This window comes from Mytilus galloprovincialis, chromosome 7 (genome assembly GCF_965363235.1).
Source record: "Mytilus galloprovincialis chromosome 7, xbMytGall1.hap1.1, whole genome shotgun sequence".
In the NCBI taxonomy this organism is placed as follows: Eukaryota; Metazoa; Mollusca; class Bivalvia; order Mytilida; family Mytilidae; genus Mytilus; species Mytilus galloprovincialis.
In genome coordinates this window covers 91,027,112-91,268,706 of record NC_134844.1, presented here as the reverse complement: position 1 = coordinate 91,268,706, position 241,595 = coordinate 91,027,112, and the positions used below count along the sequence as shown (strand labels likewise).

The window sequence follows — 241,595 nt, the reverse complement described above, 5'->3', positions numbered from 1 at the left end:
AGGGGGATGGAAGGGGAAACTACCCCATGTTCGTCCCCTCAATTACAGGGGCGGGAACGAGGTGAAGAGGATAGGAAACAAGCGGCGGGAATAATTTATGCCTCACTGACAAAAAAAAAAGTAAGAGAGAGGGAAGTGGGAATCTTCCCATGTTCACCCCTTAATTACAGGGGTCAGTGTATTAAGTCACCAAATGAATTGATGAATTAAGTCACTAAATTAATTAAAGAATTCTTTTTTTAATTTCTTTACCCCAATTTAACAATGTTTATTGATACTAGTAGTACTTTTTAACTCTTAACCAAACATCAGACAAAGGACTAGGGGCTATAAAGGCCATTTTTGGCCCCACCCCCAAATTTCATTTAATTTGTCATGTTGTAAGTCTATACCATAGACCTTCTGAAAATAATTGAATTTTGGGTCTAGCTCGTTTATTCTGTTGCCTAGCAACCACTATAATGGCGGAGTTAAACTCATCAAATATGATTATTATACAGCTTTAATATATCTATATTTGAAATTGAACCTGTTTAGCATGTAGTGAACTTTACACTTGTACACTATTTAAATATTACATAATTAATTGCACATTTTGGCTAAATTCACTGTTGTTTCTCCCTAGCAACACATCTGACTGTGCCCATGGCAACCGCAATTTGTTTTCTATTTAACAAGATTTAATTTTAAATATATTGCAACAGAAACGCAATTTAAGATGCAAATTGTAAAAAGAAACAAACTCCAAGGTTAATATTAAGGGGGAAAGCAATATTGAAACATCAACAAACAAAACAAAACACCGGGTATTGCTGATATATACAGATTGTGCATCTGATGCTAAGTGGAGTCTCACTTATCAGCGACAAGAAGAATAATATAAAGACAAGACACATTTACCGCTAAGAAATCTTAATATTGATTATATTAAATAAATAGATACAGACACATGCATTAAAGGGTGTTTTCAAACGTCAGTGAATTTCCATTACAGTAGTTATGTTTCAGGAAGGGGTTGGGGTTGAAGGGGAGACACTTCTATTTACACCTTTTTAAGCTTGAATAAGTGAAAAGTTAAGAAAACTATCAGAAATATATGATAAGGACAATAAAGATCCCATAACTTCTTTGACTGTCAACTTGTTTGGTGTTCCCGCTGTGTCTTTATCAACCATTTTTTCTCTTTTGACACTTAAGTATTACTCTTTTACATAAAACCACATGAAACCAAATCATTATGGGAAAAGGTAATTTTTTTTCCTACGCAATTGATGAAAAGGTATCTATTTTTAAAATGTAAAACTGGGTGAGGTGACAAAACAGCGGCTTACCACCTATCAATTAAGTATTGAAGTACACCCCCTCTAATCATATGTAAAGGATCGTTAGGGTTGACTTTTCGAAATTCATCTTATTTTTATTATCTATTTCAGACGTATCATTCTATAGCATTACAAAATTGGAACATGCTACTATATCAAATAAATCTGTATTCTTAAATTTTTTCTATATTCATTACATATATATATATATATATATTACATTGTATTTGTTTTATTATAGTTCTTGTCAATGTGACTAGTTTACTTTTCGCCTTCACTAATTTTAGTGTTGTATGACTTGGTCTTTGATCATCATGACAATATTCATTATATATTCGTCAAAATTATTGTAAACAAGAATGTGTCTTTAGTACATGGATGCCCAAATCGCAAGACTAACAATGGCCAGAAAATCCTGAATTAGGACAGGCCCAAAAATTCGGCAGGCTTAAACATTTTACTTTGAGATCTCAAACCCCCTTTCCCTTTACCTCTAGCCAAAGTAGAAAAAAATCAAACACACAATACACACAGTAAAATTTACTTCAAAAAAAGTTTGAGTCTGATGTCAGATTCAACTACCTTGACCGAAAACTTAAACCTGAAGCGAGACACAAGGACAATCGGACGAACAGACACTTTATTTTTACGCATGATTATAAAACTATTCAAAACATAACCTTTAAAAAGGTAACAGACATGTAGTATGCTTACAGACTTCAGGCTCTTGTTTCTATGCATGGAAAGGTCAATTATCCATATATATATACATTTGCGAAAGCAAATTTACAGATCTTACATTGTTGGGTTGATGTTTGAGTTGTATATAATACATAATGTACACAGCCATGAATCACCATCACTGCTGGTGATCCAATGGATAAATCTGTTGTAGAGTTGTCACTGGCTCAGACGTACTTATTTATATATACATGTATATACGGATATATGGATAGTCTACCTTATATGCCGTTTCCGTTTTCTTACCATCAAATTTTATAGAACTTGTTCTCTATGCACATTACCCAAAAAGACACATACAATTGGAATATAGGTAGTTTCATTTTCAAAATAAATCTCGTGTTTCTCGCCAATAATGGAAATTTAAGTAAAATAATCCCCCCCCCCCTTTCGTAACATAGATCATGGATCTTACCCTAATACCAGAGAGAGAAGATTGTCCCATTCAAACAACAGATTTTGAATTGATAATTAGCAAAAGCATCAGAATTGTACAGATTTTGTTATATTGAAGGTCTATCTAAAATTTCATAATTAAAAAAAAAAAATGTCCTTAAAGTTGTTATTGACTCCCTTACATGTACATATGAAGTTCATTGCTTTCGGATTTTTTAAAGAAATTTAACTAGATAAACTTACGGAAATATAATTAGGAATACACTTTACATTCATAAACAAAAAAATAAGTTTCTATAGGCATAATAATGTATAAACTAAACTTTGTCAGATGAAAAGGTCCAATTTGGACGGCAAATTTCAGCTTTTTATTGCTCCGCTTGGCTATGAAAAATATAAAATAAACTATCGCACCAACCTTGCACCAAAAAGATTTTTTATGAACTTGTCAAAACGTTAAAATTTCTAATTGGTGCAAGCATGGTGCGTTGGTCAAAATTTAGAAAAACCATCAAATTTTCTGTATGCTTATTTTCCCAAATATGACGTCATTTGCACCTACCATTGTGATGTCATTGAACCTTTTTTAGTTAAATAAAAACATTTTTTTTTAAATCATTGACTCATATTCTAATAATTTATGGAGAAAAATCTGCTCTGTTAGAATTTTTATTATCTTGTACATCTGGGGCCATTTTAGGCCATTAAAGCCCCTACTCCTTTAAAAATTTAATTGAGTAAATGGATTGAAGATTTCAGCTTTATCTTTTTTGTACGCCTGTGATTAAAGACGGAACAAATTATGGTAGTTCGTTGTGTGATCGTCTGACTGTCGTCAACATGTCGTACAATAACTACAACCTGCTGTCACCATTTCACATGAAACTTTGGTGAATTACTTATAAATAAATATCTATTGATGTAAACTCCCTATCGATTTTTAGAAAATTCAGATTTAATGTTTTTGATAAAAAAAAAGGGGGGGTTGTAGTTTTCATACTATAGCTCAAAAAGACTCTCACCAATTTCTATGAAACTTTGGTGAATAGTTAAAATCTAATGATGTAAGGTCCAATTTTTATAAACTTCAGATTTTACGTCTGGACCATTTATTGGACCTGATATAAATTCATAAAAAAGGGGGATTTCCAAGTATTCGACGTATGCTCTAAATATGCATGATATATTTGCGACTGTAAATCAAGCAATCAACCACCAAGATTTAATGTATGTGTTACAGATGATTATGTTTAATACAAACAACTGACATTGACCATACACCAATGCTAATAAATGCCGGACCACTTCATCAATAGTTTGAGCACGTTTTATACACACCAAAAGACGGTAATTAAAATGTTCTGTCTTTTTTGTTTAATAGAATTCTGTGATAAATTATGATATGTATGATAAGCTGAAATTAAACAGGACCATTAATCATTCTCAAGATGGTTATTCAGTTGTCAAACAGCTTCTGAAAAATCAGTTTGCAATTGTAATTAATTATTTTTGAATGATTTAATTTACATCATGTGATACTTCTGCTGGTGCAGAACAGTAAGATGCTGGATCATCATAAGTGCTGAGGGATGGAATTAAAAATGTTCTGCTTGTGTACAGTTACTGGTCATTTGGAGTATTAAAACAAATCAAGGTATAATATGTATATATATCAGTTTAAGAATTTGAGAATTAAGAATTGAATGATTCTTTTTATACGTTTGTAGGGTTGTAAAAGCGTTGACCGTGCACACTCCGCGCTTCATATAAAATGTGCACTTCGTTCAACGCTTTTCCACCCCAATAACATTTCAAAAAGATGCCTTCGATTCTCAAATAAAGTATTTGAAATGATGTCATACTGATGTCATAGCTATTTTGGTCGAAGCGTATGGCCAATGTTTTGTCAGAAGGAAACAATGCCTTACAAATACCTAAAAATTAGAAATCTATCGGCAAACGTGTAAAATGTCTTACTTTCAAATGTCTTTAAATGATGAAACATACGAAAGAGAGAGAAAACGGCTTTTTTTACTTAATTTTGATAATGAAGAATGTTGATGTATCATAACAAAGTTTGCGGGATAACAAAATTAAGTCTCACATATTGTTTTTACATTAGACAAGCTCTAAATACGATCGTACATCTACTATTAATCATAGTTTACTCAAAGGTAAGAGTGTCGCTTTTTATGAGAACAACCCCGCTCCCCCTTCTCCGCCCCCAAAGAAAAAAAAATCCATACAATTTATTTCAGCACAAGTTTCCAACGAATAATTAGGAGGGTGCCCAAAGTCCAAAATGTCCTCTAGTTAACGATTTTAAGTTAACGGATAACACACGGCTTCTTTTTTGCACATTTTAGGAAAATCATTATATTTTACAATCATGATTGTCGTCGTAAGTTCCCGTGGTCACGATTTTCTAAATTTCGTGTTTTTACAGGGAACCACCAGATACCGTATTGTACGGAGAATTCAATGTTTTAACATGAAAAATAAAAGTATTGCGTTCAATGTTGGTGGTTAAAACAGTACTTATAATATAGTTTATTTATTGAATATATCATATAACGAAATCGGAAAGTATTTAAGTGATTTTAATATAAGTATTTCAGCATTTTAGTAAGAGTAAAATTTTACCCGAAATTTACCATATTTTCATCGAAAGCAAAATTATTACGTATAATTATCATCACGTTTTTTTTTACTCTGATTAAAGCAATAAGACACAGTGCATGTGTGTGCCAAATTTAATGTGTGAAATAAAAATCGTTTTGAAGATATTAGCAATTAAAAACACAAATAAAGTCAACATTTTGGTATTGATTAAACACCAATTATCTCGTGCCATTAATTATTTTGTTGCTTACACTATTAGGTCATTAACAAGAACAGAGGTCATTCAATACTTTTCCCTTTTGTTGCTTGTTGTGTGGTTGATTTATTTGTTGTGAATAGCCAGCTTACTTTGTAGATTGTCACTTTGTTCGGAGAAATATGTTTTTGTGTCTGTTTTTCAAAACTGTAAACTTTTTATTAAATATAACTTGTTGTTAAAAATTAAATTGTAGTATAAGAATCAAGTCGGTTGGTTTTGTTTCACACCCGGAAGATGGCACATCAAAAAAGTCTATGCTATGGTCTTGTATGCACAGGTGCTTGAGGACAGGATCCTGTATGAGCCCCATATAGTCCCTCCCCCTTTTTTTTAATTTTTTTTTTAATCATTTATCTCAGATTTTTCGATATATATCACTTATTTGTACCATATATATACTAATATACCATATTTATACTCTAAATATGCATGTTTACTATCAACGTGAATCTCGACTATAGAGCGAAGCGAAGTTACAAAACAACGACATCTGTGTGGTCTTCAGCTCAAGAAGGATAACTCCACCTGAAAACGCGGGAAATTAGATGAGTTCCGGGGTAAATGCAGGGAAAGAAAACATATGAGAATTTCGAATGTGTACATTTCGAAAATCTCTGACTTTTTCTACCCCGGAACTCATCTAATTTCCCGCGTTTTCAGGTGGAGTTATCCTTCTTGAGCTGAAGACCACACAGATGTCGTTGTTTTGTAACTTCCGTTGATCGAAGTTGAATGGACAAAAAAACTGCAACACCGCCAGCGAAAAAACTTATTAAAAGTGTTTAAACAGTAATATATTATGTCTGGATATTGATATTCAATAAGGATAATTATATGGGAACAGCAAGTACTCGTTGACTAAATCGGTAAGAGACATTTTATTAGATTTTTAAACAATTTTTCCTGACCATTGCCCCAATTTCTTGAAACGAAGTTGGCAACCTTTCGCTTCGCTCTATAGTCGAGATTCACGTTGAAAGTAAACATGCATATTTAGAGTATAAATATGGTATATTAGTATATATATGGTACAAATAAGTGATATATATCGAAAATCTGAGATAAATGATTAAAAAAAAAAATTAAAAAAAAGGGGGAGGGACTATATGGGGCTCATACAGGATCCTGTCCTCAAGCACCTGTGAAAATCAGAGCAATTGTATGCTAGTATAATTATGTCTATGTTGAAATGTATACAATAACAAATTTTTTTTACACAAGTTTAACTTTATATCAATTTATTGAATGCCTGGATTTTCCTTAAAATATTAGATTAATGAAAAATTAATAAAATCATATTCAATGACATTTGTTTAATTTTCTACGAAATAAAACAAATCCATTTAAATTAGAATTTGAATCAAAATATTTCTTTAAAATATATAATTATAGTTACATAAATATCAATTTGATTATCTTTTAAAGCAAAAAATATTTTTTTTAAAGAAATTGTTTTATATTGTTCATATTTTCTTAAAGTTTATTATGATACATTCTTCTTATGATTTGACACGGGGAAGAGAAGATATATTTGTATGAAAACTTTTGTATAACACAAAATTCAAACTCTGGTAATACATGCATGTATACACAGGATGTTTAATGTCACCTGGTTGCTTTTGGTTTGCACGTCTACCTGACAATATATTGTTATGAAACATTACATCCCAAGTCAGAGTTCACCTGGTCGTCAAGTGATGGGATTTTGAAGGTATAGAATATTTATCTATGATAATTGTTTGGATTTTTTTCTGTCTTGGGACGTAAATATTTTTTGGTTCTAAAAGGCTGAGACTTCTAGTAGTCTCAGTAAAAGGGAAGTATAAATATATTTCTAAAAAAAGATAAATTATACAGAAAACAGGAAAAACGCCTTTAGAAAAAGCAGAGCAAATTTTATTGTTTACTATTTTCTGGTAACAGTATAAAAATGTATATCTTGGATATCGGCGGTCAAAATAAAATGTTCCCGTGTCACTCTTAAAATAATATTTTTTTATCAAGGAATTTTGAAATCAATCATATCGAAATATCACAAACGAAAATAACAGAAACATTAGAGATTCTACATAAAAAATTAAATTTAATCAAGGAAGGTCTTACTATACAAATCCTTGATTTGATGCAACATGTCCATATACATCATCCGCCATTTTGAAAAATCCCGAAATATTCACTTTTTTAAATCAATTTTTGACCGAAATTGCCCAGAAATTAAACTGTTTCAAATAGTATTTTTCGCCAGATATATATTTTAATATACTAAATCGATTTGCAAAGTTTTATTTTTATTAACGGAATTTCTTTATTTGTTGTACAAGTAGACATGGGTATCGGCAAGGAATATTTAAATATACAATTCCTTGGTATCGGTAATTTAGCATTGAGTCAAGTCAACGGAGAAATGACGAGAAAAAGTAATGTTTTTACGATTCTCATTTGACCGAATTTAATCAAAAATTAAACTGTTAGGACCAACAATGTTTGATAGAAATATGTTTGAATATCAAGGATTGATTTGCAAAAGTTAGAAAATGGGTCAGGTTAATGAGAAAATTAAACTTTATTGAAGCACCTATGCATTTTATATGGGGCAATATAATACAAAATGGCGGTTAGTATACGTCACAAAAGTCACGTGATGTCCGACTTAGTTGGATATGTCCCGATCGTACGAGAACATTATGGTCAATGCCTTAGTAGTTAAACACTCCCATTCGTTGAAGCAGGAACTTTCTATACTAAGTTTAATATACTAGTATAGAAAGTCCCTGGTTGAAGTTATACACATATAGATATAGGAAGATGTGGTGTGAGTGCCAATGAGACAACTCTCCATCCAAATAACAATTTAAAAATTAAACCATTATAGGTCAAAGTACGGCCTTCAACACGGAGCCTTGGCTCACACCGAACAACAAGCTATAAAGGGCCCCAAAATTACTAGTGTAAAACCATTCAAACGGGAAAACCAACGGTCTAATCTATATAAACAAAACGAGAAACGAGAAACACGTATATATTACATAAACAAACGACAACTACTGTACATCAGATTCCTGACTTAGGACAGGTGCAAACATTTGCAGCGGGATTAAACGTCTTAATGGGCCCAAACCTTCTCCCTTTTTCTGAAACAATAGCATAACATCACAACATAGAAAAACATACGATAAAATATCAATTGGCAGACTTAACTCAATCAAAAAACGTATGATTACACAATGAACGAATAAATTTGATCTGCGATATCTGAATACAGGGATGATTCCACTATATAGTTTAGGGCCGCTTAACGGCCCTTAACTCGGTCAGCGGCCCTAAAAAAATGTTTGTAAATATAAATTCCCAATTCAGGAAAATAAAACAAAAATCGGTATTTTCTGAAAAGTTTCCGTCACTGATTACGGCAACTATAATTTTTCATAGTTTGTCGTCAAAACGCAGTAAAATCCGGATAAGAATGCTGACTTTCATCGCATTTTATTAACAACGATTTAATTATGTCAACATGAGGTAAACAATTTAAGTGGCCGGATTCAATTGAAGTTAAAATTTTATGGGAGTATTTGGTCTCGTAAAAGTAGATCGCTCAGCAGGTTGATCAAACATATGCTTTTTGTCAAAGTGTCAAAACAGACCTCGGCAGAGAGCAAATTCAAATTTTGATATTACATTGATGAATGAATTTTAATGGTAAAAGCAGATCGTCCAGCAGAGCCGGTTATGTAATTTGATTAAAACTTGTTTTGTAAAAGAAATTATTTAATATTTTGCTCTTTTTTCCGCAAAAGACAAAAGTTTGAGCGTTTTCGAAAATAATGTTGATGATAGACCATTCACTGAAATGAGACCCCCCCCACCCCCGAAATACGATGTCATTATTATGGAACTGTTTCAAAAGATATGAAAATGATCCAAATAATTTTAAAGTTCACTGGTTCAATTGCTTTAAATATCCTATCAATTAAGTATATGATCCAAATAATTTTAAAGTTCACTGGTTCAATTGCTTTTCGGAATTCGACAATTGGCCAGTTCTATATTTTGAAATTCATTTAAATCAAGGTAAGTTTATAAAGATGATCTGTTGAAAAAATACCTAATGGATGATTTTTTTCACTGGTTAATATTATGGCAAGCTGTTTTGCTATTTAATCTAACTTCAAGATATCTCATAAACTTTATAAGATATCTTATATAATAGTTCATTAGATATTTGATATTGAAAGATATCTTATAAACTTTAAAAGATATCTTATATAGTTCACGAGATATCTCAAATAATTTATAAGATATCTAAAATAATTTATAAGATATCTTATAGTTTATAAGATATCTCATATAATTTTCTTTTTCAGATATCTTATAAATTATATAAGATATCTAATATAAATAAATTTGTAAGATATCTTATATAAAGTATATTTATAACATATCTTATATGAAGCATATTTGTAAGATATCTTATGTAAAGTATGTGTAAGATATATATTTTAAATTCGATATTAGATATCTTCTATATTATATAAGATATCTATTTTATATAAGATATCTTATAAAAAAAAATATTTATGATATATTATATAGTATAAGAACTATTATTAGAGATATCGTATAAATTATAAGATATTTCATATTATTTTCTTAATATGATATCCAATAAATTATACATTGTATAAGATATCTTATGAAAAACATATTTATAAGATATTTCATAATCTTTAAGATATCTTAAATAAATCTTATATATTATATGAGATATCTTATGTATAACATAAAATATCTTATATATTATGAGATATTAAATTTGAAATTCGAATAAATAGCTAAACGGCATGCCATAGATTTATGTTAGCTGGTACCTGTGGTATATTTGTTTTTGTAATAGGCCTCGTTTACCAAAGTTAAGATGATAGTGCATCATATGCAATGAAATTCATGTATTACAACTTCCCTGGTCTGAATCCAAAAATTTCTTCAATCAGTGTTCAGTAATATTAACTTAATATTCATTTTCCGTTTTTACAGGAAAATGATATTATTTCGTCTTAGATTGTATGCATAAAAATTAAAATTCCCAATTGGGATAAAAATTCCCAATTAGATATTCAAGGGACCCATTTGAAAACACCTGGAATCATCCCTGGAATACAAATGCATAGTTAATTAAATATTAGAACATATGTCTGTTAATTCAGCTTTCAAAAATATTGAAATTCAAGGTCCTCGATAAAAAAAAATATCGTTGCGTTCTATCAGAGACGATATATTATATGTCTCTGCATGGTTCTATGATCTTGCTTTAAATGTTTTTTTAACTTACCAGTTTGATTTCTAACAAAAATTTCTTTAAATACAGATAATAATTATTTGCATAAAAATTGCTTCCAGGATTCAGCAGTACTGATGTCTCTTAAAGTGAGGAAATCGAAGGAAAACGGGTCATTTTTAGCCATATTGAGAAAAAAATCCGCGGTCACAATGCCAGTATCATCTTAATTTTAATAGTTATAGGTCAAAGTACGGCCTTCAAGACGGAGCCTTGGCTCACGCAGAACTGTTTTTGCTTAAAAATTGCTTCCAGGTTCAAGCAATACTGATGTTTCTTAAAGTAAGGAAATAGAAGAAAAACGGGTCATTTTTAGCAATTTTACTGAGAGCAAAGAAATCGGGGGGGGGGGGGGGGGGGGGGGGGGCCCAAACCCCTGCCTCCCCTAAAATCGAACCCTAGTTACGGCCCTGGCATAAGAACAATCTGATGTTAAACAGCTTGAAATGGCTTGACTGATCAAATCGGCACGAAGCACAAAAACAACTAACATGAAGACAAAAAACACCAAAGTACCGATCTAATAGTACTCGCCGTTAAGGTAGAACATTTTATATTATAAAGGGAGGGGGGCTGGTTGCAGGAAAAGAATTCCCGGATTGACCTTTTGTTTTCATCTGTTGCTACGCATTCTTATTTTTTTTTCGCTGATTTCCTACCCGAAAATTTATTTTCACTTTTGTACACATTTATATCCTCAACTATCCTGCATTTCATGTTGCAGAGTGTTCATTTTCATCCTGTCTTGTACAAAGTCATTTATTTCAGTTCATACCAGGCCAAGTAATTCATTTTTAAAATCCTCCTTCCATCTCTCCTTTCGAAATCAAAAGGGTGTCCCCTTACTGAAAACTAATGAAAGGACGTCATCAATAGTCTGAGAAAAGTATGACCATAAATATCATTACCGTAAAAACTAAGCTTTTTTTGGTACAGCAAGTATTACTAACTGATTGAATGTTGTCGAAAGTCTTAGAGAAAAGGATTATACATTCTTGATATGCCTGTCTTAAGTCACGATAGAGCCGGTATTCAAGTGGTTGTCGTTGGTTCATGTTTGTAAAAAAAAATTGTTTGTTAATAATTTTGTTATAAATCAGGCCGTTAGGTTTTTTTTTCAAACGAATTCTTTCATTTTTTTCATAACTAGTCTTTTTATAGCCCACTATAAGGTATGAGTTTTTCACATTGTTGAAGTCCGCACGGTTGCCTATAATAGCTTGCTTCCACATCTCCTTATTTGTATATTATACAACAATTATTACATAAAATCAACATTATCAATGTTCCATGTAAATGAGGTAAGGTCAGATGAAATCTGCCACAAAGAATTGTACACCTTGTTACCATTCCATGCACCAAATATATTTAACCCACTACTATATGAGACTGTACGGACTTGACCACTGACACTCAGCCTTGTTCACTGACCGTGAAAGTAGGTCGCGGTCATGTGAATCATGTCTGACGGTCATGTAAACCTCGCAAGGATACCATATATTAGTAACCAAAAATAGTTATCCTAGAACTCATTATAATTGAGACATTCACATGACGAAAAAAGCTATACAGTTTTTTATCAGTCATTCAACCATGAAAATGAGGTCAATGATAATGATTATATGACGGAAACTTCATAACACAATGGATCTATATACAAAGTATATATGACCTCTGAAATATAACGCTATACAAATAGTTTACGGTGTTGCCCCCCCCCCCCTCCCCCATCAGATTATGACCTCTGAAATATAACGCTATACAAATAGTTTACGGTGTTGACACCACCCCCACCAGATAATGACCTCTGAAATATAACGCTATACAAATAGTTTACGGTGTTGACACCACCCCCACCAGATAATGACCTCTGAAATATAACGCTATACAAATAGTTTATGGTGTAGCCCCCCCCTTCCCCTATCAGATTATGACCTCTGAAATATAACGCTATACAAATAGTTTACGGTGTTGCCACCACCACCATCAGATTGTGACCTCTGAAATATAACGCTATACAAATAGTTTACGGTGTTGCCACCACCCCCATCAGATTGTGACCTCTGAAATATGAAGCTATACAAATAGTTTACGGTGTTGCCCCCCACCCCCCCTCTTTCCCCTATCAGATTATGACCTCTGAAATATAACGCTTTACAAATAGTTTACGGTGTTGCCACCACCCCCATACACAATGGATCTATATACAAAGTATATATGACCTCTGAAATATAACGCTATACAAATAGTTTACGGTGTTGACACCACCCCCACCAGATAATGACCTCTGAAATATTACGCTATACAAATAGTTTACGGTGTTGCCCACCCCTCTCTCCCCCATCAGGTTATGACCTCTGAAATATAACGCTATACAAATAGTTTACGGTGTTGCCACCACCACCATCAGATTGTGACCTCTGAAATATAACGCTATACAAATAGTTTACGGTGTTGGCACCACCCCCATCAGGTTGTGACCTCTGAAATATAAAGCTATACATTGTACAAATGGTTTACGGTGTTGCCACCACCCTCATCAGATTGTATTCTGTTCAAATAGTTTACGGTGTTGCCACCACCCCCATCAGATTGTGACCTCTGAAATATGACGCTATACAAACAGTTTACGGTGTTGCCACCACCCCATCAGATCATGACCTCTGAAATATAACGCTATACAAATAGTTTACGGTGTTGACACCACCCCCACCAGATAATGACCTCTGAAATATAACGCTATACAAATAGTTTACGGTGTTGCCCCTCCCCCTCCCCCATCATATTATGACCTCTTAAATATAACGCTATACAAATAGTTTACGGTGTTGCCACCACCCCCATCAGATTGTGACCTCTTAAATATAACGCTATACAAATAGTTTACGGTGTTGCCACCACCCTCATCAGATTATGACCTCTGAAATATAACGCTATACAAATAGTTTACGGTGTTGCAACCACCCCCATCAGATTATGACCTCTGACATATAAAGCTATACAAATAGTTTACGGTGTTGCCACCACCCCCATCAGGTTGTGACCTCTGAAATATAACATTATAAAAATAGTTAACAGTGTTGCCACCACCCCCATCAGATTATGACCTCTGAAATATAATGTTTTACAAATAGTTTACGGTGTTGCCACCATCCCCATCAGATTATGACATCTGAAATATAACAGTTTACAAATAGTTTACGGTGTTGCCACCACCATCATCAGATTGTGACCTCTGAAATATAACGTTACACAAATAGTTTACGGTGTTGCCACCACCCCCATCAGATTATGACCTCTGAAATATAACGCTATATATATATATAAGTGTCCAATTTTTTATATGACCGCAAAAAATCGTAAATTGCTATCACATCATCAATGTTCCGTGTCGTCATCAGCTTCATTAGGAGACACTTAATTTCTAGACAATAAGGATAGTTTAAGTGAACTCTATGAAATTAAAACACAAGGTTTGAAATTACAAAAAGAAAGTTTGGATTTTGGGGTTTATAGGCTCAACAGTTTAGGAATTAGGGCCTAAAAAGGGGTCCAAATAAGTATTTTTCTATTTTCCAGACAACAACTTCTGTGTGTATATGTATCGATATTTATGAAATTGTACAACATGAGATCCATAACAAAAAAGGAAGGTTGGGGTTGATTTTTGGGGTTATGGCCCAAACTGTTTATGATTTAGGATATTTTTGGCCCTGTTTTTGAGGTCCAATGTATCCCAAATTAAAATTCATTTGATTTCAACAAAATTGAATGTATGAAGTTCTTTGATATGCTGAGTATATAAACCATGTACCGGTATTTAGATTTTCGATTTTTGTGTCCCTTTATCAAATTAATCCACAATAGGGTCAAAAGAGTCCAAATTTAAGCTTTGATTGATTTCTTCAAAAATTGAATTATTTGGGTTCTTGGGTATACCCAATCTAATTGTGTATTAAGATTTTAAATTTTCAGTCCTGTTTCTATTTTTTTTTACATTAAGGTCAAAGGGTCCAAAATTAAGTTAAGTTTGATTTTAAAGAAAATTGAATTCTTTAGATTCTTCGACATGCTGAATGTAAAAATGTATTTAACTTGTTGATTTATATGGGCCCAATATTCAAGTTTGACCAAATTTAGGGTCCAAAAATTTTACTTTTTTTGATTTCAACAATGAGAAAAATTTTTCTCATTTCAGATTTAATAAATAAAAAGAAAATTTCTTCAAATATTTTTTTGAGAGGATTAATATTCAACAGCATAGTGAATTGCTCAAAGGCAAAAAAATTTTTTAAGTTCATTAGACCACATTCATTCTGTGTCTGAAACCTATGCTGTGTCAACTATTTAATCACAATCCAAATTTAGAGCTGAATCCAGCTTGAATGTTGTGTCCATAATTGCCCCAACTGTTCAGGGTTCAACCTCTGCGGTCGTATAAAGCTGCGCCCTGTGGAGCATCTGGTTAAAACTGTAGTATCAACATCTGCGGAGCATCTGGTTGTATATAGTTTATACATTTTTGTAAATGAATATTGTTTGTTATAACTTATATTCTAACAATGATAATCATTTTGCAATTGGTGTTACGTATATATATATAAAAAATTAACTGCATATGTTAACTTAAGGTTGGCTATGATATTTAATTTATATAATGAACTAATTATTGCATTATTCCGTATACATGTATCTGAATAAAATATTATTTTTCATGTTGTTCAACTATAAATGCTGTAAAACTTTAAATAAGGGAATGGTCATTATTTATCAGCTGAGGGGGTCGGTTCAAATTTTTAGTACACAATTTTATGTTGGGAACCCCCCATTATTTTATAAAACCACACTTTGACCCCCCCTAAGAACATAATTTCAAAAGTTTGACCCCCCCCCAAAAAGAAAATTTAAATCCCCAGTTGTGTTAAGGTAATGATTACCAGCTACATAGTAACAGGCTTTGAGAATTTCTGAGTATAACAAACAGCTTTTCTTCTTGTTTTTTGTTTCCCAAAAAGGAATATTTAACACGTGCATGTAGAAAAATAGAAAAAAATATACAGAAAATTGTATGTTCCAATTTATTAATTTATTTTGCTGCAACCTATAATTCTACAAATTTTATCAGTATACCGGTAGATAAACTTTCAATACTGACTGTTATTTTAATCCTAATCACAGGCCCTTGTATCTTATTTTTTTAACCTTTGTGCCTTAAAATATCTAGTTATGAATGGGGGAGTAGGGGGAGGGGTCAGGATTCCAATGTACAAATGATTTAGGAAGTGCAAATAAAATAACACTGATTATATGGTTCTTGTCCTTTCTTGATTAAATATGTACATGGTTTATTTGAGATAAAGAAATATACAAACAAGCCAGGAACCTCTGGCCTTTCTTTGTTTTGTACAGATGTATGTTTAAGAGTAAAGTGTGTTATCAATTTTCTCTGAACAAGTACTAGTACACATTTTTGTTTAGGGGCCCAAGCTGAATATATTTGTTCTTTTTCCAAATCATATAGTTTTTTGTTTAGTGTGTGTGAATGCCATGGTGCCCATCAAGTATTTTGTTTTAGTAAGGTCTGAAATTTGGATAGGAAAGAATACCGGAGAATGTGTAAAATTTACAGAAAAATAGACCAAAAAAAAAAAAGATTAAAAAAAAGAACAGAGGACACTGGTGTTCAAATATAAAGAAAAGGAGAAAAGAGAAAAAAATACTAAAGAATAGAGAAATATATTACCTTAAAAATTAAAGAATACAGAAGGGAAATACCTAATATCGAGATCATCTTTTATTCTTATTCAATATCTTTATAATAATTTCATAAATAAGTATACCTATTTTTGTAACCACGTGACAGACATATAACTAACATGCATACTTGCTTTCAATTAAATATACACACCCATTTCATCTCAAGAATCACATCAAAATGATTTAAACACTATCATGACTATAGAAAGTTATTTTATATGCATGTCCAGAAACCTTGAAGTTTATAACTCACTATTTCCTGTGGTCAAATCTAGGGAGAAATGTTTCATACAGTTGTTAATCTGTTGATAAGGAGTGATCAGATGCACTGCCCTTGAGAAATTATGCATATCCTGCTGGTGCTTTACAGTTTACACTATCAAAGATTTAATAATAAACAGACATTATTTCACAGATCGCACACTCATTTCAATTTTGTCAACAATTTATATACTAGTCAGACATAAAAACCTTTATTGTGTGACCCCCCCCCCCCCTAGTTAAAATATTTTTTGATGGTAACCCCCCCAGTGGTATGACATTTTTGGCAATGACCCCCCCTAAAATGCACCGACCCCTCAGCTGATAAATAATGACCGTTCCCTAAAAGCATATTGATGAATCTCGTTGGTTATGACAAAGGTTTTTAAGAGTTACAAATCATGATGTATGCACTTAATTTTTATACGACCGCCAAATTTGAAAAATTTTTCGTCGTATATTGCTATCACGTTGGCGTCGTCTGCGTCGTCGTCGTCGTCGTCGTCGTCCGAATACTTTTAGTTTTCGCACTCTAACTTTAGTAAAAGTGAATAGAAATCTATGAAATTTTAACACAAGGTTTATGACCACAAAAGGAAGGTTGGGATTGATTTTGGGAGTTTTGGTCCCAACATTTTAGGAATTAGGGGCCAAAAAGGGCCCAAATTAGCATTTTCTTGGTTTTCGCACTATAACTTTAGTTTAGGTGAATAGAAATCAATGAAATTTAAACACAAGGTTTATGACCACAAAAGGAAGGTTGGGATTGATTTTGGGGGTTTTGGTTCCAACAGTTTAGGAATTAGGGGCCAAAAAAGGGCCCAAATAAGCATTATTCTTGGTTTTCGCACAATAACTTTAGTATAAGTAAATAGAAATCAATGAAATTTAAACACAAGGTTTATGACCACAAAAGGAAGGTTGGGATTGATTTTTGGAGTTGAGGTCACAACAGTTTATGAATTAGGGGCCAAAAAGGGGCCCAAATAAGCATTATTTTTGGTTTTTGCACCATAACTTTAGTATAAGTAAATAGAAATCTATGAAATTTAAACACAAGGTTTATGACCATAAAAGGAAGGTTGGGTTTGATTTTGGGAGTTTTGGTCCTAACAGTTTAGGAATAAGGGGCCCAAAGGGTCCAAAATTGAACTTTGTGTGATTTCATCAAAAATTGAATAATTGGGGTTCTTTGATATGCCGAATCTAACTATGTATGTAGATTCTTAATTTTTGGTCCCGTTTTCAAATTGGTCTACATTAAGGTCCAAAGGGTCCAAAATTAAACTAAGTTTGATTTTAACAAAAATTAAATTCTTGGGCTTATTTGATATGCTTTATCTAAATATGTACTTTGATTTTTGATTATGGGCCCAGTTTTCAAGTTGGTCCAAATCAGGATTCCATATCAAGTATTGTGCAATAGCAAGAAATTTTCAATTGCACAGTATTGCACAATAGCAAGAAATATCTAATTGCACAATATTGTGCAATAGCAATTAATTTTCAATTGGAGTTATCTTTCTTTGTATAGTAGTTGATAATATATGTTGGAAATTTGCCAGACATGACTATGATGTCATTTTCTATTTTTATTTGCCAATAACTTTATGTAAATAACTTCATTGGAAATTTGCCAATATAAAATGTTGCTGATGAAGCTTTTTTTCCTTATCTTATCTAAAATGTTTTTAGATAATGTATGTTGGAAATTTGCCAGACATGACTATGATGTCATTTTCTATTTTTATTTGCCAATAACTTTATGTAAATAACTTCATTGGAAATTTGCCAATATAAAATGTTGCTGATGAAGTTTTTTTTATTGTTTTATACAATAAACAATGTATATTCACTTTTACTACCAACCAATCTTTACCATTCAGTGATAACAAGCACTTTATTTTACATTTTAATATTTTATGATGTATTTAAAAGAGTAGTTATTGTTGCAAACTCCATTAGAAATTTGAATTGATATCAGTTTTGGAAAAAGGGAAACGGGGATGTGAAAAAGGGGGGGGTTTAAATTTTTCTCATTTCAGATTTCATAAATAAAAAGAAAATTTCTTCAAACATTTTTTTGAGAGGATTAATATTCAACAGCATAGTGAATTGCTCAAAGGCAAAAAAAAACTTTTAAGTTCATTAGACCACATTCATTCTGTGTCAGAAACCTATGCTGTGTCAACTATTTAATTTTAGATTTAAATAAGTTTGAAGAAGAAATCTTTAATTGATTTGTAAAATCTTGACATTTGTTTTGTGTAAAAAAAACCATGTAATGTCAAAAATTTGATCACAATCCAAATTCAGAGCTGTATCACGCTTGAATGTTTTGTCCATACTTGCCCCAACTGTTCAGGGTTCGACCTCTGCGGTCGTATAAAGCTGCGCCCTGCGGAGCACCTGGTTTTCTTTACTCAGTTTCTTGTGTATGCCTGATTGATACTAATTGATTTGCCAGACAAAATATTTGAAATTTAACACAATACAAGTGCCCATAATATTTTTAACTAGAACGTGTTTTGTTATTTGTTTTTGTACATGTATGTTTGTGAATTATTTAAGTAGTTACTGTGTTATCCAAGAGGATGTAAAACAAACCTGACTTTGATCTGTTTGATTTTCTCGGAGGCATGCTGGCGAGCAGTTTGGGTTGCATATCTTTCACTTTTTTGGGAACTACCCAACTGCATGCTGATGATGTGCATGCCCCCATACCATATCTGTTGGATGACTCCAATTTGAAAAGCAAACTGGCAACATGATTGCATGTTTGTCCAAGTCTGAAATATCAATAAGTTGATCTTCAATGCTGATTAAATATACATGTATGAGAACTAAGAAATTGTCATATTGGTTATATTATTTATAAATAAGAGTTTTGACCTCACTTTCACGGTCCATTGAACAAAGAAATTGATAGTATGATTGGGGCATCATGATATCAGATCAGTGTTACTTTTGATACATTCTTGTTTTATTTTTATCATATTTGTTCTTTGTTGGTTGTTTGATTCATACATTGACTTTTAGTTTTTTAGTTCCAAATGGTCTACATTTGTCATTTGTGAGTCTTTATAATTTTGACTTGTTGTATTGGTTAAAATCATTGAGGAGGGTCATAGAACTTGTTCAATATATATAATTACTTCTACATCCATTCGTCTCCTGTGTATACAGCATATTCTTAACTTATTTTACGAATATAAAATACAGGCTTTAAAAAACCTACATGAGCAGATGTGTTATATATATTCAAAAAATACATAAATTCATAATAAAATAAGTTTTAAAAGCTGAAGGTGATGGGGAGATATTAGTTACAAATGTAGGATGAAATTTGAAAAAAAATAGGCAGCACAGGAGCTTTTAGTAAAAAAAGACAGGACCGAACAGAGTGAAAAATAAGAAGGCAGGACAGAGATTACAGCTAAAAAAATTGCAGGACAAAATTTTTCATCCTAGCCCCCCACCCCCCCCCACCCCATAAAAATCAAATGATAGCTCCCTTAAATATATACAGTATATATACAGTCTACACAATGAAGTGTTAAATTTACAGGCCCAGAGCTTAATTTTTGAAAATTTTTAGTTATATTCTGTTGGCCTCCTGTAGATATGATTTCTACATGCCCAAATTAAGAGCAATTTTACAAGCACCAGCTGCCTGGGTATCAAGAAGAGTGATGGCAGCATTAAAGGAGATATCTTATCTTTGTGTTCTTTTTTAGAGGAGGGTGACTTTTCATGTCTTTGGATTGGGAATGAATTTATGTTATGGGTTTTTAAAAATAATAATATGAAATTCAGATGCCCCTTCACTTTCATAACTTATAATAATAAAATATATTACCCTGCAGTACAAGAACAGTATGCTCCTTTGATGCTGCCATCACTCTTCTTGATGCACACCCAAACATTATGCAAATCATTTCTTATCCGTTGTGATGGGCAGCATTTGGCTTTCAATAAACAAGTGTCCCTGTCCAGAGGGTGATAAAAAACTTCCTGGAGCCAGCCACATGTAAAATATTCATACGATTTGCCAATTTTGTAATCCTTAAGCACCTGGCTTAAAGAGACAACATCACCATGATCAATTAAATAAGTAGAAATGTCGGAAAGAAAAGTTGGAGGCCACTTTGAAATACCAGATTTCTCATCGAACCAGCCGCTATGTAATTTGAGGGGATCGGGTATATCACAGTAATATAAAATACGGTTATAACAATTAACATTGTCCAGCAATACTTCACTCTGTTTGGGTTTGACCGGCAAACCCAACTTGGCAGCAGAAAAACATAGAGCAACCAGCTCGTCTTTCGTCCCTTCTTTCGTTAGTCCCCTCATTGTTAAATAATGCTGTAAGTTGTCTGTTTTCCATGTTTTAAATTCTTCCAACGATGTAATTTGGTCACCAGGATCCATAGTAAAGTAAAATAAATAAACGAAAGTAGAAAAACTGACCGGCAGTACGTTTTTACCGGAAGCAGACGATAAAAAACAAGGACGTTACCAAGCAAAACATATACAATGGCCGCTTACGATACCGATTCCGAATCCGGTCGACCTTTGACGCGGGCCGCTTACGTTCAACTTTAAAGTAATAGCGATAAGGTGTATAAGGTAGTCTACATTATGTAGGTAAAATTAATGCAACAATTCCCAATTATTTAATGTTTTACAGGTTATGTATATGTTTATGATTGATGAATGATTTTTGATTTATTTCAGGGTAAGACTCCTTATGATATCGTAACAATGTATAGCTTTGAATCTGAAAAAGATAAAAGGAAGAAGAAAGACGTGATGGACTTCCTAAAGGTAAATATTCTGTATTAATTAAAAAGATCTATTCAAAAATATGTGACAAATTGTAAGAGACACAACAGACTTGGTACAAAGCAGTGACAATAAAATGGTTGCTATTAGTTTTCAATATCACTGTGACATTTGTTATCAGTTAACAATGTAAGTTGACAATTCCAAGCTTGTTACCTAATATCGATGTTTTATGAAAGAAAATGCTTGAAAACTGTATACTCATTTGCTTGGATGTATTTTTGGTAAATGTTTGGTCTGCATGCTGTCTTCTTGGTTGATACATTACATCTTCTTTTATCTATGCAAATTATGTACAGAAGTGTGTTTGTAAGAATGTGATAAACATATTTATAAATTCACTTCTTTACATTATATTTTACATGCATAGAAAAAACTTGTGAAAAATATTTTAGAATCTTATAAAAATACAAATATAAGTTAGTCGTGTGCTAAATTCTACCATCATGTTGTATAGCATATAAGAGAAACAGATTACCATGACTAGTAAAGGATAATGATATATTTGTTCAGTGTTTGCAGATACATACAATTGAGACATTATTTCTAGCTATCCGGATTAGGATATAGTGTTTGTCGGGCTATTTCTCCAACAGTTTAGGAGGTACAGCTTTTATAATATTTTGTAAGATGTTCATACGCATAATAAAGGTGTGCATGGCCATATGATTTTGATTTTTTCTAAATATTCTGAAAATGACAGATAGTTTGACATAGTCATTTTTTGGCACTAGCTGCATAAAGAGATCAAGGATTGTCCGGCTATCTCCTCCTACAGTTACATAAACATACATAGTGTTAAATTTATAATGCCCTATGGTCAGGGGGGGGGGGACATTATTTGTGTCTTACAGACAGCATAACAATTTCAAGTCGACTATTTTTCCCTGTCCGATGTCCCTAAACTGTTTTTATACAATGTTCTCTGAAATGGTATCTCATCTATCCACATGGCCACCGTGGATAAACATAGAATATAAGGTCTAATTAAAGTTTTGGCTAATACTGGTATATATCGAAACCTATAGCAATAGAGGAAAACTGTTTGTGATTAGTTCAGTTTAAGGGGAACCACGTATGACAAGTCAGTGATATGTTGGATGCAGCTGTATTATATAAACATGTATAATTGTCCATGGACAATATTTGGCCTTATACCTTCGGCCATGGTACAGTGGCTGAAGATTTTGTTTATTTTACATGTCAAAGTATTTTTATAACCTACCAATGAAATTATGAGACATACCTTTTTCAAATACATAAGGTGTAATTCTTTTAGATTTGTACTTCTGTCTTTTTGTCTTTTGTGTGCTTCAATTCAAACTGATGCGTCAGATATTTCTAAACCGACATGTTAATGTGTTGTGTTGTTGCACCACTGTTTCAAGTTTAGGAGGAGTGAGCACTCACCAGCCACAATCTGTATGTGCATGATCAAAGTCTGAACGTGTACTTAGTTTGTTTATTAAAAAAGAAGATGTGGTATCATTGCCAATGAGAGAACTCTCCACATGAGACCAAATGACACAGAAATCACAGAAAGCCTCAATCATTAAACACAGATTTTACATAGATCTTTAAACCATTTGAAATTATAAAAGAGGCACGAAAGATATCAGAGGGAGAGTCAAACTCATAAATCGAAAATAAACTGACAACGCCATGGCTAAAAATGAAAAAGAAAAACAGACAACAATAGTACAAAAAGTAAAATATCAAAAATATCAAAAATGACACATAGAAAACTAAAGAATAAACAACACGAACCCCACCAAAATTAGGGGTGATCTCAGCAGCTCCAGAAGGGTAAGCAAATCCTGCTCCACATGTTGCACCCATCGTGATGCTCATGTCATAACAAATCCGATAAAAAGTATAATTCTGTAGGTCACATTCATGAAAGGGAAGGGGATTGTAGTTACGACGCAAGGAAAATTTCCGATATTATTTGTGAAACGGTTACTCCAAAACGGTCAAACAGCTTGTGGTGGCGTCCGTAAAATTTACGAAGGGATGATTTCAACTTCACCATTTGGAATTATTGGTTTAATAACTTAATTGTAAGCAGCAACCCTCTATCAAGAAAATCATGGTAGGAAATGCAAGCACATGAATATCGTATCAACTGGGAGATATATACCCCGCATGCAGGTGCTGCTGGAATGTTGCTACTTAGAAATGGAAAGTTCACAATTTGAAAGCTGAAATCATCTCTTTTGTTGTAAAGTTTTATTTTTAACCGACCCTCATTGTCAATTTTTAGATGTAAGTCAAGACATTAGGTCGACTTAACTGTATCTGTTGTATCCTTTATTTCTAGTTCGAGGGGATAGATGCATTCAACATAGTCACCAAATTTTGAATTATTTAGTCAAAGAACATCATCTATATAGCGGAAAGTAGAGTTAATGAATATTGCTAACTTCTTTTCTTTCTTCCTAAGAAGTTCCTTTATGAAGGCAGCCTCATAATAATAAAGAAACAAGTCTGCAAGAAGAGGGGCACAATTGGTTCCTATTGAAATGTTGACTGTCTGTTGAAAAACACGTCCTCCTAACGTAACAAATACGTTGTCAATCAAGAAATCAAGCATCTTGATAATGTCAGTTTCACAAAATCTTTTTGGAAACCTTCATGCTTATGCATGTACCAAAGTATACAGTTTATTACTCGTTATTTTTTTTTTATAATATTTTTCTGCAGTTCAAGTGAAATTCTTCCAAGTTTCCCATACACCATACAATTTGGCGAAAATGATTGCACCCTGATACTGTGCTTTCAAAACTGTAGATGTAATTTTTCAGTTGTTGTTTTTGGTTGCTGTCTATTATTGATTGCTCGATGTCAGACTGTTGATTTTCTCGTCTTAATGGCTTAACATTTTACCGTGGACACACCAAGTTTATGAATTGTTATGTGATATCAGATTGTTTATTGTTTTGTAGACTGTCATGTTAGAGACTCCAGAAGGTAAGTCTAGTTATGATCTGACAGTATTCTTGTCTATTATACCATTACTTAAGAGCAAAGTGTTCTTTCTGTGCTAGTATTGATAGTAAGTTTTTTGATGTTTGCTTTGTTAAACTTCTAATCTGAAATAAAAGAAGGTTGGGGTTGAAATGTAAAACATTAATTTAAAACTTCCATATAGTCATGTGCTGTCCGTAATCAGAAATCCTCAAAAGAGATTTATTTATTCCATACCTTTTCGTTATTTTCAGAATTTTGTCTTTATTACTGATCTTGCGTTTGTTTAAAAACATCTTCTGTTCTAATTTTTTCTGCACCAGGAACGACTGTCATTAAAATTATTTCAGTGATTTCGTAGCTTGAGTTATATTTACACCTGTCCTCTTCAACAGAGCTATAAGAAATACGACCTGTTTGTGTCTTTATAATTTCCCACTAGCGAAATGCTTTTGAGAATATTGAGATACCAGTATGTTCGTCTGATCTGTTCTTCATTCACTGAGTCTTATATTCATAATGTGACTTTTTACTAAGTGTGCGTTTGCGTATTTCTTTTTTGAAAAACAAAATATTAAAGTTAAAGTTCCTAATGCCATAAAAGAGCTAAAACTAAAATATGGATGTTTAATATAAATCACTACGCCGGACACATGGGACAATGGGCTTTTAAAAAAATCTTTTTCGTGAGTAGGTATTTTAACACCAATAATAACTTTTACATAATGACAAACCGTCAAAATCATTGGGAAACAACCCAGAAAAAAGCACTTCTATCAATCTTGATAATTGATATTGGAGAATTCGAAATTGCATATTGAAAGTATATGATAGACAAACAGAACTCAGATTAATTGATACAAACAATACATGCAATAGTTATATAACTGCATCTAAGACGGAAAGATTAAAATGGCAGAAATCTGTTTTATTTTTCTCATCACTAGGTGTCCAGCGTCCGTAAACTTTTACAAAAATCGTCTCCCCTGAAACTACTGGGCCAAATTGAACCAAACTTAGCCACAATCATCCTTGGGATATCTAGTTTTTAAAATGTGTCCAATGACTTGGCCATCCAACCAAGATGACTGCCATTGCTAAAAATAGAACACAGGGGTAAAATGTATATTTTTGCTTATATCTTTGAAACCAAAGCATTTAGAGCAAAACTGACATGGGTAAAATTGTTGATCAGGTGAAGATCTATCTGCCCTGAAATTTTCAGACGAATCAGACAACCTGTTTAAGGAAATGGTTATTATCTTGAATACTATTATAGATATAGATAAACTGTAAACAGCAATAATGTTCAGCAAAGTAAGATCTACAAATATGTGAACATGATCAAATTTATCAGAGGACCCCTTGAGGAGTTATTGCCCTTTATAGTCAATATTGAACAACATTTGTAGTCATTTTTTGTAACTTGTACAAAAATCTTCTTCTCTGAAACTTCTTGGCAAAATTTAACTAAACTTAGCTACAATCATCATTTTGGTATAAAGTTTAAAATGTGTCCGATGACCCCGCCTACCAAACAAAATGGCCGACATGGCTAAAATTAGAACATAGTGGTAAAATGCAGTGTTTGCTTTATATCTTTGAAACTAAGACATTTAGGGCAAATCTGTTAAGATTTAAACGTTCACCAGAATAAGATCTATCCCCTCACAAATTTTCAGATAAATCCGACAACCCGTTGTTGGGTTGCTGCCCTACAATTGGTAATTTTAAGGAAATTTTGCAGTTTTTTGGTTATTATCTTGAATACTATTATAGATAGATATAAACTGTAAACAGCAATAATGTTCAGCAAAGTAAGATCTACAAATAAGTCAAGTGACCAAAACTGTCAGAGGACCCCTTAAGGAGTAATTGCCCTTTATAGTCAATATTGAACAACTTTTTGTCATTTTTGTAACTATTTCTATTTAAAAAAAAAGTGTCTAATGACCCCGCCTACCAACCAAGATGGCCGACATCAGTAAATACAGTAATAGGTGAGCGACACAGGTTCTTGAGAGCCTCTAGTTTGACTTGTTAAATGATTTTTAGCTTCCGGTAAACATTATTGTATGATTTTTGGCGAGCCTTTGAAATTTATAAATTTTACGAAAAGTAATTTCATGAAAGTGAGACATAGGGATCTTAGATTTCGTCTTCGCCATCGTCAACATTTAGGTTCAGTCTGTGGTTAAATTGTTTTTAGACATCAATAACTATCAAATCTAGATGGAGTTTGAGGAAATGTGAACAGACTTTATTAAGACCCAAAAACAAAATTTTTAAAAAAGTTATTTTCATTTGTATGTATTTAACATATAAATGGACTTTGTTTATTTTACAGTTAACAAATGGATACAGTCTGGAGTTAAGTTTGTTACACATCAGTTACTTTATCAAACCTTCATAAAACTTTATGAAACTTTGGTACAAGATTTTTGCTGATTAAGAGATAATATCTGAAGCAAACTTTTGATTTTTTTTTTCATTTTTAGTATTTTTTTCTGATAGATTGACTTTTTACAGTTAAAAGTTACATACAGTTTCGGATTAAACTTTTATGACATGATGAATGTTTAAATCTTCATGGATTCTTATGAAACTTGAACAGAAGCTTAGCTTCAGGACCATGAAATAGCATATAAGGAGAAAGTTTTAATTTCTGATTAATGAACTCACTTTTTAAGTCAACAGTTCACCAATAGCAGCAATTACAGGCGAGACTCAGGATTCTGCGGAACCCCTTATGCATTTTTAAGGCAAAGAGAAACACTTTATGTATTTGAACTCCAAAAATTCATAGTAATGGTTTTATATCAAGTTGATGACATTTTTTGGTTGAAGCGAGACATAACAAGCTCACATTAATTATGTTGTAGGTGTCCACGTTTAGGTTCAGTCTGTAGCTAAAAGTTTTTTAATCATTAGTAACTTTGTCAGATCTTCATGAAATTTTATGAGACATGGAAATAAGCTTTTTTTAGTGATCAAAAGACAGTATACAGATATTTTGAAAATATTTTTTTAAACGAATGGGACAGCCCATTTTGCAGAAATTGCCCCTTAAACAATAATATAAATTTATACTCCCATTTCCATGCTTACAGGACGTATTATGGTATACCGTTGACCGTCTGTCCGTCCGTAGTCATCATGTTGGACATTACCTCATAAACGCTTTAATTTTCGATTTTACCTTTCCGAGTTATAAGATTTTATTCATAAAAAAGGGGTGATTTTCAAGTTTTTGGACAATATCCTTAAAGTGCTTAGATCAGTTTTCATTAAACTTTGATGACTGATACAAGTTAATAAGTTACCAAAATTGGTCAACTTCAAGACCCATGCATATTTATAAAAAGGTCATGCATTTACATGAACATTGAAAGGCAATGCTTTGTCTTGTAAGAAAAAATATGCATGAGAGCCTAAAAAAACGAAATAATGTTTATTTACTTTACAATGCAACCATCTGTAACCAAACATAATGAAGACAGTAATCTATGTTAAGTAAAAATTTTCAATTAAATAATGTGACATACTGATATAGATAAATCAGGTCCATTTGAACTCTCCGGAAGGTTTATGATGTCATACATGGTGCACTTTGGCTACCAACTAAAATTATGTCTTTTCATAAACATAAATAGACCTAAACAAGTCTGTCATTCTCTAACTAAAATAAGTCTGAAAATGAAAGTACATTTTTATAATAAATACATTTTTGTCGAGCCTTCGACTTTTGTCGCAGAAAGCTCGAAATAGGAATAGTGATACGGCCGCGGCGGTGGCGGCATTAGCTTACTTACTAAAAGCTTTATATTTTAAAAGGTAGAAGACCTGGATGCTTCATACTTTGTTTATGGATGCGTCATGTTACGAAGTTTCCGTCAGTCACATGTCCAATGTCCTTGACCTCATGTTCATGGTTCAGTGACTACTTGGATAAAAAGTTATTTTTGTAATGGTAAATTCTCTCCTCTTATTTTAAGTAATAGGATAGCCATATTTGGTATATGCGTACCTTGCAAGGTCCTCATACCCGTCAGACAGTTTTCACATGACCTCGACCTCATTTCATGGATCAGTGAACAAGGTTAAGTTTTGGTGGTCAAGTCCATATATCAGATAATATAAGCAATAGGTCTAGTATATTTGGTGTGTGGAATGACTGTAAGGTGTACATTTTCAACTGGCAGGTGTCATCTGACCTTGACCTCATTTTCATGGCTCAGTGGTTATAGTAAAGTTTTAGTTTTTTGGTCTGTTTTTCTTACACTGTATGCAATAGGTCTACTATATTTGGTGTATGGAATGATTGTAAGGTGTACATGTCTAGCTGACAGGTGTCGTCTGACCTTGACTTCATTTTCATGGTTCAGTGGTCAAAGTTAAGTTTTTGAGTTTTCTTCTTTATTTCTAATATTTTATACAATAGGTCAACTATATTTGGTGTAGGGAAATATTTTATGATCTATATGTCAGTCGTGCAGGTTTTATTTGACCATGACCCCATTTTTACGGTTCATCGCTCAGTGTTAATGTTTTTGTGTTTTGGTCTGTTTTTCTTAAACTATAAGCAATAGGTCAACTGACAGGTGTAATAAAGCTTTATATTTAGGACTTTCAATATAATATCAATGATAAGTAAAGAAGGTGAGACATTGTGATCGTCTATTGGTTTGAAGTTGGCGTCGTCGTTGTCGGCGTCGTTCAAAGACATATTGGTTTTCGCACGAAGAATTAGGGGCCACAGATAAGCATTTTTGTAACTTCTAGACAATAACTTGTGTGTTAGTGTATGGATCTCTATGACATTGTACCACAAGGTTCCATATCACAAAGGGAAGGCTGTGATTTATTTATTTTTGCCTCAAAATTTTAGGAATTGGGGGCCAAAAAAGGGGCAAAAAACAAGCATTTTTCTAGTTTCATGACAATAATAAAATCAACGGTACCAATTTTGTTGCACCAGATGCGCATTTCGACAATATATGTCTCTTCAGTGATGATCGTGGCCAAAATATTTGAAATCCAAAGCTTATATAAAAGATGAAGAGCTATAATCCAAAAGGTCAAAAAAGTATAGCCAAATTCGTGAAAGGAATCAGAGCTTTGCATGAGGGAGATACATTCCTTAATTTATAATAATTTCTAATATTTTGTAACAGCAAATTTTAATAACACAAAAAATCCGTATTTTCATGCCAGTACCGAAGTACTGGCTACTGGGCTGGTGATACCCTCGGGGACTAATAGTCCACCAGCAGAGGCATCCACCCAGTGGTAGTAATATTACCAGTGGTAGTGGTATTAATAACTTGTGTGTAAGCATATGGATCTTTCTGAAATAGTTCTACAAGGTTCCATATAATAAATGGAAAGCTGGAATTGAGTTTGGGGTAATTGTCCAACACGTTTAGGAATTAGGGGCCAAAAAGGGGCCAAACATAAGCATGTTTCTAGTTTCCAGACACTAACTTGTGTTCAAGCGTATGGATCTCTCTGAAATTGTACTGTAAGGTACCATACCACAAAGGGAAGGCTGGGATTGATTATGGGGGTAATTTGCCTCAATATTTTAGGAATGAGGGGCCAAAAAGGTGCAAAAACAAGCATTTTTTTCTAGTTTCATGACAATAACTTGTGTGTAAATGTATTGATCTTTCTGAAATTGTACTACAAGGTTCCATATCACAAAGGGAAAGCTTGAACTGACAGTTTGGGGGAAAATGCCCGAAACGTTTGGGAATTAGGGGCCAAAAAGGGGCCAAAAATAAGAATGTTTTTAGTTACCAGACAATTACTTGTGTTCAAGTGTATGGATCTCTCTGGAATTGTACGTCAAGGTACCATACAACAAAGGGAATGCTAGGATTGATTATGGGAGCAAATAGGAATTAGGTGCCAAAAAGGAAAAAAAAACAAGTATTTTTCATGTTTCAGGACAATATCTTGTGTGCAGGTGTATGGATTTTTCTGAAATTGTATTATAAGGTTCCATATTACAAAGGGAAAGCTGGGTTTTAGTTTTTGGGTTATTGCCCTAAACGTTTAAGAATTTGGTGCCGAAAAGGGGCAAAAACAAGCATTTTTTCTAGTTTCCAAACATAAACTTGTGTTTAAGTGTATGGATCTCTCTGAAATTGTACTGCAAGTTACAAATGCTTTTACCAAGTCAGGAATATATGACAGTTCTTGTCCATTGGTTTTTGATGTATATTGTCATATGATTTGTCCAGGTGATTATGGATTTTCCTATTGGATTTTCCTCTGAGTTCAGTATTTTTGTGATTTTACTTTTTGCCATACCACAAAGGGAAGGCTAAGATTAAGTTTTGGGTGATGAATCATAAGGTGGTTGGACAAAATACAGGGAGGGGAGGGGTTCTGCTTTTTTCTTTAAAATTTTCCATTTTAATTAAGTTGGTTATTTTTTATTTATATTAAAAAAGCAATTTATAATGCTATGGCAGGAGTTACACATCAACAGGATGTGAAAATTATTATATTAAGTATTGTGCAATAGCAAGAAATTTTCAATTGCCTAGTATTGCATTATAGCGAGAAATCTTTTATTGCACAGTATTACGCAATAGCAAGAAATCTTCAATTGCACAGTTTTGCGCAATAGCAAGACATATCCAATTACACAGTATTGCGCAATACCAAGAAATATTCAATTACACAGTATTGTCCCATTTTCAAATTGGTCTAAATGAAGGTATAAAGGGTCCAAAATTAAACTTATTTTGATATTAACAAAAATTGAATTCTTGGGGTTCTTTGATATACTGTATTTAGATTTTTTATTATGGGCCCAGTTTTCAAGTTGGTCCAAATCGGGGTCCAAAATTAAACTTTGTTTGATTTCAACAAAAATTGAATATATGGGGTTCTTTGATATGCTGAACCTAACCATGTATTTATATTTTTTTATTGTTGGGCCCCGTTATCAAATTTGTCCACATTGGTCAAAAGGGTTAAAAGTTAAAAACTTTGTTTGATTTCATTTAAATTTGAATTCTTGGGGTTCTTTGTTTTGCTGAATCTAACCATGTATTTAGATTTTGGATATTGGGCCATTAAAGGTAAATTCATTTTCCAACCCGCTGTGTTGACATATTGCCTTCATAATTTATTGATATGTTTATTTTCTGCTGCTTATATACTTATTTATAATTTTGCTCTTGCTATTTATTTAGTATTATTCTGAACTGCTAAAATGTGCTTAATGCTATTGCTATGTTTTACTTTTTTTTCATCAGATACAGACTGACACAAATGAGTTTAAGTTAGAATATGTAAAATATAGACCACTTTTAAAGTGATGTTTATTGTCGCTTCGCTGAATTGCGATGGTTTTGCATGACGTTCGAATATTGTGATGTTTTTCAATATAAATGTTCAAATACAACATTGATTTTCAAGCAGGAGTATAGGGTTTTCTAGATGAATGTGTATGCTAACATTGCCTATGTGAAATTTCAAAATTGTTTGTATGTAGTTTGAACGGCAAATATATGTGACGTATAAAATTTTCTGACGTCAGACACACGAATCAATGAATGTGTTTGTAGATAGATGTTTTGGTGTTCTGTTAAATTGTTACTTTTAAAATTGTTACACGATGATGACTGCTGTACCCATATTTTAACTATTTTATTTATGGTGTCTGTTTAGTTAACGCATCATTGTAAATATAACGGAATTTGATGAGACTGTCATCAAAGTGAGAGGGTTATCGCTATAAAACCAGGTTTAATCCACCATTTTCTACATTTGAAAATGCCTGTACAAAGTCAGGAATATGACAGTTCTTGTCCATTCGTTTTTGATGTGTTTTGTTATTTGATTTTGCCATGTGATTATGGACTTCCCAAATTGATTCAGTATTTTTGTGATTTTACTTTTTATCATGCTCACAAAGGAAATGACAGGAAAAAGAAAGAAAAGAACGATTCAAGTTTATAGTAGTTTTGAGCATTACATGTGGTAGTATATTTTTAACTATGTCGGGCAGCAACGGGACTGAAAGATGAATTTGGTCAGCAAATGGGCTATCCTATGTTTAAAATAATGCCGCACGATAAATACAACTGAAATAAATGATATAATTTTAAATATTAAAGTTAATTTATGGTTTAATTAAGTAAGATTCTCGTGATTTTATGTGGACAATTTAATAATAAAAAAAATAATTGAGAGTATTAGCAATGTTTTTGTAATGTTTTTTAATCTCGAGAGAAATCCTGATTTGTAAAATCACCGTCGCTCTGATCTTATTTAATTGCGGTTACAGTGTTAACTGTCTGCAACATGGTAGGCAAAAATTAACCTGACTGCTCCCTACATGTACTTCCTAACATAATAAATAGGAATAATGGTTGTGTTTGTCAAAACATTTGAAAAACTGAAATGAACCCTGCTAAGTGTTATCGTATAGACATACAACCTTAATAAAAACAAAATATTTCGCTCTTGAACACCCGTTATCTGAATCTATACTACTGCGCGAAATTGGAAAATTGGAAAATAAAATTACATTAAAAAAAGCAGTAGCTACTTTTGTAAAATATAAATAATGTGATTTCATTTTAACAGCTCATGTACATTTTTACTTTTACTCAATGTCAAAGATAGACCTACAGCGCAACCACCATCGCACTTCAGCGTAGATATCAACAAATTAACGTCACAATGTCACCATCGCACTTCAGCAACCATCGCACTTCAGCGTGACCATCGCAGTTCGGAGTACCATCGCGTTTCTGAGTCCTACATACATATACATTTAAAGTTTATTTAACTAAAACTGTTTTTCAAAAATAAGGAATGTGTTATACTGACAACATCATCTGATAAATATATTGACAAATCTGACTGGATCAGATTTGAAGACAAAACAATGGACATTTGTATACTTGTGCTTCTTGTGTGATCTTTTCTTTTTTGCCATAACCACATAGAATGGAAAAATGTCTTTGTGTGTTCAAAAGAATGACAGTTAGGAACTTAAATGTAATATGAATTTATAGGAACATTAAAAATCAGTGGAAGGGAGAATGCCTTTTCAATTCATTTACATTCAATCAGAGAGGTGTGGCCATCTTTTTTAATGGAAACTTTGATCTTCAAATTCACAAAGTTAAAAAAGATTAGGGTGGAAAACCTTGTTGGATTGGATATTACAATTGAAGAACCAAAAATTACCTTAATATGGGCAAAATGTAGACACTCCTTGCTTTTATCAAAAGGTGGCAGAAATTATTGAGGAATTTGATAACCAATCTTGTATTCTTTGTGATGATTTTAACCTCATTCAAACTTTTAATCTTGACACTCATAATTATGTTAATATCAACAACCCAAAGTCTAGAGAAAAAGTATTACAGCTAATGGAAGACTTTAATCTAGTTGATCCATTTAGAGAATTATACCTCAATGTGAAAAGATTTACTTGGAGGAAAAGAATCTCGTTTAGACTATTTTCTGATTTCTGATAATATTTTTCACCTTAATAGTGATGTTAAAAGGCAGAGGTCTTTTGAAATTTAACAATTCCCTTCTTCATGATACTGACTATGTTAAAGATATAAAAAAAAAGTACATTAAAAGAACAATATGCCGCCGAGATATATAGAGATGAAATATTGACAAATCTGAAATTGAATTTACTGTTGATTACCAGTTATTTTTCCAAACTTTACTCATAGAAATATGCGGTAAAACAATTTCATATGCCTCTTATAAAAAAACGGGGGGTATAAAAATTGAAAATGAAATTATTTTAAAATTAAAAAACAATTAGAAGAAAATGCACTTACAGTTGAAAATCTGGAAGAGATTGATCATAAAAAAGCATAACTTATAATGTATAGACAAAAAAAAATTCAGGAACAATATGTTCATGCTGTTTGGTCAAGAAGTCAGTGGATTGAAGAAGGGAAAAAAAAACTACCAATTTTTCTTTTAAATCTAGAGACTACCTACGAATCATATGACATGCGCTGTATGGTGACTGGCCAGTTCGCCGTCGGGAAAAGTACTCTGGTGAAGCTATTAGTTGGGGACATCATTCCCGAAGGGAGACATCCTACAGATGGTATCTCTCTTCTAGAAGGTCACTGTGGTCTTGACATCCAAACAAGAGAATGGATTCTTTTAAATCCAGGTAAGAGCATGTTTGTTTATGCCCCTGTCACATTAGAGGGGAATAAAGTGTTACCCTTGTCCGTCTGAACGTCCGTTCCACTAAACATAAAAAATGATAGTGCGAGTAGGGCATCCGTGTACATTGTCCATAGTCTATGGACACATTCTTGTTTGAAACTAATATACTATGATCATTACCACAAAACTAACAACAATTTTTTGAATTTTGGTGGCGTCCCTTTGAACGTTCTTGAGTTATGTCCCTTTATAACATTATATGCAAACAGGGCAGCATGTGAGTCCCATGGACACATTCTCAATCTATTTTAAAAGATTTAAGGTGACTCTGCCCTTTAACAGTGCGCAGTTTAAACCATTTTTCTAACATCGAGCGCCTTGGAAACGATCCCTTTGAGGGGTCTTCTCAAAAATAGTTTTGTCGACCTTGAAACGACTGTGTCTAAAAGAACCCTTTCCTTATGTCAACAAGCGATGCAAAACTTTCCTTGTAAAGAAGGAAATACGGTCAGAAATATAGAGTTGTTTGTTCATTTTTCACATAAAATTTTAAATATAAGGACAGAAATGAACATGATATAAGAATAAAGCATAAAACAAAAAGAAGAAAACAAATATTGACATGTTGTTCTTGTACAACTGCCAATGACGCAATGTTTACCCGTAAACAAACTGTTAAAGAGGACTGCAATGTTAACAACGGCATGTCAAAAACAAGTAAAACCCATATATAGTATGCTTTGAAGGTGTCGGAGTTCATCTGCACGCTATCTGTTTTGCGTATTAGCGTATTACTACATTTTGTCACTGTTAGAAATTCTTTTTTTTAACATGAAATATTTTCATTTACAAGTATTGTATGGATTTTATTTCGAATATATGTGAAATATTTTCTTACAGCAAAATTTTGGTAATAATTAGTTATTTCTTAGACTGTGTTTGAACATAACAATGTTCAAGTAAAGACTAAATACTTGACAGTCACATCTAACATTTTAATTTACAGATGTATATACTTTATCAAATCATGGGCACGAAACAGCACTTTAAAACAACCACTGTCCTCTAACTGGAATTTTTTGTTGTTGTATTTGTTAGCTGAAAGAGGATTTCTAAAAAATTCTTTCATATCATAATTCCATGATCTCCGGACCTTAACATAAATCCTTGGGGCCAATGTTTTCTATTTATGATATTTTATTTTACTTGTTTTGATATTTGTTATGTTTTATCTATCAATGTGCCAACCGAGTTTGCATTAAAAAAGAGGAAATAGCAGCGTAAAAACGTTAACAATTGAATAAGAATGTGTTATCACAATAGACTAACGGAACTCGAGCAACACATTTCACTAAATTGATTATTTGTTTTACCCCCCAAAAAAACAGGTCTATGCAATTATCCCTCAATACCGCATGCTTTTGCGGAGAAGCACATAATCTTTGGCTTATGACACCTGCAGTCTACCAGCCAGTTCAAAACACTACCAGCTAAAGGCCTCATATACACAAAATTTATACTACTTACTTGGTTCAGGAAAATTTGGTATTGGAATTTTAAAACTACGTGCAGTATACAGGAACGCTACGTTAGGTGATATTGGCAAACTTACTTCTGTCTTACTTTTTGATATGCATTTTTTTTCAAAAGTTCTAGATTTCAAAAAATGAAAATGTAGCATGTCATTGCAGCCAAAAGAAAAATGAATGGCAATTTTCTAAATGATTTGTGAACACTGGTTTGACCAACCTGTGGCAAAGTAACATCTTATCGGTTTATGATGATAATAAGGAGATGAGTTTTTAAACTGTACACGTCTGGTTAACATCGGACCTTGACCTCATTTTCATGATTCATTGGTTAATGTTTAGTTTTCCTGGTTAAGACTGTTTCTTCGAAACTATAAGCAATAGGTCAACTATGTTTAGTGTATCGAATGATTGAAAGGTGTACATGTATTTCCCGTATGGTTTATCTGACCTTGCCCTCATTTTCTTGGATCATGTTAAGTCTATGTGATACTTGTTGTATACTTTATAGTTATGACTATTAACATAAAATCAATGGTCAGTAAAGAAGGCGAGACATTTCAGGGTGTGCACTCTTGTTACCCTTTTTATACTACCGCAATTTTTTTTATTTTTCGTCGTATATTGCTATCACGTTGGCGTCGTCGTCGTCGTTGTCGTCCGAATACTTTTAGTTTTCGCACTCTAACTTTGGTAAAAGTGAACAGAAATCTATGAAATTTTAACACAAGGGTTATAACCACAAAAGGAAGGTTGGGATTGATTTTGGGAGTTTTGGTCCCAACATTTTAGGAATTAGGGGCCAAAAAGGGCCCAAATAAGCATTTTCTTGGTTTTTTCACTATAACTTTAGTTTAAGTAAATAGAAATCTATGAAATTTTGACACAAGGTTTATGACCACAAAAGAACGGTTGGGATTGATTTTGGGAGTTGAGGTCCCAACAGTTTAGGAATTAGGGGCCAAAAAGGGGCCCAAGTAAGCATTATTCTTGGTTTTCGCACCATAACTTTAGTATAAGTAAATAGAAATCTTTGAAATTTAAACACAAGGTTTATGACCATAAAAGGAAGGTTGGGTTTGATTTTGGGAGTTTTGTTCTCAACAGTTTAGGAATAAGGGGCCCAAAGGGTCCAAAATTGAACTTTGTTTGATTTCATCAAAAATTGAATAATTGGGGTTCTTTGATATGCCGGATCTAACTGTATATGTAGAGTCTTAATTTTTGGTCCGGTTTTCCAATTGGTCTACATTAAGGTCCAAAGGGTCCAAAATTAAACTTAGTTTGATTTTAACAAAAATTGAATCCTTGTGGTTGTTTGATATGCTGAATCTAAAAATGTACTTAGATTTTTGATTATTGGCACAGTTTTCAAGTTGGTCCAAATCGGGGTCCCAAATTAAAATTTGTTTGATTTCATCAAAAATTGATTAATTGGAGTTCTTTGATATGGACCATAACATGCATAATTTGGTATTTGGCCTTTGGTTTCTTTTTGTATCCTTTTTTATAAGTTCTAAAATTTTAACTTTTATTTTGTGGGTTGTGTTGGTGTTAGAATAGTATGAATGGAACAATTGAGTTTTTCGAGAAAAAATTAATACATTTTGATTCACCGTTTACGTGACATGAAACCAAACAGGAAACCAATCTTTATTTTCTTTATTTTGCACAATATAATTCAAAAGGCATAAATAAACACCATTACTAGTGTTACTTGCTTCATGTTAATATTTAAAATCTATTTTCAATGTTATATTAAAGTTTTTTTTAAACCTGACAGGAAACCATAAGAAACCGAAAGCATTTTTTTAGTTTTATTTTATTGCAAAATCGGCTTAAAATAATCTGAACAGTCTACTTTTTCTTAAAATCCATCTTAAATGTAACAGTATTATCAAACTCCTAAATATGTGCTTGTTTTGAAATCAATTAGTACAATTTATTCAGAATTTTCCATATTTTCTTCATTGATACAGGATACCATAATCTTTGTATCTTGATGTTTAAGCCAAAAAAATGTATTTATATTTGGTTTTGATATTCCAGTTATATACAATTTATTCCAAATCATTGGCAATGTAACATTCTTTAAATCCAGTAAAGAAAAAAACTTTTAACTTGGAATTAAAATCATTAAAATAGGCACAATGTGATACTTGTGACCTGTACACCATCTACATGGTTTCCACATTTTAACCTTCTTTAGTGGGCTAAAATCAATAAAGTACTTCCTTTCAAGTCATGCAAGGTAAAAGTTTACTTCTCCTTTGACAAGTTTATTGCGTTTCTGATAAGTGTTTGCAGAACATGAATAAAAAATATTAATTAAAAACTGTGACAAAGATTCCAACTTTGTACATTCCAAGTGTAACGGTATATTAACATGTATTTTTTATTAAATTATATTTATTCACCTAAAATATCCAGTAATATTTACTGCTGAAGTTAAATCAATCCAACGAGCATTGGTACAATGATAAGAGACGTAATTTCGATTGATTTTTCCAAGGACTCTTCAGGTCATTATCGGGAAACGAAGTGTGTTCTAGTCATTGGGCATTTATTTTCACACAGGATCGTATGTAACATTATGCACATAGGAAAAATAACAGACCACCGGAGCAATCTCTTTGACAATTGTATTTTCCTCTTTTAAACAAGCCGAAACAAGTCTACAGATTATGTTTGCTAACATCCCGTTGGAAACAAAAACAATGTTTAGACCTAGTATTTCGTACATCCAGCCGTAATGGCGTTATCACATGTTAGTCACATGTTTCACGTATGACCGGAAATGATTAGAACTTAAGGACAAAAACAATTTTAATAAATAACTGGACTTCTGTTTCGTGTGAAATGTAACGCATAACGATAACGTAATTTTCTTACTTAATTATTACGAAGATCAAAACAAGAATGTAAATCATCTCAGATTTACCTGTTTGAACATCTCGCGAGAGTTCATATTTGCATATTGTTTTTAAGAATTCTATTACAACAAAGCAGATTACGTCATCTAAAAATTGCGTTACGAAATCGGACACAAAAATCACGCCACTGTTCTTACATCTGCTACATAAATACTTATAGTTCTCGGCATTTTCTTCTCACTATTCTTATTGGTCGATGTTCTTTGTTATTTGAAAGCAAAAGTTACGAAATTGCCGGTGACGATTATCTATAAATCAGTCCGCGTTATGCTCTTCGGAAGCAAAAAGTAACGCGAGAAACGACACAAAAATACGGTTGTAGAATCTTTGAAATTCGTATATTTTAAAAAAAAATTCTAGGGAAGAGTAGCATACACTTGTATGTTGATAAAAATAATGGCATCTTTAGATGTAGTTACAACTTTTCTTACAGTAATTCACATTTTATCACTTTTCTATAGTTATAGGAAACGGAGCCCAATAGCAAATTATGGTCCATATGCCAAATCTAACTGTGTATGTAGATTCTTAATTTTTAGTCCCGTTTTCAAATTGTCTACATTAAATACCAAAGGGTCCAAAATTAAACTTAAGTTTGATTTTAACAAAAATTGAATTCTTTGGCTTTTTTGATATGCTGAATTTCATCATGTACTTAGATTTTTGATTATGATTCCAGTTTTCAAGTTGGTTCAAATCAGGATCCAAAATTATTATATTAAGTATTGTGCAATAGCAAGAAATTTTCAATTGCACAGTATTGCGCAATAGCAAGAAATTTTCAATTGCACAGTATTGCACAATAGCAAGAAATCTTCAATTGCACAGTCCAGAATAGTAGTTGAATCAACTTAAATCATTGTTTTATACAATATACAATGTATATTCACTTTTATTACCAACTGATAAATTAAAACAATCTTTACCATTCAGTGATAACAAGCACTTTTTGTTACATTTAAATGAGTAGTTATTGTTGCAAACTCCATTAGAAATTTGAATTGAGATCAGTTTTGAAAAAATGGAAAGGGGGATGTGAAAAAAAAATGGTGGGGGGGGGGGGGGTAAATTTTTCTCATTTCAGACCATAAATAAAAAGAAAATTTCTTCAAACATTTTTTTGAGAGGATTAATATTCAACAGCATAGTGATTGTTCAAAGGCAAACAAATTATTTTAAGTTCATTAGACCACATTCATTCTGTGTCCAAAACCTATGCTGTGTCAACTATTTAATCACAATCCAAATTTAGAGCTGAATCCAGCTTGAATGTTGTGTCAATACTTGCCCCAACCGTTCAGGGTTCAACCTCTGCGGTCATATAAAGCTGTGCCCTGCGGAGCATCTGGTTTGCATTTTGAAACTTTGTAGATAAACAGTATCTCAAAGGGAAGGCTGGGATTGAGTTTGGGGGTAATTGCCCAAAACATGCAGGAATTAGGTGCAAAAAGGGGCCAAAAACAAACATGTTTCTATTTTCCAAACAATCACTTGTATTTAAGTGTATGGATCTCTCTAAAATTGTACTACAAGGTTCTATACTTCAAAGAGAAGGCTGGGATTGAGTTTGGGGGTAATTGCTCAAAGGGGAAGGGGGTGTTAATTTTCAATTTTTTTAAGGGGTTCATATTTCATGTATTTATTTTTTTCCAATTTTTCCGATTTCAAATTATTGACAAGTTTGAAGAACACAGTATTGCGCAATAGATTTTTGTAGAGCCTACAACTTTTGTTGCAGAAAGCTCGACATAGGGATAGTGATCCGGCGGCTACGGCGGCGGCGTTAGCTCACTTCTTAAAAGCTTTATATTTTAGAAGGTGGAAGACCTGGATGCTTCATACTTTTTATATAGATGCTTCATGTTACGAAGTTTCCGTCAGTCACAGGTCCAATGTCCTTGACCTCATTTTCATGGTTCAGTGACCATTTGAATTAAAAGTTCAATTTTTTTATAATGTTGAGTTCTCTCTTATTATAAGTAATAGGATAACTATATTTGATATGTGCGTACATTGCAAGGTCCTCATGTCTGTCAGACAGTTTTCACTTGACCTCGACCTCATTTCATAGATCAGTGAACAAGGTTAAGTTTTGGTGGTCAAGTCCATATCTCAGATACTATAAGCAATAGGGCTAGTATATTCGCTTTATGGAAGGACTGTAAGGTGTACATGTCCAACTGGCAGGTGTCATCTGACCTTGACCTCATTTTCATGGTTCAGTGGTTATAGTTAAATTTTTGCGTTTTGGTCTGTTTTTCTCATACTATATGCAATAGGTCAACTATATTTGGTGTATGGAAATATTTTATGATCTTTATGTCAGTCGCACAGGTTTTATTTGACCGTGACCTCATTTTCACGGTTCATTGCACAGTGTTAAGTTTTTGTGTTTTGGTCTATTTTTCTTAAACTATAAGTAATGGGTCATCTATATATGTTGTATAGAAGCATTGTTAGCTGTACATGTCTGTCTGCCATGGTTCATCTGACCGTGACCTCATTTTCAAGGTTCATTGGTCTTTGTTTAGTTATCTTGGTTAATGTTAAGTTTATGTGACAGTTGTAATAAAGCTTAGATTTATACTTAGGACTATCAACATAATATCAATGATTAGTATAGAAGGCGAGGCATTTCAGCGTGTGCACTCTTGTTGTTTTAGAAATATGTATAAGTTATGTACATGCAATTTAAGAAATATGCATGCAAGCCATAGATTTGTTGGACATTTTGGCATTGCCTGTACTGTTTAAATTGAAATTTTATACAAAGTGTTAGCCTTATTTTCAAGACTGTCAACATTAAATCAATCAGGGTGAGTAAAGCAGCAGAAACATTTTAGCATTTGTACTCTTGTTTTTAACTTTAATTTTAACTCAGTGAAAGTGACAAAGTGTATGGCACATAGGTTATTATACATCTGGATTTATGTGGAGGTAAATTGTAACAGTCAAGTACATCTGTGGTAGGTATATTTATATGTATAGAATTTTATTACCCTCTTATGTACAAAGCGAAAGATGCACTTCTTATAAAAATTAGCATTTATATTAATTTTATCTTTTTATGATTCTATAAATTGGTGTGTTTTTTTGTTCACACAGAAACTTACAATGCCATGGATGTTGTATACAATAAGGTTTTAATGACCTCGATTAAAGAAGAGGAACCTAATCTAAATGAAAAGTTAGACCAACAACAAGCATCAGATACAAGTCCTTCTAGAAGTAAAGATGATGAAATGGTTAATCCAGGTGTTCTCCTACAGCAGTCACAAGCTATGTCATTGCCTCTCCCATTAAACACATCAGGTAATCTCTCCAACCAACCTCCAACAGCCCTACCTTCATCACCTCAGATGTCCCCAATTGTGTCTCTATCACGACAGCAGCTGAAACAGAAAATGAAAGCTAAGATGACCAAAGATGAAATCAGAATTCAAATGGAAAAAGTCCTTAAAAGAGGCAAATATAAGATGAAGGTTGGACGACTCATATTCTGGGACTTTGGTGGACAGTATGTATATTATACTACACACCAGACCTTCATGACCTACAGAGCTTTGTTTCTTGTTGTATTTGATGGCAGCAAAGGATTGCATGAACAGGTCCTTGATGTGCTGTGTTTTCCAGGGCAGCATATGGCACCAACTCCAGCAGGTAAAATTGACCTATTCAAAACTGCAAATCCCACATGATGTATGATGTATGATTTGCTCTTTTAGCATCGCATTATTTATTTTCAGAACATCCAAAAACAGTAATACTCCCGGTGCTTTGTTCATTATAGAGGTACCATTTTAATCGTTAAAGCTAGTAGAAGCAAATATAAATGCATGAATACATCCAATAGCAATGTTGAAAAAAGTCAAGTGTCATTGTAAGAATAGATTTTTGTTCAATATAAAAATAAGGAGATGTGTTATGATTGTAAATGAGACACCTATCCACCAAGTTAGATTTAAGCGATGTATGCAAAAATAGGCAAACATATTGCCTTCAACAATGAGAAAATCCATACCGTCATCTATAAAAGGCCACAACATATAAAAATAGAAATTCATTCAATTGAGAAAACCAACAGCCTATACAAAACAATTTAAGTATGACAGACATGAACCAACGACAACCACTGAACTACAGTTTCCTGACTTGGGACAAGCACATATACATTATTCTGTAAAATCAGAAATTATTAATTTTATGTATGCAAATGATGCGACTGGGTGCATATCGCAATAATAAAAACTCACATTCTGATAATTGATCCTATATTTCTTTGCAAATTTTCCTGAAAAAGTAAAAATGAATCTCACATTTTTATTATTTTTTATGCCCCTGACGTAGCGGAAGGGGCATTAAGTTTTACCCTTGTCTGTCTGTACGTCCCAAAATTGGTTTTCGTTCTCTAACTTTAGCTTGCCTCAACCAAATAAAATGCACCTTTCTAACAATGCTTATTACCACAAAACACAGATCAAGAATGAATTTTGGTGGCTTAACTTGTTCTGTTCTAGAGTTATGCCCTTTACAAATGGAAGCATTGCGAAATATTTGGTTTCTGTTTGCTAATTTAAGTTTGTCTTAACCAAATGTTATGAAACTTATACACAATGCTTATTACCACAATACACAGATCAAGTTTGAATTTTGGTGCCATCACTTTTACTGTTCTAGAGTTATGCCCTTTATATTTTTTTTCTAAAAATATCAATACCTAAAGTAATTTTTTAAATTGGAGTTTATCGTCCTTTGTCCATGATTATAGTTGAATCAACTGAAATCAATGCTTTATACAATGCAATGTTTAAATGTGCCTCTTCAGTGCTTACATGCACTTTGATTAACTTTATATATGTAAGTGGGGGCATCATCTGCATCCCATGGACACATTCCCCATTTATTTTTAATCGCAATAATAAATGGACACAATAATTTCTGAGTGTACAGTAGAATGTGACGGGGTTTAACATGTTTGTGAGCTCTAACCCCTCCCTTATCCTAGGACAGTGGTGTTATAGCTCATCATTAGTCCACATTCTCAACATAAGTAAAACAAAGTCTCGGACAATTTTGAAAATCGGCACTGATCAATAATTTGTCAATGTTAAACACAAAAGAAGGCTACAATGATGTTTAAAGCTAAACAAATTTTGCCATCATTAAGCTACTCAAGACTTAAAATGTCATCGATATGGCAAACCAGCAATAAACAAAACATGGTCAACGTGTAGCTTGAATTTTTAATTGATAGTTATAAATAACCCTCAGATATGTTTAGCAAGTGCAAGTCACAAAAATATGATTATTTCGTTTGTTTTCAGTATTTTTACAACACTGGGTCAACTGTATCCTTACCTATTGTAAAGCAGTATATGCGGGAATTCCAAAGATACTGTTTGTTGCTACCCATAAAGACAAAGTACCAAAGGTAAGTGATCTTTTGGAACAAAGGTATTCTTAACAAATCATTTTATTTGTAGCGGAAAAGTTTTATAAATTTGAAGGAGTAAACAATTGATCTGCTATAACACAATACAATAATAACAAATATTTTTGATGAGTTATCACGGGTAATTAGACAGCACATCTTAAGTAAGGTCAGCTGATTGATCCTTTAAACAAAATACGTATTCATAGAGGTTATCAATTTTAAATTGTAATACGTTATTTGATGATAATCTTTTATATCTGTAGTTAAATTAATTAAAAAACGATTGTTGTAAAGTTATAATTTGGCTTATCTGATGATTTATATCTTTTTTATGTCATAAATCATAATTTAACCAAATGAACTCTGCTTGTCTGCTCTATGGTCGGGGTTTTTGTCTCTTTGACACATTTCCCATTTCCATTCTCAATTTTATCTAATGAGTTTGTGTCAATAGTTCTAAAATCAAGGTAACTTCATGTAACTTAATTTACTATAGGAGCAGTTCAAATCATATGTGGAAACTAAAAGAATGCAAAATCTCTTATCTTTTTATGAGCAGTCCTCAAAGAACAGGTCAACAAGGATACAAATATTTTGTATAATGACAGGAAATCATACTTGGTATTATATAAAACCAATCTGATTCAAACAATAATTTAAAGGAAACACTATATCAAAGAGAGAGAGAGGAAGAGGGAGAGAGCGAGGCTTTATTCTCTAAAAACAAATGTACGAAGGAAGTACAATATAAATACAAATGCAATAGTTGAGAGTAAACAGAAGCACTAGTACGCTAATGTAAAATGAAGAACAAAATTATGAAGAAATACTTGTATGATAAACGGTCACTTTAAACATGAATACATCAATCTGTTAATATAGGTTTACATGAAGGGACTATATATAAGAAGATGTGGTATGAGTGCCAATGAGACAACTCGCCAACCTTTTATTAATACATTTAATGAGTGAACACAGTTTTCTTAAAACTGAATGTATTTTAGTCTGTCTGCAAAGTACCGAAAGTGACCTAATCCCGAATATGACTGTTATACCGAGAGTGAATTTACTTTACATTGCTGTACGACATGTCCCTGTATTTCCTACATCTAACATTCATGTTTTTTTTTATGTTTTTGTTATGGTTTCGGTTGAATAATGTGTTATATCCTGTGGTGCATCTTTTTCTTTGATGGAGAATATGTTCGTTGTAGTTCTGTGGTTTGTATGTTGTGTCGACTATTATATTATTTGTTTGTGTGTTTATCTGTTATGAATGTTCTAGCATGTGTCTGTGCTGTATTTCACCGTTTTAGCGATATTCTTAAGATTGTCATAAAGCGGAGATTTGGCATGCCATGAAACCAGGTTCAACCCACCATTTTTTTTTTCTTAAAATGTCCTGTACCAAGTCCGAAATATGGCAGTTGTTATCAAATAGTTCGTTTCTATGTATGTTGGCAATTGTTTTTGTTGCACCTTGGTGTTCCTGTTTTTTTTTTTTTTCTGTTATGGTTTATGTGTTTTAATTTGTAACCCGGATTTGTTTCTCTAAATTGATTTATGACTTTTAACACCAGTATACTACTGTTGTATTTATTTTAATACTAAACGGTGAGCAAATTGACATTGTTTCTTGAACTGTGTGAAAATTTTACTTGAAGAAATAATAATGGTGACATTCTTGTTGTTCAATCTTTTTTTTATACGACCGCAAATTTTGAAAAAATTTTCGTCGTATATTGCTATCACGTTGGCGTCTGCGTCGTCGTCGTCGTCCGGCGTCCGAATACTTTTAGTTTTCGCACTCTAACTTTAGTAAAAGTGAATGGAAATCTATGAAATTTTAACACAAGGTTTATGACCACAAAAGGAAGGTTGGTATTGATTTTGGGAGTTTTGGTCCCAACATTTTAGGAATTAGGGGCCAAAAAGGGCCCAAATAAGCATTTTCTTGGTTTTCGCACTATAACTTTAGTTTAAGTTAATAGAAATCTATGAAATTTTGACACAAGGTTTATGACCACAAAAGAACGGTTGGGATTGATTTTGGGAGTTTTGGTCTCAACAGTTTAGGAATTAGGGGCCAAAAAAGGGCCCAAATAAGCATTATTCTTGGTTTTCGCACAATAACATTAGTTTAAGTTAATAGAAATCAATGAAATTTAAACACAATGTTAATGACTACAAAAGGAAGGTTGGTATTGATTTTGGGAGTTTAGGTCCCAACAGTTTAGGAATTAGGGGCCAAAAAAGGGCCCAAATAAGCATTATTCTTGGTTTTCGCACAATAACATTAGTTTAAGTAAATAGAAATCAATGAAATTTAAACACAATGTTAATGACTACAAAAGGAAGGTTGGTATTGATTTAGGGAGTTTAGGTCCCAACAGTTTAGGAATTAGGGGCCAAAAAGGGACCCAAATAAGCATTTTTCTTGGTTTTCGCACCATAACGTTAGTATAAGTAAATAGAAATCTATGAAATTTAAACACAAGGTTTATGACCATAAAAGAAAGGTTGGGTTTGATTTTGGGAGTTTTGGTCCCAACATAATAAGGGGCCCAAAGGGTCCAAAATTAAACTTTTGTTTGATTTCATCAAAATTGAATAATTGGGGTTCTTTGATATGCTGAATCTAACTGTCATGACTGTGTATGTAGATTCTTAACTTTTGGTCCCGTTTTCAAATTGGTCTACATTAAGGTCCAAAGGGTCCAAAATTAAACTTAGTTTGATTTTGACAAAAAATGAATCAGTTAGGTTCTTTGATATGCTGAATCTAAAAATGTACTTAGATTCTTGATTATTGGCCCAGTTTTCAAGTTGGTCCAAATCGGGGTCCAAAATTAAACTTTGTTTGATTTCATCAAAAATTGAATAAATGGGGTTCTTTGATATACCAAATCTAACTGTGTATGTAGATTCTTCATTTTTGGTCCTGTTTTCAAATTGGTCTACACTAAAGTCCAAAGGGTCCAAAATTAAACTTAGTCTGATTTTAACAAAAATTGAAATCTTGAAGTTCTTTGATATGCTGAATCCAAAAATGTACTTAGATTTTTTATTATGGGCCCAGTTTTCAAGTTGGTCCAAATCAGGATCTAAAATTATTATATTAAGTATTGTGCAATAGCAAGTCTTTTCAATTGCACAGTATTGCGCAATGGCAAGAAATATCTAATTGCACAATATTGTGAAATATCAAATTTTTTTTTAATTAGAGTTATCTTTCTTTGTCCAGAATAGTAAGCAAGAAATATCTAATTGCAAAATATTGTGCAATAGCAAGATTTTTTTTTTAATTGGAGTTATCTTTCTTTGTCCAGAATCAACTTAAATCTTTGTTATATACAATATACAATGTATATTCACTTTTTACTACCAACTGATAAATTAAAATAATCTTTACCATTCAGTGATAACAAGCAGTTTTTTTACATCTTAATATTTTATGATGTATTTAAATGAGTAGTTATTGTTGCAAACTCCATTAGAAATTTTAATTGAGATTAGTTTTGGAATAAGGGAAAGGGGGATGTGATTAAAAAAATTGGGTTCAATTTTTCTCATTTGAAATTTCATAAATAAAAAAGAAAATTTCTTCAAACATTTTTTTGAGAGGATTAGTATTCAACAGCATAGTGAATTGCTCTAAGAGAAACAAAAATTTTAAGTTCATTAGAACACATTCATTCTGTGTCAGAAACCTATGCTGTGTCAACTATTTAATCACAATCCAAATTTAGAACTGAATCCAGCTTAAATGTTGTGTCCATACTTGCCCTAACCGTTCAGGGTTCAACCTCTGCGGTCGTATAAAGCTACGCCCTGCGGAGCATCTGGTTGTGAAATAATTTGTAATTGTTGTCTTTCCATAATTTTGTCTTATGGCAAAGGTGTTGTCTGTTGTATTGAAAATTTTGTATTATCCCCTAGATTCGTTTTCTCTTTACCACAAGAATGCATAACCCCTGTCTTTCATAATGACTTTATATAATTTATATACCCCCGCTTTAAAAAAGTGGGGTATACTGTTTTACTTCATAGTCCGTCCGTCCCTTCCATAAATATTTTTCGTTTCATCTTTCTCAGGAACTACATGATAAGGTATTATAAATTAGAATTCAAGATTTGTAAAAGTCAGCTATACCGTGTGATTCGTTTTAAGATTCATCACTCAACAACTTTCTGTTACCCGAACATTTGCATATACAATATATGTACTTTGTCGGAAAATATAAAATTAAGTTGTTTGAACTCAAGAAACAGGACGAAAAGCGAGGCTTTTTCGTAGCGAGTACAAATAAGTTCAATATATCACTACAGAACATCTGTTTTTCTTTTTAGGACCTAATAGAGACGCAGCGTGAATCGGTTTTTACTGGAGTAGAAGAGTTATTTAAAGACCATGACGGACAACATCATCTAGTCCTTGACAAACGGATATTCGTAAATGCAACAGACAAATTTGATTCAGAGATAGAAGTCCTGAAGAAAACCATTACAGATTTAACGTTTGAGCATCCGTGTTGGGGAGAGAGGATGCCAAATGCTTGTGTTCCCCTTGAGCTGGAGATTGCTGAGCTGGTAGCAGAAGGGAAGCAAATACTGTCACTTGCAGAAGTTGAAGAATTAAATGCCATCAGCAAGGTGTCCATCCTGTCTTTTAATCAGCTCAGAGATTTTCTACATTTTCACCATTCGCTAGGAAAAATAGTATATTTTGATACACCCCAGTTGAGAGATTATGTGATTATCAGCCCACTTCTCCTGGTGGAAGTTATGCGATCCTTCGTGACAGGTATTTAGTGATAACTATATCCAAAACAACTTTGATAGATACAGTAGAGTAATTAATTTCAAATTATGAGTAAAATGGAGAATGATAACGGACAAAGAGAGAGACAGCAACCTAACCAAAGAGTAGAAAACAGCTTAAGGTCACCAATGGGTCTTCAACACAGCACCTGTAGGTTGGCTTCAGCTGCCCCCTTAGCAAAAATGTGCACTAGTTCAGCAAAAACCGATGTAACACTAAACTTCGAAACATATAAATAAACCAACATTTAAAAAAAACATACATGTCTAACAAAGGTCAGAGATTCCAGACTTGGGACAATAAGCAGGATTTAACATGTTTTGTGAGATTTAAACCCTCCCCCTATACTATAAAGCCAATGTAGAATAAGCAAACACACAGCATTACGCACGGTTAAACTCAAGATAAAAGATGTCCGAGTCTAATGTTATAATAGGTAACAGTATTCATTTAATAAGACACACAAATAAACAAAATTTGTCATCTATGTTATTTGGACTTTAATTGATACTCAGTTATAGTATTTTAATCTTTCTTTAGCACATGTTGTGTATATAAATTAAAGTAACACATATAATCACATTTTAAAACCCAATGGTCACTAGTTCATAAAGTGTCAAAGTGCTCAATATCTTTTTATTTATTTTTTACAATAGTCAGGATTTAACATCGCCCTTACAGCACCACCTGACTAAGGTGTTACAGGGTTTAAAATATATAACAACAAAACACTATTGTTTTATCAAGATTTACACAAACTAAAATATAAATATTTTGAAAATCTCTCTTTTTTCTCTCTCTCTCTTTCACACACTCTCTCTACTTCTTTCTCACTCTGTCTTTCTCTCTTTTTTCACAATCTCTTCATATAGAAATATCTATAGATTATTTAATATTCTAACATGACGTCCTTCAAACGCTTTGAGTACACACCCGTGGTAAAATATGAATATATTGCCAGTGCTGTTCCGATTGTACTCCCACGTCATATGCTTTTTTATGAATGAGATACCCGACGTCATAGAACAATGACGTAAGAATGTAAGCATTTTACGGGAAAATACACGCTTGTGAATCCGAAAATCATCACAAGGAAACATACACAAATGATGCTAAAATGTGGCAAAAGCCCTTTATTGTACATAATATAAGACATATAAATAAATTATCATTCAAATTCATTCAAAACTGTCTAAATACATTATTTTAAATAGTTTAAGCATGTCACTAATGCAGTTTGCTCCGTTCTTTTACGCTAGTTTATTAGTGCGTTTATTTATGGGAACGGCAAATATTTGCCTACACCTAGAGCGCTTCGATCCAAAAGAATTGCAGTATGTGTCCTATCAGAATCGAAATAATTCATGGGGGTTTGAATATATCTAGATTTTACCACGGGTTGTCCCTTTATGCCGATATTTTACCCCTCGCTATCGCTCAGGGGTAAAATATTTGTCATGAAGGGCCAACCCGTGGTAAAATCACGATATATTCAAGCCCCCATGAATTATTTCTTAAGAAGAAAACAAGGTTTACATGTGCTATGCATATATTACATGTTGTTTGCTCTGTTCCATAAATAGGTCAAACAGATATATATATTGATACATACCTGTCAACTGATCCGTATTGTGCGGGTGTGACCCGAGATTTTCACAATTCTGAGGGATCACCCGGAACACCCGCCGGGTCACTGAATAACCCGGGAATTCCGAAAATGACCCGTTTTCACCTGGATTTCTAAACCCAGAGAATGATTTCATAAGTGATTTTTCTTTGAAATACCGGCAAATTCGTAATTCTTCCATCAAATTAAGTGACCCATCAAGTGCATGGCTTCACTTGACAGCTTTGGTTTCAAACACACTGTTAATTAACACCAATTACCTTAGCTTTAGGTCGTTAATAAATTTCACTGTTGACATGTTTTACAAACATTTTTCAGCTGAGTTACTTCCCCTTTTTTGTCACCATTCAAAATTGTTTCTTATATTTACGGTTTTTTTTGGGAAAAAAAAGATCAAATCTACTACAAATAGAATTTAAATACATATTGAAATATAACTTTTCATTTAATTCATACCTTAATACAATTATAAAAATAAAGTTGAAAATCATTTTTTTCATCTATACTTCCTTTAACATGTTTAACTGTTTAACTTTATTTTACTATAATCTAATTACGATAGTAAGATGGAACAGTTGACGAGCAAATACTCATTAACCAGTCACAACTTTCTAAAAATTATTAAAAAAAGCCAGTTACAACTACAGGGTAAAATACTATACATATAAATCAATGTACAAATGTCAATAATTACATTAACCAAAGAAGTGGAGAAAGTGTCACAAAGTTATCAAAAGCTTTTCAAAGTGCAATGTAATAATGATTAATAAAGTGAACATGTTTTGGAGACTTTTGTTTAAATTATAAAAAAAAAAATGTCCCCTAATTACTGAAATTCAGCTCGAATAAGTTCGTACGCGTTATGACCTGAGATTTCATTCTTCAATGCAGGTCATGACCTGCATTTTCATCGTCACAGGTTGACAGGTATAATAAATTTGGTTGTTAGATTACCATTCAGGATAAATAATTAGTTCAAAAACTTTGTTGTATTTTCTTGCTGAATTAACTGTAAGTTATAAAAGTTTTTCAGTCTATTTTTAGGCAAAGATGTAAGCAAATGAATCAATTTCGGAAGTGCAAGAGTCTTAATAACAGTAACCTTGCCAAGTAGTGTTAGCTTCCTATGCTGCCAACTTTTCAACAATTTTGAAATATCAATGATTTTTGCTCTGAAATTAAAGAGGACATACACTCTAGATCTAAAGAGAAATTTAATCCTAAAACCTTAAAGTTTGAACAGGACCAGCTTAGATTTGTTTCAGGACACAAAACCAAGTCAGAATATCTCTTACTTTCAAAACAAGAAAGGGTCTCTTTTAATGAATCTTCACTTCCATTCAGTGTAAGAAACGTATCATCTGCATATTGACTAATGAGTGGCAGATTCCCATTTACATTCACCCCTTTTTTTGGGGATTGCCTTTTAGCTGTATGGCAAGTAATTCCACCCCAATAATAAACAAATAGGGAGATAACGGGTCCCCCTGACGACAGCCTCTTTCAAGGTTGAAAAATTGTGACATATTACCATTATTAATGACACAGCTCTTAGCATCTTCATAAATCACATCAAACCATTTACAAAATGAAGGACCAAAATTAAAACTAATCAAAGCCTGCTTTAAAAAATCCCATTCTATAGAATCAAAGTCTTTTTTCAAAAATCTACTAATCCTTCTATATCATTTTTTTCTAGATAGTGCATTAAATCATATAGAAGTCAAATGTTCTCTCCTATGAATCTCCCTTTCATAAAGCCCTTTTGTGTGTCACTAATAATGGCGAACAGTACCTTTTTAGCTCTACCAGCAAGAACTGCAGATGCAATTTCCATATCTGTGTTCCTCAAGCTGAGCGGTCGCCAGTTACCCATGTACCTCCTATCTTTCCCTTCCTTAGGAACACAAGTAATAATACTTTGGTATTGAATATCTGAAAAATGGCCCAACTCACATCCAAATTGCAGAGATCTAAAGACAAATGGACCAATATCTTTCTAAAAAAAATTGGAAAAATCCACTGTAAATCCATCAGATCCTGGAGACTTCCAATTTTGCATCTGTTTTAAAGCTTCCCCACATTCCCTAAAAGATAAGTTTCCCTCACAAAGAAGTTTTTGTTCTGCACCGAGTTTTATGTCATGTTTAAAATATGATTGTCATATGCATCATAACTGAATGACTAAGATGTATAAAGAGTCCTATAAAACTGCTTCTGTTCAAACAATATTTTAGATTGATCGGAAATTTGATTCCTTGGTCATCAATGAGTTCAGTCATGGTTTTATTTAAGAAGGCTTTCTTTCTAACTTACAAAAATAGTTAGTGCATCTTTTTCCATTCCCATGCCAATTTACACGAGAACGAAGAATGAGGCCCTCAACTAATGTCTGTCGTCGCTTATCTAAGTCACACTTTTTCTGATTGAGTGACGTCCCGTCAATTTCACTATGGTTTAAATTTACACTATTTTCTAAAGACTGGATTTTTAACGCCAGTCCCTTGAACACATTTTTTCTTCCCTTGATTTTTTAATACAGTAGGAGATAGTAAGACTACGAATATTCATTGTTAGAACCTCTAAAAATAGCTGATCACTGCAAGATACCTGACCATGAAGAAAATCTTCAAAAATCACCCCCAGAGAAATACTCAGAAACAGTGTCTCTGATGCAGTTTATAACTAAATCTCCATATGCAGGTTCTCTTAAAAACTGAGAATTAAATTTCCAGTATCCTTTGCCCCGCTTAGCATAGGATGCTGTAAAAGTAAATATAATGGCAGAGTGATCTGTCCTGTATCCAGGAATAAATTTTGTTGATTCCATCAATGTAAACAGGTCCTCAGATACAAGATAATAATCAAGACGGCTCTGTTTAATGGGAGATTTCTGACGCCATGTAAATTTTCTATCACTAGGATAATAAGTCCTCCAAGGGTCTAACAGCAACAGTGTGTACTTAATTTCATCAATCTTTCTCCTGGAGTTGGGGTTTCTGTCATGTATTACATTATAAGTATCTTCATTCTTATCCTGCACTACATTCCAGTCACCCAAGAAGATGCAAATTGTATTCGAAAATCTCATAGTTTTCTGTAGGATATCACAGAAAAAATCTGATTTATCTGTGTTATAACCATATAAACATACCAAAGTTAACCTTTGATCGTATAGAGTCACGTCTAATATAATGTATCGTCCATGTTGGTCTAAAAGAGATTCAAGAACTTCGTAATCATAACCACCCCTGAACATGACACAAACTCCAGCACTTCTACTATCACCATGACTGAAGTAACACTGATGACCCTATTCATCCCCCATAAACATGATAAAGTTTCAATATATCTTGTACTGTGTGTTTCTTTAAAACACACAATCCAACTATTTTTTGATTTCGCCCAGTTGAAGACATCATATCTTTTCTTAGCACTAGAGAAAAAAACCCTAACATTCATTGACAACATTTTTATATGATTATCCATTATGTTATATTGACTTGAGATACAATATTTTTTTCTATACACAAGAGCAAGCAAAACAATGTAATACAATGAAATAAACTTAATTAAACTACATTTGCACAATCATTTACACAATCATTCTCTCTCGCATTTATACTGTTAAGATAACCCACATCCATATAGATGTTCTCTTTGATGAGTTGCAGCTTTTATGGCATTAAATACTAAGTAAATATGTTGAAACAAGGAATTGACTGCTTGTCAAAAGATAATAATAATAAGTTTCTCATTGAAAAAACATTAAAATGAAAATTTTAAGTCTGAAAAAAAAATGCATAAAAAAAAAAAAAAAAAAAAAAAAACAGTGATAAGATTACATAAATAGTGATAATATTAATCATTAAAATAATGCAAATTTTGGTGGATAGTTCCCATTAATACTAGTATATTTTCAGTGTAAGTAAGATATTATATATTAAAACAATTAAATTTCAGTTTATGCAACATATGTTCCTCAATTGGTTAACAGCTATTTCAATCGGTTAGCAATGTCATCAACAATATATAACTTCAAACGTCTACCTGCTTCAGTTTTCCCATATACAGCACAATTAAAGTACCAAGCACTATCAAGTTGACCACTATCACGAAGTCTAGAAATCAGTTCCATGTTGGATTTTGTAACATCATCAACTAGTCTAAAAGTGCATTGTTTAGGCATGTTTTTCTTTTCTCTCATAATGCGATATTTCAATTCAGAGTTGAGGAGTTTTACAATGACTGGTCTATGTTGTCCTTGTTTACCTGGTATCCTATGAATAGCTTGGATTTCATCAGGCCGAATGTTTACCTTCAAAGTGTCTTTAACAATTCTACTTTTAAAGATCTCTCTTAAATTGTCATCATTGTTTTCTGGGGAATTCATCACTTTTATGTTGAACTTTCTGCTATACTGCTTATTATAGTTAGACATTTGTAATGCTTGTTTGGCAATACTACCATTATCTTTTATATTTATCTGATCATTTTTCTTTGGCTAGCAATCAACTCTCTTAAGCCTTAATTCTCTTTTGACAGTTCTTCAACAGCTTTTGTCAGCTTATTTGTCTTATCTTTTAAGTTACCTTCTATTTCTTTTTTCATGCTATCAACCAATTTAGTGACAATTGAGGTCATCATTGTTTCCAAATCATCTTTTCTTACAATGTTGTGCAGTGCTTTGTCAAGGTCTGTTCAATTAACAACACCCTCCAGGTTTTCCTTTATACTATTTAAATCATGGTGGAGATTTGATAATTCAATTGTTATATCTACACTACTATCTATTGAAACATCTGTGTGAGTTCTTTTAGCTGGATTTCCTTTTTCACTACCTTTTTTTAGCTGCAAGCAATGTTTGTAGTTTGTACATTCTTGTTGTCACCTTTTTTATCACTGTTGTTACAGTTTCCACCTGGCATTGTTAAACTAAAATAGTACTCACAAATCTGATCCCAAAAATTCTCCAGACAAAAAAAAAGAGGACTTCAAATTATGAACAGTTTTACTGAAATGTTCTCACTACACTTTTGAAAAAAAATCTTTCTTCAAAACTTCTAAGATTGAAAATCCAAATTTTCTCAACAAAAGTTACATCACGGTGTAGAGATAATCATACTGAACATCCTCATATGAATCTTATGCATTTGGTCTGTCAAAAATCACATAAAATTGCCAAAAAAACTGCAGAGCCCAAAACTCAGTTGACTACCTTGGCGGCCATCTTAAATTTTCTCAATATTTGCTATATTATTAACATCATTTACAATTATCAAGTCAAGTATGGAAGACTCTTGATTGATATCAATTCTAGTTGTGTCAACTTCGATCTGGTGTAAAAAGTTCTCGTTAAGACATTCTATAAATTCTGTACTAGTTTCGTTAAAAATTTGCATTCCAGGTCTCCCAATCTATATCTGGAAAATTGAAATCCTCATTTATCAAAATATGACAATGTATGAGTATAATTATAACCAAGGTTTCTTGTTTTGTTCATTTAATCATTTAAGGCCTTTTGTTTCCTTTCTGTCATTTGATGAGGGGCTTTATATATACATCCATATACTAAATTGTCATGCCCTGATAATGGAATCTTAATCCATACACTTTCTTCAAATTCAGAGTCAATATCTATCTCTGTTGCAGTGACATATTTTAGATATAGATAATAATTCCTCTCTTGGCTTTATAGGAAAATTGCTTGGAAATTACTCATATCCATTTAAATTTAATTCTGACTTTGTAAAAATATTCCTTATATTCTTTGGAACGAATTCTGTAATAGCTATAGTATATGGTACACAAAAGAACCTACACAGGCAAAATTTGCTCACATGAATTTCACATGAATCCCACATGCAATTCACATGACAATTGTCACGTGAGATTCACCACAATCGAGCTTATATATGAAACTCACGTGAATATTTCATGTATTTTCATTTGAATTTCACGTGAATTGAGATTCACATGAATCTGATGTGAAATTTTTCACATGAATTTCACGTGAAATTTACAACAACAAAAATTGATATTTTTCATGATTTGAATTAAATTTGAAAATTTAGATGTTATTCGAAATACTCTATTTTAGAAATTCATGTGAATTTCACATGAAAAAAAAACTGATTTCACGTGACTTTCACGTATAAGCCGGTTTTAGGTGAGATTCACATGAATTTATATTCACGTGAAATTGATGTAAGTGAAATTTGCCTATGTAGCTGGTTTTAAACCCATCAAGCATATTCATAAAGCTATCTGCATGTGTGTATAAACAACATAAACCCTGGTGATTGAAATGATTAACTAACTTAACTAAACAAGAACTTTTAACGTTTAACACATTTAGACGTTTATGTACAAGTATAAATTCGCTGCACTTTTACAACGTACTTAAATTTCCCCACGGTGGGCCTTATGAACTTACTTTTCTGACTTTGACATGCCTTGTGTTATACTCAATTTATGAGCTTCCCCTTCTGACTCTGACATATCCTGTGTTATACTCAATTTATAAATTTTTAAATGGTATACTAGTAATTCCTCAAGTGATTTTAATTTTGAAAGTTTTTTCAACGTTTCTTGTTTTGCATCTTCATCTTTTAAGGCGACCCTTATCTGTCTAGATTTTAATTCAGATGTCCCCCCATTTTGTGTGTCAATTATTGAATCACTATTTGCTTCTACTTTTCTACAACGACCTAACCTTGTCCCCTTTTTAATGCTATTATAATCAGATTTAAGAAAATCAAAAAGACCATTCATAAAGTTTGTTTCTTCAACCTGTCTATCTTTACGTTCATCTGCTTCTCATTCTGCTGCACCAGATATGATTATATTTTGTTCCCACAATGCACTATCTCTTAAATCTAAATCTTTCTGATTTACAGACTCATTCACTTTAGCTGCAACCTCATGTGTGTCATAATTACTAGCAAATTCCTGTATCATATCCTTGACACTGGGTTAATCAACTTTATTTTTAATTTGTTCCTCTAGCTTTGACGCCCTAGGAATTTTTCTCTTTTATCTCCCACAAAACCAATGCACAGGGCTGGTGATTTAACGTGCTCATAATCATCATCTGAGAGTTCAAACATTAATTGCTATAATAAAAAGTACAGTATTCACATTGCACATCTTCCCCTTTAATTACCTTCTAAAAGGAATTACAAGACCAGTCGTCTGTCATGTATTTTCCTTTGTTAACCTTTCGATCTTATTAACTAGAAGTTAACAAACTTTTTGTTGCCGATCCTTTCTGACAAAAAAACAAAATGACAGATTTGTTTACACTCGCTAAATGAAGTCCAATTCCAATGTTAATCTGTTATGTCAACACAACATATAAATTGAAATTGATAGTATGGGATGATTGACACCGTGTAAACTCACGACTGATTTTAAACATTTTAAAATTGTCAAAATTAACGCTCTGGGCTAACCACACTACTTTATTAATGCACCACCGGAAGTCTTCTTAAAAAAGAAAACAAATTTTCATAGTACAGTTAGCATGCAGTGTATCTCATTTTCTTAGATAATATGTGGCCCTATATATCGAAGACATGGTTTATTTACTCCAAATTTTTTGTTTAGTTAACAGGATAAGTATTGCCATTGTTATTTCAACATTTGCATTTTACTATCAAAATGACATTTATAAATAACAATATTTCTTTAATTTCTGGAAATTGTCAGCTACATTTTTCATTCATTGTAATAGACGGAGTGTTAATAACATATATATATTTATCACACCGCGGTTAAATTATGACGTTGTGATTGGTTTAACGCCGTCACATGGTTACCCCCTATGAATCTGTAGGGGGTTTATGACATCATATCTAATGTTAATGATGACGTCATCTATTGATGTTGTATTTCATTGTATTTCATTTATTTTACTACAAAACGCAACAGGAAAAGTATCGTGTGTGATAAGTTTGTAATACGACCAACTAGTGACTCCTTACTGATTGATTCAGCATTCGGCCTCAACCCCTATAGATTTTACAAACCCTCTATGGATCTGTAGGGGGTCAGTAGAGAACAATATAACTTATAATATATATGTCACTCCTCATTTCCATTCTCAATTTTAGTTCATATTGTCATTGGGATTTTAAGCAATAACGAACATGTACTTGAAATCAGCGATTTGTAGATGCACCAACTATGCCTTACTGATACAAAAAAATAAAAAAAATAAACAAACAAATATTTTATTTTCCAATCATGGCACCCAAAATGAGCAGAATAATTACAATATAATTTTCGAACATAATGTAAAGTAAATTAAAAAGAGGTTAAACACAGTGCATAATAAGATTAATTTTGATTTAATTGATTAATATAAAATTAAATATCAAAGCAAATGAAGTAAGCAATTTGTAATGATAAAAATATATAATATAATATGACCCATTGTCTGTTACTCTGGTCCCTTTATTGGACAGCACACTCATAGTATACTAATAATTTATTAAATGTAAAAGAAATAACTATGTAAATGCATATATGATAATATATATCATTCTATATCTTCAATATATAGAGAAATCTAATTTAATATTGTATTCCTGTTTATATTTAAAACCTCTAATAATGGACAAATTATTATCAAAATATTTTTTTATCTTCATTTCCCAATAGCCAAATAAGAAGAGATTTGTTATCAAGTTTTGAAATACTTTTACTTTTACTATATATTTTGCTTCGAAAGGGATTTCTAACATTATCCAAAGTTTGACATGTTAAAAGAAAATGCATCTCATCTTCTATTGATATAAAAGACTTTCATAATTACAACAAATTGCATTCACTTATTATTTAGTGTTGTTTTCAGAATTCTGTAGAAGTGAAACGTTAGTCATATTTTATTGTTTTATTATTTTGATCCAATGTAAGTTATTGAAGTCAAATGCAAAAAAGTTCAAACTCAAGTTTTTTAATATTTGTATTCAAATTGTTAGTTATAAATAAACATGGAAAGATTTTTATGTTTTCTGAACTATAAGAGAAAGGTACAGAAAAATAGAAGACTTAATAACAAACACATAGCATAGGCTAAACAATCTAACATATAACTGATGCTATGTTTGTTTCTTCACTGTTGATATTTTATTCTATTTTATTTGACAGATGAAGGCTTTTGGCCAAAGAGAGGAGACATAAGGAAAACTTTTGAAAGAATGTCAGGAAGTGGAATCATACAAAGAAACGATCTGTATCTTATTTGGGAGCAAAATCACTTCAATGACATATTACCGTATAAAGAGTTTATATTTGATATGCTCATCCGCCTTGATATTCTGTCAGAGCAGCGAAGGTACGATACGAAAACAGGAAATCGGTTACAAGTGGAAAACTTCTTTGTTCCCTGTATGCTAACACAAAGAAACGACACAAATTTCATGGCAAATGAGTGCACACCAGAGAAAGCAATCGGCCTAGCCTTTGTTTTCAAAGGGACAATTATACCACCAGCCTTACCAAATCGTCTCATTAGCGCATGTCTCAGTATGTGGACCGTGAAAGCATATGAAGGGAGAAAACTTCTGTTTTCAGGATTTATTGGATTATCATTCGATCAGGTACATGATATAGTGGTATGTGTTGAAGCCAACAAAATTCTGCTGTACATAGTCCATAGGACTTCCAACGGGCTGATTGTTCCAGATATTGCCACGGGCATCAAGGAAAGCATGTTTACAACATTGGAGAGAATATCAGAGTTCTATCAGTCCACAGTCCATGCCATATCTGGCAGCCAAAAACTACCTTTCCATATTGAATATGCATGCTCCAGGTTAGAATGTCATATCCCAGAAGAGGCAGCATTCACAACTGATGAATGGATCTGTCATAAACATAAGATTGTACATACTAAAGACAAGTGGAATATTTGGAATCAAGATCAGGTAAATAAGAACTACTAAGTTGATTTTATTATTATATAACAAAATCTTGAATCAACTCAACAAGTGCTAACAAGCATCACTTGAACATGGCTTAAAATAGAACATAGGGTAAATAGGCTTATATCTCTGAAACTATAGCATTTGAAGTAAATCTGTCGGGGGGTAAAAATGTTCATCAGGTTGAAATCTATCTGCCCTGTATTTTTCAGACGAATCTGACAATCTGTTGTTGGGTAGCTGCCCCTGAATTTGTAATTTCAAGGAAATTTAGCAGTTTTTAGTCCCATACCGACGAAGTCAATAAGGACTTTAGGTTTGCACTCTGTCCGTCTGTCTGTCTGTCCGTCTGTCTGTCCTTCTGTCAGTACAGCAAATAAGTTTTCCACTCTTTTTTTCTTCATGCTTGAAGATATTGCTTTGATATTTGGTATATTGTTTGATCATAACAAGTTACAGATCAAGTTCGAATTTTGTTCCGGTTTGATAATTTTGTGCATAGTCATAGTCACTCAAATAATCAGTTTTCTGCACTTATTTTCGTCATTCTTGAAGATATTGATTTAATAATTGGTACATCGTTTATCTTGACAAGTAACAGATCAAGTTCGAATTTTGTTTCAGTTTGAAGATTTTTTGGAGAGTTATGGTCCTTGGACTTAGAAAATTCACTCAAATAATTAGTTTTCTGCACTTTTGTTGGTCATGCTTGAAGATATTAATTTGATTCATAATTGGTATATAGTTTAATCATGACAAGTTACAGACCAAGGCTTAATTTTCTTTCGGTTTGATGATTTATTTGCAGAGTTATGGTCCTTGAATTTAGAAAATTCACTGAAATTATCAGTTTTCCGCACTTTTTTGTCATGCTTGAAGAAATTGAGTTGATATTTGTTATATAGTTTACACCATGACAAGTTATAGATCAAGTTATCATTTTGTTCAAGTTCAAGTTTAAACTGGTAGGGGACTATGTATTGCTATGCAATACTCTTAGAATGCTTGTTTATTTTTATCTTGAATAATATTATAGATAGAGATAACCTGCACTAATGTTCAGCAAAGTTAAAACTACAAATAAGTTAACATGACTCAAATTGGCAATTGACCCCTCAAGGAGTCATTGCCCTTTCAAGTCAATGTTTTACAATTTTTTTTACAATTTTTGTAATCTTTTACAAAAATCTTCTCCTCTGAAACTGCTTAAACAAATTTAACCAAACTTGGCCACAATCATCATTAGGATGTTTAGTTTAAAAAATTTGTCGGACAACCCTGACTGCCAACCAACATAGCCCATATGGCTAAAAATAGAATATAGGAGTAAAATGCATTTTTGACTTATATCTCTGAAACTTTAGCATTGAGAGCAAATCTGACAATGAGTAAAAATGTTCAACAAGTTGAGAAATATCTTTCCTGAAATTTTCAGACGAATCAGACAACCCGCTGTTGGGTTACTGCCCCTGAATTTGTAATTTTAAGGAAATTTTGAAGTTTTTGGTTATTATCTTGAATATTATTATAGATAAAGATAAGCTGTAAACTTAAATAATGTTCAGCAAAGTAAGACCTACAAAAAAGTCGAACAAGACCAAAAGAAGTTATTGCCAATTATAGTCAATCTTCTTTACAATTTTTCATAATTTTTTGTTATCTTTAAAACAAATCCTTTCCTCTGAAACTACTAAGACAAATAAAACCAAACTTGGCCACAATCATCACTGGGATTTGTAGGACTCGGAGGTGCGATGGTACTCCGAACCGCGATGGTCACGCTGAAGTGCGATGATCCACGCTGAAGTGCGATGGTTAACACGCTGAAGTGCGATGGTCACATTGTGACGTTAACTTGTTGATAGCTACGCTGAAGTGCGATGGTGGTTACGCTGAAGTGCAATGGTCCACGCTGAAGTGCGATGGTTAACACGCCGAAGTGCGATGGTCACATTGTGACGTTAACTTGTTCATAGCTACGCTGAAGTGCGATGGTTGTTACGCTGAAGTGAGATGGTAGTTAACTCTAAAGTGCGATAGTCACATTTTGAAGATAAATTATACGCTGAAGTATGCCTGTAACAATGATTAAAAAGATAAATATATTTTTATATAAATACACAACTGTAGGTTTTTCCGTTTAAATGGGTTAACACTAGTTATTGCTGTTTTGTGTGAAGCTATGCTCTGTGTTAAAGTCCGTATTTTAACTTGAAATGGTTTACTTTTACAAATTGCAGCTTGGATGGACAGTTGTGTCATTCGCACTCATACCACATCTTCTTATATTTATGAACTTCTTCAATAAAATAAAGATTTTAGCAATGTGGCTATAGGTAGGTAGAAAAAAATAAAACAATTTCAATTTAAGTGCATAGATTCATGCAATATGCAATGAATAAATATTTAATACAGCAAATTAGGACGAATTAAGTATTTTGATAAACAGTGGATTTTATTGTTCTCAAGGTCTTTCACTGTGTACACTCTCCCTTTAGAATCATCCATCTGAATGTCCATTACTATCCCCTTCCTCCAATACCCTGACAGAAATACATTTGTTCCTGCGCTAAGTGCTGAATTTGGTCTAAAATCTATTGTGTCATTAATATTTGGATTAAATGTTTACATTTGCATCACTTCGGACTTCCTAGGAAACAACTCAACAGGATACAAATCCCTATCCCATGCTTCTCTGTTCTGTTAAAAATAGTAACGGTACATGTATTAGTTTCAGTTCATTTTAAAAATAACTTGCAATTTATTACTTTTAAAAAACAAATAATGTTTTGCTTAACATTTTAACAACATATGTTCAATCTATTTTGTACTTATTAATTGCTATTAAAAAATGTACATTTGTATTTAATTTATTATGCTATATTTGAAATAAAATTTAAAAAAATAAAAAATGAACATATTAAACAAAAAAATTGCTCAAGTCTATCCATATTCGGTGTGAGCCAAGGTTCCGTTTTGAAGGCCGTACATTGACCTATAATGGTTTACTTTTATAAATTGTTATTTGGATGTAGAGTTGTCTCATTGGCACTCACACCACATCTTCCTATATCTATATACATAATTCATTCTAATCTGTTCGTTTATAATTTATGTAATGTTTGCATTTTGTGTGTAAACAGTATTATGTATGCTTCAACTGAATAGCTACTCTGTATGTATAGTACACTATGTGAAACTCATCTTATGTGTCTGCCTTATTTAACAGACTTAAAATAATACTTTATTTTATAAAATTACCTCAGTGTAAATATTGGAATCAGAATATCTCCGTTTGTTTGAATTGGTCTGTATTGCATTCGCTAAAAATCTTTTAGCATATATTTCCCGGTAATACGGGCTTACGTCAGTCTGAAAAATATTAAAAATTAATTACTAATACATATATTATTGCACTATAAATTTCATTGTTTCGTATTCTACTAAGTGTAATGTTGAATTAAAAAAAAAAAAGTTGGAACTTTAAAACAATGTCTATAAATAAATCCACATTTATTTAATTCAAATTTGAAGAATTTTTTCCCATTTAGATACTGTTACAAAGTTGTGCAAGAAAAAAATAGGTATTCAAGTACCTGCATGATATCAGTGTTGCGAATTATCTGTGAGTTTATAATGTCAGCCAAAGGTGTTCCAAGCATCATATCAGTGTTGCGAACCATCTGTGAGTTTGTAGTGTCAGCCAAAGGTGTTCCAAGCATCATATCAGCGTTGCGAACCATCTGTGAGTTTGTAATGTGAGTCAAAGGTGTTCCATGCATCATATCAGTGTTGTGAACCATCTGTGAGTTTTTAATGTTAGTTAAAGGTGTTCCATGCATCATATCAGTGTTGCGAACCATCTGTGAGTTTGTAGTGTCAGTTAAAGGTGTTCCATGCATCATATCAGTGTTGCGAACCATCTGTGAGTGTGTAATGTCAGTCAAAGGTGTTCTATGCGTCATATCAGTGTTGCGAACCATCTGTGAGTTTGTAGTGTCAGTTAAAGGTGTTCTATGCATCATATCAGTGTTGCGAACTATGTGTGAGTTTGTAGTGTCAGTTAAAGGTGTTCCATGCATCATATTAGTGTTGCGAACCATCTGTGAGTTTGTAGTGTCAGCCAAAGGTGTTCTATGCGTCATATCAGTGTTGCGAACCATCTGTGAGTTTGTAGTGTCAGTTAAAGGTGTTCCATGCATCATATCAGTGTTGCAAACCATCTGTGAGTTTGTAATGTCAGTTAAAGGAGTTTCATTGTAAATGTTACTTCTTCTTTCTACAGGGGCCTACATAAAAATAAGTATATAAATTATACTTAGTGGGAAAAAAATGAATTTATTGGATATAAAAATAAGTTCAAGTTGTAAAATATGTTAAATTAAACAATACCAATTAACGTTTTAAATCTAAATTAAAATTGGTAATTGTTAGGCACTTTAAATAGATAAACTAAAACTAAAAAGATATATAAAATATGAAAAAAATCTTACAATCTTTTCTAGTTTCTGTCTCCACATATTTTCCATATACTCCTGATTTGACAATTGTTTTTCTTGTGCTGGCGCAATAGATAAATCGTCCATATGTGCACACTCTGGTACATGTACAATAGATACCCGATCTGTATGCGCAGATTGTAGTGTAGTGCTGCTGTCCTTAACTTGTTCCTGTAGTAAATCATTTGTATAAATAGTCATAATTTTAAACGCTGTATTCATATATAATTACCACTAGACCAAAATGGCCATATTTGCATAAATATTCTTTCTTAAGAAACATTTTCTTTTTTTTTCTTTCTAAAAACAAACTTTGTAAATAAAACTAATGAACAAACAGTATAAAATACGAAGATAATTAGCTTGTTTGCACCGTTTTGTAAAAAACAATCTTGAGTACAAGAGTTATATACATGTATTTCTCCTTAAAAACAGTTACATACTGTTACACCGTGACTGTCCGATGTTAGATGTATGGTTGGGATCTCTCTTACATGTTTAACCCCACCACATGCTGTATGTATGTGCATGTCCTATCACGACTGATGCCACATGTGGAGCAGTATCTGCTTACTCTTCCGGAGCACCTGGGATGATTCCTAGTTTTTGCTAGAATTTGTGTTGCTTAGTCTTCAGTTTTTTATGTTGTTGCATGTGTACTATTATTTTTGTTTGTTTTAATTTTAGCCATGTATGGCGTTGTCAGTTTATTTTCGATTTATGATTTAACTGTTCCTTTCGTATCTTTTGCCCCTCTTTCAGGCAGCTAGGTTTCTCGTTTAAAAAGTTTTACATTTGTTTTTTATGGGCCTTTTAAAGCAAACTATACGGTATGGGCTTTGCTCATTGTTAAAGAACTTACGGTGACCTATTATTAAAAGCTGTTTAAAATTGTTGTGCCATTTGGTCTCTTGTGGAGAGTCTCATAAGAAATCATACATGTACCACATTTTCTTTTTTATATAAAAGAAAAATATTCAAAGCAGTTATTAAAAAACATACCGTTTGTTTTAAACTGTTAAAACTAAAACTATGTTCCTCGTTTACTGTATCCTGTGATTATTTCTTGTTAACTACACCTTTTACTTCACCATTTAATTCATGCTGTTCAGCAGTTGTTTACCAAATAAATCAAAAATACAATAATACCTGACTATTTTCATTGACTTCTGTAATTTCTACTGTTAATTCTTCCGTTTCAACATTATCTTCTACATCCAGGTGTGCACTATTCAAAAATGCCTTTTCTTCTGATGTCAAATTGCATATTGGTACCTAATATTGAAAGATTTATAGGATAATTATTAAGTAATAAGGTTTTAAAAATGTATGAAATATTTGCAACTGGACTTTTTTTATTTAATTTATACAACATCAGCGAACTCATAGTGTAAATTGTTCAAATTTTAAAACATAAAAATGCTTAAGCCTTTTGGGTGTTATATATTATTCCTTATTAGTACACTTATAAATATGTATAAAAAACTTGCTACTGGATGTTTTTATACCAATATATAATACATGTACGTCAACGTATTGAAAGTGAAAATTGTTTAAATAAAAAATGTTTAAAGCATTTTCAATTAAAAATATTTTTCGAAAATAATACTGTTATTAACTTGTATGAAATATTGGCCACTGTACATGTAAAAACCACTCTTTTTCTCCATGAAGTTATTATATATCTAATGATGTCTAAAATGTGCAAAACATATATATCAAATGTTGTATAAAATTCATATAAAAATGCTTAAAACCTAAAATAATCTAAAAAAAATATATAATATTAATCTTTTACCTGATCTTCTAACGCAACACAGAAATTTGGTCTTTTATAAAATCTCTGATATGGTGTCAAAGGTTTGGTAGATTTATTAACTCTGCTGTTGTACTTATAGTAAAACTCGTCTAGCATACTGGGCCAGTCCCGACTATCAACAAAAGCTGTTCTGAAGTAGGCGACAACTGTTCTGTTAAACCTTTCAACTCGACCTTTAAATAAAAGCATACTTATATCTTAATGTGAAAACCGCATCAAAAACATTATTTTATTTGAAATCTATTTTAATTTATAAATTTGTGTGACTTTGTTTTATCTTATGTTCATTTACCACAAATAACTTTTTTTTAATATAAAAAGACAATAATGTTATTGGTAAATGAGTGTATTTGATATCAAGTGATATGATATAAACATTATTTTGAGTTTATATTAAACTATCTTAAACTAATTGATCTATTTAAAATGACTTAAATTAATCTTTTTATTTTAAAATTACCCATCTATCACTATTTATTCAGCAAACATTATGAATGCCTCTTAAAAATTAATAATAAATGCAGAACATTACCTTGTGATTGGGGATGGTAAGGCCTTCCGTTAATTTTTCTTGTTTTAAATTCTGCCATAACTTCTGTTAAGTCTTCATTATTAATCTCCTTTCCATTGTCAGTTTGTAAAATTCTAGGTGGTCCAAAAATGTATATAAATCGTAAAATCACTGTAGCCACTTCTTTTGCTGTTTTGTGCTTAATGCACCCACCAAAAGCAAATCTGCTGTAGCAACCTACGATATTGCATATGTAGTTGTAACCATGTGACGGAGGCATCTTCTTGAGGTCCATTTGCCATCTACTGTTAGGATAGGTTGCTGGAATTGGCCTTCTTGTTCTTTGAGTTTTAGGTAAATCAACTGCCGAAAGACACTGTTGGCATTTAATGTTCAGCTTAAACAGTAAACGAATATTTTCCCGAACTACTGGGAAAAAAGACTTCCTCAGAGTTTCGTACACCGTATCACTTTTTCTATGATCAGTTTTGTGATTTTTTTTGTATTTCTTCCAAAAGTTCACCTTTTGACAAGACCTTTCTGTGGAATTCAGTAACAGTCGTGCTCCTGTAAAATATACTGTTCAAGTCTTTGTCGTATAAAAAATTTGACACATATTTTCTTATACTAGTTTCTCCCATCTGAAGACCTAGTGCATCCTTTATTCTTTTTGCTCCCCATGATTTGTTGGTATATTTTGCCTTGCATATTGAAAAAACTTCATCCTGCACTGCCCAAAACTGTTCCGGACTTGGATCGTTTGTAACCTTTTTTTTACGTTCGTTTGTTATAACAAAGCCTTCGTCAACAAAATCTTCTTTTCCTTCCTGCAATTCCATACCGTTTTCTTTATGAAACGTATTTCAAAACGTCATAATATTTTACGTCATGGTAAATTGTTTTAAAACGCGCGAATATATAAGTTACATTAACGCAAACTTTTGTATTATTTTAGGAATAGCTATATTTTAGCATTTACAATTATTTACAAAAATTTTAATTGTTGTTTTAATTAATGCATAATAAATTTATGCATTTTTGCTTTCTAAATTTTATTTATTATGCTTCTTATTATAATAACATATAATGTTCCAACATGACCATCGCACTTCAGCGAATGAACCATCGCACTTCAGCGTGGACCATCGCACTTCAGCGTCCCATCGCATCTCCGAGTTCTATATCTATATAAACCATCGCACTTCGGCGTGAACCATCGCACTTCAGCGTGACCATCGCACTTCAGCGTCCCCATCGCACCTCCGAGTCCTACATAGTTAAAAATGTGTCTGACGACCTTGCCTGCCAACCAATGTGGGCGACATGGCTAAAAATAGAACATAAGGTAACATGCAGTTTTTGGCATATATCTCTAGACTTTAACAAAGGTATAATGGTTCCATTATTTCATGCATCTATCGTAAACAAAAAAATCAGGTGAGGGACACAAGCTCATTAGATCCTCGTATTTGTGCCTCGGCTGTACCGGAGGGACATTAAGTTTTATCCTTGTTTATATGTTCGTCCATCTGTACGTCCTTTTTTATATGTTTTAGGCAGGTAACAAAGATGTTTTCTTTACTTTGATGCCAATACGACATTTAAAATGGCTGCTATCAGAAGTATAAGATTGATTTGACACCCTTTCAGAAAATACATTGTGTCAATCTTTTAAAAAACAGATGAAGTTAGTTGAAAGAAAGCTTTCAGACATGTTTTAAATCGAACTTACCTAATGTTTGGTCCTTCAAAATACAGATGATTTCGGCCCAAGAACAACGTGGACAACAACAAGTTGAGTGCACGACTTAAAATCATGTCGCAAAATAATTAAATGAAAAAAAATATAAATGGAAATACCGACCTACCTTACCTTATATACGATATGGGATTTCTTCTGACAGTTAGGTTCCTACGCAAAATAATAACGTGTTATAGTATTCTTGTATTTGTCTTCAAGTTATGAATATTACTTTTACTGTTTAATCTATTTTTAGTAATATCCATGCTACGTGGCTCGGTACTTATACATCCCGTCTTGTGTTATTGTAAACTTTTGTATTTTTGTCGTTCATTTTTGCTGATGTGCTTTGTCTATCTATAAGTCTGTGTGTGTTTCTTTGTCGACATATTTGTTTGTTTTATAGTGATACAGATTACAAAATGTTGACTGCTGCACCCCTATTTTTGACATTTTTACCTATTATGTCTGTTTGTTTTGTTCACACATCGTTGTCAATATGATGGAATTTTATGCAACTGTCATACAACTGCGAGGTTTAGCTAGCTATAAAACCAGGTTTAATCTACCATTTTCTACCCCAAAAAATGCCTGCACCAAGTCCAAAATATATGACAGTTGTTATCCATTCGTTTGATGTGTTTGAGCTTTTGATTTTGCCTTTTGATTAGGGACTTAATTATTATTAAGGGTATAATGGTGTACTCGTGTAAACAGGAAAGTCACTTGCATACATGCGTAATGCATTAAAAGTAAAAGCTTATAATTCTTTTTTCTGTATCATTGAATTTAAAGCCTTCAAATATCAATTATCATGATTGTCGACAGCCTTTTAAAAACAGATTTTAAATTATCAAGTTAATCTTCTCAATTGAAACAATATACTATCATGTCAGGTGTAATTCTAACTAAGTACAGAAATCAAGAACTGCCTATTCCAGCTCTTTGTGTTCTAACTTCTCCAAACAAAAACTCTAATAACAATTTAGTCCTGATATCTTAATCTATGATGAGTTTATTTGTATTGACAGGTAGAGGAGAGGTAGTCTATACATTTTTAACAGTATGAACGGTCCTTGATCATGGTCTCACTTTTTTTAACATTAGCTTTAGATATAACATGTATGATCAACTCAATTCTTTAATCTAATTTTATCAATTGGGCAGAGTTGTGAATGTAGATATCTCCATTACTATTTCGTTTTAGGCAAAAGAACAATGTGAAGTGAACTGTCCAGGTGAATATAATTAATATGTTATTAATTTACTCTTCATTACAATGATACAACCAAAAAACATGCATAAAAAACTATACTGATCTTAGTAACTTTGAAATATGTTGTTGTATATGACTTTGGAGGTACGTTTTACACATTGTATTTAGTTATTGTATTTAAAACAACAATACCAATATTAAAAAGATATAGAGAGATGTGGTATGAGTGCAAATGAGACAACTCGCCATCCAAGTCACAACTTATAAAAGTAAACCATTATAGGTCAAGGTTTTGGTCTTCGAGCCTTCGCTCACACTGAACAGTAAGATATAAAGGGTCCCAAAATTTTACTAGTGTAAAACCATTCAAACAGGAAAACTAAAGGTTTAATCTTTATAAGAAAAAGAAAAAAAGAAACGAGAAGCATTTATGAACCACATCAACATACGACACCTACTGAACATGCGATTCCTGACTTAAAGTGTGATTTAAAAAACATTATCCATTTACTAGAATCAATGAAGGTGCTTGGACGCAGGTAATGTGTAACTGAAAGTGTTAAGTGAGTTTTTCTTATCACTTGGCGTTTGATGTCCGTCATTGCTGTCAGTCGTCATACGTTAACAATTACCAAAACTCTAATACGCAAAAAATAGACCAATAGTTACCTAACTTGGCCTTCATCATTGGTTATCTAGTTTAAAACAATTGTCAGATGATCTCACCTTATAACCGACATGATTAAACGTATAACATAGGACCAATATTAATGTTGTGTCTATCATCTTCAAAAGCTAAAGATGGAAGATATATAACAAAGCAGACATGTGCTAAATAATGAAACATTAATATGTATAGAAAAATAGCAAAATGATCAGAAAGACAAGATCTATTAATGTATTATATTGCCGAAATGATTGGTCAACTACTTGTAGGAATTACAGCCTCTAAATGACTTTCACGTGACCTATTCCCGAATAAGACTTTTTTGCCGAATGTGAATTCGTATTGCTAAATTACTTGTCTCGGTATTTATATATCCAAAATTTTTGTACGGTTGGTTATTTTGTTATATCTTATGTTTGCTGTTGGAGTCGATGTGGTTCAGTATTTGAAAATCCGGCTTTCGGACATTAAATTGTTACTTTCTTATACGTGTAGGCCCTGTCTTTTATTTTGTACTGAGTTTGTGTCTGTTTATTTCATTTTGTACTTAGTTATTGTCTGTTTATTACGGTGTTTTTGTGTCAGTTGTTTAATTGTTTTCGTGTGTGTTAACTGTTTGGTCATGCATGATGTTGCGTTATATTTCAGTTATTTTATTTTTATTTTCTGTATATATGTATGTAAAAGTAAAGATACAAAATCAGTTATTTTATTTATATGATTGTAAGTTTAAGCAAATATATATTTTCCCGATTATTTTGTTTATACACAATTTTGATTTAGAAGAAAAAAGATATGACTAGAAAATACAAATAATAACACCATTACAAAAGAAATTCCGTTTTGATATAATTGTCTTGGTTATAACATGCATATAACAACACATTACAATCTCAATATCAGTTGTTATTCTGATGTTTTTATATATCGTACATGTAATGTACTGTTAAGATATTTATATATGTATTTCCCGGTGCTGAGTGTTCTTGCGTCTGTTTGTACTGCATTCCTGACACGTAGTGTTGTCATTTTAACGGTGTTTTTAACATTGCCATATAAATATATAAGCAGGAGACCACAAACAAAAACTAGGTTTAACACACCATATTTTCTTTAAATGTCCTGTACCAAGTCAGAAATATTGTAGTTGTTATATAACAGTCCATGTTTATGTAGTTAGTGTTTGTCTTTGTGGCAGTTCTGTGTTTCTGTTGTTATGTTATATAACAGTCCATGTTTATGTAGTTAGTGTTTGTCTTTGTTGCAGTTCTGTGTTTCTGTTGTTATGTTGCTTTCCTTTAATAGTTCATGTGCTTTCCTCGGTTTTAGTTTGTTACACGGTTTTGTTTTCGATTAATTTATGAATATTGACAATGGTATACTACTGTTGCCTTTATTCTTTATTTTTTATACGACCGCAAATAATTTTTGCGGTCGTATATTGGTATGACGTCGTCGTCGTCGTCGTCAGAAGACACATTGGTTTTCGCATAATAACTTTAGTTAAAGTGAATGGATCTCTATGAAATTTTATCAGAAGGTTCAATACCACAAAAGGAAAGTTTTGATTGATTGTGGGGGTTATGGTACCAACAGTTAAGGAATAAGGGGCCACAAAATAAGTATTTTTGTAACTTCCAGACAATACCTTGTGTGTTAGTGAATGGATCTCTCTGACATTGTACCACAAAATTCCATATCACAAAAGGAATGCTGGGATTGATTGTGGGGGTAATTATTTCAAAATTTTAGGAGTTAGGGTCCAAAAAAGGGGCCAAAAAACGAGCATTTTTCTAGTTTCATTACAATAAATTGTGTAAGTGTATGAATCTCCCTGAAATTCGCATAGTGTATTGCACAAAAGCAAAAAAATGAATATCTATTCAAATCATATAACCAATTTGAAGTTCTTTGACTACAGTTATTCTGTGTCAGAAACCTATTATGTGTCAAAAATTTAATTACAATCCAAATTCAGACCTGAATCAAGCATGAATATCGTGTCCATTTTTGCCCCAACTTTTCAGGGTTGAACATCTGCGGTCGTATCCAGCTGCGCTCAGCGAAGCATTTTATTATTGTTTGCATTTTTCTTAAAGATTTTAAAAAAAATGATAGAAAGAATACTAACAAGAACAAAATGATATGCAGGACAAGATAACAAAATATGTTTATTTGTCCGTTATTTTTATTCAATTCCTGAGAGTAGTCTGTGTCCGCAAATGATAGGGTTTTTTTGCTATCTATTTCTCGCTTGTAGGCGCCTTTCTCTTTAGAGACCCTTTGTGTTAAGCCTTATAATAAATAAGTTAAAATTCAACAAAAATAAGTCAGATATCTAACGAATTAAACATGTCCCAATTAGGTAAAAGTTTTTTTTTGGAAGTAGGATGATCATGTTACGTCTTTTTTTAAATATTTGATTTCAAAAGTGATCAAATCTTTCAGCAAAGTTTATCTTCTTGTGTTATTTTAGGTTTACAGGAAGGTGCATTGAATCAGCCGCCGAGTGATATTGAACTTCAGAGATTTGCATCACGATGTGATGAAACTACTATTCGAGAGTTAGCCATACATCTTGGTATGTCCTTCCAAGAATGGGAAGACCTTAGATCTAATTTTGATCGGATCGAGGTTGTGAAGTATAGAATACTGGTCAACTGGAGAGAAAAATGTTCAGGAAAATTCAGCAACATAGCAAAAGCTTTAACCGATATGGATTTACCTACCCATAAACTATGTCAGGTAAACTATCTTGATGTATTAAACATTTGTTGATTTGACCTTAGAGTTTACGGCAATCTAATTAAAAACCGATCTCTCATCGCTCCTGTTTCTGATATGTCGCGTGGGAGATCTAACGAAACCAGCTTTGAGGTCACATGTGAGTGACCTCGTAGGTGTGTCTTTTTCGACCAATGAAATTGAGTCTTCCACGATCTTGAAAGTTTATCGTAAGGTAAAGGGATGTAACTCATTTTATTTACGACGAAATCGTCAGTCAAAATAATTCATAAACTTTTTTGATTGGCTTATTGATAGGTCGTCAACTCATTTGCATATCATTATAAATTCATAACTTCTAGTTCACTCACATGTGACCTCTGAGCGGGTTTCGTTAGATCTCCCACGCGACATATCAGAAACAGGAGTGATGAGAGATCGGTAATTAATTAGATTGAGTTGACGGCCACATACACAGATTATAATTAACTACTTACCAACTGTGTAATCACATATATTAAACACTATTATGAATTAGGGTTTTGATTGGGTTTTCAGAGTTTGGAATAATGACGAAAAATAGAAGTAAAATGGACACACTAATTAAAAAAGAGGGCGAAAGATACCAGAGGGACAGTCAAACTCATAGATCGACAATAAACTGACTCCGCCATGGCTAAAAAATAAATAAAAGACAAACAGATAACTAATACTACACAAAACACAACATAGAAAGCTAAAAGACTAAGCAACACGAACCCCACCAAACACTTGGTAAATTTAGAAAGAGAAAATTGGTGGTAAAAAGAATAAAGCATTGAAATCAAACTGTTCAAAAAAGTTAAAGAATAGTAAAACGATCATAAAGAAATAATGAATAAATGACCAACCTCCAAATTCTTAAAGATAAAAATTATGATTAATAGACCACTGCCACATTACTTTGACCCTTTTGAAATTTGTTTCCTTTATTTTCTTTGTGTGTTTGTTTGGTTTGTGCTGATCTGACAAGTTGATCCCTTGTCATCTACTTTGTTTTCAAGCTTGTTCCTTTTATTTTGTGATGTAAAACCACTATCCAAGGTTATGTTGTGGTTGTGCGCTCACAAACATGTTCAAAACCACAAATTTGTTCATGTGCCTGCCAAACTCAGAAGTTAGTTTGATAGGAATTACTATCAATACATATCAGTTTGACGACTATTTCGAGGCCTTGCCCACTAGGACATGGTTCAGTGACATTGAATTACTTAGCAATTTTCAATGTTAAGTTTGCTGCTTAAGTTAGTTTGATATGATCTACATGTGATAGATCAATGATATTTTGAATGACTTGTTTGACGACTATTTCAATACCCTGTCCATAGGACATGGTCCAATGACTGAATTAATTAGCAATTTTCTTATTCTTAGTTTAATAGGATCTACTTGTGACAGATGAATGATATTTTGTATGAAGTTGCATTACTATCAGAACAAATCAGTTCATGACTATGTTGAGGTCCTACACCCTAGGTCACGGTCCAGAGACTTTGAATTAATTAGCGATCTTCATTGATATGTCTTTCTGCTTAAGTTATATTTTGATAGGAACTACTTACAATACACAAAGATATTTTCTATAAAGTTATATTACTGTCGGACCCGTTTTCACCCGGATTCTTTAGCCTTTAGACTGATTTCATAAGTGATTTAAATTTGAAATACTGGCAAATTCGTAATTCTTCCTAAACAAGTAGTTCAAATTGATGTATTAAGTGTGAAATTAAGTGACCCATTAAGTGCACGGCTTCACTTGACAGATTTGGTGTCAAACACACTGTTAATTAACACCAATAACCATAACTTAAGGTCATCAATAATGTCTATTTCAAAATTGTTTGTCAATGAATTTGAGTTACTTCCCTTTTTTGTTACTTTTCACAATATACTCCTTAATTTTTACTTTAATTTTCTACCTTAGAACTATGGAAAAATATTTTGAAAACTTTTTTTTTTATCTTTACTTCCTTCTAATGTTTAATTATTTTCTTACATAATAATAATCATACTTTTAAAGATATTTGCACAGCATTATACATATTGAGATATTGACATCAGTTTCTACAGTGAACTATGATAAAAAAAAAAAACTATCAAGTACAAAACTTTGAATGAAACACGGAGAGGGTGTATGGCTAGGCTTCAAATGCTACAGTATATTTAACACATTAATATGTCAATGGCTTATGCAATGAAAAAATGTAATTAAAGCTTATTTCAGTAAGTAAATAAACATGTGAACATATCTTTATCTAAAATATAACGAAATGTCCCCATTATACTAAAATTCAGCTGTAAAAAAAGTTGTCAGCGAAATGACCTGATATATTTTCTTCAATGCAGGTCATAACCTTCATTTTTATTTTCTTAGGTTGACAGGTATGAACTATATATTTGCAACTAGTACATGTATGTAACCATATAAGAACTGATTGAAAGTTTGAATTTGTATTAGAGTGACTAGTTTCGTTCCGTCTACCATTTAGATAGTTGTATGTCATATTATCGACAATAAAACTTAGTTTGACTGCACAATTATATACAATAACATAAAACTTAGATTTATTTATATATTACTTTGAGATAACATGATCTGTTAGACAGCAATATATTTACAAAAAAAATAATTCTAAAAGGTTTGCTTTAATTTCTTTTTTAATAGAATTTAAATTATATTACAGATAAGAAGAATTAAAAAAGGAGAATGTGGTATGTATTGCTAATATATGTGTTTGTTATTGTTAACACAGGCACGATAAGGGTTTTAATGTTGAGACAGGAAGGCTTGTCAAGCAAAGTGTTATAACAGATAGTTGTATATCCATGCAATCAGTGCCGTCTCACAATCCTCCTACAAAGGTACACACAACTATTGAAGATTAAAATTCTAAATTCTAAAAAAAGTTAAGGTCAGGTGTGATATTCTTTCTCTCTGTTCGTCAGTTTGAAGGCTGTATGTCTGTCTGTTAGTCTATTTGTGGCCACATAAGGGAACATATATTTATTCTGGTGAGTTTCCTCCAGGCATGCTTGGTTACATTCCCATCAATGTCAATCAAATATAAAAGTAATAGTTAAGAGCTTGTATAAGCTTTTTGTGAGCCTTTTGTACGCCTGTAATAATAAAGTTTTACTATGTTGCCCTAGAAAATTAGTTAATTGACACAAACATAGATTAATCAAAACTTGAGGTTAAACAGTTTAGGGACATTTCATCAACATGAGAACGAAAAGCTCTAATATAACTAAAACATATCTATATAAAGCCGATCAAAATTACACAACAGTGGTTGTAAAAATGGATTACATCAAACCAAAAACAAGTCACCTTAACAGTTATCAATACTTAAAAATAAATATTAACTTTATTGTCAAATCTATGAAAGATATTGTTGAAAAACTATATAGGAAAAAAGAAATAGATTCACAAACTTTTGAAGAATGATAACGAAGCAAAACATGGACACATATACCTTCTTCCGAAAATTCATCAAATCAATCTAGAAATAATTAATGAGGCATATCGAAATGGTCAAATAGTTTGCAACATAAATATTTTTTACCGACCAATCATCCATATGTGTAACTCTACCACGAGACGTATTGAAAGATTACTGGATCTAATTCTAAAACCAATATTGAAGAGTCATCACTTTTACATTCAAGATACAAAAGACTTCATTTATAAAAAAAAGTCGCACAAGGTACATTAAGAATGCATTCTCATTGTCTATTATGTAACAGTTATCAATGCATTTTCATCAGTTGACAAACAAGAATATACTTTAAAAATATCAAACAAACAGAATAAACGGCCTTTGTAAAGTGAAGAAACATTGAACTTGAATTAAATGGACATTTATACAAACAAATAATACGAGCGCCTATTGGTGTTATATGATTAACATCTGTCTGGTCTATTAAAAATATCTTAGATAAGTTCCAATCGATAGAAAACATCAAATTGCACTGCCAATCCAACCACGACAATTTTATGTTCTTCACAGGCACATTTAAACAGGTTGAAGATTTCTTTAACACAGCGAACATCATTGACCCTCTGCTTAAAATCACATTTGATTTGTCTAGATTTAGTATGACCTATTTAGAATTTACCGAAGTGTAAAAAGGTGAAAGATTCAATAATAATATCATACTTGATGTTCAATCAAAAAAAAAAAAAACCAAGAAACGTATCACTATTTGAATGCTAAATGTTAATCTAATTCAGCGATGTGACTATTATTTCTAATATGACATATATATTAACACACTGTAATACTTTTTAATGCGTGTTTAGGATTGGCATTAGTGATTTGTAAATATTGATACGTTTCGTGTTTTTGTATATTTGATTTAACAAAAAGTAGGTTATTATTATTGAATCTTTCATCTTTGTACACTTCGGTAAATTATTAGTTGTTTTTATACGACCTTAAAATATTTCCGTTCGTAAAATGCTAGCATACCGTCGTCGTCCGAAGACACATTTGGTTTCTGGACAATGACTTTAGTTTAAGTGAATGAAACTCTTTGAAATTTTAACCAGAAGGTTCAATACCACAAAAAAAAGGATAGGAATGATTTTGGAGGTTATGGTGCCAACAGTTTAGGAAAAAGTGGCCAAAAACAAGCATGTTTTTTTTCTAGTTTCTAGACAACATGTTGTGGTAAAGTAATGGAAATCTCTGAAATGTACATTTTTCCTGATCTTAATAATGATTTTAAAAATTAAAAAAAAAAATTGGAGGGGTTCAAAAAATTGAAGGCGATTGTTTTCAAATTCCAAATCTTCAATTGAAAATAAATATAAATTTATAAACCAATTCCAATAGGATTAATTTACAGTCTTTTATTTTTGGGGTTTTTAACCTTGGATATCGCGCCCAATTTTTAAATTGGTCTACATTTATGAACAAAGGATCTATGAGTTTAACTCTCCCTCTTGTATCTTTAGCCCCTCTTTTAAACTGTGTGTGTGTTTTCTATTATCAAACACTGAATTTTGGCGGCTCTATGATATGCTGAATGTTATCGTGCATTTAGATTTTTGTCAAACCTGCGAATTTTGTCGCAGAAAGCTCGACATAGAGATAGTGATCTGATGGCGGCGGCGGCGTTAGCTCACTTCTTTAACAAACTTTATATTTTAGAAGGTGGAATACCTGGATGCTTCATACCTTGTATATTGATGCCTTATGTGACAAAGTTTTCGTCTGTCACATGTCCATTGTCTTTGACCTCATTTTCATGATTCAGTGACTTCTTCGAAAAAAGTTGAGATTTTTTGCAATGTAAATTCTCTTTTATTATTAGTAATAGGATAACTATATTTGGTATGTGCGTACGTTGCAAGGTCATCCTACCCGTCATACAGTTTTCACTTGACCTCGACCTTATTTCATGGATCATTGAACAAGGTTAAGTTTTGGTGGTCAAGTCCAAGTCTCAGATACTATAAGCAATAGGTCTAGTATATGTGATTTATGGAAGGATTGTAAGGTGTACATGTCAAACTGACAGATATCATTTGACCTTGACCTCATTTTCATGGTTCAGTTGTCAAGTTAAGTTTTTGTTTCCAAAAATTTATGCAATAGGTCAACTATATTAAAATAATATATTATATTATTGTATAGCAATATAATATTTCCCACAGAAAGTAACCAAAAGTTAGCGTGCAATAAATTCTATTATTGCACTAGTGCAATAAGTCTTCAAAATTAATGACGTCATCAACGACAAAACCTCAGTTTAAACCAATTTTTTACTTTCAAATATTATATTGCTATACAATAAAAGGGTTATTGCATGAATATTGGGGAATATTGTCCCTCGTAGAACATATATTGCACTCGCAAGCTCGTGCAATATAAAATTCTACTCGGGACAATATTCCCCAATATTCATGCAATAACCCCATATTATAAATAAATAAAAGTTTGTGATTCCTACCCTTTCAATAACCTTGGAAATTTAAATGCTTTTGGTCAAAGAAGTTTTAAAAAATCTGTGTTGACTCCATTACATATGATTTTTTTATTATGTGTATATTTAGGTGAAAACAACTTGAAAGAGCTGTTTTTTGCATCATATGAGCCTCACTCGAAGTGCAGGCAACAAATATTAATTATATCTTGATGTTGTAGATTTTTTATTTTTCATAGTGCCTGCTTTAAACTTTGCAGAAAGCAGTTGAAAGAGATGATGGGTTAATTGTCAATTTTACAAATACTACTTACAATGGGTCAATTCAATTTTTGTTCAGTATAGTTTTATGGTTTTTATATCTATTTGTCTGAGTTCATCTGACTTTATTTTCACTGTTAATTGGTCAATTCTAAGATTTTGTATCTGATGTGTTTCGCAGATACTATTAGCAACATAACATGTCAACTGTGTTTGGTGTAATGAATGATTGCCATAAAACATTTACATTTTCTTCCTGGTTTATTGGCAAACCATTTGGCAATATTTTTATGCTCACCATCACGAATTCGTTAACCATTACACTGTAACTCGTCAAATATTTTCTTGGTGTTGTATTTTTGAATGCCAAAATACTAGTCGATTTTTAATTTTACCAATTACCAAATAATTGGATGGATTTAAGCAATTTGTTTTCTTTAGCTTTGGTGATATTTTGATGTCAGGATTATGTCACGTCATTATAAAACGCCTTCAAATAAATTGATATCCTATATAACCAGATTTAAAGAACGCCACATCAAAAGGAATATTGTTTCGTAATGTCTATGGTATATTTGTGGATTATTAGAACAATCCATATGACGTCACCGCTTACCCAAACATGTCTAGTTGGCGCAGGATTCCGAAAATTGTTCCTTTCTGAAAAGCCCACTCATTTCCAAATTTTAAAAAAAGTTATTAGTATACTTTATGTACTTTGATAGCGGGTTTTATCTCTATTTTTGTTAGTTTGGACTTCACTTCTTTGATCATGTCACCAACATGATTTAATTTTCCATAGACGTATGACATCACAGAGGATATATTATCGCCAACAGTTTGGAGACGTGTTGGCGTCTTAAAGTTGCACATTTAAAGTTGACACATTTCGGCAAATAGACATTGTCGAACAATGTAACAATTGTAAACGTTTGGAAAAGGAAAATAATCAGACATATTTCTGGAAAGTAAATTTGGACCCGTTTAGACGATATGTAATCTTAAGGACATGTTTGAGCATTTATAATTGCATTTAATACACATTTTTTTTTGTTACTCTTAACTATCATTGTCAAATGTGACTTTAAAGGATTACTGGCCCTATGGAAATGATCCGTATTAGTTGAACCTGTTTAAGTGCACAAAATGGTGTAGCTTTTTTAGATGTGAATTCAGATTTCTATGAGTTATTTGATTAGTAAATCATCAATGTGAATTCATATTAAACTCCTTTTGACATGATTTATATATGACCTTTTTCAGCTATAACAAGACTTCGAATCTCAAGAATCACAGTCAAATATGGAGAGTAAAGCAAACTCTTTTTGTTATTTTTTCTTTTTGTTGAATAATTTGAAATTGTGGAACTTTCTCAGATTTAATTTTTCGAAAGATTGGAACTTGTTCTAAATCTTTCCTAGTGCACCGGCCTCCCTAGCAACAAGTAACGAAGCACAGGTTAGCAACTGAATCTACAAAATGTATACACACTGAAATATAGTTCCCTTAAATGATCATGTCTGTGAACATATGCACATATAAACTGTGAAAAATATGTTATATTTTTTTTGGAGCGGTTCAATCAAGTATGCACATGTGTCTTTATGGTGTGTTTATGTGCAGGTTTTTTCTTATCATTTTGAGTAATGATACAATACTAGCATGATTGACACATGTCATGATTATTACACAATCAGAGACAAGGTGGGAACTAAGTTACAATGCCCCACCTCCTTTAATGCCAATCATATTGACCACATCAGTCTTACATTATTATACAGACCTTCAATATATATCAAAATACACAAATATTTGACCTCATAATTGAATACACACATTTATATATTAGATGTTTGATATATAGAGATGATAGATTTATTCATTGCCTCTTACTTTTGATCTACACATTAATAAAATGATTCTGTAAAGTATGCATGAAAGATAGATGATTAATTAAGGATTAACAAGATCTTTAAACAAAAAAAGAAATATAAATATAAATATATTAAGGCCTATAATTTACTTGATAAATCTGCAATGATCTGTATTTAATGAACAATTTCGGTTAGTTCACTTAATTTTTATCTGTGATTGGCTTGAAACAGTTAGTAAAATCTTAGAACTCTAAATTAGAAAAAAAAAACATTTTTTTTATTTCCCATCAAATGCCTGATAACAGTGTTAGTGATTTGAATATAAGAAGTGTATATATTTTTGCAATTAAGAAAGCATCCACATTTCAAAAAAAAAAATTTTAATTTGTTTATTAATAAGTTGAAAAAGTACATTTTCAATGCCTTTTGCTGAAAAATATTCAAATTATAAATTTTATTAAAAGACATAGTACAACTTTAAATCTTCAGTGTCATATAATGATCAAAATCAATAAGCAATTCTCAGAGGAGAAATATAGTACACCTATTTTTCAACTAACAAAATGCCCCAAAACAATATTTTAAGATTATGTTTTTGACATTAAACAGTTCTTAGCTTCAAGTCTATCTGTTGGTCCTATGTCTAACCAGGATAATTGATAAACTTTATTAGTAGATTTGTTGCTTTGTTTCTATAGATAAAATGTAAAAGGTGAAACATGTAGCCTTATTAATGTTCTTTTTTGTTCACACAATATCTAAATATGATTTGAAATTATTCAAACTTCTCTTCCAGTCTTTCTATGAGTGATTTCGATCACTTTGATTATATAAATGGGTAACAAGCCTGTGGTAAACATTTTCTGACACCGTCCTGTTTGTTTTTCCTCTTCAACACTACTTGATGATCACAACCATAATTGTCTCGCCTTGACAGTGTAAAAAAAAGAGAGACAATGCTGTTTCCTGTGTCGTCTGCGGCGGCTTCATCAATGTATTAGTTTGTGATAAGGTCTAGTTTATGGTGGACCACTAGTGGTATGTCAATGATATTTGGTATGCAGTTGTATTATCATTGGCACATCTCATTTCCATGGAGATTTATTGGTCATACATTGTACCCCCTCATTCATGGTCTATTGACTTGGAACTTTTGCTTAGTTTACATGTTTTAGTTTGTGATTGGGTCAGTTTATTGGGAACTACTAATGGTAGGTCCATGTCATTTCGTATACAATAATTATAAGCATTGCAATAATGGAGATTATTGACCCCGTCCCCTCAGTCATGGTCTATTGACTTTTGCTTAGTTAACATATCCATGTATTAGTTTGTGATTAGGTCAGTTTAAGGGAACCATTAGTGGTAGGCCAATGATAATTGGTATGAAGTTGTATAAGTATAAGCAGATCTCAATTCAATGGTGAATATTTGGTCCTTACCCGTCAGTCATGGTCTATTGATTTTGAAACTTTTGCATAGTTTACATGTATTAGTTTGTTATTAGATCAGTTAAAGATGAGCAACTAATGATAAGTCAATGATATTTGGTATGCGAAAGTATAAGCATATGCAGGTCTCATTTCCATGGAGATTATATAGCCAAAACCTTCATCATGGTTCATTGACTTTAATACTTTTACATAGTTTACATGTTAATGTTTGTGTTTAGGTTTGTTCAAAGGGATTTGTTTCAATGGTATTTGATATGAAGTTGTATTAGCATTGGCACATATCATGTCCATGGAGATTGTTTAGCCATACACCTTCAATCATGGTTTATTGACTTTGAATATTTACACAACATGTTAAAGTATTGCTATTTTAATTTCAACATTTGCTTTATCAAAATAACAAAAATGCTAGACATATCTCTGTGTTAACAGTTTATTCAATTCTCAACAATTTACCAGGCGTTTGAAACCAATTACATTAAATTCTTTTATCTCTGACCAGTGATAAAAAATGAAAAAATGTTATAATTTTCATGCGTCCGAAGCGCTTTTCTTGATTGATCTTCATCAGGAACGCTTACAGTCGAATATTTGTAGACCAAGGATGTATAAGAACAGTTGAAGTGCTATATAACCAAAAGAGGACTAACAAAATTGTCAAATCCATCTAAAGTCAACTTTGCCTGAGGGAGTTGAAACCTTAGTTTCTAACAATTGTTTCAAAACAATTGCAAGCCTTGATTTCTCATTAGAGACAAACTTGCATTGGTATATATACCTTGATCTGTAACCTGTGACAACATTTTTGAACTCAAACACACAAAAAAAACACAAAAAAATGTATTTGCTGGTTGATGCATAGTTTACTTGTAGTGGACTAGAAAATAAAAACTTTTGTTCAACTTGTAAATATTTACATGAATGTTGCACTTCTGTAAATATATACAATGTAATTTCCCACAGGAACTCCTTTAACGGCTAAAACTGTGCTACTTTTACTATGGACTTTCTTAAAAATGCCGTACTATCACTTCCTTCACTTACGGTCTTCCTCAAAATTAAATTTGGCCGCTATCATGTGTATTTGTATTGGATAAATTTCAAATTCGTGTCTCTATGAAATGAAACCAGTAGATAAACAAACCAATAGTATACATCTCCCCTAAAGGGGTTTGGTTTGTAAACAGCTGTATTTACAAAGTACAATATGAAGTGTTAACTTTCGTGAAAGTTGTTTTGGCTCAGAACGTCTATAACTTTTGTATTTTTTAAAGAAAATCAGCACTCGTATTGTTTTACAGTCAAGTTTGTTATTTTTGATGAGTTCCACAGTAACTTTCAGAACCTTGTGTGATAATTACAAAGTAGATATTTTTTATGAATGATATTTATTTATGCAGATATCAATGAGATATACATGGATTGGATTCCAACAGATGAAATACTAGATGCACTGGCACAAGTAATAGGTATAGTATCCTTCCAACTTGGTATAGAATTAGGATTACCTATAACATCAATAGATATTATACAGTACAACAATGGGCGGGATTTAGTTGCACAGTGTAAAGAAATATTATTTCAATGGAGAATTCAGGGGGTTAGGCCTACCATAGGCGTTCTGGTCCAAGCTTTGCTTAATGTTGGAAGAGGAACCACATGTTTGGAAGAGATCATAAAAACTGTTGGAGTTAAAAAATACATTCCACAGGAAGAAGTTACAGAGGAGAAACAAGGAAACATAGATTTCCTTCCACAGGAGGAATTTACAGAGGAGAAAGAAGGACACATTGAATTCCCTCCACAGGAGGAAGTTACAGAGGAGGAAGAAGGACAAATACAATTTCTTACACATCAGGAAGTTACAGAGGAGAAAGGAGCAAAAGTTAAATTCCTTTCACATGAGGGAGTTAAAGAGAAAGAAGAAGGAAAAGTTAAAACATTTCTGAAAAAACTAAATCCTTTTCAGAAGAAGAAATAGTAGAGTTAGGTTTGTATTAAATTTAAATCAGAATGACAAAATTATTCAAAGATTTTTTATATATTGTGTTTAACAACAGATCCTCCATATATATTACCTTAACGGTGTCATGTCATATTGAAGTAATAATGGCTGTTTTGTGTCACAACCTAAGTGAAGTTGTGACAAAACGAAATACTTTTAATTCCTTCATATTTTTTTTTTATTTGCATTACCATAGTAAAATAAATGTCACAATACAAAAGAAATTTAGGAGGTACTTTTGTAACACGGTTACTCAAATAGATTCATTGAATCATTAGTTACAATCTTAAAGAGCCATCTCTATTGCATTTCAAGAGTTGAGATACATCCGAAACATAACTGAATTGAGCATATATCTCCAAGTTTATTTTATTTTCTAGCGTTTGCGTTTAGCTAGTATCAAGCTGATTACAATTACACTATCAAAACGAGGGTTCCGAGTGGTTACATTGAAGTCCAATCTTCGAAAATTTTAGGGACACCATCTTAAAGTGTGATGATCGTTATAGAATATCTGTTTTACAGATGACAACGGATATGTTCCAAATGTTGACACTACTTTCTTGTCCTAATCTCATCAATTATGACATCACATACAGGGAGTTCTCACTATATTATACTTACATGAGCAACAGGTCGAGCACTACGTGTGGAGCATGATCTACTTCCCTTCAGGAGCACCTTAGATCAGCCAGTTCTTAGTGGGGTTTGTGATGCTGAGTTTTTAGTTTTCTATGTTGTGTTATTTTTGCCATGGCATTGTGAGTTTTTCTTTGACTTAAGAGTTTGAATATCCCTTTGGTATCTTCCACATCTCTTTTCCAAGTTTGTTATTGTCATCACTTGGCATATGCCACTTCAGTGTGCGGACTGGTGACAAAATATTACCTCCCCTTAATTTACGTTGTTATTGTCATCACTTGGCATATGCCACTTCAGTGTGCGGACTGGTGACAAAATATTACCTCCCCTTAATGTACGTTGTTATTGTCATCACTTGGCATATGCCACTTCAGTGTGCGGACTGGTGACAAAATATTACCTCCCCTTAATGTACGTTGTTATTGTCATCACTTGGCATATGCCACTTCAGTGTGCGGACTGGTGACAAAATAGTACCTCCCCTTAATGTACGTTGTTATTGTCATCACTTGGCATATGCCACTTCAGTGTGCGGACTGGTGAGAAAATATTACCTCCCCTTAATTTACGTTGTTATTGTCATCACTTGGCATATGCCACTTCAGTGTGCGGACTGGTGACAAAATATTACCTCCCCTTAATGTACGTTGTTATTGTCATCACTTGGCATATGCCACTTCAGTGTGCGGACTGGTGAGAAAATATTACCTCCCCTTAATGTACGTTGTTATTGTCATCACTTGGCATATGCCACTTCAGTGTGCGGACTGGTGAGAAAATATTACCTCCCCTTAATTAACGTTGTTATTGTCATCACTTGGCATATGCCACTTCAGTGTGCGGACTGGTGACAAAATATTACCTCCCCTTAATGTACGTTGTTATTGTCATCACTTGGCATTTGCCACTTCAGTGTGCGGACTGGTGAGAAAATATTTCCTCCCCTTAATTTACGTTGTTATTGTCATATGCCACTTTAGTGTGCGGACTGGTGACAAAATATTACCTCCCCTTAATGTATGTTGGTATTGTCTTCACTTGGCATATGCCACTTCAGTGTGTGGACTGGTGACAAAATATTACCTCCCCTTAATGTACGTTGTTATTGTCATCACTTGGCATATGCCACTTCAGTGTGCGGACTGGTGACAAAATATTACCTCCCCTTAATGTACGTTGTTTTTGTCATCACTTGGCATATGTCACTTCAGTGTGCGGACTGGTGACAAAATATTACCTCCCCTTAATGTACGTTGTTATTCTTGTCACCTGTAAAACTACACTGGTAATTATATGTTTGAGGGACAGTGGTATTTTGATTGAACAATTTCAAACAATAATTTATCCTATGAAGATACTAGTTCAGATGGCTTTTACTTTTACATGATTCATACTTATAATATTTACAAAGGAGACCTACTTAGTAGTTATATATAATGTGAAGACTTATAAAAGATCCCAGCCTTATAAGTTAGTACGTCAGACGCGCGGATCGTTTATGTCAGACTCCTCTATGTCAACATACTACCAACTACAAAACTTTTTTGTTAGCGTCTTCCTCAAATGTACTTTCATCTATATCAAACTTTTTGTTGGCATTTTTGGTAGATTTATTTGTGCGCTTGTTTGATTTTTAACTCACCTGGCCTAAAAGGTCAAGTGAGCATTTCGCATCACTTGGCGTCCGTCGTCCTTTGTTGACTTTAACAAAAATCGTCTCCTAAAACTACTGGGCCAAAGGAGTAGGTTCAGTAAGACCCCTTTTCGGCCCCAAAATATAGCAGTTTTACAAAACTGTTTAAATGTAAACATTTAGTTATGTTTTGGAAGGTATAATGCCTCTGCTACATAAATATGGGCTGTTTTTGGCATTACAATGCATTAAAAACGGGTACTTGCATCATTAAGTCATGCTAAATTACTGAAATCTTCACAATTTCAGCATTTTAGTAAAATTTTAGACAGTTTCCGTCTTAAATGAAAGTGGCCGCATTCGTGTTCATTCTTGATATTGAAATGTAAGTTGTGTTTAATGATATTACATAACATATATAAAGGTCGAGGATGAACACGGATGCGGCCACTTTCATTTTTGACAAAATCCATATGAAAAGTGACAGTTTTTGGCATATTTGATAGATTTTTCATATTTAAGCTTAAATCGGAGCGTTTTTAATGAGTGAATCAGTTAAAATCTTTCACAAAAAATAATTGAATCAATTGAAATAGACATTTAAGTGTTTAAAAAGTGTCCCAAATCTTTCCTCAATTTGGCAAGAATCATCATTTGGGTATTGTGTTTAAAAATGTGTCTGATGACCCCAGCTGCTAACCAAGTTGGCCGACATGGCTAAAAATAGAACATGGGGGTAAAACGTAAGTTTAGTTTATTATTTAAAAAAATGTTATAAATAGAGAAAATCTGACAGGGGCAGAAATGTTCAGAATGTTGTGCTCAACCTATTGTCTATTTAAGTCAAAACTGTCAGACAACTTCTCAGAGGATTTATTAACCATAAATGACCAATGTTACTACTTGTTTTCCATTTTTGCCTATTATCTTGAAAACTATAATAGATAGAGAGAAACGTTTAGAATAAAAAATGATCAGCAAGACAAGATATTCAAATAAATCTAATAGCGGAAATCGTCAATCGACTCCTTATTAGAGTTATTGCCCTTTATGACTATAATACTATTTATTAAGATTTTAACCTTATTTTACATGATTTCCAAAACCACAGGAGATACAGGTGAGCAACACAGGCTCTTGAGAGCCTCTAGTCATTTATTAAGTTCAGTCTTGCTTTAAGGACTAGGGAATATACTTGCACTGATTGGATATTATAACGTCCCATGTTGAAACCAGAAACAGAAAATTCACCATTTTATGAATCCTATCACTGACTATTACTCTACGGATCATGTTTTGTAGTTATAGGTGTGGTATGTTTATAATAATTTCCTACTTTATATCTGTATTCCCCTTTTTTCGCCATGCAAGTATCCTCAGTTGCCTGTGAATAACATTTTCTCTTGCAGTGTCGTACAAAAATGAGCAAATGCAGGAATGGTGTATATATTGTATTTGTTTACTGCAGTAATGTTGTATATTGTGTCATTACATTTATCTGTCTCATATAAATGATAACAGTGTGTTCCATTTTAGCTGTTTGTACATTCTCGTCTTTTCAACTATTGTTGTAGATCGTGTTATTATTGCACACGTTTGACAAATTTTATTAATATGTAAATAAAAGCATGCTGAATTGTTTCTATCTTGTTTGTACACATATTTTGTACTATTGATGTAGATTTTGTCATTGTTACATATGTTTAACAATTTGTGTCTTGTAAATAAAAGCTTTTTGTTCCACTGTAACATGACTGATGTTTTTTACATTTCACGTTTTGGTAAATGAAATGAATCAATAACACTAAAATACACCCGCGGATCCGTGACTATTAAAAGTGCCTATGTATAATTTAGCAATTTTGAGGTTTCGTATTGTCATCTGATAAAGTCTTGCTGATTGCAATGTGCACAGTTTTCTCTGGATTCAAAATTTGTTTGTTCTGGTTTCTTATATGTTTTTATATTTTGAGGATAGCCAGACTGGAAAACTGGGTAGGCAAATGCTCACATTAAATATGTACCGATACTGTGTGTTGAATGTCCTCATTAACACCATAACCCATGGTAATGCTCCTATTAAAGGAGGAAGATACATGACATACATACATACTTCACCCGGAAACTACATGTGACATATACTATTGGTATCTGTTTCGGATTCGACCCTGAACTTGTTAATTACCGGTTATAATAATTATGTTGAAAACGAAAGGGTCTGGAATGGTGTGATTTTTAGTCTACACCATTGTCATATATTAGTTATATTCAAAGTAGAATTATTTGGTTCGTCGTTTTAACGTCATGCCGGCTAACAAATTGGACCTCGTTTTTTTAGTATTATAGATGAGAGAAAAGATAAAATGTTCGAATAAAAATCTATAACTTAAAGAAAACTAAGTCGAAAAAGAAAAAACAAACTATGAAAAAAGAAAACAACACAGAAGTCTATATAACATTAAGCCAAATGGGTAGAGAAAAGGTCAACACCATCACAAAAAAATAAACAAAACGGCTATGGTCGGAGGTGCTCAGGAAATAGTTCCTTCTCAACTTTTGTCAATGAGTATAAGACACTGATTAATAACTAGAATTAATACCTTGCCACGCAACTACACATTTTACACATACCCCTTTCCCACGCGATTACACATTTTTACACATACCCCTTTGCCCCGCAATTACACATTTCTACACAAATTATCAACTTTTCAAAAGTTATTGTAGAACTTTGGAACTTGGATATACATAAAACAAAATGATGCAACAGTCGCCAAATTTAACAATATTTTGATAATATTAACTGAAGAAAAGAACCAATTGAAGTTTTTTTGTCATGGGGAAGAAAAATCCATACCTATAGGTCAAATACAAAATGTCAACGCCATGGCAAAACTAAACGAAAGAACAATAATCTACAATCTACAAAAGAAAACAAAATAAAAATTAAGCAACACGAACTTTCTTCTCTAAACACACAAGGCCGAACGGAACCAAACATGTCCATCATTCTTTAGGTGTGTACTTAAAAAAAATATATTTCTGATTAGAACTTCTGATAAAGATAGAAGGCATGTCAGGGTCTAATATCTTGGTTTATTATCTGCAGAAAATCTGCCGATATTAAAAGTAAAGACGGATAAAATGCATATAATGATCATTTGATCGGCTAGTTAGCAAATAAGGTTATACATCATGGACCAATGCAGATAGATTGTTTTCAGCAGTAAAAACTGAAATACGGGTATAGCCAAACAGACAGCAAATCAGATTAACAACAAATAAAAACTTCAAGTAAGTAGGGAGCAAGGAACAAATTAGCTGCGGGGCAGCACTTGTTTGAATTTGCATGCATTACAATTTACAAATCAATTCGTGTCCCTAACAGACACTAGCAATGTATACAACTTTAAAACTGACCAAAGGAGACCATGACCTGAACTATTAATTTTAATGTGATTTCTATACTTGGGCTTCTTCAGACTCGAAAGATTTCCCATTGTCAAAAATAGTTCTAGGTCTATTTCAAATGTATACCGGCTTCTGGCGTACTAAATTATATGCCTGGTATCTTTGATAAGTGTTTTATATTTTTTTGTAAAGAAAATTAAAGTACGTCTGTAATTTAACTCAATGTTACTTAATTTGTATTCGCGTAATAATATATAGCCGGACTTCCAACATAGTTCTGGTTTATGTCAAGGACGTCCTTCTTGTACGAAAGATGTCAAAATTACAGTTTTGAGCCATTACAGTATTCATATAGTTACGTGATTTGATGTTTGATAATATATCAACATGGTTACAAAATGAAACTAAACTTATCTTGTTCAGACATAGTAACAAAAGATGGAACTGTATCACTTAAATTACAAAAGAGTACATTTCTATTAAATTCTAACGCTTTACATTTAATGAGGAAATGGAATTCATCGTCCATACCATCCTTGTAAAGTGGGCGAATTCTCTGTTCTAAAGGTGTTCTAGTATATCTACCAACTTCTATTAGTAGTTTGCTATAACTACCAGTTCTGATTTTACCATTTTAGAGATAACACTTTTGTTAAAGTCCAGTAGGAGATATTTTTCTAATTCAAAATCATCTTTAAATTTGCGATATGTTCTTAGTTTATTACCATGACTATCTTTATTAGAGTCACAAAAAAGAGCTTGCTTACAGGATTTTATGAATTCCTCTGCTAATTTTTTTGAAATGAAAAAAGTAATTTTGTCTTTGACATAGTATTTTGATTTTCCCAGACATGCTGAAAACCAAGTTTACCTAATAGTCCGATCGATTTGTGAAACAATTGCTCAGAAGGTGGTAAAAGCATCAAACTTTGCAGGGTTTTAGTTTAGGTCATAATAAACATTTATAGCTATGGACCCATTTCTAAAAATCAAAATGGCGGCTATGGGCGGCCATTTTAAAATGGATGCCTGAAAATTTATAATAAAATAAAAATAAAATTTGTAAAAAAAAATGACTTTACCTTTTGGTATGAAACTTGGTATATTTATCACTTATGATAAGGACTATAATCTGAGGACATCAGGTATTGAATTACTGGCGGCCATTTTGAATGGTGGCCATTTTGAAAACAAAAATTTCAAATAATATAATTTTTTTGCTGTTGTATTTTATTTTATCATTTGCATTTAAACTAATGAACTGATATATCTTCAAATTTAGCTTATCAAATCATTCTTATATTGCTATTTGTATTTGGTATATACCATGTGGTCAAATAAGCACTATTGCACTATTAACGAAATGAAGGTATCTAATGCATAATTTCTTGTTTTTACAGATTTGCTTAAATAACATTGACAACAGAATATAACATATAGATATATGACCACACTATGTCGAAAAAGATAAAACTTGTAGATATTGAAAACGCTGGAAACACTGTAAAACTTAGTAGTGAACATATAGACTGGAATGAATGTATGATATGTCAAGAGAGAACACACGAGGACCTACAATGCCCAGCAGATAACAAAAGAATTAACATTGACATCGGAGCTGGTTATCAATCCTTTGATGCTATCATACACAGATGCTGTGCATTGAATTGGTTTCCCTCATCAATCAACTTGGAACAGTTAAATGAAGGCGACGGAATTGCACGAACACTTCAGAACCATAAGGCCAAATGGCACAAATCGTGTCGAAACAAATATTCAGACCTAAAAATATCTCGTAAGGAAAAACGAAAGCAAACGTCTGAAACTGAAGATACATCGAATGATTTTGCCAGTAAAGTCACAAGACAGAGTTGTGGTGATTCAGCAAGAGCAACACCTGAAGGGTGTTTTTTCTGTGGTGATATATCCGACCATCTGCATGATGCCTCGACATTCATGATCGACAAAAGAGTACGAGAATGTGCCCTTGAACTACAGGACACTGTTCTTCTAGCTAAATTAAGTATTGGGGATTTGATATCACAGGAGGCCAAGTACCATGCCAAATGTTTGATAAAACTTTACAACAAGGCAAAAAGACAGACTCCAAAGACTAGAAAAGAAAACCAAGAATCTGTAATTCATGGAATTGTGCTTGCCGAATTGATTGAATATATTGACGTTTCACGGTCTGAAACAGATATTTTACCAATCTTCAAACTTGCCGATCTGGCTAAATTGTATAGTAAACGCACTGAGCAACTCTGAATTGTTATTGAAGGAAAGATCAATACGACACATCTGAAAAATCGGATACTAGCTGCCATACCGGATCTGCAGGCGCACAAGCAAGGCAGAGACGTTCTCTTAATTTTCAACGATGACGTAGGTGAAGCTCTGAAACAAGCAACTTCTTATAGTTGCGACGATGAAGGACTCATCATAGCCAAAGCAGCCAAAATAGTTCGAAGAGATATGTTTGATACTCGATATAGCTTTAAAGGGACATTCACCGAGAGCTGCCAACACGAATCAGTTCCTCAGACATTAGTATCTTTAGTGAGAATGATTCTAGGTGGGCCAAATATCGAGACACAGTCGTCTAGTAATGTTGTTGAGTCACAGACAACACTTACCATATCTCAGTTGTTACAGTTTAATAGTGCGGTTCGTCGACGAAAGAATACAGCTGCAACATATCACACCTCAGACAGAGAGCCTCCGCTACCCATATACTTGGGGATGGTCATTCATGCAGAAACGAGAAAACGAGACCTTGTAGATAAACTATACAATTTAGGACTCAGTATCTCGTATGACAGAGTAATGAATATATCAACAGCTATGGGGAATTCTATTTGCGAGATGTTCAAAGACGATGATGTAGTCTGTCCTGCTAAACTACGTTGCGATGTATTCACGACAGCAGCAGTTGATAACATTGATCATAATCCTAGTTCCACTTCGGCTAAGGGTTCTTTGCATGGAACTGCCATTTCTCTTTTCCAACACCCGAGTCAGGACAATTATGGTACAGTTAGAGCAATGACATCTATAAGTGAAAATGTGAAACGAGACACTATAAAACCGTTACCAGAAAGATACTCAGTAGTTCCACCAGTTGTACTGCCTAAAGAGCCAACATCTATTCCATCTGTAGATAGCCTGCTGTTCAGTGAATGTGGTTTCTTCTCTGGTGCACAGCAATTAGAGTATAGGTATTTCATATACAAAGATCATAATCATAAGTATCATAATTTAATAGTAACTACTTGTATATCAGAACACGGCGAGAGCAATGCTTGTACATATATTTATATAATAATAACTATAAACAACAAGTATGTATATATATGTTATATTTCGATTACAGCTACTACTACGCTTCAACTTCTTGCACAGCATTTACTCATTCACTAACCTTCCATCATAATCATCTCTTATTGATTACAAACACTTTATGTAGTCAAAACCATAATAACCACTTGAAGGGAACAACCATTTGTTTTTTATGGACTAGATGCCAATTTAAATAATTTATACAGGACCAACCCTCTATTTTAATTAGTTAAAGTTTACAATTTTTTAGACTGAACATAATAGGATAAGATAATTGGTCATACAGCCCCCACAAAAATACAAATGGTTGCTCCCTTCGATTTGCTTATACTTACCGTTAATGCCTATGCTATATACATGCAGAACACATTCTAAATATTTATATTATCATACATGTTGGCAACATTTTGCAGCCTACAAGACACATATTGAAATCTTCGAAGGATTAAAAATATGCATGCATCTAATATTTCTGATTTGCAGATGGCTTAATTATGTACGTCAGGAGATAGAAGATGATGACACAGATAACAAGAATGTGACATGGTCTGCATTTCATGCAAATCTTACTCAGACTCATGCAGTTGAATTACCACCTTTAGACATTAGTTCAGTTTTACCATTGTTTCAGGAGGAAGCCAAGTCCACTGCAATGATTCGCCACTCGATGACAATTATTAAAGAGTGTGTGTCTTTCTTGAACCCAGGACAAATACCAGTCATGGCATGTGATCAACCTCTTTATGCCCTTGCTAAAAACATTCAGTGGAATTGGCCTGCAAGATATGGGGAAAATCATATTGTAATAATGTTTGGTGGTCTACATATTGAAATTGCTGCTTTGAGAACAATTGGAGATTGGCTACAAAATAGTGGATGGGTGAATGCTTTGAGCCAGTCAAACGTTGCATCTGCTGGAACAGCAGAATCATTCCTCAAAGCATCCCATGTGACCCGAACTCGACATGCACATCAAGTGACTGCTTGTTCCTTACATATGCTAATGCATAAAGCCTACAGACAATATTTAGACACAGTTGATGATCAAGCGGAAAACACTATCAGCTTCGAAGAGTGGAAAGAAAGGAGAGAAATTGAGAGCCCTTTGTTTCATTTCTGGTCACTTACATTGAAGCTGGAACTGATCATCCTTATATTTGTTCGATCTCTCCGTGAAGGGAATTTCACCCTGTACAAAGACTCTCTCACTATGTTGATACCTTGGTTTTTCGCGTTAGATCACCCTAATTACGCTCGATGGCTTCCCATTCATGTTCGGGATATGTTTGCATTGGACACAATAGCACCCAGTATTGCTACAGAATTTGAGAGCGGACATTTCGTTGTTCACAAAACACACAGCACATTTTCTGCCATAGCTATTGATCATGCTCATGAACAGAACAACAAGCTAGTAAAGGGTGAAGGTGGAGTTATTGGACTAACAGAGAATGCATCTCAACTTCTTCGATGGATGGTGTGTGGTCCAGAAATGGCACGTGCGGTCAATGAATTCGAGTTATCACAAGAACTGATTAAGCATGAACAAAGTAAAGGTCCAAATGTTAGACACCATGAACAGGTTGAAAGTAAGCAGAAGGCTTTTGTGAAACAAGTTATAGCATTGACAGCTACAATAGAGGAAATGGGAAATCCGTTTTTGGAGGAATCAGAAGATCTTTTAGTATTGGACACACGTGACATAGTAGACCCAAAAGTTGCAAATACAGTTAGAAATATTGAACAAATAGGGCATGATAAGTACCATGAGTACGTGAGGGAACGTCTTGACAAGAGGACAACACCACTATCCGATCCAATTAAACAAAATAAATTACACCTCTTCAGTCGCCAGGAATTGAGAAGTGAATCAAAGGAAAAAAGACAAATTAGCTCCTTAAAGCAGAATTGCTCTTTATTTTCCCAGCTGTATGTGTCATGCCAGGTTCGTGATAGTGATCTTGATGAGTTTTTTCGTCATGAGAACCAAGCTTACCCACCTTCACTATCCCAGTTTGGTCAGTTGAGACTTGGTTCCAAGTCTGATTTGTTAGTGCCATTAGAGAAAATGTGCGTAATTGTTACTGAGATTCCTGATGTAGATGCCATTATTTTAGACGGAGCTGTTATTGTTAATATACTGAAGCCTAGGTTTTGCAAAACCTTTGAGGATTACTCTAAGCAAGTTTTCCTTCCTCATATTAATAATTATTTGAAGTCATGCAGTCGGATAGATGTTATATGGGATGAATACCGTCAGGACAGCTTGAAGGCATCAACTCGTGGTAAGCGTGGAAAAGGTATTAGAAGACGTGTGCAGGCAGATTCTACTATTCCTGGTTATTGGGAGTCATTTCTTAGAATTGACGACAACAAGACAGAGTTATTTGCCTATCTAGCGGAACAGCTATTGACGCTTACTCCAAGTGTTCAGACGACAGTAGTTTCAACAAAGGGAAGCGAAGTTGTTTGCAACAAACCAGATAAGCATAAAGGCAACCTATCACCGTGTAATCATGAAGAGGCGGACACTCGTATATTGTTACATGTTGCAGATGCGGTGAAAAGTGGAATGCAGAAAATTCTGATTAGAACCGTTGACACCGACGTCGTTGTAATTGCAGTGTCAGCAGTGCACACGTTGAACATAACGTCCTTATGGATGGCATTTGGAGTTGGAAAAAACTTCAGGTACATCCCTGTTCATGAAATAGCTCTATGTATGGGGCCTTCTAAGTCCAATGCACTACTGTTCTTCCACGCATTTAGTGGTTGTGACCAAGTTTCATCATTTTCGAATCGTGGAAAGAAAACTGCATGGGACACATGGTTATCCTTTGATGCAGTGACTGAAGATTTCAAACTATTGAGTGATAAACCAAATGAAGACTGTGTAAATGAAGCTGTTTTAAACATTGATCGTTTTGTCGTTTTAATGTATGACAGGACCAGCGAGTGCTTGGGTGTAGATGCGGCAAGAAAAGATCTATTCACGAGAAAAGGACGATCTATAGAAAACATTCCTCCAAGCTCTGCCGCATTACACCAACACATAAAGAGAGCTGCTTACCAAGCAGGATTTTGTTGGGGACAAGCTCTTGTTAAACTCCAAGAAACACCATCACCTTCCATCTGGGGTTGGAAGCGAAACAAAGAAGGGCTATGGGAACCATTCTGGACATCGCTACAACAAGCGTCAGAGTCCTGTGCTGAACTTATAAAATGTGGATGTAAAAGTGAAAACGGTTGCAGAGGACGATGTAAATGTGTAAAGGCATCATTAAGTTGTACTGCTCTGTGTAAATGTGGCGGACAATGTGATAGGGATTGATGTTATATCATTTGACAAAACTTTTACTACTCATTTATTTTGTGATTTTTATGATGTCATTGAGATCATATGAGCAGTTGAGTTCGTTATGACATTCATTATTGTATGATATGATACAAATTATGCTCATTATGCCAATGGAGGTTTATTAAAGTTTTTTTTCAGATTAACAATACTAAACAAATGTTTATTTTCATCGACTTCGATTTTGAAGGTCAACCTATTTTGGCTTAAAAAAAATTAGATTTTTTTTTCAAATTAGACACAATTCTATAGGCGTATAACTAATTTTGATCAACAAAACTGAATGTTGTTCTACTCAAATACGTCTGATCACTTTATTTTCAAAGTTTCAAGACAATAACTTGAGTAATAAAATTTTTATGAATTTTTTAAGTATTTTTTCAAATTCAACGTCCGCCATTTTAAAAATGGCCGCCACTTCCGCCAATGTCAATTTCTGGAGTGGGTCCATAGCTGAAAATGTTGTCCATCCCCTATACTACAACTATGCAAAATTTCATGCTTTTACCACATTTTGAGCAATTTTGCTTAAAATCTGCACAAATCGACTGGACTATAATAACACTTTTATTTTACTACAAAAACCATTAGTCAAGTTCAAGTTTTCATTGTATGAATTCTTTACCATACTCTCACTGTCCATATTAATGATATGAAGCCAGAAATTAATTGTAAGTTTAAGCGCTGACAATGAAAGGGGGCATAAACCTAATTCAGAAAGTACAGCATTATTAACAGCACCTTTATTTACACCCAACATCTAAATATGTTCATCTTAACATAAAAAACACATTCACAAAGTTTTTAATTTATATTCCTTTTAATAACGGAGAAAATCAAGTATTTGTCACTTTTTTGGTTGACCTACGTGAGTGGGTTGTGACGTTTTAACCCGATTTGTTGAATCCTGGGAAAAAATAAAATCTATGAAAGTCTTAATTGTTTATCGAAATTTTACGTAATTAAAAGCGCACAGATGACCGTTGATCGTAGTTAATAACCACAATATAAGAATGAAAGAAAATGAATATGCCTGTACCGATTGAATTAAGCTTCCTATATGAAATTATCTTAATACAATTATTTTCGAATTAATTTGTTTGTTGGAGCAGGAGAGGCCAACCACTTGTACAGATAAAGATAATCACCATACAAGCTTATATATGTTGTCAACACTACCAGCAAAGAGTTCCCATCGTCGGATGGGGTATATGAAGGCTTTCAAGAATGTACAAGTGACATGTCCGACTCTGAACAGTTAGTAAACGGACTAAACATATATAGACTATAGACATCGACCGCTTGTTTTTTTTTTTTTGAAACTGCATGCATGCATATTAATGATGTTATTAGTGTGATTTTTTATCTTGTGTCTGACGAAAACTGAATGCCTGCAAGGTTATATCTTGCCATACGTTCGTTTTGGTTTGGTGGGTGTTCACTCAAAATCGTAATTCAAACATTGTGTTTGTGAGATGTAGATTGATTTCACTTCAATACCGAATTTCATCTATATATTTCACAAGTGTATACCACGGAGAAGCTCTGAAGGTATATTACTCCCATTTTGTTTGGGTGTTAACCATTGATGTTTACATCAATATTTAATGAAGAAAATGATGATGGTAGGAAGAAATATGAGCGTCATGTGACAAATATTACATGATTGTCGGACCATGAGTTGTCAATCTGTATTTCAATACAACCATATTGAGTAAGAATTTTTTCATGCTAGTATACTCGTGCTAGTATTACAGGGTTCTTATGTCGTTTGACTCAGACACACATCTTTTACTTTAAGATGTATGAAAGGTTCTCTATATATATGTGTGTATATCTTACATGTAACAATATAATCAAACGCCCATAGGCAATAATTAAACGGGTATGAAGTTGTTATACAGTTTACACAATCATTAACAAACTAAATAAATTTAACAAAGAAACAAAGTGACACTACGATATAACAAATGGGATACTTAATTATTTTTAACCTTGCTATGCAGAAACTTAACACATCAAGTTAGCGCTCGTGAATATCAATTAGGAACACGATGTGTGATTTTGCATAACTAAAAATATCAAAGCGAGCAATTACTTTGTCAAGCAAAATTTTTTTTTTAATATGCCTTTCTTTATCTCCACTCCTTTACAATAACTATTTCCCTTTTTCGTCGATCATTCTCTATATTGTTCTCTATTCAGTTTTTTTTTCATTACGCCACTCTATCTACGCTCCTTAATTTTACAATAACTATTTCCCATGTCGTCCTAATCCTTATAAAAATAGGGACATTAGACATATAAGGGATTCTCTTATCTTCAATAAATTAATATTGATAGTGACTAAAAGTGCTGCATTACTTTATATCTCTATGTTTGTCAATCGACAAAAGCTTGTATTTCCGTGAAGAATTTTTTTCCCCAAAAAAGGGTCCAGAATCATGACAAAACAGTATTTATTTCTCAAAAATTTTCAAAGATCATGTTTATGATTTTTTTAAACTTATTATCAGACACAAATATGTAGTTCAATAAATGTTATCTGTGCTCACCAGGTACCTCAATAAAGAAACCATGCATGAACCTGTATTATATTATTGTGTAATACGAATTTTTAGTCGACAGGATGTCACTGGAATACCCAAGGACGATCTAATATACGTCCTTGGAATACCCTGGGACTATTATACTAATATAATAGTCCCAGGAATACCTAACTGAATTTGTCCCTTGACACGACATATATCAATAATTCTGACATACCTATTATCAATTCAGGAGGAAGCTAAATAATATATATAATAAGACATGTAAGATAACGTAAAAAAAATTTAAAAAGAAAAACAAAACAATATATGTTTTACCGAACATACCAGATAGGGTCACACATTTAAATGTAAAGTGTCTTTACAAGTGACCGTTCCGAATTGATCCCGTATCAATTTGATATAATTTTAAGATTAGTTAAAAAAAAACCTCTTTTAATTAGAAAATTGAGGTGTCCGATATTTCGATATTTACATGTACATTCTATAATCTGGGAATATTATACTATATCAACATATTATGTCCCAGCTAAAACCTCATTCTGACATTGTTCCTTGTCAATAGCCGTTAACTATCATAATTTAAAAAAATGTTATTTATAGTAGTATAACTTTATTAATTTGAAAAATTATCTTGTCTAAATACGGAACTATTCTTTATATAAATCAATGCACTTTATATAAAAGAGGTATTTGTCTTTCTTATAATTGAAACTTTTCTTCCTCATCAAATCTATATTTTTTTTAGATAACGAGATCCGAAGTTATCATATAAGGATTTGATAGCTATAGCTATCAGAACTGCTAGGTTATTTTGTTATTAAAAAAGTGTGGACACAGATGAGTGTGGATAGTATGTTTGGATGTTTGACAGTGTCTTGTGACAAAAGGAGTTCTATGTTTTTCCAATATGGTGTTATTTACTGTGTTGCACGATGACAACCAATCTCAGAATTATGAGTGTTATTTATTTTTTTTATGTTCAAGACAGGCATGGAGGAGACAGTAATTGCATTAGTTACCTTATGATTATGATAGAATATGTTCTACATCTTTGATTTTGGATACATTTTGTAGCTAGGAGAGCAATTCGAACACATAATAGGTTTATTTTTTCACGTGTTTTTATTTCTAAATGGGAGATGATATCTAGATTTGAGAACATGATATAAGGAGCCTGTAATTCAGTGGTTGTCGTTTGTTTATGTGTTACATATTAGTTTTTCGTTTATTTTTTTTAACATAAAATTAAATAAGGCCATTAGTTTTCTCGTTTGAATTGATTTACATTGTCATTTCGGGCCTTTTACAGCTGATTATGCGGTTTTGGCTTTGCTCATTGTTGATGGGCGTACAGTGACCTGTAGTTGTTAAATTCTGTGTCGATTTGGTCTGTTGTGAAGAATTGTCTCATTAGCAATCATCCCCCATCTTTTTAATATGTATTTAATTGGCAGATCCAAGGTTCAGGAGTTGGAACCCCCCCTTTTTTTGTTTGGCCGATCAATGCATTTGAATGGGGACATATAGTTGGAAACCCTTTTAAAAATGTCTGGATCCGCCCCTGTACTTGCTTACTATTGGATGGTTCTATTTATATTACTTTGTGGTGGATCGTCAGTATCATTAGTAATTTTTTTGTTAAAATGTCGAATTGTTCCTCAGATTTGAATCCATTTATTGGTTTTTAGTAATGACAATGCCTGACATGATGCTTGGGGCTAGATGAGCTACATTAAGGAAGTAAACTTCTGTGCTGATTTTTATCAATTCTTTGATTATATTTCCTCCAAAGCTGGTCGAAGCAAAGAAAATTTTTGACCAATATGAAAATGATTTCACCAAAAGAACCTTTGTGAGCATGCTTCAAAGGCTCATAACTGCTCCAAAAGTAATCTGATAGAATTTCAAGCATGTCAAGTGGATATTATCAACATCTACTAAATTAGTCTTAATATGTCTAAATATCTAAAAAGTTATAGTATTCAAAAGGTATTGCAAAATTATTCCTTTTCATTTTTTTTTTTGTTATATGGATACAAATATAAGTGATACATGAAACAATACAGTATTTGTTGTGGTATGAAAGTGTAGTAATTAACATTTACTGTAACAATGTTAATACGCATTATATATACATGTACAAAGAGATTTTACTTTTCGACAATTTACGCTCCAGTTGGTCTTATTAACTTGGATGCCTTGTTACATGTAGCATTGTAGAATAAATGATCAAATGATCATACGTACTCGTATCGTCCTGTATATGCATGTGATATTTGCCACTGTACGTTCAACAAGCAACAATAAGTTTATATTACTTTATCAATTAATTTTACCGAACTACTGAAAAATGTGGTTTTCAAAGTGTCTCATTCGCAGCATCACTTTTAAGGTAATCCGCTTTTTCATTCATTTTTGTTGATTTCAATTGATGTGTTGTCGTAAAAACGCACTTTACCGTATTGAGCCATCGGACTTTAGCGTGGTCCATTTAATAACACAGACCATCGTACTTTGGCGTATCAAACCATCGCACATTAGCGTAGACCATCGCACATTAGCGTAGACCATCGGACTTTAGCGTGACCATCGCGTTTCAGCGTCCACATCGCAATTTAGTGTGGTCCATTTAATAACACAGACCATCGTACTTTATCGTATCAAACCATCGCACATTAGCGTAGACCATCGAACTTTAGCGTGACCATCGCGTTTTAGCGTCCACATCGCACTTTAGAGTCCTACGTATATTTATATATCACCAAAAAAAAAGCATAAACATACGTTCTTAGTAAACAAATACATGCTTCAACTAATTACAAGTATATCAACTGGTAAAAGAAATACTGTTTTTTTTATCATTAAGTCTGGTCACGCCTTGTCTTTCACGAGCAAAATAATGCGTTGAATGATTTTTCACGACCAATTTTGATTAAAAATCAACTATAATTTACTTTTTCAAAATTAATATGAACTTTTTCAAGTAATAACATACTTTTATTTTACTGGACTATCTGATACATTAAAGCTTAAGTTTCAAATATATCATGATATATTGGATTATGAACATTATGAATACAAAACGTGATTTTTCTTAATGATTCTCGTAGGATTGCGTGTCGCCTTTTGTGTTTTCTTAAAAAGTACTACATTTTTCTTTAACTTAGTGCACAGTATTATTAAGGCAGTTGAATCATTTTGACAGACATATTTTTTTCTGATTTGTTCCACCTTTTGAAAATACAGCAAATTTTTCACAGATTTGGAAGTAGAATAAATAAATACTTAATTGCATTCACGATCCGATCGCAATACTTGATCACCATGATCACCGTTAGTTATTCTTTCACGATCATTTCTCTCGATATACCGAATTACACCCGTGAATAGAAGCACCATAAGATACGTTTTGTAATCTAAGTAACAGCATTTACTTGTACACCAATTTTATGTAGGTATGTTATGTTTTAGCTATTGACTAAGCAAGTCGGTATATGTCACTTAATCTGCACGGCTCCGGTGATCCTACTTCACCCGAGCGACGTAGGAGTTCTAGTTAATGGGTCATCCCGACCGTGCAGATGAAATGATATATACCGATTTGATTGGTCAATAACTTTTTTATAAAACATTACACCATCAATTTACATGAACGTTTTGGAAATATTTGGAAGAGATTCAATCCACGTCTCCGTGGAAAGTTTTCTGTTTGGGTAAAGAAAGGTGAAAATACGCATTTAAGTGGTAAAAGGTTGGTAACTTTCAAATAAAAACTTATTTATAAGTAGGCTTTCTCTTAAATTGTTACAGTATTTATCTGTAGGCTTTTCTCCTAAATTGTTACAGTATTTATCTGTAGGCTTTCTCCTAAATTGTTACAGTATTTATCTGTAGGCTTTCTCCTAAATTGTTACAGTATTTATCTGTAGGCTTTCTCCTAAATTGTTACAGTATTTATCTGTAGGCTTTCTCCTAAATTGTTACAGTATTTATCTGTAGGCTGTCTCCTAAGTTGTTACAGTAAAATTGAGAATGGAAATGGGGAATGTGTCAAAGAGACAACAACCCGACCATAGAGCAAACAACAACAGAAGGTCTGTCACCAACAGGTCCTCAATGCAACGAGAAATTCTCGCACGTATTTATCTGTAGGCTTTATCCTAAATTGTTACAGTATTTATCTGTAGGCTTTCTCCTAAATTGTTACAGTATTTATATATATGTAGGCTTTCTCCTAAATTGTTACGCTTGAATGAGGACGAATCAAATACAACTGATATTGCCAGAAAAGTCAGAGACCAGACACATAGAATTGAAGATTACATTTTGACGGATGGAAGAGGTGTGTGTACATATGGAATATTTAAAAAAAACAAACGCCAAGTTATAATGTGTTGTCTGTTTTATAAATATTTGTGTCGCCTGACAATTTATATTATAGTTCAGGCGACACATACATTTTGTATTTATCACTTCTGTCGTATTGCGCATATTTGTCTCCCTGTATTAACCAGCTGCTCACTGAAGTCTCCCTGTCTTAAACAGCTGCTCACTGAAATCCACTTTACAAATTCAGTAGACTATAATGATTTCCTGCACAAAATTTTGACAACTGCATTTAATGAAGTAGAAATTTAACCAGCAATCGGTGATTAACAAAATAATAAATGTATTCAATGAATGCAGCATTTATACAAGCAATTGGTGATTCGGAAAGAAAAAAAATCATGTGAGGATATGATTGAAGCTTTAAACTTTCTGCTTGATAACATTTATGTACGTTTCGGCGATAAAGTGTATCGTCAGGTAGTAGGTACATGTATTCCTATGGGCACCAACTGTGCCCCTTTAATAGCAGATTTATTTCTATATTGCTATGAATCTCAGTTTATGACCAAACTCAGTAAAGACCCATCATTGTTACATTTGGTTGATACATTCAAAAATACCTACCGTTATCTGGATGATATTTTTTCGTTGAATAATCCAGAGTTCTCTAAATATACTTCAGAAATTTACCCAAACGAACTTACTTTAACTAAACCTAACATAAACAGCAGCAGTTGTCCTTTTCTAGATTTAGACATTTCAATTTCAAACGGGAAACTTCACACTAAAATTTACGACAAAAGAGACGATTTTTCATTTCCTATTGTTAATTTTCCTTTTTTAGACGGCGATGTGCCTTTGGCTCCATCATACGGTGTTTATATATCGCAACTCGTTCGGTTTGCCCGTGTGTGTTCTGATGTCATAGATTTTAACGAACGTAATCAATGCATCACTGGTAAATTGTTGTGTCAGGGATTTCGATACAATAAATTACTTAAAACTTTTACTAAATTCTTTCATAGATACAAAGATTTGATTAGTAAATTTGGCTATACCTGTAGAAAGCTTATTAAAAATGGTATTTCACATCCTAAATTTTATGGTAATATTGTACTTAAAGCGAGGAAATCACTATGTGATCCTTGTAAACTCATCGAACCTTTAAACAAACTTATAAGTAAGGGTTATCGTACCAATATTGTAATAAGATCTCTGAATATAGTTCACATTGGCACTAATATTGATATTGTCATTAGCAAATTAAAACATAACTAAATTTCATTATCTTTTGAGGCGAGATGTATAGAGACACAGACACGTTAACTTTTATTTCTATAGAAGTCGCTCTTCACTCTACTACTACCTGTCGATACATTTATTTTTGGCATTGCACAAGTCATGTCTTCTTTGACTATTAATGACGTTAAAATACTAAATCCCTGTGATGTGTTTTAGTCGATTTTAGTCTCTGATGCATGATTTTTTATTATTTATTGGTTTTGGCTTTTAACTAGCTGTCAGTAACTGCGAGTACTCTCAAATCGTATTTTCTTGTTAATTCGACCTGTTGATACTGTTTATAATTTGCTTTTTTGTTATTTTTTATTTATATGGATCTTGTCTGTACACCAGCTTTCATTATTTGTAATATCTTCAATTTTTCACTTATTCTTACAACATTTGTATAAACTTCAAGATTATAAAAAAAAACGTTTTTTTTCTAAAGTGAACATTGATTGGTTAAATATTTCTCAGTCATGTCCTGTGTTTGAATTTGTTTGTTAGCTTTTTGGTCATGAATGTTTGTCTCTAATATTTAATTAACTGTGCATTTGTATTCAGATATCGCAGATCAAATTTATTCGTTCATTGTTTAATCATACGTTTTTTGATTGAGTTAAGTCTGCCAATTGATATTTTATCGTATGTTTTTCTTTGTTGTGATGTTATGCTATTGTTTCAGAAAAAGGGAGAAGGTTTGGATCCATTAAAACGTTTAATCCCGCTGCAAATGTTTGCACCTGTCCTAAGTCAAGAATCTGATGTACAGTAGTTGTCGTTTGTTTATGTAATATATATGTTAGCGGCAATAAGTGAAATTAGGCATTAAGCTTAAATCCTAGGCAATAAGCTAACGCCTAGGCATTAAGTTATTGCCTGAAATTTTCAGACATTAAGCTTATTACCTGAAATCTTATGATGATTATTCATCCTATTGCCGAACATAATTTTAGGCAATAAGTGAAATCTGGAATTAATGCATATTTGGTGATTTATTCATGATATAAAGGAGTTACTTAATTTATTTCGAATATAACATGTGTAAATATACATTCATTTGACAGATCTTCAAATTTAGGAAGTTTATTTAGTAATTTTAATAGCAGTTAACAAAACATAATTTACACATACTTTTTTCATGTTTTTGTGATATTACTAAATATTAAAGATTTAAAAAAAGTGATTGTTATAATCCAATTAAACAAGAGGGAGATTCTATAAAATAATTTTAATATTTATTTGAAAATTTTTTCACTTCACAATAGTCGAGCTGATTTAAACTGGTCAAAAGTAGACAAAATTAAGATGTGATTTTTTGCTCACACCATTTTTCAATTTCTTTTTATAGGATAAGTAAGTTTTCTTTATTTCCAGTTTCACAACTTGTGATAACAAAATTATTTGAACACAAATTTTAATCAAGTTTTCATATTTTTAGATTATTATTTTAATATAGATAACATATCTTATTAGTGATTTTATTTCCAGTCTCTTGTGGAGTGTTGTGACACTTCCATTTCAGCTCCCTCAAAGCATGATTTTACTGATTATATGTAAAATTGTAACTATTTGCAGTTAGTTTGTTCAATTCTAATATAAAACGTAGTTATATTTTTTACTTATGTTTTGTTTCATAGAGTTTACAATGTACAAATTATTATAATTTAAAACTAATATTTATTTTCTAATAATTAGTCGGTTTTTAAATTAAAGTTGTTGGTTAAATTTGATACAATATTTTTTTTTTCTTTTGCTATTTGTTACGTCAATACGCGGTTAGGACATCCTAGCCAAGATAATCCTCAAATAGCTTCAATGTGCATGCTGAGAGATGTCGTAAGTCGGTCCTAATTTTATCATAATTTATGTCCTAGGAATATCTTATAGGATCTTTTTTAGGACAGTTTCGATAAACAGGCCCCAGTTTTCATAATGTTATTATTTTACAAATATATTGTGATTTAAATGAATAAATGTCTTTTTATATTTACTCGCATTGATGTTTTAGGCATTAAGCTTAATGCCTGTACATATTTTTCAGGATTTAAGCTTAAATCCTAGGATTTAAGACTAATGTCTAACATCATTTAGGCAATAGACTTACTGCCTAGGCGTTAGCTTATTGCCTAGGATTTAAGCTTAATGCCTAATTTCACTTATTGCCGCTAACATATACGTGTTTCTCGTTTCTCGTTTTGTTTATATAGATTAGACCGTTGGTTTTCCCGTTTGAATGGTTTTACACTAGTAATTTTGGGGCCCTTTATAGCTTGTTGTTCGGTGTGAGCCAAGGCTCCGTGTTGAAGGCCGTACTTTAACCTATAATGGTTTACTTTTTAAATTGTTATTTGTATGGAGAGTTGTCTCATTGGCACTCACACCACATCTTCCTATATCTATCAACTTATTTCTGTATTTACAATACATGTATTTTTACAAAGAGGCGAAAGATACCAGAGGGACATTCAAACTTATAAGTCGAAAATAAACTGACAACGCCATGACTAAAAAAGCAAAAGACCAACAGACAAACTATAATACACACACCTAACATAGAAAACTAAAGCCTGAGCAACACAAACCCCACCAAAATCTGGGAATGATCTCAGGTGCTCCGGAAGGGTAAGCAGATCCTGTTCCACATGTAGCACCCGTCGTGTTGCTATGTAAGTATAAATCCGGTTATAAGTCTAATTCGGTAGGTCACATTGTAGTTACGATATCAGGTGCTCCGGAAGAGTAAGCAGATCCTGCTCCACATGTAGCACCCGTCGTGTTGCTATGTAAGTATAAATCCGGTAATAAGTCTAATTCGGTAAGTCACATTGTAGTTACGAGATCAGGTGCTGCGGAAGAGTAAGGAGACCCTGCTCCACATGTAGCACCCGTCGTGTTGCTATGTAAGTATAAATCCGGTAATAAGTCTAATTCGGTAGGTCACATTGTAGTTACGATATCAGGTGCTCCGGAAGGGTCGGCAGATCCTGCTCCACATGTAGCACCCGTCGTGTTGCTATGTAAGTATAAATCCGGTAATAAGTCTAATTCGATAGGTCACATTGTAGTTACGATATCAGGTGCTCCGGAAGAGTAAGCAGATCCTGCTCCACATGTAGCACCCGTCGTGTTGCTATGTAAGTATAAATTCAGTAATAAGTCTAATTCGGTGGATCACATTCGGAATAAGTGGATGCGATTGTAGTTACGACATTAGGAACATATCCCAGTGGCGGATCCAGAGGGGGCGAAGAGAGCGTACGCCCCCCCCCCCCCCCCCCCCCATTTGCTCTGACTTTCTTTTTTTTTGTAAAATGATTAATCAGACTAGACTTCGTGAACTTTGCCATTTCCCGTGTACTACTATTTAATTTTTATGCGACAATTCTTGACTTATAAAGATATTTTTCGCTCGAATTTACTGATTATCAAAGTCATGTGATTCGCTATGGTGGAGTTGATCTGCAGTGCGTCGAATAAAACGTCTCTCGGTCATTTTGAAATTCAAATTACAGTAACACATTGCGTAGGCTGAGGATGACAATCATGACACCTTCAAAGCGACTCAGAATTTAGCAAGAACGTATTGTCCTCTATTTCATTATTCAACCAAACAGAAAGTATTGCTCTATAGACTATTACACTCTCATGAAAGAAAAGTTCCACAGCGATATTATCTAACTACGGAAACATATTTAACTCCAAACGCCCAAGCCTTTTTTAAAATAATATAGCTGAATAATGATCCCCAGTCAGTATAAGCTCTATATAGATTTAAAGTCGTAAGTACGAACCATTTGATTTGAGGAGACAGTCTTAGATATTTGAGAGAAAAAAAAATAGACTCTGATTTTTGCCTTAAACAAAAATTCTGGACGCAAAACAAAAATCTTGTCCACTTTTTTGCTATTAGAAACGAGAATTATTTAGCATTAAATGAACATGATGAATAAAAGCGGGCATATTTTCTTGTGGCAGGGGTTTTCATTTCTGACCGGAATGTCTGTTTCGCCGAACTGATATATATGGAATACTTTTTTCAAAACCAGACTGCAACCTGCCTGCTGGGTGTGGCCTTTGTGTCTCCATTTGTAGGCTGTCATTCATAAATCATTTCAGACTCATTCTTAGCCTTTGATTGATTTGGAACCCTTTCTTCCCTTAATGTTGTTGGTGAAACATATCAACCAAACATTTAGCTTGTTTGTCTTTTTTAACTCGTGTCGGTCGTATTTCAAATTCAATCGAATAGCCTGTCGGTCGTATTTCAAATTCAATCGAATAGCCCATTGTATATCTTGTTAACAACAAAAAATCTTTGAGGTTGATCTAACTTAACTTACAACATACGTGCGAGAATTTTCCATGTCTATGTTTTACTGACAAATCCAACATTAAATGTATCAGTACATATCTTTGGATCCATACTATCGTTTTATGATAGACAATTAATAGGGAGAATACAGCATTGAAAATGTCCAACCCTTACACCTTAACAGCAACTAAAAAATATGCATGTCCCCCGCCAGGAACCGTTTAAAAAGTGCATATTTCACTTATTTTATGTTTTTAGTCCTAAAAAGGGTCCAAAAAAATTTCGTCTCGCTTCGCTCGGCGATCTTTAAAAACTACGCCCCCTCTATCAAAAATCCTGGATCCGCCCCTGTATCCGCTATCATTTGTGAAACGGATATTCCTTAACGGTCAACAAACTCAAAATGGCGTCCGAAAAACTTAAGTAGTGATGATTTTATCTTCACCACTTGGAACTCTTGGTTTAATGGCTTCCTTGTGAGCAGCAACCGGGGCCTCTATCAAGGAAATGCAAGTCCTGGAGTATCGTATCAACTGGGAGATGCATACTCCGTATACAGGCGCCACTGGAGTGGTGTTACATAAAAATAAAAAAATTCACAATTGAGAAGCTGAAATTAGCCCTTTTGTCGTAAAGTTTTGTTTTCAACCGACCCTTATTGTGTGTTTCTAACTGTTTCTGTTGTATCCTTTATCTTAAGTTCGATGGGATATATGCGTTCAACTTAGTCACTTAATTTTTATTTTTTTAGTGAGAGAACATCATCTGTATAGCGGAAAGTAAAGTTAAAGGATACTGCTAACTTGTTTTCTTTCTTCCTAAGAAGTTCCTGTATGAAGTCAGCTTCATATGAACAAAGGAACAAGTCGGCAAGAAGAGGGGCACATATACAGTGTGTTTCCATGTTGTTAATCAAGAAACCAAGCATCTTGATAATGTCAGTTATAGAGAATATTTTGTTTGAGTGAATTTTAACAAAGTAGGATTTGTCCCTCACTAAGAAAAGATACTTGTATTTACGTTGGCCATTCTTTTTTATGAAACAAAGCAGGACCAACTCTTTCAATTTGTCTTTTAGTTTGAAATGTGGAATACTTGTGCAAAGTGCAGAAAAGTCAAATCAAATGTGTTAATACTATTGCAAGATGAAAGAGTCTTGAATTGCGTGGACTCTAAGAGATCTTTAGTATCCACATTTGATTCACGCCACCTCTAGATAGTAGGTAGTTTCACAATAACGTTGAAGACCGGCTTTGTTTGTTGATAACATTGATTATATAATTTAGAAAGAGGTTCGTGGAGCACTTGGAAGACCCAGCAATATACCGTTCTTTGTAAGTACACTTATGTAGTTTAGGTATCCAATACAGTGATGACAGATCCAGTTCTTCATGTTTGGTTGAAATTCCAAAGGAACATACTTGTGGAACAGGACTATAAGTATCCAGGATTTCCTTTTAGTAAGTATCGTAGGGGTATATATGTTGAGTTTCCAAATGAATTGTCAACACCTAATTCATCTATTAAGCAGTATATGTAATCTGATTTACACACAAAAACAATGTAATTAATCCATGATAACATGTTCGATAAAGTATTTAACAAGTCTCGCTGGGTTGCTGTCTCATTGGTGTATATATGCCTTACGTTTTATTTTATTAATTATTATTCATTAAAATGGGCAATTAAAGAAATCTATTGTATGATCTATACATCTTCGTAGAGCTTACCTCTTTAAAACTAGTTAACACTTACGTCTTAAAGGAATTGGTTACATGATTTGTATGATCTATACATCTTCGTAGAGCTTACCTCTCTAAAACTAGTTAACACGGACGTCTTAAGGGAATTGGTTACCAAAGTTAAAATTAAGTGGATGTAAGCAATTATGGACAACCGTACGGCCTTCACCAGTGAGAAACACCCAAACCGTATAGTCGACTATAAAATGCCCCGGCAAGATGATGAGAATGATGACAAGGAGGAGGAGGAGGAGGAGGAGGAGGAGGGAAGGAGAAGGAGGAGGAGGAGAAGGATTTACAAAGCAACAAGCCACTCTTAGTTAACCAGTCTGTGTTTTTCTATGTTGTGATGTTATGCTATTGTTTCAGAAAAAGGGAGAAGGTTTGGGTCCATTAAAAGTTTAATCCCGCTGCAAATGTTTGCACATGTCCTACGTCAGGAATCAGATGTACAGTAGTTGTCGTTTGTTTATGTAATTTATACGTGTTTTTCGTTTCTCGTTTGTTGTATTTTATATAAATTAGATCGTTGGTTCTCCCGAAGGAATGGTTTTACACTAGGTATTTTTGGGGCCCTTTATAGTTTGTTGTTGGGTGTGAGCCAAGGATCCGTGTTGAAAGCCGTACATTGACCTATAATGGGTTTTTTTTTTAAATTGTTGTTTGGATGGAGAGTTATCTCATTGGCACTCACACCACATCTTCCTATATGCATTTGGTCTTACACCTTATGATTTTTCCGAGAAGCACCAATATGCCAATTTTTTTTGGATTTGACCAGACCAAAATGTCCCTCTGATATCTTTCGCCTCTCTTTTACATGCATTCGATACGATCAAATCACATCAAATAAGTTTTCTGTTAATTTTGCAGGATAGTAACCTTCAACACAAGCTCTGAGTGAGCTTTTGAAACAACATAACGATTTAGTTTAGGTACCTGTCTATTGTTGAATACTATATGTTGCTCTGTATATATGCTTATGTGGTTCATAAGTGTTTCTCGTTTCTCATTTTTTATATATAGATTAGACCGTTGGTTTTCCCGTTTGAATGGTTCTACACTATTAACTTTTTTGGGGGCCCTTTATAGATTGCTTTTCGGTGTGAGTTAAGGCTCTGTGTTGACCGTAACTTGACCTATAATGATTTACTTTTTATAATTCTGACTTGGATGAAGAGTTGTCTCATGAGCACTCATACCAAATCTTCCTATATCTATTAGGTGTTTTTTTATCGTTTGATTGTTGTCTTATTGACGTATAACACACATCTTCTACAGTTTTTGTTTCGTTTGATGTACTTTTAAATCGTTAAATGAATTTGTCAAAAGGAAGATTAACCAAGAAGAGATTTACATAAATTTATTGTGCATTTAGTAAACAAAACAAATAAAAAACGTTTAACTTTTCAATTTTTAACTCCCCCCTTCCCATATTGTTCATCTTTATTCATTCTGAAGACATGTCTCATCTAAACGAAGTCTGATTGATTTCCAACTTACTAATAAACCCATATGCCTTTGAAAATCCTGCATTCACCCCACGAAATATTAGATAAGATTGAGAGTGGAAATGGGGAAAATGTCAAATAAACAACTCGATCAAAGAGCAGACAACAGCCGAAGGCAACTAATGGGTCTTCAACGCAGCGAGAAAATCCCGCACCCAGAGGTAGTTATTAGCTAGCCCCTAAATAAAATTGTGTTCTAGTTGAGTAAAAATGGATGTCACATTAAACTCCAAACCATATAAATGAACTAAAATTTAAAAAAAAAACAACATACAAGACTAATAAAGGCCAGATGCTCCTGACTTGAGACAGGCGCAACTGAAAATGCGGCGGGATTAAACATGTTTTGTGAGATCTCACCACCCACCCCCACCACCACCACCTATACCTCTAGCAAATGTAGAATAAAGAAACCCATACCAATACGCACAGTAAAACTCAGTTTAAAAGAAGTCCGAGTCAGATGTCAGAATAGGCAACAAAAGAACCAAGCAAAATGACAACATGTGATACATAAATTAACAAAGGACTGACATACCAGCTGCAGACCTCAATTAAAACTGATTGAAAGATTATGTCTTCATCATATGAAAATCAAGTAAAAACAAAAAGATTTTGTCTATGTCATGCGTTAAGGTCAGATTTGTTTTGTCTGACGTTAAGTCAACAATATGACATACTTAATACATGTGATATGTATTTCACAATATAATGTTTTGGATAACTGAAGGTTTTCAAAAAGTTCTTTAAGTTTATTGTGATTAACATAGATTATATAATGAAATAATACATACCTATCATAAACATGTTAAAAATGTGATCAGACAGTAGTGTGCTCAAGGCAGTCTAAAATTACAGGTTTTAAGTGTACTCCTGTCAGAGAGAATTCAACACCTGATAGTATAAAAATAAGGAAATGTGGTATGATTGCCAATGAGACAACTATCCACCAAAGTTCAAATGAAGTGGATGTAAGCAATTATAGGCAACCCTTCGACCTTCAACAATGAGAAAAACCTATACCGTATTGTCGGCTATAAAAGGCATGAACCACAGTGAATATCGTATATTCTATCAACCCTTGAGAAGTGATGTAGGCCTCAGTGAATATCGTATATTCTATCAACCCTTGAGAAGTGATGTAGGCCTCAGTGAATATCGTATATTCTATCAAACTAGAGAAGTGCTGTAGGGCTCAGTGAATATCGTATATTCTATCAACCCTAGAAAAGTGCTGTAGGCTTCAATGAATATCGTATGTTCTATCAACCCTAGAGAAGTGCTGTAGGCCTCAGTGAATATCGTATGCTCTATCAACCCTAGACAATTGCTGTAGGCCTCAGTGAATATCGTATGTTCTATCAACTCTAGAGAAGTGCTGTAGGCCTCAGTGAATATCGTATATTCTATCAACCCTAGAGAAGTGCTGTAGGCCTCGGTGAATATCGTATATTCTATCAACCCTAGTGAAGTGATGTAGGCCACAGTGAATATCGTATATTCTATCAACCCTAGAGAAGTGCTTTAGGCCTCAGTGAATATCGTATATTCTATCAACCCTAGATATGTTCTATCAACCATAGAGAAGTGCTATAGGCCTCAGTGAATGTCGCATATTCTATCAACCCTAGAGAAGTGATATTGGCCTCAGTATATATCGTATATTCTATCAACCCTAGAGAAGTGATGTAGGCCTCAGTGAATATCGTATATTATATCAACCCTAGAAGAGTGCTGTAGGCCTCAATGAATATCGTATATTCTATCAACCCTAGAGAAGTGCTGTAGGCTCTAGTGAATATCATATATGTGGGGTTGATAAATCACTTTCGCTATTTACTCAAAATCTGCTTTGATCTTTTTTTAGGATAATTTTTCATATCAGGCTACTCGTTTGAAAAACAATCTATAATCTATAAGTATCAATCTCATCAAAATAGATATAGGAAGATGTGGTATGAGTTTCAATGAGACAAGTCTCCATCCAAATAACATTTTATAAAAGTTAACCATTATAGGTCATGGTACGGCCTTCAACATGGAGCCATGGATATTATTACACCGAACAGCAAGCTATAAAGGGCCCAAAAAATTAGTAATTTAAAACCATTCAAACGGGAAAACCAACGGTCTAATCTATATAAAAACGAGAAACGAGAAACACGTATGAACTACATATTAAACAAACGACAATTACTGTACATCAGATATCTGACTTAGGACAGGTGCAAACATTTGCAGCGGGATTAAACGTTTTAATGGTACCAAACCTTCTCCCTTTTCTGGGCAAATTTAGAGCTTGACATATTGTATAGACACTTGTCTTTTGTATATTTTTGTTTTTTTGTTGCTGTCTCAATGATGGTTTCTACATCTCCTTCAGTTCATACACACGACTTTTCCTTGTATTTATGGTTCTTTTTCTAACTAAATCACAACAGAAATTTAATGACAGACGGGCATATAGAAAACTTAATGAATAATTGAAATCAAGATGTTTGCGTTGTAACGCAAAGGTTTCCGTTATTTAAATAAAAAAATGTGTGGCGCTAATACTCTTCCGTAGTACGAATCAAATACAACTGATATTGCCAGAAAAGTCAGAGAACAGACAAATAGAAATGAAGATTACATTTTGACGGATGGAAAAGGTGTGTGTACATATGGAATATTTAAAAAAAAAACACCAAGTTATAACGTGTTGTCTGTTTTATGTAAGAGATCTTTGGAGTTTTTTTAGTATCCCCATCTGATTCACGCCACCTCCAGAATAGGCAGTATCACAATAACTTTGAAGTCCGTCTTTGATTGCTGATAAAATTGATGTCAATAATTTAGAAAGAGGTTCGTGGAGCACTTGGACTACCCAGCAATATACCGTTGTGTGTAAAGGACACTTATGTAGTTTAGGTATCCAATACAGTGATGGAAGATCCAGTTCATCATCTTTGGGTGAAATTCCAAAGGAACATAGAACAGACCTATGATTATCCAGAATTTCCTCTTTAGTTAGTGTCGTGGGGGTATATGTTGAGTTCCCAAGTGAATTATCGACACCTAATTGCGAGAACCCTTGAGGGTTCACGCAATTGATTTTGTAGTATTTCGGAATATTGGAAATGCTTATTGTCTTTTCGGAAAAAATCTGTTCTTTTCTGTGGCCACCTTCGTTATAGGTAATTAATTGACCTTATGAATAGTATTAGCGTATTACAGTTGCTATAGAGATAAGTGTTATTCGAGACTGATTGATATTTTACATCAATAGTTAATTAAATTAGTCGCAAATGTTAAACATTGGACATTAGATTATAAGCGAAAAAAATACCGTGAATGGTTAGGCGTTTTTAAGATTTTAAAACAAAACCATTTTAGCGAAATTAAGAAAGAGCTAAGTCCGTTTATGCAGTAATTAAGGAGTTTTTAAAAATTGTTCCTATTTTAATTAAAATAACAAAAAGGAAATTATTATAATCATATTATTTAATTGGTAAAATATTGGAACAACATATTTTTTATCGTTATCAAAATACAAATTGAAATAAAAAGAAAATAAATTAAAAGAACACCTAACTGAACCTTGAATAATCGTTGCGGTGTGTAAAATGCAGATATGAGATGCTACAACAAAACATTTCATATTTTAATAAACATTCAACTTGTTAAATATTTTTAGCGGTATGATGATGATTCTGAAAGAATAATTAAATGTTAGGACTTGATGTCTGAGATGACGAATAATAGAAAAGTTGATTATACATAAATTATGCAATAGCAGGAGTGAAATACTAATGCAGGGTTAGAGATAAAATAACGATTGTCTTTTATATGGACTGAGTGATGATAGATACAGTCAGAGATAAGATAATGAATTTACATTGATATGATTATTATTAAGGCTCTATATTTGTATCAAAATATAAATAAGGGAAAAATACAATAATTAGAATAAAAGACAACGCAATGAAATTAGGCAGATAGTTTTCTCGTATGCATTGTTTTACATTTGTCATTTCGGGGCATTTTGTAGCTGACTATGCAGTATTGGGTTTGTTCATTGTTAAAGACCGTACGGTGACAATAATTGTTAACTTCTACGTCACTTGGTCTCTCGTAGAGATTTATCTCATTGGCAATCATACCCCATCTTCTTATTTTTATATGAAGTAAAAAAAATGAGGTCTGATCTATTTCTCGATGTTTGGATGAAAACTATTATTATACTTAAGTTACTTACGGTTTGGTATCGCGAAAATATATTAGCAATTGTCCAAAGAATTATAATAACAGGAAGAAGAATATCTATTCCAGATTATTTTATAAAACTAGAAATGCGTATGTTATTTTTTTATAGGAAAATTTGTGAGTTTTCCAAAGCACGTGTGTTGACTACTCTCTCCAAAAAATATAGTTATAAAATTAATGACATAGTCAATTCTTTTGTTTTTGGTATGTGACCCCCCCTCCCCCCCAAAAAAAGCAGATTTAAAATTGAAGTAGCTGGTGCACAACTTCATGTCCACCGTAAGAAGAATCAGTGCAAGTTTCTGGGAAATCCGTCAATTTGTTTTCAAGGAGTCGTGGCAATCTGTATTCATAAGTGAATTTAGAGGGTCTAGATGACAAAGGCTTAGAGCGTTTCTGGCGACACAATAGGACATAACATAACAAATTAGAATTGTATTCATAAGAGAATTTAGAGGGTCTAGATGACAAAGGCTTAGACCGTTTCTGGCGACACAATAGGACATAACATAACAAATTAGAATTGTATTCATAAGCGAATTTAGAGGGTCTAGATGACAAAGGCTTAGCGCGTTTCTGGCGACACAATAGGACATAACATAACAAATTAGAATTGTATTCATAAGAGAATTTAGAGGGTCTAGATGACAAAGGCTTAGAGCGTTTCTGGCGACACAATAGGACATAACATAACAAATTAGAATTGTATTCATAAGAAAATTTAGAGGGTCTAGAGGACAAAGGCTTAGAGCGTTTCTGGCGACACAATAGGACATAACATAACAAATTAGAATTGTATTCATAAGCGAATTTAGAGGGTCTAGATGACAAAGGCTTAGAGCGTTTCTGGCGACACATTTGGACATAACATAACAAATTAGAATTGTATTCATAAGCGAATTTAGAGGGTCTAGATGACAAAGGCTAAGAGCGTTTCTGGCTACATAACATAACAAATTAGAATTGTATCCATAAGAGAATTTAGAGGGTCTAGATGACAAAGGCTTAGACCGTTTCTGGCGACACAATAGGACATAACATAACAAATTAGAATTGTATTCATAAGTGAATTTAGAGGGTCTAGTTGACAAAGGCTTAGAGCGTTTCTGGCGACACAATAGGACATAACATAACAAATTAGAATTGTATTCATAAGTGAATTTAGAGGGTCTAGATGACAAAGGCTTAGAGCGTTTCTGGCGACACAATAGGACATAACATAACAAATTAGAATTGTATTCATAAGTGAATTTAGAGGGTCTAGATGACAAAGGCTTAGAGCGTTTCTGGCGACACAATAGGACATAACATAACAAATTAGAATTGTATTCATAAGAGAATTTAGAGGGTCTAGATGACAAAGGCTTAGCGCGTTTCTGGCGACACAATAGGACATAACATAACAAATTAGAATTGTATTCATAAGTGAATTTAGAGGGTCTAGATGACAAAGGCTTAGAGCGTTTCTGGCGACACAATAGGACATAACATAACAAATTAGAATTGTATTCATAAGTGAATTTAGAGGGTCTAGATGACAAAGGCTTAGACCGTTTCTGGCGACACAATAGGACATAACATAACAAATTAGAATTGTATTCATAAGTGAATTTAGAGGGTCTAGATGACAAAGGCTTAGACCGTTTCTGGCGACACAATAGGACATAACATAACAAATTAGAATTGTATTCATAAGTGAATTTAGAGGGTCTAGATGACAAAGGCTTAGAGCGTTTCTGGCGACACAATAGGACATAACATAACAAATTAGAATTGTATTCATAAGTGAATTTAGAGGGTCTAGATGACAAAGGCTTAGACCGTTTCTGGCGACACAATTAGAGCGTTTCTGGCGACACAATAGGACATAACATAACAAATTAGAATTGTATTCATAAGCGAATTTAGAGGGTCTAGATGACAAAGGCTTAGCGCGTTTCTGGCGACACAATAGGACATAACATAACAAATTAGAATTGTATTCATAAGAAAATTTAGAGGGTCTAGATGACAAAGGCTTAGAGCGTTTCTGGCGACACAATAGGACATAACATAACAAATTAGAATTGTATTCATAAGAAAATTTAGAGGGTCTAGAGGACAAAGGCTTAGAGCGTTTCTGGCGACACAATAGGACATAACATAACAAATTAGAATTGTATTCATAAGTGAATTTAGAGGGTCTAGATGACAAAGGCTTAGAGCGTTTCTGGCGACACAATAGGACATAACATAACAAATTAGAATTGTATTCATAAGAGAATTTAGAGGGTCTAGATGACAAAGGCTTAGAGCGTTTCTGGCGACACAATAGGACATAACATAACAAATTAAAATTGTATTCATAAGAAAATTTAGAGGGTCTAGAGGACAAAGGCTTAGAGCGTTTCTGGCGACACAATAGGACATAACATAACAAATTAGAATTGTATTCATAAGAAAATTTAGAGGGTCTAGAGGACAAAGGCTTAGAGCGTTTCTGGCGACACAATAGGACATAACATAACAAATTAGAATTGTATTCATAAGAGAATTTAGAGGGTCTAGAGGACAAAGGCTTAGAGCGTTTCTGGCGACACAATAGGACATAACATAACAAATTAGAATTGTATTCATAAGAAAATTTAGAGGGTCTAGATGACAAAGGCTTAGAGCGTTTCTGGCGACACAATAGGACATAACATAACAAATTAGAATTGTATTCATAAGAGAATTTAGAGGGTCTAGATGACAAAGGCTTAGACCGTTTCTGGCGACACAATAGGACATAACATAACAAATTAGAATTGTATTCATAAGTGAATTTAGAGGGTCTAGATGACAAAGGCTTAGAGCGTTTCTGGCGACACAATAGGACATAACATAACAAATTAGAATTGTATTCATAAGAGAATTTAGAGGGTCTAGATGACAAAGGCTTAGAGCGTTTCTGGCGACACAATAGGACATAACATAACAAATTAGAATTGTATTCATAAGAGAATTTAGAGGGTCTAGATGACAAAGGCTTAGCGCGTTTCTGGCGACACAATAGGACATAACATAACAAATTAGAATTGTATTCATAAGTGAATTTAGAGGGTCTAGATGACAAAGGCTTAGAGCGTTTCTGGCGACACAATAGGACATAACATAACAAATTAGAATTGTATTCATAAGAGAATTTAGAGGGTCTAGATGACAAAGGCTTAGAGCGTTTCTGGCGACACAATAGGACATAACATAACAAATTAGAATTGTATTCATAAGAGAATTTAGAGGGTCTAGATGACAAAGTCTTAGACCGTTTCTGGCGACACAATTAGAGCGTTTCTGGCGACACAATAGGACATAACATAACAAATTAGAATTGTATTCATAAGCGAATTTAGAGGGTCTAGATGACAAAGGCTTAGCGCGTTTCTGGCGACACAATAGGACATAACATAACAAATTAGAATTGTATTCATAAGAGAATTTAGAGGGTCTAGATGACAAAGGCTTAGAGCGTTTCTGGCGACACAATAGGACATAACATAACAAATTAGAATTGTATTCATAAGAAAATTTAGAGGGTCTAGAGGACAAAGGCTTAGAGCGTTTCTGGCGACACAATAGGACATAACATAACAAATTAGAATTGTATTCATAAGCGAATTTAGAGGGTCTAGATGACAAAGGCTTAGAGCGTTTCTGGCGACACATTTGGACATAACATAACAAATTAGAATTGTATTCATAAGCGAATTTAGAGGGTCTAGATGACAAAGGCTTAGAGCGTTTCTGGCTACATAACATAACAAATTAGAATTGTATTCATAAGAGAATTTAGAGGGTCTAGATGACAAAGGCTTAGACCGTTTCTGGCGACACAATAGGACATAACATAACAAATTAGAATTGTATTCATAAGTGAATTTAGAGGGTCTAGATGACAAAGGCTTAGAGCGTTTCTGGCGACACAATAGGACATAACATAACAAATTAGAATTGTATTCATAAGTGAATTTAGAGGGTCTAGATGACAAAGGCTTAGAGCGTTTCTGGCGACACAATAGGACATAACATAACAAATTAGAATTGTATTCATAAGAGAATTTAGAGGGTCTAGATGACAAAGGCTTAGACCGTTTCTGGCGACACAATAGGACATAACATAACAAATTAGAATTGTATTCATAAGTGAATTTAGAGGGTCTAAATGACAAAGGCTTAGAGCGTTTCTGGCGACACAATAGGACATAACATAACAAATTAGAATTGTATTCATAAGAGAATTTAGAGGGTCTAGATGACAAAGGCTTAGAGCGTTTCTGGCGACACAATAGGACATAACATAACAAATTAGAATTGTATTCATAAGTGAATTTAGAGGGTCTAGATGACAAAGACTTAGAGCATTTCTGGCGACACAATAGGACATAACATAACAAATTAGAATTGTATTCATAAGAGAATTTAGAGGGTCTAGTTGACAAAGACTTAGAGCGTTTCTGGCGACACAATAGGACATAACATAACAAATTAGAATTGTATTCATAAGAGAATTTAGAGGGTCTAGATGACAAAGGCTTAGACCGTTTCTGGCGACACAATAGGACATAACATAACAAATTAGAATTGTATTCATAAGAAAATTTAGAGGGTCTAGATGACAAAGGCTTAGACCGTTTCTGGCGACACATTTGGACATAACATAACAAATTAGAATTGTATTCATAAGCGAATTTAGAGGGTCTAGATGACAAAGGCTTAGAGCGTTTCTGGCGACACAATAGGACATAACATAACAAATTAGAATTGTATTCATAAGAGAATTTAGAGGGTCTAGATGACAAAGGCTTAGACCGTTTCTGGCGACACAATAGGACATAACATAACAAATTAGAATTGTATTCATAAGAAAATTTAGAGGGTATAGATGACAAAGGCTTAGACCGTTTCTGGCGACACAATAGGACATAACATAACAAATTAGAATTGTATTCATAAGAAAATTTAGAGGGTCTAGATGACAAAGGCTTAGAGCGTTTCTGGCGACACAATAGGACATAACATAACAAATTAGAATTGTATTCATAAGAGAATTTAGAGGGTCTAGATGACAAAGGCTTAGACCGTTTCTGGCGACACAATAGGACAAAACATAACAAATTAGAATTGTATTCATAAGAAAATTTAGAGGGTATAGATGACAAAGGCTTAGACCGTTTCTGGCGACACAATAGGACATAACATAACAAATTAGAATTGTATTCATAAGAGAATTTAGAGGGTCTAGATGACAAAGGCTTAGACCGTTTCTGGCGACACAATAGGACATAACATAACAAATTAGAATTGTATTCATAAGAAAATTTAGAGGGTCTAGATGACAAAGGCTTAGACCGTTTCTGGCGACACATTTGGACATAACATAACAAATTAGAATTGTATTCATAAGCGAATTTAGAGGGTCTAGATGACAAAGGCTTAGAGCGTTTCTGGCGACACAATAGGACATAACATAACAAATTAGAATTGTATTCATAAGAGAATTTAGAGGGTCTAGATGACAAAGGCTTAGACCGTTTCTGGCGACACAATAGGACATAACATAACAAATTAGAATTGTATTCATAAGAAAATTTAGAGGGTATAGATGACAAAGGCTTAGACCGTTTCTGGCGACACAATAGGACATAACATAACAAATTAGAATTGTATTCATAAGAAAATTTAGAGGGTATAGATGACAAAGACTTAGAGCGTTTCTGGCGACACAATAGGACATAACATAACAAATTAGAATTGTATTCATAAGAAAATTTAGAGGGTATAGATGACAAAGACTTAGAGCGTTTCTGGCGACACAATAGGACATAACATAACAAATTAGAATTGTATTAGAGGGTCTAGATGACAAAGGCTTAGCGCGTTTCTGGCAATAGGACATAACATAACAAATTAGAATTGTATTCATAAGTGAATTTAGAGGGTCTAGATGACAAAGGCTTAGAGCGTTTCTGGCGACACAATAGGACATAACATAACAAATTAGAATTGTATTCATAAGAAAAAATAGCACATCTAACTAACATATAATTTTTTCTTAAAATCACTATCCGTATTCAACGGACATGCGATTGCAAAAACATGATTTTTAAATTGCGTACTGGACATGAGCTATACTGAATTGGCACTGTTATTTCTGCTTCTCTCTGTCTGTCACACACTTGTATAAAAACAACAAATCAATAACTTCATTATATTTTGGCTAATTTACAAAAGGACAAGTTATGAAATTAAAAAGTGAGATTTGTTTGAACCATGGAAGTAAAACTGGTTTAGGTTTCAAAATGTTCCTTCTCTAAATACCTCATTTGAGTTTGTTGCCTGGGGAACTAATAAATTGAGATCAGGCATATCTTGAATATAATAGCCAATGACGTTATATTCTCCCTCACTACGTTCGTCCGAATATAAAGTAATTAATATTCTATGGCCTTAACAAAGAACAAACGACATAAAGTAGGTGTGCTACTCGCTATAACCTTTAATTCTATATAATACAACAATGTATGTATCGCATACAAACATAATAACAATAATATCATAATTCCAATTACAAATTCACATTAAATCAACCGTGAATACACGTGTCTACTTTAGGCTATAGCGAGAGTCGATGGTCAGAAAGGTGACCGCACGGGTTTTAAGTGCGGACAAATGGTCACATGTCATGAATATTTATGAACTACTTACGTACGACGAACTAAATTTTATTTATATTCTCCCTCACTACGTTCGTCCGAATATAAAGTAATTAATATTCTATGGCCTTAACAAAGAACAAACGACATAAAGTAGGTGTGCTACTCGCTATAACCTCGAGACAAAGGGAAAAAATAGTAAATTCATAGCATAATTGAGCTGAATAATATCACCAAAATTTTTAAATATCTATAACCTGTTATATACCAAGATTTGACGAAACCGTTAGTTGCTTTTTAACAGAATCTTTGATATAACCATCTTTAGCAAAATCGGTACGCCACCTTCCATGCTCTTTAATTAAACGATCAGAAACGTCATTTCTTGCAGCAGCAGTTGCACCACCACTGCGCAAACTATGAAGACAAAAAAGTTTACAATCAAGACCAATCGCAGTTAATGTGCCCAAAAGTAACTCCCTAGCTCTAGTATAAGATAAAGGACGATTAACCTCTGCTAACTTATAAGAATTTACTGACTTAAAAAATCTAACAGAACGAAACACAAATTGATTAGAATCCAAAGCCAATTTAGCTAAATTAATGTATGTCAATAACCAAACTACTGGACAGGTAGGCAAATTTGTTTTAGAAATTATAACATTATTGCCCCTTCTATATACATCAGTTTTCCCAGTTTCAATATTCAAAGAAACATAAGTGTCAAAAAATTTTATGTTACACATTTTTAAATTTACTATCTCACTGTAGCGTAACAATCCTGCATAACCAACTAACATCATAGCACAAATTCTCACATTCGGCAAATGAGCACGATCACTACCAATTTTGTCCACTATCTTCTGTAAATGATCTGCTGTAATTGGCTCTTTTTTCAAAACTGGTTTACTTAAAATCCTCTTAGCTCCTTCAATCATCATCTGAATAAGCTTGTCTTCACACGGATTGCACACTAAACTGAAATCATGATACCACTAGTCTTTCTGCTATAAAAATGAGCTAATAAAACTGACTCAGATACGGATTGCTGCACAAGGCCAATAACTCAAGATAACGTATCCATTAAAAGACAAACAGATAGAAACGTTACAGGCTTTAGATCTTGGGAATGATTGTATCAGCATTCTACCGACTGGTTACGGGAAAAGTCTGATCTTTCAAATGCTGCCATGGGTCCTTATGAAAGATGAAACTAGGATAGTTATAGTTATTTGTCCACTGACTTCCATTATGCAGGACCAAGTGTAGTCCAAATAATTATGACGTCTTGAAAGGCTATTATAATTTTTTTCTTTGACGCCTTACATCGTCTTTTTCTTTGACGCCTTACATCGTCGATGTAAGGCGTCAAAGAAAAAAATTATAATAGCCCCAAATAATTATGACGTCTTGAAAGGCTATTATAATTTTTTTCTTTGACGCCTTACATCGTCGATGTAAGGCGTCAAAGAAAAAAATTATAATAGCACGCCTTACATCGTCGATGTAAGGCGTCAAAGAAAAAAATTATAATAGCCTTTCAAGACGTCATAATTATTTGGACTAGACCAAGTGATGAAAGAAAAAGGTATCCGGGCTTCCTTTGTTAATCTTCAAGGGACTGTAGCTTACAGCTACAACAGTGATAACGAGGACTCCGATGAATCCAAGCCGCAAACTGTGAGTATTACAAAAAAAATCTGAAATTAATATAGTTAATGCTGGTGTACGGAATATCTGTCATTGGAACTTAACAAACACAATTTAATGTTACTATTCCATCTATTCTTGCTTTTGGGTATGAACCGAAGCTCCATGTTGAAGGACATACATGTACATATGTACTTTAATAGTCATTAAAAGTTTAATCCTGCTGCAAATATTTGCACCTGTCCTTAGTCAGGAATCTGATGTACAGTGGTTGTCGTTTGTTTATGTGATTTATACATGTTTCTTTTTTATCTATATATATAATATGTTAACTTTAAATATGTTGTGACTATCAGGGATGATTCCACTATATAGTTTAGGGCCGCTTAACGGCCCTTAACTCGGTCAGCGGCCCTAAAAAAATGTTTGTAAATATAAATTCCCAATTCAGGAAAATAAAACAAAAATCGGTATTTTCTGAAAAGTTTCCGTCACTGATTACGGCAACTATAATTTTTCATAGTTTGTCGTCAAAACGCAGTAAAATCCGGATAAGAATGCTGACTTTCATCGCATTTTATTAACAACGATTTAATTATGTCAACATGAGGTAAACAATTTAAGTGGCCGGATTCAATTGAAGTTAAAATTTTATGGGAGTATTTGGTCTCGTAAAAGTAGATCGCTCAGCAGGTTGATCAAACATATGCTTTTTGTCAAAGTGTCAAAACAGACCTCGGCAGAGAGCAAATTCAAATTTTGATATTACATTGATGAATGAATTTTAATGGTAAAAGCAGATCGTCCAGCAGAGCCGGTTATGTAATTTGATTAAAACTTGTTTTGTAAAAGAAATTATTTAATATTTTGCTCTTTTTTCCGCAAAAGACAAAAGTTTGAGCGTTTTCGAAAATAATGTTGATGATAGACCATTCACTGAAATGAGACCCCCCCCACCCCCGAAATACGATGTCATTATTATGGAACTGTTTCAAAAGATATGAAAATGATCCAAATAATTTTAAAGTTCACTGGTTCAATTGCTTTAAATATCCTATCAATTAAGTATATGATCCAAATAATTTTAAAGTTCACTGGTTCAATTGCTTTTCGGAATTCGACAATTGGCCAGTTCTATATTTTGAAATTCATTTAAATCAAGGTAAGTTTATAAAGATGATCTGTTGAAAAAATACCCAATGGATGATTTTTTTCACTGGTTAATATTATGGCAAGCTGTTTTGCTATTTAATCTAACTTCAAGATATCTCATAAACTTTATAAGATATCTTATATAATAGTTCATTAGATATTTGATATTGAAAGATATCTTATAAACTTTAAAAGATATCTTATATAGTTCACGAGATATCTCAAATAATTTATAAGATATCTAAAATAATTTATAAGATATCTTATAGTTTATAAGATATCTCATATAATTTTCTTTTTCAGATATCTTATAAATTATATAAGATATCTAATATAAATAAATTTGTAAGATATCTTATATAAAGTATATTTATAACATATCTTATATGAAGCATATTTGTAAGATATCTTATGTAAAGTATGTGTAAGATATATATTTTAAATTCGATATTAGATATCTTCTATATTATATAAGATATCTATTTTATATAAGATATCTTATAAAAAAAAATATTTATGATATATTATATAGTATAAGAACTATTATTAGAGATATCGTATAAATTATAAGATATTTCATATTATTTTCTTAATATGATATCCAATAAATTATACATTGTATAAGATATCTTATGAAAAACATATTTATAAGATATTTCATAATCTTTAAGATATCTTAAATAAATCTTATATATTATATGAGATATCTTATGTATAACATAAAATATCTTATATATTATGAGATATTAAATTTGAAATTCGAATAAATAGCTAAACGGCATGCCATAGATTTATGTTAGCTGGTACCTGTGGTATATTTGTTTTTGTAATAGGCCTCGTTTACCAAAGTTAAGATGATAGTGCATCATATGCAATGAAATTCATGTATTACAACTTCCCTGGTCTGAATCCAAAAATTTCTTCAATCAGTGTTCAGTAATATTAACTTAATATTCATTTTCCGTTTTTACAGGAAAATGATATTATTTCGTCTTAGATTGTATGCATAAAAATTAAAATTCCCAATTGGGATAAAAATTCCCAATTAGATATTCAAGGGACCCATTTGAAAACACCTGGAATCATCCCTGTGACTTTCAATTGTATGGACAGTTGTCTAGTTGTCTTATTTATATGTATATTGCCATGCCTTTTATTTTATAACTGTCAATGCTGATTAAAGATATTCTTTTTTTGATGACAGAAGAATGCGAATCCGGGTCCGTTCGCACCCATTCACTTTCACACCTACTCATGTTCGCCCCCTTTCACTTTCGCACCCTTCATGTTCGCCCCTTTCACTTTCGCACCCTTCATGTTCATGCCAAACTTTAATTGGTTTTGTGTTTTAATGACTATAGCTTTATAATCAAGTTTTGGCAATTTTATTCTTATATTTGTTGTTGTTGTCTCAAAATAAAGTGAGACAGCATTTTATTTTGTGTTGAATAACTCTTAATCATGTTTTGGTAAGTGTATTGCTATAACTTTATTTCATCGACTTGTTTAAAAATAAAGTGAGATTCTGACTACGTTTTTTTTTTGTGTGTTGAATAAATTTCATCATCTTTTAGTTATAATAGTGTATTGCTATATTTTATTGTATATGTTGTTTCAGATCAAAGGGACCAAGCTGTTATTAAAAACAATTATCTTTCGTGTTTTTCATTTAAAATCTTTAAATGTTTTACTTACACCAAAATAATTTCATGAATTTATAACAACAATCATGATTTTCCAATTATTCAACTGAAATTTGAATTAAAGTTTGGCGTGAACGTGTAGAGTTCGAATGTGCGAGGTGCGAAAGTGTATTGGGCGCAAACAAACCTGATACTGAAGAATGCAGGACAATTTGGCCCAGAAACAAGTCAGAAGATTACTTGGATTATCTAAAAAAGATAACTCAGATTGTCAATAAGACAACTAAGTTTGTCAAAAGTCTTATTTTATACTTATATTACAAGTTGTCTTGCATGTTTTGACAGTTCAAGTTTTTTTCATAGATGGTCCAAGTTGATGAGCTCCCAAAGTTACTTTAGAATAGGTACTTCTATTTTAGAAAATGTTAATTAGTAAATATTTTTCATAAAACATGTTAAAAGCTATTCAACACAATATCTGGTTTGAGTGAATTCAGGATTAGGAACAGACCATCTATGGAGCACCTCCAACATTAAACAGGTCATGGAGATCCCTGTAGCTACACTTTTTATTGATAAGATCTTCATCTTTTGTAATGTTTTGATTTTCAGATCGATTTTGCATTGGCCATTACTGAAGAGACAGCTTTGTTGAAATGTGCATCTGGTGTTGAAAATGTTTTTTACTGTAAAATCAGAAATTATTGCAAGCGTTTTTTTGTTGGTTTTTGTCTTTTTAAAACAAAATGTGATTTTTATTTTAGTGTTAGGCCTAAATTAAAATATTGTTTGTTTGCCCTTTTCCGACCCTATGTTTTGAAACAGGGTAGGTAGGTAAAATATTTTATTTTTTTCCCCAAAAAAATAGCTTGGCTCGGTATATTATTTGTCATGGGTAGGCAGGTAGGTAAAATATTTTATTTTATAGATACAAAATCTGCATAATGTCATTTTTTTGTCCGTTTGTTTTTGCAAATAAGTTTTCCGCTGGGACTATTGGTTTTGAAAAAAAAATATATAAGAGACGGCCCTATAAGAGATAACTTTGTACTGGTAAAATTATGTCCGGGCAGACATAAATTACTACATTGTGTACTAGAAGAAAAAGTCCCTAGAGTGTTACAAATTTCGTGTGTGCCTTTTTTCCAATAAAAATGCTATAAGACTTAAAACTCAATTGTCACGTATTTTGCATCACATTTATAAATGATCTGTATGGAAAACTTGGCGATTTTACTGCCGGATATTCTCCACTTTACAGGGTCTTTTGGTTCATGTCAGATATAAATAATTTAGCGGCATCGTTAACATAATCATTCTGATATGTGGATCACAAAAGGCCATCCCTACATAGAATACAACGTCCGTTTACAAATTAGTTTGTACACACGTAAATACTTTTGTATCAAACGAACTTTTTTGTAAATGAACGTTTAAATGTACAGAGTAACGTACTTCATGTCATGATTTCAGAAAGCGTTCAACAAGCAAATGCTTCACAATAAATATTTACATGCAAAATCGAAGAAGAACTGGGAGTTATATCGCCAACAAAGAAATCTTGCTACCAAACTTAGAAGACAATCTATAAGAAATTATTTTATAGAGCGTTGCACTGGTGGTCCAAAACAAAAAGATTTCTGGCCAACAATCAAACCTTTTTTAACAAACAAGGGTAGTCATTTTGATAACAATATTGTTTTATGTAACAACGATGAAATAATTAATGACCAATCAAATGTTGCAGAAATTTTTAATAACTACTTTGTAAATGTAGCCAAAGATATCGGCAATGATAATTGTGAGGTAGATGATAATCATCCAAGCATAAAATCAATAAGGGAAAATTGCAATGTTGATGGTAGTTTATCTTTTATAGAAATTAAAGATGACTTTGTTGAAAAACAAATTAATAAGATCAATGTAAACAAAGCTACTGGCTTTGATGGGGTATCAGTAAAAATCTTGAAAATAGCCAAACCAGTAATTGTTAAACCTATTACTCAACTTATAAATATGTCTATTAAGAGTTCAGAGTTTCCTGACGATCTTAAGGAAGCACAGGTAGTTCCACTGCATAAAAAGAATAGTCAGTTAGAGGCAGGAAACTACAGACCTGTTAGCATTCTTCCGGTGGTGTCAAAGTTCTTTGAAAGGGCCATATATCAGCAGCTAATAGAATATTTTAGTAAAATATTTCATCCTTCCTTGTCAGCTTTTAGACCTGGCTATGGCTGTAACACCGCCTTATTAAAAGTCATTGAGGACTGGAAAAAAGCAGTCGATCAAAATTTATATGTGGCTGCTGTGCTAATGGACCTTTCTAAGGCCTTTGACTGCTTACCCCATAATTTACTTCTTTTAAAATTGAAGGCATATGGCCTGTCAAATGAGGCACTTAATTTAATTGATAATTATTTATCAAATAGGAAACAATGTGTAAAAGTCGGTGCATATTTTAGTACCTGGCAAAATATCTATAAAGGTGTACCGCAGGGCTCGATTTTGGGTCCTGTGCTTTTTAATATTTTTCTAAATGACATTTTCAATTTTGTGAAAGAAAATGAACTGTATAATTATGCAGACGATAATACATTGTCACACTCAGGACCAGACCTAAATGGATTAGTTAAATCTTTGGAAAAGGAAAGTGCTGTTTTAATTGATTGGTTTGCTAATAACAAAATGAAAGCTAATCCAGATAAATTTCAGGCTATAGCTGTTGGGAATAAATCAAAAAGTGGGAATATTAAATTCAATTTGGACGGGAATGAAATTTTATGTGACACTGAGGTAAAGCTCCTGGGGGTGACAATAGATTATCAACTCAAGTTTAAAACTCATATCTCTGATATTTGTAAAAAAGCATCAAGGCAGTTAAATGTTCTTTAAAGAATTGGAAAACATCTATCTAAATTAGGAAGGTTAACTATTTATCATTCATATATTATGTCTAATTTCAATTATTGTCCTGTGGTTTGGCATTTTTGTGGGGAGGGTAATACTAAAAAGATGGAAAAAATACAAGAACGTGCCTTGAGAATCATATATGAAGATTTTGATAGTGATTATGAAACTCTGTTGTTAAAATCTGGTTTACCTTCTTTAAAAATAAGACGCCTAAGAATGATGGCAATAGAAACTTTTAAAATATTACATAAAGAATCACCGGTGTATCTCCATGATATCATTAATTTTAAAAATGTATCTTATACTTTTAGAAAACAACAAACTGTTGAAATTCCACAGGTGAGAACCACACATTTTGGCCTTCATTCATTAAGATATGCTGGAGCTACACTATGGAATGAGTTGCCTGACACGATCCGTGCACAGACAAACCTAAACCAGTTTAAAAGTATGATCAACAACTGGAATGGCAACTCATGCAGGTGTGGCTCCTGCAGATCTTAATACCTTTATTTTATTTTGTGTTAAATGTTTGTTCCATGTAGCTTATAGAAATTAGTTTGCTTTATTTATTTCATTCTGCTTTGCATGTGCTTATGTTTCAGTTTTAGTGCTTTGCTTGCATGTGCTATGCTTTTTATTTATGAACTTTTTACTAGCAATATAGCTATCATAATTTGTATGTCTCATATGTGTGTTTTATGTATCTTAATATGTGTGTTGTTATTGTTATTAATGTCGGCAAAAAGCTCTACAGAGCTTATGTTTGTATTTAATGTAACCCGACTTGAAATAAAATTTCTTATCTTATCTTATCTTTATCGATTTCAAACAAATGCTTTGAAACTTCAAATGCAAGTGTTCATGTCAAACGCTCAGGTGATACCAAACGGACTGGACCTTATACGTAAAGATAAAACCCGAGGATTCCGGTAAAAAAGTTTTGAGCGGGAAATACAAATATAAGATTTTTGGTAGGAACGAAAAAATAAAATAAAATAAAATCTTGCTGGTAAATACAAATAAAAGATTTTCAGGCGGAACGAATTGATAGGGTCGGTCGGTAAAGGGCAAACAAACAATATTTTAATTTAAGCCTTATTGAGAAAAATTCTGCTTCATTCATGTCCAAATCTAAAATGTGAGTTCAAATTACTATGATAACAACCCTGTCACACATGTCACATTTTTGCAATAATTTCTGAATTCAGTCCAAATTTTTCTAACAAATGTACATGTATATTGAAATAAGTTTTACCAATTAATATGTCTGATCAATAATTCAGTAAATCCTCTCAAGATGACCCTTAAATATTTTCAATTGTAGGTTACAATGACTGATATGGAAATGATTAAAAGTGGGGACATTGAGATTTTGTACAGCCATCCTGAGGCTATGTTCACTCCAGTTTTGAGCAGAATACTACGCAGCAAAGTCTTTCAGCAAAAGGTGTGCTGCATTGCAGTTGATGAAGTTCACATGATTGAGGAGTGGTGAGTATATTAAAAAAAATGGAGATACCAAAGTGATTGAATAAAGAAAAGACAAGAACAGAGGCACTTGTTATTAAAGAAAACTTAAGTTTGAAGATCAGAAAAAACACAATAATATGCCCCTTTATTTTAGATAATTTTGTGTGATCTTTTTTTACATGTGTACCAAGTTCTAAGTTGAAATGGTGATTTCTTTACATGTACATGCATATGTCCTCCAATTGCATTATAAGGGTTTTTTGGCGCTGTCTTTCTTCTTTTAGTAAGACACCAGGTTCGAGCCCTGGGGACCCGAAGCAATTACTATATTGGAATGGATATATATACTGTACATGATCACCATATTCATATAAATTGTTGAAGACCCTACATCATCTATCAAGATGAAGAACAAAAATCAAAGGCCTGTTTCGTTGATAATTTTTCTCTTTGTTCATGCGTTGTGTGATATTTTGTCCCATTACTCCAGATCCTATGTTGCAAATAGTCTTAAATATAGTCTTAATAGTCTTAAACACATGCAACTGAATGTCACATTTATACATGTAGGGGTTTCCATTCTGTATTACATTATATATACACTGATTTGGACTTCATTTATTATTTATTTACATGATTTGCAAATATATTATACAAATAATACATGTATACAAATGATATATCATGTCTCGTTTTAATTTTACAATGATGTTATACAATGGTACATTTCTTATAATATATATAAACATATAAGCTAAAGGAAAATAAAGATTAATTTAACGATTACCAATGCCTTATTTTAAAAAGATTGAGAGAAAAAAACTTCAAAATTATTGGTTGTTTGCTAGAAATTTTGAGAATATCTAGATTTAGTAAAGTTCATAATGTTTTTGTATTTCACTTTAAAATCTATTTAATGAGTTTCTGATCTAAAGACATTTACATGTTTTTATCATTTCCTTCCAGTTATTCAAGATAAAAACAATTTTATTGATAGAACCCAACATATGTGCAGTCAATGACAGTGATAAACAACAATGCAAATACTTCAAACATTGGCATACAAATAATTTACAAATATTAGACATACATGTCTTTTTCCCAATCATACTAATTTTCATATCTACAAAATCATAACACCTCATGACGATCATGCAGTGACTTGCTCTTGTTAATGAGTCTGAAATTATGATTTTTAACTTAAATTTAATATTTAGGTGATGTTATTTCATGTATTTGGAGGCTTTGTTATGTTATTTTCTGAAGAAAAAAGTCATACCCTTTACTGATTTCTTTTCTGCTGTCAAATTTCATATAATTAAAATTGCAGGGGAGAAGATTTCAGACCAAAGTTTAAGCAGATTGGAGAATTAACAGCTCTTTTTCCAAATGCTGCTCACCTAGCTGTAACAGCAACTGCCACACCAAGTTGTATACAATCTCTCTTCAAAATACTTCAGTATATTAACCCAACTATTATTAAAGTAAACCCGGACCGACCGAATTTGTTCCTTGAAATAAAAACAAGATTGTCAAACCTTCAGAAGTTTAGCAAATACGATGATATTGTTGTTCCTCTAGCACAAGAGCTTAAAACTAAGCAGGACAAGTTCCCATTAACAATAGTGTACGTAGAAAGTTTAGAAGCATTGGGGTATTTCTACCAATTTATAAATTATGAGTTAAAAGAGGAGCAGTACATAGGTGAGGCAATTCCTAAAAATAGAATTTTTGGCCAATTTCACAAGGATTATACATCTCAAATGAAACAACACATTCTGTTTGAACTACGGAAAGAGGAACTAAAACTTAGGTTGGTTTTGGCAACTGTGGCATTGGGGATGGGTCTAGATGCACCTGCAATTACTAGAATCATACATTGTAGGCCCCCAACTACATTGGAGAAATATTTCCAGGAGGTTGGCAGAGCAGGAAGAAAGGGTCAGAAAGCTGAGGCGTTAATGTACTACAATAACAACGATCTAGCGAAAAATCGTAAGGGTTTATCGGACGCTATGGTGCAGTACTGCAAGACAAAAGATAAATGTCTCAGACTTCAGCTGCTACAATACTTTGGCTTTAATGAAACCAAATTTAATGGACCAATGCATGAATGTTGCAGTTACTGCAGGCAGTTACAATAAACAAAAGTGACAAAGATTAAAATACAGAACCCATTTGAAATGTTCTCTCATAAATAACAGTACATATATATTATTCTATTTTGAATGTTTTCACTATAACCCATAACAAGGTCTTGTAAGGTAGACAATTGTGGCATAATTTTGATTGAAATTACCATTTCATGATATCACATGAGTAGATCCATTATATTTTGACTTTCAATTTGCTTTACAGTTACCATAAGATTTAAATAGAATTTTTTTTAGTGAAAAATGCAATATATTTTTTATAAGACAACTCACTGTTTTACATTGTGTTGACGTGCAACATTTAATTCAAAATAACAACTTGTTGAAAGTTTTTAATAGCCTTATTTTTTATTATGAAAAAAATCAAAGAAGTAAGTCTGCTTTGACATTTAGACATATATTTTAAAACACTCATTATCCTTGTTAAACCAATACAGTTTAAGCTTAAAAATTCAACCTAACTATTGACCTTATCATGTTATACAGAAATTTTGCTTTTTTAAAGGAGTTTTTTTTTACTTATAAGTACACATTTTCATAGCAAAATCATTTCTCAAAATTCTGTAAAAAATATTCAATTACTCTTATAGTATTGTCAAAAATTCCCCTTGTTGAGTGAACCATGGCATGGAATTGACTTGAATTGAATTCCATCATCATTCAACTTTCTACTTCATATTAATTTATTTACACATCAATAACAGATTTTTTCATTTTTCGTTTTTGATTTTTATAAATTGTATGTACATGTATGACCAGTAAATTATTTAAATGCAAGTACATGTATATGTTTTAATTAATCTTCCATGTCACTTTCCTCATCGTCATCATCATCATCATGATTGTTATCATCATTTGCCTCACATGGCAAATCCCTTTGCAGTCTGAATATGGTTGATTTCATATTCCTTAAAAACACATCAGTATCGAAGTTGAAAGGTGATTGACCTATACCAGTGAATAATGTTAGTGTTCTGTTTTCATGAAAATTCCAAAGATCAAGGTCTTTTAGCTTCTTAACTAGAGTACTAATGTCTTCCTCCGATGATCTCTTATTATGTTTTGTTTTGAAGTCGTTCAATTTCAACATTTTGTCAAAGTTTGTTGTTACATCGTTTATAACTGGTGCTGCTTTTGACATTGTGATAATAGATTTTTCTGTCTTGTTTGCCCCAAGACCTTTGATCAAATCTTTGACTAACTTCACTTCATTTTCCTTGTGCATGTCTGCAGCCTTATTTTTCCCAATACCACCATGGACGTTAACAAAAGATGCAGCCCTAACCTCTGTAGCAACATGAGGTGGCAAAGTGAACTCAGTCTTTAGAATGAAGTCAATACATTCGGTAAAATACTTAGAAAGAACTGAGTGTAAGAAAAAAAATGGAATCATTGTCTTAATGATTACATTTGTTCTAACCATATCTCCTTCATGAATAGCATCTTCCATTTGCAAAATAATAAAATACCATTGAAGAAAATTGTGAACATAATTAAACAGGTCATCTTGTCCCTTTTTCACTTCCTGAATAAAAATTGTAATACCATTCACATTTATGATGCAGCCTTCTTGTAGTCTAGGAACAGGAACTTGTATGATAGTCTGTCTACCATTAATAGAGAGTGGAACTATTGCTGTGTTATTGTCTAATGATGCAGAACATTGGTATGCCTGGTTAGCTATCAGTAGTTTTAGATCCACTTTTTTGGGTGCCTGAAATTAGTATATATACATGTATAGAAAATATGAATAAAAAATCTGTGGTATGAATGAACATTTGTTTCATAAACTAAAATAAACTGAATGCAATATACAAGACTGTATTGTGATATATAATTGCTTATATTTACTACATTAATGTGAAATTAAAGAAAAATATTGGAAATTTACAATAATGAAATCATTTTTTTGATGCATGCAATGGAATTACCCCCCCCCCCCCCCCAAAAAAAAAATGGTTTAACTGATAAGTGTAGAATTCTATTCAATTATACCTGAGTTTCATAAGGTATGTAAATATCTGCTATCACTTCCTCCATAAGGGCATCAAAAATCTTCTGTTTTGAAGGAGCATGTAACTGTTTAATATTTTCAGGTAACAGTTTGTGGGTTGGTGTGTCGTCCAAGTTTGATGGTCGCAAATTAAGTTTACTGGCGACGCGTTAGCGGAGACAGTAAACGGGTATTTGCGACCATCAAATCCCAAATTGATGCCGTCTGAGCTTAAAATACAATATTGTTATCTCCATTCTAATGAAACTGACAAAAAACAACGTTAAAACATGTATTTAAAATCTGTCATATGCCGCTTGCGCGTACATCCCATAGCATCAATTGTCAATTGATGCCATGTAAGAAAGTGACGTTATCCAATCAAAATGAACGTTACAAACGTTGTTGCATTAGAATTAGTGATTGTTGTTTGTTTATCTGTTACATAATTATTTTTCATTAATTTTTTGTACATAAATTTTTTTGTTTCAATTGTTTTACATTGTCTTTTCGGGGTCTTTTGTAGCTGACTATGCGGTATGGGCTTTGCTCGTTGTTGAAGGCCATACGGTGACCTATAGTTGTTGATTTCTGTGTCATGTTGGTCTCTTGTGGAGATAAGTCTCATTGGGAAGCATACCACACCTTCTTTTATATATCACCAAACAAACAAAAATTGTTCCCTTTAGAATCTAGCTATTGAACTTATGTTCACCAATTTTTTCATATTTCATTGATGTACACATTCTAAAATTAAAGAGGACAAAATTAATTGGAGGTAAATTTAGCTTTCATTTTAAGATCCATTTTTAAAAGTACTTCAAAGTTAAAACAGTATGCACACATACCTTAAATCTACTTTTCACCTTTCCATTGACATTTGACCTCTGAATCAAAATCTTCAGGTTTGCTAAAGTCCCCTGGTCTCTGCTGTTACCTAATTTGAGAAATCTTTTGGTCAGTTTCTTAAAAAAATAAAATAAAAGGATAGGCATAATGTACATGTGAAACAGCATGAACAGAGACCAAATGATGTACGTAACAGTTACAAAAAAGACACTGAAATTTTACCATTCTACAAATTAAACTTTAGAATGGCCCTTGTTTCCATAATTCTTTTGACTGGTACTCATATACAACTGTCTATTTTTTACATTGTTGAAGGGTATGAATGATTCTTTCATCGTTGAAGACCCTTCATAACTATCAAGATGATGAACAAAAATAAACATGATAAAAACTAGTATGTTCATTGATACTTTGTATTTGTCTATGTATTGTGTGCCATTGTGTCCCATCTACATTTACTCTCTCTCCCATTCTCCTATTTGTATCTTCATAAAAATTGATATTTCTCAGAATAAATAAACTGGATTGAAAATGTAATCAATACAATCATTGAAATATGAAAGAAATGTATGTATACTTAGTCCTGATGTTTCTGTATATCACCTAAAAGACTTTTAGGAAATTTTAAACTGTTTTATTTGTGTTGTTACAAATAGGAGAATGGGAGAGAGAGAGTAAATGTAGATGGGACACAATGGCACACAATACATAGACAAATACAAAGTATCAAAATGTTTTATAGTTTCTTAGTGGTATGATTGCATAATTTAGTTATATAAATGATAAATTGTCCATGTTAAGCATTTTTCATTTGTAGGATTTAAAATTGAGAATGGAATAAAATTGAGAATGGAAATGGGGAATGTGTCAAAGAGACAACAACCCGACCAAATAAAAAACAACAGCAGAGGGTCACCAACAGGTCTTCAATGTAGCTAGAAATTCCCGCACCCGGAGGCGTCCTTCAGCTGGCCCCTAAACAAATATATACTAGTCCAGTGATAATGAACGCCATACTAATTTCCAAATTGTACACAAGAAACTAAAATTAAAATAATACAAGACTAACAAAGGCCAGAGGCTCCTGACTTGGGACAGGTGCAAAAATGCGGCGGGGTTAAACATGTTTGTGAGATCTTAACCCTCCCCTATACCTCTGACCAATGTAGAAAAGTAAACGCATAACAATACGCACATTAAAATTCAGTTCAAGAGAAGTCCGAGTCTGATGTCAGAAGATGTAACCAAAGAAAATAAACAAAATGACAATAATACATAAATAACAACAGACTACTAGCAGTTAACTGACATGCCAGCTCCAGACTTCAATTAAACTGACTGAAAGATTATGATTTCATCATATGAACATCAGGCACAATCCTTCCCATAAGGGGTTTAGCATCATACCATCAGTTCCGATGCAAAGACCTTATCAGTGACTCAATATTAACGCCAAAATATGCAATCTTTAATGACTTGACAACAGTATCGTAATTATATCCCTTCTTAATAAGTCTATTCAAAGGTTTTGTAAGTTTCTGAGGTGAATACTGACACTTTACATGTAAGTCTCTTTTGACAGAATGGTTTATACATTTAAAATACCTCTAGAAAGTCTTGAAGAGTGTGGAACAGCTCAATTACCATTGGGTATAATTGATCAAATCTTTCTTGCTTAGTGTGTGCTCCAGCTCTTAGTGTCTTTGTCCCTTGGAATCTGACCCTGGTAAGCTGATCTCCTCCAACTGGAATCTGCAGTGTGTCTAGTTCTGCAGCTGAAATGCGATTTTATACTAGAATGCAATCACATGTGAAGATAAGCTCTTAAGAATTCATTCATAATTGATAAAACTATAAAAATCCTACATGATTAAACTAAATGTACTTTGTGAACAAATGACCAAGAAAAAAAGGTGTGGTGAAGACTTTGGCAATCATACAACTTCTTATTTTTTTGCCTCAATTAATACCAGTAGTCATGTGTGAACAAACTTGTACTTATACAAACTTTAATGGGTTACGATTGTATGTATTTTTAGGCACAGAAAAGCAGAATAATTTAAAAAGGTCAATCATGGCAAAGCTATCTAATTAAATGAAGTAGATATACAAGACATATATTCAATTTAGTAGGATTATATATAAAGACATGCATATTAGTCCGTCACCTGGGCTCTGCTATAATAAAGCTTTCAGTGGCTGTGTGTTACCTTTCCTCGTCAGTTTTAATCTAGCGGCGTACTACAGTACATGATATATAAGGCATGGAGATGTTATTGTTAAAGATCAGCTCAATTATCTATCTATATATATATATATATATATACAATTGTTGTGCTATTCTACAGGTACCATAACTCTTACCTATAGTACCGGTACAAAGATACTGAAACATCAATATAAAAAATGATAGATTTGGTTTTAGATGTATCTTATTTACACAACCAAATAATTTTGATCATTGTAAACAGAAGATTTTTTTTATATATATCTCTCTCTCTATATATATATATATATATTCTACATGCATGTGTCTATTTCAAACCATATGCTACATACATATATATATATGAGGATCATGTACGTATACAGTATACAGTATATATATCCATTCCAATATTGTAATTGCTTCGGGTTCCCAGGGCTCGAACCTGGTGTCCAACTAATAGAAGAAAGACAGCACCAAAAAACCCTTATTATGCAATTGGAGGACATACATACATGTATAAATGTTCATAATTAAACTAACCAATTGATGTACTAAAAAAAAAATGTAATCACCAAGATGGGAAAGATCATTGCATTCTGACTTGGGACAGGTGCAAAAATGCAGTAGGGTTAAACATGTTTGTGAGATCTCAACCCTCCCCTTATACTTCTAGCCAATGTAAAATACATGTACATGGAAAATACCAACCTCTGCCAGCTTTTCTATACCATCTGTTAATCATTTCAATATATTCATCCATAATTCTGACACATCCGTCATAGGAGCATTCGTTGTTCAAGGAAAGAGGGAGCATATGTACCACAGATTTTCTTTTCATCTCTTCTTTGTGAGGATGATCTATATGATCTGGCAAAACTTTCTTCATCCATTGAAATCCTGGCATGAATTCAACAAGAATACGTCCTAAAAGAATCTTTAGGCTATTTTTATACACCAATATCTCGGCTTCATTTGGTAAGAAGATTTCCAGGCTTGATTCAGGGGAGTCATGGTGCACAATAGGCTGTTTTTCAGTTGAAATTCTGTTTAAAACAAAATTTGTAGCGAAAAAGTGGTAGTCCTTGTTTTTGTTGGTCATTCGAACATCATTTGTATTAACACGAATGTCTAAATTGTCCCCATTGAGTTTGCCATTTTTTCCATCAAAAACATCTTTTATCAATTTTTCTTCCAGCTGTTCACCAAATTCTCTGATGATGTTTCTTTTTGAACTTTCAGATAATGTCAGATGTATGCTATGCAATCGATTTAATAACTAAAATAAGAAAGAAAACATGCAATATCTGGTGACTATTTGTATTCAATAATATTAAAGAAGAAAAGATCTGTAATAATCTGTTAATGGTTTTTAATTAAAGATTGCTTATCATGATGATTTGCTCTTGAAAAATATCAAATTTATCCTTCTGACATAATCTGTTCATTTTATACAAAACAAGGTTAATCTAGATATTTCACCTCCAAAGTAATTTTTTTATACCAATTTTTGCATGATCTTCATGATTAATTTAAAAAAATAGAATTTGTAAAATTGTTTTTAATCAAAATTTTTGCTGGCAATATTGAAATTTCATCCCATTATCACCTAATTACTAATCATGAATTATCTTTTGTCATAATCATGATAATAATTTGTTTTGAAAACTCCTCATTGGAGAAGGGACCTAATAATAGGACCAAAAATTGTCACTCTGAGGCGGATGGTGAGCAAGACTAAACTGTGGTTTAATTTTATCAATAGTACAACTAAAGTCGATGATAGGGACCATCTTGACTGCGTTGTAGGGTATGCATGATTTGGTCATTGTTAAATACGCTACATCGATCGTCAAGAAGAACAAATGAAGAAGAACTGTAATAAAAGCCCTGTTCATTGATAACTTGTATAATTTTTCTATGTATATTGTGCAATATTGTCTCTTGTTAATATACTCCATCAAAGAATGAACTGTTTATACCTTATTATCTGCATGGCAACGAATCAACAAAGCTGAGAAGATCTTTTGAATGCAAGATGCACATACATTTCTACTCCATACATTGTTGCTATAGTGGCTACTCTTTTCTCTATTGACTCATGTTTTCCTAAGGAATGTACTAAAACCTATAATAGTAAATTGTTTAAATGTCTTTCTTGTCAATGTTCATTTTACAATCATGAAAATGGGAATACTTAACATCTAATATAAAATATATATATGTTGTTTATCATTATTCGACAACATCTTTAATAAGTAGCTAATATAGAATAGAATAGTTGAATTTCATCTAATAAGGGCCCTTGGATGGCATATCAAATACAATATTATGATTACACATTAACAAAGCTATATAATATAAACAACAGTATGTCATGTATGTCTAGCTTTAATAAAAGATTGCCATTTTTGAAATCACCCTTGATCCAAGTGCAACAGGGAAGCTAGTGTTACCATGAAATTTATAAAATGAAATAAACCTAAATATGCATTGATATTCAATAATGATATTATCAATGTTGGAAAGATTTTTCCCCTGACATTATAATTGTACATGCAATTCTTGCTGTCAGCTTAAAGATTCAAATGTGCACTGTCAAAATTTGAGTCAACTTAATAGTGAAAACTACAATAAACACATAGTGTTCTCCCCAGGGCCTTAAGGCACCATGGTAACCATCTGTTTAGATTTTGCAAAAGTGTAAATTATTGACATTTCTATAAACAAATTAAACCTGAATGTTGATGAAGCTTATACCAGAATGTGTGATTGTTAAACCTTGATTTCACAACTTTTGTTGAAGCTTTAAAAATCATTAACCTGTAGCAAGGCTGGACAGTGTGTATTCATTTCAAGAATACATGCTGAAAACATGTCAGAATTCTGTAGTCTTCCAATATCATTCTTCAAAAGAAGGCTCTTTGTGTTTCCAAGTTCAGAAAGCTGCTTGCTGATCTCTTTGCAAATACTGTCATACTCACTGCAAAAAAATGATTTTGAGACTATCATCATCTTTTTCTTCAGAAATATTTAAAATGGTCAACTTTATTGATGTTCTCTAACTATAAATTATAAATATTAAAAAGTCAAGTTTTCAATACAATTAACTGGAAGTCTTCAAGTACAATTTCATATTTATTGAATTAAATAGTCATATTTCAAAGAGTTTAAAAATAAAATCATAAATTTTAAAACAAAATGTCATTATTTTCCATTTTCCATAACATAAAGTCTACATGTATTTGACATTATTTGGACATTGAATTATAGATTTTTAATATGATGAAGATTATTTCCCACATGAGGAGATTTTAAAGACTTTATGAGTGTTATGTACATTCATTTCAATTATATTTCATAAGGTAATTAAAAGTTCAGAAACTATGGAATACTATATAATAATAGGTTGTATGAGTACATAATGCAACAGCATGAAGGTTAGATGATTTACAAAGAGTCAGACATTGACAGAAAAAGCAGAATAAAAAAAAAAAGAGTCAATCATGGCACCTAAGAAAAACTATCTAATGAAATGAAGTTATACAATGCACAAGACATATATCCAATTTAGTAGGATTATATATAAAGACATACATATTAGTCCATCACCAAGATTATAGTAGTTCACATATATATATATCTATACAATTGTTGTGCTATTCTACTGGTACAATAACCATGATAACTCTTACCTATAGTACCGGTACAAAGATACTGAAACGTCAATATTAAAAATTAGTTGTATCTTATTTACACAACCATGTCAACCAAATATTTTGATCATTGTAAACAGAAGATTTTTTTTTATATCTCTCTATATATATGCTACATGCATGTGTCTATTTTAAACCATATGGTACATGCATATATATATATATATGATGATCATGTACAGTATACAGTATATATATCCATTCCAATATAGTAATTGCTTCGGGTTCCCAGGGCTCGAACCTGGTGTCCAACTAAAAGAAGAAAGACAGCGCCAAAAAACCCTTATTATGCAATTGGAGGACATACATACATGTATAAATGTATAAGAAAGCTCAGTGTTATACTTCTGTGAACTTAAGATGTTATGATCTGTATCATCACTCTAACCATTTATGACAAAGATACTTACATGTACATGTTAATATCAACATTTTATGTTACATGTTAAAATTAGTCTTGATTGTCAATTAAAATGTATTGTACAGAAGATTCACTTCTCAAATATACTTTGTGTGGCTGCATTAAGAGTCTGGTTATCTTAAATCATAAATTAAGCCAGTGATATATGTCGGTTAAAAGCTCACTTCAGCATATGTTGTCTCTGTTTGTATACCTTACAGACTCCAAATAAAGTTTATTTATTCATTTATTATTATTATATATATACCTATCCAAATTTTGGCACAGTAAAGCCTCAATCAGCTAGGTTACTATCTTGGTCGCTGATTTGTCTGAGGTCACATGAAGGTGAATCCTTGGTATATGAATGGTCATGGCCATTGTCAAAATCAATGCGCCGTCTAGAAACACCTGATCTTTCCTTTACTGTTAGACTAGTATTCAACTTCTCGAATGAACGGACCAGAGATGAAATAACTGGTTCTCTTTTGGGTGTTAATTTGAATCTCAATTCTGATGCTGGTGTTGGGGCCAATCTCTTCTTACTGTTCTTAGCAGTTGGAGTTTTTATAAGTTGATTTGTGATTGGTTTATTATTGACATTAACTGAATTTAAAATTGCATGAGATAATTTCTCTTTGATATTTTTGAAAGTTTTAACAATATTTACACAATGATCACAAATAACAGTATTGCTGATTAATCTAAAGTCAATAGTATTTTCGAATAAAAGTTGCAGGTTTGGTTTAATATTGTCAAGTTCACTTCTTTTACTGAAAAGGCCAAAATATTTGCTTTTGCTTAAGCCACAACACAGGCATGGTGCAAACTCCATACAGCGTTATCGTTCGGGTCATACTTCTTCTTGTCTCCGTATGAGCCTTCTTTAAATAGGAGCACCACCATAGTTATGGCGTATAAAGGAGGACATTTGGAGCCTGTATCGGTACAGATTAATGTGAGCATTTGCCTACCCAATTCCCCAGCCAGGCCGTGACGGGTCTTATTACCCTAATTCCCTTTCTATACAAACACTGCCATCGGCCCTTCGGATGCTTTCGGTTATTTGCTGCGGATTAGACTGGAACTACTTTTTCCTTAGGGTGCTATAAACAGTTTCGTATAAAAAACTAGGGATTATTCCCCGACTAAAAATAACCATGGAGGGAAACCCCTGTTTATTTACTCAATTGGTGAAAAAGTATCATGTTTTTTGTATTTGATTGTAAAAATTAGTTAATTAGCTTTCAATTAAAACAGGTTGAATGATTGAAATAATTTTAAAAATTATATTAACTTTACATGTTTTGAGGGGAGACAACACTGTAAACATCCTATTTTTTTGGCAGTGAAAATTGAAAACTTATTTGCAGCCACTGTAGCTCTTTTCGGAGCAGGAAACCGTACCCTGAAACAAGATTTTTTTGAAAGGCCAGGTAAAAACCTACAAATTTCATACAGTTTTGATTATGTAAAATGTGCATGGATCATGTCTTCATGGGTGTGCACATGACCTGGTTTCAAGTTTTTTTATGTTCAAATTAGACCTTTTTCCCCCCATGTTCATTGGATGGAATATTTTTAATATATTAAAAGTACACATTATTTTTATTTCATTATAAACTAGAGAACATTCTGATTCCAGTGATATCTAGTTTTATACAAGTATCTTTATTAATCAGTCCACCACTAAGGGTCACTTATGCATGGTCCCTCAAAATGTGACGTCATAGAAAAAAACTGTTGATTGCACCCTAAATGACAAGAAAAGGTATGTAGGTAGGGACTATTTTACATGATGAGACTAATGGAGGGACATTCAGAATTAACAGTGCTTATTGAAAATTGACAAAAAAAACTTGAATGTATTATGTAGGCTTTTTTTTTTAATTTTAAATAAGGGAGGGTACATGTATATGTTAATAAGAATCACACATATTTTTTTTATTTGGTCTTATCAAGAGCATATGAACACAAAAAAAAACACACCCACACAGTCTGGAGAGTCTTTGTCTCGTATGAAATCTTTATCTACATAAATAATTATCATAAATCATTAAAAGCTGATTGACCTTAACATATTTTGTGTACAATATATAAGTTTGAAAAAATGAAAATTTGTTCATGTTTTATTTTCAAGTTAGATTTTTGTCAGACCAAACTTTTAAGCACCAGGTGTTGATATTATTCTACCTGCTTAGATGCTTAAGTTTAATGTCTCAAATTCATATTTATACACTCTAACCTAACATTTAGTGCTTTTCTTCTTGTCTTGAAACTGGTAAATTTCTATTACCATGATTACAGTTTTGCCTTTATGCAAAAAATCATATCCATAAAAAGTATATGTATAATTTTGCACCTGGAGACAAAAGAAACAGTTGAAATCACACCATGAAAAAAAATAAAAAATAAATAAATGTGTCAGACTGTTTTGGAATTAGACATAAAATACTATTTGAAAAAAGTAGAGATTTTTAGGTTCCAACAATCAAATGAATTGCAAAAAGGAAACCAAAAAAAATATACAAGCAACTGATGAAGTCACAAATCAATATTAAACTACATATTAAATATTGAGTAATACAAATACAAAAGATATACTACAGTAAGATAGTTTATGCTTTAAACTAACAAAATATTGAATTTTGTTAGATTTATACAACTTTTGTAAGTAGAAACATCTTATATCATTTAAATTGAAAAGTAACATTTATGCTCTGTTTTTATTGAATTTATTTCAGTTTAAGTGCAGCAGTAGCAGTCCATGCAGATACAAGTGTAGAAGATTCATTGCAATTATGGTGGGTTTGTCTTGATATGTGTACATTTAACAATTCAACTGTATTCAAATTATACAAAGATTAACCAGTTGAAATATTTTTTTTCATGATGCTCTATTTATAAAAATGTGATGGTGATTCTCTGTTTTTTAATTAAAAGTCTATCATCAGCTACTGATTGTATAATTTTAAAACCAAATGTAAATAAGAAACTGAATTTGTTAGCCAATTATTGATAAAAAAAACAACAACACCAGATATGTAGCCTTTGGTATACCAATGGAAGAGGCAGTTTCAATTCTACTTTTATCATTAACAGTGCAAAATATAAAGAGAGGAAATGGAGTACATGTTTAAAAAGACTGCAGCCTCTTCATTATTTTTAAGAAGAAGAAAAATAAACTCTTAAACACTGAACTTTATGACTGAATTCATATCCTAGTGTTTTCAATACAAGTTGAAAATAGCGAAATAAAAGCAAAATGTAAAACTGTAGTGGCAGCCTATAAGCTACCTGATGAGTACCCTTGGCAGGGACGAAACAGTTTGAAGTCTATTTTTTGATGCTTTTAATTTTTTGAATAATAACATGGATATCTTGAAATATGCTATTTTTTTATTGATTACAGTATTATGCCAGGTCCATTAGTTAAAGAAGACAGAGCTAAAAGCAAAGATGAAGATTTCTCACCGCTATACTCGTGGGTATTAATGCACATTAAGAACAATTTTAACCCTATACTAAAAGCCTCATAAATATAATATGAGTGTCACGATAAATTCTCATACAACACATTCTTTGAATACAGTAATTAGAAAAATAAACCTTGTCAACCCGATTTATGGTAATTTATAGCAATTTGAAAGGGTATTGTCTTTATAAATTTCAAATTATATACCTTAATTAGAATTATCTCCCTTATAACATTGATTTTTTTTTTAGTTTCTTTATAGACTTAATATATTTTTCCCTCACCCGATATGATTTTGATTCCCCAGATAAATTCTTGTACTAGGACACTGTAAGAAAGGTGTAAGGAATATATTAGTTTGAATGATTTTTTTTTTTTAAATAAAAGGGTAATCACTCTTTGGAGTCAGTAATTACACCATTGGTTATATCTATATATTGTCTAAATGATAAAAACAGAGAATTATTATCATCCAAAAGCTAAAAATTTTAAGATTACTTTTATGTGAAAAAAATGTTCACATTTGTAAAAAAAAGGAATAGGCATGGTAATGGAAATTACCTGAAATATACATATACTTTTATAAAATTTCAGAGAACATGATTACAGCAGACAAATATCTTCAGGTCATTTCAATATACCTATTGAATTACAGTGAGTAATGTCTTATTTAAATATATTGGTTACTTTATCTTCATGAAAGTGGACTTGGATTAGTTTGATACTTTCAATGGGTTGAACTCTATTAAATCATATCACAATACCTTTTATTTTTAATTTTTTCTCAGTAGTTAAATGAAACCATTCCTTGATAGTTATAATTAAACCCAGGACAATTACTTATTTCAAAGGTTAAAATGTAAATGAAATCATAATTGTACAGTTTGATTAATTTATTAAACTCAGTACAGGTTTTCAAAAATATAAATGATCAGGTCTGCTTGACAATTTGTCTTACCAGCAATGAAAATCCAATTTATACTTGAAGATACATGTAAAGATTAATATTTCTGAGATAAGCAAGTAATTACATTTCAGGAGTATTTTTTCTATGGTTTAGTTATGATAAATAGTAAACTTTAAATTATTTGATTCAGATTTCATATCAAATGTCAAATTACATTAACTTTTCTAGTTCAGCATGTTGGGCTATCAAGGTAAAAGGTTAAAGATTGAGTAGGTTAAATGTGAATTGCCATAATATTGTTTATAAACATATGAAATTTCACTAAGGCCGAGAAAAAAAAGATCAGTGTTTCCGGTAACCCGACCGACCCTGTTTTTTAGCCCCGACCCTAACTTTTTTATTGGATCTTCCAAAAAAAAAAAAAAAAAAATTATCAACCGACCCTGTTTTTGACACAGGCTTCTGATAGATGACATAATATTTTTTCTCTCTTGCTTCCTCTTGCATAGAAAGCCAGTAAAACATTTTATTAATGTCAAAAGGTATTCCAAATAGGTTAAAATCCAAGAAATTAGCACAGCAGGTGCTTCAAAAACATTGCAAATGGCACACTTCCGGTTTTTGAAACTAATTACGGATCCGGACTTGGAAAAAACATGATAATTTTCCGGATTTCATTTACGATGTCAAAAAAAAAAAAAAAAAAAAAAAAAAAAGAATTCCGACCTACCGACCCTATTTTTCAAAATGATGTTACCGGAAACACATATCTTTTTTTTTTCGGCCTAAACAAAAGGAAAGAATCACTTATTTGTACTTAAGATATAACCATGTGGAATTGTGTATTTATGTATACTTATGAAAGAAATTGTATGCATTTAATTTACATGTATTCTTTAGAAAACCGACCAATAACATTGACAATGAACATGGATATACTAGACCAAGAACAAATGGTAAAGCTGTTTGCAAAGAATTGTTTCCTGTACCAATTAACAGAGGTGAAAACCCTAGTAGTCGGTTATCAATTTGAATAAATTTAAAATATAACTTTAATATTTGGTAATTGGTTGCTGCATGAACTTGGGAGAAATTTCCCCTATATCAGATATATAGATAAAGGATTTTCTTCCAGCTAAACACTTAAATATCAACAAAGCTTAATATCAGTATTGTTCAAAGGGAAATAACCCTTAAAACATAATTAATTGTCTCCCCCTTTATCATTTATCTATTTCACATGCATGCAATGTTTTTGTAATAATTGTTTTACAGTAATGAAAATTTCATTAAACAAATAATTTCTATTTCTGATTATGTCAGATTAAACATAAATTAATCAAACTTTTCAGATGTACCAGACCAGAGTATGAATCCTATAAACGCTAATAAGAACTTTTTAAAGGTAATCACTAATGAATGTATGCAGGTTTCCACCAAGCGTCAAGGTGAACAGAGTGTTTTAATGAGGAAAAAATCCATGGAATCCCTTGCAGATGAAAATACTGATATGACAAGAGAAATTTTGGAAGAAATGAAAGACAGGTGAAAATTTTAAAATATTCATAATTACACACATATATGAGAGCCCAGGTGGTCGTGTGGTCTAGCGGGACGGCTGCAGTGCAGGCGATTTGGTGTCACGATATCACAGTAGCATGGGTTCGAATCCCGGCGAGGGAAGAACCAAAAATTTGCGAAAGCAAATTTACAGATCTAACATTGTTGGGTTGATGTTTAGACGAGGTATATATATATATATACATATATATATATTTACAGCCCAGACATATAAAATTTATTTACATTCATTTAACTATTTTATTTTATTTTAATTATTTTTTTGTTATCTATTTGAAAATTACTCATTTACCAGGAAAAAAGTTATATTACATTGAATTCTTATATGACGTGCTTCTTTCGCTTTGTAAACAACACTGTGATAAAATTCTCGATATATCTATACTTAGCGCAGACTCCGTGGTGTACATAATAATGGCTGTTACAATATACCTCCCACGTAAATCCACATGTATTGAAACCTATTTGCAAACCCTTTGTCGATTTTATTGTTTTAAAAATTGCAATTAAAAAAAGACAAAATCACTTTTATTCTTATTCGGATGCAAAATAAAAAGAAGTAATGCACAAGACCTCGGAGAAACCATCAAAATAAAAATGAAATAAAATTCCGCGAAAGTCCATTAATGTTTTTGACGCATTTAAGTCATTTCAAAACATGACGTCATACAAATGAAAACGCTAGAGTTGAAAGTTTTCTGTTACGTGAACCATTGAAATGTTGTTTACTATTGTATTAAAATTGATTATCAAGGTAGGTTTTGTTTGATTTTCTATTCTATTGCATTATTCGCATATTTACTGATTTCAGCAAGTCAACATGGCGGCTCCTTAGTTACGAAATGTCAACTTTGGATTTGACGGTAGCTTACGAGAAAAACATGTAAATAAAAATGACAATTGTGTTGGTTTTGAGATTGAAACAGATCTTTATTTTAGCGGTTGTTCACGAAATAATCCATGCAAGCTACGGATTAATTAGAATGTTTGATCTTTATCTAACAGGGAGTAAAAAATAACAGCCACACACACAGCTTTACCCACCCTCGCTTCAGTTTTTTTAATGATCGTATTTGTCCTATTAGAATCGAAATAATTCATGGAAGCCATAGATTATTGGAAATTTACACATGGCCTGGGCCGTGATATTCGTTAATTTTATCCCTCGCTAACGCTCAGGATAAAATTCGAATATCACGGCCCAGGCCATGTGTAAATTTCCAATAATCTATGGCTTCCATGAATTATTTCTTAAATCGATTGAATTTTCTGGTAGTGTGAGTGATATTTAAATAGTTAACTTTTTAGGTCTGCACAGGAGTAAGATACCTTGCTGATAAATACTGTAAATTCAGAAATTTCTGTATGTTTTTATAATTGATCTAATCTTGCATGGTATAACTTTTCCTAATATAAATATTTTTTTAAATTTACTGTATGCAGCATTCACTAAAATCTAAATCTTTTGTTGAAATTTAGCAAAATGAATGCACACAATATTTCTGACGTTACAGTGATAGGAGAAAGGGCTATTTAATATAGCCCTTTCATCTATTACCTTGATACAGTACAAGGCATTAACATTATTTATCTTTCTATCAGGTATGCAAAGTAAAGAAATAATGCTCTCCTAGTAAAATTGAGGTTTTCGAAAGATGGTGTTGTGTTTTCAGTGAGCAGTTTAATTAAACATGCCACTGATAATATGATAACTGACTTTTGACTTGCCTACTTACAACATTTAGAGAAGTCGTTTGGTTTAGTTTTATTTCAGTTTTTCTTTTTATTTCAGATGAAGAAAAAAAGTTTTATTTACACATTCTCAGATTATTATCTTTGCCTTTGTTTATAATCATTATAATCAGTTAATTATTGTTTTGATATGTTAATTATTTTATTTTTTTGTCCTTCATTTAGTTTTTAAGGATTGAAAATAGAATGAGGGTAAATGATGAAGAATCTCAAGACACAGAAAATTGACAGTACCATGAATAAAAACAAAACATGGATAAACAAAATAACATAGAAAACTAAAGATGAAGCAATACAAAATCACCAAAAAGAAGAGGTGAACTCAAGTTTTGGGTTATTAATTCAGGAAATTATGGCTTCCACAAGTGAATCATATTTAATGTTTTTAATGGGTTTGGCAATTTGATATCTTAATAATTATATGATCTATGATCAGAGGATTCAACACCGTAATCCATTTTCCTGTGGTCAGAAGATGTCAATAAAGGCTAATTTTCTGAATCTACAGTAAACAATAAACATGATATTAAATCACTTATCAAACGTATAACATGTATTAAAACTCTTTTTTAACATAGAACCCCATCGCTGTTGCAATTGCTGGAAGCAACTTTTGTAAAAGAGCACACTAAAACTGCTGATGAGAAAATAAAGGAGGCAATAGCATTAGTTTATGGAGTTATTATGTTTACCAGAAATCCAGAATTAAGTGCTTATCAGAGATTGATAACAGCATTATGTATTAGGGGACGTGCTGAGGATATGGTAATATACTTTATCGGTCGTCCCACTGTCTATATCACTCTGTTCAGCTCTTAATATTATTCCGTATCATGTCTTTGTGACGTCAAATACGTTGACCCGGCCTTAATAACTTTGACCCGGACATATCAGCGACGTCATAATGTTTGAACCGACGTTAATAACTTTGACCCGAACTTATCAAGTCATCTTTTGTGTGCTGGTGAAACAAAGAAAACACTTCCGAAACACGCAAATATAGCCCGATAAATCGATTATCAGATTATCTGCATATTTATATTGTAAAATATCAGCTGCTTGACACTATATGAAGGCTTTTTGATCTCGTTCGCTACGCTCACTCGACAAAAAGCTTCATATTATGTCTCGCAGCTGATATTTTACGATATCAACATGCAGATAACCTGATAATCGGTACGTATACTAGCTTGTTATACCTCTGTCAATATTTTCTTTATAAAATAAGTACACAATATATTTAATATTTTTTTAAATTGCAAGCACTGAACTATTGAACCAGTCAATAGTTTCCAACTATTGGACCTCAGTAAAACTATTTGACTGCAAGCATCATTATATTCTATGGAATTTCAATTGCAGCTATGATATTGACTGATGTTGAGAATAATGCATGAGATACGGCGTAAAGAGAGATAATTAATTTCTACGACTATATGTTTATACACCACACTGAAAATTAATTGCTAAAACTCAGCCATCAAAAAAGATTTTAATTTAGGTCAAAAAGTGTAGAATACAATGCTTAAGAACAGTCATTATGCTTTACATGAATGATATGAGATAATTACAAATGTTTCTTGTACTCAAATAATTTGAATAAATAGATAAGGTCAATAATTTTCTAGACCTAAAATTTACATCCTTTTTAGTTCAAAATTTCATTTACATAATTAAACTTATAAATAACAGTATATTTGATAATTATATTGCTATTTTATATGTATGACTACTTAGGCAGATACAGGCTGGACATGATAGAAAAAAAATCCCTAAACTGTATTTTGTTAATTCTGAAAATTATATATATTGAATAACATTATCTTCATTTATTTAGCTTTTAAGTCGACTTAACAAGATTGGGCTTACATTGTCAACTGCAAGTAAGCAGAGGTTGATAGAAGAGTGTGGAAAAAATTCCAACAAAAAATTAACAGATTATTTAGAGGGAAGTCCCCTGCTGAAAATAACTGGAGACAACTTGGACATATTTATTAAGCCAAGTTGTCAATCTGTAGAAAAGAGTAATTATGATCTCCATTTATTTGCTTCCAATGCCATATCATGTAGAGCCGCTACCCCAGACCTAAATACATCAGCACCAAAAGATGTAGGGCCACTTAACAGTGATATAGTGAGGTTAACAGATACAGAGAAGGATCAAATTAGAAATTCGTATATTGTTCTGGTAGGTTCAAATAAAATACAGCTTCATTGATTCAACTGGGTAAAATTAAAACTTTCAAACAGGATAACATTAAATTGAAAGTAGCAGAAACTACTTGAAAAAAAAGACTGAGATGTGGTATAATTTTCAATGATATATCGATCCATCAAAATGCAAATTAAGTGAATTTATATAAAAACAGACAAATGTACATCCTTCAATATTGCAGAGTAAACTTTAATAAGCACATACGCAAGAAATGAAACAACAACAACCAATTACCGGGTCCGGACTTGGGGCAGGCACATTAAGAACATGTTTTTTAAGGCACCAACCTTCTACTTATCTTGGACAGTGGTGTAGAGTAACAATGCAAGAACAAACTATAAAACTATTGAAATGGCTGAAAGTATGTTTTGATTTGAATTGAGAAAACTATCTATACATATGCAACAGTTAAAAATTTCTCTTTAATTGTGTAAAACCGTGTTTTATCAATTTGCGTTATTTTAAATTAATACTTAACTGATATTTTAATGTTCCAAATCATGATCAGCACTTTAAAATCCAAATTCTAATGCAACAACGTTTGTAACATTCATTTTGATTGGATAACGTCACTTATTTACATGGCATCAATTGACAATTGATGCTATGGGACGTACGCGCAAGCGCAGACGACATATGACAGATTTAAAATACATGTTTTAACGTTGTTTTCTGTCAGTTTCATTAGAATGGAGATAACAATATTGTATTTTAAGCTCCGACGGCATCAATTGGGGATTTGATGGTCACAAATACCCGTTTACTGTCTCCGCTAAGGCGTCGCTAGTAAACTTAATTTGCGACCATCAAATCCCCAATTGATGCCGTTTGAGCTTAAAATACAATACAGTTATCTCCTAAATGTATGAAAAATAAAGTTATAAAACAATATAGACCTGTGTTCAAGCAAGAAACAACATGATTGTGTCAAAGGACTAGGGGCTATAAGGGCCATTTTTGGCCCCACCCCCAAATTTCATTTAATTTGTCATGTTGTGGGTCTATACCATAGACCATCTGAAAATAATCGAATTTTGGGTCTAGCTCGTTTGTTCTGTTGCCTAGCAACCACTAAAATGGCGGAGTTAAACTCATCAAATATGATTATTATACAGCTTTAATATATCTATATTTGAAATTGAACCTGTTTAGCATGTAGTGAACTTTACACTTGTACACTATTTAAATATTACATAATTAATTGCACATTTTTGCCAAATTCACTGTTGTTTCTCCCTAGCAACATATCTGTGCCCATGGCAACCGCGATTTGTTTTTTATTTACAAGATTTAATTTCAAATATATTGAAACAGAAAGGCAATTTAAGATGTAAATTGTAAAAAGAAACGAACTCCAAGGTAAATATTAAGGGGGAAAGCAATATTGAAACACCAACAAACAAAACAAAACACCGGGTATTGCCGATATATACAGAATGTGCATCTGATGCTGGGTTGGGTCTCACTTATCAGCGACTAGAAGAATAATATATTAACAGTTAAGACACATTTAGCGCTAAGAAATCTTAATATTGATTATCTTAAATAAATAGATACAGACACATGCATTAAAGGGTGTTTTCAAAAGTCAGTGTATTTCCATGACAGTAGTTATGTTTCCGGAAGGGATTGGGGTTGAAGGGGGGCACTTCTATTTACACCTTTTTAAGCTTGAATAAGTGAAAAGTTAAGAAAACTATCAGATATATATGATATAACTTTTTTTCCTACGCAATTTATGAAAAGGTATATATTTTTAAAATGTAAAACTTGGTAAGGTGACAAAACAGCGGCACCCCCTATCAATTAAGTATTGAAGTACCCCCCCCCCCTCTCTAGACTTATGTAAAGGATCGTTAGGGTTGACTTTTCGAAATTCATCTTATTTTTATTATCTATTTCAGTCGTCCAGACTTATAACCGTATCATTCTATAGAATTACAAAACTGGTACATGCTACTATTCAAATAAATCTGTATTCTTAGATATATATATTTATTATTTGTTTTATTGTAGTTTTTGCCATGTGACTAGTTTACTTTTCGCCTTCACTAATCTTAGTGTCGTATGACTTGGTCTTTAATCATCATGACAATATTCATTATATATTCGTCAAAATTATTGAAAACAAGAATGTGTCTTTAGTACATGGATGTCCAAATCGCAAGACTAACAATGGCCAGGAAATCCTAGATTAGGACAGGCCCAAAAAATCGGCAGATTTAAACATGTTATTTTTCCGATCTCAAAACCCCTCTCCCTTTACCTCTAGGCAAAGTAGATTATTTCCCACATGAGGAGATTTTAAAGACTTTATGAGTGTTATGTACATTCATTTCAATTATATTTCATAAGGTAATTAAAAGTTCAGAAACTATGGAATACTATATAATAATAGGTTGTATGAGTACATAATGCAACAGCATGAAGGTTAGATGATTTACAAAGAGTCAGACATTGACAGAAAAAGCAGAATAAAAAAAAAAAGAGTCAATCATGGCACCTAAGAAAAACTATCTAATGAAATGAAGTTATACAATGCACAAGACAAGACATATATTCAATTTAGTAGGATTATATATAAAGACATGCATATTAGTCCATCACCAAGATTATAGTAGTTCACATATATATATATCTATACAATTGTTGTGCTATTCTACTGGTACAATAACCATGATAACTCTTACCTATAGTACCGGTACAAAGATACTGAAACGTCAATATTAAAAATTAGTTGTATCTTATTTACACAACCATGTCAACCAAATATTTTGATCATTGTAAACAGAAGATTTTTTTTATATCTCTCTATATATATGCTACATGCATGTGTCTATTTTAAACCATATGGTACATGCATATATATATATATATATATATGATGATCATGTACAGTATACAGTAGCATGGGTTCGGGTCCCGGCGGGGGAAGAGCCAAAAATTTGCGAAAGCAAATTTACAGATCTAACATTGTTGGGTTGATGTTTAGACGAGTTCAGTATACAGTATATACAGTATATATATCCATTCCAATATAGTAATTGCTTCGGGTTCCCAGGGCTCGAACCTGGTGTCCAACTAAAAGAAGAAAGACAGCGCCAAAAAACCCATATTATGCAATTGGAGGACATACATACATGTATAAATGTATAAGAAAGCTCAGTGTTATACTTCTGTGAACTTAAGATGTTATGATCTGTATCATCACTCTAACCATTTATGACAAAGATACTTACATGTACATGTTAATATCAACATTTTATGTTACATGTTAAAATTAGTCTTGATTGTCAATTAAAATGTATTGTACAAAAGATTCACTTCTCAAATATACTTTGTGTGGCTGCATTAAGAGTCTGGTTATCTTAAATCATAAATTAAGCCAGTGATATATGTCGGTTAAAAGCTCACTTCAGCATATGTTGTCTCTGTTTGTATACCTTTAAATACAGACTCCAAATAAAGTTTATTTATTCATTTATTATTATTATATATATACCTATCCAAATTTTGGCACAGTAAAGCCTCAATCAGGTTACTATCTTGGTCGCTGATTTGTCTGAGGTCACATGAAGGTGAATCCTTGGTATATGAATGGTCATGGCCATTATCAAAATCAATGCGCCGTCTAGAAACACCTGATCTTTCCTTTACTGTTAGATAGTATTCAACTTCTCGAATGAATGGACCAGAGATGAAATAACTGGTTCTCTTTTAGGTGTTAATTTGAATCTCAATTCTGATGCTGGTGTTGAGGCCAATCTCTTCTTACTGTTCTTAGCAGTTGGAGTTTTTATAAGTTGATTTGTGATTGGTTTATTATTGACATTAACTGAATTTAAAATTGCATGAGATAATTTCTCTTTGATATTTTTGAAAGTTTTAACAATATTTACACAATGATCACAAATAACAGTATTGCTGATTAATCTAAAGTCAATAGTATTTTCGAATAAAAGTTGCAGGTTTGGTTTAATATTGTCAAGTTCACTTCTTTTACTGAAAAGGACAAACTCCTGGATCAGTTCATTCCTATCAAACAGGAAACAACAGGTAGTATTGGAAGGTGCTAGATCTCAACAAGACGATGTTCTGTCAGGTGTGCCACAGGGCACAGTACTAGGTCCTTTATTGTTCCTAACATACATCAATGACATGCCCGGATATACTCAATCAGATGTCCGCCTCTTTGCTGATGACAGTCTACTATACAGGGAAATTAGTAACACCAAAGATACAGAACAACTTCAGAAAGACCTTGAAGCATTAGAAAATTGGGAAAAAACATGGATGATGAGATTCAATCCAACAAAATGCAATATTATCCGCATACCACCAAAGAACAAAGAACCTATACAATACCCATACACTCTACATGGACACATACTCGAACCAGTAGATAGTGCCAAGTACTTGGGAGTTTCAATATCAAACAACCTCTCATGGAACAAACATATCCAGAGTGTTACAGCAAAGGGTAACCGAACACTTGGGTTTGTCAAACGAAACTTTAAAGAATGTACCAGGAAAGTAAAGGCTGCTGGCTATACAACACTCGTGCGACCTGTCATAGAGTATGCTTCTACTATATGGGACCCAACCAACCAAGCAAGCATCAACACACTAGAACTTATACAGAGGAGAGCTGCTAGATTTGTCTATAATGACTACACATCACGCACACCAGGGTGCGTCACTACAATGTTAGAAGATCTTAAATGGGACACATTACAGACAAGACGCCGTGACAACAGGCTATGCATGCTCTATCGTATCCAGAATGAGCTGATAGACATCAACAAGAGTACTTACCTCAAAGGTGGCGACAGTAGAACTCGTGGAGGACACAAGTTTTACCAACAGAGGGTCACCAGTGATGTCTACAGGAACTCCTTCTTTCCAAGAACAATCATGGAATGGAATACATTACCTGCCAGGGTTGCTGAAGCGGGATCAGTTGAAGATTTTCGCTCAGGGCTACAGACAACACATTAATACCAGACTGGACGATTGTACATAATTTTAACCGTAACAACCTGATTTTATTGTAAATACTGTATATAGCCTTAGGGGACTAGATATGTGATGTCACCATGCGTAGTCCCGCAGAGTTTAAACGTTTCATTAAAGGAACCCAACTCTTATATGGAAGAAGAAGAAGAAGGCCAAAATATTTGCTTTTGCTTAAGCCACAACACAGGCATGGTGCAAACTCCATACAGCGTTATCGTTCGGGTCATACTTCCCTTTCTATACAAACACTGCCATCGGCCCTTCGGATGCTTTCGGTTATTTGCTGCGGATTAGACTGGAACTACTTTTTCCTTTGGGTGCTATAAACAGTTTCGTATAAAAAACTAGGGTTATTCCCCGACTAAAAATAACCATGGAGGGAAACCCCTGTTTATTTACTCAATTGGTGAAAAAGTATCATGTTTTTTGTATTTGATTGTAAAAATTAGTTAATTAGCTTTCAATTAAAACAGGTTGAATGATTGAAATAATTTAAAAAATTATATTAACTTTACATGTTTTGAGGGGAGACAACACTGTCACTCGGTCACTGTAAACATCCTATTTTTTTGGCAGTGAAAATTGAAAACTTATTTGCAGCCACTGTAGCTCTTTTCGGAGCAGGAAACCGTACCCTGAAACAAGATTTTTTTGAAAGGCCAGGTAAAAACCTACAAATTTCATACAGTTTTGATTATGTAAAATGTGCATGGATCATGTCTTCATGGGTGTGCACATGACCTGGTTTCAAGTTTTTTTATGTTCAAATTAGACCTTTTTCCCGGATACATGTCAACTCGTACTTTCGGCAACTCGTACTCAGCCAACTCGTACTTTCGGCAACTCGTACTTTCGGCAACTCGTACTTCTACCAACTCGTACTTCTACTAAGTCGTACCCAATATTTTTTTAGCATTATAATACAAGTTTTCTACGTTTATATCAGTAGATATGGATATTTTAACTCCCTGAAGTATCCCAGTGCACCCTGAGGTAGATCCATAGAATATGAAAAGGATATTTTTTACTGAACATTGCGTTGACCATGTCTTAGTTTTTTCGTGTTAGTAGAAAATATTTTTAACATTATAATGCTTCATATTTTATTATTTACCTACTGATTTATCTACTGATAGGATTTGTATCTGAAAAAAAATCCTCAAGTGTCAAGGTGTGCTCGTATTTGAAGAGATTTTTTACTGAATATTGCGATAAACACGTTGTTTGTTGATGTGTTAACACTTTGTTTTGTTCTTTTTTTTTTATATAAGTATGGCAGTCAGTTCGTTTTCCGTTTGAATTGTTTTACTGGTCATTATAGCTGACTATGAGGTATGGGTGGGTTTTGCTCATGGTTGAAGGCTGTACGATTACCTATAGTTGTTCATTTCTGTGTCATTTTGGTCTCTAGTGAAGAGTTGTCTCATAAGCAATCAGACGAGATCTTCTTTTTTATATGTCTTATTTCGTATATTTTATGTATATAATGAATGCATTTCTAATAGTTTTGAAACCATAAAGCACATGCATGTATAAAGCAAATTGCAAAAGATTTATATATTTTTTATTAGATACTATAATCAATAACAGATAAGAATAACAATACATTAAATAATTTGATTTATCTGAATCAAATTCATTTCATATAACTGTTCATCTCAAAAAGTTTACATGTTCAATAAATGTTCAATACTGTTCAATCACATAATTAACCACTGAGCGGTTTTCATTCAGAAAACGAAATGTCTTTTAATCCGCAGACGGACCGTTCAACAAACCACACATTCGGACAAGTTGACTTGCGGTTAAATCCCCGTCTCTATACTGGTCCCACAAACTGGAAATACTTGGCTTGTAGAAACTTATAAGTAGATCGCTGTTGACGTGTCAACTTACACTCTGAAACCATCTTCAGCTGATTGGGTAAAAGTTCGGCTTCTTCTTTCAGTTTTGGAAGCAGTAAGTAGAAGGGCTTCTTTTCTTCTGATGATTTCTTGTTGATGCGGCGATGCCACCCCTCTACATCGTTGTTTGTACGTGTCGGCTGGCTGAAGACTGTCCAAGATTCCACGGGCCAAACGGTACTCTTGATCCACGTGTCTTCTACATACGTAACAAGACGCTGAAGTGGGTCGGTCTGAAGGTCTTTCAGGCGCCTGAAAGCTGGTCTGATGTGGTCTGCTGGCAGGAAAGGCAACGCCATCAGCTTGCGGACATACTTAAAAATACAGTCTTGCTGACGGTAGGCTGGCTGGAAAAAAAATAGACATATAAAATATGTACATAAACTGATGAACATGTTTGTATTATCATTTTATGTTATAATCAGTCTATATAAGTATGAACCATAATTTAAAATGTCTTTCTTTCATCCATTAATTTATATTTTACTTAATAATAACCTATCGTAGTTCATTATTTCGAATCTTATACCGGGACTATTATACTTGTGGATATTTTTTAATGCAGCATTAGTTATAATCATTGATTAATAGTTGTAGCTCGGAGCCCGTTATGACATTCTTGTGACTCTGCTTGTTTATCGATATTTTATTTATATATATAAGGAAATGATCTTATAAGTTCAATATAATAATATGTACCTGCAAACCAAGAAACTGGACATGTCTAAACACAGCCTGTGTGAAGTGGAAAAGACAACCGTTGATCATCATGCCTGGAAACACCTCCTTCAGGGCCTGCCACACACCACTCTCAAAGTCAGCTACGAACCCACGGACTGCACTCTGTGGTAGAAGATCTTTCAGAGCTTGGAAGACCTGAAAGTTGAAAAATTTATTTAGTACAATGATCATGATAATACTAATAATTTAATAATAATTATCATAATTATAATATAAAAATAATATAATAATAATTTTCATAGAAATCATATTAAAATAATATTATAATAATTATCATAATTATAATATGAAAATAATATAATAATAATTTTCATAGAAATTATATTAAAATAATATTATAATAATTTTCATAGAAATTATTTTAAAATAATATTATAATAATTTTCATAGTAATAACTTAAAAAATAATATTATAATAATTTTCATAGTAATAACTTAAAAAATAATATGATAATAATTATCCAACTAATATGACCAGTAATGATGATGCTTGATAAATTAATAAAATTATATATTAAAAGGAAAAGAAAAAAAATGATTTCACTTACTGGTATGTAATCAATCTTGCATCGTCTGGACATGACAATAAATGCAAGAGGCACACTCTTTGTACAGTTGTTTGCTGTTATGAAGGCGTGGATGGATAGTAGTTGATAGAATGGTGCGGCAACGATCTTGAAGGTACCATCTATAAACCAACGCTGGGCTTTCTCTAAAACTGTCAGCTGGGCAGTAGTTGCGAATAGCAGGTGTCTCTTGGAGTCTAATAGAATAGATAAAAAAAAAACGAAAGTTAATTATAATCTGTTTTTAATGAAAAATATATACATTTTGACACTTGTCTTGCGAACATCAACATATTTTTGGTTGATCTAAGGAATAGCTGTCTCGTCTGAGTCAGAGTGGTGTTTGCTTAACGTCCAGTGGCAAATATTTCATTCATGTTCAGGACAACTGTCTCATTCATAATCCGATTCTATGTATTGTATTAGCATTGTGTATGATTGAAGGAAAGTAAAATAGAAATACCTGAGCTGTAATCTTGACTGCTGTAACAGTACCAGGGTTTGCAGTATGACAGTGGGATTTACGACCAGCAGTAAAGTTGTCACCTTTCTGTAAGACAGTAGCAGAACAACTGGTTGTCTTGTTGCGAACTGAACACCACCAGGTTGTTGAATCACCTTTCTGTTTCTGAAATGAATAATGAAAGCTTTATTAAATATATAAAAATTAGTTATTGTCATTTTCATACATATGTAAAAAATAAAAATCTCATCAACAATTATTTGATGAGTAAAAATAGCATTACAAATATCTGATCATACAGGACAAATATATATATATATAATATACATGCTTATCTAGTTTGAATTGTTTTACATTGTCTTATCGGGGCATGCTGGCTATGCGGTATGGGCTTTGTTTATGTCATTTTGGTCTTTTGTGGATAGTTGTCTCATTGGCAATAATACCATATCTTCTTTTTTATATTATCATCTCCAACTAATCAGTACAATTAAAACATACTCAATATCATCTACACAATATAGAACGGTCTATATTTACTTATCTATTTTTTTTAAATTATTTTACATAATTTTACAACAGAATATTTACTATAAAACCTACCTTTACTGTGTAAGTATATCCATCTACGTCAACCAGCTTACGCTTTCCTCGCTGAGAAGCACCATCTACAACTGAGTATGTTGGCTGATCAATAGCATCTGTAAGTTGATCTGGTAAGGGGTCATCTTGAATAGAACTGAAATAAACAATATTTATTTACAAATATGCATACTATTTTGCATCAATTCAATCGAAAATCTTCTTCAACATATATAATAACAAGTAACAATTGCAATCCGTTTAAAAACAAAATCTATTTTGTATTTTATACAAGAAAACTAAAACTACTCATTAATATTCATATACTTGCAGTTAAGAATTAAAATACTATGCGGTATTGCTCATTGTTGAAGCCTTACGGTGACTTGTAGTTTAAATGTGTAGAGTTGTCTCATTGGCAATCATACGGGATCCCAATCATACTACATCTTTTTTATAAATATATATCTTATAGCGTAGATTTGTTTTAATGAAACCCAAGCCTTCTGATTGTTAAAATATTTATGAATACTTACGTTTCTGTAATAATATCTGGTTCAGCAAAGGTACGTTGTGTGATGTCGAACGACTGGTCAAGGTTGTTGAGATGAATAGTTGTGTCTTCTTCGTCGGATACGGTGAACGATGAGTTGTTGAGTTGGACGATAGTTGACTGGTCATATACCTCGGACGTGTCGGGTAGGTGGACATCCAAAGTTGACTGGTTTGGAGAATGACTTTCCTCATGGGTGCTAACAGTAGACTGTTCTAGAGAAAAACTGGCCTCATGGACACCATCAGTAGAATAGCGTGTACTTTCAAAGTCTGGTAGCTGAGGGATGCTGGATTCTTCTGCTGGCAAACCACATTCTTTGCAATAGAAGTCTATCTCTTCTTCCTGTTGTACTAGCTGATTATACAACTCTTTAGAAATGCCTGTAAGAAATAAAATGTATTGGTTTAATTTTTTATAATTTTATTTCATAATTTTATTTCATAATTCAATTTTACTAACAATTCTATTCTTAATTACTGTGCCATTGAATTGAATAGAAAAAAAGGACTTTCTGGCAAATAAATCAAGATTTTTTATAGAAAATCCACAGCCTTTAAACATAAACCTTAATACACAAATTATTTATTGCAGTTCGCGTGCCGGTGATTAATTGATCATTGATCATTGTTTCACACCTGAAGCATGTCGATTACCAGTTAATCGGCCCTTATTCACACACGAAGCGTGCCATTAATTAACCGTTATCAAAACAACTTCACACCTGATCTAATCTTTCTGCATGTACGTTTGCACTATATTTTAAAATGCATATTTCATCACAATACTACTATCATTTATATACGTATTGACCTCAATTATTATAAAAGTTAAAATAAAAATTAAGCCAATATTTAGAAGAATTACGAGAGGCGTATTAAAAAAAACACTAATATCACTAATATTTACACACACATTGTAAGACATTTTTACAAGGCTTTGTTGCTATTAATAATAGTAATAAGGGTCCTACAAATACAGCTTTTTGAAATATATACTCTTATTGGCCCCAAACATGGACCAAATAACAGGATTAGGGGAAAATATTATTGAGATACACAATTTATGTATCGAAAGTCTGCATGGAACATGTGGAATACAACATAATACTTTTTTCTGTTATATATTTGACTACATAAAAGGATATATATAAAATCACAATTATACTTCAATTTTAAAAAGATAAAAGATATGATAACATTTAGGAAAGGGTCCTTGTTTATTTGCAAATACACAGCACAATTACGATGGTTAAAGAATGTTTAAGGTAGTGGGCTTAATTTCTACAAACAAGTAAAACATAAATCAACTTACCAGTTTCACATAGACGATGCTGCCAGTTGTCACATGTGTCACATTGAAGAGCATCTTGTCGAATCGTAACAGTCTTCTTGCATACATTACAACGTGGACGAACCATGATTGCAATTGAAGATGATCATACATTTCACCATAGTTTATATATTTTTTCTCTAAGCTTGGTTTTTACAACGTTTAAGCCATGCATTTTCTTTTCGGTGAGGATGGTGATTGTTTAAGTATAACTCAACGGCCTTTGATGTTCATAGTGCCGCACTTATACCGATTTTTTGTTTTCATTTACTTCTCTCTGTTTATTCTACTTTTAACAAATCCATTCTATTTTTGTAGGTATGTTATCCACTAATGACCACTGATTAGCATATTGTGTACTCATAATTATTTTAATGTGCATATCAAATAAATTGCCGTGCAAACAATTTCAAACAATCAATTCTAAGGAATACTAATGATTATAACGATTAGCATTTTATAAGCTTATTTAAAACAATTATGATTGAATTTTATTAACAATGAAAGTTGTTTTTTTATTTGTATTTTGCTATATACTGATATACGAAAGAAAGTTACAATAACTATGCATATAAACTTGATAAATAATATCAAATAAAACATGGTTACGAGTTGGTAAAAATAGGTTACGAGTTGGTTGAGTACGACTTGCCGAAAGTACGAGTTGTCGTGTACCCTTTTTCCCCCCCATGTTCATTGGATGGAATATTTTTAATATATTAAAAGTACACATTATTTTTATTTCATTATAAACTAGAGAACATTCTGATTCCAGTGATATCTAGTTTTATACAAGTATCTTTATTAATCAGTCCACCACTAAGGGTCACTTATGCATGGTCCCTCAAAATGTGACGTCATAGAAAAAAACTGTTGATTGCACCCTAAATGACAAGAAAAGGTATGTAGGTAGGGACTATTTTACATGATGAGACTAATGGAGGGACATTCAGAATTAACAGTGCTTATTGAAAATTGACAAAAAAAACTTGAATGTAGGCTTTTTTTTTAATTTTAAATAAGGGAGGGTACATGTATATGTTAATAAAGAATCACACATATTTTTTTTATTTGGTCTTATCAAGAGCATATGAACACAAAAAAAAAACACACCCACACAGTCTGGAGAGTCTTTGTCTCGTATGAAATCTTTATCTACATAAATAATTATCATAAATCATTAAAAGCTGATTGACCTTAACATATTTTGTGTACAATATATAAGTTTGAAAAAATGAAAATTTGTTCATGTTTTATTTTCAAGTTAGATTTTTGTCAGACCAAACTTTTAAGCACCAGGTGTTGATATTATTCTACCTGCTTAGATGCTTAAGTTTAATGTCTCAAATTCATATTTATACACTCTAACCTAACATTTAGTGCTTTTCTTCTTGTCTTGAAACTGGTAAATTTCTATTACCATGATTACAGTTTTGCCTTTATGCAAAAAATCATATCCATAAAAAGTATATGTATAATTTTGCACCTGGAGACAAAAGAAACAGTTGAAATCACACCATGAAAAAAAATAAAAAATAAATAAATGTGTCAGACTGTTTTGGAATTAGACATAAAATACTATTTGAAAAAAGTAGAGATTTTTAGGTTCCAACAATCAAATGAATTGCAAAAAGGAAACCAAAAAAAATATACAAGCAACTGATGAAGTCACAAATCAATATTAAACTACATATTAAATATTGAGTAATACAAATACAAAAGATATACTACAGTAAGATAGTTTATGCTTTAAACTAACAAAATATTGAATTTTGTTAGATTTATACAACTTTTGTAAGTAGAAACATCTTATATCATTTAAATTGAAAAGTAACATTTATACTCTGTTTTTATTGAATTTATTTCAGTTTAAGTGCAGCAGTAGCAGTCCATGCAGATACAAGTGTAGAAGATTCATTGCAATTATGGTGGGTTTGTCTTGATATGTGTACATTTAACAATTCAACTGTATTCAAATTATACAAAGATTAACCAGTTGAAATATTTTTTTTCATGATGCTCTATTTATAAAAATGTGATGGTGATTCTCTGTTTTTTAATTAAAAGTCTATCATCAGCTACTGATTGTATAATTTTAAAACCAAATGTAAATAAGAAACTGAATTTGTTAGCCAATTATTGATAAAAAAAACAACAACACCAGATATGTAGCCTTTGGTATACCAATGGAAGAGGCAGTTTCAATTCTACTTTTATCATTAACAGTGCAAAATATAGAGAGAGGAAATGGAGTACATGTTTAAAAAGACTGCAGCCTCTTCATTATTTTTAAGAAGAAGAAAAATAAACTCTTAAAAACTGAACTTTATGACTGAATTCATATCCTAGTGTTTTCAATACAAGTTGAAAATAGCGAAATAAAAGCAAAATGTAAAACTGTAGTGGCAGCCTATAAGCTACCTGATGAGTACCCTTGGCAGGGACGAAACAGTTTGAAGTCTATTTTTTGATGCTTTTAATTTTTTGAATAATAACATGGATATCTTGAAATATGCTATTTTTTTTATTGATTACAGTATTATGCCAGGTCCATTAGTTAAAGAAGACAGAGCTAAAAGCAAAGATGAAGATTTCTCACCGCTATACTCGTGGGTATTAATGCACATTAAGAACAATTTTAACCCTATACTAAAAGCCTCATAAATATAATATGAGTGTCACGATAAATTCTCATACAACACATTCTTTGAATACAGTAATTAGAAAAATAAACCTTGTCAACCCGATTTATGGTAATTTATAGCAATTGTCTTTATAAATTTCAAATTATATACCTTAATTAGAATTATCTCCCTTATAACATTGATTTTTTTTTTAGTTTCTTTATAGACTTAATATATTTTTCCCTCACCCGATATGATTTTGATTCCCCAGAAAAATTCTTGTACTAGGACACTGTAAGAAAAGTGTAAGGAATATATTAGTTTGAATGATTTTTTTTTTTTAAATAAAAGGGTAATCACTCTTTGGAGTCAGTAATTACACCATTGGTTATATCTATATATTGTCTAAATGATAAAAACAGAGAATTATTATCATCCAAAAGCTAAAAATTTTAAGATTACTTTTATGTGAAAAAAATGTTCACATTTGTAAAAAAAAGGAATAGGCATGGTAATGGAAATTACCTGAAATATACATATACTTTTATAAAATTTCAGAGAACATGATTACAGCAGACAAATATCTTCAGGTCATTTCAATATACCTATTGAATTACAGTGAGTAATGTCTTATTTAAATATATTGGTTACTTTATCTTCATGAAAGTGGACTTGGATTAGTTTGATACTTTCAATGGGTTGAACTCTATTAAATCATATCACAATACCTTTTATTTTTAATTTTTTCTCAGTAGTTAAATGAAACCATTCCTTGATAGTTATAATTAAACCCAGGACAATTACTTATTTCAAAGGTTAAAATGTAAATGAAATCATAATTGTACAGTTTGATTAATTTATTAAACTCAGTACAGGTTTTCAAAAATATAAATGATCAGGTCTGCTTGACAATTTGTCTTACCAGCAATGAAAATCCAATTTATACTTGAAGATACATGTAAAGATTAATATTTCTGAGATAAGCAAGTAATTACATTTCAGGAGTATTTTTTCTATGGTTTAGTTATGATAAATAGTAAACTTTAAATTATTTGATTCAGATTTCATATCAAATGTCAAATTACATTAACTTTTCTAGTTCAGCATGTTGGGCTATCAAGGTAAAAGGTTAAAGATTGAGTAGGTTAAATGTGAATTGCCATAATATTGTTTATAAACATATGAAATTTCACTAAACAAAAGGAAAGAATCACTTATTTGTACTTAAGATATAACCATGTGGAATTGTGTATTTATGTATACTTATGAAAGAAATTGTATGCATTTAATTTACATGTATTCTTTAGAAAACCGACCAATAACATTGACAATGAACATGGATATACTAGACCAAGAACAAATGGTAAAGCTGTTTGCAAAGAATTGTTTCCTGTACCAATTAACAGAGGTGAAAACCCTAGTAGTCGGTTATCAATTTGAATAAATTTAAAATATAACTTTAATATTTGGTAATTGGTTGCTGCATGAACTTGGGAGAAATTTCCCCTATATCAGATATATAGATAAAGGATTTTCTTCCAGCTAAACACTTAAATATCAACAAAGCTTAATATCAGTATTGTTCAAAGGGAAATAACCCTTAAAACATAATTAATTGTCTCCCCCTTTATCATTTATCTATTTCACATGCATGCAATGTTTTTGTAATAATTGTTTTACAGTAATGAAAATTTCATTAAACAAATAATTTCTATTTCTGATTATGTCAGATTAAACATAAATTAATCAAACTTTTCAGATGTACCAGACCAGAGTATGAATCCTATAAACGCTAATAAGAACTTTTTAAAGGTAATCACTAATGAATGTATGCAGGTTTCCACCAAGCGTCAAGGTGAACAGAGTGTTTTAATGAGGAAAAAATCCATGGAATCCCTTGCAGATGAAAATACTGATATGACAAGAGAAATTTTGGAAGAAATGAAAGACAGGTGAAAATTTTGAAATATTCATAATTACACACATATATGAGAGCCCAGGTGGTCGCGTGGTCTAGCGGGACGGCTGCAGTGCAGGCGATTTGGTGTCACGATATCACAGTAGCATGGGTTCGAATCCCGGCGAGGGAAGAACCAAAAATTTGCGAAAGCAAATTTACAGATCTAACATTGTTGGGTTGATGTTTAGACGAGGTATATATATATATATATATATATATATATATTCATAAGTACGTCTGAGTCAGTGACAACCCTACAACAGATGTATCCATCGGATCGCCATCAATGATGGTGATACATGGCTGTGTACATAATGTATATACAACTCGTCTAAACATCAACCCAACAATGTTAGATCTGTAAATTTGCTTTCGCAAATTTTTGGTTCTTCCCTCGCCGGGATTCGAACCCATGCTACTGTGATATCGTGACACCAAATCGCCTGCACTGCAGCCGTCCCGCTAGACCACACGACCACCTGGGCTCTCAAAAAAAGAGCTTTCGCTGGCCATGTGTTACCTTTCCACGTCAGTTTTAATCTAGCGGCGTACTACAGTACATGATATATAAGGCATGAAGATGTTATTGTTACAGATCAGCTAAATTATCTATAGTAAAGGATCCTACAAATTAATGTAAGATACAGTCACAGATGTTTAGACGAGTTGTATATACATTATGTACACAGCCATGTATCACCATCATTGATGGCGATCCGATGGATACATCTGTTGTAGGGTTGTCACTGACTCAGACGTACTTATGAATATAATTATTTTCTGTGACTGTATCTTACATTAATTTGTACAGCGATGGGGTTCTATGTTAAACAGAGTTTTAATACATGTTATACGTTTGATAAGTGATTTAATATCATGTTTATTGTTTACTGTAGATTCAAGCAAGAAACAACATGATTGTGTCAAATTTCACAACATTTTGGAATCAAAGAAAATTATATTTTAACACATTGATTTCAACATAAACAAACATGTATGTACAGTGTTAAATGTAATAGCAGCCTACTTCTGTTAACTGCTCTTTTGTTCGGTTGTTGTCTCTATGACATATTCCACATTTGGATTCTAAATTTTGTTATTTCATGAAAAATCAATATATATATACATGTATTAATAGATATCAAGGATTCTTAGCTCAATGGGACAATTCAAATGGATGGAGTCCATTATTCCAAAACATATTCATCACCCTCACAAGGCAGCAATGGCAGAGAAAAGTCAAGTTTTTCAGCTCCCCATTCAGCATAAAAATGAAGCAAAATATGAAGATGTCCTGTCAATTCTGGATGATTATGAGAAGCTTTTGCAAAAGGCATTTAGAGATGCTCATGGTTTGTTAAAAATTAAAGATACTGATGAATTTATTAAGGAATAATAGTATTGCATGGTACATTATGTATCATAAATGAATTGCATAATTCTATTTTGAATTAAACCATTGAGTCCCTTCTTTGGCCAATATTCAAATTTAAAATATAAGTGTTAATAAGGACATACTAAGAAATAAGCAGATATGGAATAATCCAATGAGACAATTCTCCACACGAGATTAAAGGACATAAATATAAAAATTGTATATCATCTTAAAACCTTCAACAATGAGCAAAAACCAAAGTCTACAGATTGCTTGAAAGCAATGGTATCCCAAAAAATTGTAATTAGGATCTTAATGATAATGAAATTGCCTATTGCCTTATAAATATATTACTATGTATAATTGGGTTGCTTTTAAGAAATCAAATTTCATTAATATATGCATTTATCTAACTTTTTTACACTAAGTTTGAGATTGTTTATGCATGTGCTTGTCATTTCAGTTATCCAAAGAAAATAATGTCATAAATATTCATAAAAGAAAGAATTACAGTATATATTTTTAGCACACTATAATTGAAAAAAAGTTTAAAACCTAGTACATTTATCATAATATATCTGTAGGAGATATCAAAATGTTAGAGAAATATAGGGTGGTAACAGGAGGAGATCAGTTGACCAAAGTGAGGTTTGCAGGAGCTATCAATCTTAGACTGATGTCTCCTACTTCAACAGGAAGATTAGAGCATGTCCAACCAGTTGTATGTGAACTGTGGCATCTAAAACAGGATTATCTTGAGGTAATTAAGTCCTGCCTTCAAGTTTAAATAATGCATTTTATATTGAAAAAAATACTGTATCAGTCATTTTTGAAAAAATGTACAACAATATGCTTCACTTGATCTGAGTGTACCTCATTTTTAGTTTCATGACAATCAAAAACTCTGCTCTCCTGAATTACAAAAAGATGATCTGGATGCAATAATACAACTGACGGTCCTACAATAGGTAATCTTCTTTTATGCCTTAATTGAAAACAAAAACTAATAAAACTACTGGGTACAAGGAGCCATCTTGCTCACCTGATTTTATTCATAATTATCAATGTCTTAATCAGCATCATCATCATTATTTGTGTAGTTAATTTCTCCTTTGAAATTTGAAAAGAAACTACGATATATAATAAAATTCTTATTTTCTCTTTTTACAAATAGAAATGTTACAAAGCCTTGTATAAAAAAGAAAGTATGACTGAAGAAGGAAAAATGTCCTATTTTAGAAATGTATTGAAAAAAAATGACGTTAATGGGAAGGTCAAAGGCCATTTCAAGACTCATAGTGAGTTCTTCAAGATCCTTACAGAGTCCATTATCAGAGAACAGGCTCTTGAACTTTTCAATATGAATGACACATCAGATGACATATTTCCCGCTGGTATAGACAAGGCATGCCGAGCAACAAAAGAGCTTGCCATGCGTAATATTGGCAACTCCATACTCGGCATGCTGGGTTTCCTGCAAGCGGAAATGAATACAGATGATGACAAGTTTAACTACTGCAGTAACCTTTGTCTTCGAGGATTACATTAGCTGCAGTTGGAGGATACTGCCAAGGAAGGCAATGTGTCAATGGTCTCACCGAATTTGAAAGTTTGCATTCCTATATTTTACCAGCATTCCTGCCTATCAAAATACATGGTGGAGTGTATAGACTACCTCATGAAAGTTAATTATTACATGTCTCCGATAGACAGCCTAAGGATTCTGGAGGGGAGTTTTGTTAACTTAAGAGGTGGTGTTGGGAACAATGTAGAAGCTGACTTGGTACAGGAACACTCTGTAAGGAATCAGAAGGATCTGATAAGGGGGCTAGGTGCTAACAAAACTGAAAATGCTATATCTTCAGTAACGGCAGCTGCTCCTATCATAACATCAATATGCAGAAATTTTGACAGCCAGCATGATATCACCAAAAAAGGTAATAGGCATACCAAACACATATCTGAAGAAGACGTCAATATCTTGAAGAAATCGTTGAGAAAGTTAAGGCCATTCAAAGTAACAACAGGTCGGAAGTGCAGGAGTTTTAATCACATAACAAATAGTCCAGCAGGGAGAGTTGATGTAAACAAGATGGAAATAGACATCAATAGAATAGTAGAGAGATTAAGTAGAGGGTTGGCCCAGAATGATGATAATGAGGATGAGGATGATGATGACGATGATGATGATGAAGACACTGATTCTGATTTACCAGATATTCCCTGAGTAAGATTTAAATATGACTACCATTTTATTTTCTCTTTTAGTCGTTGCATTGTTTCTTCTCAATTCTGAGTTTGGATGTCTCTTTGGTACAATTGAACAAGCTGACTTTTCCTTCGAGAAAACAATCACATTGAAATCAAATTTAGTGTTGATATAAACAAGTTATTGTCACTGAAAAAGACATAAATTTAAGAAAAAATAATAACCATGTTTTTTTTTTTTTTTATCATGGACAAAGGGAGATTATTTAACCAGATTTTTTTTTCCTGTACTCGTTATTGCTGTCATGTTTATACATATTATTTGTACTACCTGTATACAGATGATTTCAATAATGACTGATCTTATACATCTTTCCTGTATTTCTTTTTACAGATTTGCCTATTTGAAGTCAGTTGTGAGGACAGGTTGTGGAGATTTTCAGTATCAACTTTAGTTACAAGAAATTAGCTGATTCATCATGCAGATTATAGAGGTTCAAGATTTTTTTTTTTATCTTATAACTAATGTAATTTGATTATTTGTAATATTCAGTACATTAAGGATGTACTTAGGAGAAATCAAATGAAGCAGGAATTTAATATTGATACTATAAGTTGGAAGAACATATTAGGTTAAAGATAAAAATAGGCTTAACATATTGATAGGTCCTTGAGGTTCTTTTCAAGATATTCATTTTAAAGATATGGTCGGAAAAAGCTGACTCAGACTTTTAACTTATATTTGCATTGTCTCAAATCAAAAGAAAGAAAATTAAGAATCTGCTTAAATTTTGGCAAATGACCTTTAATGAGCTTTTGAGTCTTCTATCAAAAGATGAATGGGTGTTATGGAGAAAAATATTTTACCTTGTACTGCATGGAAAAATACCAAGAAGTTTGAACATCTGACACAATTTCCAAAACCTCACCTAAGTACATCCTTAAGTCTTAAGTTACATAGATTGTTAAAATTTCTATTACATATAAATTTTTCATTCATGACATCAATATGTGACTTTTCAAGGAAAGATATTCTTTATTCAACTGATTAAAGATTGACAGCTGATATATGTGCCACTGTTTATTTTTAAAGGAGTCTGTCTTCACAGTATAAGAAGTTATGTTTACCAAAGATCAGTAGTTGAGATATATAATTCAAACAAGGTTATTTTTGATGAATTTTTAGATAATGTAATTTCAACAGATGAGGTTTATAATGTGTTAAATTTGTCTGAAAATGACAAATTACCTGGAAAAATAAAAAAAAATAATACTGCTTTGAATGCATTGACCCATATTTTTAATATTTGTTATGATTCTGGTAAAATTCCATCTTTTTGGAGTAAGGGTATGATAACGCCAATTCCAAAGTTGTCCACTTCTGACCCACATGATCCAATGTCATACAGGGGAATAACTTTAGCCCTGTCTCATTACCTTTATTGTGGAGTACTTAATGCTAGCCTTACATGTAAGCTTGATGATTAAAATTGTTTAAATGATGAACAGAATGGTTTGAGAAAAGACTGTAGCACTACTGACCATTTGTATACATTAACCACTAATTGAAAGCAGAAAATTAAAAAAGCTTTCAACTTTTTGTGCATTTATAAACTTTAAAAAAGCCTATGACTGGGTTAATAGAGGCTCATTGTTCACCAAACTTGAGTCATTGGGTATAAGTTCGAAAATGTTTAAATCATTACATTCTATTTATAATAATGTACAGTCATGTGTTAAAATAAATTGCCATATGACAGAATGGTTCAATGTTAAGTCAGGATTAAAGAAAGGGTGCATTTTATCACCTCTTTTGTTCAATATTTTTATTAATGATCTTATTAATGAGGTCAAGAGGTTAAATGTTGGCATAAAACTTGATGATGATATTGTTTCTGTACTTGTATATGCAGATGACATTGTATTTATGTGTGATAATGAAAAAGATTTACAAAAAATATTAGCCATTTAAAGTCTAGTGTAACACTAATGATCTTGTTGTTTTAAGTAAAGCAAGTCAAAAATTGTTCATTTTAGACCCCAGTCAGTTCAAGAACAAAGTTTCAATTTATGTTTAATGATAAAAGCATAGATAATGTTGGAAATTATATATATCTTGGACTAGTGTTGAATGAATATTTGAATCATATAGATATGGCGAAAGCTGTTGCTAAGTCTGCCAGTAGGGCATTAGGTTTGTTAATTGCCAAAAGTAAAGCTAATGGTGGTTTTGAGTTTTAAACTTTCACAAAACTTTTTGATACACTGGTTATGTCAGTTATCGAATATGGTGCCTCAATATGTGGAGCTAGGGAATTTACATGTATAAATGCAATTAAAAATAGAGCCATGCAATTTTTTATGGGTGTTTTAAAATATACCCTTAATTTATCTTTATATGGAGATACGGGCTGTTTTGTATTTTTATCGATTTGTATATTTTTATGCAAAAGTCTCTCATAACTCTTTTGAAAGTGGCTCTCAAATGTTTTTAAGATTGTTTTGTACTTTTAATTAAAACATGTTGTATAATTGTATTCATGTTTGTATTGTACATGTAAAGAGGTGAGACTACAATTAATTATTTGATTTGATTTATATAAATCTTTAAATGTATATAATATATGTAAACTTCATAAAATACTTTAATGGATGACTCTTATCACAAAGCTAGAGCTAACTTATGTTAAGCAGATATATTCAAAATGTTTTTACCAGAAAACACTGGAGAAACAGAACAACATTTGTCCTCCCTTAGATGGAAGTGATAATCTTGAGTGAATATGTTAATTATGTATCAGTGGCACATGATGATATCTTTGAATGATTTATAATTTGACTTGATATGATAATATTTTTTATCAGAAATCACTATAATGTTTGCCTTATAACATGTAAAATATTTGCTCAGTTAAACATGTAATTCAACAACTGTATTTACAAGTTGGCAGTCATCACACTTGCAATCCTTTTCACAAATATTACAACAAGAACAACCGTGTGGGCTGTTCATAGATTTACTGAACGAAAAGATGTTCAGCAAACATTCCCTTAAACATAAATTGGAATGACAGTAGTTAATGATATCATCCTGAATTCCAGGAAGATTTCTTGAAATATCAGAATTGCTAAAATGCAGAGCTGCTTTTGCAGACTATCCCCTTCTACCTGCACGACCAATTTCTTGCAAATAGTTAGTTAAATTTCTAGGTGGTTTACAATGAATGACATGGATGACTGAAGGAGGGTCGAATCCCATGCCAACTACACTAGTGGTAAAAATTAATCTAAATCTGGGGCAGATAGTCTGCAAATCAGATAGTATACAAGACATGACCTCTTCATCTTGGTTTGAATATAAGCAACCAAATAAAGCATTATTAAGGTTGACAATTTCTCTTTCACCAAAAATAAAATATGCATATGACATTGCATGGGAAATATATTGCAATGGCATAAACATAAGAGTAACAGAAAATTCTTCTCTGCATTTATAGAGGTTGTCTACCTGTTCTTTGAATATATTGTCTATAACAGTTAAAGAGTCCCCTTTGTCTTTTCTTAAACAATGTAACAATAAATTTGGTTTGTCAGGGTTGACTGATATATATTCCACATCTGCAAGATGTAAAGATTTTGACAAACTCTTTATATGGTGTTTGGTCAGTGTCCCACTCAGACATGCAAAAGGTGCCTTGGGGAAAAAAGATCTCAGTATATACAATTCTGAAAAGCTTTTTCTAAAGTCCTTTCCCCTGAAAAGAAATAGGCAAAACGTAAGCTTCAGCATCACAAGTTAATTATAATGAATATACACATAGTAAATGTAGTAATATGTTTATCAAATTAACATTTAAACTGTTTGCTTTAAAAAATGATTTGTTCACAATCTGTTAGATATGAAATGTCTAAAAACATTTCTAGGTAATAAAACTAAAAAAAAATGCTTATACATGTATATGAAAGCTGAAACATTTAGTTTGAATAATATTTATAAATAGAATTCTCATTTATAGTAATACAAAGAGACTCCAACACTTGTCCAAATAGCCTAAATATTTATCCATCAACTGATTCTATGTACATTATCATAATAATGGACTATACTATAAATAAGGATTTAGAATTTTCTGCTCATCTAAATTGCCGACAATTATTTTGTATTCTCATATTTGTAGCTAATAAATTAATTGATTTTGTACAAAATATTAAAGTATCCAATACAAAATGCAGTAAAAACAGTTAGTCCCAGTCCTGGTGTGGTAAATCATTCTATAAAAAAAACAAATATTAGATTCATACTTCTTAAAATTTTTGGTTCAAAGGGAAATAACTCAATCATATGAGAATAATCAAAAAATGAGAGAACATCATATCATGAAAAATGAACTTGATGTCCAAGAAAACAGGATATCATAATTTGAAAAATAAATAAAAAATCAACAAATTGCAACAAATAAACATTAAGTCATAGAACAAACACACATCTGTTTGAAAAAAAATATCAAAAATTCAAAATGCAAAATTTTTTGAATTACCAATCATCTATTTTATGGCACTCATCTACAACTATGGCCCCAATTTTGCCATCTAAAGATGTTAGAATCTCAACACCTTTTTCTGCATTTAAAACTGCCTCAGGATGGGCTAATATAACACTGCTTTTCAACACTGCTTCTGATACTAAACATATTAAGGAATAAAATTTCATTAATAAAATTCAGTTTTAGGAGGAAGGGCTTCTCCTCTTAAAGGGATTCGATCCCAGGCATCTCGCCACCCTTCAAACTTCTCAATATCTGATTCAACACAAAACTTTAATATAAAGTATGATTATTGAAAAGATTCACTCTATTTTAGTTAATACTTGAATCAGATCATGAGCATAATGATGTATAAAGAGAATCTCCAAAACTGACTTTTATAACTGAATAATACATTTTCTTAACAAAATGTTATATTATCATTCAAATGAATGTAGAAATTAATGTTGTTTACACCACTTTTTAATACGAATGTTAATTAGTAGAATTTTAGTATTTAACTAAAAGCATTCAAATGACTTAAACTTATGAAATCAGAACAATGTATACTCACCATCAGCTTCCTCGTCTGTTAATAGAGTACATTTTTGACTCAATGCCACTGCTTTAACTCCTATTTTGTCAAGTTTATCCTTTTGCTCTTTGATGATGGATGTTAGAGGCAATATGACCAGCACTTTGTTAGGTTTTTTATACAGATTCAGTACCCCTATAAAATATATATCTGAAACCATCAATTTTTTTAACAAAACACAATTCAGATTAAATTTTTTACTGCAGAGATTTTTGATATACATAGTATACAAAGTCCATATTATGGTGTGGCAGTGTATGTCTTTGACAATTTAATAAATTATTGAGAACAAAATATGCAACTCAAAATTCAAATACATTTTGTATGCTGTGACATATAAAAAGTAAAGGTAATTTCTTTCTGAAAATGAGTTTTTGATAAGAAATCAGGAATCAAAATGGTCATCAGGATGGTATTGTAAAATGCTGTTTTTACAAATGTATATTATTTTAGTAATGTATTTTCTCTTTTAATTTCTGTAGTTGTATTAATTTACAAAACACTAACATTTGGGTTGTGAAAATATATTTTTCTGATCTGAAACTGACAATAGTGTATAATTAAGTGATTTTCATTTGTAAATATTTGGAATAATTCAATTCAACAAAAAAATACAACACTTGAAAACTTAATGAATTTAAGTAAAAAATTCCATTTCAATAGATGAATCTATTTTAACTGCTTACAAAAAAATAGTAGCTTCAAGTCCCCCTTCATGGTTTTTTTTTCAATTGTATTGAAATTTCTGAAGGGATAAATAAATGTTCAACAAAGTACTCAAAATACCCAATGATGAAATTAATGGCATACTTAAAAATTGTATCATCATAATCATATGGTGATGAAGTTATAAGATTGAAGTCACTTTTTTAACTAAATTTTCACAGCATGTAATTCATTTTTCAAGATTGTTTGATTAAACTTACTTGCCTTTGATATTTTAGGAATAAGATAAGTTTATATTTTTGACAACTATTAATCTGACAGAAGTATACATGTTATATTGTATTTTTTTGCTTTGATTATTTATTAGATGTATTTTCATTCTTGACATTCAAGATGAGAATAATGCAATATATAAAGTTGTTTCAAATCGAAAATTGTTACTTAAATTAATGCCTTGGTTGTCATTGGTTCATGTGTCTTGACATACTTGTTTTTCAATAATTGTTATCTTATCATAAAGAAGTTTTCATAGTGTAGATTTGGTCATGGTGTCAATTGGAAAAGGTCGTACAGTTTGTATTTTGCTCATAGTTGAAGATTGTATGGTTACCTACTGTTGGTAACATCTATGTCATTTGAAATTTAGTTGATAGTTGTTTTAGTGGCATTTATTACAAGGTTCTCACTACAATTTTTTGCCAAGATAATTCTAACTGTAACATTGAAGGCTTTAAGCAATGTCAAAACTATAGTTCATTTCATAGATACAGGAAGAATTAGAAGAATTAGATGTGGTATGAGTGCCAATGAGACAACTTTCCATCCAAGTTACAATTTTTAAAAGTAAACCATTATAGGTCAATGTACAGCCTTCAACACTTCATGACGAAAAGAGGATTGAACTGACATCATATTAGCATTTAACTGAATGTACATGTATAGAATGAAGATCTAAGGCAATTGGAATCAGCTGCTACAACAAAAATGAACATTGCACAATCCTGATGCATTTTCGACCTATGTTAACTATGTAGTTAAAAATGTTGACTCAGATAATAGGTATTTATTAGAACTTTGAGATTGGAATTTAAGGATGAAGGTGACAGAAGTGCCTTTTTCTAGTTGTTTAAATATTCCGATGATATCAGGTGTCAATTATTGTGAAGTACAAAAAGTGGGATTGCAAGTTTTTCATCTTCAAACTACATTTGTTATGTAATGGAACAGCGTATTTACGAAAGGGATATAGAAAATGGATTATCAAAGGTACATCAGTGAAAAATCAAATAAATAACAAAATCACTGTTTTGCTTGGATGCCTAAGACTAAGTGATACATGTGCATCATTAACATTTCCTCTGAGACATTATTTAGAATTGAACGAATCTGCAGGCTGAGTGCTTCTTACTACCTGAAAGGCAGATATTACCGAGGCATGAATAATTAAAATGTCTTTTAATCCTGTAGGGTATCAGATTTAAACTCTGAATTTTGCCTAGTCACTATAAACATGAAAAACCACAAGAAAGCCTTCATGATGAGAAAATGAATTGTTTTGACAAACATGCAATAGCTATTCCATTAGTCACTAGGTGGCGCCCTAAGAAAACGGAAAATTTATAGCTTCCGGTATTTTCATTCCACGATTTTCACAATCTTGCCGGTATTCTATTTCGAAAGGTGCTTTCTACATCAACCATCAGACCAATATTTATATTTCTGAATGTAATAATTGTTTAAGGTAAGGCCTAACTGTTTTTATTCGAATCTTATCAATACACGTGAGTTTTCTACTGTATTTTGCTTTTGGAAAATAGTCCTGTTAAACGGTGAGGTCGGAAAGACGGACACTTTCATTATTATTGCAAATGTATTAAACAGCTCCAAGCTTGCGGGATACTTCATACCAAATTATACTCAACAATAGTTTATAATAATAATTTGTTTGAATATATTGAAATAAATTTAGTCTGTCGTCGGCGGCTAGGTTTTTACAAAATATACGGGTTTAAGGCAACTCGAGTTACCCCCCTTATACTATAGACTTTTTTTAGATATCATATGATGTGACAGTGCAGTTAGGTGCAGCTTTGATATTTTTTTTATTAAATAAGAAAATATTAAACCATGTGATATAAAAGTAGTGTCTATATTATTTATTTGCACCCTATTGTTGAAAAATGTCTTACTGACAATTGTACAATTATATTCATAAAATAAAGTAGTTGCAGCAGCTTCTTGTCAAAAAGTTTCATATAAAATGTGGAGGGTCATTGAATATTTCAACAAAGACCTACTTAAACGCTTGATCAATTGTTTGTTATTATAATCCCTGCACAATCAATGGGGCATTACAATAATTGGTACACAAAGTACACAGCCAGGAGGCAGGATTACTTTGATCAATGTGTTAATGATATGACACTAGGTCTTTATATTAATAAGGGTATCACAAGTAATCATCTATGAGTCCTTTTAAAAGTTGATTATCTATCTACTGTCCAACCAAATGGTGATAATTATTTTAATAGTGATTAGTGTCTCTTTTTAAAGTGATTCAACAATGCTCTAATTTGATATTGAATACTAGCCTACACTTGTTTCTTTGTTGTAGGAGTATCTTGTATTATACAGTAATTATATATATATAATTAGTTGATATTTGGAAACAGAAGACAACCACCTTACTTATTTTGTTTTCAATTTTGGTAAGTAGACTTATAAAAGTGAACTTATATTTCAATTACCACAACTTCCAACCATTAAATTATAAACAAAGTATTAAAATTTATACAATTATTAGAAGAGATGGTAGGATATTCAGTGTCAGATCCAGAACTTTTTATTAGGGGGGGGGGGGGGGGCGCTGACTGACCTATATAATCAACCAAATTTTGGTAAGTAGACTTATCAAAGTGATACTTGTATTTAAACTTCCATTTAACCTTCAAACCTTTAAATTATAAACAATGTAAAATTCATACAATTAAAAGAAGATATATATGGGATATTAAAGTACATTAAGGACATTGATTAAGACAAGCAAACAAACAATATAGGAAGTGGCACAAATAAAATTATGCACTGCTAAAACATTAACAGTGGCAGATCCAGGGGGAAGGTTTCGGGGTTGGAACCCCCCTTTTTAAAATGACTGGATCCACCCCTGATTAAAGTGTCTTAAACTGCTGTTAAGGTACAAAACAAAACAAAAACAATAGATTATGACCACAAAACACATGTCAAGTTAACTTTTGGTGTTGTCACTTTTACAAATCTACAGTTATTCCCCTTTACCTATGTAAAATGTCTTTTACATAGGTAAAGGATTATGTGTTAATTTTGCGTTTTTGAAATCTGGAAAAATTGCTTGTACATGTGAGGAGAATTAATTCTAACTTGTTTACAACTGTAAATATGATTTATTTTATTTAATAGGCCTAAAGTAAAAATAACTGATTAATAAATGAACAAGGGCATGATGATTACATGTAAATTATATATGGTGTTCTTTAATTTTTAGGTATAATTGTTCAGATTTATATGGTGCGCATGTAATAAAGAGCCAGTCAAGAGGAGTTTGACAGTTTTTTCCTATTGGTATGCAAGTTAATGATATATTGTTAATAAGAAAATTTTATTATTGTCATACAAATAGAAAACTAAATTTCAAATATATAAATATAAAAAAAAAAATCTGACATGTATTTGGTCTAGAAATCATGACCTGATCACAAGACAAAGTGCCATATTGACATAGATATTAGAAGATGTGGTATGAGGGCCAATGGGACAAATCGCCATCCAAAATCATTCAAACAAAGAAATCAACAATATAAAAAACATGTCCCCATAAAACATCACCCTTTGTCTATACAGAACATTAATAAAACTAAAACAAGTAACAAATGCCCAAAATATTATTTGGAAATCACAGAAAAATATGACTGCGAAGGTAGTAACAGCTGTTGGTCAGATCATGGAGTAAAAACAATTTAGAATAGTCAATACTCAATGTTGTAATAAGAGGGCAGATAACTTTATAAGTATAAAACAAACATGATTTTTTAAATAAAAATGATGATTATCATATTACTGTCAATTTTACTTTATACCAATATAAAGAATTATTATTAATGTTGGATTTCTATGGTTTTTAGATAATAATTTGGTGATAACAAAGGTCTATCGAAGAAAGATTTTGGTGTTTCCATCATTTTGGTATGCTTTATGATAGTATTAGTATTGATAAGTTTAACTGCAAACAATATAAAATGCTTTCTACTAAATTCTTGAAATGGCATGTGCACAAATTTCTTCTCTTCACTATACATATTCAATGAATGCATGTTAATTAGCGAAATGTTATAATGTTTTGCTGCACAGTTTATGCACCTCTTGGTCCTTATTCACCCTCTGCTTTATGCTAGTTGGCACTGTAACATGTAAGCATGGTGAACGGTTATTACACATGTTCGTGTGGACCATTAATCAGGCAATGCAAGTGTTATGTAACCTGAGGGTTCCAGCTAGAACTGTGACCTTATTTGTTATAGGTGTTTATGAAACAACATTGCTGTATTATTAACCAATTAACAAATACAATTTCAACTTGGAAAGGAAGCTGGATAATGATAAAACATTAGTTGTTCCCATACATGTGATGGACTGTGAAACTCAGATCAGGAGATTTGGAAATTTTGGTCAGGAGATTAGGACTCAGATCAGGAGGTTTTTTATCGACATAAATTTTGTCGTAAATGTAACCTTATGATGTAGAAATTGTGTTTTTTTTTCAAATTTCCATCAATTTTTGTAATATGTTTATAGTACCCTTATTGCCTTTCTATTTGAATGAAAATAAAATATTAAAAAGAATCTGTTTCTTGTTTTGTTTTGTTTTTGATAATTGATTGTTCACTGCTTGCAAATAAATCATTATATGTATTTATCTTATCTGTACAGATTTGTATTCATGTCTCCATCTCCTTATCATTGTAACTGTATAGACAAATAAGAAAGAAATATGCTATACATGTATATTTGTAACATGATAAATTAATTAAAAAAATAACAAACACTTACAATAGTAATGCATGGCTTTTAAGCTTTATGAAAGTCATATTTCTAGAAAGACTCAAACAGTGTAAAAAATTTTGATGTCTTTAGCTAAAACATTAAATTCTCATCCCCAAGGATTTATTAGGAATAAAATAGACGGATTTACATTCAGTTTAAATGTACTTACATTCCTATCACATATTTGTCAGACAGACTTAAAATATAAACTTTAATTTAATCCTTGAAAAGAAGTCTAGATTGCTGAAATAATTTATAAATTTATATTTTTTTATTTGTCCCAAAACATTTAAATTCATTTAATTACCATCCTTTTATGATCATTTGATTAAAATATCATTCATTTATAGTATTTTTACAATTTACATTTTTAAAAGCAAAATCACTGAAAACAGGATAAATCAAAGGGAAGTAACAAAAGGCCGTAACAAAAATGTATTTCAAGTATTTCCAATAAACGGCAGTTAGCCAGAGGTAAACATCGTTGATTACCAGTATGTTTGACACCCAAGCTGTCAAGTGAAGCCATATAATTATACATCTTCTTTGATTTACAGGTAAAATTTAACACAGGTGTCAATTACACCTGTACAGTAGTAAGAAATTATCAAATATGGCGGCTGAAAATTTTCATTCATGAAATATTTCATACACGGGAGTTTTTTCTCCTAAACGGGAGGACGGGAGGAGACCCCTGAAAACGGGATTATTGTACTCCCGTCGGGAGGTTCACATGTATGTGTTCCACTGCAAGATATCAAACAAACAAGTTTAACAAAGAATGAAAAGACACCAAGGTAATACAAATAATAACACATTTAATACAGAATAATAAACAGTCAATGTCAATATTTAAAAAGGGGAGATAATAATTCAATATATGGATTATTTCCCTTTGTTAAATGTGTAATGAGCAATATTTGATTTTTTTTTAAAAGAAAACATAATCAACAAAGCAATCACATTAAATACATTTTATCAAACCTTAGACTTGTCAAATCAATAATGACAATGAGGCTTGTATAGGGTATATTGGGATACGGGATATTTGCCATTTTAATTTTAGGGATACGGGATATTTGTCCTAAAAGTAAATGGGATATGGGATATTGATGCATTTATAAGGATATTGAATTTTCAACATGAAAAAAAAAAGTTGAATTTAAAAGTTAAGTACAGAAATATTTACATCTCACTTGATAAAATTGCCCCAAAAAGTTTAATATTAAAGGTCATTTTAATGCTTTGTTGATTTTAATTGAGTTAATGGTCGTTTTATTTAAAAGTCATCCAAACCCAATCGAAAAGTATTGATCTATTTTCGAAATTTATATGCTCACCATGTGTACTGATAATTTTAAAAGTATTTGTTTTGCTTTCCATACTTCGTTCCTTATTGTTTATTTTCCTTTTTTGGATGGTGATGTTCCTTTGACACTATCTTACAGTGTTTGTATATCACAACACATCCGCTATGCCTGTGTCTGTTGTAACGTTTTAGATTTTAATGAACGAAATCTATGTATTACTGGTAAATAGTATTAAGTTATAGATTTAGTTACCACAAATCACTTAAAATCTTTACTAAATTCTAGATTTGGTTTTGAAGTTTGGTTCTACCTGTACATTTTTTTTATTTCAAACGGGATAGCACATCCTCATTTTTACGGAGATGTTGTTTACCGTGCCATTGGATGTTCGATGTGTATAATGATTGATAATTTAGTCTCAGATGCATTACTTTTTATTAGTTGTAATTGGCTTTGAACTAGCTGTCAGTAACTGCAAGTACTCTCAGATCTGTACTTAGTGTCTTTTGTTGATGGGATGTACAAGTCCTCGGTCACGTCCACTCTCTGTTTTTGTTAGATGTATTTCTATGTGTATCCATCTGATGAGTTCAGCCTTTTTCAACTGATTTGTATAGTTCGTTCTTATGTTGCACTACTGTCAAGGATTTACGGGAGGGTTGGGATACCGCAAATATGCTTAGCCTCGCCACATTCTGTATGTATGTGCCTGTCCAAAGTCAGGAGTCTTTAATTCAGTGGTTGTCATTTGTTGCTGTGTTACATACATTGTATTTGTTTTTGTTCATTTTTTTTATACATAAATTAGGCCGTTAGTTTTCTCGTTTGAATTGTTCTACATTTTTCATTTCAGGTCTTTTTATAGCTAACTATGAGGTATGAGCTTTGCTCATTATTGAAGGTCGTACGGTGACCTATAGTTGTTAATTTCTGTGTCACATGGTCTCTTGTGAAGAGTTGTCTCATTGGCAATCATACCCCATCTTTTTTTATATTATATCTTATATGCTCATATGTATTGATAATTTTCTTGAAATAACCATAGATTTTAGTTAGATGTATCCATCTGATGAGTTAAGCCTTATTGTTGTCAATGTTTTCATTTGTTTTGATGCTTTATATGATTACAGGATATTTTATAGTGTTTTACCTCTTATTTTTTACGTGGCGTGGCAAGGATCTTCAGAGGTCTCCATGTTTTACAGATTGTTCTGATGTGCAACGGCTGTTTTGCCAGACAAGCTAGGACTGAGGGACGTCAGAGCACGTCCCATATCAAAAAGTAGATATTTCGCTGTATAAACTATGTTAATAACGAATAATTACTAAATAACCAATGTAAATTAATAAATGTTTTTTCTATTACTGGTGTTGTGAGGAAGGAAATTAAAACTAGAGGCTCTAAAGAGCCTGTGTCGCTCACCTTGGTCTATGTGCATATTAAACAAAGGACACAAATGGATTCATGACAAAATTGTATTTTGGTGATGGTGATGTGTTTGAAGTTCTTACTTTACTGAACGATTTTGCTTCTTACAATTATCTATAATGAACTTTGCCCATTAGTAACAGAGAACTATATTTGGTAAAAATTTACATAAATTTACCAAATTAATGAAAATTGTTAAAAATTGACTATAAAGGGCAATAACTCCTTAAGGGGTCAATTGACCATTTAGGTCATGTTGACTTATTTGTAGATCTTACTTTGCTGAACATTATTGCTGTTTACAGTTTATCGCTATCTATAATAGTATTCAAGATAACCAAAAACGGCAAAATTTCTTTAAAAATTACCAATTGGAGGGCAGCAACCCAACAACCAGTTGTCCAATTCATCTGAAAAATTCAGGGCAGATAGATATTGACTTGATTAACAATTTAACTTCTTGTCAGATTTGCTCTAGATGCTTTGATTTCATAGTTATAAGCCAAAAACTGCATTTTACCCCTATGTTCTATTTTTAGCCGTGGCGGCCATCTTGGTTGAATGGCCAGGTCATCGGACACATTTTTCAAACTAGATACCCCAAAGATGATTGTGGCCTAGTAGTTTCAGTGGAGATTTTGTAAAAGATTACTTAGATTTATGAAAAATGGTTAAAGATTGACTATAAAGGGCAATAACTCCTAAAGGGGTCAACTGACCATTTTGGTCATGTTGACTTATTTGTAGATCTTACTTTGCTGAACATTATTGCTGTTTACAGTTTATCTCTATCTATAATAATATTCAAGATAATAACCAAAAACAGCAAAATTTCCTCAAAATTACCAATTCAGGGGCAGCAACCCAACAACCGATTGACCGATTCATCTGAAAATTTCAGGGCAGATAGATCTTGACCTGATAAACATTTTTATCCCATGTCAGATTTCCTCAAAATGCTTTGGTTTTTGAGTTATAAGCCAAAAACTGCATTTTACCCCTATGTTCTATTTTTAGCGGTGGCGGCCATCTTGGTTGGTTGACCAGGTCACGCCACACATTTTTAAAACTAGATACCCCAAAGATGATTGTGGCCAAGTTTGGATTAATTTGGCCCAGTAGTTGCAGAGGAGAAGATTTTTGTAAAGGATTACTTTAATTTACGAAAAATGGTTAAAAATTGACTATAAAGGGCAATAACTCCTAAACGGGTCAACTGACCATTTTGGTCATGTTTGACTTATTTGTAGATCTTACTTTGCTGAACATTATTGCTGTTTACAATTTATCTCTATCTATAATAATATTCAAGATAATAACCAAAAACACCAAATTTTCTTAAAATTACCAATTCAGGGGCAGCAACCCAACAACCGATTGACCGATTCATCTGAAAATTTCAGGGCAGATAGATCTTGACCTGATAAACATTTTTATCCCATGTCAGATTTCCTCAAAATGCTTTGGTTTTTGAGTTATAAGCCAAAAACTGCATTTTACCCCTATGTTCTATTTTTAGCGGTGGCGGCCATCTTGGTTGGTTGACCAGGTCACGCCACACATTTTTTAAACTAGATACCCCAAAGATGATTGTGGCCAAGTTTGGATTAATTTGGCCCAGTAGTTTCAGAGGAGAAGATTTTTGTAAAAGATTACTTTAATTAACGAAAAATGGTTAAAAATTGACTATAAAGGGCAATAACTCCTAAACGGGTCAACTGACCATTTTGGTCATGTTGACTTATTTGTAGATCTTACTTTGCTGAGCATTATTGCTGTTTACAATTTATCTCTATCTATAATAATATTCAAGATAATAACCAAAAACAGCAAAATTTCCTCAAAATTACCAATTCAGGGGCAGCAACCCAACAACCGATTGACCGATTCATCTGAAAATTTCAGGGCAGATAGATCTTGACCTGATAAACATTTTTACCCCATGTCAGATTTGCTCTAAATGCTTTGGTTTTTGAGTTATAAGCCAAAAACTGCATTTTACCCCTATGTTCTATTTTTAGCCGTGGCGGCCATCTTGGTTGGTTGACCGGGTCACGCCACACATTTTTTAAACTAGATACCCCAATGATGATTGTGGCCAAGTTTGGTTTGATTTGGCCCAGTAGTTTCAGAGGAGAAGATTTTTGTAAAAGTTAACGACGACGGACGACGACGGACGACGACGACGACGACGGACGCCGGACGCCAAGTGATGAGAAAAGCTCACTTGGCCCTTCGGGCCAGGTGAGCTAAAAAGTAACAAAAATATTGGGATCTATGTACATGTAATTCATAAGGTTCAAGATCACAGAGTCAAATGTGTTATTTCTTTGCAAAACAAGGGCTGTGCAAATTTTGCCTGCTGTAAAAATATTGCAACAGTTAAGTGTAACGTAGGTACATTAGCAGAAAGCTTTCTTGTGTTAAATTTTGAATTATTGAACTTGCATGCTAAATATCCACTGTTTGATATGGACGTGCTCTGACGTCCCACAGTTTCAGCTTGTCTGGCAAAACAGCCATTGGATGTCAGAGCAATCTTGGACAAGAGACAGGGTTGCGTCCTTCTGTTTTTTCCAACATAGGTTAATGTGTAGGATGAAATTTCTTATCAATGAAAGAAGAATGCTATCAAAATTATATTTTACAATCATATGCATCAGGGTTTGAACAATTAAAAAAAAAGTCTGAAATTAGACCCCTTACACTAAATTTATCGTTTAACATCACATAAAAGAGATTGTTATACAAGGCTCTAAGATGGAACACTTCTTCTTTTGGACACATACATTGTATCTTCTTATTTAACACTAGAAGTATGCACTAAATTTCCTTTAACACAGTTTGTTTTACCAGAGTCAAAATTGTTGACGTTGTGATGATTAGGGAAAAAAATGGGCTTGGGAATGAATTTATAATGATTTTTTGGGATATTTCAAAATAGTTTTAGGGATATGGGATATTTGTAAAAAATAATTATTGGGATATTAGGGGTAAACATTATAGGGATACGGGATATTGGGATAAAAACTTAATGGGATATGGGATATTGATACCCCCCTAAACAAGCCTCGACAATGTATGCAAATGTATAAAAATCATTCATTTTTTACAGATTATAGTGGGTGTTTAATTGAACAAGATAATCATTTTTGAAGCTCTAACATACAGCTATTTGACAGACATGTAAGTTTTAAACCAAATATTTAAAATTTCATATATTACTGCTTGTTTTTGCTTGATTTGCATGGTTTTTTTTTGTGAATTTATTGATTTTAAAGATAATAACTTGAGGTTTGTTGTGAAAGAAGAAAAATATCTCAAATATAGACCTACATGTAGATAGTTTGTGAAAATATTAGAAAAACTGTTTTATTGCACATTACAGAAATGGCAACTGGTGATAGCTTGACCCTGGGTGGTAATTGGCAGACATTTTACAGTTTTGATAATTGTCGTTATGCCATTATGTATAGATACATTACTGGAAATTATTGTGAAATACTGCCAGACAGCACTATTTCCAATACTCTAGCAGATCATGTTCCCTATCTAGGTGAAGCATTCACCTGCTGTGTATGTAGAAGATACTCTAGTACAGCAAGTTCATGTGAAAATGATTTGACTGATTCTGTTATAATGAGCATGACTGGGTCAGATAAATTAGAAAGTGTGAATGATGTCACAACATCTGAACAAACATCTGACATGACTTTTGAAAATAACCATGAAAATCTTGTTTGTTCTCGTTCAGATGAAATAGAATTACCCAGGGAAAGTGAGGTTTCTGTTGTTTCACATTCATTTAGTAAAGAAGCGTAGCCAGATGTCACCACTGTTTCGGAGTTTGAGGCATGGTGGTCGATCGCCCATTTCCATGTCATGTGATATAAAATAATGTCACATGATTTACAAAATAGTGCGATTTATCCGCCTAGTGCATACGAGGTTATTTCAATCGTAACTACTCGGCCATTCTCGCTACGCAGTACAATTTCTTCGTGCAACCAGAAAGGCCGAGTTGTTCCGATTGGAGGTTATTTCTTCGTGCAATCAGAAAGGCCGAGTAGTTCCGATTGGTCTCGTTTTGACAAAAACTTCCTGCTCTTCTCGGAATTTAAACTGCTATCGACAGACTGCAAACAATTCTTTTTCACCAAGAAGACGTCATTTCAATGGCTTTAAAGTGTAAGTTTTTAACATTTCTGTTATATCTGACTCGGGTGAAAAAATGACACATTCATTTTAGGTGATTTTAAAAATATTTTTTACAGTTTGAACACAGTTTGACATATTTCCGGGTTTCCATATCTCTCCTTCTTTGTATTAATGTTCTGAACGAGGACTGAGAAGAAATTTTCAATTGAACATTTAACTGAGTAATTTTATTTTCTTCAAGGTAAAAGTATTTGTGAAACCAATTTTGAAAGTTAAAAGTCAGTACAAAACGTGCATTGAACTGTTGAATAGTTTTTAGACACCAGGCGCTGATGTTTGTCCACATTTTTGTAAACAAGTATTTTTTTATAAAAAGCTTGTCTGAACACTTTTTTTTCTATCCATGGGAAGAACCACTATCAACGTATATTTAGGAGAAGGAACCCAACTACTTTTTTCACCTCTCCTCTTCAAAACCGTATTTTGCTGTCAATTCATGCTCAAATTTCAGGTTCATACCTAGTCCAAATAATTATGACATGGGTCTCATTGGGGTCTAAGCATGACGTGGGATTGCCTATTTTTTGTAAGCCTGACACCTGAAAGTCAAACTATTGTGTCGTGAAAATGGGAAATGACGTCTAGCGGGACCCGGGAAATGACAACAAAATAAGAATTGCTTACGTACATAGTGTAAGCGGGATACAGGAATCTGACAAAACAATGTGGGATCCAGGATCGGAACCCCCTAATGAGACCCCTATGACTTCTGGCTAGGCTATTTTTTTTTTTCTGGGACGCCTTTCTACGACGTCATTACGCTGAAGCCATTTTTTACGTCTGGAGTTTGAGAGCAAATTTTGGGGGGAACTTTGACACCCAATTTTGACAAGAAATTTCATTGCTGGTTAGAAATTTTTACGTAGTTACAAAGTCCTACCTTTTTTAGTTCACCTGGCCCCAAGGGCCAAGTGAGCTTTTCCCATCACTTTGAGTCCGGCTTCCGTCGTCGTCCGTCGTTTACAAAAATCTTCTCCTCTGAAACTACTGGGCCAAATTAAATCAAACTTGACCACAATCATCATTGGGGTATCTAGTTTAAAAAAGTTGTCCCGGCCAACCAACCAAGATGGCCGCCATGGCTAAAAATAGAACATAGGGTATAAAACAAAGTAGTATTCTTATCACATGATTGGGATATAAACAACGTATTATTCCTATCACATGATTGGGGTTAAAAACAACATAGTATTCTTATCACATGATTGGGGTGAAAAATAACAAAGTATTCTTATCACATGATTGGAGTATAAATCAACGTAGTATTCTCATGATTCTTATCACATGATTGGGGTTTAAAACAATGTAGTATTCTTATCACATGATTGGGGTTTAAAACAACATAGTATTCTTATCACATGATTGATTGAGGTTTAAAACAATGTAGTATTCTTATCACATGATTGGGGTTTAAAACAACATAGTATTCTTATCACATGATTGGAGTATAAATCAACGTAGTATTCTTATCACATGATTGGCATGATTGGGGTATAAAACAATGTAGTATTCTTATCACATGATTGGGGTATAAAACAACGTAGTATTCTTATCACATGATTGGGGTTAAAAGAATGTAGTATTCTTATCACATGATTGGGGTATAAAACAGTATCAGGGGTTAAGAAATTTTGTTAAAGCTCACTAGCCCAGGGCTTATTGTTAGCAGGATTTTACTAGCCCTGTTGCATTTTGGAAGAACTATTAGCCAGTCAGTGGACTTACTGAAATAAGTGATTTTTAAATCACTTATTTGAGTAGCAAATTCGAGGTTTTGTCACAAATTGGGATTTTGTAGTTTTTTCAAAATTTTAAACATAATAGGTTTAAATAACATCTTTTAATTAGTAAAATTAAAAAATAAGAACTTTTTGCTTCTTTTAAGTAGCAAGGTTTATGCCTTTGATGCTATCATTTACCTGAAAATTCTATTTTAGTTGAAAAAATGCTATAATAATGGCTTTACATAATGAACTGATACTTTCTTAAAAGATTTTTCACAGCAGTGGGAGTATTTTTCCTGTGAAGTTCAAGGTTTCATCTTTCAGATTATGTAATAAAATTCTACTGTTCGCGATAAAAATTTCACTGTTCGGGGGTGTTGAAATTAGTGGGGAATATTAAAAGAATGATACTTAAAGAAGTGATTTTTGGGAAGGAAATTGAAGTCTGATACTTAAACAAGTGATTTTTGTCGAGCCTGCAACTTTTGTTGCAGAAAGCTCGACATAGGGATAGTGATCCGGCGGCGGCTACGGCGGCGGCGGCTACGGCAGCGGTGTTAGCTCACTTCTTAAAAGCTTTATATTTCAGAAGGTGGAAGACCTGGATGCTTCATACTTTGTATATAGATGCTTCATGTTACGAAGTTTCCGTCAGTCACATGTCCAATGTCCTTGACCTCATTTTCATGGTTCAGTGACCACTTGAAAAAAAAGTTCAAATTTTTTGTAATGTTGAATTCTCTCTTATTATAAGTAATAGGATAACTATATTTGGTATGTGCGTACCTTGCAAGGTCCTCATGTCTGTCAGACAGTTTTCACTTGACCTCAACCTCATTTCATGGATCAGTGATCAAGGTTAAGTTTTGGTGGTCAAGTCCATATCTCAGATACTATAAGCAATAGGGCTAGTATATTCGGTGTATGGAAGGACTGTAAGGTGTACATGTCCAACTGGCAGGTGTCATCTGACCTTGACCTCATTTTCATGGTTCAGTGGTTATAGTTAAATTTTTGTGTTTTTGTCTGTTTTCTCATACTATATGCAATAGGTCTACTATATTTGTTGTATGGAATGATGGTAAGGTGTACATGTCTAGCGGGCAGATGTCATGTGACCTTGACCTCATTTTCATGGTTCAGTGGTCAAAGTTAAGTTTTTGAGTTTTGGTCTTTTTATCTAATACTGTATGCCATAGGTCAACTATATTTGGTGTATGGAAATATTTTATGATCTTTATGTCAGTCGCGATGGTTTTATTTGACGGTGACCTCATTTTCACGGTTCATTGCACAGTGTTAAGTTTTTGTGTTTGGTCTATTTTTCTTAAACTATAAGTAATGGGTCAACTATATATGTTGTATAGAAGCATTGTTAGCTGTACATGTCTGCCTGGCATGGTTCATCTGACCTTGACCTCATTTTCAAGGTTCATTGGTCTTTGTTTAGTTATCTTGGTTAATGTTAAGTTTATGAGACAGTTGTAATAAAACTAAGCTTTATACTTAGGACTATCAACATAATATCAATGATTAGTATAGAAGGCGAGACATTTCAGCGTGTGCACTCTTGTTATGTCATTATCCTAGATTCAGTACAAGGTCATCACCTGAAATGACCTGGTCATCCTAGACAACACAGATGTTGGTTCTGATAAGTTTAGAAACATAATTAGCTCCTGGATCATTAGTATTCTATATTTAAAGCTACACTAATATTAAATCACTTCTTCTAGTGATTAATTTGTACTACTTAAATAGGTGATTATTAAAGAAAGACAACTCTAACTTCCAACCTTTATGGAAATAATGTTACTTGAATTAGTGATTTAGAAAATCACTTGTTTAAGTAAGTCCCCTGACTGTTAGCCAGGGATCTCCATGGCCATCGTTCAAATGTCTTGCGCCATCGTCAAATGACTTGCACCATTGTTCAAATGTCTTGCGCCATCATTCAAAACTGTGATCATTTTTATACGACCGCAAAATTTGAAAAAATTTTCGTCGTATATTGCTATCACGTTCGCGTCGTTGTCTGCGTCGGCGTCGTCGTCCGAATACTTTTAGTTTTCGCACTCTAACTTTAGTAAAAGTGAATAGAAATCTATGAAATTTTAACACAAGGTTTATGACCACAAAAGGAAGATTGGGATTGATTTTGGGAGTTTTGGTCCCAACATTTTAGGAATTAGGGGCCAAAAAGGGCCCAAATAAGCATTTTCTTGGTTTTCGCACTATAACTTTAGTTTAAGTTAATAGAAATCTATGAAATTTTGACACAAGGTTTATGACCACAAAAGAAAGGTTGGGATTGATTTTGGGAGTTTTGGTTCCAACAGTTTAGGAATTAGGGGCCAAAAAAGGGCCCAAATAAGCATTATTCTTGGTTTTCGCACAATAACTTTAGTTTCAGTAAATAGAAATCAATGAAATTTAAACACAAGGTTTATGACCATAAAAGGAAGGTTGGTATTGATTTTGGGAGTTTTGGTCCCAACAGTTTAGGAATAAAGGGCCCAAAGGGTCCAAAATTAAACTTTGTTTGATTTCATCAAAAATTGAATAATTTGGGTTCTTTGATATGGCGAATCTAACTGTGTATGTAGATTCTTAATTTTTGGTCCCGTTTTCAAATTGGTCTACATTAAGGTCCAAAGGGTCCAAAATTAAACTTAGTTTGATTTTAACAAAAATTGAATCCTTGGGGTTCTTTGATATGCTGAATCTAAAAATGTACTTAGATTTTTTATTATTGACCCAGTTTTCAAGTTGGTCCAAATCGGGGTCCAAAATTAAACTTTGTTTGATTTCATCAAAAATTGAATAATTGGGGTTCTTTGATATGCCAAATCTAACTGTGTATGTAGATTCTTAATTTTTGGTCCCGTTTTAAGATTGGTCTACATTAAAGTCCAAAGGGTCCAAAATTAAACTAAGTTTGATTTTAAAAAAAATTGAATTCTTGGGCCTCTTTGATATGCTGAATACATGTACTTAAATTTTTGATTATGGGCCCAGTTTTCAAGTTGGTCCAAATCAGGATCCAAAATTATTATATTAAGTATTGTGCAATAGCAAGAAATTTTCAATTGCACAGTATTCAGCAATAGCAAGAAATCTTCAATTGCACAGTATTGTGCAATAGCAAGAAATTTTCCATTGCACAGTATTGCGCAATAGCAAGAAATCTTCAATTGCACAGTATTGTGCAATAGCAAGTCTTTTCAATTGCACAGTATTGCACAATAGCAAGAAATATCTAATTGCACAATATTGTGCAATAGCAAGAAATTCCAATTGGATTTCAATTGGAGTTATCTTTCTTTGTCCAGAATAGTAGTTGAATCAACTTAAATCATTGTTTTATACAATATATAATGTATATTCACTTTTACTTCCAACTGATAGATTAAAACAATCTTTACCATTCAGTAATAACAAGCACTTTTTTTACATTTTAATATTTTATGATGTATTTAAATGAGTAGTTATTGTTGCAAACTCCATTAGAAATTTGAATTGAGATCAGTTTTGGAAAAAGGGAAAGGAGGATGTGAAAACAAAATGGGGGGGGGGTTAAATTTTTCTCATTTCAGATTTCATAAATAAAAAGAAAATTTCTTCAAACATTTTTTTGAGAGGATTAATATTCAAATGCATAGTGAATTGCTCAAAAATTTTAAGTTCATTAGACCACATTCATTCTGTGTCAGAATCCTATGCTGTGTCAACTATTTAATCACAATCCAAATTTAGAGCTGAATCCAGCTTGAATGTTGTGTCCATACTTGCCCCAACCGTTCAGGGTTCAACCTCTGCGGTCGTATAAAGCTGCGCCCTGCGGAGCATCTGGTTATAGCCTGACGCCATTTTTTTTAGCAATTATAATCAAATGCATGTAATTGCATAACCTTCAGGCTTTCTTTTTAGTGTAATCCAGTTCTAACGCCTGAGGGATATCCGGATTAAGATCGCTAATCACTTGTACCTGAGCTTGTACAGGTAGATCAACAAAGCAGACAGGAGAATATTATCTGAAGATAGACGATTCATTTGTCGAATTATTTAATTAAGTTTCCGCAAATACTTATGATAATTCAGATTAAATAAATAAATTAATAGTCCAGTTACAAAGTTTAACAAGTATAACACATGCTTTTATTTTGACTTACGCAATCAGCATCTCTCTTTTTAAGAAGTACAAAAATAGATGTAAAACAGTAATTATTATTTCATCGCAAATAACTCAAGTACTGCTGTATTGTAACGATAATATAGAATTACTTTAAAAGTTAAAAAGTAAAAACTTTTAATATTTCCTGTAAATAAATATCGTATCGTAATTCCGAATTCATTTCGTAGTTTACAATCAAATTGATACATCCGCGTTTCCGGTTTCTATTCAGACTCGAAAGATGCATGTTGCATATACAGTCAGGGGATTTATTGAAATAAGTGATTTTTATCACTTATTTGAGTAGCAAATTCGAGATTTTGTCACAAATTGGGATTTTGTAGTTTTTTCAAAATTTTGAACACATAGGTTTAAATAACATCTTTTAATTAGTAAAATTAAAAAAATATGAACTTTTTGCTTCTTTTAAGTAGCAAGTTTTATGCCTTTGATTCTATCATTTACCTGAAAATTCTATTTTAGTTGAAAAAATGCTATAATAATCAAATGGCTTTACATAATGAACTGATACTTTCTTCAAAGATTTTTCACAGCAGATGGAGTATTTTTCCTGTGAAGTTCAAGGTTTCATCTTTCAGATTATGTAATAAAATTCTACTGTTTGTGATAAAATTTCACTGTTCGGGGGTGTTGAAATTAGTGGGGGTTATTAAAAGAATGATACTTAAAGAAGTGATTTTTGGGAAGGAAATTGAGGTCTGATACTTAAACAAGTGATTTTTATGTCATTATCCTAGATTCAGTACAAGGTCATCACCTGAAATGACCTGGTCATCCTAGACAACACAGATGTTGGTTCTGATAAGTTTAGAAACATAATTTGTCCCTGGATCATTAGTATTCTATATTTAAAGCTACACTAATATTAAACCACTTCTAGTGATTAATTTGTACTACTTTAATAGGTGATTATCAAAGAAAGACAACTCTAACTTCCAACCTTTATGGAAATAATGTTACTTGAATCAGTGATTTAGAAAATTTAGAAAATCACTTGTTTAAGTAAGTCCCCTGACTGATATATGGCTAAGTATTCAGTAAAGTGCTGTTTCAATGGGTGTCCCAGAAAAATGCATTTTTTTCATATTTTAAATTATTTTGAGTGTTAATGCAGCTAGCTAATCAATCCACTGTATGATGAAGCGATAATATAAACAGTTTCATACGAAAAAGTTTATTGTTGAATAAAGTATTTTATAAATGAAGTGTTGAATTCCCTGTTTTTTGCATGCTTATTTTGTGACATGGTCGAATGACCCAAAATCAAAATTGTTTTATAAACCTTTTTTATCACTTGGCGTCCGGCCTCCGTCGTTGTCCATCGTCGTCCTGCGTTAACTTTTACAAAAATCTTCTCCTCTGAAACTACTGGGCCAAATTTAACCAAACTTGGCCACAATCATCATTGGGGTATCTTGTTTAAAAAATTTGTCCGGTGACCTGGCCAACCAACCAAGATGGCCGCCATGGCTAAAAATAGAACATAGGGGTAAAATGCAGTTTTTGGCTTATAACTCAAAAACCAAAGCATTTAGAGCAAATCTGACATGGGGTAATATTGTTCATCAGGTCAAGATCTCAGTCTGCACGGTTAGCCACTAGTCCGATGCCCCAGACTAGTAAAATTTGGTTCGGACTAGTAAGTTTTTGCAAAACTTTGTTTGGTCCAATAATAAAAATGTCAGAATATTGGTCTTCGGACTAGTAGTTGAAAAAGTTTTTGGTGTAGACTGAGATCTATCTGCCCTGAAATTTTCAGATGAATCGGACATTTAGTTGTTGGGTTGCTGCCCCTGAAATGGTAATTTTACGGAAATTTTTCTGTTTTTTGGTTATTATCTTGAATATTATTATAGATAGAGATAAACTGTAAACAGCAATAATGTTCAGCAAAGTAAGATCTACAAATAAATAAGTCTACACGACCAAAATGGTCAGTTGACCACTTTATGAGTTATTGCCCTTTATAGTCAATTTTTAACCATTTTTCTTAAATCTTAGTAATCTTTTAGAAAAATCTTCTCTGAAACTACTTGGCCAAATTTAACCAAACTTGGCTATAATCTTCATTTGGGTATCTTGTTAAAAAAATGTGTCCGATGCCCTGCCCAACCAACCAAGATGGCCTCTATGGCTAAAAATAGAACATAGGGGTAAAATGCAGTTTTTGGCTTATAACTCAAAAACCAAAGCATTTAGAGCAAATCTGACATCGGGTAATATTGTTCATCAGGTCAAGATCTATTTGCCCTGAAATTTTCAGATGAATCCGACATTCCGTTGTTGGGTTGCTGCCCCTGAAATGGTGATTTTAAGGAAATTTTGCTGTTTTTGGTTATTATCTTGAATATTATTATAGATAGAGATAAACTGTAAACAGCAATAATGTTCAGCAAAGTAAGATCTACAAATTTAGTCAACATGACCAAAATGGTCAGTTGACCACTTTAGGAGTTATTGCCCTTTATAGTCAATTTTTAACCATTTTTCGTAAATCTTAGTAATCTTTTAGAAAAATCTTCTCCTCTGAAACTACTGGGCCAAATTTAACCAAACTTGGCCATAATCATCATTGGGTATCTTGTTTTAAGAATGTGTCCGGTGACCCGGCCAACCAACCATGATGGCCACCATGGCTAAAAATAGAACATAGGGGTAAAATGCAGTTTTTGGCTTAATACTCAAAAACCAAAGCATTTAGAGCAAAATTGTTCATTAGGTCAAGATCTATCTGCCCTGAAATTTTCAGATGAATCGGACATTCCGTTGTTGGGTTGCTGCCCCTGAAATGGTAATTTTGAGGAAATTTTGCTGTTTTTTTTGTTATTATCTTGAATATTATTATAGATAGAGATAAACTGTAAACAGCAATAATGTACAGCAAAGTAAGAACTAAAAATAAGTCAGTATGACCAAAATAGTCAATTGACCCCCTAAGGAGTTATTGCCCTTCAGGTGTAATACCACCAGATCATGGTACATCCGGTTGCATACGAAAGTAGGTCTAAAAAAATATTCCCTTGAATTTGACCATTGTAGGTAATTAATCCTACATTTTATTGCAGTAAAACTATTTCTGTGTCATAAACATATGTCTTGGGTATTTCAAAACACCATTATTTTTTATTTGTGATTTCTATAGAAAATTTTGTAATCTTGAGGTTACATGGTGACTAAACCTTGTACACAGATAGAATAAGGGGAGAAATTTGATTGGTTAACTTACAATGATAGTTATTAGCTCACCTGGCCCTTCGGGCCATGTGAGCTTTTCCCATCACTTTGCGTCCGTCGTCCGTCGTCGTTAACTTTTACAAAAATCTTCTCCTCTGAAACTACTGGGCCAAATTAAACAAAACTTGGCCACAATCATCATTGCGGTATCTAGTTTAAAAAATGTGTGGCGTGACCCCGCCAACAAACCAAGATGGCCACCATGACTAAAAATAGAACATGGGGGTAAAATGCAGTTTTTGGCTTATAACTCAAAAACCAAAGCATTAAGAGCAAATCTGACAGGAAGTAAAATTGTTGATCAGGTCACGATCTATCTGCCCTGGTATTTTCAGATGAATCGGATAATGGGTTGTTAGGTTGCTGCCCCTGAATTGATCATTTTGAGGAAATTTTGCTGTTTTTAGCTCACCTGGCCAAAAGGGCCAAGTGAGCTTTTCCCATCACTTGGCGTCCGTCGTCCGTCGTCCGTCGTCGTCCGGCGTTAACTTTTACAAAAATCTTCTCCTCTGAAACTACTGGGCCAAATTTAACCAAACTTGGCCACAATCATCATTGGGGTATCTAGTTTAAAAAATGTGTCCGGTGACCCGGCCAACCAACCAAGATGGCCGTCATGGCTAAAAATAGAACATATGGGTAAAATGCAGTTTTTGGCTTATAACTCAAAAACCAAAGCATTAAGAGCAAATCTGACATTGGGTAATATTGTTCATCAGGTCAAGATCTATCTGCCCTGCAATTTTCAGATGAATCGGACATTTCGTTGTTGGGTTGCTGCCCCTGAAATGGTAATTTTAAGGAAATTTTGCTGTTTTTGGTTATTATCTTGAATATTATTATAGATAGAGATAAACTGTAAACAGCAATAATGTTCAGCAAAATAAGATCTACAAATAAGTCAGCATGACCAAAATGGTCAGTTGACCACTTTAGGAGTTATTGCCCTTTATAGTCAATTTTGAACCATTTTTAGCTCACCTGGCCCGAAGGGCCAAGTGAGCTATTCCCATCACTTTGCGTCCGGCGTCCGTCGTCGTTGTCCGTCGTCCGTCGTCGTCCGTCGTCGTCCGTCGTCGTTAACTTTTACAAAAATCTTCTCCTCTGAAACTACTGGGCCAAATTTAACCAAACTTGACCAAAATCATCATTGGGGTATCTAGTTTAAAAAATGTGTGGCGTGACCCGGCCAACCAACCAAGATGGCCGCCATGGCTTAAAATAGAACATAGGGGTAAAATGCAGTTTTTGGGTTATAACTCAAAAACCAAAGCATTTAGAGCAAATCTGACATGGGGTAAAATTGGTTATCAGGTCAAGATCTATCTGCCCTGAAATTTTCAGATGAATCGGACAACCCGTTGTTGGGTTGCTGCCCCTGAATTGATAATTTTAAGGAAATTTTGCTGTTTTTGGTTATTATCTTGAATATTATTATAGATAGAGATAAACTGTTAACAGCAATAATGTTCAGCAAAGTAAGATTTACAAATAAGGCAACGGGACCGAAATGGTCAGTTGACCCCTTTAGGAGTTATTGCCCTTTTTAGTCCATTTTTAACCATTTTTCGTAAATCTTAGTTATCTTTTACAAAAATCTTCTCCTCTGAAACTACTGGGACAAATTAATCCAAACTTGGCCACAATCATCATTGGGGTATCTAGTTTAAAAAATGTGTGGCGTGACCCATCCAACCAACTAAGATGGCCGCCATGGCTAAAAATAGAACATAGGGGTAAAATGCAGTTTTTGGCTTATAACTAAAACACCAGAGCATTTAGAGCAAATCTGACATGGAGTAAAATTGTTCATCAGGTCAAGATCTATCTGCCCTGAAATTTTCAGATGAATCGAACAACCCGTTGTTGGGTTGCTGCCCCTGAATTGATAATTTTAAGGAAATTTTGCTGTTTTTGGTTATTATCTTGAATATTATTATAGATAGAGATAAACTGTAAACAGCAATAATGTTCAGCAAAATAAGATCTACAAATAAGTCAACATGACCAAAATGGTCAGTTGACCACTTTAGGAGTTATTGCCCTTTATAGTCAATTTTTAACAATTTTTCTTAAATCTTAGTAATCTTTTAGAAAAATCTTCTTTGAAACTACGGGGCCAAATTTAACCAAACTTGGCCATAATCATTATTGGCCTATCTAGTTAAAAAAATGTGTCCGGTGACCCGGCCAACCAACCAAGATGGCCGCCATGGCTAAAAATAGAACATAGGGGTAAAATGCAGTTTTTGGCTTATAACTCAAAAACCAAAGCATTTAAAGCAAATCTTAGTAATCTTTTAGAAAAATCTTCTCCTCTGAAACTACTGGGCCAAATTTAACCAAACTTAGCCATAATTGGGGTATCTAGTTAAAAAAATGTGTCCGGTAACTCGGCCAACAAACCAAGATGGCCGCCATGGCTAAAAATAGAACATGGGGGTAAAATGCAGTTTTTGGCTTATAACTCAAAAACCAAAGCATTTGGCAGGAAGTAAAATTGTTGATCAGGTCACGATCTATCTGCCCTGGAATTTTCAGATGAATTGGATAATCGGTTGTTAGGTTGCTGCCCCTGAATTGGTAATTTTGTGGAAATTTTGCTGTTTTTTTTGTTATCTTGAATATTATTATAGATAGAGATAAACTGTAAACAGCAATACTGTACAGCAAAGTAAGAACTAAAAATAAGTCACTATGACCAAAATAGTCAATTGACCCCTAAGGAGTTATTGCCCTTCCATGGATTTTTCTAGCATTCCACAGGGTCCGGTTTTCGGACCCATTCCCAACGGCAAAAACCCTACATTTTTCCCAATTTTGGGAGTAAAATTCCCAAATGATCACAAAATTTATTTTTATGCTTATTATTCATGACAGAGATGTTTATTTTATTCAACAGCTAGCTTTATGTCAAAAATCGTCAACAAGTAATGTGTAAATCCAAGTTGAAACATATTGAATGACAAACAACATTTGACAAACAATGGCTGCCATAAATAAACAGGAAGTGTGGGAAAATACTAAAACCAGATCAAATCCGGAAACGAACAAGTATATAATTCCGGGTTTGTCAATCAAATGCAGTTAATAAAAAATGAAAAGAACCAAACATGTGACAGCTATCATAGCAACACTAAAATTGGAAAGTAAAAGATATATATAAAAGAAAATAGAAACAGGATATATTTTATACAGAACTCAAAATATTTTAGTTCACAAATTTTCATGTCAAAATAAAAAAAAATAACAATCCTTTAAAAAGTTAGAACTCATTATTTTGATACTCAAATAAACTTTAATGCCATGTTGTTATATTTAAAAACAAATTTAATGAACTAAACACACTAAAACTAACATCTGGTATATTGGTTGTTTTTCCCAATTTCATTGAAAACTGCGCTAAAAAATTCCCAAAACTGGCCAGGGTCCTTTTTCCCAAAATACCCAGATAAACCCCTGCCTTCATAGTCAATTTTTAACAATTTTCTTAAAATTTGAAGATTTTCAATAACATTTTCCACAGAAAGTACTGTTATAGATAGAGATAATTGTCAGCAGCAAGAATGTTTAGTAAAGTAAGATCTACAAACACATCACCATCACCAAAACACAATTTTTTCATGAATCCATCTGTGTCCATTGTTTAATATTCACATTGACCAAGGTGAGCGACACAGGCTCTTTAGAGCCTCTAGTTCGTAAATCTTAGTAATCTTTTAGAAAAATCTTCTCCTCTGAAACTACTGGGCCAAATTTAACCAAACTTGGCCAAGATCATCATTGGGGTATCTAGTTTAAAAAATGTGTCCGGTGCCCCGCCCAACCAACCAAGATGGCCGCCATGGCTAAAAATAAAACATAGGGGTAAAATGCAGTTTTTGGCTTATCACTCAAAAACCAAAGCATTTAGAGGAAATCTGACATGGGGTAAAATTGTTCATCAGGTCAAGATTTATCTGCCCTGAAATTTTCAGATGAATTGGACATTCCGTTGTTGGGTTGCTGCGCCTGAAATGGTAATTTTAAGGAAATTTTGCTGTTTTTGGTTATTATCTTGAATATTATTATAGATAGAGATAAACTGTAAACAGCAATAATGTTCAGCAAAGTAAGATCGGATAATGGGTTGTTAGGTTGCTACCCCTGAATTGATCATTTTGAGGAAATTTTGCTGTTTTTAGCTCACCTGGCCAAAAGGGCCAAGTGAGCTTTTCCCATCACTTCCGTCGTCGTCCGGCATTAACTTTTACAAAAATCTTCTCCTCTGAAACTACTGGGCCAAATTTGACCAAACTTGGCCACAATCATCATTGGGGTATCTAGTTTAAAAAATGTGTCCGGTGACCCGGCCAACCAACCAAGATGGCCTCCATGGCTAAAAATAGAACATAGGGGTAAAATGCAGTTTTTGGCTTATAACTCAAAAACCAAAGCATTTAGAGCAAATCTGACATCGGGTAATATCGTTCATCAGGTCAAGATCTATCTGCCCTGCAATTTTCAGATGAATCGGACATTTCGTTGTTGGGTTGCTGCCCCTGAAATGGTAATTTTAAGGAAATTTTGCTGTTTTTGGTTATTATCTTGAATATTATTATAGATAGAGATAAACTGTAAACAGCAATAATGTTCAGCAAAATAAGATCTACAAATAAGTCAGCATGACCAAAATGGTCAGTTGACCACTTTAGGAGTTATTGCCCTTTATAGTCAATTTTTAACCATTTTTCGTAAATCTTAGTAATCTTTTAGAAAAATCTTCACCTCTGAAACTACTGGGCCAAATTTCATCAAACTTGGCCAAGATCATCATTGGGGTATCTAGTTTAAAAAATGTGTCCGGTGCCCCGCCCAACCAACCAAGATGGCCGCCATGGCTAAAAATAAAACATAGGGGTAAAATGCAGTTTTTGGCTTATCACTCAAAAACCAAAGCATTTAGAGCAAATCTGACAGGGTTAAAATTGTTCATCAGGTCAAGATCTATCTGCCCTGAAATTTTCAGATGAATCAGACATTCCGTTGTTGGGTTGCTGCCCCTGAAATGGTAATTTTAAGGAAATCTGCTGTTTTTGGTTATTATCTTGAATATTATTATAGATAGAGATAAACTGTAAACAGCAATAATGTTCAGCAAAGTAAGATCTACAAATAAGTCAACATGACCAAAATGGTCAGTTGACCACTTAAGGAGTTATTGCCCTTTATAGTCAATTTTTAACCATTTTTCGTAAATCTTAGTAATCTTTTAGAAAAATCTTCTCCTCTGAAACTACTGGTCCAAATTTAACCAAACTTAGCCATAATCATCATTAGGGTATCTAGTTAAAAAATGTGTTCGGTAACTCGGCCAACAAACCAAGATGGCCGCCATGGCTAAAAATAGAACATGGGGGTAAAATGCAGTTTTTGGCTTATAACTCAAAAACCAAAGCATTAAGAGCAAATCTGATAGGAAGTCAAATTGTTTATCAGATCACGATCTATCTTCCCTGAAATTTTAGATGAATCAGATAATCGGTTGTTAGGTTGCTGCCCCTGAATTGGTAATTTTGAGGAAATTTTGCTGTTTTTTGGTTATTATCTTGAATATTATTATAGATAGAGAGAAACTGTAAACAGCAATAATGTACAGCAAAGTAAGAACTAAAAATAAGTCAGTATGACCAGAATAGTCAATTGACCCCCTAAGGAGTTATTGCCCTTCATAGTAAATTTTTAACAATTTTCTTAAAATTTGAAGATTTTCAATAACATTTTCCACAGAAAGTACTGTTATAGATACAGATAATTGTAAGCAGCAAGAATGTTTAGTAAAGTAAGATCTACAAACACATCACCATCACCAAAACACAATTTTGTCATGAATCCATCTGTGTCCATTGTTTAATATTCACATAGACCAAGGTGAGCGACACAGGCTCTTTAGAGCCTCTAGTTTACTTCTCTAAGTAAAAAAATCTGAATGTCTAAGGGACAAAACTCAGCCAATATTTTTTTTACCTAGATACAAGTAAATATAAGTATCCTACAAATTTACTTAGGCCAGGATTTTTTAATTTGTTGGTTTACGGATCCGCCGACCCGATTTTGCCGATTTCCAGAATAAAAATAAAGTTGACTTTTCATGCTTTTTTTATTCCCGCCGACCCTTACAAATTCATTTCCCCTAAAAAATAATTAAAATATTCTTTTTTAGCTCACCTGGCCCAAAGGGCCAAGTGAGCTTTTCTCAGCACTTGGCGTCCGGCGTCCGTCGTCCGTCGTCTGTCGTCCGTCGTCCGTCGTCGTCTGGCGTCGTTAACTTTTACAAAAATCTTCTCCTCTGAAACTACTGGGCCAAATTTAACCAAACTTGGCCACAATCATCATTGGGGTATCTAGTTTAAAAAATGTGTCTGGTGACCCGGTCAACCAACCAAGATGGCCGCCATGGCTAAAAATAGAACATAGGGGTAAAATGCAGTTTTTGGCTTATAACTCAAAAACCAAAGCATTTAGAGCAAATCTGACATGGGGTAAAATTGTTCATCAGGTCAAGATCTATCTGCCCTGAAATTTTCAGATGAATCAGACAACCCGTTGTTGGGTTGCTGCCCCTGAATTGGTAATTTTAAGGAAATTTTACTGTTTTTGGTTATTATCTTGAATATTATTATAGATAGAGATAAACTGTAAACAGCAATAATGTTCAGCAAAGTAAGATTTACAAATAAGTCAACCTGACCCAAATGGTCAGTTGACCCCTTTAGGAGTTATTGCCCTTTATAGTCAATTTTTAACCATTTTTTCGTAAATCTTAGTTATCTTTTAGAAAAATCTTCTCCTCTGAAACTACTGGGCCAAATTAAACCAAACTTGGCCACAATCATCATTGGGGTATCTAGTTAAAAAAATGTGTCCGGTGACCCGGCCAACTAACCAAGATGGCCACCACGGCTAAAAATAGAACATAGGGGTAAAATGCAGTTTTTGGCTTATAACTCAAAAACTAAAGCATTTAGAGCAAATCTGACATGAGGGTAAAATTGTTTATAGGGTCAAGATCTATCTGCCCTGAAATTTTCAGATGAATCGGACAACCTGATGTTGGGTTGCTGCCCCTGAATTGGTAATTTTAAGATAATTTTGCTGTTCTTGGTTATTATCTTGAACATTATTATAGATAGAGATAAACTGTAAACAGCAATAATGTTAAGCAAAGTAAGATTAACAAATAAGTCTACATGACCGAAATGGTCAGTTGACCCCTTTAGGAGTTATTGCCCTTTATAGTCAATTTTTAACCATTTTTCGTAAATCTTAGTAATCTTTTACAAAAATCTTCTCCTCTGAAACTACTGGGCCAAATTAATCCAAACTTATCCACAATCATCTTTTGGGTATCTAAAATGTGTCCGATGACCTGGCCATCCAACCAAGATGGCCGCCATGGCTAAAAATAGAAGATAGGGGTAAAATGCAGTTTTTGGCTTATAACTCAAAAACCAAAGCCTTTAGAGCAAATCTGACAGGGGGATAAATTGTTTATCAGGTCAAGATCTATCTGCCCTGAAATTTTCATATAAATCGGACAACCTGATGTTGGGTTCCTGCCCCTGAATTGGTAATTTTAAGGAAATTTTACTGTTTTTGGTTATTATCTTGAAAATTATTATAGATAGAAATAAACTGTAAACAGCAATAATGTTCAGCAAAGTAAGATTTACAAATAAGTCAACATGACCGAAATGGTCAATTGACCCCCTAAGGAGTTATTGTCCTTTATAGTCAAATTTTCAACAATTTTTATAAAATTTGTAAATTTTTACTAACATTTTCCACTGAAACTACTGGGCCAAGTTCATTATAGATAGAGATAATTGTAAGCTGCAAGGATGTTCAGTAAAGTAAGATGTACAAACACATCACCATCATCAAAATACAATTTTGTCATGAATCCATCTGCTTCCTTTGTTTAATAGTCACATAGACCAAGGTGAGCGACACAGGCTCTTTAGAGCCTCTAGTTTATGAAACAAAATGCATTAATCATTAATAGAATTGATAACACTTTCTGTTGTGAAAAAATAAAACTTCTAGTTTACGTTTCTAAAAATAGACAATTCAATCATCACTGACCTTGAAATGTCGTTTGCGGAAATAATTTTGCGGAACGAAATCTGTGTTTAAAACCTATTACACAATGAGTTTGTTTCCCTTATTTGTCTTCAGTCCGTAAGATGCATCATCTCATAGAAATAGACTTGTCCAAATGTTGACAGGTGAAAGTTCAAGACATCAAGTTAAAAGTACTGAATATACACAGATCATTTGAAATTTTCTTGTTTCATAGATAATAAAAAAATATCTTCCATTTGGATAAAAAAACGGGAATGCATGACAACAGATTTACCCGATGTTCTCGTTTTTCCAGTGGACGAGTCTATTACGTTTTTGACATGTGTGTTGAAACTTATTTTCGTAATTGACGTTTTAACATTTTGTTCTTTACCAGTTTTCGTGCTTGAAGATCATTATTCAGCAAGTTTTCTGGAATTGATTAAGAGCTACGCGAATCTGTGTTTTCTTGTTAGTGAAGTGACGATTTAATTTCGTCTTTGTCCGTGCACCCCCCTCCCCCCTCACTCTTTTTACGGGAAATTATAAGACAATGTCATGCTATGTTTATGACAGCTGAGCATTATTATTTCATCGAACTAAAATTTAAGAAATGATGACAAAATAGCATAACAAACATTATTAGAAAAGTGAAATATTATATATTCATTTTGCATATTTTTATGTCTAGAAAGATTTTTTTTTCTTTTTTTTTCCGACCGACCGACCCGACTTTGTCATGGAGAAAATCCGTAAACCAACAAATTAAAAAACCGTGGCCTTATATATGTATATTAATATCACTTCTTCAAGTAAATAAAAATAACTATTACAAGTAGTACCCCTGACTGTCAACTGCTAGCTTTATGCCGAAAATGGCAAACAAGCAATGTGTAAAACCGAGTGAAAAACATATCCAACTGACAAAATACAACCATGACAACTTCGACAAATGGCGGCTATAAACTGGAAATGTAGACAAAATCAATACTGGACCAGATTCCGGAAGTGGACAAGGCTAATTCTGCGTTTACCAAACAAATACAAAAAATAAATTAAAAATAAAATCGCCTGAAACCGCCATAGGTGACAATCAAATAAAACTCTTGAATTGAAAATTATGAAAAAGAAAAACATGAAAAAAGAAAAAAGTAATATATTTTTTTAATGAAACTAATTGGAAGAGTTAACAAATGTTCATGTATAAATCTAATAAAATGTTACTTTCACTTTCTTCCTCACTAAAAATAAATTGACATTGGATATTTGTATAATATAATAAAATTGAGAATGGAAATGGAGAATATGTCAAAGAGACAACAACCCAACCAAAGAGCAGACAACAGATGAAGGCCAGCAATGGGTCTTCAACGCAGCGAGAAAATCCCACACCCTTCCCTAAATAAAATTGTGTATTAGACAGTGAAAATGGACGTCACACTAAACTCCAAAACATATAAAGACTAACAAAGGCTAACTAAACACATTACTACAGATCTATGAGGTAATTCTTTCTCAATTTTGAAGGAAAAGTAAATATCTGGAAGGGTAAGTGAATTTAGAAAAGTGTTGGCCTGCTTGGCCAGTTAAAAAAAAAAATCTTATTGTATAGGCTATCCCAGAATTTATTAACTGTTACCATGGTTTCTGTCTTTGAAGGTGAAAAAAATCTTATCACATGTGGGTTATAAGAAGTACTGTATTTTGATGCCATGTTGTCAAGTTTAAAAACGAAAAGGACAGGAAGATAGAATTATAAATGGCAATCATCATGATCATGTAGTTTCTTTTTTTCTTATTTTCACAAAAGAGGTAATTTCTAAAGAACTATACACATCAAAACTCACATCTGGTATATTTGTTGGGTTTTCCCAATTTCATTGAAAATTGTGTGAAATATTCCCCCAGACTGCCCAGGGTCCTTTTTCCCAAAATACCCAGGATTTTGAAATTAAAGAAATAAATGAAGTTTTTCTATGCGATTTTTGTCGAGCCTGCAACTTTTGTTGCAGAAAGCTCGACATAGGGATAGTGATGCGGCTACGGCGGCGGCGGCGTTATCTTACTCCTTTAAAGCTTTATATTTTAGAAGGTGGAAGACCTGGATGCTTCATACTTTGTATATAGATGCCTCATGTTACGAAGTTTCTGTCAGTCACATGCCCAATGTCCTTGACCTCATTTTCATGGTTCAGTGACCACTTGAAAAAAAAGTTCAGAATTTTTGTAATGTTGAATCCTCTCTTATTATAAGTAATAGGATAACTATATTTGGTATGTGCATACCTTGCAAGGTCCTCATGCCCATCAGACAGTTTTCACTTGACCTTGACCTCATTTCATGGATCAGTGAACAAGGTTAAGTTTTGGTGGTCAAAGTCCATATCTCAGATACTATAAGCAATAGGGCTAGTATATTCGGTGTATGGAAGGACTGTTAGGTGTACATGTCCAACTGGCAGGTGTCATCTGACCTTGACCTCATTTTCATGGTTCAGTGGTTATAGTTAAGTTTTTGTGTTTTGGTCTATTTTTCCCATACTTTGTGCAATAAGTCTACTATATTTGTTGTATGGAATGTTTGTAAGGTGTACATGTCTAGCGGGCAGGTGTCATCTGACCTTGACCCCATTTTCATGGTTCAGTGGTCAAAGTTAAGTTTTTGAGTTTTGGTCTTTTTATCTAATATTATATGCCAAAGGTCAACTATATTTGGTGTATGGAAATATTTTATGATCTATATGTAAGTCACGCAGGTTTTATTTGACCATGACCTCAATTTCACGGTTCATTGCACAGTGTTAAGTTTTTGTGTTTTGGTCTGTTTTTCTTAAACTATAAGCAATAGGTCAACTATATTTATTGTATGGAAGCATTGTTAGCTGTACATGTCTGCCTGGCATGGTTCAATTGACCTTGACCTCATTTTCATGGTTCATTTGTCTTTGTTTAGCTATCTTGGTTTATGTTAAGTTTATGTGGCAGTTGTTAAAGCTTTATACTTACGACTATCAACAGAATATCAATGATTAGTAAAGAAGGCGAGACATTTCAGTGTGTTCACTCTTGTTACATGTATCCAATATATTTATACTTTTATTTTCTGAATCTTTAATTTTTGTCGAGCCTGCAACTTTTGTTGCAGAAAGCTCGACATAGGGATAGTGATCCGGCGGCGGCGTTAGCTAACTTCTTAAAAGCTTTATATTTTAGAAGGTGGAAGACCTGGATGCTTCATACTTTGTATATAGATGCCTCATGTTACGAAGTTTCCGTCAGTCACATGTCCAATGTCCTTGACCTCATTTTCATGGTTCAGTGACCACTTGAAAAAAAAAGTTCAATGTTGTATTCTCTCTTATTATAATTAATAAGTAATAGGATAACTATATTTGATATGTGCGTACCTTGCAAGGTCCTCATGTCTGTCAGACAGTTTTCACTTGACCTCGACCTCATTTCATGGATCAGTGAACAAGGTTAAGTTTTGGTGGTCAAGTCCATATCTCAAATACTATAAGCAATAGGGCTAGTATATTCAGTGTATGGAAGGACTGTAAGGTGTACATGTCCAACTGGCAGGTGTCATCTGACCTTGACCTCATTTTCATGGTTCAGTGGTTATAGTTAAATTTTTGTGTTTTTGTCTGTTTTTTAAATACTATATGCAATAGGTCTACTATATTTGTTGTATGGAACAATTGTAAGGTGTACATGTCTAGCGGGCAGATGTCATGTGACCTAGACCTCATTTTCATGGTTCAGTGGTCAATGTTAAATTTTTGTGTTTTGGTCTGTTTTTCTCATACTTATATGCAATAGGTCTACTATATTTGTTGTATGGAACGATTGTAAGGTGTACATGTCTAGCGGGCAGATGTCATGTGACCTTGACCTCATTTTCATGGTTCAGTGGTCAAAGTTAAGTTTTTGAGTTTTGGTCTTTTTATCTAATACTATATGCCATAGGTCTACTATATATATTTGTTGTATGAAAATATTTTATGATCTTTATGTCAATCGCACAGGTTTTATTTGACTGTGACCTCATTTTCACGGTTCATTGCACAGTGTTAAGGTTTTGTGTTTTGGTCTATTTTTCTTAAACTATTAGTAATCGGTCAACTATATATGTTGTATAGAAGCATTGTTAGCTGTATATGTCTGCCTGGCATGGTTCATCTGACCTTGACCTCATTTTCAAGGTTCATTGGTCTATGTTTAGTTATCTTGGTTAATGTTAATTTTATGTGACAGTTGTTATAAAGCTTAGCTTTATACTTAGGACTATCAACATAATATCAATGATCAGTATAGAAGGCGAGACATTTCAGTGTGTGCACTCTTGTTTATTTCTGGAAAAGAATAAAAGTTCTATATTGAAATATTATCCTGAAATCCTGAACATACAGTATGTTTATAAAGGCTGTGCATAAAAGAACCATGGCAACAACTCATTACTCTTGGAAGGCTTAATGTACATGTCTATTCCCATCAATCATATACCCTTTTTTCCAGTGGCAATCAAATTCCCTTCCCTCTTTTGTCCCACTTACATTTTTATAAGCCCGTTTACTGGACGTATTATGGTACACTGTTATCCGTCGGTCTCTCTGTTCATCTGTCCGTCCGTCAGTCCTGTTCATGTCATTGCAACTCCTCTAAAACCACACAACAGAAATTCATGAACTTTGTAGATAATGAGGACATACTAAAAAGATGTGCATATAGACAGAAAATTACGATTCAATTTTTATACGACCACAAATTGAAAAAATTTTGGTCGTATATTGGTATCACGTTGACGTCGTCGTCGTCCGAAGACATTTGGTTTTCGCACTATAACTTTAGTATAAGTAAATAGAAATCAATGAAATTTTAACACAAGGTTTATGACCATAGCATAAAAGGAAGGTTGGAATTGATTTTGGGAGTTTTGGTCCAACAGTTTAGGAATTAGGGGCCAAAAACCCTTGCAGAAATAAATCCTGACAATTTTTTTAAACAGGATATCTCAAGATTAACCTGGGAAATCCTGAAAATATCCTGTAAAGCATTTAGCCCCTTTTTTAGGGAAAAAGTTGATATACAGGAAATGTCAGGACTTTCAAATCAAGCAGCTTTAAACATGTTAAACTAGGGGAATTCTCAGGATATCTCAAGACTTTCAAAAATAAATATAATATAGACCAGGATATGTCAGGACTTTTCCTTTAGGAGATAACTGTATTGTATTTTAAGCTTCGGCGGCATCAATTGGGGATTTGATGGTCGCAAATTAAGTTTACTGGCGACGCGTTAGCGGAGACAGTAAACGGGTATTTGCGACCATCAAATCCCAAATTGATGATCAGGGACTAAACTTAACTGTTTTTCTCTAGGGGCCAGCTGGGCCCCTAAGATATTTTTTTCAGGGGCCCGCTTAAAATTTTAGTGAGCCCACTAATCTTTATACTAAAATAAAACAAAACTGAAAATTACTTAGTATATATACTTACAAACAGTGTTCCAGCTTAAATCTCAGGGGAGAAGGGTGCTAGTTTTCTGAAAGGGCACTTTAGCGCAATAACCCGGATTGTAAGGATACTTTGTATAAATTACCTTGAATATAGCTATAGGCTCAGCTGGAGAACATTAGTTGTATTTAAACCTTATTCAGAAATTAATATGTTCTTGATGTTGGTTCCAGTCAGATTTTGTTTTTATCAAATTATCATACCATGAAGCAAAGCATATCATTTTGATGTTTATGTTAACAAACTTGTACATTTGTTAAGTGCTCCCACGTAAGGAGGATCATTAATACAAGAAGTAAAACAGGAAGTAGTCTTTCTTTGATTCTTCTTTAAATGTATGTTCATGGTATGAAACAAAACAGTTTTTCTAATGAAGCCTTATTGTGAAATCCTACTTGTAGTCTTGAAAATGTTTTCTGTGGTTACCATTATAATATTTGAATTATTGCCACCAGAAATGTATCATAAGATTTGACAATACTTATTTTAGGTTGTTTCCTAACAAAATTATCTCCCTTCAAATTTTCAACTTCCTGTTGACCTTTAGACAATATGGCTCTTTCTTTGAACATTAAATATTATCTCAATCCAAGCCATCCTCTAATAGTGTTGATCAAAATATATTTTTCAATAAGTTTTTATTCGACCGCAAAATTTGAAAAAAATTTCGTCGTATATTGCTATCACGTTGGCGTCGTCGTCGTCCGAATACTTTTAGTTTTCGCACTCTAACTTTAGTAAAAGTGAATAGAAATCTATGAAATTTCAACACAAGGTTTATGACCACAAAAGGAAGGTTGGGATTGATTTTGGGAGTTTTGGTCCCAACGTTTTAGGAATTAGGGGCCAAAAAGGGCCCAAATAAGCATTTTCTTGGTTTTCACACTATAACTTAAGTTTAAGTTAATAGAAATCTATGAAATTTTGACACAAGGTTTATGACCACAAAAGAAAGGTTGGGATTGATTTTGGGAGTTTTGGTTCCAACAGTTTAGGAATTCGGGGCCAAAAAAGGGCCCAAATAAGCATTATTCTTGGTTTTCGCACAATAACTTTAGTTTAAGTAAATAGAAATCAATGAAATTTAAACACAATGTTAATGACCACAAAAGGAAGGTTGGTATTGATTTTGGGAGTTTAGGTCCCAACAGTTTAGGAATTAGGGGCCAAAAAGGGACCCAAATAAGCATTTTTCTTGGTTTTCGCACCATAACTTTAGTATAAGTAAATAGAAATCTATGAAATTTAAACACAAGGTTTATGACCATAAAAGGAAGGTTGGTATTGATTTTGGGAGTTTTGGTCCCAACAGTTTAGGAATAAAGGGCCCAAAGGGTCCAAAATTAAACTTTGTTTGATTTCATCAAAAATTGAAAAATTGGGGTTCTTTGATATGCCGAATCTAACTGTGTATGTAGATTCTTAATTTTTGGTCCCGTTTTCAAATTGGTCTACATTAAGGTCCAAAGGGTCCAAAATTAAACTTACTTTGATTTTAACAAAAATTGAATCCTTAGGGTTCTTTGATATGCTGAATCTAAAAATGTACTTAGATTTTTTATTATTGGCCCAGTTTTCAAGTTGGTCCAAATCGGGGTCCAAAATTAAACTTTGTTTGATTTCATCAAAAATTGAATAATTGGGGTTCTTTGATGTGCCAAATCTAACTGTGTTTGTAGATTCTTAATTTTTGGTCCCGTTTTAAAATTGGTCTACATTAAAGTCCAAAGGGTCCAAATTAAACTAAGTTTGATTTTAACAAAAATTGAAATCTTGGGCCTCTTTGATATGCTGAATCTAAACATGTATTTTGATTATGGGCCCAGTTTTTAAGTTGGTCCAAATCAGGATCCAAAATTATTATATTAAGTATTGTGCAATAGCAAGAAATTTTCAATTGCACAGTATTCAGCAATAGCAAGAAATCTTCAATTGCACAGTATTGTGCAATAGCAAGAAATCTTCAATTGCACAATATTGTGCAATAGCAAATATTTTCAATTGCACAGTATTGCACAATAGCAAGAAATATCTAATTGCACAATATTGTGCAATAGCAAGAAATTCCAATTGGATTTCAATTGGAGTTATCTTTCTTTGTCCAGAATAGTAGTTGAATCAACTTAAATCATTGTTTTATACAATATACAATGTTTTTTTACATTTTAATATTTTATGATGTATTTAAATGAGTAGTTATTGTTGCAAACTTCATTAGAAGTTTGAATTGAGATCAGTTTTGAAAAAAGGGAAAGGGGGATGTGAAAAAAAAATTGGGGGGTCAATTATTTTCATTTCAGATTTCAGTAATAAAAAGAAAATTTCTTCAAACATTTTTTTGAGAGGATTAATATTCAACAGCATAGTGAATTGCTCAAAGGCAAAAATTTTTTTTTAACTTCATTAGACCACATTCATTCTGTGTCAGAAACCTATGCTGTGTCAACTATTTAATCACAATCCAAATTTAGAGCTGAATCAAGCTTGAATATTGTGTCCATACTTGCCCCAACTGTTCAGGGTTCAACCTCTGCGGTCGTATAAAGCTGCGCCCTGCGGAGCATCTGGTTAATGAAGATTGGATATCAAACTAGAAATTGGGATTTTTATTCACGAGATTTTAAATTTCGTTTTTTTTATCAAATATTTTTGTAAAAAGCGATTCAGGGACAAGTTACCGTCTAAAACATGCTTGTAATGACTCACAGGACAATAAGAAAACATCCCTTTCACGATGCTTATTGAACAGTAAAATAGAAAACACTGTTCAATAATGAAATTATCGTAGAAAATTTAGCAGAACTAGGAAAACATGCGGAAAGAAGAAGGTATATATATGCAACATCGTGACTCCGGATTGAAAATATAGCTATTCGACTGGGTTCAGTTATTAGAAATAACCTACTGGTTTTCGGAAATACTCTATATTTCTATATCGCTTTGATAAGACAAACAGGTTTCCTTTTAGGAACAGTCTTTGTTAATATCGCGGGGGAAAGGGTACAAATGGGATTTACTTCAATTTTTTTACAGTCGCCAGCTGGGCGACCATGATGACTAAATATATTTGCCCAGCCGAAAATCTGGTCGCCTCGGGCGACTGGGCGAGCGTTAAGTTTAGTCCCTGTCAGATGCCGTCGGATCTTAAAATACAATATTGTTATCTCCATTCTAATGAAACTGACAGAAAACAACGTTAAAACATGTATTTAAAATTTGTCATATGCCGTCTGCGCTTGCGCGTACGTCCCATAGCATCAATTGTCAATTGATGCCATGTAAGAAAGTGACGTTATCCAATCAAAATGAACGTTACAAACGTTGTTGCATTAGAATCAACATTCATCCTACTTTCAGAAACTTTACACTATTTTCTTCCTGAATGAATAAACCGAAATAAAGTCCTTAATGATTCCTGGTATTGGGACTTCAGAAATAATATAATCTGTATCACAAATTCAAATAAAAACAATCTTTGGGGCTGAAATTAACTATTGTTTGTTAAATTAAATAAGTTTTTTTGGCCTTAAGGATTTGTGAAGGGTGATAGAATCGGGGGAAGAAACACAAATTATTTTGTCAAACATTTTTAAAATACACAAGTTATGGTGTTAATTAAAAACATTAAACATATTTTGACAGTTAACTTATTTACACAGTTACTGCTGATCTCCCTGTTCAGGAAGCATACAGATTTTCAGTTTGACAGTATTTCAAAGTCAGAGATTTTTGCGATAAAAACAGCAGGGTGTCCAAGAAACACCCAAGCTTGTCTGGCATAGTCGAGGATTACAATGTCCACTGGCAGTTTTGCAAGACGGGGCCACAAGCCGGGTTCTGTAGCCCCAGCTTGTCCAGAGGCGGATTTAGGGGCCCCCCTTTTCTGGAATTTTTGTTGTTGATTATATAGGGAATCACTAAGGCATGACCGAAGCGGGCCCCCTCTTAGACAGTCAGTAGGCCCCCACTTATGAAAATGTCTAAGATCTGCGACTGTTGTCTGTACTTCAGAGTAATCTTGGACTAAGCCTTAGCAGGTTAAGATCATAATTATGTCATGTTTTGAATTCCCGCATCTGCGCAGAAATCTACAATGTACTTCCTTTTTCCGGTCTCGTTTGCATGAAATTTTGAGTAAAATATATATTTATCAGTCTAGTATAAAATAGGAAGGAACGCAATATCAATTTCATTTTAAATAATTCTTTGATATGAAAAAACGTTACCTAATGATAGGGCCACCCTTAAAAAAAATGTTTGTTTGGCATTGCCGACCTACACTATCAGCAGGTGGGTAGGTAGGTAGGGAATTTTTTTTTTTTTTTACATTTAAAAGCTGTATACAATCATGTAAATCATGAAGTCTCTAGATCAATGTTGTCTAAAGCATTGCAGCATTGTTGTGTGTACATGCTGGTGATTTCTTTGAAAGGGGTCAACCGTCAATGTCACATTCTACATCATATGGATAATTTCATGTAAGACAGTCAGTTTTATTGGCAGAGTTAACCAAAGTACCCAGAAAAAAACACAGAACTGAGGCAGGAAACTGACAAATTAACCATATAAAATGTATGACTTGAAAATTGAACTTTTATTGTGGGACTGCCCATTGAACAAAGGCCTGATGTCACATTTGAAGTTGTGGTCACAGTTTGGTAAAATTACCACAAGTTAAATGGCTCAACCACTACGGCTCCTTGTATAAATGGACAAAGATTTAAAACTTTGATTGTTTGCTTTGGTTTTATAAACATCACTTTCTACACCATATGGGTAATTTCATGGCAGTCAGTTTTAGTGGCGTACTAATTAAACCGTAGTACTTGAAGGAAAACGCCAACCTGCGGGAGGAAACTAACCTTATCATATATGACATGAAAATCAAACCTTAATTTTGTAACTGCCCAACTAGGGCTGAAACCAATACCTAGAGGCTAGTAATCCTACATGTAAGGTGTGACGAACTACCATACAAACAAGCATACTGCCCCTGATAAAGGATCTGAACTAGTGGTGTTACACCTAGAGGCTAGTAATCCTACATGTAAGGTGTGACGAACTACCATACAAACAAGCATACTGTCCCTGATAAGTTTTGAGGATAAAGGATCTGAACCAAACCAATACCTAGAGGCTAGTAATCCTACATGTAAGGTGTGACGAACTACCATACAAACAAGCATACTGCCCCTGATAAGTTTTGAGGATAAAGGATCTGAACCAAACCAATACCTAGAGGCTATAGCTAGTAATCCTACATGTAAGGTGTGACGCACTACCATACAAACAAGCATACTGCCCCTGATAAGTTTTGAGGATAAAGGATCTGAACCAAACCAATACCTAGAGGCTAGTAATCCTACATGTAAGGTGTGACGAACTACCATACAAACAAGCATACTGCCCCTGATAAGTTTTGAGGATAAAGGATCTGAACCAAACCAATACCTAGCAGTCAGAGCTCTGACATAAACAAGTCAGAATAAAATGACTTCTTCAAGTCAGAAAATGTTTTGAAATTCTGACCTGTACGGGTCAATTTTTGTTTTGCGTAGTTTTCCATCGAGTCCGTCAAACCAGAAGATATTTTGAATTTGCCGCCGATCTAAGGGAGCTACCATTTGATTTTTATGGGGGAGCTAGGATGAAAAATTTTGTCCTGCATTTTTTTTTATTTGTATTCTCTGTCCTGCATTTTTATTTTTCACTCTATTCGGTCCTGCCTTTTTTTTTATTAGTTTATCCTGACTTTTTTTACTTGAATTGTCATCCTGCCTTTTTTTTTTGCAAAGTGTCTCATCCTGACTTTTTTTTTTACTCAAAACTCCTGTCCTGCCTATTTTTTTCAAATTTCATCCTAGCGCCCCCATAAAAATCAAATGGTAGCTCCCTAAGACACAAACGATCATGTGGTTTTATGCAAGAGATCACGTTTTTGAAAGTCGTTGTTTTGGGAGTTCCTCGAACAAGAAGTTATTGAAAATATAGTGATTATTTACGTTTTTTTAGTGAAAATCTAGGTCAATGTGGTCATTTTCAGAAGGTAATACATATTACCTCCGTATTTTCATGGCCATTTTAATATTTTTTGCGTGTGAAGAAGGTCTTTGCAAGTGATTTTTTTGCTGTTTCATGAAGGCGCGTGACCTGTAAATACGGACGCGTGGCCTTTGAGATGACCTGGTGTCTGACAATTCTGACTTGTTCAGGTCAGAAAATGTTGTTATGATAATGAACTGTTATTTTCGGGAGACAACTCCTGTTGTCTTAAACAGTATTAACATTAATAACCAGTCGGTGCAATTTTAAAAGTAAAATTATTGCTTCGAGCTGAACATCATCACGTGATTGTTCTATTTTTAAACTCCAGCATGAAGTGACTTTTTAACCTTTCCGAGTTTGCGGCTTATAAATAATTTGTTTTTTCGTTTCTCCCAATGAGAAAAACGATCTTTTGAATATTGATATTAATGAAAATGAAATGAAATCGGAATAATTTTAATAAAGGGAAGGGAGGGTTTAACTAAAGAACCGAAATATTTTTTTATTTTTATTTTAAAATTGATTTTAACTTGAGAACATTATAAAGAGATTCACAAAACGGGTTTTTCAATTATGAACATGGAATATGATATTAAAAACAAATCAAATGAAATGTAGGGTAAGTCTCCAGGGATCACCCTACTCCTGTCATTTGACAATGTTGAACAGTCGAGATCCCTGCCCCCTAAACTCAATTTGTTCTCTCTGTAAAGTATAATGAAATATACCAGTCTAGTCTCTATGGGTCGCCCCACCCCTTGTCATTTGAGAATGATCTTATATCTTGAAAATGGTCGAGATCCCCACCTGTAAACCATATATATTCCTTTTTATAATGTCAAATTGATTTGAATGAAATATACCGGGCTAGTCTCTGGGTTTACCCCCTCCCCTGCCATTTGCGAATGTTCTTATATTTTGTAAACGGTTGAGATCCCCACCCCTAAACTATATATATTCTTGTATGGGAAAATAAAACAAACTCAATGTAATATAGGGGAAGTCCCTTGGGGGGGGGGTTTCACCCCTACTGTGTGAAAACATGTAAATGGTCAAGATCCCCACCCCTGAACCATATATATATATTAGTGTAAGGGACAACAAGACAAATCAAATGAAATAAAGATAAAGTCCCTTGGGGCCACCCCATCCCCTCATGTTTGAAAACATGTAAACGGTTGAGAGCCCCACCCCATAAGCCTATATATTATTATATGGGACAATACAACAAATCAAATGAAATAAAGATAAAGTCCCTTGGGGCCACCCCATCCCCTCATGTTTGAAAACTTGTAAACGGTTGAGAGCCCCACCCCATAAGCCTATATATTATTAGATGGGACAATACAACGAATCAAATGAAATAAAGGGAAAGTCCATGGGGGTCATCCCCATCCCCCTTTTTGAAATGGTCTGGATCACCACCACTAGACCATATAATATTCCTGTTCGTCATTTCAAGAAGATTTGAATGACATACAGGGTCAATCCCTAATTATATGGCATATATGTTTTACTATGAAGTTACACATCTATAATTCTTACCCCAGATGCTTAGCCACATAAAGCATTAACCTTTTATTTGAAATATTGGAAGTCAGTATGTTCTGACTTATAAAAGTCTGAATGTTCTGACTTATGAAAGTCTCAATGTTCTGACTTTAATTTAATAAGGCCAGAAAGACTCAGAATGATCTGAAGATAATGACTTGCTTTTAATGTTTAGAGTATTTAAGAATATGAATGCTCTTGTCATGCTAGTACCATAAGAAACCCTGACAAGATTTTGTTCCCAAAAAAATATATATTAAGAATAACAAGTGTACAATGAACATAAATTACAAAGTTATAAATGTTGCTAAAAAATCTATTTAAAAAACACCCAATAGATAGTTGTAGTGAAAATATTATGTATTTATATGTACATGTACCACTTCTTGAAGGACAACAAAGTCACCAAACTTAGTCTGATTTTCTAAGTATTTTCTCCTCAACATTTTTTTAACAGAACATGATTTGACCTGTTTAAGTCAGTTTACAGAAAAAAAATCCGATCAAACTAGGTTTCTTCATCTTAGCCCCCCCCCCCCCCCCCCCCCCCCCCTTTTTTCTCCTTATCTGAATCTGCTACTGTTGGGATAATTAATTTTTTTTTAAGAAACAATTCAGTCAAATGGTTTTTAGAATAATGTTTTTTACAACCAAAAGTTCTATATGTTAACTTTACAGAAAAAAAAGTCATGAAAATACAGAAATAAAATAAATTTTTAAGATATAAATTTGATGAAATTTGTTTAAAAAAATACATTTGAATATAAAATATACCAAATACATTTTTTTTATAGCCCTCAATATTGTGACTTGAGGGGACCATATTTCATCAGTCTTTTATCTGGTTTGTCATACATTTTAAAATCAATATGAAAATCCTAGACTTAAAAGTTGACATAAGTTTAGTTTTGACTGACTCTTTGAAGTCAGAACATGATTTGACCTGTTAAAGTCAGTTTACAGAGAAAATTAAATCCAATCAAAACTAGGTATTCTTCTTTTAAGCCCCCCCCCCCCCCCCCTTTTTTTTCCCTTTTATCTGAATCTGCTACTGTTGAGTTAATTAATTGATAAGTTTATTAGAAACAATTCAGTCAAATGGTTTAAAATAACATATTTTACAACCAAAAGTTCCATGTGTTAACTTAACAGAAAAGAAAGGTCATGAAAATACAGAAATGTAATAAAATTTAAAGATGATTTGATGAAATTTGTAAACAAAATATATTTGAATATAAAATATTAGTTCTCATTATTGTGACTTTATTATTGGGTGTCTTTTATCTAGTTTTCCCATACGTTCTTAAATGCATATATTTATGACAATGCCAGACTTAACAGTTGTAATAATAAATTAAAGTGAAGTTTTTGACTGACTCTTTGAAGTCAGAACATAATTTGACCAGTTTAAAACAAAATGCATTTAAATATTGAATAATCAATATGCAAAATAAACTTTTTTATAGTCCTCATTATTGCGCTGTATGGGGACCTTATTTCCTCTGTCTTTTATCTGGCTTTTCCGTACATTTTTAAATCAATATGAAAAAACTAGACTTAAAAGTTGAAATAAGTTTAAATGGGACTGACTTTTTGAAGTCAGAACACGATTTGACCTGTTAAAGTCAGTTGACAGGAAAAAAATGTCCTATCAAAGCTAGGTGTTCTTCCTCTAATCCCCCTCCCCACTAAATATCAATCTGCTACTGTTGAGTTAATTAAGGTAGATCATAAGTAAATCTTTTTTGAGACAGAATTTTCTTATACTTAGCCAGAATGAAGACTTTAATATGCTCTTTTCAAAAATATAATAAAAAGTAGGGGTCACCGTGCTATTTTTCAAGCTATGAGTAATTGAAAATTGCCTAAATTTGGTTACATTGTTAATGGAAAAACACAATTGTGTGCATAAAAAATAATCTATGAGATAGAATTTTGAAATAAATTGTGAAAAGATTGGTTTTGTAATATGTTTTAAGAAAATAAAAAGAAAAAATGGTGTCACCGAACTTGTTTTCTTGCTACAAGTAAAAAGAAAAAAATTCCCTATCTGTCCAGTATAAATTTTTTACTAAAAGAGTTATCTTCCCTTAAATGGCTCATTTGAAAAAAATGATTCAAAAAGCATAATAAAATGATATTTGTTTAATTATTTTGAATTATACAATAAATTGCCAAGTTTTCTTTATATTATTAAACAGTCTAACCATCAAATTGCAAATCTGTCTCCAAATTTGCAGATTTAGGCAAATAACTAGACCGATTTTTTACTGTGATTGTTCAATCCAAGATGGCGGTATACCATGAATCTACCTTAATTATTGAGTTTTTTAGAAACAATTCAGTCAAATGGTTATTAAAATATAAATTTTTTTTGCAACCACAAGTTCCATGTGTTAACTTAACAGAAAAGAAAAGTCATGAAAATACAGAAATAATACAATATATTTTTTTTTAGATAATTTGATGAAAATCTCTAAAAAACAAAATGCATTTGAATATTGAATATATCAAATAAAAATGTTCGATCCATTTTTAAATCTATGTGAAAATCCTGGACTTAAAAGTTGAAATAAGTTTAGTTTTGACAGACTCTTTGAAGTCAGAGCATGATTTGACCTGTTAAAGTCAGTTTACAGAAAAAAAAAATCCAATAAAAACTAGGTTTCTTCATCTTAGCCCCCCCTTTTTTTCCCTTATTTGAATCTGCTACTGTTGAGTTAAAAAAAAAATTATGAAACAATTCAGTCAAATGGTTTTTAGAATAATGTTTTTTACAACCAAAAGTTCTATTTGTTAACTTAACAGAAAAAAAGTCATGAAAATACGGAAATAGAATAAATTTTTAAGATATTAATTTGATGAAATTTGTTAACAAAATACATTTGAATATAAAATATACCAAATACATTTTTGTATAGTCCTCATTATTGTGACTTAAGGGGACCTTATTTCATCAGTCTTTTATCTGGTTTCCCATACATTTTAAAATCAATATGAAAATCCTAGACTTAAAAGTTGAAATAAGTTTAGTTTTGACTGACTCTTTGAAGTCAGAACATGATTTGACCTGTTAAAGTCAGTTTACAGAGAAAATTAAATCCAATCAAAACTAGGTATTCTTCTTCTAAGCCCCCCTCTCCCCCTTTTTCCCTTATCTGAATCTGCTACTGTTGAGTTAATTAATTGATAGGTTTATTAGAAACAATTCAGTCAAATGGTTTAAAATAATATATTTTACAACCAAAAGTTCCATGTGTTAACTTAACAGAAAAGAAAGGTCATGAAAATACAAAAATATAATAAAATTTAAAGATGATTTGATGAAATTTGTAAACAAAATATATTTGAATAAAAAATATACCAAACACATTTTTTTATAGTCCTCATTATTGTGACTTTATTAGTGGGTGTCTTTTATCTGATTTTCCCTTACATTCTTAAATGCATATGACAATGCCAGACTAAGAAGTTGTAATAATTAGCTAAAGTGAAGTTTTTGACTGACTCTTTAAAGTCAGAACATAATTTGACCGGTTTAAAACAAAATACATTTAAATAATGAATATGCAAAATAAACTTTTTTATAGTCCTCATTATTGCGCCGTATGGGGACCTTATTTCCTCTGTCTTTTATCTGGTTTTTCCGTACATTTTAAAATCAATATGAAAAAACTAGACTTAAAAGTTGAAATAGTTTAGTTTGGACTGACTCTTTGAAGTCAGAACACGATTTGACCTGTTAAAGTCAGTTGACAGAAAAAAAATGTCCAATCAAAACTAAGTCTTCTTCCTTTACGCCCCTTCCATATCTGAATCTGCTACTGTTGAGTTAATTAATTCATATTTTTTTTTAAGAAACAATTCAGTCAAATGGTTTTTAAAATAATGTTTTTTAAAACCGAAAGTTCCAAATGTTAATTTAACAGAAAAAAAGTCATGAAAATACAGAAATATAATAAAATTTTAAAATAATTTGGAGAAATTTGTTAACAAAATACATTTGAATATTAAATAATAGTATACCAAATACACTTTTTTATAGTCCACATTTTTGTGACTTTATTATAGGGTGTCTTTTATCTGAGTTTCTTATACATTCTTAAATGCATATGTCACAATCCCAGACTTAAAGTTGCAATACTTAATTAAAGTATAGTCTTTTAATGACTCCTTGAAGTCAGAACATAATGTGACTTGTTCAAGTCAGTTTGCACAACAGGATTTACCTCAATGAAATATTAAGATATCAAAAATATACCAAATTATCTTTTATATATATAGTTCTTATAATTGTGACTTAATTTTTTGTGATTTTTTTTCCTACTTGTATCCATACAGCCTAGAGGTATAGGGGAGGGTTGAGATCTCATAAACATGTTTAACCCCATCGCATTTTTGCGCCTGTCCCAAGTCAGGAGCCTCTGGCCTTTGTTAGTCTTGTATTTTTTTAATTTTAGTTTCTTGTGTACAATTCGGAAATTAGTATGGCGTTCATTATCACTGAACTAGTATATATTTGTTTAGGGGCCAGCTGAAGGATGCCTCCGGGTGCGGGAATGTCTCGCTACATTGAAGACCTGATAGTGACCTTCTGCTGTTGTTTTTTCTATGGTCGGGTTGTTGTCTCTTTGACACATTCCCCATTTCCATTCTCAATTTTAACAATCACATCACAATCATGACAATCATGATAATGCACGACTTTTACAGAACTTTGCAAGCAATTTAGTTTTTGACAGACTCTTTTAAGTCAGAACATGATTTGACCTGTTTAAGTCAATTTGTCCGAACATGCCCATTTGACCTGTTTAAGTCAATTTGTCTGAACATGATTTGACCTGTTCAAGTCAGATTGCAGAACAAATTTTCCAATCAAAGCTAGGTGTACTTCCTTCAAGCCCTGCTTCTGAATCTGCCATTTGTGAATTTATTTGATAAATGTTTAGAAACAATTAAGTCAAATGGTTATTTATTTTAGGGGATCTTACATATATATATATTTCTTATGTCTGAGGTTCCCATACTTTCATTTAATATCATATGTCAGTGCCCCACTCTAAAAATTTCAATAAATTTAGTTTTGGGCTGACTGCTTTAAGTCAAAACATGATTTGACCTGTTTAAAAGAAATTGCATTTAAATATTGAATATACCAAATATTTTTTTTTATAGTCCTCATTGTGACTTTAGGGGACCTTTAATATTTTCTCTGTCCTATATCTGGCTTTCCCATACATTTTTAAATCAATATGACAGTACTAGACTTAAAGGTTGAAATAAGTTTGTTTGAGTCAGTTTGCACAACAGTATTTACCTCAATGAAATATTAAAATAATAAATGTTTTGCTCTTGATAAATTTAGCTAAAAGTGGATGAGAATAGATCCCTTTTTTTTTCCTTGGAAGATTTGAAGTATTGTCATGGTACTAGTAAATGTATCCAATATTGTATTTTATAAATCTTTTGATATTGACAGAAAATTGTATGATCCATTTTTTCTGCTTTGGTTTTTGTTTGTATTTTGAAATGATTGAATTTGATGAGAAAAAAATATTATGTTAAGATTCTGGAAAGAAGAAGGTATGATGAGCCCACTTTTTAAACTCTTTGATTCGAAACTAGTAATCACTATATTTTATGGAGATTGATAACAAAGTGGTAGTAATGACTGCTTCAAGTCAGAACAAAAATGACCTCTCTAAGTCAAAATTCATTAAAAAGGGACATAAATCTTATTAGAATATGAAGATATTAAGTCACAATATTTTATGCAAAAGCTGACCTGTGGAAGTCATTTTATGATAAATTAAAGTCTGACATAAACTGACCTGTACAAGTCATATTCTGTTGAGTGCAAGAAGGGAGACAACACTTACATCAAATTATATCTGACCTATGGAAGTCATTTTATTCTGACTTGTTTATGTCAGAGCTCTGACTGCCTAGAGGCTAGTAATCCTACATGTAAGGTGTGACGCACTACCATACAAACAAGCATACTGTCCCTGATAAGATTTGAGGATAAAGGATCTGAACCAAACCAATACCTAGAGGCTAGTAATCCTACATGTAAGGTGTGACGAACTACCATACAAACAAGCATACTGCCCCTGATAAGTTTTGAGGATAAAGGATCTGTACCAAACCAATACCTAGAGGCTAGTAATCATACATGTAAGGTGTGACGAACTACCATACAAACAAGCATACTGCCCCTGATAAGTTTTGAGGATAAAGGATCTGAACCAAACCAATACCTAGAGGCTAGTAATCCTACATGTAAGGTGTGACGAACTACCATACAAACAAGCATACTGCCCCTGATAAGTTTTGAGGATAAAGGATCTGAACCAAACCAATACCTAGAGGCTAGTATATATAATCCTACATGTAAGGTGTGACGAACTACCATACAAACAAGCATACTGCCCCTGATAAGTTTTGAGGATAAAGGATCTGAACCAAACCAATACCTAGAGGCTAGTAATCCTACATGTAAGGTGTGACGCACTACCATACAAACAAGCATACTGCCCCTGATAAGTTTTGAGGATAAAGGATCTGAACCAAACCAATACCTAGAGGCTAGTAATCCTACATGTAAGGTGTGACGCACTACCATACAAACAAGCATACTGCCCCTGATAAGTTTTGAGGATAAAGGATCTGAACCAAACCAATACCTAGAGGCTAGTAATCCTACATGTAAGGTGTGACGAACTACCATACAAACAAGCATACTGCCCCTGATAAGTTTTGAGGATAAAGGATCTGAACCAAACCAATACCTAGAGGCTAGTAATCCTACATGTAAGGTGTGACGCACTACCATACAAACAAGCATACTGCCCCTGATAAGTTTTGAGGATAAAGGATCTGAACCAAACCAATACCTAGAGGCTAGTAATCCTACATGTAAGGTGTGACGAACTACCATACAAACAAGCATACTGCCCCTGATAAGTTTTGAGGATAAAGGATCTGAACCAAACCAATACCTAGAGGCTAGTAATCCTACATGTAAGGTGTGACGCACTACCATACAAACAAGCATACTGCCCCTGATAAGTTTTGAGGATAAAGGATCTGAACCAAACCAATACCTAGAGGCTAGTAATCCTACATGTAAGGTGTGACAAACTACCATACAAACAAGCATACTGTCCCTGATAAGTTTTGAGGATAAAGGATCTGAACCAAACCAATACCTAGAGGCTAGTAATCATACATGTAAGGTGTGACAAACTACCATACAAACAAGCATACTGTCCCTGATAAGTTTTGAGGATAAAGGATCTGAACCAAACCAATACCTAGAGGCTAGTAATCATACATGTAAGGTGTGACGAACTACCATACAAACAAGCATACTGCCCCTGATAAGTTTTGAGGATGAGGATCTGAACCAAATTAGGATAGCAAAATATTAAATATTTGGAAGGTTGGCACAAATAGACATGGTGTTTATACTAATATTATCCAAGTGCAAGGTTTTTCAGGGCTAGGTTTAAAACGTATGATAAATTCAAAACGGAAATATGCAGCAGGACAGACAATCTTTGCAGATAAATAAATTATGGGTTGTAATGCTTGTTTGATTAACAGAAATCTGGACATGCATTACATGAATCATTTGTGAATACAGATAAATTAATGAGCCCTTAGAATTGTGGAAAAGGAGGGGATTTTATTCATCACTAGTACACTAGATACATTTATAAATATGTTTCTGTCAGTATCTTTTATGTTTTAAGAATTATCTTGTTCTGTGATGTCCTGGTGATCTCATGAAGTGACAAAGTCAAGCAGAAATCATCTGTTTCTGCTTTACAAAAGATAAAATTTGAGTCCTCTACAAGGTCTCTCAGAACGTTCCTTTCAAAGAATAGATGAAAATTTGATTTTTGATAAAATCCATCTCCCTTAACCAATGCATTGCAGCATACGGATATGCTTTCTTTCCCCTGCCGGCCTCTTTGACATTACTCTTGGCAGACTTTTTCTATTCCATGTCATTTAAATGTTTGCTCCCAATACAGTGTAAGGCAAGCGCTTTTAGGAATTTGATTTGAAATAAGTAAAGCCAGGAACAAACTCGGTGGATACGATCAAATTCTGGCACAATTTCGATTTTTTTTAAATTAAAAAAAATAGATTTCTGAAACACAAATAAAATTATTTGGGCGGCAAGTTTTTCAGTGGGTCGGGTGGCAATGCCAAACAAATGAAATTTTATTTTAGGCCTAGCGTTTCTTTGTTTACATTGTATATGATGTCATAACTTAAATAACGTCACAACTAAAATCCCTAACAACAGAACCAAAATCGGAAACGTTACGGTATTTCCGTTCTGAAATTAAGATATGTTTGAATTAAAAAAAGATCATATACTTCGTCCCCTTTCACAGGTAACGCCTGCCTCATATTAAACCACATTCCGAACTATTTTGGAAGTGTTGAAACACACATAATTTTGTCATTGCCGGATATGCAGAGTTGTTTGGTTTTATTGATCATACAGCTAAATTTTAATTTTATCTTCATTATATATATGTGTGTTAAGAATCAGAGTTGTAACTTGTCATTATGTCCCGTAATTAGGGGCCCTTAATTGTAAAATAAAGAACTTTTAACTTTGAACTTACCGTTCCGGTGGTACTTTTTTTTGTAACTGGTATCTTTTGACTTTTCCTTTCCCTACAGATGTAAATTCTGATTTTCTCCAAGTTTATATATGTGCCTTAAGCTTTCTATTAATTGTCGTCCGGCATATAAATAACTTAGAAAAAATATCAGATCAATGATAGATTTCTCAACTTATGCAAAATGTAAACAAATTTTGACCTCATGGTTTTTATGCCCCACCTACGATAGTAGAGGGGCATTATGTTTTCTGGTCTGTGCGTCCGTCCGTTCGTTCGTTCGTCCGTTCGTCCGTCCGTCTGTCCCGCTTCAGGTTAAAGTTTTTGGTCGAGGTAGTTTTTGATGAAGTTGAAGTCCAATCGACTTCAAACTTGGTACACATGTTCCCTATGATATGATCTTTCTAATTTTAATTTTTTAATTAGAGATTTTACCCCAATTTCACGGTCCACTGAACATAGAAAATGATAGTGCGAGTGGGGCATTCGTGTACTGAGGACACATTCTTGTTCGTAATTGTACTGAACAGTTCCGCCCTAAATATATCGTCCTAGATAGTGACTCCACTTCGGCACTTGTTCATTCGCATGTACCATGTTCCGTTTAAAATAAAGATTATTTTTATTATACTTAATAAAAAACTGCATAATATTAATAAATATTTGTTTGCGACATCCTTGATTTATTTTCATAATACCGTTACCGTGACGGATCAACTTTTGGCCGATATAATTTGGGACGATATTGTCACCTCTATGTCATGTATGTGAGCTGACATAATCTGTGCTCTTGGAATATTTCTGTACCTTCCCAATTCAATGCCTAGAGAATGATCACTCAGTCTAAATTTAACTGTCTATGTATAAAATTATTGCAATTTAAATATTCCTCAGACTGACAATTAGTTTTTAATTTCCCATTAAGACAAAGTTTGGATGAGGAATCCAATTTTGAAAGTTTATTTAAAGTAGTGTTTTCATATTCCTCTGAAACACACTTTTTAATATTACATTTTAACACGTTTTTGATTGCTTAAAAGTTACATTAATATAAGAGTAATTTTCTGGGTTTATTTTCATATCTTTAAAAAATTTATCTGCAAATGAGTACCAAGAATAAATTCCTGCAGAATGTAAATTTATGTTTGTTTGTAAAGATTCTTTAACCAAGGGATTAATATCATTATAGATAAAGATAAACTGTAAGCCGTAATAATGTTCAGCAAAGTAAGATTTACAAACAAATCAACATGACTGAAATGATCAGTTGACCCTTTTAGGAGTTATTGCCCTTTATAGTCAATTTTTAATAATTTTTCGTAAATTTTAGTAATCTTTTACAAAAATCTTCTCCTCTGAAACTAATGGGCCAAATTAAACAAAACTTGGCCACAATCATCAGAGGGGTATCTAGTTTAAAACGTGTCCTGTGACCCGGCCAACCAACCAAGATGGCCGCTATGGCTAAAAATAAAACATAGACATGATAGGGGTAACATGCAGTTTTTGGCTTATAACTCAAAAACATAAGCATTTAGAGCAAATCTGACAAGTTATGAAATTGTTTATCCGGTCAAGATCTATCTGCCCTGAAATTTTCAAATGAATCTGACAACCCATTGTTGGGTTGATGCCCCTTAATTGTTATAATTTGAAGGAAATTTTGCTGTTTTTAAATATGGTTATTATCTTGAATATTATTATAGATAGAGATAAACTGTAAACAGCAATAATGTCCAGCAAAGTAAGATTTACAAATAAGTCAACATGACTGAAATGGTCAGTTGACCCCTTTAGGAGTTATTGCCCTTTATAGTAAATTTTTAATCATTTTTCGTAAATCTTAGTAATCTTCTTCTCTGAAACTACTGGGCCAAATTATTCCAAACATGACCACAATCATCTTTTGGGTATCTAGTTAGAAAAATGTGTCCAGTGACCAGGCCATCCAACTAAGATGGCTGCCACGGTTAAAAATAGAACATAGGGGTAAAATGCAGTTTTTGGCTTATAACTCAAAAACCAAAGCATAAAGAGAAAATCTGACGGGGTTATATTGTTTATCAGGTAAAGATCTATCTGCCCTAACATTTCCAGATGGATCTGACAACCCTTTGTTGTTGGGTTGCTGTCCCTGAATTGGTAATTTTAAGGAAATTTTGCCTTGTTAAGGGCCAAGTGAGCTTTTCTCATCACTTTGCGTCCGGCGTCCGACGTCGTTGTCGTCCGTCGTCGTTAACTTTGACAAAAATCTGCTCATTATTGTTAACAACAATAATGTTCAGCAAATTAAGATCTACAAAAAGTTTATGTGACAAAAATTGTCAATTGACCCCTTTAAGGAGTTATTGCCCTTTAAAGACAATTTTACACAATTTGTTCATCAAGTTTGTTAACATTTAAAAATCTTCTCCTCTGAAACTACTAGGCCAAATACCTGCAAACTTTAATTGAATGTTCCTTAGTTACACTTTACACTTTCAACACATGTCAACATTCAATGATTATCAGTAAAGCAGACAAAACAGATTGTGCACTTTTGTTTACAGGTTTTCATATGTGTATTTGTTTAACATTTTTTATAAAACTTTATTTGCAGTTTCTTATCATGCTAATTGACTGTTGGCAGAAAGGGTATGTAATATAAAGTGGCATTAAGGCCATGAAGACAGACTTTACATAACATGCTGAAGTTGAAATTAGAGTTTGACGAAGGCCCACGTGTAAACCTTTATTGACATTTGCAGAACTTGGACCTACAGATTTCACTTTGGGTATTTAATAAAATTAGCTTAAGATAGGGGCTTTACTTTACTTTAAGTTTTTTTTTAATGATTTATGCTGAACACATGCTGAAACTGATAATATTTTAACAATATAAAAATAAAGAGATGTGGTATGATTGCCAATGGGACCACTCTCCACCAGAGACTAAAAATGACTGAACCAGTTTAGACAAATGGTTGCTACAAAGACTTTTACATTTTCATTTTTCTGATTAAGGGCTATTGTCCTGATTGATTGAAAAATAACTGTTTATGACATTTCTGTGTAATAACTTGCATTCTATTATGAAAGTGCCAATTTTCACTTATACTGCTCAGGAGTTATTGCCCTTGATTGTTTTAACAATGACGCTAAAATGTATGCAAAATCTGAAAGTACAGCATCTATTTAAAAAAAAAGTGATTTGTTCTAAAATTATCTAATACAACTTTATATATGTTATATGATTGTATGTAATAAGACAAGGTTGGTTGCTAATCATATTTCGGAGAAAAACCTAAATATGACATCATGATTACAATTACAATATTCCTCTTCAAATTACACCTCCTGTGTACAAACATGATAAAATGTTTTCTTTTTTCTTTTGTAGGATATAATGGCAAGTTGGGATCAGGTAAGATTTTCTCCTTAAAAGTCAATGGTCATGTGACCTATGTTGTCAATAAACTGTACAGAAAGATACAGGCGTGTAGTATTCTCAGAATTAGAATAGGAGAAAAAGAATATCATTACAGTGAAAAGAATTTCAATATACAAAATTCCAGGGAACAAACAAAGAGACATAAGATATCAAAACTCTTTTCAAGTCAAAGAGAAACTGACGACACCATGGCAAATGTGGCAAAAAATGAAAAACAACCAAAATACAAACAACATTCTTCAAAACATTACATACAAGACCCTACAATACTAACCCCAACAAAAACTCAAAAGGCTCATCTCAAAACTGATGCATAATTAATACAATTGTCTAAAGATTCTTCTAAAAAAAACTCTGAAATTATAGACAATTTCATTCCCTCTTCATACATGTACATTGTCATAGTCATTGTATTTAAATGTTTAATATAAGCTATTGAAACTGTAAACATATAGCTTATTAAATTCAATTATTATATTTATGATACATTTGTATGTTCTAGAGGAAAATGTTAAAACTTTGTTTTGTTTACAGAAACTTCTTACAGCTGCAAGGGAGGGGAATATAAAAGAGGTAGAAATATGTGTCAAGAATGGAGCTAGTTTGGAATGTAGAAGTGATGATAGAGTAAGTGAAGTAAAATGTATTTATTATATATATAGTACACACAATATGAATCAGTTAAACATTGCTCTTCTTAGTGTTCAGTGATTCAATGTTAATTTCTGATAATTGCAAATAGTCTTCAAAATATTAAGAAACATGATTACACATCGCAAATGTATATAGAACTGTTGCTGTCTGATACTTCATAACTGTATACAACTGCCATATTGTGATTGACTTCATTACACTGATGAATACCACTCCAGTGTGTATGTCAAAGGGTTGCTGTCTGATACTTCCTAACTGTATACAACTGAAATATTGTGATTTACTTCATTACACTGATGAATACCACTTCAGTTTGTATGTCAAAGGGTTGCTGTCTGATACTTCCTAACTGTATACAACTGAAATATTGTGATTGACTTCATTACACTGATGAATACCACTCCAGTTTGTATGTCAAAGGGTTGCTGTCTGATACTTCCTTACTGCATGAACTGTATACAACTGACATATTGTGATTTACTTCATTACACTGATGAATAAGACTCTAGTTTGTATGTCAAAGGGTTGCTGTCTGATAATTTGTAAGCGTATACAACTGAAATATTGTGATTTACTTCATTACACTGACGAATACCACTCCAGTTTGTATGTCACAGGGTTGCTGTCTAATAATTTGTGAGCATACACAACTGAAACATTGTGATTTATTCATTTCACTGATGAATACCACTCTAGTTTGTATGTCAAAGGGTTGCTGTCTAAAACCTCTTAACTGCATACAACTGAAATATTGTGATTTATTTTATTATACTTTAAGACACTTAACATACACTTTCATGGTATTCTATTAAAAAATTCCTTTGGTTTTACATAAATCTTGCATCATCATGACACAAGACATGACACAGGATCATACAACAATCATTTACCAATTCTGTATTAAACATGACATGTGGCACCTGATCATACAACATTCATTCACCACTCCTATACTGAACATGACATGCGACACCTGATCATACAACATTCACTACCACTCCTGCACTGAACATGACATCTGACACCTGATCATACAACATTCATTAACCACTCCTCTACTGAACATGACACATGACACCTGATCATACAACATTCATTAACCACTCCTGTACTGAACATGACATGTGATACCTGATCATACAACATTCATCCATCACTCCTCTACTGAACATGACATGTGACATCTGATCATACATCATTCATTAACCACTCCTGTACTGAACATGACATGTGATACCTGATCATACAATATTCATTTACCACTCCTGTACTGAACATGACATGTGACACCTGATCATACAACATTTGTTACCACTCCTCTACTGAACATGACATGTGACACCACATCAAACAACATTCCTAACCACTCCTGTACTGAACATGACACATGACACCTGATCATACAACATTCATTACCACTCCTGTACTGAACATGACATGTGACATCTGATCATACATCATTCATTAACCACTCCTGTACTGAACATGACATGTGATACCTGATCATACAATATTCATTTACCACTCCTGTACTGAACATGACATGCGACACCTGATCATACAACAGTTGTTACCACTCCTGTAATGAACTTGACATGTGACACCTGATCATACAACATTTGATACCACTCCTATACTGAACATGACATGTGACACCTGATCATACAACATTCAATTAACACTCCTCTACTGAACATGACATGTGACACCTGATCATACAACATTTGTTACCACTCCTCTACTGAACATGAAATGTGACACCTGATCAAACAACATTCATTAACCACTCCTGTACTGAACATGACATGAGACACCTGATCATACAACATTTGTTACCACTCCTCTACTGAACATGACATGTGACACCGGATCAAACAACATTCATTAACCACTCCTGTACTGAAAATGACATGTGACACCTGATCATACAACATTCAATTAACACTCCTATACTGAACATGACATGCAACACCTGATCATACAACATTCGTTACCAGTCATGTACTGAGCATGATATGTGACACCTGATCATACAACATTCATCCACCACTCCTCTACTGAACATGACATGTGACACCACATTGTACAAAATTCATTCACCACTCCTGTACTAAACATGACATGCGACACCTGATCATACAACATTCCTTACCACTCCTGTACTGAGTATGACATGCGACACCTGATCATACAACATTCGTTACCACTCCTGTACTGAACATGACATGTGACACCACATCATACAACATTCATTAACCACTCCTGTACTGAACATGACATGTGACACCACATCATACAACATTCATTTACCACTCCTGTACTGAACATGACATGTGACACCTGATCATACAATATTCATTTACCACTCCTGTACTGAACATGACATGTGACACCTGATCATGCAACATTCATTCACCACTCTAGTACTAAACATGACATGTGACACCTGATCATACAACATTCATCCACCACTCCTGTACTGAACATGACATGCCACACCTGATCATACAACGTTCATTCACCACTTCTGTACTACACATGACATGAGACACCTGATCATACAACATTCATCCATCACTCCTGCACTGAACATGACATGTGACACCACATCATACAACATTCATCAACAACTCCTGTACTGAACATGACATGTGACACCTGATCATACAATATTCATTTACCACTCCTCTACTGAACATGACATGTGACACCTGATCATACAACATTCATTACCACTCCTCTACTGAACATGACATGTGACACCACATCATACAACATTCATTAACCACTCCTGTACTGAACATGACATGTGACACCTGATCATACAACATTCGTTACCACTCCTGTACTGAACATGACATGTGACACCTGATCATACAATATTCATTACCACTCCTGTACTGAACATGACATGTGACACCTGATCATACAACATTCATTACCACTCCTGTACTGAACATGACATGTGACACCTGATCATACAATATTCATTAACCACTCCTGTACTGAACACGACATGCAACACCTGATCATACAACATTCATTCACCACTCCTGTACTACACATGACATGAGACACCTGATCATACAACATTCATCCACCACTTCTGCACTGAACATGACATGTGACAACACATCATACAACATTCATTAACCACTCCTGTACTGAACATGACATGTGACACCTGATCATACAACATTCAATTAACACTCCTCTACCGATCATGACATGTGACACCTGATCATACAACATTCATCCACCACTTCTCTACTGAACATGACCTGTGACACCTGATCATACAACATTGGTTACCACTCCTGTACTGAACATTACATGTGACAACACATCATACAACATTCATTAACCACTTCTGTACTTAACATGACATATAACACCTGATCATACAACATTCATTACCACTCCTGTACTGAACATGACATGTGACACCTGATCATATAACATTCATTTACCACTCCTGTACTGAATATGACATGCGACACCTGATCATACAATATTTGTTACCACTCCTGTACTGAACATGACATGTGACACCTGATCATATAACATTCATTTACCACTCCTGTACTGAACATAAATTATGACACCACAACATACAACATTCATTTACCACTCCTGTACTGAACATGACATGTGACACCTGATCATACAACATTCATCCACCACTACTGTACTGAACATGACATGTGACACCTGATCATGCAACATTCATCCACCACTCCTCTTCTGAACATGATATGTGACACCTGATCATACAACATTCTTTTACCACTCCTGTACTGAACATGACATATGACACCTGATCATACAACATTCATCCACCACTCCTATACTGAACATGATATGTGACACCTGATCATACAACATTCATTTACCACTTCTGTACTGAGCATGACTTTTGACACCTGATCATACATCATTCATTCATTACTCCTGTAATGAACATGACATGTGACACCTGATCATACGACATTCATCCACCACTCCTCCACTGAACATGACATGTGACACAACATTGTACAACATTCATTTACCACTCCTGTACTGAACATGACATGCATATGTGTGACCTGATCATACAACATTCATTCACCACTCCTGTACTGAATATGAATTATGACATCTGATCATACAGCATTCAGTTACCAGTCCTGTACTGAACATGACATGTGAAACCTGATCATACAACATTTATTTACCACTTTTGTACTGAACATGACATGTGATAACTGATCATACAACATATATTTACCACTTCTATACTAAACATGACATGGGTATCCTGGTAACATGTGACATAGTAATCACATACTTACAACAACTTGTGAAATTACAAAATCACTCTTATACTCAACACCAACCTGACATAGCAATAACACTCTTATACTAAACTCCAACATGTGACATATCAATGACACTTTTATACTCAACACCAACATGTGACATAGCAATAACACTCTTATACCAAACTCCAACATGTGACATAGCAATAACACTCTTATACTAAACTCCAACATGTGACATAGCAATGACACTCTTATACTCAACACCAACATGTGACATAGCAATAACACTCTTATACTCAACACCAACCTGACATAGCAATAACACTCTTATACTAAACTCCAACATGTGACATAGCAATGACACTCTTATACTCAACACCAACATGTGACATAGCAATAACACTCTTATACTAAACTCCAACATGTGACATAGCAATGACACTCTTATACTCAACACCAACCTGACATAGCAATAACACTCTTATACTAAACTCCAACATGTGACATAGCAATAACACTCTTATACTCAGCACCAACATGTGACATATCAATGACACTTTTATACTCAACACCAACATGTGACATAGCAATAACACTCTTATACCAAACTCCAACATGTGACATAGCAATAACACTCTTATACTAAACTCCAACATGTGACATATCAATGACACTTTTATACTCAACACCAACACTTGACATAACCATGACATGCTTATACTCAACACCAACAAGTGACATAGCAATGACACTCTTATACTGCTCACAAACAAGTGACATATCAACATTTATAGGCAACGCAAACAAAAAGTAAAAACACGGCTTTTGAAATTCTTCACTTATACTCAACACAAACATACACCACTGCTATATTACCATAATAAGCAACAGCACATATAATTTGAAGCAACTGTTATACACCACACAAACATTTTACATGGAAATACCTCTGAATTCTTTTTAAGCTTTGATAAATATTCTGAATTAACACAAAATACTGTTAATCAGACAGGTTTAATGGACAACAAAAATTTGTTAGAATTATATAAAGTGGGGCCTCATTTTTCCTGTCTCATTAATTTGAATCATAAAATATAATTTGTTTTTATTTTTCTTGAAATAATTTTTTTTTAACTTTGTTAATCAGACAGATTTAATAATAATAAAAAAAAAAACTTGACAGAATTATATAAAGTGGGGCCTCATTTTATTTGTAACACAGAACTGAATCAGACAGTAAAGGTTTTATTTTGTTTCCTGACGAAAAATTATTTTGTAAACATCTGATTTTAATGAGAAGTTGATGAGAACAAGTTGTGAAAACATCTTTAGTCAGATAATGTTAATTCTACAGATCTAATGTAAAACATCTTTTAAAAATAACAAATACTTGACAGAATTATATAAAGTGGGGTCTTATTTTTCTTGTCTCTTCGTACTGAATCAGAAAATATAACTCGTTTCAATGTTTCTTGAAAAAAGTTTTTTTTTTTTTAACCTGACAGTTCTGATGGAAGTTCTGACATCTCACAATAAAACATGTTGTTTATTTGTTGTTTATGTAGAATATAAATACAAGTGTGACTGGTCATTTTATTCAGTTTTGACCACTGATTCATGTGATATATATTTTGTTTATATTTATTACACAACATTGTCCAGTTTATGACACAAGTTTTGATGTTTGTTATATGTTGATATTACAGTTGGGAAGGACACCATTAATGTTGGCCGCTGGGGGAGGACACCTGGAGGTAGTGATGTACCTCATCAGTCAAGGAAGTCAGTTAGAGGCCACAGACAGGGTAATGATAGATATAATCACCTTACTCCGACCAAACATCACTTTATACAGAATCTACACAAAATCATGTTGTTAATCAGACAGATTTAATGGACAACAAATATTTGTTAGAATTATATAAAGTGGGGTCTCATTTTATTCGTAACACAGAACTGAATCAGATAGTAAAGGTTTAATTTTGTTTCCTGACAAAAAAATATTTTGAAAACATCTGATTTTAATGAGAAGTTGATGAGAAAAAGTTGTGTTAACATCTTTAGTCAGATAATGTTAATTCTACAGATCTTATGTAAAACATCTTTTAAAAATAACAAATACTTGACAGAATTATATAAAGTGGGGTCTTATTTTTCTTGTCTCTTCGTACTGAATCAGAAAATATAACTCGTTTCAATGTTTCTTGAAAAAAAGTTATTTTTTTAACCTGACAGTTCTGATGGAAGTTCTGA

General features: G+C 32.8%; 6 protein-coding genes and 4 long non-coding RNA genes across 10 annotated transcripts; 6 read left to right on the top strand and 4 right to left on the bottom strand.

Annotated features, from left to right (window-relative positions):
- Positions 1-34,500: 34,500 nt before the first annotated feature.
- Positions 34,501-44,578, top strand: LOC143082051 (uncharacterized). Its single transcript, XR_012980240.1, has 3 exons — positions 34,501-34,682; positions 42,249-42,803; positions 44,468-44,578. It is a non-coding gene; the product is annotated as an uncharacterized LOC143082051 (long non-coding RNA).
- Positions 44,579-48,939: 4,361 nt separating this feature from the next.
- Positions 48,940-85,672, top strand: LOC143084312 (uncharacterized). The gene is made up of 6 exons (XM_076260724.1): positions 48,940-49,381; positions 60,180-60,958; positions 70,733-70,763; positions 73,885-74,153; positions 76,856-76,883; positions 85,092-85,672. The coding sequence occupies exons 1-6, from the start codon at positions 49,123-49,125 to the stop codon at positions 85,670-85,672; spliced, it is 1,947 nt and encodes a 648-aa protein (XP_076116839.1). The 5' UTR covers positions 48,940-49,122.
- Positions 62,694-68,625, bottom strand: LOC143083976 (uncharacterized). The gene is made up of 7 exons (XM_076260390.1): positions 67,806-68,625; positions 67,253-67,446; positions 66,604-66,729; positions 65,449-65,625; positions 64,552-65,244; positions 64,217-64,327; positions 62,694-63,655 (listed from the first exon to the last, which is right to left on the bottom strand). The coding sequence occupies exons 1-7, from the start codon at positions 68,077-68,079 to the stop codon at positions 63,581-63,583; spliced, it is 1,650 nt and encodes a 549-aa protein (XP_076116505.1). The 5' UTR covers positions 68,080-68,625; the 3' UTR covers positions 62,694-63,580.
- An 8,452-nt stretch (positions 85,673-94,124) lies between the features above and the next one.
- On the top strand, positions 94,125-135,694 carry LOC143084093 (uncharacterized). The gene is made up of 6 exons (XM_076260500.1): positions 94,125-94,600; positions 104,855-104,970; positions 130,945-131,260; positions 132,389-132,416; positions 133,405-133,571; positions 134,881-135,694. Exons 1-6 carry the CDS (start codon positions 94,125-94,127, stop codon positions 135,692-135,694), a joined length of 1,917 nt encoding a protein of 638 aa, XP_076116615.1.
- An 805-nt stretch (positions 135,695-136,499) lies between these two features.
- LOC143084092 (uncharacterized) lies at positions 136,500-137,826 on the bottom strand. The gene is made up of 2 exons (XM_076260499.1): positions 137,699-137,826; positions 136,500-137,417 (listed from the first exon to the last, which is right to left on the bottom strand). Exons 1-2 carry the CDS (start codon positions 137,741-137,743, stop codon positions 136,500-136,502), a joined length of 963 nt encoding a protein of 320 aa, XP_076116614.1. The 5' UTR covers positions 137,744-137,826.
- A 14,882-nt stretch (positions 137,827-152,708) lies between these two features.
- On the top strand, positions 152,709-179,838 carry LOC143083974 (uncharacterized). Its single transcript, XM_076260389.1, has 6 exons — positions 152,709-153,347; positions 154,420-154,770; positions 171,677-171,890; positions 172,498-172,673; positions 173,088-174,140; positions 174,516-179,838. The coding sequence occupies exons 1-5, from the start codon at positions 153,267-153,269 to the stop codon at positions 173,460-173,462; spliced, it is 1,197 nt and encodes a 398-aa protein (XP_076116504.1). The 5' UTR covers positions 152,709-153,266; the 3' UTR covers positions 173,463-174,140; positions 174,516-179,838.
- LOC143083973 (uncharacterized) lies at positions 161,356-163,214 on the bottom strand. The gene is made up of 3 exons (XR_012980961.1): positions 163,007-163,214; positions 162,417-162,593; positions 161,356-162,064 (listed from the first exon to the last, which is right to left on the bottom strand). It is a non-coding gene; the product is annotated as an uncharacterized LOC143083973 (long non-coding RNA).
- On the bottom strand, positions 163,413-166,629 carry LOC143083972 (uncharacterized). Its single transcript, XM_076260388.1, has 4 exons — positions 165,937-166,629; positions 164,606-165,005; positions 164,091-164,226; positions 163,413-163,652 (listed from the first exon to the last, which is right to left on the bottom strand). Exons 1-4 carry the CDS (start codon positions 166,040-166,042, stop codon positions 163,422-163,424), a joined length of 873 nt encoding a protein of 290 aa, XP_076116503.1. The 5' UTR covers positions 166,043-166,629; the 3' UTR covers positions 163,413-163,421.
- On the top strand, positions 168,514-170,084 carry LOC143082050 (uncharacterized). The gene is made up of 3 exons (XR_012980239.1): positions 168,514-168,563; positions 169,137-169,196; positions 169,886-170,084. It is a non-coding gene; the product is annotated as an uncharacterized LOC143082050 (long non-coding RNA).
- Positions 179,839-191,762: 11,924 nt separating the features above from the next.
- Positions 191,763-235,011, top strand: LOC143082049 (uncharacterized). The gene is made up of 4 exons (XR_012980238.1): positions 191,763-191,911; positions 233,554-233,728; positions 234,334-234,357; positions 234,919-235,011. It is a non-coding gene; the product is annotated as an uncharacterized LOC143082049 (long non-coding RNA).
- Positions 235,012-241,595: the final 6,584 nt, after the last annotated feature.

Excerpts from the sequence above, each read along its gene's own strand:
- LOC143084312 (XM_076260724.1), top strand. The coding sequence starts at position 49,123 with ATGCCAAATGCTTGTGTTCCCCTTGAGCTGGAGATTGCTGAGCTGGTA. Across the intron at positions 49,382-60,179 it reads TATGCGATCCTTCGTGACAG|ATGAAGGCTTTTGGCCAAAG; the intron begins GTATTTAGTGAT and ends TTTATTTGACAG. Across the intron at positions 76,884-85,091 it reads AATTAAAAAAGGAGAATGTG|ATATCAATGAGATATACATG; the intron begins GTATGTATTGCT and ends TTATTTATGCAG.
- LOC143083976 (XM_076260390.1), bottom strand. The coding sequence starts at position 68,079 with ATGGACCTCAAGAAGATGCCTCCGTCACATGGTTACAACTACATATGC. Across the intron at positions 67,447-67,805 it reads TTACCATCCCCAATCACAAG|GTCGAGTTGAAAGGTTTAAC; the intron begins GTAATGTTCTGC and ends TTTTATTTAAAG. Across the intron at positions 65,626-66,603 it reads AAGTCAATGAAAATAGTCAG|GAACAAGTTAAGGACAGCAG; the intron begins GTATTATTGTAT and ends GATTTACTACAG.
- LOC143084093 (XM_076260500.1), top strand. The coding sequence starts at position 94,125 with ATGGTCATTCATGCAGAAACGAGAAAACGAGACCTTGTAGATAAACTA. Across the intron at positions 104,971-130,944 it reads CATTTTGACGGATGGAAGAG|CCAAAGATATCGGCAATGAT; the intron begins GTGTGTGTACAT and ends TTGTAAATGTAG. Across the intron at positions 132,417-133,404 it reads AAACTGTTGAAATTCCACAG|GTTACAATGACTGATATGGA; the intron begins GTGAGAACCACA and ends TTTCAATTGTAG.
- LOC143084092 (XM_076260499.1), bottom strand. The coding sequence starts at position 137,743 with ATGGAGGAAGTGATAGCAGATATTTACATACCTTATGAAACTCAG. Across the intron at positions 137,418-137,698 it reads ACATACCTTATGAAACTCAG|GCACCCAAAAAAGTGGATCT; the intron begins GTATAATTGAAT and ends TACTAATTTCAG.
- LOC143083974 (XM_076260389.1), top strand. The coding sequence starts at position 153,267 with ATGTTTACCAGAAATCCAGAATTAAGTGCTTATCAGAGATTGATAACA. Across the intron at positions 171,891-172,497 it reads GGCATTTAGAGATGCTCATG|GAGATATCAAAATGTTAGAG; the intron begins GTTTGTTAAAAA and ends ATATATCTGTAG. Across the intron at positions 172,674-173,087 it reads TAAAACAGGATTATCTTGAG|AAATGTTACAAAGCCTTGTA; the intron begins GTAATTAAGTCC and ends TTTTACAAATAG.
- LOC143083972 (XM_076260388.1), bottom strand. The coding sequence starts at position 166,042 with ATGGTTCGTCCACGTTGTAATGTATGCAAGAAGACTGTTACGATTCGA. Across the intron at positions 165,006-165,936 it reads GCATCGTCTATGTGAAACTG|GCATTTCTAAAGAGTTGTAT; the intron begins GTAAGTTGATTT and ends TATTTCTTACAG. Across the intron at positions 163,653-164,090 it reads GATATACTTACACAGTAAAG|AAACAGAAAGGTGATTCAAC; the intron begins GTAGGTTTTATA and ends TATTCATTTCAG.